This window comes from Acartia tonsa, chromosome 8, assembly GCF_053477335.1.
Source record: "Acartia tonsa isolate MP-2025a chromosome 8, ASM5347733v1, whole genome shotgun sequence".
Lineage (NCBI taxonomy): Eukaryota > Metazoa > Arthropoda > Copepoda > Calanoida > Acartiidae > Acartia > Acartia tonsa.
In genome coordinates, this window is record NC_137267.1 from 7,151,888 (window position 1) to 7,380,193 (window position 228,306).

Consider the following 228,306-nt stretch of genomic DNA (forward strand, 5'->3'; position numbering starts at 1 on the left):
TGCCAAAGTATTTAAAATATGCTCCTGTATAATATAACAAGTGGTTTTGCCATTAGCCTCTAGAGGCTTTACCCCAAGAGGATTAACCAACCTAATTTTACGTATTTTAGATTTAAAAAGAAAAAGGAATTTTTTTTAAAGGGGTAGGGGATAATCAACTCCCTTTTTTAATTTTAGTTTTAAGAAGGAAAATTTTTTTTTTGGGGGGGTTTATCATTTTTTTGGGAGGTTGGGTGTGTCACAACCCCAAAGAAAATAGCTTAAAACCATCACATGACCAGTAGGTATATTCCCTGAAGAGTAGAGCCCAATCAGTTCAGTGGTTACTGAGATCTTAAGCTTCAGACAGATAGACAGACGGACAGACAGACAGATGGACATCATTCTACTTTGCCCTGAAACAGGCATGTATGCTCTTAAAAGGACTATAAGCCAAATTAATAGGAAGTTGTATGACAGACCTGATGCACTTAAAAATAATGCATGTCTGTATCCAGGAAACCTGTTCAAATATGGTTGTCCACAAACCCTTGCCTGGTGGCTGGAGCCATGGACAGCTACTCTAGCTGGAATTTCAATATTTTTCAAGTAATCTTTCTAATAATATAACTTATTTTGGGTGTACTATAAAGTTTAGCTTTTTGTATATAATTAGTTCAGGTTTTACTTTTTGTTTAATTTTGCATGGTTTAGTCCTTATTCTACTATTTTCTAATATTTTAGAACTGTATGCCCCTAGAGGCTTTTAGTGGCTCTTGAGTTGGATGGGGTAGGGGGAAGTCGACCTCTAACTTTTAATTTTAGTTTTAAAAATAAGTATAGAGAAAAATTTAGGGGGGTAATTTCTTCTAGAGACAATTTTTTTGGAAGGTGGAGGTACCTTTCCCCAAAATAAATAAAACCCATTACTTTTATATAAAGTTATATATGTAAATTACGATATAAATCTTGCTTTGAAAATTAAAAATTTGTGTTTAATGTAACAATAGGTCGTTCAAACACCAAACTATCAATTTTAATATTTTCAGTGTTTTCGATGTTATTGTACTATACCTCAACCATAAACTGAGGTAATCTTAAAATAATATTTATTTATCCCAACGTATTATAAACAGCTTTCCGCGGATATCAAAATCATATAAATATTAATATACAATTATACAACCGACCACGATTGATTGCACAACCATTGTCTGAAAGTCCTAACTGTGTATTGCATTGAATTGCATCTCTTTAGGACCAAGACATTCTCCCTCTTACTATATGACACAGAAGCAGTTGGTACAAAATTGATAATTACAATTTCAAAAACAAAACAAAAAAAATTATTTTAGGAAAGTTCTGTTAGAATTACAACAATAATAAACAGAAAAAGAAGATTTACCAAAAATTCAACCAAAAATTTCATATAGTATTTTTAATAAATGAAAATATTTTTAAAAGCGAAGCTTTTCTATAATTAGGGTCAGTCCGTACGTCCGTCCGTACGTCCGTCCGTCCGAGATAGATAGCTTTTATTCGTTAATTTAGGCATGTTAGAATTGTCCTATCGATTTCAAACTTTGCATGATGATTTCTGTAGTAGTTGGGTACGATTTAGAAAGCGTAGCAACTCTATAATTATTACCAGAATGTCCGTACGTCCATTTTAAACATGTTGATTTTTCTACTTTTTTAACAACAAATTTTCAAGTGTTCTAATTATCCGTTTGATCTGATTTTTTGGTATATTGATTCCTGGGACAACAAAGAACAATATTATAAGCAAAGCAACTCTATAATCAAGTCCAAAAATGTAAGTATGTCCATAAATATTATCCTGCTTCAAGCAGTTTTTCAACATATTTAATTACAATTTTGCTTCGACTCTTATACTTTTAAATTCTGATTATTCAGTTCAGATACTATACAAGTGTTAATGTCCGTTTGTCCTACCGTTTCAGTGCTTCGCTTTTATGGATGTTGTCATCCTTGTTGTACAATGAACAAAATCAAGATAAAAAGCACTATAAGACCTCAAAAACAATTGGCTCATACGAAGATGATTAAAGTCCCTCAACAGATTATGACTTTATACGATAGAATAGCCAATGAGAGGACAGTATACACTGTAATTGACCAATGGTAAAATTTATGCTGGCCTCTCATTGGTTATTCTATCGTATGACGTCATAATCTGTGGAGAGACTATAATCATCTTCGGCTTATACATTTATAAAAGCGAAGCTTTTCTATAATTAGGGTCGGTCCGTCCGTCCGTCCGTCCGAGATAGATAGCTTAAACATTATCCTGTATCAAGCAGTTTTTCAACAAATTTACATACAATTTTGCGTCGACTCTTATACTTTTATATTCTGATTATTCAGTTCAGACACTATACAAGTGTTAATGTCCGTTTGTCCTACCGTTTCATTGCTTCGCTTTTATGGATGTTGTCATCCTTGTTTAGTATGGTATATCTGAGCCGTTTTGTAATATATTGCAATAAAAATTGATTTCTTGGGGTTTGTGTGTCTGTAAACTAAAGGACAGTAATCTTTTTTCAAAACAGCATAGGTTTTCACTTTTCATGAATACTAATCCTATTTTATCTTTCTTTTCTTGTATTCTTTTTCATCCTTTACACATTGATACATATATGCATTGTACATACTCATTACCAGGGCTCAGCAACAGCACGTTAGCCCTTACGAAGCCTCAAATTAAAACCATTTTGGATGCATTGCAATTTGGTTTTAAAATTAGGGATTAGCATGACTGGTTTATGTTTAGACTTTCAGCTAACTTTTAAAATTGTAAAAGGGGGATTTCACTGAGGCTTATACCTGGCTGAAGCGCGGCTGCCGAGTCCAGCTCATTATTAGTAATGATAATAATTATTAGATTAACTTGTTCTGTGAAAATATTATATGTCTTCATAAAAATCTAAATTTTTGTTCTATTATTCTCAACTTATCGTTAGGTTTAGAAAGATTTTTTTTCATATTTCATCAAAAAAATCTTTTTTCTCATTTTTAAACAGTAAATAAGAATATTGAAAACGAATTATGTTTGTAATCATAATTTCTGGAAAATCAGTCTAAAGGCCAAATCCTATATAAATTTCTTAGCCTAGCCTGTAAGGAGACAGCGCAAAATGGTAACAAAAAAAATGACGTCATGCGATAAAATAACCAATGAGAGGTGAGTATATATTTTACCATTGGTCAATTACAATGTATACTGGCCTCTCATTGAACAACTTTATTGTATGACGTCAATTTTTTTGGTGTCATTTTGCGCTGTCTCGCCTGTAGGACTTACATTCAAGTCCGCAGTTCAACTTAAAGTAACCTTTTTAATTGCCTTTGAATTCTCGTTGATCTGTATTCCCTGAAAATTGCAGTAAGATATTTAATCCTTTTGGTCTCTGGATGATAATCCTATGTGTCAAACTATTTGTATGATAAAACATACAATTGATTACCCATTTTTTTACCTTATATCCGAAGTTGTACGACAGATAACCCAACTATTGCATAAGCTATTTTCAGCTACTTTAATTTGGAACTCCATTTAATAAAACTTAAAAATAACTTAATTTGTGAAAACAAAGTGATTTATACATTATACATTTAAAATTTTAATTTTTAAAATTTAGATTTTTTTGGAAGTTTGAAGCTTATTTAGATGGTAGTAAATATTGAGATAGGATGAGGGTGATACGTACAAAATCGGAAACTAAGATTCAGCTGGTCATTTGGATACAATTCCATGGATGCAGGGATTCGACAATGGTTGATAAATCATTCTTTCCAAAAATTATTGGGATTAAAAATCATTGTTTGTAGGATTTAACACAGGGTGCAAAATTAAAATGACTACTCAAATTTAATATTTCATGTAATCGTTCCCAGATATTTTCATTTACAGAATAATTTATTTCAGATTGGGATTAATTTTTTTGTTTATTATCTTATCCCTTTTATCCCTGACAAGACCAGATAAATACACAATCATAGGTCATATACAACATTACAGGGTTACCGAGTTAATTTGAAAATTGGTTTTGTAACAATTATGATACAACCCATTGATTGCAGGATTTTTTAATGCATAGGTTTATCAAAGAGTTGAAAATAAATTTTTCTTTCATTTCATACTTATAAAAAATACAGTATATTGTACAATACAATGCAAATATTCCTTACTGTAGTTTTAATGTTATAATTTTTAGAAAATGTTGGCACCCCTGTTAAAGTGAGGGGGGCTTGGGAAGATGATTTTAACAGGAGATAAATTTTAGAAAAATTATCCAAAATTTGACAGCGAGGGATTAACTATGGAATGTTTGCTTTAATCTCACCAAGGGAATGCAAGCTTCCCACCTCAGCTCTGGTTCAAGGGACAGTCTCAATGTTTAATCTCACACCACCTCAGGTTCAAAGGACAGTCTCAATGTTTAATCTAACCAAGGGAATACAAGCTTCCCACCTCTGGTTCAAGGGACAGTCTCAATGTTTAATCTCACCAAGGGAATACAAGCTTCCCACCTCTGGTTCAATGGACAGTCTCAATGTTTAATCTCACCAAGGGAATACAAGCTTCCCACCTCTGGTTCAAGGGACAGTCTTAATGTTTAATCTCACCAAGGGAGTACAAGCTTCCCACCTCTGGTTCAAGGTTTAGTCTCAATGTTTAATCTCACCAAGGGAATACAAGCTTCCCACCTCTGGTTCAAGGGACAGTCTCAATGTTTAATCTAACAAAGGGAATACAAGCTTCCCACCTCTGGTTCAAGGGACAGTCTCAATGTTTAATCTCACCAAGGGAATACAAGCTTCCCACCTCTGGTTCAATGGACAGTCTCAATGTTTAATCTCACCAAGGGAATACAAGCTTCCCACCTCTGGTTCAAGGGACAGTCTTAATGTTTAATCTCACCAAGGGAATACAAGCTTCCCACCTCTGGTTCAAGGGACAGTCTCAATGTTTAATCTCACCAAGGGAATACAAGCTTCCCACCTCTGGTTCAAGGGACAGTCTCAATGTTTAATCTCACCAAGGGAATACAAGCTTCCCACCTCTGGTTCAAGGGACAGTCTCAATGTTTAATCTCACCAAGGGAATACAAGCTTCCCACCTCTGGTTCAAGGGACAGTCTCAATGTTTAATCTCACCAAGAGAATACAAGCTTCCCACCTCTGGTTCAAGGGACAGTCTCAATGTTTAATCTCACCAAGGGAATACAAGCTTCCCACCTCTGGTTCAAGGGACAGTCTCAATGTAATCTCACCAAGGGAATACAAGCTTCCCACCTCTGGTTCAAGGGACAGTCTCAATGTTTAATCTCACCAAGAGAATACAAGCTTCCCACCTCTGGTTCAAGGGACAGTCTCAATGTTTAATCTCACCAAGGGAATACAAGCTTCCCACCTCTGGTTCAAGGGACAGTCTCAATGTTTAATCTCACCAAGGGAATACAAGCTTCCCACCTCTGGTTCAAGGGACAGTCTCAATGTTTAATCTTACTAAGGGAATAATAGCTTCCCGCCTCTGGTTCAAGGGACAGTCTCAATGTTTAATCTCACCAAGGGAGTACAAGCTTCCCACCTCTGGTTCAAGGGACAGTCTCAATGTTTAATCTCACCAAAGGAGTACAAGCTTCCCACCTCTGGTTCAAGGTTTAGTCTCAATGTTTAATCTCACCAAGGGAATACAAGCTTCCCACCTCTGGTTCAAGGGACAGTCTCAATGTTTAATCTCACCAAGGGAATACAAGCTTCCCACCTCTGGTTCAAGGGACAGTCTCAATGTTTAATCTTACTAAGGGAATAATAGCTTCCCACCTCTGGTTCAAGGGACAGTCTCAATGTTTAATCTTACTAAGGGAGTACAAGCTTCCCACCTCTGGTTCAAGGGACAGTCTCAATGTTTAATCTCTCCAAGGGAATACAAGCTTCCCACCTCTGGTTCAAGGGACAGTCTTAATGTTTAATCTCACCAAGGGAGTACAAGCTTCTCACCTCTGGTTCAAGGGACAGTCTCAATGTTTAATCTTTCTAAGGGGATACAAGCTTCCCACCTCTGGTTCAAGGGACAGTCTCAATGTTTAATCTCACCAAGGGAATACAAGCTCCCTACCTCTGGTTCAAGGGACAGTCTCAATGTTTAATCTTGCTAAGGGAATACAAGCTTCCCACCTCTGGTTTAAGGGACAGTCTCAATGTTTAATCTCACCAAGGGAATGCAAGCTTCCCACCTCTGGTTCAAGGGACAGTCTCAATGCTTAATCTCACCAAGAGAATGCAAGCTTCCCACCTCTAGTTCAAGGGACAGTCTCAATGTTTAATCTCACCAAGGGAATGCAAGCTTCCCACCTCTAGTTCAAGGGACAGTCTCAATGTTTAATCTCACCAAGGGAATGCAAGCTTCCCACCTCTGGTTCAAGGGACAGTCTCAATGCTTAATCTCACCAAGGGAATACAAGCTTCCCACCTCTGGTTCAAGGGACAGTCTCAATGTTTAATCTCACCAAGGGAATACTAGCTTCCCACCTCTGGTTCAAGGGACAGTCTCAATGTTTAATCTCACCAAGAGAATGCAAGCTTCCCACCTCTGGTTCAAGGGACAGTCTCAATGTTTAATCTCACCAAGGGAATACAAGCTTCCCTCCTCTGGTTCAAGGGACAGTCTCAATGTTTAATCTCACCAAGGGAATACAAGCTTCCCACCTCTGGTTCAAGGGACGATCTCAATGTTTAATCTCACCAAGGGAATACAAGCTTCCCACCTCTAAGTTAAGGGACAGTCTCAATGTTTAATCATACTAAGGAAATACTAGCTTCCCACCTCTGGTTCAAGGGACAGTCTCAATGTTTAATCTTACTAAGGGAATACAAGCTTCCCACCTCTGGTTCAAGGGACAGTCTCAATGTTTAATTTTACCAAGAGAAACATGCTTCCCACCTCTAAGTTAAGGGACAGTCTCATTGTTTAATCTCACTAAGGTAATACTAGCTTCCCACCTCTGGTTCAAGGGACAGTCTCAATGTTTAATTTCACCAAGGGAATACTAGCTTCCCACCTCTGGTTCAAGGGACAGTCTCAATGTTTAATCTCACCAATGGAATACAAGCTTCCCACCTCTGGTTCAAGGGACAGTCTCAATGTATAATTTCACCAAGGGAATACTAGCTTCCCACCTCTGGTTCAAGGGACAGTCTCAATGTTTAATCTCACCAAGGGAATACAAGCTTCCCACCTCTGGTTCAAGGGACAGTCTCAATGTTTAATCTCACCAAGGGAATACTAGCTTCCCACCTCTGGTTCAAGGGACAGTCTCAATGTTTAATCTCACCAAGGGAATACAAGCTTCCCACCTCTGGTTCAAGGGACAGTCTCAATGTTTAATCTCACCAAGGGAATACAAGCTTCCCAACTCTAAGTTAAGGGACAGTCTCAATGTTTAATCTCACCAAGGGAATACAAGCTTCCCACCTCTGGTTCAAGGGACAGTCTCAATGATCAATCTTACAAGTGCTTATTTACAGAGAGGGAGGGGACGTTAGGCTGTTTATTACACTAGTCCCCAAAGTTTTATGATAACATTTTCTTATTTGTTGGATCAGCAAATTTAGGAACTTACATCGAGTTTGGATTGGTTGTTTTGATAAGTGAGTGTCCAAACGTTTCAACAACTGCTTGTAATCTATAGAAGGAGTATGTTTGTGTATCATTATTTGGGATGTACATCAATCTATCGGCCATTGTCATATCCCTCTAGATCACTGACTTAGTTATAGGAACAAAACTAAAATGAATAGTGTCCCTTTTCCAATATAGTTAACTCTGTGAGTGTATTATGGCCACCTACAGCTATATCATGCAGGTTTATGGCTTATTGCAGAATGTACCTTTGATAGAATTTTTGTTAATTATTATTCTTACCATGCACATGAACTGGTGGCTGTGCTCATTCCCTTGAAAATTTTAGCTTTTTAAATTTTTGTAAGACAATCTTAATCTTAAGCGAAGTATTTCTATAATACGGGTACGTCCATAAGCCGTCTGAAATGGGTAGCTCTTATTGTTAATTTAGGCAAGTTAGAACTGTCTTATCAATTTCAAACTCTATGTTATGATTCAGTTAGGTTCGATTTAGAAAGCGTTTAACTTTATGATCCGTACGTTCATTTAAAACATTCTGATTCTTTATTTTTTTGACTATACAACTCTTGTATGATATTAAAGTTCTACTTGATTTTAAGAATGATGATTCCTAGGTCAACAAGGTACACTGCCATAGCTAAACATCACAAAATTTGTAAACAATTTGCCACAAATGTATAAACAATTTGGTTTCAACTTACAAATTAACATTCTGTTAAGTTAGACACTCTACAAGGTTTGATGTTCGTAGATTTTAAAGCTTCGCTTTTCTGGAAGTTGTCATCCTTGTTTATATATTTTTAGATTGTCCACAGTGATAGTATAAATGCATTGATAAAGCATTTAATGATATAATTGTTAGTTAGCTAATATATGTAGCTATTTAAGGGCTAGTTTAATAGGCAAATGGAAATGGAGTTATTTGTGATTATGACGTCAATTTTGAAATCAATGTGCAAATAAATTATCTATAAGAGCTGTTATATTTTAGACGATTATAGCCACTTCTGTTGTGTATATAAGAAATATGAACTAAAATATTATTCCTAGCGGTTACGCCCCTATCATCGAGGGGCTCTGTATTCAAGGGCGTGTTGATGGGATAAAATAGCTTATAACCATCACAAGACTTAAATCTGAAAATAAACTTGTCTAAAACCATCACAGGACCTATGTGAGGCTCGCCTATATTATAAAGAACACAATCTGTTCAGTGGTTATTGAGATCTTAAGCTTGAAACAAAAATTACTTACAACTTTATTTATTGGGATTATATACCATGCAAATTTTTAATTCCTAATGAACGTAACTGGACAAAATGTCTCAAAAATCAGCCATGTGACGTCACAAAAATGAGGGAGATGAGATGAAAAGTGGGAAAGAAAACGCCTAAAAATGATATGGATAATCCCTCATTTTTATGACGTCAAATGGCTGATTGTGTCCAGTTACCCAATGAACTATTCCTTGCATAATAATGTTCTATGTAAAAGTTAATGGGTGTCCCATCCTTTCTGCAAAAGGATCACATCTGCTAATAAATAATCCTGCAATTATTACATTTTTATGTCTACAAGGATGGCAGCATTTGAAAAACACAGCTCATAAACTACTTAATTAATATTATCATGTATAGCATCGTATTACAGACAATAACAGTTTTGTTAGCATGGGACTTAAGCCACTTGGGTCTTATGAAACTTGTTTAAATCTTGTATTTTTATAATATTCTATAATACAATGCGATAAATAACTATTAAAAAAACTCCAAGAACTATAATGGTAAATTAGGTTTTTAATTTAAAAAAATCAGCTTAATAGCCAATATCTCTGTGTTGATTATCAGACTTTAGAAAGAAAAAAATATAAAAAAAGCATTTTTTATTTGATCTATTAAATTTGCCAAAAATCGCATATAAACATTTACATAAAGGTCTAAGAAGTTTTACATTATAAAATTCAAAAGACCTGCATATTGACTACGTAACTTTAGACCAATACATTCATAGTATAGATGTATATAGAGACAACTACCTCCCTTCCATTTTCAAAGACCTCTATCGTCTGCTTCTAAATTATTTTCTGCTAATTGGCTGTGTTAATATAAGCGACACCATTAGTTGATTTTCAATGACCCAATAGAAAGGTTGCACAAGTCAGTTGCGATGGGGAGATACAGTTATGTAACCCTTTCTCCCTCTAGTTTTTTACTCTAATTTTAAACCCTATAAACAGAAACTTCGCTTACTAAAATTGTCATTTTGCGGTGGTGATCATACAGCATGCAAAGTTAATGATGTCACTAATAGGTAATTAAGCTTTAGCTGCATTATTTAAATCAATTAACACAATGCTTTTTTCAGGGACGCTAGGAGTTGGTCATTGCATAAAATTTTTTTTAGCCATGCAGCTTTAGCAACTCCCGTTGTTTATAGACGGATTTTCAAAGTTTTAAACATAAAAAGCTTAAATTTGGTAATCTATAATACAAAATAGAACGATGTCTGTCTGTCCGTCTGAAGCTTAAGATCTTGGTAACCGCTGAACCGAATTGGCTCTACTCTTCAGGGAATATACCTAATAGTCCTTTTCTGGTATTTTCTTGAGGGGGTGGGACACCCCCTTACCCCCCCCCCCCCAAAAAAAAAAACGATTAAAAGTTTGAAAAGAAAGCATTATGGATAACACATAAAATTATGGTTCGCAGCACCAAAATATGTTTTCTTTTGTAATATGTTCGAAATAAGTTGCACCTCTATTTTTTGTAATTACCTCTTGGGGCAAAGCCCCTAGAGGCTAGTGGCAAAGCTGCTAGTTATTATATAACGTAGCAAGATTTTGTTGGCTGAAGCTAAAGATTGATTTAGTTTTTCATTTTGGGGAAACTTCTTCAAAGGGTTTTAGTCTATTATTTTTGCAATATTCGTAAGAATTGGAATACAGAGCACCTATATGCTAAGGGCGCAGGAAAATAATAAAATTTTAGTTTAAAGCCCTGGGATGGTTTTAGGCTATTTCTCTGCAACATTCTTGAATGCAGAGCCTTTATATGCTAGAGGCGCATCCGCAAAATATATTTTATGCTTTATTCCTGCGTGCCCAATTATGTGTAAACGGACTTCTTGAGACAATAAAGTACAATATTATAAGCGAAATAACTCAATAATCAAGTTCTAAAAATGAAAGTATGTCCATACACATTATCCTGTATCAAGCAGTTTTTAACAAATTTACTTACAATTTTGCTTCGACTCTTAAACATTTATATTCTGATTATTAAGTTCTGACACTATACAAGTGTTAATGTCCGTTTGTCCTACTGTTTCAGTGCTTCGCTTTTACGGATGTTGTCATCCTTGTTTTTGTAGAATTATATTGTAGTCCTAATATTAAATACTGGCCTTCGTATCATCTACATCAATATTTTAGGCAAACTGACGGACAGACATTAATTTGAAAATGCTATGTGTTTTGTAAAATGAAAATATAAGGCTTGGTTTTCATATTTAACAAAAAAGGTGACCTCATTTTATTTAAAATCGTAAGACTATTGTATATACTGTGCGAGACATAGATTTTCTTCACTGCGTATAGTTCATCATATTTCCGATGGAAAATAATTTTGTAATTAAAAAAATTGAAGGCTTATTGTCTACGAGTTAAAAGTCATAAATATTTGTGGTTATAATTTTCCATCTGATAATGAAAGTTGACAAATGGCCATACAAATAATTTATTACAGTCGGGCCCTTAGAACAATAAAATGTGAACTTGAGCGAGATTTCTTTTTTTAGTAGCGAAGCTATTCTATAGTTAACTTTGTCTGTCCATCCGTCCTTAAGTCCCTAACGTTTTGGGAGAAATATAATTTTCTCGTCTAATGAACATAAGCTTATAAATTTTTAGTGAAGATTCCTATGCCATACGTGCATCAGTTCTTTATATTGTTTTGTCCGTCTGTCAGTCAGTCGTTATTTAAAAGACATAAACCATATTTTTAAAAGTTTCATGTTTTTGTTTGAGTTTTTGCTTATTTTCTCTCTTTCTTTTCTTTGTTTTGGCAACTGAACATTTGCTTTATAACTAACTTTGACCACTTGTCCATTCCATGATTTTTTCTGTGCTTAGCTTTTTACTCCTTCGTCTAGTTTTTTTAATTTGAAGGTCCCCACTATATTACGGAATAGAAAGTAATCTTTTCTTAGACCTAATTATCTTCCAGAGGCAACTTCATGGTGCCGGTTTATTTTATCTAAATTTTTTATAAAAAAAATATTTAAATAGAAAAAGAACTGTAGTTTTTATAAATTCTAGCGGTTGCGCTCCTAGCTTCTTGGAGCTCTGTATTCGAAGGAGTAAAAAATTAGGAAAATAGCCTTAAACCAAACTTAGATATGAAAATTAAGTAGCCTATAGGGACCTATAAGAAGCTTCCATAAAATGGAGGACTCAATCGGCACAGTAATTATCGAAATCTTAAGCCACAGGCAGAAAAAAAACTACTATATAAAACGAATGGTAGATACTAAATAGATCATTTAGCTGTTCTACTAAAAGACACTGAAATCTATTGAGGTTTATTAGATTATTTGTCCAGGCACCTGGTTAAGATTATAAATAACGTTAACTCCATGCAATTATTGAATTTAGTAAAATAGTTATAGAGAAACTGTGCTACTAGAAGAATGAATATATTTAGGATTATTAGATTATTTGTCTGGACACCTGGTGAAGATTATAAATAATGTTAACTCCCCGTAATTATTGAATTTAGTACCATAGTTATAGAGAAACTGTGCTACTAGAAGAATGAATATATTGAGGATTATTAGATTATTTGTCTGGGCATCTGGTTAAGATTATAAATAATATTAACTCCCCGTAATCATTAAATTTAGTACCATAGTTATAGAGTAGCTAAGCTTCTAAAAAATGAAATATATTTATGATTATTAGATGATTTGTCTGGGCACCTGGTAAAGATTATAAATAATGTTAACTCCCCGCAATTATTGAATTTAGTACCATAGTTATAGAGAAACTGTGCTACTAGAAGAATGAATATATTGAGGATTATTAGATTATTTGTCTGGGCATCTGGTTAAGATTATAAATAATATTAACTCCCCGTAATCATTAAATTTAGTACCATAGTTATAGAGTAGCTAAGCTTCTAAAAAATGAAATATATTTATGATTATTAGATGATTTGTCTGGGCACCTGGTAAAGATTACAAATAATGTTAACTCCCCGCAATTATTGAATTTAGTACCATAGTTATAGAGAAACTGTGCTACTAGAAGAATGAATATATTGAGGATTATTAGATTATTTGTCTGGGCACCTAGTTAAGATTATAAATAATGTTAACTCCCCGCAATTATTGAATTTATGATGCATTGCCGCACCAAATTCAATTGGAGCCTAGCTATACTCCACAAGGACATGGACATGTTTTCTTAAACATTCAAAAATCAAAACTATGCCAAGAATTAATTTATTGGAATATGGAATAAAAAAGGATCTTATCTACAATTATGAAACAAACAAACTTTCTTACTTGGTAGAATACATTGTTTTGGTTAAAAGCTCATTTTTTGAATTTGATTATCGTCTCCAACCCTTTACTTTTAAATGATTTTAAGCCACCTATAAAGTTTGGGGAAGGTTTATTTATAGCCCATAATCCCTTTTCTCTATCTCTAATTGTTACAATGGAATTAAGATTCATGTTTTGGCTTTGTGTGACTTTGGGCACTAGAACCAATGCAACTTTCATTATTTTGGCTAATTTTAAAAACTTTGGGCACTAGAACCAATGCAACTTTCATTATTTTGGCTAATTTTAAAAACTTTGGGCACTAGAACCAATGCAACTTTCATTATTTTGGCTAATTTTAAAAACTTTGGGCACTAGAACCAATGCAACTTTCATTATTTTGGCTAATTTTAAAAACTTTGGGCACTAGAACCAATGCAACTTTTATTATTTTGGCTAATTTTAAAGACTTTGGGCACTAGAACCAATGCAACTTTTATTATTTTGGCTAATTTTAAAGACTATATACATATTATATTATTATTTACTAGAATATTTATACCTACTCCTAGCTTACTAGAGGTGTGAGGGAGGTGGTGCTACATACTATAAACATATTATATTATTATTTATTAGAATATTTATACCTACTCCTAGTTTCCTAGAGGTGTGAGGGAGGTGGTGCTACATACTATAAACAAATCAGTTTTAAAGGAAAACATTTTAACTCGTCTTTTTATCGATAATTAGTTTATTGAAATCTCAAAATATGATAAACAAAAATATACCTAGATATATATTCAATTTATTGGATACAAATTTTGGATACTGCTAAATTGAGCCAACCAATCAATATTTCGTAATATCATATTTATACACTAGCGGCTTCTCCCCTAGCCTCCAGGGGCTTTACCCCAAGAGGTAATTAAAAAAAAAAAAAAAAAATTAAGTACTACTGGTGCTGCCAGGAGTTTTATGTGAACTAACTTCCCCAAATACAAAAAAATGGGGGGGGGTTTGCTTGGGGGTGTCCCACTCACCAATAAAAAAGCTTAAAACCACCAAAGGACCAATATGTATATACCCTGAAGAGTATAATCCGATCGGTTCAGTGATTTCCGAGATCTTAACCCCCATCCGGTTTTTTCTATCTCATTTTCTGTGTGTGAAAGATAAAGAGCCCAAACTGCTTGACTTTTTAAGTATGGGTATGACCTATAACTGAGAGTTGGAATTTTTTGAATATCTCCATCCTGGCGGGCACAGGATGCCAGCAAACCTGGCAGGGTCATCCAGGTAAAGAGCAAAAATATTTTTTTGACTTAAACAAAGCATTTTATCATACCAAAATACTAAAAAATCCTCTAGTAGTACATCCTTATATGAAATACAGGTGTTCAAGTCACTTTCAGGTTCCAGGTATGATCCTGCAGGTCCTGATCCTCCAGGTCTCCAGAAATCTTTAAAAGGCTCCTGTGGCCGCAATTTTTGACTTATAGACTTCAAATTTTAAACTTAAGCTTTTCTTACATGTCTACATAACGTATTAAAATTTCATGAAGATCCGCCGCCGTTTTCCCGCCGACCGCCGACTGCGGCGGCTGGCAGCTGCCAAGTACAGCTGCGGCCGCTGAAATTTATATTTTGATATTTCTAATGTAAAATTTACATAAAGATAAACATTTTCTGGAAAAAAATTTTTCTTCTAGCTTCAAAAATAAGAAAATTACAGCTGTTTGAAATTTTTAAATAAAAAAAGACCTAAAAACAAAGGTTGTTAAATGAAAGGGTGAAGGAAGCGAAAATTGACTTAGACTTATAAAAGGTCGGAAATTCATTATCAAACAGGGGACTTGCACAAAAAAATTTAGCCCTCTAGCTCTAATAGGAACTGAGATAATTAGGGTGGGCTTTGAACACCCCCCCCCCCCCCGACCGATTAAGGTGCGGCAAGGGGCCCGACTGTAAAGGGTTAAGGGAAGGACGGACAGACAGACAGTAAGCTACTTTGTATTTTAGATAGTCTGAGTATAGATTACAGTGCAACGCCCAGGGTATTAATAATAATAATGTTTATTTGGTGCTGCCAGGTACCCCCTAGCTTAGGAGATAGCACATACAATACTCTAAATTGCTGCTATCTATTGACAATTTAGAGTTTACATTATGATGTTTAGTCTCATACAAAAATATTATAATATATACTAAGTTTAATTATTAACATCTATCTTGACCAAAATGGGGATAGTGTATTTGATTCCTGGAGCCCCTTTTTAAGGAGGACGAAAAGAAAAAAAAGAATATAAAACAAATTAATTGTAAAAAGGGAAAATTGAAACTTTAATTTAGTTAAATTGAGTTGTGAGGATGGTAAAAAAAGAAAAAAACACAAATAAACATTTATATTATGTAAGAGAAATCTTGACCAAAATGGGGATAGTGTATTTGATTCCTGGAGCCCCTTTTTAAGGAGGACGAAAAGAAAAAAAAGAATATAAAACAAATTAATTGTAAAAAGGGAAAATTGAAACTTTAATTTAGTTAAATTGAGTTGTGAGGATGGTAAAAAAAGAAAAAACACAAATAAACATTTATATTATGTAAGAGAAATCAGTAAAAAATTAGAAAGATGGAGAAAAAAAAATAGATGAAGGAATTTAGAGAAAAGTAAAACAAAATAAATCAAATATAAAAAATAATAAGATGGATCATTGTTGTATATAAGTTTAATACCATATTTTAAGTTTTAAAATATCATTGAAGATTAAGAAGTAGAGATTTTATTTAAAAAGAATTTTATTTAAAAAGAAAGGTGGAAGAAAAAAATTCATAAAAAGGAAAAAAAAGCCTATGTTATTGTATTATTTTTCAAAAAACAGAAAATTTCTCAATTCAAAATAATATCTTTTTATAGAATGCCACTTTGACTTTTGCCCTATATTCAACCCTCCCCTCCCCGCCAAAAAAAAGACAACCCCCCCCCCCCCCCTCCTTAAAAAAATCACCAGGTTTTTTTATGAAATCAATTTTTAAGATCTATTTATGCACTCAGAACAGTTTTCTCTATTACAAATAAAATTAAGTTTTTCCAATAAAAAATCTTTAAGTTTCATACAAAATTGTTTTCTTGACATAACTGTGCTAAAAGTATACATAACCTTGTCATTATTATTATCATTTTCAGGATTAGGATTAGTATTAGGAATAATGATTTCATTCCATAACTTTGGTAGATCAGAGTATTTACTAAGGTAACGCCCAACCAGCTCATTCATTGCACGACCTTAGTCTGGAAGTCGACGAAGCCTAATCTGCACCACTTTTGTGATTCCTGTGACGTCATAAAATGAGGGAGATGGGCTGAGAAGTGGGAAAGAAAACCCCTAAAAAAGAGATGGAGAATCCCATATTTTTATTACGTCACAGGAATCAAAAGTGGTGCAAAAGTGGTACAGATTGGGCTTTGTCTTGAAGTCTTACCTGGCAAAGACCTACTCTAACTATTGATTAATGTCACGCATCTGACATAGCAGCATTAGGAACCATTATTAACGTCTTTAGTTTTGACGTGGTGCTGAACCAAGACTCCATCTACCATCACTGCCCCGACGACTAGCGGATGCGCTACGTGTTGTAGTTGGTTGTGCTATCATGAGATGACTTTTGTCAAAGAAATGTTTTATAAATATTGTCATTAATTAATCAATATCCGGTGGATTAGAACCAGTTCTCATCCATACGAAAAAACTATGTCTAGCATCGTATTATATCTAGTTTTCTACGAATATAAAAATGTACAATCATAAGTTTAAAACCAGTGTTTTGAGCCCGTGCCTTCGGCATCTCGAGGCTAAAAAACAGGTTTTAATTTTATAGTTGTACATTTTATATCCGCGAAGAGCTGTTTATAATACGATTCGAGAAATCCTTATTCTAAAGTAACAGGATGTTTATCTGTTTGTCTGTCTGTTTGTCTGTGCGTCTATATCGAAGGATCTCGCTAACCGCTGAACCGATCGGGTTCTTCTTAACAGGGTATATTCTCATAGGTCTCGGGAAGGTTTTTAACATAAACGTCAAACGCAACATAGACATATTTTAAATATAAAAAAAAACATTTAAAGTGCCACTAGAGGCCTCTAGGGGGCGTAGCCGCTAGTAAATATTAAACAACTAAAGAAAAAAAAACAGAAAAAATGCTTTAAAACCGAGCTCCAAGTGTTCAATTAGTCTCAACATAAGTAAAAAAGTAGAAGCCTTTTTTAATATGCATTATTTATAGCCGAAATATTTTAAAATTTTCTATACGTAGTATTCAATATCTAGCATTAACTTGTAATTTTAGATGATTTTTTTTCGTTTTTATGATAAATTTTAAGTTTTTATTGATTATTTTATGGTTCTATTATCAAAGCTACTCTATACTAAGAAGAAGTCATAATGCCTATACGTCCAACTGTCACTAAAAATTTATTATTAAAATCTACCTCTTCTTTTAATTAATCTAATTTTAAAATGAAAATGTTAATTAAAAAATTCTAATGTATAAAGCAGTAAGATTTTTTGTTTCAAGCATAAGATTTCGAAAACTACATATATCAAATTTAGAAAAGTTTCACATAGGAAAGTATTTTGAAGATTTGTAAATATTATTTCAAACATATCATACTATTAAAACCACTAAACCTATTTCATTCTTCTTTAAATGAAACACAAATGAATTTTACAAATAGGTAATGGAAGAAGGAAAAAATATTAATCGCATCGTATTATAGACAGCTTTCCGCCTATACCTAAATGAAAAATTAAAACCAGTTTTGTTAACCCCGAGGGACAAGGCTCGGGCTAACAAAACAAGTATTAAATTTATGATTTTTATTTGGATATTTATGGAAAATTGTTTGCAATACGATGCTATACACGAGTTTTCAGTATGGCAGAGAACCGGTTCTAATACAACGAATCAAAATCAGGTTTTAAGCCATATTGATAAGGTTTTCCTGTCATTTTTAACATAAAATTTCTTTTAGAATATACATTTTTTAGCCTATAATTTGGGGGGTCTAACAGATAGACCTCCAATTGGAAATAAAAGAACAAAAGTAAATAAGTATCAGTTGGAAAAACCAACTTTACAATAGGATACATGTAGTACAAGGACATTTGTTTTGATAAGAAGCACAGCCATCTTAATATCAAAAATAACTTTAATAATGCTTTTTTAATGGTATATACAAATTTTTGTAAGTTTTCACATTGTGAATCGATATATTATTACTTTGATTCTGATGCTTTTATGTAATCTGATAAAGTGATGATCGTAGCCGGCAAAAATAACAATTCACTTTCATTAATACCACCCTCCCTCCTACTAGATGAACAAACTGTCCAATAAATGAGTAAGCTAGATTGAAGACAAATTTTACTTTTTCAATATATCAACATATGTATATTCTATCTATATTACAAAGTAAAACGATGTCTGTCTGTCTGTTTGTTTGTTTGTACTGAAGGATTACCGCTGAACCGAAATAGCTTTTTCTTAATATGACATAATGACGAACGGACGGACGGCTGAACGAACCATATAAAAAGCAGCCGGGCTACTTGAAGAAAAAAAAGACAAAATTATATGGACTTTTTGCCGCCGGAACAATTTGCCCAAATTTGTTAAATTTTCAGTGGAAACTTTTTAGAAACACAACTTAGACTTTTTAATTTTAGGTTATTGGTTCTGGATTTTCATACAGAACAGCGAAAATATAAATTACTTTTTAAATCAATAGGAGCTATGTATTCGAAGGAGAAAGGAAAGTAGGAAAATAGCGTAAAACCAAATTTAGATATAAAAATTAAATAGCCTAAAACCATTTAGAGACCTATAAGAAGCTTCCATAAAATGGAGAACTCTATTGATTCAGTAGATATCGAAATTTTAAGCTACTGACAAAATATTCTTACTAATTTATATAATAGGACTAGCGGCTTCGCCCCTAGTCTCTAGGGGCTTTGCCCAAAGAGGTAATTTAACCCTTAACGGTCGGGGGGGGGGGGGGCGTTGAACGCCCCCCCTTCCGGTTTTTTCTATCTCATTTTCTGTGTGTGAAAGATAAAGAGCCCAAACTGCTTGACTTTTTAAGTATGGGTATGAAACATAACTGAGAGTTGGAATTTTTTGAATATCTCCATCCTGGCGGGCACAGGATGCCAGCAAACCTGGCAGGGTCATCCAGGTAAAGAGCAAAAATATTTTTTTGACTAAAACAAAGCATTTTATCATACCAAAATACTAAAAAATCCTCTAGTAGTACATCCTTATATGAAATACAGGTGTTCAAGTAACTTTCAGGTTCCAGGTATGATCCTGCAGGTCCTGATCCTCCAGGTCTCCAGAAATCTTTAAAAGGCTCCTGTGGCCGCAATTTTTGACTTAGAGACTTCAAATTTTAAACTTAAGCTTTTCTTACATGTCTACATAACGTATTAAAATTTCATGAAGATCCGCCGCCGTTTTCCCGCCGACCGCCGACTGCGGCGGCTGGCAGCTGCCAAGTACAGCTGCGGCCGCTGAAATTTATATTTTGATATTTCTAATGTAAAATTTACACAAAAATAAACATTTTCTGCAAAAAAAATTTCTTCTAGCTTTAAAAATAAAAAAATTACAGCCGTTTGAAATTTTTAAGCAAAAAAGGACCTAAAAACAAAGGTTGTTAAATAAAAGGGTGAAGGAAGCGAAAATTGACTTAGACTTATAAAAGGTCGGAAATTCATTATCAAACAGGGGACTTGCACAAAAAAATTTAGCCCTCTAGCTCTGATAGGAACTGAGATAATAAGGGGGGGCGTTGAACGCCCCCCCCCCCCCCCCGACTGATTAAGGTGCGGCAAGGGGCCCGACTGTAAAGGGTTAAAAAGGGGGAGGTGGGTGGTTTGGGGTGTCCCACCCCCCAAGAAAATTGCTTAAAACTACCACAGGACCAGAAGGTATATTCCATGAAGAGTAGAGCCCATTTGGTTCAGCGGTTACCGAGATCTTAAGCTTAAGACGGACAGACAGACGAACAGACAGACATCGTTCTACTTTGTAGTATAGATAATGTATTATTAGAGTAGGTTTGGTTATAGGTTTCCATTTTTGGAAAATTGGGCATTATGATAACGAAAACATCAGAATATAAATTGGCTTAGTTGACAGTATTTTAGACATATAAGTTGAATAAATATATTATCACTTGGATCTTACAAGTAATAAAGTAAAACACGTGGCGGGCTAAAATAACGATTCCCACCTTCCACTCCCTATTCTCAATCACCTCACCTCCACTATAGGATGAACGAACTGACCAATAAATGAGTTTCCTAGCTAAATTGACAATTTTCCCCTGTAATAAACAAATGCTATTTTGCCGGACAATTATTCTTAGCTAGCACCCAAAAGAATTAGAGGAAAGGTAGAAATGCTACTGTTTTTTTAATATCAAATTTAAGCTGTTTTGAAGGAGCACTGTTTAGCGAACAAGGTGCCATATATTATTATTCCTAGTTGAAAAAAAGAGGGGTCTACTTAGTAAACGCAGAAAAAAAGGGGTTCTTCTGCTCAAGGTGCTTTTTTAAGGTGCGGGTTTAATCAACATATTTTTTTTATAATTAAAATTTGTTTTGTGTAAGTTTTTAATATGAATTTGATTATCAAAATATTAAGAAAGTCAGACTTGAAGACCTTTATGACAAACGAACCTTTCTGACAAATGTACCTTTATGACTAATGTTTTTATGACAAGTGTTCTTTATATAACAAATTTTTTTGCGACAAGTGTATAATGACAAAAATTACTGAGACCCTGCTGAAGACATCCTACTCTTTTCATATTTGTAAATATCTTAACTCCATTCCAATTGGGGGAGGGGAGGGGGCTAAACTTACTCATCCGTTGATTGAATATAATTTAAATAATAGTTCTTTCATGTTTTGTTTAGTTTCCAGGTAGGTTCCTGCAGGTCCAGATACTCCAGGCCTCCAGAACACCTTGTACAACTTCTTTGGTCGCATCTTTTTTTTATGTAAAGACACTAAAAACCTTATGTTTAGTTTCCAGGTATGATCCTGCAGTTCCAGATCCTCTAGGCTTCCAGGATGACTTGTTAAGCTTCTAAGACCGCAACTAATTTTCAGTTATAAGCTCCAAAAACCTTTTTCTGTAATCTTAAGAAAATGGCTTTGGGTTTACTTTTAACCCAAACCCTAATCGTACAGTGAATCTTATAGTGTTTTTTTTTAAATAAGAGAAAAGAGGGGACATGACCTATATTCAACTCCACCCACGAGGTTGCTACCCTGTGCCGACTTTTAATTGGGTCTTTGAATAGCAACTAATAGCGTTGGAAATATTAACACAGCAATGTCGCTGCAAAAGAGCAGAAAACAATTTGCTAGCAAACAAAAAAGGTCCCCACCACTTAGGCCAGGTAGTTGTCTGGTTTATACATCTAAACTTATACATTTATTGCGGGTTTTTTCTTTTGCTATCCTGCACCTACACCAAATTCTCATATATAATATAGTGTATATGTTGTATATACATTATATATATTTACTAACACTTGACAGTTCAAACACTATTTATGTGTTTCACTTCAAGTAGTGGGGAGGGTGTACCACATTCCCTCCCCCCTCATAACCTAGAGTTAGGGGGGCACAAACATGGCTAGGCCCTTGTGCTGCAGGTTTGAGTCCTGACACTCCATTGGGCTAGAACAAAAATTATTGCTTTGCCTGACTCCTAGGAGAAAGAGAATTGGCTGGAAGGTGAGAGAGAAAGAGAGAGAAAAAACGAAATGAATTTCTTTCGGTTTATAATTGGAATTTGGAAAGGTGTGTGTGTGTGTGTGTTTGTGTGTGTGTGTGTGTGTGTAAAGGGGTTATTAAAAGGTGTTGCTTTTCCAAAATATGGTCTGTTTGTCCCTATGGTTTATGCAAGGACGTCCTAGTGAAGTTGGTAGGGGGGTTATCAACCCTTTCCTTTAATCTTTAAGTTGATGGTGTTATAGGAAAGACGAAGAAAGTCCCTCAAAAAAAATTCTAACTTCATTAAAATTAGGGAATAAGGAGAGGAGGAGTGGGAAAGAAAACCCCTACAAAAGAAATGGATACTCATTTTTATGACGTCACATTGAGCGACTTTCTTCGTCTGATCTGTTATAGGTAACCCCAAAAACTTTTGGGTTTGGGGGTAGTACCAACCCAAAAGTAAAAAATTAGATGAAGTTTAACTATTTTCTTTAACTTTCATCAAAAGTTGTCATAATTAAAGAATTATTGACATTACATTCAGAACTCTTAAACCTATTAATTTTCAATTTGTTAAAAGAGAAAATAATAAAAGAATCATGAAAATTAAATGTTATAATTGCAATAATAATGAACCAAAGCACAATTATATCCATTTTCTAAAAGCTCCGCTTATTTTACTGTTGTCATCCTTGTTGCTTTACTACACATGCTAGTACTTGGGGCTAGGAGGTCATTAGATATTGAATAAAACTTATAAATAAATTATAAAAATTATTTATAGCTGTAAGTCAGGCGTGTGACAATAATAGCAATAGATAAGGTGTATTGCTTTTGGTTGAATTAGGAGACACTGATAATATTTAGTTAGAACTTTGAGACAAAGTCTGTGTTATCAATGAAAGTGTAAGGTATAAATTTATGTACATCCCTAATGTTGATACACAAAATTAATCCTTCTGTAGATTAAAATTAGTTGTTGAAACGTTTAGACGCTTAACTAAATGAACCAAAACAAATCAAAATTCAATAAAAGTCCCCAAAGTTATTAATCCAACGAATGAGAAAACGTTATCTTTAAACTTTGGGGTAATAAATGTCCCCTACCTCCTTGCAGATATCGCTTCAGACGCGTATCGTTCTAATTCATATAGATTTGATTTGGCTTAATTAAAAAAAAATAATGTTAATTAAATACTTATCAAATTGTTTTGTATTTTAGGGGAAAAAAATAAGATATAGTTCAGCTAAATCCATTTTTGTATAATAATATATTTAACTATCTATCTATCTATCTTTCTTTCTCGTATTCATTCGAATTCGGTGGATAGGAACCGGTTCTCATGAATACGAAAAAACTATGTCTAGCATCGTATTATATCCAGTTTTCTACGAATATAGAAATGTACAATCATAAGATTAAAACTAGTTTTTTTAGCCGGTGCCTTCGGCACCACGGGGCTAAAAAAACTAGTTTTAATCTTATAATTGTACATTCTATATCCGCGGAAAGCCGTTTATAATACGATACGAGAAATAACTATTATATCTTATCAAGATTACCTTGTACTCTAATAAAATGAACCTTGTAGCTGCTTAAAATAAGGATCTACATCCCCTCCCCTTACCCAATCCCCTCCCCACATATATTCTACATCCATTTGTAAAATGTACTTTCTTGAAGAGATGCAAGCAAGGCCCCAGAAATTTTTTTGGGTATAGTTCCTTTCGTAACATCGCAGTTTTTCACAGTAGGTTCTGCCTAACCCAATATAACCTAACCTAACCTAAAATAACCTATAAAAGCCATTTTAAAAATACGACGAATGGCCCCTTATGGGGTGATGTTACGAAAAGGACTATTTCCAAATCTTTTTCCACTAAGGCTTCGAAACCGATTAGTATCCGCTGGATTAGAACCGAATCTCAGCCATACTAAAAAAAATCATCGTATTACAGACAATTTTTCACGAATAATAAATAAAAATCATAAAATTATTTTTAATCTTAAAATTTTTCATTTTAATATCCGCGGAAAGCTGTCTATAATACGATGCGATAAATATCTATTCTCCAATCAAAATTTGTAGAATTCCAATATGATCCAATGTTAATGTGATCTGTCAACAAAAATATTTTATAAATACTAATACTATTTTTATAACAGTGATATTGCAAAAATAACATATATAAGAAGAATTTCAATTAGATATAAAATTTATGTGGGATGTTTGTCCCTCAATATCTTAGAGACAGCTGGCAAACAGATATACAATTTATAGAAATATCTTGCACTGGTCATTGACAGATTTAAGGTTATTTGTGAAAGCGAATCTTCTCTATAACTTACCTGTCTTTACATCTTATAGTAAAGATGTGAACTACTCCGCTGTTATCAAAACAAGGATGACTGACAAATTCCATTAGTAGCAAAGCTCAAAAATTATCAAAAATTTAAATTCTAGGAATCGATCTGGCACCCCAATTAATAGACAAATCTTAATGAAACTTAGTGAAAATATGTAGAATATAAAATATATTAATCCCTGAAAATTTCAGCCCTCTATCTTGAAAAGGAGTTGAGAAAATCACAAAAACTTCAATATATATATAGGAATCAATCTAGCAACCCAAATAACAGACAGATGGAAAAAAACAATGTATAGATTAGATGAGCATATGTCATAGGAATCTTCACTAAAATTTCAGCTATTTATCTTGAATAGGAGCCGAGAAAATCATGTTTCCCCAAAAACGTTTCTTACGGACAGACAGACATTTAAAATTGTAGAGTAGCTTCGCTACTAAAAAGATAGTAAGAATGTACTAGCTCTACCCATGGTTTAAAAGAGAAGCGTGGCATTACTATGCAAGCAGCTCAATGACAAATAAAAATTTTAAATTTCTGAATAGTCTTAAAAGCCAATGAAATGCAAGTACAATGAGGAAAATTAAAGAAGGGATGCGACAATGTGGTTTAATTTCTTCCCCACCTCTACCAAAGATAAAATTTTACAATTATCGTCCATTGTTCTTTGCCTGTATCAACGGGCCAAAGACAGGATAAAAATATGCATCTCCGCGGGTCGCTGCGGGCTAGGAACTTGTGTACAGACATAACATTCGTGATAATTGCCAGTACTAGTTTTGTTGTCCATACGCCTCTTTGATTATGCTAAAAGTATACAAACAAGGATGACAACATCCATAAAAGCGAAGCTCTGAAATGGAAGGACAAACGAACATTAACACTTGTAGATTGTCAGAACTGAATTAGCAGAATATTAATGCATCAGTACAAACAATATTGTAAGTAAATTTGGTGCTTGCTTACATGTGAAGACCGGAGCACCGAAAACCCCCCCCCCCCCCCCCCGCTTAGTTTTGACAAAAATCAAAAATAAGGGGGGGGTAGTTTTTTAACCCCCCGCTTAGTTTTGACAAAAATCAAAAATAAGGGGGGGTAGTTTTTAACCCCCCCCCTTAATTTTGAAGAAAATCAAAAATAAGGGGGGGTAGTTTTTTCATAGTACAACACGCCAGAAAGTTGAGTGAGGTAAATCAAGTAAATCCAGTATACCAGAGGGGAAACCTTATTACAGGGATATTCATGTTTTGGGGCATAATTTCCTTATTTATTGACTTTGGCCAGTAAAAGGTTTTAATTTTGCGCAAAACTGTTTCAGGACATACTTACATTTTTGGGACTTGTTTATAGAGATGCTTCGCTTATGTCATTGTACCTTGTTGTAATAGGAATCAGTTTTAAGAAAATCAGAAAAATCGTATAACTTTAACATACAAAAATTTGTTATCAAAAAAGTTAAAAATCGACATGTTTAAAATGGACATACGGACATTCTGGTATTGATAATAGAGTTGGTACGCTTTCTAAATTGTACCTAACTACTACAGGAATCATCATGTAAAGTTTGGAATCAATAGGACAATTCTAACCTGTTTAAATTAACGAAAAGAGCCAACTTTGACGGACGGACGGAAGGATGGACTTACCCTAATTATAGAAAAGCTTTGCTTTTAAAAATATTGTATGATATTTATTTATCTCATCGTTTTATCTAGCAAAACTGGTATGAATTTTATGATTTTTATTTTAATATTCGTGGAAATTTATCTGTTATATGATTTTTCAGTTTTGATGAGAACCGGTTTTAATCCAGCAGTTATTAATCGGTTTCGAAGCAATACTGTAAAAACATTTCTAACTAATAATCTTCAATGTTTTCTATAAAAAACTAGAGGCTGCGGCCATTTCATTTAGGAGCTATGTTTTAGAAGCGGCAGGAAAGGGCAGAATAATAGCTTAAAACCTGAATAAGCCCATAAAAAGTTTAATCCTACTTTTTAATGATTTGGCCCCACAGTGCTGCAATATATCTGAATTGTTAATTTTAATGATGTCACTATTGTTAACATAATCCCACTAGTTATCAGGAATCTAAAGGGATAAGACAATGACCGATAAATTTATGTACATCCCCAATTATGAAACACAAAATTATGCAGATTATAATTAGTTGTGAAAACATTTAGACTTAATGAACCAACCCTTCCTGGATATATTGTTGTATGTCTTATTTACTTTGCCTTTTGAGCAAGCCTTTATTTTTTCCAGTGTGGCTTATTGAAAAAGAAGCAAGTAAATTTACAATTTTTCACAATAAAAAAACTCAAAAGCATGTATAGGGTTATTCATATGTAGCAATATTATCAAAATTTTATAATAATAATCCTCATATAGAAATAAAAGTATGTCTATGTGTCTGTCTCTTTCTTGATAACTGCTAACCAAGAAAACTCGCTTCTTAGAAAATACAATCCATCCCAAATTTTTTTTTTCGCTTAAGAACTAAAATTGAAACTGGAGAGAGTTTTACTAATAGATATATAGTATAGATGTATACACAGACAACTACCTCCCTTTCTTTTTCAAAGACCTCTTTCGTCTGCTTCTAAATTATTTTCTGCTACTTGGCTGTGTTAATATAAGCGACACCATTGGTTGATTTCCAATGACCCAATAGAAAGTTTGCACAAGGTGGTTGCGATGGGGAGATACAGTTATTTAACCCTTTCTCCCTCTAGTGTTTTATTCTAATGTACATTTAATAAATAAATATATTTTGATTCATATCCTTATCCCCTTTTTCCCTGTGAAAAACCAGGGAGGGAGATTTGTAAATTATTTTATTGCCCTCTTCCCTAAATTTGCCTATCTGCTCTAAAGATATGTATAAAAGATGGGAGGGGTAGGTAAAGTATGTTTTTATATTGTAACAGTTTTTCTCGTTTTTCTCATTCGAATCCGGTGGATAGGAACCGGTTCTCATCCATACGAAAAAAAATATGTCTAGTTTAAATCTCATAATTGTACCTTCTATATAAGCGGAAAGCCGTTTATAATACGATGCGAGAAATAACTATTTCTCCCACAATTTTAAGTAACATGATGTCACTCCATCTTATTAGGCACTAAATAATGATCTGATACGACTTCCCTTTACAATAAAGCTCTATATACGTCCTAAAATAAGAGCTTCAGAAGTCCTTAGAGAAATCATATTATAAAAAAAATCACCGCTCTCTTTTAAAGACTTTTTTTAATGTTCTTTATGAAACTTAGTTTATATGTGGGGGCCTCTTTAAAATGCTTCTAGAAGATCTCTTGGGATAACGAGTTTGATTTTTTAGATATCTTTTTTCATCAATTACTAGTTGCTTCGACCCTAGCTTTTACAGAATAGCGGATTAGTTAGAAGACATTTATAAAGATTCCATGACAAGTACAACCAAATTGGAACAGCCTCTAGCTTCGGAAAAGAAACCTTTCTACTTTTTATTATACTTTCATCTTCTTCCCTTGCATCTTGGGGCTCTGCATTTAAAAGAATAGAAAGATGACAGAAAAATAGCCTAAAACTATATCAAGTCATAAATCTAGCATTATAATAGCCTAAAACCCACCTTGGACCTTTGTAAAGCTTTTCTAAAAAAGAAAACTAAGTAAGTAAGTAATTGAAATCTTAAGCCGTAGACAAATGAAAACCGTACTACTTTTTATTATAGAATGTATAAACACCACCCCCCCCCCACACACAAATATAAAATTTGCAGGATGTATGTGACACTACAAAAGTGTTCAAGCCAACCTGCTCAAAATGTACACCAAAATGAAAATACACAAAATTACCCCTTCTGTTGATTACAATTAGTGCTTTAAACGTTTAGACACTCAACTAAATGCACCAACTAATTAAAATTCATTAAAAGTATTAAAATTTTTAAGTCAACGAAGAAGAAAACGTTATTATCAAAACTTTGGGGAATAGTGTAATAAACTCTTACTGTTTTTTGTTAAGGGACAATTGAAATTTTGCTGTTTTGAAGATTTTTTTCTTCTACATTGATAAAACTCCTTTTTAAAGTTGTTTACAATTCAAGCTACGGGGGTGGTCAAATTTCTTACTTGATAGGCCTTTTCCGTTAAAATACTTTGCCCCAGAAAATAAAATGTATTAAGCATTTACATAAAAGTGTTTTTTAATATATTTGTTTAAAATATTTAATATGTAAAAAAGATAATTGTTAGCAGTTTAAGTTTTTTAAATTTTGAATATAGGTACATCATGGTTTGTACTGGAAAACCATTTTAATATACGCGGACAATGGTCTATAAAATACATCCAGGCAAGTATTAAAATATTTTCTTTAAATTTATATTTTTATCTGGTTGCTTTTTAAAGAGAAGAAATATTACTCGTATTCATTCGAAACCGATAAATATCCGATGGATTAGAACCTGTTATTAACCATACGAAAAAAACTATGTATAGCATCGTATTATATCCAGTTTTCTACAAATGTAAAAATGTACAATCAGAAAAATTAAAACCAGTATTTTTAGCCCGTTCCTTCGGCTTCTCGGGGCTGAAAAATTGGTTTATCTTATAATTGTACATTTTATATCGGCTAAAAGGCTGTTTATAATACGATGCGGGAAATAACTAGCGTTGTTTAATACTAAAATTAAACTTTTTTAACTTTTTTTTTATATTCCTAATACCTATATTTCGCATGCTTATTGTACTAAAATGCAGTTGTCATTCTAGACTTTTTAGTAGCAAGGCTGCTCTATAATTGGAAAAGTCCGTTCATACGTAATGGATAGCTTTTAGATTTAATTCAGCATGTTAGAATTTCCTATTGAAGATTCCTGTAACACCTAGGTGAAGAAAACGTAGAAACTCTATAATCTTTAGCAACTGTCTTTTTAACAGTTTTTGATGATTCATCTAAATTTTTTTAACAATGATTCCTGTGAAAACAAGGTACAATATTTTATGTTAAATAATATCTAATTCTTATTAGGTAGTTTCATTTACGTTTCCATGGTCAAATTTTATCTAATGATATAAGATATAATTATAACTCTAATTTGAATACCATAAAAAAAATTAATTGTGAACTAATCTAAAAGTAATGATTTTTTTTTAATTATAGAATTTTTTTCTTTTTAGCATAAGATAGAAGAATAAATGTACATAATTTCCTAATAATAATAGTCTTTTTTTCTAAGGAGTCAAAGGGGTGGGGGTTATAATTAAAATAAAAAGTATTATTCTTCGCTTTTCTATTTCATATGAGAGAGAGAGGTGAAAATGGGATGTTAATTACACTAGTCCCCAAAGTTTTATAATAATATTTAAATATTCGTTGGCTTAACAACTTTGGGGACTTTTTTTGGTTGATTCTTAAAGCTGTGTTTTTAAACGTTTCTACCACTAATTTTAATCTACAGAGGGGGTAATTTTTGTATTTTTACCTTATTCTAAATTTGTATAACTTTAGGATGGAGTGGACATTTGACAGTTAATTACACTAGTCCCCAAAGTTTTATAATAACGTTTTATTATTCGTTGGCAAAACACTTTGGAGACTTTAGTGAAGTTTGATTGGTGGTTTCATGAAGTTGAGTGTCTAAACGTTTTAAACAATCATTGTAATCAAAAGAATGGGTAATTTTAAGTATAATCATTTGGGATGTACATTACCTATTTATAGAGCGGCTGTGCTGTTTACTAGAATTTAAATCATTTATTAAAAATATTTGTTATTTATATGATGTTTAATGTTTTTCAAATGATATTTCAACTAACAATCAAATAAAATACTACAAAGTCATTAGATGAAAAAAAAACAACAGCTTTGCAAATATGATGAATTGAATTTATATTCAGACTTAGAGGGGATAGATAGATATTTATTGAGTCTCAATGATTTGACAACATTTACTTAATGACCAGACCGATTATAAACCATTACAACTCGTGGCGGCATTCTGGCGGCAAAAGGTTTCGTGATTTTTTTCGTATTTTTTTAGAAGATTTATCTTTTTTTATTAATTCTATAAATATAATAAAAATTGGTTGTTATAAAAACATGATATTAAAGAAAATTAAATAAAAACTACCACTTTAATTAAGTTTTCTTTTCTTTATAGTCCAATAAGCTAAAAATAATTTCGAAAAACATCTTTAAAAAACAAATAAGTTTTTTTTTAATGGCGTTTATCTTTTGATTGGGTTATCTAAAATGTTATTTTTCAACCAAGTACTAATCCTTACTTTTTTGTAGCTGTAGTGTGTACATTAAGATCTCAAAATAGTTAGCTAATACTATTAGAGAGCCTTATTGTAATAGGAATTAATAAAAATATAATAAGTAAGAAAAAATCTCCAAGTTATTGAAAAAAAAGAATAATTCTTTAACATTTTCGCCAGTAAGTACGATACTTTGATAATGTCAACAAAAAAAGGAAAGGCAGACGTACAAACATACCCTATTAAAAGAGTCGCTACGATACTTACAACCAAGATAACAAATTTGGGATCTAAAGGGATAAGACAATGGCTGATAAATTGATGTACATCCCCAATAATTATACACAAAATTACCTCTTTTGTAGATAACAATTAGTGGTTAAAACGTTTGTAAACTCAACTTAATGAACCAAAATTCAATAAAACTCCCCAAAGTTCTTAAGCAAACGAATAAGAAAACATATTATAAAACTCTGAGGACTGGAGCAATAGACAGCCCAATGTCCCCTTCCTCCCTGATTACAAACAAACAAATAAATAAAGGGTACACTGTAGTACAGCTTAGTGTTCCTATCCATGGAGGGAGGAGATATTGGGCTGTTTATTTCACTATCCCCAAAGTATTTAAGTAACATTTTCTTATTGGTTTGCTTTATAACTTTGGGGACTTTAAGTGAATTTTAATTGGTTGCTCCATTAAGTTACAGAATGGGTTATCATGTTTATCATCATTGGAGATGTACATTAATTTATTGGCCATTGTCTTATCCCTTTAGCTCCATGGTTCATATCTCAGTTTTGCTTTGAAAGGTTGAGTTCATGGCTAATATTCATAGTTAATTCATAACAGTTTAACACTTAGGAAGATGAAAACTAGTATAAGTTTCAGAGTCTATTTATAATAGTTACAACATTTGATTTTTAACTTTTAATTTAGCTTGTCAGTAAAGCCGACTTTTTTTTATAAACACTAAAACATAGCATTTATTTATAAGACTATGATAGCTAGACTTGCACGTATTAACTGTGACTTATTCAGCAAGGGATGTCATATAATAAAGATTTATATTTGTGAATATGGGGTATGGGCCGGGCAGTATGCATGAGTGGTTATTTCATTAATAAGATAATAGTTAGATTAAAACTAGTATTTTAGCCGGTGCCTTCGGCACCACGGGGCTAAAAAAAATAGTTTTAATCTAACTATTATCTTATTAATGAAATGACACCCATTTAAAGAACTAACGACTAAATCCAATCGATTATTATTTCTTGGACGTTGCACCAGATTTTCATGTACTCTGATAAAATTGGCTAAAAATACCCTCCATCAAACCCTCCTACTGGATGAAGGAACTGACCATTAAATTTACGAAAAAAATTTCACTTTAAATTTATCCATGTGTATCTCATATATCCATTAAAAATCCCCACTTCTGATAAAAATAAAATGTCTAGTGTCCTTTAAAGTTACAACAGTATACACGGGCAACAATGAATATAATATATGTATATGTGGATATATTGACAGGGAAAAATTGTTGTTAATTTAGCTTGCTAATATTGACCTCATTTATTGGTCAGTTTGTTTATCCAGTAGAAGGGGAGGGGATGGATGTTATTTTAGCCTGCTGCGAGCATTACTTTATCAGACAACATGAAAATTTGGTGCAACATCCAAGTAAAAATATATCGATTCGGACATTAGAGTAAAACACTAGAGGAAGAAAGGGTTAAATAACTGTATCTCCCCATCGCAACCGCCTCTATTGGGTCATTGAAAATCAACCAATGGTGTCGCTTATATTAACACAGCCAAGTAGCAGAAAATAATTAGAAGCAGACGAAGGAGGTTTTTGAAAAAGGAAGGGAGGTAGTTGTCTGTATATACATCTATACTATAGATCTTTTATTCGGGCAACGAAAAGAGTGTGCAATAACTTCCACAAAAGAAGTGTAAGTACTTTCACTCAAAAATATTATTTGACACCCCGATCCCTCCCCCAACCCCTTCCTTTACTTTTTATTTTAAAAAATATATATTTCAAGTTCCTGTTATGACTCTTACCCTGAAATGCACAGCCCTACCCATGCGGGTTTCTATACATGAAAGGCTTTGCTAAACTAGCTTAGCCTAACCTAGCCTTTTAAAAATACATAATTTTAAAGTATAGGAATCCCTTTAATTGACGAGTGGACCAAAATATCCCCCCCCCCCCCTTACCCTCTCATTATTCTAAACTTTTAGGGTGCTCTAACCCAGTACATCTCCCATAATCCTTAATTACTTAACCTAACTTAACCAAATTTATGCATAGAAAATCTTTTTTTTGTGATCAACTTTCGCTAAAAGTGAAATTGCCATAATTTTTTCAATAATTAACACTAAATAATAACACTAAACAAATTTTTTATATGCGGCTATAATCGAACACCAAAGTTGATGTCATACTCAAGAATAAGGGAGATGATAATTGATGATAAATAAACCCACCCACCTTTCTTATTCTAAAGATTTTTTATTTAATAGACGATTATTTGGGGATGAAAGAGCTGTAGATTATTTTAACTCTAATTGTCCTTTTCCTCCCTGCGTCATAATACATATAGTTCAGTTGTAATGGCGTTTTAATTTCAAATTATTTTTTAAAAGCGAAGCTTTTCTATAATCGGGGTCGGTGCGTCCGTCCGTCCGTCTATCCGTAACGGATAGCTTTTTTGTTAATTTGGGCATGTTTGAATTGTCCTATCGATTTAAAACTTTGCATGATGATTCTTGTATTAGTTAGGTACGAGTTAGAAATTACCAATATGTCCGTACATTCATTTTAAACTTTTTTTAACAACTAATTTTTATGTGATCTAATTATACGATTGGTCTTATTTTTGGAAAGCTGATTCCTCTAACAACAAAGTACAATATTACAAGCGAATCATCTCTATAATTAAGTTCTAAAAATGTAAGTTGTCCATAAACATTATTCTATATTTAATCAGTTTCTCAACAAATTTACTTACAATTTTGTTTCGACTCCTGTACATTTATATTCTGATAATTCAGTTCTGAAACTCTACAAGTATTAATGATCGTTTGTCCTACCGTTTCAAAGCTTCGTTCAAAGCTTGGATGTTGTCATCCTTGTTAAATGATAATTATTCTTAATATTTTACTATTAGTTCAAGTTGGACTGTTTATTATAAAAAGTAGTAAGGTTTTTCTTTTTAGAGTATCTTTGCATAGGTCCTGGGATTGTTTTAAGCTATATATCTGCACCCTCCTTATCCTTTTAGAGCTCTTAGATGCCAGGGGCGTAGCCAATAGTCTTTCTATCTAATATGCCATTATTAAAATAGCGTTAACTTGGGAATGCAGTAACACAAAAGGAGGTTATAAGCAATACATTTACTGTATATGCCCTAAATTTCAAAAATTAAATTTTAAAGGGATTATACTACAAATACCTAATAAATAAACTACACCTATTTTGGGGTTTTAGCAGTGTGTTTGTGTGTGTGAGTGTGTATGTGTGTGTGTGTGTGTGTGTGTGTTTGTGTTTGTGTGTGTGTATGTGTGTGTGTGTGTGTGTTTGTGTGTGTAAGAGTTATAAATAATGAGACATGTGTGGTCACACACAAAGGAAGGGAAAGATAATCTTAAGAAAAATTTAAATTATCTATACAGGTTAAAGGATTGATTTAAAGATCCAGCTAAGGTCAACACTCCCAAGAGAATTGGAAGATGATTAAAGTCCCTCAACAGATTATAACGTCACACGATAAAATAGCCAATGAGAGGCCAGTATATACTGTAATTGACCAATGGTAAAATTTATGCTGGCCTCTCATTGGTTATTTTATCGTATGACGTCATAATCTGTGGAGAAATTTTAATCATCTTCGAGATTTGTCATTAGGAAGATTTTTACGTAAAATAATTTTAAAATAATTTAAAATTACTTTTTTTACTTTTTTCAATATGGATTAATATCCGCTAGATAGGCACTGGCTCGTTGCCACGCAGTAAAATCATGTATTGTATCGATTTATTGTCAATTTTCCACGGATAATAAAATAAAAATCATAAAATCAATATTTATTTGGTTGACCCAGGACGTCGGCCCCACGGGTCTATCAAAACTGGAAATAATCTTAAATTCCCAGAAAATTGTCTGTAATACGATGCGATAAATAACTATTATTCTTGCTTGGATAACTTTATTTTAAGAAGACAAGACCCTGTCCTTGATAACGCATTCCACCTATTCTATTTTTCCCTTACCTAACCCTATTACCCCCAAAGACGTCCAATGGAGGGGGGTAAAGGTGTGATTACCCCCCCCCCCATCCGAAAAAAAATTAAGTTTGAATTTTTACTCCCCCCCCCTTACCCTAAAATAAATTAAAAAGCTTGGACATCTTTGATATTAAGATTACCCCCCTAAATGAAAAAGCTTGGACGCCCTTGATTACCCCCCTTTCCCTCAGAGTTACTAGCGAGCACACAATAACTCCTCTTTATTTTAGATTTAAAAGCAAGAATTGGTAATTTTGACTTTATGCTTAACTGTGGGGGCCCTAACCTTACCTGACCAAAAGTAAAATTAAAATACGCAAAAAAAAACTTTTAAAAACTAACATTTGCCCCATTTTCGATTTGTTTAATTTATTTCGTAAGGTACTTTATGATAAGAACTAATTAAAATTCGAAAATCATTGAAATAAAAAAAATTCAAATTGTCGTTCAAATATTTTTTTTCAAGTTCACAACCTGTATATGAGCATTTTTTCTTATCTGTTTAAAAAATCTTGGAATGAATTTTGTTTAAAGATGTCTAAAGATTCTAATCATTGCGTTAGTCTATAGCTAGAAAAGGCCTTTTAAACTAAAATTGGGGAGAGACAGTTTGTATGAAGATAACTATTTCCACACTAGTTCCCAAAGTTTTATGATAAGTTTCTTATTCTATGACTTAAAAGCTTTGGGGACTTTTTTTGAATTTGATTGGTTGGTACATTAAGTCGAGTGTCCACACTTTTCAACCATTAATTGTAATGTCCATAAGAGATATTTGATGTATCATCATTGGGGATGTAGATCAATTTATTTGCTATTGTCTTATCCCTTTTTATCCCTGCTTCCAAAGTCGTTAGCAATGGCCTTTTTCAAAGCTTAATTGTTTAAATTCAATAACACTAATGAATTTTTAAAGAAATAAAACTTTTTCTTTTCAAAAGCGAAGCTTTTCTATAATTTCAAACTTTGCATGGTGATTTCTATAGTAGTTTGGTACGATTTAGAAAGCGTAGCAACTCTATAATCATTACCAGAATGTCCGTACGTCCATTTGAAACATGTCCATAAACATTGTTCTGTATCAAGCAGTTTTTCAACGAATTTACTTACAAATTTGCTTCGACTCTTATACATTTATATTCTGATTATTCAGTTCTGACACTATACAAGTGTTAATGTCCGTTTGTCCTACCGTTTTAGTGCTTCGCTTTTATGGATGTTGTCATCCTTGTTCTGATGCAATTAAGACGTACGCATACTAGATTTTAAAAGCCAAGCTTTTCAATTATTATGGTACATAACGTATAGCTTTTATTGTTTCATAGTTATTTTAATTCCAAACCTAGCATAACAATGTTATAATCATCTTATTGATACTTGAATGAGAAAATTGATTCCTACAATGATTTTGCATAATGGTATAAACGAATCATCTCTATAAACAGGCCTTAAAATGGATTTATTTGGAATAATTAATGTAGATTATACGAGGATATTATGACAGGTAAAAATTTTAGGTTGCTATTTCTCCTGTTATTTATTGGTCAGTTTGTTCATCCAGTAGGAGGGGAGGACATGGGGTAGAGAGGCGGTGGTTGTTATTTTAGCCCGCTACAGGTTTTACTTAATTAGAGTACATGATAATCTGGTGAAAGATCCAAATAATAATAATAACATTTTCGGAATAATTGTTTTATACAATTTTAAATATTAGCTGTAAAATAGCCTAAAACCATTAAAAAGACCATTAAGAAGCTCCCCTGAACAGGACAACCTCATCAATGCAGCCATTTCAGAGATATTTTACATGTTCCTATTTACTGCTATATGATAATTGAATAAATTAGTTGTTAATGCTTTATATTATGACTATGTGTTGTGTTTTTACCTATGTTGTGTGTAGTTTGTAAATATTTTGTGTGTGTGTGTGTATGTGTGTGTGCTTTTTATGTGCATATTCCCCAGCCCCATAAATATCTGCCCATCAAAACCCCTACCCCCCCCCCTCGCCTAAAACATCTTGATACTTTCCTTTTAAATTCTAATTAGTCCCCCTAAACACCCCTTTCATATTTTTTTTTTAAAGATTGTTTTTAATGAGGGTCGGTCCATCCGACCGTCCGTAATATAGGGTGTGCAAAAAATGCGTAGATTTTTAAAACTCAAATTGCGCGGTTTGCGTAAATAGTAGAAAAATGTTACGCTAACATTAGAACCGCTAAGAAGTTTATTTTTTGGAAATATAAGAATGATTTTATTAAAATATTACATTTTGCGGCAATTTCAATTGGAATTAATTGGCTAAATAGAAGCCACTGGGTACACCTATTTACACATAGCTGTACCTATCTAGAAAATATGATGTGTGATGATCAACCATGTAAATCAATCTTAAAAGTAGATAGGTATACCTAGATATAAATCAACTTAGTTACTTCATTAAAACAAAAAATAATCTATGTTTAATTTAAAGGCTAAAATTATAAATTAGACATTCAGTTTTGGTCTTAAAAGATAATTTGATTTGCAAGAACATATTTTTTATTATACAATTATAGAGATGCTTCGCTTATAATAACGGACCTTGTTGTCCTTGGAATCATCATTCTAAAAATAAGATGAATAAGATTATCATACAAAAAGTTGTTGTCCAAAATGTTTAAAATTAACATGTTTTAAATGGACGTGCGGACTTTCTGGTAACGATTATCAGGTTGCTACGCTTCCTCAAACATACCTAACTGCTAAACGAATCATCATGCAAAGTTTAAAATCGATAGGACAATTCTAACATGTTTAAATTTACGAAAAGAGCAACCGTTACGCTATTTTAAAGGAGGGTTAATATTTTACTCTATTAGTCTAAAGGGATTCTTTTAAGATCTTATATGTATACCTTTCTTTTTAACCCTTTTATACGTATACTTCAGGAAGGGAGGGGACATTGGGCTGTTTATTCAATTGGTCCCTTAAGTTTTACAATAACGTTTTCTTATTCGCAGGCTATGATGAATTTTGATTGGTCGGTTCATTGAGTTAAGTGTCCATATTTTAAAACCACTAATTGGTATCTACAGAAGGGGTAATCTAGTGTAGCATCGTTGGGGATGTACATCAATTCATCCGCAATTGTCTAATCCTTGACATTTATGTATATCATACATATAACTAAAAAGCTGAAGTTCCCCTTTTAAAACACACTAACCCCTTAACATAAGTGCCCCTTTTAGACCCTTTCCCCCCCCCCCCTCCCCACCACCCATGTCTTAAAAAGCATTCTTTCTAGGCCTTCTAAAAGGTGAATATATATATGTGCAAAGGAGGGGAGCTAAAAATGATCATCCAAAATATGTAATAACATATTTAATAATTATTCATGAAAAACAAAAAGTTATTATAGAAAATTTTCACATAAATATTTTTTACGCCTTAAATTGTCGTTTTATTGCCTTAAATTCTCTCTTTTTGCACTAAAAGCATCTTTATAATACATCAAACATTTTTTATTAAATATCTTATGATGAAAAAAAAGGCATAAATATACCTAAAACTGTTGAATAAATGTTGAAAATAAAACAGTCCGAATTACTTTACTGTATCCCCCCACTCCCCTCCCCCCTTTTAGTCAAAATAAAGGGGGCAACACAATTGTCATAGAAAATACTAATAGAAAAATACTGTTTTATAGGGTAAATAATGGATGAATACAAGATCTAAAAAATAAAATTAAGATATTTTTTTTAATTTTAATGAAAAGGCATCGTATATTAAAAGTAGGTATTATTCTAAGTTTTAAGTTTGAACTCCATTAATATCAACACACAAACATCCACACACACACACAAACAAGCAAACACAGAATAGTCGGTGCGGGCCGTAAATTCCCCCAAAAAACATGTCCCAACTCTTCCACAGGCGCTACAGAGTAATATAGAGAGAGAGTTGCGGGGAAATATAGAGAATTCTGACTATTCAGTGCAACTTCTCAAAAAAGGGTTATTTCAAGGGGGGGGGGGGTTGCAGCTTCCCAATTGGTGCCCCGCCTTCAAAAGGGCAGGCTTTTATAAAAATAAAGGGGCATATAGGTAAGGTGAGTTAAGGGGGGGGGGGGCTGATAAGCATAAACCCCCTTGAAAGAAAGAGTTGCTTGAAATTAGAGAGAAAAAGAAAGAGTTAGAAAAAGAGATAGAACACTTTTAGAAAGAAAGAGATAGAGAGAGAGAGAGAGAGAGAGGCTTTTTAGAAAGAAAGAAAGAGAGAGAATATAATAATTGTTCCTCTTTTAGTTGAGAACTTTAAGGTGGCTCAATACGATCAAAAAAATATTAAAAATAATAATTTCTACAACTAAAAAATTGTACATCAAACAAAATATCAAGTTTTATCAAAGTCATTTAATGAAACTTAATTATGTAGGTCAATTTACATAAAAAAGTATCGGACCTAAAGATAATAAATTATATGGTGATTTTTTAACAACTTTGACTCATTTTTACAACATCTTTCCTTTTTGGGAAAAGATAGTTTGGAAAAAAAATTGTTGAAAAAAAATAAGATTTACAATGTGAAGTGAAAATAATAAAAAAAGAAATAGACTAATTAATGTACATTTAAATTTTGTGATTTTGACTTGAAAATTTTCAAAAAATCAAGGTATAATGTTACTTAGAACTTAAAATACTAATTGTTTTACAAATTTGATTTGATACTTCATAAATTTCAATCCTATATTATAAAGTAGTAAGGTTTATTTTCTGAAGCTTAAGATATCACATGGTTTTAGGCTATTTTTTTAAACGTTAAGTTGGTTTTATGCTATTTTCTGCGCATCAGAGCCCCTAGATGGTAGGGGAGCAGCCGCTAGTAATTTATAAACTAAATTAACACATTCTTTTAAATTGTATTTCTAAGTAATATCAAAATCAGATTGAAAACAGAAAACCACGAAGAACAAAAATCCACGAATTCTCCGACAAAAAATCTGGGAAAATCTTCGGAAGACCAAAATTGCTTGACGGAGTCCTATTGAACAAGATTCGGAGAGAGAGTATCTCCGACCATACGCCGAGATAAGAGGCACAGTTTTTATTCCCCATTTATTTAAACTAAACAAAATAGTTATATTAAAACTACAATAGTGATTTTTTAAAGTTAAAATATTAGTGATTAAAAAAAACATAAAAATAAGACTGATTTATAACAGTACATAAAATTAAAATGTATTTTAAAAACAGTGTTTCTTAAGTAAGAATCAATGGCTTTCTTAGTGAATTTTAACCAAATTTGATACAGAAAAGAAGTTCTTCTAATAGTGATTTTTAAATATTCAGGTAATATTTTACTTCTAATTTTCATTAATTTTTTACTTTTTTATGTCAAGTTTTTTTTAAATTTTTTATATTTCAAAAAGTCTCTTTTTTATACGCTATGATTTTAAAAATAATTAATGAGCACCTAATTAAAAATTTGTCCCCAAAATTTAGTGGCCTGAAACGCCACTAATGCAAGTTCTTAAAAACCATTTAGTATGGTTTTAAAAAATGGTCTCGCTATAACTAGGCCACTATATAGTGGGTACTAGTTTTAAAAACAGAGTCGCATAGCTTTTCAAAAAGGAGGTCATTTAAAAGAAAGGGATAATACTTTCAAAGAAAAGCGGGTTTGCCTCTAACTTCTCAGACAGTTAAAATGTCTTTTTTTAGTCTAAAACTTAATATTGTAAACGTGCATTTAGAAAGTCCTTATATTTTGTCTTAATAAATGGTTTATTTTTGACATACACAATAGTTTTAGGTAATAAAGTTTTCTTTTGATGATTTATTCCTAAACATGATTCTCAAATTTGTGTGGATTTGGATTTTAATATAATAAGTATAAACCAGGGCTCGGCAGACTCACGCCAGCCGCGAATAAGTCTAAGTGAAATTGTCATATTATAACTTTTAAAAACAGCTAGATGTCTAAACCTTTTTCTATACAAAAAAATCTATCTTTTTGGATTTTCTTAAACACAAGCGGGTTTAAATTAGAGGGTTATACGCAGCTGACGCTCGGCTGCCGAGCCCTGAGAAGAATTCTTATAAAACTTTTTCGCTCACTGCATCACTAAAATTATTGAGGCTTACTAAAAAAAATGTGAAAAATCCTCTACAATCGCATTAAAATTCTACAAAAATTAAACAAAATCTTATGTTAATAACCCTTTTATGCTATTTTGGTGGATTTTTCACAAAGCTTTTAGCGACCCCTGCTAATTTTAGTGAGGCAGTGAGCCAAAAAGTTTTTAAGAATCCACCTCTGGTTTAAACTTATAATAAATAATAATAAATAATTTTAAACCTTTCGAAAAAGATAAAAATGTCAATTTTTGAATTTTTAAAACATTATATAGATCCACTTAACATAATCTTAATTAGTTTTTTACTTGTCAATTTTCAAACTATTTTTAACTCTAAAACTGTAATTCGAAAATATAATTGAGTTTTAACTTACGATATTATTTCAATAGTTATTTTTTTTAGTCAATTTCACATGCAGACCGACCGTTTTTATCTCGTTTCATTTTTGGGCGAATGAATTCTTTCATTTTGAATATGCTATCCTTTTCTAACATGCTGGGTCGATTAAAACACAAGAGACTCAAACCATTGAACAGTAGCACTGCTCTGAAAAGCACAGCTAAAAAATGTACTTTATTTAATAAGTAAAATTTTTTGGGTCAAAGATTTTTTATTTGAAACAAACATTTATAAAACAATGAATTTAAAAAAACACACAAAAAAAGTTTAAATTTCATAACATTTTGTTGCGAATTTTATTTTTTAATTTTCTTCTAACTTAATGTCTTTGTTTAGGATGGATATGAGTTCATATCAATTTGTAAACACCCTGGCTCAATGTTATGAACAGGTAACAGGGAGGGAGGACACATTGGGGACACTAGTACCCAAAGTTTTATAGTGTCTGACTAAGCTTACTTTGCTTGATTCACTTCACTAAGAGATGCGATTGATAATGAAGATTTTTTTCTTTGAAATATATTTCGTTATGAAGCAGTAGTAGTTAATAATTTATAACTGTTAAAAGTTTTATAGTAACGTTTTTTTATTTGTTGGTTCAACAACTTTGGGGACTTTAATTGAATTGGGATTTATTGGAGGTCCAAACGTTTCAATGTGATCTGCAGAAGGGGTAATTTTGTGTATCACAATTGGGGATGTACATCAATTTATCGGCTAGCTTTTAAGATAGAAAAAAATTTGTCGGTATAATTTTTTTAAAATCTAAACATTGAAAGTAGTTTTAATGAGAAAGAGAAAACCTAGCTTAATATTTTGATCAAATGATTATTGGGTTAGAAAATGTAAAATATTCCACCAAAATTAATATCTTATGTTAAATTGATGAATTTTTTTTAAGAAATAAGTAATAAAATAGGAGTAAGAATAAAAACAATTATTGGCCTTTATATTAAAATGACATTTACTTCAGTGTCAATAATAACAGAATAATATTTAAAGATAGTTTTCTTCAGATAGCTAAAATACCTTCTTAATCAATTTATATGTTGACTAGCAGCTACGCATCTAGAGGCCTCTAGGGGCACTTAAAGTAGTGTTGGAGGGTGTCGAGCTCCGAGCATTTTTAGATTCTTTTTAAATAGTCTTTTTTAAGGTTTTTTTTCCAATTTCGATTTCTCTTGAGAGGGTGGTGGTACTCCCCATAAAATGTTTTTTAAACTTACAAGGACCAGAAAAATCATATTTTTTAGTCTAGGTTTTGTCTGGTATTTAAACTAAAATTAAATACATATAGCTTTAGATTTTATGTACACAGAAAATAATATTAAGCCTGAATTGGACAATTCTATAATACTATACCCATCGGCTTTGACGTTTTAGAGATTTTGATCTTCACATAAAATGACAGAACTACTTTTGTTTAAAGAAATAAAAAAAATTTGTTGGGCAAATCGAAACTCTTAAAAAACCTCTAGATTTTTAATATACATTATATCAAAATGGTTTATTATTGTTCAATTCACACCCCCTCTTTCTTTTACCTATTTTATAACTTTTTCCCTCAACTTAAACGAATCCCCCCCCCCCCCAAACCCTCTTGGTATTCGATCACTGTTGCAACCTTTCCAAAAAGTTGACTGGATGTAATATATTCGTGGATATTATGACAGGGGAAAAATTGTCGTCAATTTAGGTTGCTATTTTCTCATTTATTGGTCTGTTTGTTCATCCAGTAGGAGAGGAGGGAATCGTTATTTAAGCCCGCTACAAGTTTCACTTTATTAGACATATGATAATCTGGTGTATGATCCAAGTAATAATAAATAAATTTCGATTTGTTAAAGGTTATTAGAACTGTTAATTTATTGCTACTTAACCTTAAAAAAATTTGCAATCCCTTTCAGATCATATGCGGAAGAAATTGCACACCTCATAATATAAGTCTAATCGATTATAATTGCAAATTGTGAAAAAAATGAATAATGATATTTTACAAAGTAATTATTAGGCAAAACCCTTTTTTTATGTGCAACCAAATAACCACCTCCCACTAAGATTTAGTTTTGTGATTTTTTAAAAGTTAGGTTAGGTCAATTAAGGTTTGAGATAGGCAATGACCCTAACTACGTCAAAGTTAAGACGTTAACAAATTTTTACTATGTCAACATTAAAAGATACGACAATTGAGACAAACTCTTTATATCATGAGTCAATAGGATAACGATTTAAGAACAATCCGGACATAATATTGGTTTAAATTGTGTGCAGTATTTATTTCCTAGTATATTGTGAAGCACAGGACAAAACCTTTAACAATTTATCTATAATTAGTTGAATTGCTTATGATAAAGTTAGCTTTCTAGAAGTTATATCATCGAAAAATATATATATGATACGTCAATAATCTGGGGGGGGGGGGGGGGGTTACACATTTAAAAAAATATTAAAAAAGGATATTATATATAACTCATTATTATTACATAAAGTAAACTTTGTATTTTTCATGTAATATTAATTTGACACATTTTAATGGTTTAATTTTCATATTTTTTCATGAATTATTTGCTTTAGCTTTCCAGTTAAATTTATACTTTTATACTCGGATTTAAAATAATATCCTATTATGTACAGTAGTAAGCTTTTTTGTATGTAGCGAAGGAACTCGCTTACCACTGAACCGATATGGTCCTCCTTTACAGTAAAGATTTTTATAGGTCCCGGGATGGTTTTAGGCCATTTTTTTATTTTGCCCTTCTATATCCCTTTGAATATAGAGCACCTAGATGCTTGGGGCGCAGCCGCTAGTTCATTTTTAAAAGAACAATTTTTTTCTTAAGTTCTAATGTAATTTATTTTAAAAACGGCTGGACTGAATGGTTTATGCTTTTTAGGGGAGCTTTGTTAGAAACCCAGTCAGTTTATTTATGCTTTTAGTTGGGTGTTGGAGGCCCCTGAAATTGCATAAAACCTAATCGGGGCCAATTTAAAGTTCCCTTAGAATTGTGCAACTTCTCATTGTGCCGTTTTAAAGATTCTAATGGACCCAAAAGTAGCAAGTATTAATAATAGTTATTTATCGCATCGTATTATAAACAGCTTTCCACGGATATAAAATGTACAATTTTAAGATTAAAGCCAATTTATTTAGCCCCGAGATGCCGAAGGCAACGGCCAAAAAAAGTCACTTTGATCTTAAGATTGTTCATATTTATTTTTGTAAAAAAAACTAGATATCATACGATGCTATACATAATATTTCAGTATGGCTGAGAACCGGTTCTAATCAACCAGATATTAATCCGTTTCGAATCGATATTGGAAAAGTTACTATTCTTTTCTTTACAGGTCGGGGCTGGAGCCGCAGGAGGCTTGGCAGGACTTTCAACGGCCACAGGTAGGAATTTATCAGCAATTATTAAAGATACCTGACCTTATTTTATATAGATCACGATATCTTTAATTATTCATTGCTTTTTATCCCTCTATCTATCTATTACACTTTTTATTCATCTCTCTATCTATCTATCTATCCCTCTAGCTATCTATCCCTCTAGCTATCCATTCTTCTATCTATCTATACTTCTATTTATTTATTCCTCTGTCTATACTATCCATCAATCTAGCTATCTATCTGCCTATATGTCTATTTATCTATCTATCTATGTCCAGGTACAGTTGCTGGGCACGGAGCTGGTAGTACCACGTCTCCGCAGGACTACTACGCCATGCAATATCCTTCCTGCTACTCACCCGCCACCGCACAGGAATGTTCTTGTTTTATACAATGATTCTTTGTACAAATGGACGGACTAAGATGCTAGATTTTTCATATAAAAAAAACTTAAGATTTTTCAAACATTTCCATTGTATGCTTTTTCTTTTAAACTTAAATTGAAATTTTAGGGTCGACATCCCCCTCCCCCTTCCTTTATGTGTGTCTAAGGGTCTCTAGGGGCGTAAATGTTAGTAATATATACTAATATTTACACTTTAATTTACTAATTAGACTAGGACAATTAACTACGCTAGTAGCGCAGCAAGCTAACAACTTTTATAAAAGCAATATTGTACTACAGATAGAAAAATACATAAAATATATTTTCTATAATGTGTAGTAGCAGGATGTATGTGTGTTATAAGGGTATAAGAATTTAGTTTGGGTTTAGGGCAAGTTTTAAGCTATTTAGCTAGCTGTACAATTATTTAGATAAAATTTAAAACTTGAACTCGCTACCCACAGGGTCAGTACGCGCAGTACACGAGTATGATGGCCGCTGCCAGCTCGGTTCCCGTCTCCTCCGCGGCTGGTCCACCCGGTGGTCCGTCCGTCGGTCCGCCCGGCAGCCAGGACTACACCCCACCAACTTCTTCCTCTTCACATCACCAGTCACAGGTTGGGTTTAAATTAGAGGTAAACTATTATTGAGCAGCTTTGCTCTTACATTTAATTTAAAACCGACTTGCGGACTTTTTTGTTTAAAGAACTCATAATATTAGAATATTTTCTTTGCAAAATATAAACATTTAGGCAACGTTTTACAGAAATCCGACGATTCTATCTTATGAAAACTGCAAAATAAGTAAAAAAAAATAGTTTTTTAAATTTATTATATCAAGAAACTTTTGTTTTTTACAATTCTATTTAACTTTAGGGTAGACGAAGTCCTTTAGACGGAGGCAGTGCACCTCCGTCCGCCTCCGCCGGCGGCCTAGGCGGTCTACCGCCTCACCAAACATCTCTGGGCGGCGGCATAGCCCCCCTGACCCAGACCAACGTAGGCGCCCAGAATTGTAAATACGCCGACAGCAACGTGGGCTCCCCGCAAGACCTTAGCACCGCGTCGAGCGACGGGACCACCCCGCAGCCCGGTGCGGGTCCCGGCGGTGGAGCCGGCGGTCTCGCACAGCCCAAGTCACCAGAGTCGGACCTGGAGGAGCCGGAGTCGCCCTTGTCGCCCTCGCCGTCCGGCGGGAAAGGCGACAAGGATGTCAAGTCGAATCCGCCGCAAATTTACCCATGGATGAAAAGGGTTCACCTTGGACAAAGTAAGTGATTTTTTTCAACTATTATTTTTATAAACTAGTATATCATCCTATCGTAGCGGGACAAAGTGTCTCAAAAATCAGTCATGTGACGTCATAAAAATGAGGGAGATGAGAGGAGAAGTGGGAAAGAAAACATTTAAAAAAGAGATGGATAATCCCTCATTTTTATGACGTCACATGGCTGATGTTTTGGACACTTTGTCCCGATATATCCTATCAATCTGAATAAAAAGTATACCCACCATTTTGAAACTAATATAGATCTTATTGAAACCAGAAACGATTAGCATAGCAAAAAGCCTACACAATTTTGTTTTCCTCAAAACCTAACTTTAAAAAGATTACCCCTGAAAGCAGTTAATTTTAAATTCAAACTTTAAAAAACCATAGTCATTTTGAATTTTATGCACATAAACTAAATCGTTGTTCTTAATATTTAATGTTTAATTTGTTTACCTTTTTTTCAATTTTTTGTCATTTTTACTGCATTTTTTGTTGCGGGCTTTTTGAGATGACTAATGTTGCCTTTATTTTAGAATGTAAGTGCTAGCATACAAATTTTGTGATAAGTATTATTTTTAGTTTCAAGGATAAATCATATCTTATCGTCAGAGGAATACCAACAACCCTTCCAATAGTTTTTAAAACAAGGATGACAACATCCTAAAAGCGAAGCTGAATATACAAAATAAGAATATATAAGTTTGGAAAAAATTATACGTAAATTTGTTGCAACATTTCTTAAATACAGAATTCTGTTAAAGGACATACTGACATTTTTAGGACCTGATTATAGAGATGTTTTGTTCATAATATTGTACCTTATTGTAACTAGAATCAGTAATCCAAAAATCAGATCAATCGGATGATTTTATCACATAAAAATTGTTGTTAAAAAGTAAAAAACAACACGTTTAAAATAGACTTACAGACATTCTGGTAACGATTATGGAGTTGCTACGCTTTCTAAATCATACTTAACTACTACAGGAATCATCATGCAAAGTTTGAAATCGATAGGACAATTCTAACATGTCTAAATTAACGACAAAAGCTATCCGTTACGGACGGACTGACCAACCCTAATTATAGAAAACCTTCGCTTTAAAAAGAAAAACGTATTTGTTAAAGATTTTTTGAGAATTGGTAGGGGGTAGGTTTAGTCAACTGGCGATCTATGTGATTTTATCCTGTTTCAATCACCCCTCCCCTTTACATTTTGTGATTTTTTTTGACAATTAGGTAAGGAAAAAGACATTTTTGTTGCTTTTTGTGTTTAAGATTTTTCCAAGGCTTATAAAAGTTTAATAAACACTGAAGATGATTAGAGTCCATCAACAGATTATGACGTTATACGAAGAAACAACCAATGAGAGGCCAGTATAAATTTTACATTGGTCAATTACAGTGTATACTGGCCTCTTGTTGGCTATTCTATTGTATGACGTCATAATCTGTTGAGGGAATTTGAAAAGAATGTTGCACACAAATGAATTTACCTTCAACCTTTTTGCAAACTAGAAATTATCATTATTAAGACAAAATACATTTTTTTTCACTTTTATAATAACATTGTTTTATTGTCAAATAGGGATTTTAAATAAAAGCTGATTAATTTATATCCTATTATATAAAGTAGAAAGCTTTTTTGTCTGCAGCGAAGGATCTCGCTAACCGCTGAACCCATATGGTCCTCCTTTAAAATGAAGTTTCCAGTAGGGTTTTGTGCTATTTTATTCCTATAAAAAAGTCTTGGTATGGTTTAGGCTATTTTTTCTGCCCTTCCTTTGTATATTGAGCCCCTAGATGTTAGGGGCGCATCCGATAGTTTTTTATATTATACTAATATAAATATAAAAATAAAACAATGAAATTTTAAAAAATATGACCTTCTTAAACTATAGGACTGAAAACCAAAAAAAAGGAAAAAAACATTACTAAATTCAATTAAAGAAATAAAATTAGCGTTTCTACATGTAAGCCATATTTATGATAGTAAAATATAGCATATTTATGGTAATTATAGCTCATCCTCGCAAGTAAGGTGTCGGTTTCGAGTCTAAACTACTATAGATGATTAAATTAGCACTGCTACTATGTCCGACATTCATAGTACGAGTTGTGGAGTGCAATTTTTAGTTTGGTGAATATTAGGGTTGAGCCGGATACTTTTTTGGCCGGATACCGGATACCGGTTCCGGCAAATTACTAGACATTTAGCCGGATAATTAGATTTCCGGAATTAGAAATCAGACCGATATCCAGTATCCGTATAGTTTTAATATCCGGCACCGGCCGGATATCCAACCCAACCCTAGTAAATATTATATTTTGGTTGGAATGCTGGGACACTTAGGTTTGATAATTGAAGGTTAAAGATGCGGTGAAATATGGAGTTTAAAGTCTTACTGTGCATTAAAATAGAACAACTACAAGATGGCTTCAAACATAGATGATTTTTTAGTGGTTTAACATAAAAAAAAATCTAGAGGTTTGTTAGCTAAAAGGGGCTGAAGGCCCAGGCTAAAAAAACTGATATCAATCTACTGTTTTTTTTAGGTATTCGTGGAACATTATTTGTAATACATTGCTATACATGATTTTTCAGTATGGCTGAGAGCTGGTTCTAATCCAGCGGATATAAATGGGTTTCAATGGCATACTGAAAAATTATAATTTTACATTTTAATATCTGCGTAAAGTTGTCTATAATAAAATGCGTTAAATAACTATTCTATTAATTGAATTTAAATGATATCTATACAACATAATGGTTTTAATGTTGAAAATCTTTTTAGTGTAAGCACTCTTTTAGTTGTAGTATAACGCTTTAACGTCTTAGCTTTTGTTTGCGTTTTGGTTCGTTGAGTATTATAAAAGAATTACAAGAAAATTATTTGAATTAAAATTATATTAAGTTTGACAATAACCCTACGGGTATTATTCAAACGGGGCTTCCCTGGACATAGTTAACCTAAACCTAAAAGTATTTATTATTTACTTACTGTTTTTTACTTTTTTGAGCTACCATAGAATTTTAATTCTTTTATTCTGTGTGGTATTAAAAAGTTTTAATATGAAGATAAGCCTTTAACCAGTTTTAGAGAGAGAAAGAGAGAGAGAGAGAGAGAGAGAGAGAGAGAGAGAGAGAGAGAGAGAGAGAGAGAGAGAGAGAGAGAGAGAGAGAGAGAGAGAGAGAGAGAGAGAGAGAGAGAGAGAGAGAGAGAGAAAGAGAGAGAGAGGGAAAAGGAGAGAGAGAAAAAGAGTTAATAAGAAGAAGAACCCAAAATAAAGCTCAGTTTTAAATAAGTACATGAAAAATATTTTTTGTGAGGGTGGGTGTTTTTTTTTCGGGGGGGGGGGAGTTTGAACTACTCGCTAATTTTAAAAAAATAGACAAAAACCTGTCAATTACCTGAATAGAATAGAGTTTCTAAATTTATAACCATATCGGTCCATTAGTTATCCTTTAAATAGTGATTAAAAAGTTAAATATTTAGAAAAAAAGTTTAAAAACTGGACTATTGGTCTAAAAAATGAATGCATTTTAGAACTTGTATTTTGGTTTTGGCGTCAGATATTCAATCGGGACCGGATAATTTTTAAATTCAGCCAAAAAAATTTCAAAAAAGACCAAGTCACGTATTACTTTATTTATAAAACTAGCGAGAATATCTTTAAGATATTCGATTTATCTTGGGATAGTGGTGGTACCCTCCCCCAAAATAGTTATAAACCTTTCCGGGACCTATGAAAAGCTAATCTGTTCAGGAGAACCCGATCGATTCAGCGGTTAGCGAGACCCTTCGGTACAAACACACAGGCACACAAACACATAGACACTCAGACACACAAACACACAGACAAACAGACATCCCGTTACTTTAGTATAAGAATTAAAAAGCTTGTATAGAAAAAAATGCGTTTTTGAATGAATACTATTTAATCCTAGTATTGAATACCAGTTTTGTTCTTGTAAATTATCTTCTGTCAAAATACTAAATTTATTAAGTTATAGTACCGTTAATATATATATATATATATATATATATATATACTTGCGGCTACGCCCCTAGAGGCCTCTAGTGGCACTTTAAATGTTTTTATTATTTTAAACGATATTAAACATGTTAACAGATTTTGTCAGATTATTTCTATGTTGCGTTAATTTTTTGTGTGATTTTCCTTGGGAGGGTGGTGGTACCCTCCTCCAAAATAGTTATAAATCTTCCCGGGACTTATGAGAAGCTACCCTGTTAAGGAGAACTCGATCGGTTCAGCGGTTAGCGAGATCCTTCAGTACAAACAGACAGACATCGTTCAACTTTGTATTATAGATTTAGATATCCACGAACGTAATCATTAATGGATAGATTTTAATTATTAGAATAAGGTTATATTAATGGATACAGAATACATGGATATATTGACAGGTGAAAATTTGTTGTCATTTCAAGTTGCTAATATGGACCTCATTAATTGGCCAGTAGGAGGGGAGGGAGTAAATAAGGTGAATGGTGGGTATCAGCCAGCTGTGACTATCACTTTATTAGAGAACATGAAAATCTGGTGCAACGTCCAAGTAATTATTTATCGATTGCTTTATAATATACATTATAATAAGTCAGTTATTGCCACCTTTCTCCTATTTCACAATGTCCACTAAAGTTGAGAAAATTTCCATAAAAATTAATTTTTCTGTATTTCCTAATTACAATTATACATTATTATCTAATATAAAGAAAATTAAAGCTAAGATAATTATTCTCTAAATGTTAATGATTTTTTTTCTCGTTTTATGTATGCGTGTGTGTGTGTGTGTGTGTGTGTGTGTGTGTGTGTGTGTGTGTGTGTGTGTGTGAGTGAGTGTGTGTGTGTGTGTCTGTATTTGTGTTTTTAATTGAACTTTTTGAGTGACGTTTCCTGCTATCCACATTTCATATAATATATAATCTAACAATTAAGTTCACATAAAAATGCAAGCACCCTAGTTAAACTTTTGTGTTGGTATTATATAAACAACATTCCATTGTCAATAAACTATTAAGTCGAATAGGTCTTATCACTACATGTAGGTAAAAAAGTCATTTTTTAACAGATCCATAGTATAGATGTATATATAGACTACCTCCTTCGTCTGCTTCTAAATTATTTTCTGCTACTTGGCAGTGTTAGTATAAGCGACACCATTGGTCGATTTTCCACGAACCAATAGAAGGTTGCACAAGGTGGTTGCGATGGGGAGATCGAGATACAGTTATTTAAACCATTCTAGTGTTTTACTCTAATCTTCTATTATTGGATACAAATAGACAACATAAACTATTGATAAATTATGTCAACTATATGTCTCCTAGTTCATTTTTATTCAGTTTTACAAAATGGTTGGTTGATGGTCTGTAATGATCATTTAAAGTCAACTTAATTGCATTTAGTTACAAATGACGTCATACAATACTAATGACCAATGATAGGTTAATACACAGGCTAAATTACCAATGGTAGACCAGTTAAAATTTAAATTGACCAATGGTTGGCCATTATGACGTATTTATTTATAAGCACTATAAAAAGCTTCCTCTAATTGATCTACAACCCTGTCTTCCACTTACGAATTACGAAATACCAGCTGCAAACTTTTAAGACTATGGGGGAGGATTGAATAATCTTCCATTGTCAAATCCTCGTTTCCCTGCGTCCGGCGTAACTGTCAAAAAGCTTAATGGAATTGTAAGGAATTAGCTGTTTAGATCAGCAAAATTTATTTTCAAAATTCGAAATTGTACTTTTACATATACTGTCGGATGAAGCTAGTAAAAGTGGCTGACTCAGATTATGACGCCAAAAACATTACCTAATGAGAGGCCACTAAAAATACAGTGTATACTGGCCTCTAATTAGTTAATTTTTTTGACGTCATAATCTGAGTCAGCCACTTTTACTAGCTTTCTGGCGGATAAGCTCCTGGCATATAGTGGCTCTATATACAAATGGTAGAGAAAATAGCTTAAAACCAATCCACGACTCAAAATTTGATAACCTAAAACTATCACAGGACCAATGTGAAGCTTGCCTAAAATAGAAAACCCATTGGTTCAGTAGTTTTTGAGATCTTGATCTTCAGACAAGAAAAGCCTTACTTCTAAAGGCTATATTTTGCTTTATAATTTTCTATTACTGAAAATATTCCTTTTTAAACTGTTGAAAAGTTAGAGGCATATATTTCGGGAAAAGACCATGGACGATGAATTTATGGTTATTCTCAATATTTATCTGTCTTTTTATCAAATTATCGGTTGAAAAGTTTGGACACTACTAGTTTGAAAACAACCAATCAAAATTTGATTAAAAGTACCCAAAGTTTTTGAGCCACCAAATAAGTTTATAAAACATTGGTTACTAGTTTAATTTAAAGCCCAATGTCACCTCCCAGCCTTCAAATACGAGATCTTCCCCTTGCTTTTAGTACAAACTGTATAAGCAAGAAAATAAATTTAGGTGATCCTACAATGATTAGGTATAAATAAGAAAACTATTCATGTAGAACTTTAATTCATCACAAAAACAATCACAGTGCAAAGCAGGACAGCTCGTCCTTTGTTGATAATTGAAACAAGACGTTTAAATACAATTTTATGACAACAATAATCAGAAGAGGTCTCAACTAACAATTATTAACAGGCTGTAATAAAATCTATTTGACTGATAATTGCATCAACACTATCTTAAACATAGGGCATTACTTTTTGATTTTGTCCCTTAATAAAATAAAATCTTAAAAAGCTTCAATTATTGGCTGTAATATATTTTTCTAAAAGCTTTGTATACAAGCGTGTTTTAGGCTATTTTTGAAATGTGAGGTGGCCCCACTAATGATGAAAGTTTAATTTTTTTAAAAATATGTTAGCCTTTTCGAAAAAATACACCTTTGATCAATTTAATATCACTTTCAACTCTCCTACAAGAAAGGATTTAGCTTTTCAAGACTAAAAAATAAATTGTTAGTAAGTCAAAGAGCAACTTTGCTCCTAGAAAGTTGTTTTACATTCAAAATTGAATAGTGTAATGACTTTTGTCTTATTTTAGTTCAATCATCTTAAAACTTACAGATTTCAGTTGCCTGATAAAAAAATATTGGTTCATTTTTATATTTTGATGCCAAAACAAGGCTGGCTTATTATTTCAGCGCTACAAAAGAAGGATGACAACATCCATAAAAGCGAAGCTCTGAAATTGAAGGACAAACGAACATTAACACTTGTAGAGTGTTAGATCTGAATAATAAGAATATAAATGTATATAAGTCGAGACAAACTTGTAAGTAAAATACGAGATAATGTTTTAGGACATCCTTTTTTACGACTTGATTAAAGAGATGCTTTGCTTATAGTATTGTACTTTGTTGTACTAGGAATCAGTATTTAAAAAATCAGATATATCGGAGAATTATTTCACATAAAAATTTGCTGTTAAAAAAGTTAAAAATAAACATGTTCAAAATGGAAGTATATACATTCTGGTAACGATTATAAAGCTGCTACGCTTTCTAAATCGTACCTAACTACTACAGAAATCACCATGCAACGTTTAAAATCGATAGGACAATTCTAACCTGCTTAAATTAAAGAAACGATATAACCGTTTACGGATGAACGGACGGACCGACACTAATTATAGAAACCTTCGCTTTTAAAAAAAGAACTATATATTTTTCCCCCAAAACCCCTAAAATTAAAAATTCTGTCGTTGTTTACATTTATTTACCCTTCTAAAATGCTATTGGTCAAAAAAAGTGTTTAAAAAGCAATAATTCTACCTCTTTTTAAACATCGTAAAATTTTACTAGTGTTTTTTTTACCGCCAATTATACAGTTACAGAATTGGAAAATACCCCCAGTAACAATTTTTTTCTCTTTTTTAAACATAACCCCTTTTTTCTAAGCATAGCAAAGTTTTCTATTAATTACTATATGTGGTCGGTTTTCAGGGGAAAAGTAAGAGGTAATAGATTAGATATGCCCTATACCACGTAATACTAGAGACTTTAAAATTTGTTCAAACTGTTTTGTTAGGTACTTAACCTAACCTAACATCTTAACTGGACTGAATTTTTGTTTGTTTATGGTAATGGATATTTTATTACTTGGATGTTTACAGAAGATTTTCTTGTACTCTAATAAAACGAAATTTATAGCTAGCTAAAATAATGATACCTTTAATACCCATACCCTCCATTCTTACAAAATGACCAATAAATAACATCCATGTTAGCAACCTAAATTGAAGACAATTTTTCCCCTGTCATAATATCCACGTACATTCTACATTACTATGGTTGAAAAATTTTCTCAATGATTAGAGTAAAACACTAGAGGGAGAAGGGGTTAAATAACTGTATCTCCCCATTGCAACCACCTTGCGCAACCTTTCTATTAGGTCATTGGAAATCAACCAATGGTGTCGCTTATATTAACACAGCCAAGTAGCAGAAAATAATTTAGAAGCAGACGAAAGAGGTCTTTGAAAAAGGAAAGGTGGTAGTTGTCTGTATATACATCTACACTATAGTTCTGTTTCTCAATGGACAAAAAGATGCACAGCATATAAAGTTTATCCCTTTACCCATGGGATGTATAATATATGGTTTATAACTAGCATAAAACCATCCAACCACGGAATATAATGGTTTTAACATATTAGAAACACAATGTGTCAAAAAAACAATAGATATGTATTTTCCTACAAGAATTTTTAAATGAAATAAAGAAAAATATCTGTAATAAATGCCATAAATTTTGTCAAAAAAAGCTTTTTAGAGGTTAAGTTAATTTTTTTGCACATTCGCTGTGCCAAAGTGGTTGTCACTGTATTTAACCCCTTCCAGGCAGCTATACCCCCTTTTGTCTACCCCCCCCCCCCTCCCCCCACCCCCTACTTCCTTTCAACTTTCTGGATATCCAAATTTTTATATGCTCATGTTAAATTTTCACCTCTCAACTCGTTTCCAAATACCATAAACATATCTTGAAAACATCCCTTTATATTTTTATCTTTAAACATGTTTTTCTTTGCTTTTTTATTTCAATTTCTTCTTTTTAATTTCTTTTTTTTTTTATACTTTTTGTTTCTTACATATTATATTTCCTTGCGTTATATATATTTATTTTTTTGTGTGTGTAAGTTTTTATTTTTTGCTTTGTTGATTTTTATGTCTTTATCTTATCAAAAAGGACAATAAAGCCCATTAGTAGCGCAATTATAATAAGCTAATCAATATAAGATATACGTGGATATATTGACAGGGGAAAATTTGTAGTCAACTTAGCATGCTGATATGGACCTCATTTATTGGTCAGTTCGTTCATCCAATAGGAGGGGAGGGGATGGGATAAAGGGGTTGAATGGGGGGTATCATTATTTTAGCCACCTGCGAGCATTACCTTATCGGAATACATGAAAATCTGGTACAACATTCAAGTAATAATATTATATTGAAAATAATAAGCTGATCCAAAAATATAAAGCAAATATTTTTATTTGTAAATTAGACCGTTTAATTTGATAATTAGATAATTTTCTCATTCTCAACCAATTACAGAATATTGGGCTTTTGGACGTACTAATGAACGTACTATAGTTTTACTTTAGCTACTCTACTAAAAATTCAACTCTTTATCGTTTGACCACTTTCTAAATGCATTTTTTGTCGCATAAAAGGGGGGAGGTTGAGTTCTTTTTGTGTGGGGTTTCTTTGAAGGTATTTTTAGAGACTTTATCTGGGGAGAGGGGGTAAAAACAGGTTATAATCCATTAGTGACTTGAAAACCATCAAGAATTTTTTAGTGTGTATATCTAGGGTGTTTTAAAAAGTAACAAAAATAATGATGTAGCTAAAAAAAATATGGCGCATTTTTCCTCTTAATTATCAAAATATGAAATATTACTGTTCTTTAATAATCAGTTTAACAAATATATGTCATTTTTAGATATTTTTATCCTTACTTTTTAGCTTAAGCACTTATATTAGTTTTAATCATTTTAGATTAATACAGATTATTTGAATAGTTTTAGAATTAATGTGGAAAAAAGGGGGTCTTAGTAAATACGGGTTGCTAATAAAGTAAAATCATTTCCCCTCTCTCCACCCTTTTAACATTAGAGTAAAACACTAGAGGGAGAAAGGGTTAAATAACTGTATCTCCCCATCGCAACCACCTTGTGCAACCTTTCTATTGGGTCATTGAAAATCAACCGATGGTGTCGCTTATATTAACACAGCCAACACACATATATTAACACAGCAGAAAATAATTTAGAAGCAGACGAAAGAGGTAGTTGTATATTCATCTATACTATAGATCTGTTCTTCTAACCAGCTTTAAGTTTTAACCAAAATGCTGGTACTCAAAACTCTTATGAAACTAACTGCAATGGATATAGAATATACGTGGATATAATTACAGGGGAAATATTATCGTCAATTTGGGTTGCAAACATAAACATCATGTATTGGTCAGTTCTTTCACCCATAAGGAGTTTGAATGGGGGGTTTAGTGGGGTGTTATCTTGGCCAACTACAAGTTTCACTTTATTATAGTACCTCTTAATTAATTGTAAGATATCAGTAATAATAATTCTAATTCAAACAGAATCATTTGAAGTAGATTTATTCAAAAATAAAAAATTTTGCTGGGGGGTGGTCATAATATATTCTCGTAATATAGTGATTTACCGAACCAGTTAAAGCAAAGTAAAGAGAGATTAAGTCAGGGAGGGGAGGAAGGGATGTTTATTACACTAGTCCCCAAAGTTTTTTTTATAAAGATTTCTTATTCGATGGCTTAACAACTTTGGGGACATATAGTGAATTTTGGTTGTTTCATCAAGTTAAGTGTCCAAATACTTCAGCCACTAATTATAATCTACAGAAGGTGTAATTTTGTGTATCATCGTTGAGGATGTACATCATTTATCGGTCATTGTCTTATCCCTTTAGATTCCTAGATAAAGTCAAGTTTTCTTATCTTTAAAGTGTTTTCTTTTAACCAACTTTTTGGTCGCGGTTTTTTTTACTTTTTTTGTCATGGTGCTTTTTAGCTTATATATGAAAACTTTGTAATATAACAAAAGTGCTTTCTATGTCAGCTATATTGAAATGATATAGAGATTTATTTTGTAATTTTATTTCTATTTTTTTTGACCAATTGCCTAAAAATAGTTAATTATTTTTTGATTTCGATTATTCTTTGAACATATGCAATCGTTCCCCATCGGTACTATAATTAATTATAGCTATATATTCTGTTCTTTTTATTATGTATTATACTTAAACGTTCTTTTTAGCGCTCTGGGACAGGTTAAAGTAAAAAACAAAGAGGGGGACAATATAACTTATAGATATAATTGCATTTTTTTGCATAATAGTTATCTGAAATATTTTTGGATATCTTTACCATTTTAAAAGCAAGGAGATAGTCAAAAATAGCCATTAGCGTACTAAAGCAGGATTTAATAGACATAACACATTTAGATCATGTGGGTTAAACACATCCCCGACGAAAAAGTGTAATAATAAATGTAATAAGTGTAGATATTTAACCCAGACGAATAACCAACTGGCCCATTTTTCATCTGCTAACAAATTGCTCACTGCTCGTTTGTTGCTACTTGGCTGTGTTAATATTTACTATGCTTTTGTATAGATGTATATACAGACAACTACGTCCCTTCCTTTTTCAAACACCTCTTTCGTCTGCTTCTAAATTATTTCTGCTACTTGGCTGTGTAAACGATACCATAGGTTGATTTTCAATGACCCAATAGAAAGGTTGCTCAAGGTGGTTGCGATAGGGAGATAACAATTATTTAACCCTTTCTTCCTCTAGTGTTTTACTCTAATGGCTGATATTCAATGACCCAATTGAAAGGAAAAGAGTCTAAGCGGTGGGGCTATATATCTATTTAACCCTTTCCTTCTCTTTTAATTTACTCTAGTCTCATAATAAAATTACAAATGTTAATTATTTCAACCCTCAAGAAAAAGCCTTTTTGGTGATTTCTAGTTCAAACATTCATATTTTTTTGTTTAATTTTTTTTCACGCTATTATAAAACGTTATTTATGTTATCAAATATACAATAAAACCCCCCTTTTTTCTTTCTATATTTATCTACTTTATGCTTGATATGTTCGACTTAGTCACATAAATACTTCATTTTAAGCACAAAAAAATGCTAAAGGAATGAAATAAAAATATATAGGGGAAACAACTTTTGTACGTAGAAAAAAAGTTCTTTGAATTAGGCGAAAAAATGTTGAAATTTTTGGCGAAATAGAGTTTTGGGTTATTTAAACATGGATTTATTTCTTTACCTATTTAATTCTAGCACGGATAAATAGATAAATAAATGGATAAATAAATAGATAAATGGATAAATAAATAGATAAATGGATAAATAAATAGATAAATGGATAAATAGATAGATAAATGGATAAATAGATAGATAAATGGATAGATAGATAGATAAATGGATAAATAGATAGATAAATGGATAAATAGATAAATAAATGGATAAATAGATAGATAAATGGATAAATAGATAGATAAATGGATAAATAGATAGATAAATGGATAAATAGATAGATAAATGGATAAATAGATAGATAAATGGATAAATAGATAGATAAAAGAGAAAATAAAAAAAGACATACATTTGTATTTTTAGGGAGGCTTCTTTTTCATCTTCTAGCTAATTGCTTTCTGCTCTTTTGAAGCGTCTTGGCTCGGCTGTATTTACGACATTATTGGCTGATATTCAAAGACCCAATTGAACGTCGGCACATGGTCTACAGGGTGTGGACATACAGTTATTTAACCCCTTACTCCTCTATGATTTTATTCTAATCTTTTATTATTAAATAATATTAATATTTTATCATCATTAAAAAAGCTATTAAACACTTTTTTTAACAATCCTAGATGCTAGAGGCGAATTTTTACTAGTAAATTATAAATCAGAGTCTTAAATAGTGTGACAAAAAGAATGTTCTTGGAAAGATGGCTTGTTTAAGAACCAATTTAGGCATCCAGCTGAATTTCAAAGTTATAATATGACTATTTACTGAGGCCTTCAAGTAACTGACGAGCGGCTGCCGAGCCCTGTTAGATATATTACTAGACATGCTTAAAACAGAATTACACAAATATCCAGAATTCCAGAACGCAACTTTTAAAAAGGGGTAAAGGGGGGTTTAGTGCTGCCCCTCCCCCCCACCCACTCTTAAGGGGATTAACCCCCCCGGTCCTCTCTCCATTCCTATTCAAATACCTAACTTTTTTTCAGGGATTTAGAGAAACGACAATAAGCAAAAGTTGATGCTTTACCAGCCCCTTTCTTTTTATTTAAAAATTCTTCCTTTGGTAGCTGGTAAAAAAGAGGTTATGTATAAATTTTAGCAGAATTGTCCCCTCCCACCCTGCTTTGACATGTCTTAAAGTAGAAAAGAATTGGGGGAATTAGAGAGAAAACAAGGACTAGATATCGTATTATAGACAGCTTATTATTCTAAAATCGAAAAAAAAACAGTTTTGTTAGCGTCCGAGGGGTCGAAGACCTGGGCTAACAAAACTAATATCAATTTAATGAAATTTATTTTGATATTCGTGGAAAATTGTCTGTAATACGATGCTACACATGATTTTTTAGTATGGTAGAGAAACGGTTCTAATACAACTGATATTAATCGGTTTCGAAGCCATACTGTAATAGTTATTTCTTTCATCGTATTATAAACGGATATCCGCGGACATAAAATGTACGATTATGAGATTAAAACTAGTTTTTTTAGCCCCGTGGTGCCGAAGGCACCGGATAAAAAAATGGTTTTAATCTTATGATTGTACATTTTTATATTCGTAGAAAGCTGGATATAATTCGATGCTAGACATAGTTTTTTCGTATGGATGAGAACCGGTTCCAAATAGGTCAACTTAGGCATGTAAGGCATGTACACAGAGTTTTTTTAATTGGTGTTAGTCCGACTTTTTTTATGTGGGTGATAATGGTATACCCCCCCCCCCTCTAACTCATAGCAATTAAAATTAAAATTTTTTTTCAAATACAGACTTTTGTAAAAGGTAATTAAACAGACAATTACCTCCCTTCATTTTTTAAAAACCTCTTTCGTCTGCTTCTAAATTATTTTATGCTACTTGGCTGTGATAATATAAGCGACACCATTGGTTGATTTTCAATGACTCAATAGTGAGGTTACACAAGACGGTTGCGATGGGGAGATAAAGTTTTTTACCCCTTTCTCCCTCTAGTGTTTTACTCTAATATGTATTGTACAGTTGTAGTGAGTTTTATAGCAGCTGCCGCCCTACTAAAAAAATTTCGATGTCAACTTGTTACTTTTTTCTGCTTTCATAGAAGCATGGCAAGTCAAAGGAGTTTTAAATTCATCTTTCTTACAATATAACTAAAGTTTTTTTTCTGTTGATTAAAGCAAAAAAGGTGACTATAGTGGTAGATTCCCTTATTTTTTGGATGATAATCAAAACATACTCACAGCTAACAATATATTGCATTTAGCCCTTGCAGAGTGCTCTAACCCTGCGAGACTTCTGAAACATTACTATATTTTACCTAAAAAAATGATATGTTTTTTTAAACCATAGATTAAAATATATGCCTCTAAAATATTAATTAAATCTGTAAAGTACAATTTTATTTTTAAAGGATTTATAAATAATCAATATCCCAATTAAGGTTAAAAAGTAGAAAAATACTATTGACTGTCTTAATAAATCTAGCATTTTTTGTAAAAACTCTCATACGCTCCTCCTTATAGATGAACTGAATTTTAGTTTCCGAAAGTGTGCGTAGCTTCCGCGTCCTATCTCAATATTTGCTATTAGCTAAAAAAGCTTCAAACTTAAAACAAAATCAAAAATTGAAAAATTTAAATTTTTGAATGTATAATGTATAAATCGTTTATACATTAAATCGCTTTTCCATTTGACCTGAGTCGCTGAAAATAGGGTCTGCAATAATTGGGTTATCTGCTGTACACTTTAGGAAACTAGGGCTCGAATAGGAAATCAATTTTAGCTGATCTTCTTATACCCTTTTTAACTCTTTCCAGGGCTTTCCCTAAAAAGGGTTCATCCCCCCCTCCCCTTCCACTCATCTAAAATTTCTTGACTTCTATTTTACACGTATTTCCTTTTTAAAAGCTGTCATTTTGGGTAGCGTCAAAGTTATACCCAGCTAAATTTTAAGCCCAGTACTAGTTAAAAAAAAAAGCAAAAGCATATGTATCAATGTTTTGATAAATTTTAATTTAAAAAGAACAATTAAATATTATACAGTACAGCAATATACATATATATTTAAATACCACATTTTATATGACTTTTACGGACAGTTAGAAGTTACCAATATAGAAAAGCTTCGCTACTAAAAATAAGATAAATTTAGTGTAGATGAGCCTATACTAAATTCTATATTCTAGGGGGGGGGGGGGGGGGGTGAATGTACATACATACATGCATGTATTAGCAAAAATAGTAAAAATTTACTAAAAAGCGAAGATTCTTTATAACCTAGGCAGTTTCTTACGTCACTTAGATCCTTCTACGTTACAACCTTGTTAAAGCTGCGCTTCTTATTGACATAATAAATAGCCTTTGTTTAAATTTTTAACGAAATTATACATTATAAACATTTTATGTAGTAAACTATGAATCTTTGAATGTAAGCGTACTTGTTAGAAAATGTTAATTAACGGCAGGGAGGGGATATTGGACTATAAATTACTCTGATACCCAAAGTTTTATAACCATGTTATCTAATTCATAAGAACAATTTACTTATAGTAATTTTAATCTACAGAAGGTGAAATTTGATTATTATCATTGGGTATGTACATCAATTTATCGTCCATTGTCTTATCCCTTAAGATTCCTGATTATCGGTAGTGAAAGAAATTGCATGATTCATTAGAATCCCTCATTGTCTACTTACTATTTACTACTACACTGCTAAAAATATTTTTTTCATTTAGTATCAATTGATACGATGGGGTCATATTGGTCCTGGACCTGTAAGTGTGCTGTATTAACATAATGAATATAGAACACTATGTAGTTCTTTATATATAATGCAACTAGCGGCTACGCCCCTAGAGGCCTCTAGTGACACTTTAAATGTTTGGTGTTTTTAAAAAATAATAAGATACCTTGCAATGTTGCGATGGAGTCTCTATTAAATTGCTACGATACTTTGCAATGTTTTGTAGGAGTCTCTATTCGAGGGGATAAAATCGATTTATTGTTATTTCTCTTGGGAGGGTGGTGGTACCCTACCCTAAAATAGTTATAAACCTTCCCAGGACCTATGAGAAACTACCCTGTTAAGGAGAACCCGATCAGTTCAGCGGTTAGCGAGATCCTTTGTTACAAACACACAGACAGACACACAAACAGACATCCTGTTATTTAAGTATAAGGATAGCTATTAATATAAAGAGACATTACATTTTTAGTATCAATTCATACCCTACAACGTAACAAAAATTACGAACCAGAGTATTAAAAACTTTCTTATATCGTATTGAATATTATTCCATAGAGAGTATTAGATAATACTAAAAAGGCACATACTTTAGTAATACATATTACTCCATAGAACACTAAGTAATACTCAATACAGTATTGGAATCTTCCTTGTATCGTAATTAAGTATTTTTGCTAGAATGTATGGGATGATAATATAAAGTAATGAAATGAATAATCTATAATACAAAGTAGAATGATGTCTGTCCGTCCGTCTGTCTGTCCCTTAAGATCTCGGTCACCACAGAACCGATCGGATTCTACTCTTCAGGGAGTATACCTACTGGACCTGTGCTGGTTTTAGGCTATATTCTTGTGGCGTGGGACACCCCCAACCCCCCCAAAAATAAAAAAATCCCCCTCATTTTTTTATGATGTATATGATGAAGATAAAGATCCTCAATTTTTTTTTTGATGATGCATATGATGAAGATGAAGATCCACCACATTTACTACATTTTTTTTAATTACCTCTTGGGGCAAAGCCCCTAGAGGATAGGGGCAAAGCCGCTAGTTGAACATATAGTATTATCTGATGCTAAAAAAAAAAATTTTAACAGTGTAGTGTGGTCATTAGCAACTAATCATTTGTCAATCAAATATCTCTTTTTCTAACAGGGATATGGCGATAAATAAGTTGGAAAAAAGGTAAATTGCGCTGAAAAAATGTTCTGCAAAATAGCCTTAAACCTAACTAGAACATTTGATTTTTGTAAATGTAAAATGAACCCCCCAAATTTAAAATACATTTAAGCTTCAAAGTTCTTTTTTAAAAAGATTGTTTCTCATTATCCATAAAATTTCTATATTACCGTTCATTTTTCCCCAAAAATCATGAAAATTAGTTTTTTTGGATATTTGCTTTTTCGTTAATTACCTACCTATTTAAAAAAAATGTACTTACAATAATTTGTAAATACAGCTACTCAATAATTTGTTTGTATTTATTTATTGGAAGGATATGCCACTTGGAGAAAAATTGTTTTGCCCCGGGTATTTCCGCTAGTCAAAAGTGAACATTATTGTTGATAAAAATGGATTCTTTTTGTATTATTATGCACCTATTGTTATTTTAAGACATTATTATCAGAAAGGTTTTGGACATAGGATTGAAAATTTTAATAGCACCCAAAATATTTTAAATGCGTTCCCCCATTCGTTAGCTGCCGTACTTTTTAAAAATTTTGATTAGCTGGTACAAGCTATCAGTGTCATTATACTTACTTTTTAGGATAAACATTTTTAATTTCCAATACATTGAGCAATAGTTTTCATGCTATATGTATATCCCTCCCTACTCCAATGCCCCTAGAGACCCAGTTAAAATTAGAAATAGAGTATTGACTTACATTTTGATAATATTTCTTTAAATTGTCGATTACATGTTAAAAGCTCAAAGTGTTCATAGCTGACCTATTTTTCTGCCTTAATAGTTTTTGAAAGCTTTTACTAATCTTTTAATATGTAAGTTAAATTGATATCATTTATGTCATTTGGACTGAAGAGGGCGCCTTGTTCACCGAAATATATTTTAATAGATAATCATGAAGAAACAGACTTTTTCAATGCAGTAAATTTAAGACATATTAGCAACTCTCTGACTGTCTTATGTTGATATAATTACAGCAGCAAAGATTATCATGGAAAGCTGTAAGCAAGCTCTAATTAATCAACTTGATGAATACAATGTTTTTGCCTACTTGCCCTCCCCCCATACAAGCCCCCTCTGGCCTGTGGGGGCGGGGAGGGGGGGGGGTTTAAGGGCACTATGGGAAAATCCTTAAGATTTTAGTCAAAGTATCTTAAATAATAAGAAATAAATACATTTATTTCCCCAATGATGATAAACAAAATTGACTAGTTTAAAATTATTGAGAAATTTGGATACTTAGCAACCATCCAAACAAAATTCAATAAAAGTTCCCAAAGGTTTGAGCGAATATGATCTTAAAACTTTGAGTACCAGTGTAATAATCAGTCCAATGTCCCCTCCCCTATCTACCTATAATTTACTGATAATATTGTAATGTTGCTATTATACCTGAAACCAATATAATACAGAAAGAAATACCCAGGGAGGGAGGGGACAATGGGATGTTTTTTTTACACTATTCCCCAAAGTTTTATTATAACGTTTTCTTGTTTATTGCTAAACAACTTTGGGGACTTTTTTATGAAATTTGATTGGTTGTTTCATTTAGTTAAGGGTCCAAACGTTTCAACCACTAATAGTAATCTACAGACGGGTTAATTTTGTGTATCATAATTGTGGATGTAAATCAATTTATCGGCCATTGTCTTATCCCTTAAGTTCCCTGGCAATACCACTGTGTTTAATGCTGTCATACTTTTTAAAGTTTCTAATTTTATTAATATTTTCCCACTGTGGTTGAGGAAAAAACAGGGAGAAACAGAATGAAGAGCAGAAGAGATTTCAGAGATTTTGTCGGGGAATTTATTTTTCAGAATATCTATCTATCACGCTTACACACACACACACACACACACACACACACACATACACACACATACACACACACATACACATTACACAAACTGGCCGCAAAAATTAAATTAGACCAACTTAACCAATGAGAAATTTGCATTACATAGAGAAATTTTGCAGAGGGGGGAGGGGGGAATATGTAACTGTGTGTCTTTATAATTTAATTTTCTTTATTTATGTTTTACTAGCGGCTACGCCCCTAGAGGCCTCTAGGGGTACTTGAGAATAGGAGAGTAGAAATTTGATAACCCAATTTCTTATTTTAGATTTTAAAAGAAAAAGTTTTTAAAAAAGTTTGGGGGGGGGCGAAAATTTTTTTTTTGGGGGGGGGTTTGGGGTGTCCCACCCACCAAGAAAATAGTTATAAACCTTCCTGGGACCTATGAGAAGCTACCCTGTTAAGGAGAACCCGATCGGTCCAGTGTTTAGCGAGATCCTTCGGTACAAACACACAAACATCCTGTTACTTTATTATAAGGATATTTCCATTTTTGTATTATTGTAATTGATGCGGCAACTAAAATAACTAATTGCTTCGCCCCTAGCATGTAGGGGAGGTAAGGTAAATAGTTTAAAACCACCTAAGACAATCATAAAAACTTTTCTTGGAATCCAAATCCATTCATGCTAGCAATTTTTAAGATCTTTAGCAACAGACCAAAAATATCTATAGTATAATATTTAACTTATTATAGAATCTGTTTACTACAAAGAAAGATTCTTTTTTTTAGGGGGAGGGGGGGGGGAATAATGCTAGCCATATCAAAAATAGCCTAAACATACCAAAGACTAATATGAAGCTATATTAAAAGCTTTAGATATTATAGAAATTTAAACATTTAAGTAACACAGCATCAAATACAGCTTGTAATGTATAGAATTTCAATAGTAGTTTTTTTATGACTATACTGCCCTTTTTTAGCCCAACGCTGAAGCTCCTAAAAATAGTCTAAATGTCATAAATCAATATATAAAAGACAAACACACATATGTATATATACATGAATAAGAAAAATACATATTTATATGCGAAAACAAGGATGACAACATCCATAAAAGCGAAGCACTAAAACGTTGGGATAAACACTTGTATAGTGTATATACTTGTAGAACTGAATAATCAGAATATAAATGTATAAAGGTCAAAGCAAAATTGTAAGTAAATTTGTTGAAAAACTGCTTGATAAAGGATAATGTTTATGGACATACTTACATTTTTAGGACTTGTTTATAGAGTTGCTTCGCCTATAACATTATACTTTGTTGTCCCAGGAATCAGTAAACCAAAAATCAGATCAATCGGATGATTAGATCATATAAAATTAGTTGTTAGAATTTTTTTTTTAAATAGACATATGGACATTTTGGTAATGATTAAAGAGTTGCTACGCTTTCTAAATCATACCTAACTACTAAAGGAATCACCATGCAAAGTTTGAAATCGATGGGACAATTCTCACATGCCTAAATTAACGAAAAAAGCTATCCGTTACGGACGTACGGACGGACCGACCCTAATTATAGAAAAGCTTTTAATGATTAGTTTGTATATAAACAGCGTAGCATTTTAAGAATTAATATATCCTATTATATAAAGTAGCAAGGTAATTGCGTTTGTCCATAAAGATCCCACTAACCACTGAACCGATAAAGTTCTCTATTTTAGTAAGGCCTGGTTTTAGGCTGTTTTAATTTATTCTTTGGCCCACCCCATCCCCTCTCCTTCGAATACACGCTGGAATAGCAGCCTCTAGTAGACGGACAAATTAACGTACATAACTTAGTTTCAGAGTAGCTTCCCTACTAAAACTACATATTTATATAGAAGAATAACAAAGCATTTAAAATTTATTTGTATTTAAAACTTTCCCCCCTTTTCATGGATGTGAATTTTTGTCAATTAAAAAGGCTATATTTCATGTTTTTTTAGTAGCAAAGCTACTTTATAGTTTACCTTGTCTGTTCGATTGTTCGTCAGTCCGTAACGCTATGAGGCTTCGTGATTTTCTTGGACTAAATTTGAGATATACTGCTGATTTGTTTTGTGAATATGGTCCTTACTAAAGGACATCTATTATACAACTTACTTGGTCCGTCTGCCTGTCAGTCATATAAAACACATTTATTTGTATTTCATATAAAGTTTTCGTTATTTTCTATTTTCTGTTATTTATTTATTTTCTCTCCTTATAAGACCACTAAACATCAGCTCTATAACCCATCTAGTTCGTTTGTTCATCTATGTTTTTTTTTGTTCTTCGCTACTTATGGATGTTGTCATACATTTTATGTTTTATAAATTCATGTTCTTTTTCCTGTTTTTTTTTCACAAGAGCAGCTACTATTGTTTGTCCGTTCGCACTGTATAATATTATACTATGATTTTCTCATCCTTAAACAATTTTCTGTATAATATTATACTATGATTTTCTCATCCTTAAACAATTTTCTGTATTGAAGCAGTTTTTCAACAAAGTTACTTACAATTTGTTTCGATTTTTATACATTTATATTCTGATTAATTGTTAATTGTTTGTTTGTCGCTTACCGTTTCAGAGCTTCGCTTGTATGGATGTTGTCATCCTTGTTTTATTTATATCCAATATCCATTGCCAATTCGTTAATAAGTCCCAAAGATAAGATAAGATTCTATGATAAGTCATTAGGTAATTTATAATTTACCAGGTTTTACAGTATCCAAGCAAAGAAAGGTTTTGGAGGGGCACCTCCACCCTCTCAAGAAAATCGTATCTGGAAAAAATCCCACCCCTCGAAAAATAACTTATAATTGAATGGGAACTTGCCGCAAATAATAAATATTTTATTTATACAGGTAAAAATGTCATAAAAAGCTTAACTTAAAAATACCTCATAATTCTGTATGCAAAAAAATCTTTCAGAAATTAGATGCAAATTTTTTCTAAACTCGAAATAAATTCTAAAAAGACATAAAACATGGATTTAAATTAAATATTTTGGGCCTGCCCCCCCCCCCCTCTCTCCCACTAACTCTCTTTTTTTGCAACTCCTTACATTTCAACTCCTCCCCTCCAGGTCTAATTTCCGCGACGAATGCAAAAACGCACAATGACAAACACACACACACACATTCAAAGCAATGTAAAATGCATAGTTATAAATTGACCTGGGTCAATTAATACCCATTAGGGTTATGCTGGTGCGGTTATTCTATTAACATAATTCTATATTTATTATAGTATATTATTATATTAGAGTAAAACAATAGAGGGGGAGGGGCTAAAAAACTGTAAATTACTTTAGAATATAACTAGCGGCTATAATCCTAGAGGTCAGTTGGGGCACATAATAGTTATTTCTCGCATCGTATTATAAACGTCTTTCTTCGGATATAGAATGTACAATTATAAGATTAAAATTGTACATTTTTATATTCGCAGAAAGTTGGATATAATACGATGCTAGACATAGTTTTTTCGTATGGATGAGAACCGGTTCCTATCCACCGGATTCGAATGAATACGAGAAAATATTTTCTTTTCAATCTATCTTTACCAAAAAATATTTCTTCGCCGATAAATGTTTTTTTGCGATTTCTCTCGGGAGGGCGGTGGTACCCTAACCTAAAATAGCTATAAACCTTCCCATGACCTATAAGTAGCTGCGCTGTAAAGGAGAATCATATAAGTTAGCGAGATCCTTCGGTACAGACAGAAATCCTGTTACTTTATTATATGGATTAGGAAGCATATTTTTCGACACAGCCCTAAGAAATTTAGAACATTTGTAAGAAACCCCATAAAATTATAAAAATGCACAAACTAAAATAAAAGTTTAAAAGATTTATATATTATTCTCTTAATGATTCATACGAAACTTGATAAATAATGCGTTTTATTTTATGCAAAAATGGCAAAATTTATGTTTTCTTTCCATTTAATATTTTTTTTCAAAAATAAGGATGACAACATTCATAAATCGAAGCGATACAACCCACGGTTGGACAAACGAACATTTACATTTACTACATTATTCCTTATCAACCTAGGTATAACCATATTAAAATCAAAGTTATTGGAATAATTATATCATTTTAAAATGGTATAAAAAAATCAAAATAATGAAAATTGCCGTGCAAACCTTTAGTTTTGGTTTTAGAGGTGATACGTTGTTCCAAACTGTTCAAGGAATCATCATGTAATGTTTTTAAAATTGATAGGATTATATATTCTATCAGGCTTAAGGTAATTTATTTATTTACGGGCAAACATACACATCATAAATTAAGAAAAGCATCACTTATAAGCTACTAAAATGAAGTTAATGAAAGTAAAATTTAAGGATCTTCAAAGTTAATCTATGTAGAGACATTAAATGTAGGCTAATGATTTTTTTAATGGTCGCATCAATATGTCTTTTATTCACTAAATACAATAGACATATAGATTAGATTAAAGCTTTTCAAGAAAATTATCAAATGCCCCTTATTCGTAAAATTTTAACGCCCTATTTCTAAAAACGGATACTCTTCATTTCAATTTAGGTTTACAAATGATTCCTACGCCGATTTGACATAAATTAGGGTGTATATCAACATTAGGGTTAGCCCAGGGTATGAGGGTCAAGGACTGAATATTATACTGGTACCCAAAGTTTTTTTTAAAAAACGTTATCTCTTTTGTTGTTTTGAAACTTTGATCGGCTGTACAAACTGAAAAATCATGTATAGCATCGTATTACAGACAATTTTCTACAAATATTGAAATTAAAATCATAACATTACACCACTTTGACCCACTAATTATTTTTTAAATCATAACAAACATTGTTTTAATCTTATAACTTTTCATTTTAATATCCTTGGAAAGCTGTCTATAATACGATAAAAAAATAAATTATTTTCTTATCACCTTAGCAATAGAAATCTGTCTATAATTGAATAGTTGTCTATTCTTCAATCTCTATATTGTATAACACCCCCCATGTGGAGTCAATTTACTATCCTACAAGCTACACCAGTTACTAAAAAGGGCCTTTTTACTCTCTTTTTTTCACGGATAAAAAGTATGTTAAAAATGAAAATAATTTCACATATGACTAATAAGATCTCATAAACAGATAAAAGAACAAAATAAAAGATTTGTAACGCTTTGTTGCAGGTTTAAAGTTATTACTGAAACTTGTCTTCTATCTTACTTTTAACAAAAGTTATATTGTATATCTAGAATGAGAGCAGTTTAATTTATCTTCCAATGGTCCATCCCTCTCATTTCTGACTTTATCTCATCAATTTAGTGAACTTGGCCTTCAAAGAGATCTTTTACAACAATATATGCTCAAATTTACACTAATCATGGATGAGGGTACAGATTCAAAAAATTGTATCATTTAAAAGCATGTATTTTTTGTGTATTTTTGAGTTTTACACGTATTAAAAAAGATTAAAATATAGGATAACTGCACCGAAAGCAAAATTATTTGTCCTTAGATCTTTCCGCTAGTCAAGTTAATGTTTACTGATTAAAAAGTCCCCAAGTTTTTGTTCAAGTAACCTTTCCATGTCATATACTATACGCCAAGACAAACCGACAGACAGACACACATAATACACATAGATACACACATACACACACACACACATTTAGACCCTCAGTTATTCAAAATTTGGGTCCCTCTTAAATCAAAATCAGCGCGGCACCTCAATAGCATAAAAGTTTTTTATTTTCAATTTTGCGAATTTATCTAGAACAATCTAGTAAAGGCCCAAATTAATGAATATTTCCTGAAATGAAGTACTTACTCGGTTCAGTGGTTTAGCAAAATCAAAAAAGAATTAATGAAGGCTACATGTGGATTGAATAATATTATACTGTAAAATTGCCACGCCAAATTTTCCAAAGTATTTTTGGTCCATAAGGACTTTTACTTTCTTTACAAGTCAAATATTTAAATATTTTAGGTACTGGCCTTAAATTCCTTTATAGAATACATAATACTTGCAATTGGCTGCGCTCTTAGCTCCAAGGGATGTACTTTAATTTAAAAGGGGTCTTGTAATCTTAAAATGTAAACTGTAAATCTGTAAACTGAAAATGAAAATGAAAGAGATTATTTTGTAGGAGTTTGGAAAATCTAAATAGGTTCCTGTAAAAATTTACATTTTAGATATTTTATTTTTTTGTATTTTAAATTTTTTATTGATTTCGTTTTATACTGATACACTGTAAGAAAAATTATACATCTTATTGTATATCATTAAGAGCAGTTATATAAAAAAATGAACGAAAGGTTAAATAAAAGACGTTTAGTGTAGATGTATACCTCATTTAACAGCCGAGATAATTTTAAGTATGGCTGAAAACCGGTTCTAATCCTACGGAAATAAATCGGTTTCGAAGCAATACTGGAATAGTTATTTCTCGCATCGCATTATAAACAGCTTTCCGCGGATATAGAATGTACAATAATAAGATTAAAACCAGTTTTTTTAACCCCTGAGGTGCCGAAGGCACGAGCTAAAAAACTGGCTTTAATTTTTATATTCGTAGAAAGCTGGATGTAATACATTGCTAGACATAGTTTTTTCGTATGGATGAGAACCGGTTCCTATCCACCGGGTTGGAATGAATACGAGAAATATTTTTACAGTGATTCTAGATAAGATACATTGCTCTGAATTTAAATGATAAATATCTTTTCTTTTTCAACAATAAATAAACATAATGTCAAACATTGATACTAACTATCATATGATATTATTCCATTTTTGTTTATATGTAGTATTTTATCGCGGCATTTTATATGGATTTTTATATTTTAATGCTTTCTTGTTATTGTCTTTCGTAATCTATAAAACAGATCTATATAGTATAGATGTATATACAGACAACCTCCCTTCCTTTTTCAAAGACCTCTTTTGTGTGCTTTAATATTATTTTCTGCTACTTGGCTGTGTTGATATAAGCGACACCACTGGTTGCTTTTCAATGACCCAATAGAAAGGTTGCACAAGGCGGTTATTTAACCCTTTCTCCCTCAAGTGTTTTACTCTCATATCTATGACTCACTTTTCCGTTTGTCAATTCTTGATTTTTTGTGTGCTTTACTACTTATGGATGTTGTAATCCTTGTTAATCTAGCTTTGATGTATCTTTAATTAAACAATTAGATTAAATTAATTTAACTACCAACAAGTTTATGGTTTAAAAATTCCCCATTTGAACATAATTTAAGTAAATATTATTCGAAAACATCCTATTAATATTTAGTGGAACAATAAAACAACCACTCCCCCATTATTTCATTATTAGAGTAAGACACTAGAGGGAGAAAGAGTTAAATAACTGTATCTCCCCATTGCAACCACCTTGTGCAACCTTTCCTATTGGGTCATTGAAAATCAACCAATGGTGTCGCTTATATTAACACAGCCAAGTAGCAGAAAATAATTTAGAAGCAGACGAAAGAGGTATTTGAAAAAGAAAGGGAGGTAGTTGTCGGTATATACATCTATAGATCTGAAATTTCATTAAGTACTAGCCCTTCGGGGCTTAACAAACCTTACTTTACCTAACCTAAAATAAGCATAAACAATACCAATTATGACCGTATTAACTAGCGATGTAAAAATTTGTAAAAAAGTAGAAAATAGAATTAACATAGATTATTTTATGACAAATTAAACTCTAATTACAAACAGTTGAGCGTTTAAATCATGTTTTTATTTATGTGTAGATTTATTGGTCTGTACAGGTGTTACGGAACAGAGTGGGTAATGTTGGAATGTATAGAGAGAGAGCGATAATCTTTGTAAACAAGGAAATTATATAAAATTTCACTGAGGATTTTCAAACTTAAACTGGTCCACTCAATTTAACTGGGATGTTACCTTTTATGCAAATTAATTAAATCAACTACTTCATTATGAATATCATTTTATTCCCTCCTCTTCTATACAAATTATGTAGAAGTGTGTGTGTGTGTCTGTGTGTGAGGGTGTGTGTCTGTGTGTGAGGGTGTGTGAGTGTGTGTGTATTTATTGTCCGATGTTAAAATAAAATTCCCCAATCTGGGTTGGTAAATTTCAGCGTTATATCAATATAGTTCAATTAAATTTTTCATACACATTTTAAATATTACATAATGGTTGAAACATTATGATATCTAGGTATAGTTTAAATTAAAAACAAGGACGACAACATCCATAAAAGCGAAGCTCTAAAACGGTATGACAGACGAACATTAACTCTTGTAGGGTGTCAGAACTGAATATACAAAATGTAAATATACATGTTTTGACAGAATTATACGTAAATTTGTTGCATAACTTTTTAAATACAGAATTCTGTTTAAGGACATACTGATATATTTAGGACTTGATTATAGAGATGCTTCGCTTATAATATCATACCTTATTGTAATAGGATGCTATTGGTTATATAGTCTGTGATTTGGCCTATTATTGGTCATTTGTATTGTATGACGTCTTTTTTAGGGGCACTATAACAGATCTATAGTATAGATGTATATACAGATAACTACCTCCCTTCCTTTTTTCAATGACCCAATAGGAAGGTTGCACAAGACGGTTGCGATAATATAGTTATTTAACCCTTTCTTCCTCTAGTATTTTATTCTAATGGCACTATAACCACCTTCTCTGTTTTGTGTAAACACCTAAAATTTTTGGTTGAAAAGTGTGAATGATTGATGGTAAAAATGGGTCAGTTAAATTTGAATTGCCGAATGTGTACACAGTTTCCTCGGTGTTTCCTTATCCTATATCAATATTTACTAATAGCTAACAAACTTCAAACTAAAATTAAAATTTTTAATGTATAAAGTTATGAACGATTTCAAATTTAGATTTTTTTGAAGTTTAAATCTTTTTTAGCTAGAAGTAAATATTGAGAAAGGATGAGGAAACACCGAGGAAACTATGTACACAATCGGCAACTCAAATTTAGCTGACCTAAAAATGAACATAGCTCTATAATAATTCATCAAAAAAAATCAAAAATCAAACTTTAATATCCTAATTTAGAGCGCTTCTGTTTCACTTATAATCAGCCGGGCTCGGCAGCCGCGCCTCAACTTTAATCCTTTGCTGGTGCTTAAAGGATAGGCAGCTGGCCATATTAGGAACAGGTTTAGACATCCAGGTGATTTTTTTGGATTAGAAATGTCAGTTTTACTGAGTCGCGGCTGCCGTGCACTAAAATTGGGGAAGAAAGAACATATCACACCATAAGAAAAATCTTTGTTGTCTCCTGCTTTTACATAGAGACGCCCGGCTATTAAAATTGTGCCTGATCCTCCAAGGAATTGACATTGAAGAATCACATAAAAATTTGAGGAAAAAAATTATCTTTCCAGTAATGATTATTAAGTTAATAAGATTTCCAGATTATTCTTTATTGTTTCATGAATCATCAATATCATAAGCAGTTTAAAATTGAAACAACGTTGCTAATATAATTTAGTATATAAACAAAATATAAAACAATGCAAATAGAAGCAAAAATTAAAAATGAATAAATTTGTAATGAATGAATATTTTTGATTAATTATGATATAAAGCAAACAAGTATTATTTCCTAATATCATAGTAATGGTAAAAAGACTATAACTTGATGTATTAATATATGCAGACTTATTTGGGAGGGAGGGGTTATTGGACTGTAAATTACACTGGTACCCAAAGTTTTATAATCTTATCCGTTGGTTTAAAAACTTATATTGAATTTTAAGTGTTCAAGCTTTTCAACCAGTAATTCTAATCTTAGGAGGTGGTAATTTTGTTTATCATCATTTGGGATGAATATCGATTTATCGTCCATTGTTTTATCCTTTTTTAAAAGCGAAGCTTTTCTATAATTAGGGTCGGTCCGTCCGTCCGGATAGCTCTTTTCGTTAATTTAGGCATGTTAAAATTGTCCTACCGATTTCAAACTTTGCATGGCGATTCCCGTAAAAGTTAGGTAGGATTTAGAAAGCGTAACAACTCTATAATCGTTACCAGAATGTCCGTACGTCCATTTTAAACATGTTGATTTTTTACTTTTTTAACAACAAATTTTTATGGGATCTAATTATCCGTTTGTTTTGATTTTTGGTATAATGATTAATGGGACAACAAATTACAATATTATAGGCAAAGTCACTCTATAATCAAGTCCTAGAAATGTAAGTATGTCCATATACATTATTCTGTATCAAGCAGTTTTTATACAAATTTACTAACAATTTTGCTTCGACTCTTATACATTTATATTCTGACTATTCAGTTCTGACACTATACAAGTGTTAATATCCGTTTGTCCTACCGTTTCATTGATTCGCTTTTATGGATGTTGTCATCCTTTTTTTATTATATTTTTTATATCTAAATATGTAAAACAAAAAATATGCTTTAATAAACATATTTTAGATTTAATTGCTTCAATCAACAAGTAACAGATTTAATCCCAAAATACACTATGAAACAAAATTGGAATTTTAGAGAAAGAAAAACTTTATTTCCAACAAATACCTAGGGACGTCACCGAAACTGTCCCAATTTTGTATAACTTTTGCGGAACAAGTTCCAATTACGTCATATTTTTCTTTCCCGAAAAAGAGAAGGGGGAAAGAAAAAAAAGGGAAGGGGGGAAGAAAAAAGAGATGGGAGAAAAGGGGGTTTTCCCCATCTCTTTTGAAGAGATTTTCTTCCCACCCCTCCCTTTTTCGGGAAAGAAAAATATGACGTAATTGGAACTTGTTCCGCAAAAGTTATACAAAATTGGGACAGTTTCGGTGACGTCATAGCTAGGGATCTAAAGGGATAAGACAATGGCCAACATATAGATGTACATGATGTACACAAAATTTCCCCTTTGGTAGTTACAAGTAGTTGTTGAAACGTTTAGATACTCAATTTTAAGAATTAACTAACCAATCAAAATTCAATAGAAGTCACCAAAGTTGTTAAGCCAAGGAATAAGAAAACGATATTACAATACTTTGAGGACTAGTGTAATAAATATCCCTATGTACCCTCCCTCCCTGCAAATACCTTTGTCAATTTTGTGCCATTGTTTCTGCTGTTATCACAGCAACATAAGTTTAAGCATTTTGTAAATATTTGACAAAATCAATAATTTAAATCTAAACCATTAAGTTCATATTTCAATAGAATAACGTCATAATGTTAATATAATTATATATCCCTTTAATTTCATTCCAATCATTCGACATAATTATTTCATCAGATCTTAATGGATTAACTAGCGAATAAACTAGCGGTTACGCTATTGTAGGCTTCTAGGGACAATTGAGGGGCGTGTGGTAGTTAACTCTCCCCATAATTTCAATTTAAGTTTTGAACAGAATTTTTTTTTCAAATTAGGGGTAGGAGTAATGCTTTTCTAGGTGTGATTTCACTTCGTAGGTTGGTGATACCCTCCTCTTAAATAGTTAAAAACCTTTTCTGGACCTATAAAAAGCTTCACTGAAAAGGAAAACCATATCGGTTCAATGGTTAGCGAGATCCTTCGCCATAGGCAAAAGGCCTAATACTAATCTGTTCAGTGGTTACTGAGATCTTAAGCTTTAGACAGACAGACAGACATCGTACTACTTTGTATTACAGGATGGCCAATTATTTTCCATAGTGTTTAGCGCATAGTGCACGAGTTAAATTTTGTATAAAAATATGTGTTTGATATGAATATGACGGGGGGCAGCCCGCCATATGTGCTGATAATCACGGGAAATAACATTTTATTTTTACAGGGCGCCACTGTTTAATAAGTTAGATTGGCTTTTTTTTAAAATTTATATGCCTAAATGATTAAAGGATTTGACTTTTGAAGCATAAACAATAAGATTTTTATGGAAGTGGGGGAGGGGTAGGTATAACAGTTTTAGGTTTTTAGGTTTCAGGTATAATTCTGCAGGTCCTGATTCATGATGTATTAAATGTTATCAAAAAAATTGTCAAACTTTTTTTCATATTTCTTTAGATAAATTGAACAGATAATATTGGACACCCTGTACTTACATACATTTTATATTTAACTAGGGAGGTTTTTTTTACTGTATGACACATTTTGGGGTGCGTAGCAACTCTGTATATAAAGTCTTTATGTTCCCCTATTAGTATGAAACTTTTGTGTGATAATTAGCCATTTAGTTTGGATATTTAGTAGAGGGCAAACCTGGTTTTGGGATGTAACCAAAGTGAAGTGGGTATGAAGAGTAGAAATAAAGGAAGTGAATTGTGTTTTTTTTCTCATAGTTACAATTGTTTGTCAGAATCCCTTGTCCCTGGTTAGGTAAGGTAAAATGGAATAAAAAATACGCTAGTACCCAAAGTTTTTAAACTGCGTTATCTTTTTGTTGTCTCAAAAACTCTGGGTACTTTTATTGGATTATAATTGATTAATTTTACGCTAGCAGTGTCCAAACTTTTCAACCATTAATCTAACATACCTTGTCTTATAGCTGTAGATCAATACTTTTGTCTCATTAAAAATATTTTTTTCTTTATTGGCTATTTGCTTTTTCGATGAATTAAGTATATTAGTTGAAGCTATTTTCTTAACTATAAGGACATGTGTTTATTTAGTGAAAATATGTCAGTTTTCAGCTTGACATTTGACAGGGTAGTAGTGCACGTCAGTGCGGCTGTCCATATTTTGACAGGGTATTTAAATTTTAAACTATTTTACATGTATTTTTAAGATTAAGCTGTTTAAAACATTTTATAAACTTTTAATGCTGATTTAAAGTATCTAAACCAACGGAGAAAAACATAGTCTTTTAAGAACTAATGTTTAAATGAAAGTGGGCTAAAAATAAGTATTTAATGTAAAATTTATTATAGATTTAAGTATAATATTGTTTTCCGCCAGTAAATTTTTAAAATCGCAATTAGGAATATATTATCCCCCCCCCCCCTCTATTTATTAATTATATTAACACGTTATTTTAAGTAAATAATATATTACCCCCCTCCCCTTAAAATAATTCTTTACTTTTAAAATAGGAATAAATTGGTCAAAAGGCGAAAAAGGGATTATGCAGTAAAATTTGAAAGACATATCTTTTGAAAATTTTTGAAAATAATAAAGTACACAAGAATAAGCTAGTTTAAAGCATAACAAGGATAGCTGTCTTCATTTGAAGCAATTAGAATATTATCAGGAATCGAAAGGGATAAGATAATAGCCGATAAATTGATGTACCTCCCCAATGATTATACATAAAATTATCCCTTTTGTTGATCAGAATTAGTGGTTGAAACATTTAGACACTCAACTTAATGTACCAACCAATCAAAGTTAAATAAAAGTACCCAGAGTTGTTGAGCCAACGAATAAGTAAACGTTATCAAAAAACATTGGGGACTAGTGTAATAAACAGCCCAATGTCCCCTCCCTTCCTGGTAAATTATATTTAGTTATGAATTATTAAAGATTTTTTTTCAAAAAGTTCATGAAAATTAATTTACAATGAAAATGATCAACCCTGGGTATTTTGGACGTACTGACATTACATGCAAAAAGCTATAGGTAGCTGAAAGCTGAAAGCCGTCTTTTGTCTGCTGAAATATTGCAGATAAATTTTGGCAGGTTTTTTAAAACAAAAATATAATTGAAATGCTTTAACTCTGGGAGAAATAACAGATTGCTTGCGCTTTAAAACAAAGTCCGGACAAGCAAGGATGACAACATTGTTTAACAGCGAAGCTTTTAAAATTGAAACCCGACTAATATCCGCTGGATTAGAACAAGCAATACTGAAAAATAATATGAATCATATGAGAGACAATTTTCAAATAAAATTATAGTTAAAAGCACTGCTCGGTGCTAACAAAACTGGTTTTAATTTTATAATTTTTCATTTTAATATCTGCGATAAGCAGTATATAATACGATGCGATAAATAACAATAAAAAATGCTTGTTATTTTTTACTGTTCTCGATAATTTTTATTGTTTTTTTTTTAATTGTTATTTCTTTTTACAGGTAAGTTTTGAAAGAAAAAAAGAAAAAAAAATTGGTGAAATACTTAAATTAACAGTAATATTATTTTAGTTTCTTACTGACTTTATTAATGCCCGCGAATTTTTTTTACCCCCCCCAAAATTTTTACCCCAGGGGTAAAATTTGCTTAGGGGGGTAATTACCTCCTGAAATCTGTTGGCAGGGGTAAAATTTGTTTACCCCCCCCCAAAAAATTTACCCCCGGGATAAAATTTTGGGGGGGGGGGTAATTTAAATTTTATTAGAAATTTAGTATAAAAAATTGGACGTCCATGCAAGGACGTCTAATTTTTTTTGTCGAGGGGGGGTAAAATGTGTGGTTTCATAGGTATGAGAGGATTTACTGATTCCTATTACAATAAGGTACAATATTATAAGCAAAGCATCTCTATAATCAAGTTCTAATAATGTCAGTATGTCCTTAAAGAGTATTCTGTATTTAAGAAGTTTTGCATAAACTTGCATATTCATATTTTGTATATTCAGTATTGACACTCTACAAGAGTTAGCGTTCGTCTGTTTCAGAGCTTCGCTTTTATGGATGTTGTCATCCTTGGTTTTTAATTTTAAAGGTGGGGTTTCAAAGTTTGAGGGGGATATATATCAATACCTCCCCCCCCCCCTCCTCTCCTATGATTGGTGGAAACCAATGGAATTGGCTATTCTTAAATTACCACAAACCTAACATGATTAAAATTACTAAATATCTGTCCCCATATGAAATGACAACTACCTTTTTAATTCTCTCCGCCAACAACCACTAAATGAAAAACAAGAAGTCATTTTTCAACGTTTGGGGGGGATTTGAAAGTTTTCCACACATTAGAGGGTGGGGGGAATTTTCAACTTTTTCAATAAATGACAGAAAAGTGTGACTTTTATTGAGGAGTTTTGTATTACTTGTAGAATATTAATTTCTGGCGTAACATTTTTCTACATTATTTATTACGTTTTTTTACCTTTTTTAAAATAAACTTTAACTTTTATGTTTATTCTTTTAAAATAATAATTAATTGTGAATTTGAAGAAGTTAAATTTTTTTATATTCTTTTTAAGGAAGCTTCATATGTCTTCATAAATTTAGACAATTTTCATAGCTATACCACGTTGGATCTGAGCCTCTGGAGGCAATAGGTCCAAGGGTAAATTCTTGTGATATTATTTTATCAGCATAATACTAGTATCATTATGAGTATGGCATCCTGCTCTTATATTTAGATTTACATTTATGTATTAAAAGTAGCAATGACTACAGAATAAAACATAATGTCATAAGTTCAGAAGGAGACTCAAATGATTACATACAAAGTGAAACTTTTAAGCATTTGAAGAAAATAAAAAAAAACTAGGATTTTCTAGTGACTAAAATACTCAAATTGCGCCGTCAAATTTTTTGACTGAATATAAAATGAGTTTTAAAACTGGTCTCGGGGTAATAAAAAGTAAAAAAAGTTATGTATTTTGTGTATATTAATCGTTTGATAATTTCTAGTATTCAATTTCCATCGAATGCTTAAAAGTGTTACTTTATAATCATTTTTTGGGACACTTTGAAAAAAAAAGCACATTAACAAAAGATATTAAACAACAACTTTGTACTCTCAGTTTCATTTGAGACGCATCCTTTACACTTAATAGTTACCCAGGGGGGATGTACATACAGGGACGATAGGGAATGATAATGGATAAAAAAAAATTCAACCCCTAAATCCCCTCCCACCCCAAAAAAATGTCTATTAGCTTGTAAATATTGAGAGGATTAAAGGTTTGTAGATTTTTCCATCTTGGCTCTGAAGATTAACAATAGTTAGATAGACATATGGATAGATAGATAGGCACCACATATAAAGAGAATTTAATGGTTGTTACATAACCTACACTGTGTTTTTTTATACACATTCACAGTGATAGGTTAATTGTGGATAAAATTAATTTTCCATATTATCTATATGATACGATTTTTTGAGGGATATGTTATAATAGATCCTTCGCCCCCAACTTTTTTTTGGGAGACGTCAGAAAATAGCTTAAAACCATCCAATGGCAGTTATGAAGCATTCCTAAAATGAACATCAATTCTGACCAGCATTTTCCGAGATCCTTAGGCTTCAGACATAACGATTTTCTACTTCATTTTATATGAAAATCTTATACTAATAAATATATAAATTTTGCCTTAACTTAGTCATAAGATCTAAAGACAAAGAAGAAGGCATAAATGAAAAATCAATTAAGCCAAAAAATATATACATATAAATAGAAAGGGGGGGGACAAAAGGGGAGGAAAAGGGGTAATGAGAGGAAGTAGCGCAGAAGTGGATATATTATTACTTGGATGTTGCATCAGATTTTCATTACTCTTATAAAGTTATGCTTGCATCTGGCTAAAATAACGATAATACCATTCATACCATCCCCACATAGTAATGAACGAACTGACCAATAATGAGGTCCATGTTAGCAACTTAAATATCCCTGTCAATATATCCACGTATATTCTATATCTATTAGTAGCGCAGGTGTGTAAACGCCATTATTTTGTGCGCCACTTTCATAGTTGCATTTCATAAAACGCCATTAATTCCCCGGATTTTTTTTTGCATATTTTTAAAATTAAACAGTTTTTATCTATTTTTATGATATTTTATACTAATTAAAAGCTTTATTTGATAACAAATAGCAAAATTAATAATTTTTCAACATATTTATCATAGCAAAGTTTAATAATATAATTATAAAAGTGTATTTTTTAAAATTTCAAAACAATCGGAAAATTTTGCATATTTTTCTTTGTTTAGCTTTGTTGCGATTTTCAGGATTTTTTGCAAATACTATAGATAGATACATGCGCAAATACACAAATTTTATAAATTCTTCAATTCTGTAATAGAATTTGCATAAAACGAGTACAATTAAGTTAATAAGTTGTTTCGCAGCAATATTTATTTTATTTTTCACACTTATTTTTAAATCTATGAATTAAATTTTTTATTGTGTCATTTAATTTAAAAATTTCATTAAGAAATCTACTTTCAAAGGCATAAATGAATAAAAAAGCTTCGATTTTCAAATCATTAATTTTATTTAATTATTCGTCCTTGATTTTTGTTCTTTGAGATATTTAAATAAAGAAATATAATTTTAGTTTCATGCTTAATTTTAGTAAATACAGATATTCAAACGAATGGAGTAGTTTTGACACTTGAAACGAGTCAATTAAGATTATTTGAATTAACATAAACATAAGTTAGCATTTGTAAATTAGAGTATAATTGTTTGTGTGTGTGTGTGTGTGTGTGTGTGTGTGTAAATGTTTCTGTGTATATTCAGTGTAAATGTGTGTGTGTGTGTGTTTGTCTGTGTATAACCAACCAGACTATTAATTATCAAACCAAATATCAGAAAATCAATCCATCTTTTAGCTGATTTAACAAACAAAACAGCCAAGGAAAAGCTTCCCTTGAAATAGCAGGTATTTCTATCATTACAACTAGCAGCTACGCCCCTAGAGGCCTCTTCAGATGGTGAGGGGTGAACACGACCCCCATCTCTTTATTCTTTTTTTAGTTTCAAAAAGAAAAAGTAAAATCCCCACCCCCTTAATTCTTTTTTTGAAATAGTTTTATAAACCTTCTCAGAACCTATGAAAGATACTTTGTAAAGGAGAACCATATCGGTTCAGCGGTTAGCGAGATCCTTCTGTACAAACTCACAGAGATCCTGTTACTCTTATATAAGGATACAAACCTTTCTTGACATACAATTAAGACCAATATGAAGCCTTACTACTAGATACTTATATCTACAACATTCTTTTATAACATTCTAATATTAGTTTAATAACAATAAAATAGTTTACATGTACTTCATTCACCTAGAAAAATATTCTTCTTTAAGGTGATTACTATGACAATTGGTCACATTGAATGAACGTTTGATTCCTAGTTTTGTCTGTTTTCTACAACTGCCTTCCTTCTTCCTTTCCTGAGCACGCCAGGTTTTTAAAATTATTTCAAAAACTAATTAAAATATACCAGTCTAGATTGATCAAAATGTAAATAAAAAAATATACAATTTTTGTTCGTTAAACTGTTATAATTGTCAAAAAGACAATTTTGTTGCAAAATACTCTGTTTTATTTTATATTTGGAAGATCTGCATTATGCTGTTCTTGTTATCAACAAAGCAGGCTGTTTATAATTATGACCCCTCTTTCCCCCCAGCAAAAACTGAAAATATCTTTTTTAACTCTAATTAAAGTAAAGGGTATAATGATATCCAGGATGGGGGTTAATAGAAGTAAGATCAACCCCCCTTCCAAATTCTAGAAAATAACTTATATTTTAACACCATCCTTACCCGTAGTGGGACAAAGTGACTCAAAAATCAGCCATGTGACGTCATAAAAATGAGGAATTATCAATCTCTTTTAAAAGGGGGTTTCTTTCCCACTTCTACTCTCATCTCCTTCATTTTTATGACGTCACATGGCTAATTTTTTAGGTTACTTTTTACCGCTACCTTCACAACCCCCCCCCCCTCCCAAAAAAAATAAGGAGGGGGGTATGAAATTTCCCCATAACCGCCTTCTCTTTTTCTTCTTACCCACTCCCCCTTCAGATACGTATAAAAACAAGTTTTACTCCAACTCTACTCCAACAAAATATTTAATCTTGCGGCATTTTCAATTGGAATTAATTGGCTGAATATTAGCCCCTGAAACTATTTAAACATCCATCTTGTACCAGGAAAAAAAATATACTTTACAGAAGAAAAATAAGCTACAAATTTTTTTTAAAACTGATTTTTTAGCTTAATGAATTGTTAGGAGAGGAGAATCGTGGACAGGGGCAGATATTCGCCGATTTAAATCGATTTAGAATCTTATAATGTTTTTGATCAAACTAGATTTTTGTTTCCATTAGATCTTAAACGAGAAGAGAATTGACAATTAATTGGTATACCTCGGTTAGGTCTATTCTATATATAATGTACATCTTCAATGCTGATAAACAAAATTACCCCATCTGTAGATTATAGTACCCAAAAGCTTTATAAGAGGTTATAAAACTTGGGTTTTTAACACATAATTTCGACTATATGTTTGAATTAATGTTTTTAATCCATTACGTTACTTAACCTAACCTAAAAATGCATAATTACAAATTTAATAAAAAATGTAATTCATTGAAAAAAGTCTGTATCGCTGTACTAAATTATAAAAAGAAGGGAAATCATATCCAAATATAAAAAAAAGATCCGGACAAAAATAATTTGCCGACTTTTTAATTGATTTTTTTTCGCTTTTTCAGAGAAGTCAACGTTTTGGTTTTTATAATTAGTTAGAATTAATTATCAGGAACGAGATTGATCTTTAATAAGTTTTTAAGTTAATTCTATGTAAAAACAAAATTATCTATCTATCTTATATTCTAACTAACTATCTATATATATTTTTCTATTCAATTACTGCCTATCTATCTATCTGTCCCCAAACTATATCTATCTATCATTTAACCTTGAACTTACAAATTTTCTTTTTTGAATACTCATCTTACCCCCCCTCCACACCCCCCCCAAAAAATCCCCTATTTTCATCCCCTAGTAAAAATTCACTTAATCTAAAAGTTTTCATGTAACGGACACATTGTAAAAATTTTCACATTTTTGGGCTAACAAGGATGACAACATCCATAAAAGCGAAGCTCTGAAATTGAAGGACAAACGAACATTAACACTTGTAGATTGTCAGAACATAAGCAGACTATAATTGCATAAGTATAAACGAAATTGTAAGTAAATTTGTTGCAAAACTGCATAAATACATAATACTATTAAAGGATATAATTACATTTTTAGGACCTAATTATAGAGATGCTTCGCTTTTAACATTGTACCTTGTTGTAATAGGAATCAGTATTCCAAAAATCAAATGAATCGGATAATTCTAACATACTAAAATTTGAAAAATTTGTCAAAAAAGTAAAAACAACATGTTTAAACTTTAAAATAGACATACGGACATTTTAATAATGAGTTGCTACGCTTTCTAAATAGTACCTAATTACTACAGGAATCAACATGAAAAGTTTGAAATCAATAGGATAATTCTAACATGCCTAAATTAACGAAAAGAGCTAACCGTGACGGACTGACGGACGGACCGACCCTAATTATAGAAAAGCTTCGCTTTTAAAAGATTTTGTGTTTTGTTGTACTTGCAGGAGAAAGGGCCGCAGGAATATAAAGGGAAAAGACAATGGGCCATAATTTCTTGCACTCCTCCAATTATGATAAACAAGTATTGGTTGATATCATAGTTGAATCTATTTAATAGAAATTTAAGAGGTACTCAAAGTTAATACCAACGAATAATAGAATATATAAAAGTTTGGGTACCTTTTTAACTGGCAGTCTTTGGTCCCCTAACTTTCTGATTAAGACGGCTCCTTTTTTCATTTAATTTTCTTTTGTAGCTACTCTATAGTTCTTAATGTCCGTCTGAATCACGTTTTTGAAGATTTTGCCATTAGAGTAAAACACTAGAGGGAGAAAGGATTAAAGAACTGTATCTCCCCATCGCAACCACCTTGTGCAACCTTTCTATTGGGTCATTAAAAATTAACCAATGGTGTCGCTTATATAAACACAGCCAAGTAGCAGAAAATCATTTAGAAGCAGATGAAAGAGGTCTTTGAAAAAGGAAGGGATGTAGTTGTCTGTAAATACATCTATACTATAGATCTGTTATTTTTTCAGCTTTTATTTAAGATAGTTTGGTGAATTTATTTGTGACGATTACTCTGACCAATGACCCCAAACTCCATAACTTACTTTGTCAGTCTGTCCGACTGTCACTCAATAACTCTACATCCAACTAATCCAATAAAAAAAACATTTCATTAACCTTTATTTATGTCAATTATAAGGTGATCAAGACTGACGTTTTACCGACATATCGCTATGTCAATATTACAATTGTGTTACTAGAAGTTTCCTTAAAAAAAACACAAATAGTTTTAAAAACTATTTTTATTAATTAAACTAAGGCAAAATTTTAATTAATTTTTACTCAAAAATGTTAAAAGAAAAGAAACCTTTTTTTACTGAGACAAAACCTTCAACACTTAAAGCCCCCCCCCCCCCCCTCCCTCCAACCATCTTGCTATTAAGAGTCCAAACAAAACTTCAGTTTTTTCTTTGTTCTTTAAAGTCATTTGAAGAAAGCTAGTTTTTATAATTGACCTCTTATTTTGTAGTTTATAATTTATTTTCAATAAAAAAAAGTACAGTAAATTTTAATAGCTTTTTGGTAGAAACACCAATAATCTTTTGGTTTTAGCGGTTTTCAAAGGTATGATAAGGGGTTGCCTTTTAGGCGTACAGATGAGGAATGCTTTCCAAGAAAAAAATTTTGCTTATAACTTTTCCGCTTGTCAAATTGATTATTGCAAAGACATTGACGTCATACTGGCCTAATATTAGTCAATTAAAACTGGCCTGCGATTGGTAGTTTAATCTGTATTGGCCTATCATTGGTCATTTGTATTTTATGACGTCAATATAAAGAGTTTACTTTAGAAGATATTTTTTTTAAATATAATAATTTCCTTATACATTCTTTTAATTGATAACAACTACAGCATGCCATGAAATGCAAGAAATCAAAATAATTTATATAGATGTTAAAGCACGAAAATTTTTGGGAAGTATTATCCCTTTTCCTTATAAGAAGACTTTTACAACCCCCCATGAAAAAAAAATGAGGTAAAAAAGGGGTAAATTGGTGGTTTTTGGCTGATTAATGAGCCTAAAAATACTGGAATACCCCCCCCCCCCAAGACGAAAATTCATAGGGTTGGTTGTGTATAATTGAGGGGGGGGGGGGCGGTATGTATTTTTTTAACCTCAAGCTATACAATTATAGGAATTAGGAGGTTTAGAATAATTTACTTAAAGGTCGTGAAATTAAAGTGCCAGTAAGTTTTTTCATATAGCAGTTGTGTTGGGTTTTGAAGAATTTATGTATCTATTCGCGGGTTTTTAACCTATATGTAAAAAACCTAAGTTACATTTGAGTAAAAAAGTGTAATAGAATTTATTAATTTTAAGATTCTTAATATTTAAAAAAAATACTTTATAATGCAGTTTTAATGTATTTTTCAAATACGTAATGCTATTCACAATTAGTTGTAAATGTCTCATAGAAGATTTTTTAATCCATAAAAATTGGAGGCCTATTTTTTCTTTAAATACAATTTTCATAGTTGGTTCTGTTGTGATATAGCATCAATTTCTTTGCTATTAACAAATACAGCATGCAATATTATATTGTGTATTTTAAAAGGTGATATAAATTTGGAGGTTGAAAAATTTTTGTAATTGCAATATCTTTGTTATTTTTGTGTTCTTTTATAACATGCCTGCGAAAGAAAAATTTGAGACTAAACTTCGTTATTGACTAAAAGATGAAAATTGTTAATATACAAGAAAAAAGCTAAACCCTGCCCTAAATCCAAAAGAAGTTTTCCTGAAAATTGTTTGAAAAGATTTTTTTACACAACAAAGATAAGTTTCTTTTAGAGGTATCATTAAAGTTTTATTACATATTTTGTATTATTTTAACTACCTTATTTTTAAGGTTATTCAATTTTATGACATTAATAGGCTCACTGTAACATGCATACATGTGGCAAAAAAATGTTTAATCAATGAAAAATATCTAGGGATTGGACACTGAAAAATAAAATAGCCTTCAAATATTAAAATTTCCAAATGCCTTTTTCAATTTAAAGATACTAGCTACTACACCCCCAGCCTCTAGGAGCTGCAGAGATGGTTTTAATAAAAACAGCTTAAAACCATCCCAAGATTTGAATCTGAAGATAGACTGGCATAAAACCATGTGAAGCTTTCCTTAAAGTGAGAACTTAATTATTCCAGTGGTTATTGAGATCTTGAGCTTCAGACATAATTCTTTACTTCTCTATATAAAAGGATAAAGAAGCGGGGGGAGGGGGGGACGGGAAGGATTTATTAACAAATCTATAGTATATAAGTATATATAGACAACTACTTCCCTTCCTTTTTCAAAGACCTCTTTTGTCTGCTTCTAAATTATTTACTGCTATGTTAATATAAGCGACACCATTGGTTGATTTTCAATGAACCAATAGGAAGGTTGCACAAGACGGTTGCAATGGGGAGATAAAGTTATTTAACCCTTTCCCTCTCTAGTGTTTTACTCTAATCATTTATTGGTGTCTGTCTCATATCAGCTCATACCAATAACGAAATTTATTCGGAAAAAAAATCACGAAACTTATACGTCTTTTTCAGCTGTCGTTGGGGGGGCAACACATCGTAAAATTGACGACCTCTCCATTTGCCCCCCAAATATTATTTTAGATTTTTTTCGCTTGTTGGTTATACCTTATTCCTGGTCTCATATCCTTACACAATTTAAAATTTTATTATTAAAAATAATAAGCACACTCTTTTAAATCCTGAATTCCTATTTTTTTTTGGCTACACAATTTTATATGAACGTTAGTTTTTGACACTCTGCAAAATTTGCCTGAAGGCTTCGCTTTTAATTGACATATATTTGAAAACAATGTCATCTATACAAACTTAACTGACCTACGGATGGACAGGGATAGTCGTTTAGAAGTTTTGATAAGATTTGTAATCATGTTATGTTTATATAAAGATAAACTTATCCTTTTTTTCGTCATATTCATTATTCGGAGGAAGAAGACATTGGACTGGAAATTATACTAGTACCCAAAGTTTCATATCACGTTCTCTTCATTGTTGCCGTAAAAACTTTGAGAACTTTTATTTAATCTTTAATCTATCAGTATCAAAACATTTCTATCTACAATTTTACCCTAATTAAGAAGTAATTTTGTTGATCATAATTTTGGTGTACATCAATTTAACATCAATTGCATTATCCCTTCCATATAATTTATTATTCCAGGTTCTTAGCATTTATAGAGTAGCTACGTTCAAACCTGCACTTTTATTTTCAACAGAGCTATAGTATAGATGTATATACAGACAACTACCTCCCTTCCTTTTTCAAAGACCTTATTCGTCTGCTTCTAAATTATTTTCTGCTACTTGGCTGTGTTAATATAAGAGAAACCATTGGTTGATTTTCAATGACCCAATAGAAAGGTTGCACAAGGCGGTTGCGATGGGGAGATACAGTTATTTAACCCTTTCTCCCTGTAGTATTTTACTCTAATGTTGCGATGGGGAGATTCCGAGATACAGTTATTTAACCCTTTCTCCCTCTAGTGTTTTACACTAATATATTTTCAATTTATCTTTTTTAGGTCCCCTGAAGTTTATAATGGTATTTTAAAACTTATATAATGTATTGATTGATTAAAACTCTATCTTTTGATTACTTTAAATCGTTAAGTTCAGAGAAAAAGTATAACTATTCTGTCTCTAACTTTTAGACAAAACTTTTAGGATTTCATTTATTTAAATTTTTTAACAGTGGTTAAATAACTGAATATATTTACGAGGTTAGTATCCTGGGCCTACAATAATTAGTCAATAGCATCCAAAATATTAACACAGCCGGCTAAGTCGCTACAAAAGATCACAAATAAACTTGCTAGCAGACAAAAAAGGTTTCCGCCACTGGAACCAGGTAGTTGTCTGGGTTATCTGGGTTACACATCTATACATTTATTCATCTCCATATAAATGATCCCTTTAACGATAAAGTATAATTTGCTTTACCCTTTTTTTCTGTGCTTGGAATATATGGATGTTTATTATTTGGTCTAAATATTATGGAATAAAGTGGAAATATTAATTCATCATATTGGTCCCCCCCATTATTGACAGCTATAGTGTTCATTTAATTCACCAAAAAAAAGGATGACAACATCCATAATAGCGAAGCTCTGAAACGGTATGACAGACGAACATTAACTCTTGTCGAGTGTCAGAACTGAATATACAAAATAAAAGTATGTAAGTTGACTTGATTATAGAAATGCTTCGCTCATAATATTGTACCTTATTGTAATTGGAATCAGTAATCCAAAAATCATATCAATCGGATGATTTTATCACATACAAAATTGTTGTTAAAAAAGTAAAAAAAAAACATGTTATGATTGGACATACTGACATTCTAGTAACTATTATAGAGTTGCTACGCTTTCTAAATCATCACTAACTACTACAGGAATCATCATGCAAAGTTTGAAATCGATAGGACAATTCTAACATGCCTAAATTAACGAAAAAAGCTATCCGTTACGGACGGACTGACCGAACCTAATTATAGAAAAGCTTCGCTTTAAAAAATATAAATTTTTGAAGAAGTAACTAAGTATATATACCCAGGGATCTAAAGGGTTAAGACATTGGCCGATAAATTGGTGTATATGTCAAATGATGATTCATAACATTACACCTTCTGTAGATTACAATTTGTGGTTAAAACTAATTAAAACAACCAATCAAAATACAATAAAAGTCTCCAAAGTTGTATAATCATTACCAGAATGTCCTTACGTAAACGTCCACATGTTGATTTTTTTACTTTTTTAACAACAAATTTTTATGTGATCTAATTATCCGATTAATCTGATTTTTCAAGAATTAAAATGTAAGTATGTCCAAGAATGCCCAAAAAACATTATCCTGTATCAAGAAGTTTTTCAACAAATTTACTTACAATTTTGCTTTGACTCCTATGAATTTATTCTGATTATTCAGTTCTGACACTATACAAGTGTTAATGTCCGTTTGTCCTACCGTTTCAGAGCTTCGCTTTTATGGATGTTGTCATCCTTGTTCTATCATAAAATTATATATGTGTTGAAATGAAGAAACACTTATTGACAGCATTATAAGATTTTAGCCCCTCCTCCTTCTTATATGCGAGTATAATGAATATAAAATAATATATCCAAGAGTTTCAAAATCGATTATTATCATTATTAGAGTTAAAAATCTCACAGTCACGCTGCAAAACCATTTCTTTTCCCTCGGAATTAAACCGGTTATGAATCATAGATAATATATATAAATTTATATAGTTTAAATTTTCGTTGTTTTACTTTTCCTAAATTAAATTTTACATCATAATAATTGTTAAAAAATATGAATTCCATTTAGTGGTTTAAAAATTTAATTTTACAGAAGTATTTGATTCTTAAACTCATTAATTCACAACAAAAAAAGCAAGTACAACTAACAGAACATATTTACTAATTTAATTTAACGCAAAAAAACCGCTTATTTTTCTAGGAATGTACCTTAGCTTTAAACCTGTTTAAAGTACTTGTGATACCCCTGCAAACCTTTGGCTTTATTGATTATGTCGACACACGAGTTCGTTATAATTATATTTATCAGTAATTGCCACTTTTGTCAAATGCAAATTTATCGTTATTAAATGCAAATTTGTCGACATTTTAAATGAATGTCATCGCCGCTACACCTTCTAGGTGAAAAGGTTACTAAATACGACTTAATTTTAGTTTAGCTCCGGTACTACAATTTGCTTCCCAGTATGATTAATATCCACTGGATTAAAACTTGTATTTAGCCCTATTGAAAAATCATGTATCGCATCGTATTATATCCAGTTTTCTACGAATAAAAAAATGTACAATCATGATATTAAAACCAATAAATAACTATCATCGTCTTAGTAATCATCATTCCAAAAATCAATGAAATATGATGTTGTCATTGCTATACCACCCAGGTTAACCTGGAGGACTCGACTCTGGCAGGACAGGACGGGCACACAACAGCCTGGCTTTACCTGGACAATACCATGAAAAATTACATTTTTCCAGAAATAGCATAGCTCCCCAAAACAGCTAATTTTTCCAGTTTGATATTATAGCTTATAGTAACATTAAAATTTATTTATTCAATTTCAAAGACAATAGAATTTAGATTTTGAGGTAAAGGAATTTTTCAGGATACAAAGCAATATTTAAATTCTCTCTTTGAGAGAATTAATCTATATTATTACTTTGATGTTGCACCAGATTTTCATGTACTCTGATAAAGTGATGCTCGAAGCTGGCTTAAATAACTATACCCCCATCCACCCACTTTACCTCCCCCCTCCTGATGGATGAACGAACTGACCAATAAATGAGGTCCATATTAGCAAGCTAAATTGACGACAAATTTCCCCCTGTCAATATATCCACCGCGTATATCCTATATCCATTTCTCTTATGCGTGTTTGTTAAGATCTCTAAAACGGTTTAAGCTATAGACAGACTGGTTTTAGTCCATATTACATTAAGATAGGAAAGGGTCATTTCCCAAAAAAAGTATGTTACTGATTTAATTTAGCTATACAATAGCTTTTTTAACATGAATGTGAAAACGTCAATTTTGTTGGCGTAAATATTTAGGGAATCTTTTCCGACTTTATATCATCAATAAATAGCAGGGCTGGTTCTTTAAGCTGTAAAAATAACTACAGGGTTGGGTCGACAATAGGGGGATAAATTAACCCCCCCCCCCCCCCCAACTTCTCTACAATTATGGTTAAAATTACTCCTTGGTGCATGTCCACTTATTCTTTAATAAAAAAAATGGTGGGGGATTTTTTTGTTTTTTGAGGTTGGTGGTGTCCCACCCTCCAAGAAAATAGCCTAAAACCACATCAGGACCTATAGGTATATTCCCTAAAGAGTAGAATCCAATCGGTTCAATGGTTACCGAGATCTTAAGGGACGGACAGACGGACAGACATCAAGCTACTTTGTATTATAGATAACATTCTATTATGTGAAAATAATCAAAGAAAAAAAGGTTGACACGGATTAAAGAACCCGCCGTCAAACCAAAAATAAATCCATTAATTTTGTCACCTTTTTAAACATTATAAATATATTCAATTTTAAATATTTTCTTTAGAACATAATTTTTTCTTTTTTTATGGTATGATTATTATAAAAGGGATTATAATAAACTTATATCACACTAGCCTACAATTGGTCAATTAAAATGTATACTGCCTATCATTAGTCATTTGTATTGTATAACGTCATTTTTAATAGGCACTATGAGCTGCTTCATTTTGAGTGTATTTTGACTAGGTGTTCAAGTTTAAACAAATTTAAATTTGAAAACACTACACTACAAAGAAAATCAATATAATAATGGGAATTTTGACAAGAAGTTTCAGACTTCTATAATAAATAACAGCTGAAAAAATCACATTTCCTCCATAGCGTTACGGACTGACGGACAGACATAATGAATTATTGAGTAGCTTCGCTACTAAAAAGTAACATGAATGTGTGTTAGCCTATTTGAGATGTTTATTCAATACAACTTAAAATAATATTTTTAAACTTAGTATGGTTTTACTATACCATGAAGATTTTTTAAAAATCAAAACAGAAGACTTTAGTTATTATTTCTTCGTTAGAATAAGATGGTAGATACGTGTTTCTTGTAGTAATATTTGATCTTAGACAATAACTTAAAGTTTACTTAGGCATAAGACAAAGTTTAAGTACCAGCAAAGATAATAGCCTGTAAATTGATTTAAGCAAGCATCATATTGGTCTTATAAGTCGGTTTTAAGCTATTTTTAAAGTGTCGTTTTGCATGGACGTGCTAGAAAGATTTACAATAAGGTGTAGGACGATTGTTTTTTTTTCTTCGCTTATTTACACCATTTAATTTATTAGCGACCTAATTTTTACATTTGCAAAGATAAATAAGTTAATAGATTAGAATTTGAGGGATTTTTATATACTTTTTTAAAGTGAATACTTAATAAATTAAGGTCCTGTTTTATTAAGTAATTAGATGTGTGCATTTTTGTTGAGTAAAATCTGAAGACGAAGAAAGTCCCTAAAAAAGAGATGGATAATCCCTTCTTTTTATGACGTCACATGCTGATTTTTAAGCGACTTTCCTCGTCTTCTAAAGTCTCGAAAACTTTATTTTAGGTTCGGGGGACATAAAAAATATCTCTTTTATTTACAATTAAATGTTAGAAATATAACCTCCTCACCCAATGGAGTCTAACCCCCTGAGGTTAGGGACGAAGCAAACAACTGCCCTAACATGCACTGACTTGTCTATGCCTGATTTATAGAATTGTAATACAAATATTTCTTTCTTTTAAAGCCACAACAACAGTAAAGGGCTTTAGATTAATTTTTATTTACTAGAGTGTGGCCTTTTTAAACTGCTATTATTTAAAAGTAACAGGTTATGTGTCTGTATGTCTGTACTAAAGGATCTCTCTAACCGCTAAACAGATATGTTTCTCCTTTACAATGTAGCTTCTAATAGGTCTTAGGAAGGTTTATAACTATTTTAACGGATGCTACCGCCGCTTTCTCAAAAGATTTACCCTTATAAAAGAAATACCAAAAAATAGACAAAATAAATTCTAGAGTTGCTTCGCTACTAAATATAAAACATAGGAGAGGTACTTTAGTACACCCTTATTATTTTATTACTCTCACCGATTAACGAATTCACGAAAAAAAGAAGAAGAAAGAAAGAGAATGAGAGAGAGAGAGAGAGAGAGAGAGAGAGAGAGAGAGAGAGAGAGAGAGAGAGAGAGAGAGAGAGAGAGAGAGAGAGAGAAAAGAAATAAAGAAAAAAGAAAGAAAAAGAAAGGGGTAGGGCTTAGACAATTAAAACGTGGCATAATAAATTATGTTGAATAATATTAAACAAACAACAGTGAAACTTGAGTCAGTGTAATTGCTTTAAATAGTCTGTACTCATATGTATTATGTTTGTACTATAATTAAAATTACATTTAATTCCAATAATAAACAAGGTTGACAACATCCATAAAAGCAAATCTTTACAAATCAGACAGACCAACGGTCATTGTCCAATGCATTATAATTAATTTAAAACATGTTGCTTTTTAACTTTATAACAAAAAATTTTTATGTGATAAAATTATCCGATTGGTCTGAGTTTTGGAATACTTATTCCTAGTACAATTTTATAAGCAAAACATCTCTATAATCAAGTATTAAAAATGTAAGTATGTCCATAAAAATTATCCTGTATTTACCTAGTTTTTCAACAAATTTACTTAAAAATTTGTTTTGAAATTATAATTCATAATTCTGATTATTCAGTTCTAACACTCTACAAGTGTTAATGCTCGTCGCGTTTGTCATACCGTTTCAGAGCTTCGCTTTTTGTTAAGACTTTATTATTGAGAAGCTTTGATAATAAAATTTTTCTTAATAATATTGGACAATGGATGATAAATTAATTACACATCCACTGATGATAAACAAAATCCCCCTTTTGTACTTTTGTAGAGTAGAATTATTACTTTCAAAGTTAGGACACTCCTTGGTTGAACCAATTAATCTAGATTTAATTCTACTACACAAAGTCCACAATGTCCACTCCTTACCTAATCTTTATTATTGAAGTTTAATTTCATATCTGTATGCATGTTACTTTTCGTTCTTGATATTAATAAATTTTTTTCCTCAAAAATCCAAGCATTAATTCTGTTCTAGTACATTAGAGTAAAAAACTAGAGAGAGAAAGGGTTAAATAACTGTATCTCCCCATCGCAACCGTCTTGTGCAACTTTCCTATTGGGTCATTGAAAATCAACCAATGGTGTCGCTTATATTAACACAGCCAAGCAGCAGAAAATAATTTAGAAGCAGACGAAAGAGGTCTTTTAAAAAGGAAGGGAGGTAGTTGTCTGTATATACATCTATACTATATATCTATTTCTAGTACAACTAAGTCCAAGATGATTAATGAGCTCACAAAGAAGAAATAATATAAAGTTTTGTCTAAAAGAATATCTATCTATCTATCTATCAATTGGATGTCCATCTATCTATCTATCTATCTGTGTATGTCTAAAAGTTTGCCTAAAAGTTGATTATATGATCTGATTTACTCAGCTATGCCCCCCCCCCCCCCATGAGTGTTTTTATATTTCAAACTTAATAAGAAAAATAGCAAATAAAGTTAAAAACTGTCCTTATGATTTTTGGCTTTCTTGGGGGGTGGGGGTTTTTGATTGTCAATTTTCAGTCGGTCCAGCTGTTTTCGAGTTTATATGTCAAATTGAAATAACATTAATATTTTAAGGGTGGATAAAAAGCCTTTTTTTAAACTAAAAGTACTTTTTTACATCATTTTGTAAACATAAATTTGCCCCGTTCCCTTTTCTAACCAACTTTTTTTATATTAGGACACAGAGACATAGGGAAAGGGCAATTTATTTCAATACCAGAATTATATAGATAATTTCGAAGATGATTAAAGTTTCCTCAACAGATTATTCTGTCATACGATAGAATAGCCAATGAGAGGCCAGTATACACTGTGATTGACAAATGGTAAAATTTATGCTGGCCTCTCATTGGCTATTCTATCGTATTACGTCATAATCTGTGGGGGGGGGGGACTTTAATCATCTTCATAATTTCAACAGTTTGGTGTAGGGAAATTAGGATTAGATTAGTTAAAAATGAAAAAGGGTTAAATATCAAAAAATGAATAATTGGTTGATAAAAAACCATTTTTTCTTAAAGATACTTTATTTCTTAATGTTTCGGCCCCCTTTTTCCCGTAATACCTCAAAAATCGGTTAAAATAAGAAATGTAGTTCATTAGCTTCCTTTCTTAAATCAAAGTAACCAAAATATCAAATTTTAGGCCCATTGTCTAATCCCTAAATTCCCGGGTGGAACCACTAGCTTTAGTAAGACCAGTTCTAAAACCAGTCCTCCCCCCCCCCCGCCCCCATTCCCATTTCTTTATCCTTTCATCATCATTCTTCATCGAAATCCCCCCACCCCCCCTTTCCCTCCCTAGTTTTATTATATAATACGGCATAACCCCTTAATTCCCCCCGCCCTTGCCCCCTCCCCCCCATCACCGCTCAATACTAACCAATGATGAATTATCTCGGAAAGATAAATGATTGGAAGAAAGGCAACCCTCTCCCCCCTCCCCCCCCCCCACATCACTAATAATATAATTCACCCTATTTCCTTCTTGACCTCCCATTATACTATCCCCCCTCCCCATGCCCAATTCTTTTTGAAACCATCAAAATCTCGGGTAAACCGCAGGAATCAAGGAATGTTTAAATTTAGTGTTTTTATGGATATATTATTACTTGGATGTTGCACCAGATTTTCATATTCTCTATTACAGTGAAACTTGAAAAGGATAAATTTACAAAACCCTCCAACCACCCCCTTTACCCCATCCCCTCCCCTCCTACTGAATAGCTATAAACAAACTTACCAATAATTGAGTTTCATGTTAGCAACCTAAATTGATGACATTTTTTCCTGTCATAATATCCACATATTTTCTATGTCCATTGTTTTTAGTTATCTTGCTATTATTTGACGCAATGTTTATTATTTTGGCTATATTTTTAATTATTGGGGGGAAGGAAATACAACTTTCAATTTTTGAATTAATTAATACTTGGGGGGGGGGGGGGAAGTAACTTGAATTTTTAGCTACTCATTTTTATCTTTACTAGCAGTTACGCAACTGGCATTTAGGGGTTCTGTATCTGAAGGGACAAAGAGGGGTTAGAAAAATAGCTCAGAACCATCCCATGACTTAAATTTGAAAATCAGGCAGCCTAAAACCATCACAGAACATATGTGAAGCTTACCATAAATAGAGAACCCAATTGGTTCAGTAGTTTCTGAGATATTAAGCTTCAAAAAGACCTTATCCTATTATATAAAGTACTAAGTTTTTTATTTGTCTGAAGCTTAAGATTTATATGAAACTGATTGAGTTCTTATTTTTAGGAAAGCTTCTTATAGGTCCTGGGATGTTTTCAGGCTATTTTGATTTTAGATTTGATTCATAGGGATGGATTTAGGCTAATGTTTGTCCTCTATCTACTCCTTTTAAAACAGATCCCTGTAGAGGCTAGGGGCGCAGCAGCTAGTGCTTTATATAATAGAATAAGGCAATGCGCAACTTTTATTGTTATAGCTGATTTTAATCAAACACATCCATCTTATATTTTACTTTTAAAGTTGCACCTGCTTTATATAGAAAGTTTTTTTTTCAAATTAATAGTCCAATGTCCTGTATCTTTACCCGTGGCAAACCGGCAAAAATGTTCTCTCTATATATATATATTCCATCAAATAATAAGAGAGGGTAAAAATGACGTGAAGGATTTTTGGTAGATTATCTAGGCTTCTGGTCAATCAACTGAAATATTAAAATAAGGTTTTTTTGCATATTGCCCCCAAAGTAGATTTTTTAAAACTTTTAAACTTTTAAAAGATATTCTTTTATGATAGAATGATAAATGTTATTTTTTGCATCGTATTATAGACTGCTTTTCGCGAATAGTGGAATGAAAATTTGGAATTAATTCCAGTTTGTTGTAATTGTAAATGTAATTATGTGAAAAATTGTCTATAATACTATACGATACATGAGTTTTTAATATGGTTGAGAACCAGTTTTAATCCAGCAGATATTAAATGTTTTTAAAGTTATACTGGAAAACTATTTCCTATAAACCGGTTCTAAATCTTAATGAAACAACATATTTTGTAAAATTATCATTAGATTTCGCTTGATTCTTTTTTGTTGGCTAGGGCCTTCTACCTTCAAGGCAGTGATTTATCCTTAAACCAACATTTGAATAACCTAAAACCATCATTCTATGATTATTACTAAACTAAAATCATTTAGAAAGTGACTTACTTTGTTTTTAAGAAATGACAAAAATGCAATGGGTATTCAAAATTTTGGTTGTTACTGTGCCCCCCCCCCCCCCTATCCCCCTTCTACAGAGCTGTGCCCCACCAACCCAATGTGCACCCAAAAAAAAACTGGACTAGAAGAAAATCATGTAGAATATGACAAATACTCAACACTTAGGTTTTGGATACTTTGTAAACCATACATCCTGAGCTGGATCTTTAAATCATGTCAATGGTGCGCCAAATCGGGGTGGGTTAACTTTCCACCAATGAGAGCACAGCATTTTACAAAATGCCGTGCAGTGATTGGCTGAAATTCGGCGCACCCCGATTTGGCGCACCATTGAAATGATTTAAAGATCCAGCTCTGACAAAATTCTTTTCCCAGCTGACTGGTAATATGAATTAACCAAATTCCATTCCTTGACCATGGAGGAACGTATTGACCAATACATGAGGACTATAATATCAACTTAAAATGGTTTTCAAAATTCCTCAATATCTACGTATTTCATATCCATAAAATTGTACAAATTGTTAGCTTATTATATTGGTCATTATTCTAAAGTATGAAGATAGAGTAAGTGAGAGTAAAGGGTGGGTAAATGGGAGAAAAAGGGGGCCGTAGATCACTGAACAGTTTAAACCTGGCGGATCAAAAATGTTGTATTTATAAGGACTATGAGCGAGGGTCCGATTTTGATCTTGAGATAACAATATTTTTTAAAAGGTTTATCCTATTATATAAAGTAGTAAGCTTTTTTTTTGTCTGAACCGAAAAATCTCGCTAACCGCTGAACCAATATGGTTCTAATTTACAGGGTAGCTTCTTATAGTTCCTTAGAAGGTTTTATATATATTTTGGGGAGGGTATCTCCACCCTCCCAAGAAAAATCAGAGAAATCGCCCTAAGAAAAAATAACCCCCCCCCCCGCAAAATTTTTTGTCTACTTTTTCTTTTTTAACCAAATTTTAATAATTGGGTTATCGAATTCAACTGCCCCCTCCTCAAGTTCCCCTAGAGGTCTCTAGGTCATACCCGCTAGTTTAAAATATTAATTCAACATTTAGAAGCAGTACTTATATTTGGACTACAAAATATTTATAAAGATCTGCAATAACAAGTTGTTTTACTGTTCGAGTCACACCCAAAACATAGCAGCAGTAGCCATTACTTTTAAAGCCTGTTCAGAAATATAGGCCTTCTAGATCCCTAATCTTCTTATTGGACCAATAGAGAACGGTAAAGGAACCTTATGTTTGGCTAGAAAGTAAACAAATATTGAAACTATGTTATTTCTAGTATTTTTATTTATGTAAAGTCAGCTTTAAACAATTGAATTTCATTTGATTATGCTTTGCTTTGGAAATATTATCCAAAAATGTCGAAACTTTTATAATGTATGATAACAGATCTATAGTCAGTTTCTAAATTATTTTCTGCTACTTGGCTGTGTTAATATAAGCGACACCATTGGTTGATTTTCAATGACCTAATAGAGAGGTTGCACAAGGCGGTTACGATGGGTAGATACAGTTATTTAACCCATTCTCTCTCTAGTGTTTTACTCTTATTGTATGACCAAGAGATCCTGCATTTTATCTGCGTCCATCCACAAATTTGCTCCGCCAAAAATGTGATATAACAAGATGCACAGTGATCACAGATAGCGTAGCTAGCCAGGGAAGAAGGGGACATTGGGAGGTTTATTACTCTAGTCCCATAAGTTTTATTATAACGTTTTCATATTGGTTTGCTTAACAATTTTGGGAACTAATTGAATTTGAATTAATTGGTTCATTAAGTTTGATCCATTCGTTTCATCCACTTATTTAATCTACAGAAGGGATAATTTTGTTTATGATCATTAGGGATGTAAATTAATTTAATGGCCATTGTCTTATCCCTGTATATCCCTGGTCGCTAGCGTACCAGTACCACCCTAGGCCAAAATGTCAATCAAATTGTGTAGACTCTATGTAGATAGATGGAGTATGCAGTAACATTTATCATCTTTATTTATTATTCATACCAGCTGCTGCGCCCCTACCATTAAGATGCCCTATATTCGAAGGGAAGGTCAGAAAAACAATCCCGAAATTTAAATCTGAAATAAAATAGATTAAAACCATCCTATGTGAAGATTACCTGAAATGGAGAACTCGATTGGTTCAGAAGTAATAGTAATCTTAAGCTTCAGATAAATATCTATTTTGATTTCTTTATGCAAGAAGTATGTAGTAGGTTCCAGGATAGGTTTAAGTAATTTTATTTATTATAGAGTTGGGATGGTTTTAGGCTATTTTACTTCCCCCTCATAGATTTTAATAATTAGTTTTTTTTATTTAGATTGTTTATCGAAAAAAAGTATCCGGCCTTTGTTAGGTAGGTTTTTTAAAGTATATTAATATATTTTGACTACCAATTATTTTTTTTTATTCGGTAAGTAAAGCAAGAGTTTTGGAATTTTTCATGATTATGAGGAATGTTACTCTATTCTTTTACTAGCGGCTACGCCCCTAGAGGCCTCTAGGGGCACTTGAGGAGGGGGGAGTCGAATTTGATAACCCAATTTCTTATTTTAGATTTTAAAAGAAAAATTTTAAAAAATATTTGGGGGTGAAAATTTTTTTTTGGGGGGGGGGTATTTTTCATTTTTGGGGGGGTTGGGGGTGTCCCACCCCGTAAGAAAGTAGTTATAAACCTTCCCGGGACTTATGAGAAGCTACCCTGTTAAGGAGAACCCGATCGGTTCAGCGGTTAGCGAGATCCTTCGGTACAGACACACAGACAGACACACAGACAAAAATCCTGTTACTTTAGTATAAGGATAAAATTTCAGCTTTTATGTCGTAATATTTAAATAAATGTTTTTTTTTTGAGTAAAAAAACATTATGCCTTCTTCATTTCTGCCTCCACTCAAATTACATCAGGAACAAGGATGACAACATCCATAAAAGCGAAGCTCTGAAATGGTAGGACAAAAGGGCATTAACACTAGTAGAATGACAGGACTGAATAATTAGAATATAAATTTATAAGAGTCGAAGCAAAGTTGTAAGTAAATTTGTTGAAAAATTGCTTGATGCAGTATAATGTTTAAAGACGTACTTTCATTTTTAGGACTTGATTATAGAGTTGCTTCGCTTATAATTGTGTACTTTGTTGTCTCAGGAATCAGTATACCATAAATCTGGTCAATCAGTCAATTAGATAATATAAAAATTTGTTTTTAAAAAAAGTGAGAAAAAAACATGTTGAAAATGAACGTTCGGACATTCTGGTACCAATTATAGAGTTGCTACGCTTTCTAAATTGTACCTAACTATAAATATAGAAATTCGCTTTTAAAAATGTATTGTTATTGATCTCAGTTGAACTTTAGTTTTGAAGCTATATCAACTAAAGACTCATTTCATCATGTTTGTAAGCCATGACCAATTTTATAGGCCCCCCCCCCCCAAAAAAAAAAAAAAATGTAGTTCATTTAATTATTCCCCAAACCCCATTTTACCCCCCTTAAAAATGAAATAACAAGCTTGGACGTCCTTGTTATATCCATATAATATTGAATAACTGAATTCTGATATAGGAAAGTTGAAGGTAAATATCTTTTCAGATGAACTATCCCTACCCCAAAAAGCCTATACTTTAGTACATTATTATTGTAGTGTATGGTATAAAATCATATTTCAATGCCAAGACAAAAAAGTTTGACGTTGATTTATTATGGATTAATTACCAGCCATGTCTCATTTCCAAAGGGAACCCCCCCTAAAACTACACCCCCCTCTGATATACTGAGGCCCCTTATAATTATTTTATACCCCTGTACTACCAACAATTCCCCCCTTCCCTTACTTTCTCTAGCTTTTTCCTTTTAGCCAGGGAAAAGGTATTATAAGCAAGGATGACAACATCCATGAAAGAGAAGCTCTGAAATGGAAGGACAAATTAACACTTGCAGAGTGTCAGAACTGAATAAGCAGAATATTAATGCATAAGTCTAAACTAAATTGTAAGTGAATTTAATGCTTAACTTCTTAAATATATGATACTTTAAATGACATATCTACATTTTTATGACTTGATTATAGAGATGCCTCACTCATAACATTGTACCTTGTTGTAATAGGAGTATTCTCAGCATGTTTTAAATGGACTTTCTGGTAACGATTATAAAGTTGCTAAGCTTTCTAAGCCGTACCTAAATGTTATATGAATCATCATGGAAGGTTCGAAAACGATCGGACAATTCTAACCTGTCTGCTTTGACTACCCTTTATCCAGTTGTGAAAAATAATTTACTGAAATTTTGGTTAAAATTACTTAAATTTCAATAGAAAATTATTTTCAAAAATACAATATGTTCATTTGAATTTGAATTATTTGATGAAATATATTTATAAGAAATAGAACTTGTGATTTCTCTATAAAATACACACTAAAAAAAGAATAATTTAATCCAAAAATTCGCAATAAATCAAATGAAAAAAAATCTGGAAATTTTATAATTTTATGTGCATGTGTGTGTGTGGGAATTTACAGGGTGACCATAAAAAAATATTAATACTATAAAGATATTTCCAGTTTGGCTTCGAAACCGATTGATATCAGCAAAATTAGAACAGTTTCTAAGCCACACTGAAAAAATATGTATAGCATCGTATTACAGACAATTTTTCACGAATATTAAAATAAAAAATAATAAAATTAATATCAGTGTATAACCCCATACATCGACCCCTCGGAGATAACAAAACTGGTTTGAATCTTATATTTTACAATTTTATATCTGCGGAAAGCTGTTTCTAATACGATGCGATAAACATTTATTTTATTTTAAAATAGAATATCACTGGGGAATCTTGGACAAAGATCCTAAAGGCTAAAAAAAAAGTAATTAAGTATTAATATTTTTTGGTCACCCTGTTTTGTGTTTTCTGTGTGTCAGGGGGGTTGTTTGTGTGCGTGTGCGTGTGTGTGTGTGGGTGTGTGTGTGCGTGTGTGTGTGTGTGTGTGTGTGTTTGTGAGTGAGTAGTAGTATGATTTATAATGATGATGACTATTCTAAGCAGCAAAAACCATTAAAAATATCCGTTGCAAGCACAATTATTACAATTATACCTACTAGTGGCTTCGTCCTTAGACGTTGAGGGGGGTTATTGTTCTCTTTAAGACCATATCTCAAAAAGGGGAATCACATTAGAAGTTGGCAGCTTAGCCCTCCATTCAAAAAGTAATTAAAAAATTTTACACCGTGAAAAATAGCATTAAACTATATAAGGGCAGATACAAAGATAAACACTATCGGCCCTGCAGTTTTTGAGCTCTTTTGCTTATTCTTGCCACATTTATATTAAAACTCAGGGATCTTAAGGGATAAGACAATGGACGATGAATTATAAATCCCCAATAATGATAACCCTTTCTGTAGATTCAAATTATTGGTTGAAAAGGTTGGACACTGCTAGTTTAAACCAATCAATCAAGAATTTATGATAGATTTTATAACTTTGGGTACTAGTATAAATTTCACAATGCCCTCTTCTTTCCTGCCCTCTTAACATTGTACCTTGATGTAATAGGAATCAAAAATCCAAAAATCAGATGAATCGGATAATTCTAACATTCAAAAATTTGATGTCAAAAAAGTAAAAAAATCAACATATTTAAAATGGACATACGGACGTTTTAGTAATGAATATAGAGTTGCTTTCTAAATAGTAACTTACTACTACAGGAATCACCATGCAAAGTTCGATAGGATTATTCTAACGTGCCTAAATTAACGAAAAGGGCTAACCGTGACGGACTGATTGACGGACTGAAAGACAGACTGACTGGTTTTTTAGGTAGCATTGATTTAAAATAACAATTAAGTAAGTATTACTTAAATATGCTTGTCTGCTTGTCAATTAAAATTATTAACTTTATTTACTTATATTTTATATTGTTTACTTTTATTAAATAAATATTCTAAAAATAAAACGACCATTATGAGTTTTGTCATCCTTGTTTTTTTAGGTAGCATTGATTTGAAATAACCATTAAGTAAGGGTTCTAGGACAAACGCAGGAGTCTCAAACGTCGGAGTGGACAAACGCGGGAGTGTTAAGAAATTAATTTAATAAAGTTTTTCTATACAGGTTAGGTTAGGTTAAAATATGAATGTACAAAAAAAGCCCCCCGCAGGGGTTAGACATTTAAAAACCTAAAAGATGGTTTAAAATAGGTTAGGTTAGGTTAAGTGCCCACTCCGACGTTTGGGACTCCTGCGTTTGTCCTAGGACCTTAAGAAAGCATTACTTAAATATGCTTGTCTGCTTCTTAAATGCATTATAAATACATATGTAAAATGTAAAAATCAGCAATAAAGGAATATGAACATTTTTTTAAGTTTGAGATTTTTAGTATGGTTAGTGTTACCTTATTAAAAATAAAATAAGATAATTTTACCTCATTACATTGTAGATAAAAGTTTCTATTACTAATGTTTAATGTTAGGGCATTGTAGAAGTTAGCCCTTCTAGTACTACCTCATATAATATAAAATAATGTTGTCCAAAACCATTACAATTTCGACCTCCACTCCCCCCCCCCCCCCTTATTTATAGAAAAATTTAAAAGAAAGAAAGAATTTGCATTTTTTCCTTACTCCTAGCACTTACAGGGGGAGGGGGGTACCCTGCGGAGTTTATACCTTAGCTAACAGATCTATAGTATAGATGAATATACAGACAACTACCTCCTTTCACTTTTCAAAGACCTCTTTCGTCTACTTCTAAATTATTTTCTGCAACTTGGCTGTGTAATATAAGCGACACTATTGGTTAATTTTCAATGACCCAATAGAAAGGTTGCACAAGGCGGTTGCGATGGGAAGTTACAGTTATTTAACACTTTCTTTAACTAGTGTTTTACTCTAATATTTTAAGTAAACAGAATTCCAAACGAATAAACTTGTATATCCCTCTAGTCCTGGATAATACATTTTCAATTGTAGTGAATGGTCAAACGGCTACTTTTGAACCAGAGGGGGAGAGATATTCCATCTGATGATACATATTTTGCCTGTATTTAATTAAAGAATGCACTGATTTTTTTTGCATCTTATTGCCTTATATTGTTTTTTTATGAACAAAATTAGAAAGCAGCTACTATTTTACTTTTCAGAAAATCCTTCCCTTGTTCTAAAATGGGTTAAGACAACCACGATTATTCTTTACAATTGCACTTTTATATGCTTCATTACATGTTAGGATAAAAGAAGCATTAACAAATTAATTTTTAAATTTTAAGGGGATAGTTCATTTTAAGAAAACTTATTTTATTTAAATCTATTCCGCCATCAAGTATTTAACAACGGGTTAATTATCAATTTTAATTTTTAAAAGCGAAGCTTTTCTATAATTAGGGTCGGTCCGTCCGTCCGTACGTCCGTCCGAGATTGATAGCTTTTATTAGTTAATTTAGGCATGTTAGAATTGTCCTATCGATTTCAAACTTTGCATGATGATTCCTGTAGTAGTTAGGTACGATTTAGAAAGCATAGCAACTCTATAATCATTACCAGAATGTCCGTATGTCCATTTTAAACATGTTGATTTTTCTACTTTTTTAACAACAAATTTTTATGTGATCTAATTATCCGTTTGATCTGATTTTTGGTATATTGAATCCTGGAACAACAAAGAACAATATTATAAGCGAAGCAACTCTATAATCAAGTCCTAAAAATGTAAGTATGTCCATAAACATTATCCTGTATCAAGTAGTTTTTCAAAAAATTTACTTACAATTTTGCTTCGAATCTTATACTTTTATATTCTGATTATTCAGTTTAGACACTATACAAGTGTTAATGTCCGTTTGTACTACCGTTTCAGTGCTTCGCTTTTTTGGATGTTGTCATCCTTGTTATCATATTTTTATACAACAATTATATCATAATACATTTTCCAGTGTGGCTTTAAACTCGATTGATAGAATCTGTTCTCCGCTTTACGGGAAAAAACATGTATAGCATCATATTACAGACAGTTTTGAAGAATAATAAAATATAAATCCATTGATGTATAAATCGGGGCTAACAAAAATGGTTTTGATTTAATAATTTTTCATTCTAATATCCGCAGGAAGCTGTCTATAATACAATGCGATAAATAATAAAGTGAAACAAGCAGCGGGCTACAATAAAGATTCCTGCCTCTTTACTCCATCCCCGCCCCTCCTTCTAGATGAACGAACTGACCAATAAATGACTAGGGAAATAGCAATTGACGACATTTTATCCACGTAAAATCTACATCCATTTTTCATACATAAAGTTTGTTTCATTGAAAAATTTTCCTTATTCTTTAGGGGACATTGGGATGTATATTACACTAGTCCCCTAAGTACCGTAATAAGTTTTTTTTTATTTGCTGGCTAAACAACTTTTAGGAAGTTTATTAAATTTTGATAGGTTGGTTCATTATGTTGAGAGTCCAATCGTTTCAAACACTAATTGTAATCTAGAAAGTGGGTAATCTTGTGTATCATGATTGGGGATGTACCACAATTTATGAGCCATTCTAATCCCTTCAGATCCCTAGTAAAAACCTACCAATAATAGAACTAATAGAAAAACTTTGCTACAAAATTTATATAACTTGGTCTTATGTTTTAAGACCAGCTTTCTATATAGAAAAGCTTGCACTAATTGAAAAGTAAACGCATAGCCAAATTTAAATTTATCATAATCAACGTAGAATTTTTAAAAGCAAAGCATTTCTATAATAATTTTTGTTTAAAACAGTGTTGTGGAGCCGCCTGATTTTATAGTGGCTCCGGCTCCTCGGAGTCGCCTCTGGAAAAAAACGGATCCGGCTCAATTTTTGAGAAAAATGGACTTAAACCACGTAGAAGGGTTTTCAAATTATAAGATTTAAACAATAAGATTAATCAAGATATAAAAAGTCGTTTTTTCCCAGATTTTTTTAGCAGTAGCCGCACTTCCAGAAGCGGCTCCTGATCCGGCTCTTGCGAAATATGGCGGCTCTGACGGCTCCACAACACAGGTTTTAAAAAAAAATTAAACAACACACAATTTATCTAAAAATTATCTTTCTAATAATTAAGCCTTTTAAGAGATCTTAATGATCATACAACTACTTTATTACATATAACAACTTATCTATTACTTTTGATTGATAAATTAAAAAATACACTTTCCAGCATAATTTGTAATCACTATATATAACACAGAGGATAAATTAAGTTATCTATATGATTAATAATATAAAGGTGAACAAGAACTATTATGTTAGTAGCTCAGCAATATTTATGACAGTAAATTGATACACAGTAATATTGTTTTTTTTAAATTTTAGGTAAGTTCTGAATTTTGAAAAGACATTTAAAGTTCTGTCAGGGGCCTTAAGAGAAACGACAAGCTGATAATCAACAAAATTACCACTTCTGTATGTAGATAAAATTTTAAGACTGCTATTTTCAACAAACCAGACTTTTTAAGACAAATAAGACATAGTGTTTATGGACGGACGTACCTACCCTAGTAACTTTAAGAGCAGCTGCGCTGCCTAAAGTGGTGCACCGGCCTTAATTGATTATTTTTTTCTATTCAACCCTTCCGAACCGTAGATAATTTTAGGCTAATAAACATATTAGAGTTCCTGCAAACTGATCAATTTTTTGCAAAGAAATTATTTTATTTTTTAGCTTGCTGACATGTACATCCAATATTGCTCAGCTTAATAATCCAGTAGGATTTTTAGCCAGCTACAAGCTACACTTTATTAGAGTACATGATAATCTGGTGTAAGATCCAAGTATTAATGAATCCTTTGTTGGCTGACATATAATAAACTAGCAGTTTTATGATGTAATTTATTATATTTTCGTCGATTAAATAACATTAATCTTTACTACAAGAATTCTATATCTACAATGATAATGATATAGCCAAATTTTGATATTTTGCTAAGTAACAATTTAGCTATATCTAGGGCACACCCAAACTTAATAAATATGTTACATGTAGTACTATTTACTTTTACAATATTCATTAATTATAACTTTATTGATATAAGTTCATTATACATTAATAGCGACTACGCCTCTAGAGGCCTCTAGGGGCACTTGAGGAGGCGGGAGTCGAATTTGATAACCCAATTTTTTTTCTGCCGGGGGAGATTTTTCATTTTTTTGGGGGGTGTCCCAACCCCCAAGAAAATAGTTATAAACCTTCCAGGGACCTATAAGAAGCTACCCTGTTAAGTAGAACCCATTTGGTTCAGCGGTTAGCGAGATCCTTCGGTACAAACAAACAGACATCCTGTTACTTTATTATAGGGATTACGAGCTTCAGCTAAAGTGGGGGGATACTTTATTGGACGCAAAATTATCATAGTGCCCAAAGTTATATTTAATATTGATTGGTTGGTTCAAACTAGACGTGTCTAAACTAGCTAATACTTGTATGATATGAAAGGGATATTATTGTTTTTCATAATTGGGGATGTACATTGTACATTAACTGAGCAAAATGCCAAGGAGGAAGGGTACATTGGGCTATTTATTGCACTAGTCTCCGAAGTCTTATAATAACGTTTTCTTTTTCGTTGGCATAACCATCTTTTATTGAATTTTAATTTGTTGGTTTATTAAGTCCAATGTCCAAACGTTTAAACCAATAATTGTAATCTACAAATGGGGTAATTGTGTGTATCATCATTGGGAATGTATATTAATCATCGGCCATTGTCTTATCCCCACAGATCCCTGACAAAATTTGTTTGGGGGAGGCGAGGGGGGGGGTTAATGACATGAAACAATCGCAAAATTTGTAATATTTTTCAGCAAATGTAATGAATTTCAATGATATAAAGCAATAAAACACTTTAATCTATTACATAATGTCAAACAAACCATCTCTAAATTATTTTTTTTTGCGGGTACTTGTGATTTCACGGGGGTGGTGTTTGTGTGCGCGCGGTGGGATGGGGGGGGGGGGGTGTAAATAGGTTGGAGCACCGTCAATAATCATTAAAATCTATTGCCCTAAAAATACTGAGGGGCAACTACAAAATTGCGCGCTTTCGTGATTTTCATTCCCAACTATTATTGTATAAAACCATGTAACAAGGGCCTAGACAAAAATAGGATATATTCAGTTTCTAATTAAGATAGGTGTCTTTTGGGCACTTTTCTACATTTTTTATTGGTTACTTCCAAACTAATTTTTCTACAATACTTATGAAGAGAAATCAGCTGTTTGATAATTGATTTTTTGCTTTTTTGTAGTTGCACCTTGTAAAATTTTTGGTGAACTGAAATTAGTTTCCGAATGTGAACACATTTTCCTAGGTGTTTCCCAATCCTATCTCAATATTTGCTACTAGCTAAAAAACCTTCAAACTTCCCAAAAAAAAATCTAAATTTGAAAAATTAAAACTTTGAATGTATAATGTATAAATCGTTAATACATTCAAATTTTGATTTTTTTTTTAGTTTGAAGGTTTTTTAGCTAGTAGCAAATATTGAGATAGGATTGGGAAACACCTAGGAAAATGTGTTCACATTCGGAAACTAATTTCAGTTCACCAAATTTTTGTTCACATCTTGTCATTTATTGCTTTCCTATAATCTATTGATGATACATATGTAGTTTCTGAGATGTTATTTATGAATAAAAACAAGGATGACAACATCCATAAGTAGCAAAGCATAAAAAAATCATGAACTGGAATACGAACTAGAAGATTTAAATGGCATTTGTTAAATCAAGAATGGATTATTGCAGAAAAAAAATACGAAACCTTTCTCACACATTTTTCAATATTTTGATATTTGTATATAAGAGGAGCCGAGAAAATCACGTTTCCCCCAGTCTGTCTATTACGGACAGACGGACGGACATTTGGAGTTAAGGAGTAGATTCCTAATAATACAGATACTTTTCATATATTTAGTTTTAGATACACTCTGTAAAAAAAAACTATACCAGAGGCGTGCACAGTGATTCACCAGAGGGATAAAACAATTTATATAAAAAATTCAGCAAGTAAGTTGTAAAAATAAAGATATTTTTTACAGTATAAAGTTATCGATAAAGGGTACAATTTTGATTTTGAACAAAAAATTTTCAAAAAAAAAACAGTAACTAAAGACAATTTTTCTGTACATATTTCAATTAAGCTGTATGAAAAAAGGATGACAACATCCACAAAAGCGAAGCACTGAAACGTGAGGACAAACGGATATTAACACTTGTAGAGTCTGAACTGAATAATCAGAAAATAAAAGTATAAGAGTCGAAGCAAAATTTAGTAAATTTGTTGAGAAACTGCTTGATACAGGATAATGTTTATGGACATACTTACATTTTTAGAACTTGATTATAGAGTTGCCTCGCTTATACTGTTGTACTTTTTTTCCCAGGAATAAATATACCAAAAATCAGATCAAACGGATAATTAGATCACAAAAAATGTGTTGTTAAAAAAGTAGAAAAATCAACATGTTTAAAATGGACGTACGGACATTCTGGTAATGAATATAGAGTTGCGACGCTTTTTAAATCGTACCGTTTGAAATCGATAGGACAATTCTAACTTGCCTAAATTAACGAAAAAAGCTATCTGTCTCGGACGGACGGACGGACCGACCCTAATTATAGAAAAGCTTCGCTTTTAAAAAGATAATATCCTGATTTCCTTTTTTATGGTAAGTCAGGCGGACATAGAAAACTCAATTGCTTTACATTCAAAATATGAAATTGATTTGTCAATTTTACACCTTTATACAGGTTTTTTTATTGCTTTGAAAAGTCAACAAAACGTAAAAATTAAGTTGTAACCACTTAAGCATCTTATTTATGGCTCTTAATAAGTGTGAAGTAAAGGTTTTTTTTCTAAGTAAAGGGTGACAGAAAAAAGTATTTTCTCTTTCCAGCTAAAATTGATTATTTGATAATAGCACTAGTTAATTATGTTAAATTTTAATAAATAGATAAATATACTACTTCAGCACAGCACATATGTTTACAGAAATATTTTGGAAACGTTATCTATTGCATCGTATTATAGACAGCTTTTCGCTAAAAAAATTAATTAAACTTGAATCAATTTAAAATTTTTATTTTGATATTTGTGGGAAATTCGTTCGATGCTATACATGGTTTTTCAGTTTGGCTGAGAACCGGTTTTCATCCAGCGGATATTATTCAGTTTCATGTGGACACCTTAGAACAGTGATTAGAAGTATTTAGTTTTGGTCAAGCTAAATAGATGGATGGTCATTTAATTTCGCAAAAAGTTTTTAAAAGCTAAGATTTTCTATAATAAAAAATAATCCTAATCCAAAAACAAAGTTTTAAAATGTTTTTTGATAAACAAGTTTATTGTTAATGTTTGAATTTTACTAGGGTTTGCAGGATGTCCGGCTTGGCCGGTTATCCGAGCAGATATCCGGCCATTTTCAAAATCCGGCCAGATACCGGAAATTGAAGCTATCCGGAAACCGGATATCCGGCTGATTTATAATGCCGGATATCCGGTAATTTGCCGGATATCGAACGTTTGCCATATATCTGGCCGGAAACGGATCCGGCCCAACCCTAGATTTTACCCTTTTAGATCTTTGAGCACGGTAGTACTTTGCAATTTTATTAGTGCTTGTTGACCGTTGTACATATAATGACATTCCTTAATTCATTCATCTCAAAGATGCTAAAAATGAAATATTTTTTTTAACTATCATTGCTAATTCTAATTGCCAAAGATCGCTCATTAAAAATTAGTAAAGATGAATGTTTATCAAGATGGACCATTTTAAACTGTTTCTCTCAACCATTGTTTGTTGTAAAATCTGCTTTAACAATTTTTAGATAATATGGGTCTAAATTTTGATTTCTTTAATGCTTTTCTTGAGTTTCTATTAAAACAAAAAAATTATATCTCTTACTTTAAATGTACATGATCTATATATTCTTTGAAAAGTAATCCGTACCTATTATAAACATTTAAAAATACATAAATTCATAATTTGTTTTATGTTAATAAATTAATACTTTAGTTTAAATCCAAATGGTCGACATTTTGTATAGCCTAACAAAATCTACATATCGATTATATGTCCCCTAGGAAAACTTTTGTAATGCCATTCTTTTGTCAAAAACAATAGAAAAATTAATATATATTATCATTTGGATCGTACACCAGATTTTCATGATCTCTAACAAAGTGGAACTTGCAGCTGGCTAAAATAACCCCCTTCTACCTCCTTTACCACATCTTCTGCCTTCCTACTGGATGAGCTTATATACAAACGAGTTACATGTTAGCAAGCTGAATTTACGAAATTTTTCTCGCTGTTATAATATCCTAACTTATATTCTACATCCATTATAGAAACTTTGGATATAGTCACTTTCGTGGCAACGCCCCTCAAGGGGCGATTCGTCGTATTTTAAAAAAAGGCTTTTGATAGGTTATTTTAGGTTAGGTTAGGTTAAATTGGGTTAGATGATTGCCCCCGCAGGGTTAGGCATTTGGCCCCGCAGCTGGTTAGAGCCCAACGCAGGGGCTAGAAATAGGAGAAAGGCTACTGTGAAAATATGAAGAAACGCCCCTTAAGGGGCGTTGCCTCGAAAGGGACTATAACCGAAACGACACAACAGAGCCAAAAAAAAATCTGCTGAAATGAAAGAACACCCTGGTAAATATTGGTTTACCTAACCTGTAACAAACATTTACAACACCTTGTTAAATAGATAATAAAGGGTTAAACAAAATAGATCTATTACCCCAGATGGCCAATCATTCGAGAATTTTCTAGCAGACAATTAAACACTCATGTTTTTTTGTCAAATATTACGGAAGATGATTAAAATACCTCAACAGATTTTGACGTCATATGATAGAATAGCCAATGAGAGGCCAGTATACAATGTAATTGACAAATGGTAAAATTTATGATGGCGTCTCATTAAGTATTTTATCGTATGACGTCATAATTAGTTAAGATACTTTAATCATCTTCAATATTACGATTTTAATTAAACTGTTTATGGCTTTTCATGTGAAGAAAATGGAAAAATAAAGTCTTTTAATATCTAAATTAGGGTTGGGCCGGATACTTTTTTGGCCGGATACCGGATATCTGGCCAACGTTCGATATCCGGCATTATAAATCAGCCAGATATCAGGTATCCGGATAGTTTCAATGTACGGTATCCGGTCGGATATTTAAAATGGCCGGATATCCGGCCCAACTCTAATCTAAATGTATTGACTTTTTAGCATTCATAAAGTCGAATGTTCCATGAAGGGAGGGGATATCGGGCTGTTTATTACACTAGTCCCCAAAGTTTTATGATAACGTTTTTTTATACATATTGGGGACTTTTATTGCAGTTTAGTTGGTTGTTTTATTAAGTTCAGTGTCAAAACGTTTCAACCACCAGTTGTAATTTACAGAAGGGGTAATTTTGTGTATCATCTTTTGGGGTGTATATTTATTTATCGGCCATTGTCTTATCCCTTTAGATCCCAGCTAGTGTTCCCTTATTTTTTCTTATTGGGCCCTTCAATAGATTGAGGATCTATAATTTCTATATGTATTGTAAAAAGATAAATAAATTCCCAGTTCTTCAAGGGGGTCATAAAAATGACCAAAATGACATCTTATTTTTGATTAACTTTTAAGGGTTACTGAAAGATAAATTAAATATCCTTTTTTATTTAAAAAAGGCATCACTTTTTATGGAAGCCAAAGGGTGATTTACCCGGATTTTTGAGAGGCTGAATTGAAAAGAGAACCATATCGGTTCAGCGGTTAGCGAAATCCTTTAGTACAGACAGACAGACAGTCACAGATCCTGTTACTTTTAGATAAGGATGTTGGCTACGGCCCTTTCATCATAAAAACAGCATAAAACCATCCCAAGTCTTATATCTATGAACGAAATAGCCTAAAACGGTGCCAGCACGTATATAAAGTTTCCCTTAAAAGGATAAGTCAATCCGTTAAAATTTTAAGCTTGAATCGTTTTTGGAGTTGTACTTAAAAGAATGGATTTATCATTACACCACTCCTACTGGATGAACGAACTGGTCAATTAGTCAAGATTTATTTTCTTTATAAGTATGCAACTCTTTACCCCTGTTTATATGTTATGATGCTATATATAAAAATGATAGATTAACGTGAAGAAATCTGTACAAAACTGGGATAGTTCACAAGATTAAAAGAAAAACTGCTAAAAAAGCAGAATACATTTTTTCTTGTCTGTCCACAGCAAAATCACTGTGTTGAAAGTATAGCTAGGCTAAAAGACTGTAAAATCAGCCCCCCCCCCCCCCCCTATCAAAAATAACTGAAAAGTTATAAAGCTAGGATCTTCAATCAAAATCCCCCACAAAAAAAAACGATGAAAATTAAGGAAAAAATAGTAGAAATGGTTTTTTTTATATATAGATAATATATTAGTATAAGTATCATTAAGGGAATCTTACAAACTAAGAGATAAAATGTTTATACATTTTAACTGGGTAATCAAATTATTTGATTTGGTTGTAAAAAGTTAAATATTTATCCGAATTTTCTTGTTTTCCAGCCTTATAGAGTTAAGCATTTAAAGAACTCCTTCTGTTTTAAGATTTTTCAGGGCTCATTACGGATGAAAAAAATGCACGATTATTTGATGTAAACCCATAATTATGATAAATAAATTAACCCCTTCCGTGGATTGATGGAAAAGTGTAAACACTAGTTGTTTGTATAACACAAGTAAGGTCTAATACGAGTCCAATGTTTTTGTTATGTTTGTTTTAATAGTATTGATCTAAAGTATAGATGTACATACAGACAAATACCTCCCTTTATTTTTCAAAGACCTCTATCGTCTGCTTTTAACAATCTTGCAAGTTTATTAAAAATGGTCAATTTGATAGAATATTCCTCGTAAAAATTAAATATATGATAATGATCAAATTTATTTGGTGCTGCCAGGAATAGTATCTAGAGACAACTACCCTCCTTCCTTTTTCAAAGACCTCTTTCGTCTGCTCCTAAATTATTTTCTGCTACTTGGCTGTGTTAATATAAGCGACACCATTGGTTAATTTTCAATGATCCAATAGAAAGGTTGCGCAAGGCGGTTGCGATGGGGAGATACAGTTATTTAACCCTTTCTCCCTCTAGTGTTTTAATCTAATTTTGTTTCAAATCCTAAGATCCTGCTCTTTTTACTGTTTTTCTTGTGGACATAATTGCCCTTGTTGAAAGAAAAATTTTGCTATTCTATAGAATAATTAATTTGCTTATTTGTGGGAATATGCTTGAGTAAGATAGATCTGTGATGTAAAATAAAAATGATTGATTATCCTCTGAAGGAAGAACCTTGCACAATTTTTACTACAAATCTGGACATACCCAGGGGGATAGGGATATATTAACTAAAAATTAGGGTTGAGCCGGATACTTTTTTTGCCGGATACCGGATATCCGGCTGATTTATAATGCCGGATATCCGGTTCCGGCCAGATATATGGCCAACGTTCGATATCCGGCAAATTACTGGATATCCGGCGTCAAAAATCAGCCGGATAAATTGTAACCGGATAGTTTTAATATCCGGTATCCGGCCAAGTATTGAAAGTGGCCGAATATCCGGCCCAACCCAACTAAAAATATTCTATTAAATTGACAACAGATCTATAGAATAGAGGTATATACAGACAACTACCTCCCTTCATTTTTCAAAGACCTCTTTCGTCTGCTTCTAAATTATATTCTGACACTTGGCTGTACATACAAACAACAACCTCCCTTCATTTTTCAAAGACCTCTTTCGTCTGCTTCTTAATTATTTTCTGATACTTGGCTGTGTTAATATAAGCCACACCATTGGTTGATTTTCAATGACCCAATAGGAAAGTTGAACAAGACGGTTGCGATGGGGAGATACAGTTATTTAACCCTTTCTCCCCCTAGTGTTTTACTCTTATAAATTGACCATATTTATTAAACATGCAAAATTGTTTGAAGGTTTCAACCAAACTAATTTAAAAATAAGAAAAACAAATCTTCTACCATGCATCTACATCTATTTGAGGTATTGAAATCAAAATTTTGCCTGTTAGAGCCCAAATCACTCTGAAGCTTTATACCTAACTAGCGGATTTGCCTCTAGCATCAAGGGGCTCCGCTTTCAATATGGTCAGAAGTGGAGTCATCTCATAACTTAAATCTGAAACTAACCTAAAACCATCCAAGGACCTCAGTGGAGCTTCCCTCAAAAGGATAATTGCAGATGAGTTCAGTAGTTATTGAAATTTGAAGATTCATAACACAAACCTTACTGCTTTAGAATAGGGTTGGGCCGGATATCCGGTTTGGCCGGATATTCGGCCATTTTCAATATCCGGCCGGATACCGGATATTAAAACTATCCGGTTACAGGATATCCGGCTGATTTTTGACGCCGGATATCCGGTTATCCGGCCGAACGTATCGAACGTTGGCCAGATATCCGGCCGGAATCGGATATAAGGCATTATAAATCAGCTGGATATCCGGCCAAAAAAGTATCCGGCCCAACCCTACTTTAAATAATAGGATACCAAAAATGAAGAATTATTATACAAATTTTAACTCGAATCAAACTAGTCCCTTATCCCATATCCCTTATCCAAGTAAAATAAATGTATTACAGACAGAAGAAGGTCGAACTAGAGTAATAACCCGTGTGGATTTAGCTTTCAAAAAATTTCATGCCTCCGCTAGTTGTAGGGTAGTTGCTTTTAAATACACAAGAGCTAAAAGTACAATAGTAAGGGTAATCAGCGATGCTGAGCCGTTTGATTTTGGTGCGGCTCCGGCTCTGGATTTGGCTCCAGCTCCGACCTAAAATCAAGGAAACTCAACATATTTTTTTGCCAAGTTTTATTTTTACTTTTGAGGGTTTTAAAAGTTAAATTTTTTCATAAAAATGGACTTGAAAAACCTTAAATGGGTATTTGCACAATACACAACAGAGTTACCAAATTATAATTAATATTCAAGATAGACGGCTAATATTTTTAGGGATTTAATAAGTTTACAATTTACATATCCCCACAAAGTTTCATTAAGATATGCTTATTGGTTGGGGTGCAGGATCGATTCCTAGATTTTATGGTTATACAATTTTAAAGGATTCGTTATTTATTTTGGTTTGATGTTTCTGGATGTCTATCCAGAATTTTTGAGCTTCGCTTCTTATGGACTTGATTATTCTTGTTTTTTTTCGATAATCCCTTGATTTTTTAAGATAAATCCCCATTGGTATTATTGTATTATCACATGCTTAAGAAAATTCCCCTTAGCATGCTAAAACAAGGATGACAACATCCATAAGAAGATTCCCCTTAGCATGCTAAAAACAAGGATGACAACATCCATAAGAAAATTCCCCTTGCCATGCTAAAACAAGGATGACAACATCCATAAGAAGATTCCCCTTAGCATGCTAAAACAAGGATGACAACATCCATAAGAAGATTCCCCTTAGCATGCTAAAACAAGGATGATAACATCCATAAGAAGATTCCCCTTAGCATGCTAAAACAAGGATGACAACATCCATAAGAAGATTCCCCTTAGCATGCTAAAACAAGGATGACAACACCCATAAGAAGATTCCCCTTAGCATGCTAAAACAAGGATGACAACATCCATAAGAAGATTCCCCTTAGCATGCTAAAACAAGGATGACAACATCCATAAGAAGATTCCCCTTAGCATGCTAAAACAAGGATGACAACATCCATAAGTAGCGAATCTTGGATGGGAATACAGACAAGGTGATTTAAAGAGAAACAATCAGCTGTTTATCTTGAATAGCAGCCAAGGAAATCACATTTTCCCCCATAACGTACGGTCGGACGGATGGACAAAGTAAACTATAGAGTAGCTTCGCTACTAAAAAAAAACATTGCGGGGAATTTTTAAAACTTTACGATGAAATAATAAAACAAAATTGCTATTTTTATAGTAGCGCAGCTTGTATACAATTAGGGTAGATCCATACGTCTGTCCGTCACTACGTTCATTCGCTAAAGTTTTTTTAAGTAACCTAAACTTTGTTTATTAATAGAAATATATTATTTTTTTAGGTAAGTTATTTATGACGTCGAGGGCTGTAAATTTTACTGGTATCTAAAATTATTTTCTTATTAAATTTTTATAAATCTAGAAGTGGCAATAATTTCAAGCAATTATTTTGGATCATGGAAAGAAAACGAAGTTTCGGGGTTCGTCGCTTTTTCACAGCAGCTTTTCTCCTATTTCTAGCCCATGCGGGGGGCTCTAACATAGATGTCTAAGAGGGGGGGGGGTAAAGTGGGGATTATCCCCCCCCCCAACGATAGATAGATAGATAGATAGATAGATAGATAGATAGATAGATAGATAGATAGATAGATAGATAGATAGATAGATAATTTAATTTTACCCCCCTCATTTAAAATTTACCCCTATCCTGGAGGTGCCATAGGCTCCCCCAACCATTTAGGAGGGGGTATTTACCCCCAACCCCAAAATAAAAAATCTCTAAAGAAAAAATTTTTGAGCGCTTCGCGCTCTTTTATAATACTAAGTATTTAATAAAATTTAAATTAACCCTCCAAAAATTTTACTCCAGGGTTAAATTTTGAGGGGGGGGGGGACAAAACTTACTCCTGCCAACAGATTTCAGGAGGGGTTATTACCATTTTACCCCCCCCCCCAAAAAAAAAATCGAATTACCCCCCCCCCCCTCAAAAAAATTTTACCCCCCCCCCAAAAAAAAAGCTTGGACGCCACTGGGCTCTATTCCTGCGGTGAAATCCTTAATACTTACCTAACCTAAAATAACCTTTCAAAACCTACTGTGAAAATGTGAAACTTTGTTTTCTTTCCATGACCAATTATTTTGATATACTAAAGGGGTAATTTTGTTTATCGTATGAGATCCGCAGAACTTTTAGATAGTTGTACAAGGCTCCTCAAAGATTTGTAAGTATCTAGTTAAGCTCTCTGTTATAACCAGGGATTTAGGGGATAAGTCTTTTGTGTAAAATTTTGCTAGTAAGTAAATATTTTTGATTAATATGTGACTTTTTTTAGGAGGGTTTCATAATCTTTTGTATGGTGTAACAACCCCCTCCAAAATATTTAGATAAAAAATAAACTCACTATCCCTTTTCCGTGGGGTTGATTTTGCCCCCAGGGGGGGAATAATGTTGAACAATACTTAAATATATCATTGTTTTTACAAGTTATATATAGTTTCCCTGTTAGTATAGGAATTATTATGTTAACATAGTTAGAGTCGACAAAATTATGCTTAATAAATATGATCATTGATGACATGTTATTGATTAAATTTTATCAAGTTATCTGCGTTTTAATTATGTCAAAATTGAGCCTTACTATTATAAACCTATGTTTACTTTAAAACCAGGAATCCAAAAGGATAAGACAGTGACCAATAAATTGATGTAAATCCCCAAAGTTGATACACAAAATCACACCTTCTGTAGATTACAATCAGTGGTTGAAACGTTTGGACACTCAACTTAATGAACCAACAAATCAAGATTCAATGAAAGTCACCAAAATTGTTAAGCCAAAAAAAATATTATTATGAAACTTTGGGGACTAGTGTAATGATCAGCCCAATTTACCCTATCTTACTGCTATAAACCGCTATTCTGATAATGATATTATGTCTTGTGTAGATTTAAGTTATTAATAGCAACAAAGTTAAACAGAAAACTAGAATAGTTGTATAGAACTAATTTAGATATTATATTTTTTTTAACAAGGATGACATCATACATGAATAGCAAAGCACGAATAATCATGGATGGACAAACGGCCAATGTGAGTTAACAACCTATATATCAACATATTAATGTACATCAATTAAATAGCATTTTAAATGCTCATTGGTGTATAGGGAATATTCACAAAAAAATTTAACCGTTTTTCTCATTCCATTCGAGAAATCGCATTTCAGTGTATTAGGCGAATCAACTCCCTATTCTTTAAATTAATGTATTCATAAAAAGGACGCGCACCAACTATTAGTTATCTATAAATAATTATAATTATAAGAAAATAAATCATTATAAGCAATACAGTTTTTAGTGTTTACAATAGATACTTATACATATAGTTTAATCTATGATTACTTTGATATACCCTCCCCCCCCCCCGGCCCCTCCTCTAAAGACAAATAGCAAATCATTTTTTACAATTAACCCCCCCTAAAAACAAAAATTTTTGAATAAATCTTATTTTGGCTATTTCTCATATAGATAATATAAAATTTTGACCTGCTCAAAAAGGGAAGAAAAGCAACGAGTGTTTCAACTTTGAAGCAAAAAAAAGCCAAAAAATAGTTGTGTGTTTGTTTGAAAAAATCAATGGCAAAGAAATAAGATAGCTACTGTGGTATTAAACGCCCCAAGAGGCCTCTAGAGGCAATTAAGGATGGGGTGTTGAATTCGATTTATTTGTATTTAAAAAGAAAAAGTAAAACTTTGGGGTGGGATTTTTTTGGTTGGGGGGGAGGGGGTTAATTTTTCTCTAGGGGCTATTTCTATGGTTCCCTCCCCCAAAATAGTTAAAAACCTTCCCAGGACCTATGAGAAGCTACCCTGTAAAGGAGAACCATATCGGTTCAGCGGTTAGCGAGATCCTTAAGAACATACAGATAGACATCCTGTAACTTTATTATAAGGATGTAGTTTTGTGATAGTTTTTTTTTATGCGGATATGAGAGAACACTTTGGAAAAGCTTAAGATAGAAAATATAGAATAATTTGTCAAGTTAAGAAAAGAACGTGAAGGCAGGGTTTATTCAAAATTACACACAAAAAAGACAACTTTCTGCGGATATTAAAATGATACATTATAGGATTTAAACCAGTTTTGGTAGACCTGAGGATTCTCACTTCCAGTCTCCGTGTGCATCTGAATCCTAACTTCAGATAATCAGGGCTGAAAACAACAACAAAACTGGTATTAATTCTATGTGTTTTTTTTATAATTCGTGGAAAATTGTCTGTAATACGACGCTATACATGATTTTTCGGTATGATAGCGGGTATAAATCGGTTTCGAGACCATACTGGACCTATAATATTATAGATTAAATACATTAAAATTAGTTCCTACTGTAAATTAAACATAAACTACAATAATATTCTACCATTAGAGTAAACACTAGAGGGAGAAAGGTTAAATGACTGTTTCTCCCCATCTCAACCACCCTGTGCAACCTTCATATGGGTCATTTAAAATCAACCAATATTGTCGCTTATATTAACACAGTCAAGTAGCAGAAAATAATTTAGAAGCAGACGAAAGAGGTCTTTAAAAAAGAATGGGAGGTAGTTGTCTGTATATACATCTATACTATAGATCTGTTTTATCTACCAAATAAACTAATGTGTTCGAAAAACATTTATGAACTTGACTAAAATATTTTGATAATTTAGTAAGTTTATAATAACTCTTTTTAAGGAAGAGATAGGATATAAGATTGTTTTATAAGGCACTTTTTTTCCAGAAATCTCTTGTGTTTTTTATTTATTTTCAAAAGTACAAAAAATTGAATAAAAGTAAAAAAATCTAAAACTTTTCCAGTACTCAAATATGTATACAGCAAGTAAAGAATGATGCTTTTTATAGTGCCTATAAAAAATGACGTCATACAATACAAATGACCAATGATAGGTCAACACAAAAAAATACCAATGGCAGGCCAGTTTACATTTTAATTGACCAATGGCAGGCCAGTATAACGTAATTTTGAAGGCACTATTATCAGCTCAAATAATTTAATTTGACTAATTTATGATTATTTTCATTTACAATAAAATCTCAGGCAGACTGATTCTTCTACATTTCTTTTCTTCTATTGATGACTAGAGTTGGCTCAATATAATAACTATATTGCTATTGGCTAGTTTTCTATAAGTACATATCTATTTATCTATTTCTCAATAAATCAAATCCCCCCCCCCCCCCATTACTATCTAAAAGAAAGAAGTAAATATTTATTAATTTAAATGATTTTAAAAAGATTTTTTCAATTATATTTTTTTCACATTACCATCACCAAAGGGTTAATATGATTTAAATTTTAGTTTTAATATTTTAACACAAAGGAAGTGTCGCCACAATCGAATTCTTTTAAAATACAGTTTCCTTAGATTTACTCTATTATGAACGTATATTTTTTATTTATGAAATAAGGATTAAATACTTCAATGTAATTCAAATATCTGCATGAAGTGAAAAACTTAATTCATTCCATAAACAAATAGGATAAAGGTCTTATCGCTTTGGTCAATGAGAGTTTAATGAGGATTATTGGAGCACTATGAGTTTTAAACACTTTACCATTGGAAGACTCGAGCTCATTTATAGACGTTTATTTCCTATATAGATCTGTCATGGATCTTGATGCAATAAAGCAGGCTGTTTTGTTAATGTTAAAAATTGGAAGATTTCATTAAATAAAAGTAATCGCAAATATACTTAGTAAATAATGAGAATGTTTGTTAATAATTAACATGCAATTTCCTCTCCTTCCCTGCCTGATAAAAATGGCCTCAATGAATATCATATGAAAGATTCAAAGTATGATCAATCAGTTGAAGAAGAATGGTGTTTCTTAAATACCACAAACTTTTTTTTTACAAATGTGGAAGCTACTGCTGCTTTGTCAGTCGCGTTACTTTACTTCATTTTTTGGGAATATACTAGATGAAATTCGTGCTATCAAAAGATTTGTTGTCCTTAATCTAGCTGGGTAGCTGTCTATAGTGCCCTAGCAAAATGGGGATAGATGTCACTGCAATTGGCCTACCTATTCTATTAACGCTAGGAAATACCCTATATCCCATCTTATTTCTAGGGGGTTTCTTTCCCCTTCCCTTTCTCTTTCCCTCTACTATGACGTTAATAGAATAGGTAGGCCCAAAACAGTGACATCTATCCCCATTTTCCTAGGGCACTAAACACAGCTACTTAATCTAGGTCACTATTTTTAGTGGACTAAATATTTGGTGCAACCAACCTTCTTTAATCCCCTTAATTGGTAAAGGTTTTTTGCAGTTGAAATAAAATAGCTTAAACCCTAACCAACAATGCTTTTATCAGTGCTTTTGAGAAAACATTTTTATAGATACATGTCAAGTTAATGAGACAGAGAATATTCTATGAATATCAAGTAGATAGATAGATAGATAGATATATAGATAGATATATAGATAGATAGATAGATAGATAGACAGACAGACAGACAGACAGACAGACAGACAAACAGATAGAGAGACAGACGGACAGATAGAGAAACAGACAGACAGACGGACAGACGGACAGACAGACAGACAAACAGACAAACAGACAAACAGACAGACAGACAGACAGACAGACAAACAAACAGACATACAGACAGACAGACAGATAGAGAGACAGACGGACAGATAGAGAAACAGACAGACAGACATACAGACAGACAGACAAATAGACAGATAGATAGATAGAAGAGATGAAAGCTATCCGTTACAGCATGCAGATAAACGGACACACACTAAAGTAGAAAGATGTGCTTTTAAAATAAGTAGGTATAACAAATTAAAAATCCATAAACCTTGCTTTATCAATGAACACATGTAGAACATAAGTTTTCAAGAGTTACCCCAGGGGGCGTACAACACCCCCGTCCCCCCCCCCCACCCCTACAAATAAAACTCACTCCCTAAATAGGATTAGTCACTCACCCCTCCCCCCCCCCCTCTATAGTTTGTTGTAGTATTGTCCTTCTGATTGATTTATAGGCATGTAACAATAACTATACCAAACTTATACACACACACACACATACACACACACAAACATGCATACACACACACACGCACGCACAATCACGAACATGCAACAATAAGTATTCCAAACTTACACAAATATACACACACAATCACACACACACAAACTCAATCAGGGCATTAAGATGGTCAAAACTGATATTTCATTCACAGTTACACAGGGGCGTGAAGGAGAGGGGGTTTTAACCCCCCCCCCTCCCTATTTGAAAAAAATAGCATTCATTAATTGCTATCAAAAGTTATTTCTAATTGGCGTTAAAGTTTAGTAAACCATTAGAATTGATTATTATAAGGTATGATTCAAAAAGTGTTCTCTTAAAAAAAGTGTATTAAATTTAAAACCAATCAGTGTTTTATTAAAACTAGGGTGGGCCGGATATCCAGTTTGGCCGGTTATCCGGCCGGATATCCGGTTATTTTCAATATCCGGCCGGATACCGGATATTAAAACTATCAAGTTACATGATATCCGGCTGATTTTTACTGCCGGATATCCGGTTACCTGGCTTGATATCCGGTAATTTGCCGGATATCGAGCGTAGGCCAGATATCCGGCCGTATACCGTATATTGAAACTATCCGGATACCGGATATCCGGTATCCGGCGAAAAAAGTAGCCGGCCCAACCCTAATTAAAACCAAAATAGAATGAATAAAAGGCTATTTATCTGTAGTGATTCAAATAGTTATAACTACTTCATGTAATGTCGACATATTTAAAAAAAAACACTAAAGTTCTTGTCGATTTCAAGTCAACAAAAACATACATTTTAACAGAAGCAATGACTAAATTTTATAATTTTTTCTTGGGGTTTTTTGAGTCTTACATATTTCATTATATGAAGCAGCTTATAGTGCATAACAAAAAAATTACGTCATACAATACAAATGACCAATGATAGGCCAGTATACATTGTTATTGACCAAATGGTAATATGCATACAGGCCTATCATTGGTCATTTGTTTTGTAGACATAATTTTGTATTAGGCACTATAAGCTGCTTCATTATATCTATAACTTTTTCTTATTGATTTGCTTAACAACTTTGGGGACTTTCATGTATTTTAATAGGTTGATATTCATTAAGTTGAATGTTCAAACGTTTAAACCATTATTTTCAATCTAAAGAAGGGATAACTTTGTGTATCATCATTGTACTTCAATTTATCGGCTATTGTCTTATCCCTTTAGATCCCTGGTGCTATCATCCAACCATATTAAAAGGGAAGGAAGGGAAGGGTGGGGGAAGGGGTTAAAAAGGGTAACAATTTTAAAATAGTGCATGCCAAGTTTAAAGGGATAGGTAAATAGCAGGAAAATATTTTGGGTAGCGCAGCTGCAAGATAATCAGAGCAAGTATCTAAATATCAGTAACTTTTTGGCTTGTTAACAAATTTATAAAATTTACATTTATAAATAAATTGCCCAGCAAAAAAAAAAATTTTGTTACAAATTTTTTTTTAGGGGTTCGGGGAGTTTATCCCGCAATTTTTGTTTAGGGGGAATAAATACCCCCCTCAAAATGGTTGTGATATGGGGTAAACACCCATTTATCCCCCCGCTTCCCCCCCCCCCCTTGGACTTGAAAAAGTACTAATTTTGCTTAATAATAATTTTATCTTTTAATCTAGAATTATACTACTATTTGGACAATATTGATCTTGTTGAAGTTGTGCTAAAACTAAATTCTCATTCATTGGCCTATCCCCTCTATTCCTGAACCTGAACCGGGAAGAAAAATGGGTCCGCGCGTGATTTATAAGTTTTTGGTTTTGATTTATTTTGTGTTTCTGTGTCAAAAACATGAATATCCACGGCTTCATGGATAACAAAAACATGAATATCCAAGGCTTCATGGATAACAAAAACATGAATATCCAAAGCTTCATGGATAACAAAAACATGAATATCCACGGCTTCATGGATAACAAAAACATGAATATCCAAGGCTTCATGGATAACAAAAACATGAATATCCAAAGCTTCATGGATAACAAAAACATGAATATCCAAGGCTTCATGGATAACAAAAACATGAATATCCAAAGCTTCATGGATAACAAAAACATGAATATCCAAAGCTTCATGGATAACAAAAACATGAATATCCACGGCTTCATGGATAACAAAAACATGAATATCCACGGCTTCATGGATAACAAAAACATGAATATCCACGGCTTCATGGATAACAAAAACATTAATATCTAAGGCTTCGTGGATAACAAAAAAAAAGCGGAGCTTCGCTAAAACATGCAGATACACATACAGACCAGTAAACAGACACATGGATTATTTTTCTGTGTTTTGTTTACTGTACTACAGTTTACTGTACTATTTCTTTTAAAAGAAATCAGCAATAACGTGCAAAGAGATTCAAATGAGGGAGGGGGGGGGGGGGGAGAAAAGGCCTTCGGAACTTTAATCTTTACTCTCCCACTGCACGCCACCCTCAACTAAGATTTCTGAGTAGGCCTCATGATTGTAATCATGCATACTTATACATAAATGGATATAGAATAAACGTGGATATATTGACAGAGGAAAATTTGTCGTCAATTTAGCTTGTTAATATGAACCTCATTTATTAGTAAGTTCGTTCATCCAGTAGCAGGGGAGGGGATAAGGTAAAGTGGGTGGATGGGGATTATTGTTATTCTAGCCAGCTGCCAGTATTACTTTATCAGAGTACATAAAAATTTGGTGCAACATCCAAGTAATAATATATCGACCTTTACATATAATATAGGTTGTAAATAGTTAACATTTTTTGTAAAAGTCACAAACAAAATACAAATTCTACAGCCAATTCAAATAATTATGCAGTTATTATATATATATTAATAATTTATGAGCTATGCAACTTAAAAATGTTGTCATACTCGTTTTCCACTTCATTGATGGTTCTTGATATGATTTTTATTTCATTTCTAGTAAGTCTTGACCCCTTAAAAACTGATTCAAAGAAATGTTTATTTATATTAACAAGAAATTTTCTTATTATTATAATTTAAAAAGTTATATTCGCAACCATAAGAAAATTATTTCGCCTCCAACTTTTACACTTTCAATTTAATTTTTTTAAAGAAAAAGTAAAACAAATTTGGGAGGTATGTCATTACTTCTAGGGGCTATTCTCTCTGTATGAGGTATGTAATTTTCTCTAGTGGCGATTCTCTTGGGAGGGTGGAAATACTCTCCCCCAAAACAGACATAAACCTTCACTTGACATTTAAGAAGCTACACTGTATAAATAAACCATATCGATTCAGCGGTTAACGAGATCATTTGCAACACATAGACAGACATCATGGAACTTTTATATAAGACTAGCAGCTTCGCTTATTTTTGGGGGGGGTTGGGATGTCCCACCCCCCAAGAAAATAGTTATAAACCTTCCCATGGCCTATGAGAAGCTACCCTGTAAAGGAGAACCCGATCGGTTCAGCGGTTAGCGAGATCCTTCGCTACAAACAGACAGACAGACATCGTTCTACTTTGTATTAAAGAGGATTACCTATTTTGCTAATTTCTATGTTGTATTTTTAGCTGGTTTTGGATGATAGCTGCCTATAACCGACGTCGGCCTAATGTGATCAAGCTCATCTAAGATTTAAATTTTTGATACTATTTTGTCACATACAGAGCTGGGGTTTTAAGGTCCTTTCAATTTTAAATTAACACAAAAGATGGACAAAATATTTCTAAAAAAAACTTTTGGTACCCAAAGTTTTTAATTTCGTCTTTGTTTGCTTATACACTTTGGGTACTTTTATTGAACACTGATATTTTGTAGACTTTTCCATAAATAATTTTAATCTACATAAGGGGAAATTTTGTTTATCATCATGTAGGTTTACCAAGTAATTTTATTGCCCATTGTCCTATCCCTTGAGATAAATTATGAAAAAAAATAACGAAAATAATTTGAAATAAGCATAATGTAAAATTTAGGGTTGGGCCGGATACTTTTTTGGCCGGATATCCGGTATACGGATAGTTTCAATATCCAGTATCCGGACAGTTTCAATATCCGGTATCCGGCCGGATATCTGGCCAACGCTCGATATCCGGCATTAAAAATCAGCCGAATATCCGGGATCCGGATATCCGGTCAAACCGGATATCCGGCCCAACCCTAGTAAAATTATTCCTATGTGGTTAATATCAAATTTATTTGATTGCTTTTTAAAAATGATAATTAGTGTCAATAAACTGGTGGGAAATCATCCATAAAACTATGTAATGATGATTTTCTTTTTTTTACTGGTTATAAAAATTTGCTGGTCACCCTGTTGCTAAATGATTTCAGGTGTGCATTCACAACCGCATATCAACACAACTGTATATTGTAGCTTTTTAAAAAGCGAAGCTTTTCTATAATTAAAGTCGGTCTGTCGGTTTAGGAAGCAACTCTATAGTCATTACCAAAATGTCCGTATGTCCATTTTGAATATGTTGATTTTTTACTTTTTTGACATAAAATTTTTGTATGTTAGAATTATCTAATTAATCTGATTTTTGGTATACTGGTTCCTATTAAAACAAGGTACAATGTTAAAAGCGAAGCATCTCTATAATGAAGTACTAAAAATGTTTATTTCAGCTTGTCCTTAAATAGTATTATGTATTTATGCAGTTTTGCAACAAATTTACTTACAATTTTGTTCATACTAACACTCCACAAGTGCTAATGTTTGTCTGTCCTTCAATTTCAGAGCTTCGCTTTTGTGGATGTTGTCATCTTTGTTTTTAAAAAAGATACAATAACAAATAAAGACACTTATATCATTTAAGCAATCGAAATTAAAATTTTGCTGGTTTAAACCCAGTATATTTTAAGTAGTTTATAGATCACAAATATGTAGCTTTAAAGATTTTCCAACAATAACTTCCCAGATTTGTACAGCATTAGAGTTCGGCAACAACAATACCTAATGTTCTGCTTTTCATAGAAACTTCTTACTAGTACATTGATGGTTTGGCGCTATTTGTTTAAGGTTGGGTTCACTTCAACACCCCACCCCCACCCCACAAAAAATATACTACTGAAACCTTTCCTATCTATATATCTATATTAAAAAGATTATTTTATTCGTCTGACATACTATATATTTTTCTGTATGAATTTTGGAAGTGATTTTTAATGGTTATGTATCATCTTATTTAATGGATGGTTGTTTAGTTAACTATTTAGCTTTTTTTCAAATTTTTGGTCATTTAACTTATATCAATTTTAGACAACTTTTTATATACTTTTTAATAAAAATATAGGCACCTGATTATATTTTTTTCTTGGATCTCATACCAGATTTTCATGTTCTTTAATAAGTGAAGCACGCAGCAGGATTCACCTTCCTTACCCCATTTCCTCCCCTCCATTGAATGAACGAACTGGCTAATGCATGATATCCAAATTAGCAACCTAATTTGACGGATATTTTTCCCCTGATTGTGTATTAAGTGTGATTCGCCGTGAAAATGGACAAATCAACTGTCAAACGAACATTAAAGAACATTTAATTAGGCGATTAAATTTTGACCAGAGGCGGCGGTTATTTTGTCGGCAAATCCGAAAATTTCGAACATTAAAGTTGTGTCATCCCGTTTATTGAGTTAAAAATATCTAAATTAATCTTTAACACTTTATTCTCTAAACTTTTTATAAGCTTCTAATAGACGAATTTTTGTTGTAATAATTAGGGTATGAAGATCAAATTCTATTACATTGTCTCATCCCTGCTACCCCTTGGTTGTATCTAGATTAATGATGTGGATTGACAAGGAGGGTAGGTGACTGAACTAAATTCACATTCTTAAAGTCATTATTTTTCAAATAATTACATAACAAAACAAAGGCCATAATTAGTAAAATTCTGATGTGATAACAATACAAAAAAGGCCTAGAGAACCATCTAAGCTCATGGAAAGGAAGTGCAATTGCAATTAGCCGCCAGATAGATAGATAGATGGATAAAACTATAATTTATATTACACAAAGATAAAAGAAAAGACAAAGCAATAAAAAAAGATAAATGTTTTAAATCATATATAAAAAACTTTTTTTAAGTTTCCAAAATGATATGCAAGCTTCATGTAGTATTGATATATCTTATTATTTAAACTTTACCCCTGAAACTTTACAATAATAGAAAGTTCCTTTTTAAATATTTTCAAAATGATAATTATCTAAGTTTAAGCATTAGTGTTTTTAGAAATAATTCTTTAATATTACTACTTAATAAGTTACAAATGAAAATAAAAATAAATTTTAATGGATTGAAATAACAATTAGACCACCTTTAGAAAGCTTACTAAGAATAGTTTTCAAAAAGATATTTAAAACTTTTGTACTAACCATGTTTTTTTAAATTTCAGATGCAGTAAACCAGAACGGAGAGACCAAAAGGCAGCGCACCTCGTACACGCGGTACCAGACACTAGAGTTGGAGAAAGAATTTCATTTTAACAGATACTTAACTAGGAGAAGAAGGTAAAAAAAGGATAGAAATGGTTCAAAGAATCTTTTAATAGTGCCTATAAAAAAATTACATCATACAATACACATACTAAATTACCAATGACAGGCCAGTATTCATTTTAATTCAACAATATTAGGCCAGTTTGACGTAATTTTTATAGACACTATAGGCAGCTTCGGGTTTGAATCGTGGTTCAAACTGTATCATACTAAAGACTAGGGTTGGGCCGGATATCCGGAAGGGGTAATTTTGTTTATCATCATCATTGAATATATGTATTTTATCGTCTATTGTCTTATCTCTTAAGTTCAGAAATAGCAAAATGAACACATTGCTATACCTATATTTTTAAAAACCTGCAGTTAGTGAGATCTTATATATGTAGTATATACACAAACATCAAACCTCTTTGATTGAAAATATAGATTTTGAAAATTTATTTTTGTTTGCAGGTTTGAAGCAGCTTATATTGTATATAAAAAAAATACGTCGTCATACAATACAAATGACTAATGAAAGGCCAGTATACATTTTAACATTGGTCAATTTAAATGGATACTGGCCTATCATTGGTCACTTGTATTGTATGTCGTCATTTTTTTCTAAACACTTTAAGCTGCTTCGCAGGTTTTCGTAACATTTACTGCATCGTCCTTTTATGAAAGGGATAGGACAAAGAATGATCTTCCCCCAAATACAATTGTATGCCTTGGTTTATTTCTAATATTTAGGGAGAGTTTATCTGCCATTGTCCTCTCCCTGCCTGCCCTCCATATTCTACTCAATGGATATAGGATATAGGTGGATATTTTGACAAGGGAAAAATTTTCGTCAATTTAGGTCAACTTATATATTGGTCAGTTCGTTCATCATGTCGGAGAGGAGGGCGCATAGGAGTTGAAACGGGGGTATTGTTAATTTAGCCTTCCGCGAGATTACTAAATAACATCCACAAGTAATAATATATCCATTTTGAAATCTGTCTATTTTAGAATAGAGATAGCGCATGAATTCTGCCTTACCGAGCGCCAAATAAAAATCTGGTTTCAGAATCGCAGGTAAAGGCTTCCACACTCTCCGTATTTACCCTGTGTATATTATTTCAGAATAGAGATAGCGCATGCACTCTGCCTAACGGAAAGACAGATAAAAATCTGGTTCCAAAATCGCAGGTAAAACTATCTATCTAGCCAATAGAGGTATGCCCCCCCCCCCCCGTAGTAGACTGCCCATTTGTTTTCTTTTTCTTTTTACAAGAATCAACTAAAATGAAAATTGAACCAAGGCTTAGACATTAGAGTAAAACACTAGAGGGAGAATGGGTTAAATAACTGTATCTCCCCATCGCAACCGCCTTGTGCAACCTTTCTTTTGGGTCATTGAAAATCAACCAATGGTGTCTCTTATTTTAACACAGCCAAGTAGCAGAAAATATTTAAGAAGCAGACGAAAGAGGTCTTTGAAAAATGAAGGGAGGTAGTTGTCTGTATATACATCTATACTATAGATCTGTTGCTTAGACATATATACTTAAAAACGGACTAGAACCCAGAGGGGTGCGGAAAGGGGTGTAGGGGGGTGTCCATACCCCCTTTATATTAAAATTTTTAGACCTACCCTTTTTGTATATCCCCTCAAGGTGCTCATCCCCCAGGCAAAGCAATACTAACGCCACGGCAGTGCACTGCTGTAAGATAAAATATATTTTTTTTAATTTAAAAAAAAACTTGGCATTAAGTCAATAATTCTTCGCATAATTGGTTGATTATAAAAATTTTGTCAATAAAAACTTAAGTTATATATCCAATATTTATACAAGAAATCTGTTAATAATTAGGCTAAAAAAAATTTGGATTAGTCTATAATTAATAATCTAATATATTTTTTCTATAATGTATCTTCCCTCTATTCATCCAATAATTTCATTCATTAAATGTTTTAAATTGATTTAAATTTTCTTAAATCTTAAATCTAGTATCTATCTAGCAACTTTATCCATCTATTAGCCATCTATCTTTTAATCTATTATACTATATTTTCATTCATCTGACAATCTAATATTCATCGTTCTTTATCTATCTATCCAACTTTCTACTTGTGTATACTAAATCAACTTCTAGCGGATACGCCTCTAGAGGCCTCTATGGAACTGTAAGAACCAGGGTTCGGCAGCTGCGCGTCAGCCGCGTGAAGGCTGAGTGAAATCGTCATATTATAACTAAATTCATCTGAATGTCTAAACTTGTACCTAAACAGACAATCAATCTTTTCATTTTTTTTGCACACTAACGGGTATAAATTTGAGGCTTAAGTTCAGCTGCGGTGCGGTTGCCGAGCCCAGAGGAATATATATTAATCCCTTTCTTACCGTATGTTTCTATCTAGAATGAAATGGAAGAAGGAGCACAAGATGGCGAGTATGAACGCTATGCCCATGCACCAGATGCACCCGGCGCTGGCCTACGGTCACCACCCCCATCTCCAGGTTAGTACGTTACTATGACGACAATAGAATAGGTAAACCAAAAGCTTTGACATCTATCCCCATTTTCCTATTTTTTAGGTGCGTAGCTGCTCCATAACTAGTTTATTTCAAGCAAAGAATAAATGATTTATGATGGGTTGTCTGATATAACATCCTTTTTATATTATTTGGTTGAAAATTTGTACATCAAAAAAATAGGTTTTGTAGTCCCCCCCCCCCCCCCTAACAATTATAAGTATCCTAAAACCATAAGAAATAGTCGAATGTATATTGTATAACCCTGCAGTTCACAGTCATTACGGAGTAATGCCCATGCGGGTTTTACTTTACTTGACCTAACCTAAAATAAGAACCTATTGTTTACTTTGAATTTAAGCCTGCTTGTTTTCATTAATGAAACGTCAGCAAAACCATGTTTTTATCGCCATAAATTTTCTCATTTTATAGAATATGGGACGAAAATAAAGTATAATTTTTGCTTTAATGATAATTAATAATATATAATTATGTGATAATTATGATTAATTACTTATAGTTCACCTTCAGTAAATTACACTTTCCACCAGTTTTACTGGAAATAAAAGTAATAAATTTTATTTTTGAGTAAGTTTCACATTAGTTATGTATCTTTTTTTGCCTTTAATTATGTTTTCCTTATATTTCTTTACAGCGAAGTTACTCTATAATTTGAAATGTTCGTCTGAAACGTTATGGGGGAAATGTGATTTTCTCGGCTCCTTTTCAAGATAGATGCCTGAAATTTTCAGGGATTGAATAAGTTTACATTTTTCATATTTTCACAAAGTTTCATTAAAATTTACTTATTTTTTCTGGTGCAAGATCGATTCCTAGATTTTCACATTATAAATCATAAAAGGTTTCGTGATTCATTTTATTTTAATGTTTAATTTGTATTACAATGCTTTATATTTCTTTTTTTTCAAATATCCACCCATAATTTTTAAGCTTCGCTACTTATGGATGTTGTCATCCTTCTTTCGTTTTTATTTTACTATCTATCCTCCTATTTTATAAAGTAGTAAGGTATTTTTGTCTGAAGCTTAAGATCTCAATAGCTCAATAAACCGATTGGGTTTTCTATTTCAGGTCCTTTAGGTTATTTCTATTTCAGAATCAGATCTTGGTATGGTTTTAAGCTATTTTTAGCCTCTAGATGTTATAGGATAGCATACATTGTATGAAACTAGGGTCTGTCTGTTTAAATGTTTATAAAGGTCAATTTAATTATTCTCCACAATGATAGGAATATTGACAAGAAAAATCAGAGGTCTAGCTTTAATAGCAGCTGAGAAAATCTCAGTTTCTGCATAGAGAAAGATAAAAGCAGATAAAAGAAGTTTTTTAATTAGATATGCTTCATAATGATGGAAATATTGACAAGAAACATCAGAGGTCCAGCTTTTTTAGAATTATAGCATAGCTATTGATATAGTTTTTTTCATAAACATGTTTTTATATATTTTTTTCTATATAAATTTCTCCATAATATTTTCATATCCAATTTCTTCCCTTTCTTAAGCTTTTTCATTCACATTTTCCCTTTTTATTTAATCCACCCCCCTCCCCCCCCCCCCTCCATACTAACCAAAACCATCGTTTTTTTCTATAAAACCAAAGTTGGGAAATATATACATTACAATTTTGGATAATTATCATGAATTTGTCGGGCTGTGATTGGTCCGTGGAATTGTCCAATGAGAGTTGAGTATTGTGTGTATAATGTCTATATTTAAGTTTCCATCCATCATTATAATGGTGATTAAATCTATACCCCCAGCCACTAGCAATAGGGAAGAGTATTCTAAAAAAAAACCAAGACAATAAATCGATGTACATTCCCAATGACAATACACAAAGTTACCACTTATGAAGAATACAGTTATTTGGACACTCAATTAATTGGATTGACTAATCAAAATTCAAGTCCCCAAATTTGTTATTCCAACCTTCAATGAGAAAGCATTATTATAAAACTTTGGGGACTAGTATAATAAACAGTTTAATGACCCCCCTCCTTCCCTATACTAAGAGGAAAGTCACATCCTTTAAAAGAAATAATACGATGTGTGTCTGTCTGTAGCATAAGATCTAGCTAAATGCTTAACTAATATGGTTCTCCTTTATAAACTTCTGAAAGATCTGAGCTGGATCTTTAAATCATTTTAGTGGTGATCCAGATCGGGGTGAGCCAACTTTCCACCATTGAGAGCACAGCATTTACTGAAATGCCGCGCTGTGATTAACTGAAATTCGGCGCACCCCGATCTGGCTCACTACTAAAATGATTTAAAGATCCAGCTCAGATAAGGTTTACAATTTTTTTCCCAAATAATGGCCCCAAGAAAAAAAATTAACCCTCACAAAAAAGTTTTATACTTTTTATTATTAAACTAAAATTAAAAGTGTAGGGTCGACTTCCTCCCTCCCCCCCCCCCCCCACTCCAACACCCATTTCCCTAAAGTGTTCTTAGAGGCCTCTAGAGGCGTAGAAACTTTTTATATTTATATTCTTGAATAATTATCCTTGTCAATGAATAAAATAATATTTGATATATTTTAACAATTCCGTTGTGGAAGAAATTTTAGCGGCCTAATTTTTTTTATTTGAATCAAACTTTAAAAATATATTTAATTTATTTCAACTTAACAAACCAACCAAGTCCCACAACGTTGTTAAGCCAACGAATAAGAAAAAGTTTTATGAAACTTTGGGGACTAGTTTAATAAACAGCGCATTGTCCTCTCTCTCATTTTTTCTCATCTAAATTTTAAAAGCGAAGCTTTTCTATTATTAAGCTCGGTCCGTACGTCCGTTAACTTGGGCATGTTAGAATTATCCTATCGATTTCAAACTTTGCAAGGTGATTCCTGTAGTAGTTAGGTACGATTTAGAAAGCATAGCAACTCTATTATCATTACGAGAATGTCCGTACGTCCATTTTAAACATGTTGATTTTTTACTTTTTTAAAACAAATTTTTATGTGATTTAATTATCTGATTGTTCTCATCTTTGGTATTCTGATTCCTGGGACAACAAAGTACAATATTATAAGTAAAGCAACTCTTTAAGCAGGTCCTAAAATGTCCTTAAACATTATCCTGTATGAAAAAGCTTTTCAACAAATTTACTCAAAATTTTGCTTTGACTACTCTTATTCATTTATATCCTGATTATCACTCTACAAGTGTTAATGTTCGTTTGTCCTACCGTTTCAGAGCTTCGCTTTCATGGATTTTGCCATCCTTAGCTGGATCTTTAAATCATTTAGTGGTGCGCTAAATCGGGGCGATCCAGTTCACCCCGGTTTGGCGCGACAATGGCACTCGTTGAGTGCCATTGCCGCGCCAGTACCGCGCTACTGGGCGCGCTGGTTCGCCCATTCCATTTTTATTTAAAGATTAAAATCTAATAATATCTAGGTGCGCTGAACTGGATCGCCCTGATTTAGCGCACCTCTAAACGATTTACAGATCCAGCTCTTGTTTATTTCTAACCGCTTGTTAAATTTTAGGATGACCCATACTGGAGATTCTTCAACTATGGCCAATGATGGAAATCTCTGCAGACGGATTCGGTGAGTTTTATAAAGGTTATTGTACAATAGGGTTGGGCCGGATATCCGGTCTGGCCGGTTATTTGGCCGAATATCCGGTCATTTTCAATATCCGGTCGGATACCGGAAATTAAAACGATCCGGTTACAGGATATCCGGCTGATTTTTGACGCCGGATACTCCGTTATCCGGCCGGATATCTGGTAAATTGCCGGATATCGAACGTTGTCCAGATATCCGGCAGGAACCGGATATTCGGCATTAGAAATCAGCCGGATATCCGGTATCTGGCCAAAAAACTATCCGGCACAACCCTATTGTACAAAATGTTCGCTTAAACATTTAATATTTGATACTAAGTCTGGATGAACTCAAGTGTTTTATTAGTTATCTATCATATCGAATTAAGGACAGCTTTCCGCGGATATTGAAAAGAAAAATTATAAGATTAAAGAAGTTTTTTTATGATGCTAAACATGATATTTCCGTATGGCTGGGAACCGGTTATAATCTAGCGGATATTAATCGGTTTCGAAGCCATGCTGGAATAGTTAATTCTCTCATCGTATTATAAACAGCTTTCCGTGGGTATTTTGTTTTAAATGATATATTTCAACTTTAGGAAAAGATATCTTACATAATTAAAAACCAGATTTTTAGCCCCAAGAGGCCAAAATCCTGAGCTAATGAAACTTTTATGACTTTTATTTTGATATTTGTGGAAAGTTGTTTGTAATATGATGCTTTACATGATTTTTTTTCCGTTTGGCTGAGAATCAGTTTTAATCCAGCGGATTTAAATCGGTTTTGAAAATATTTTCTAGAAATTCCAAATGAGATTTACATTTTTTACAGGCTGCAGAAATGACAGGGCTTGGGTCTAGCCTGCAGGAACCTGGAGGTGGGGCCCACCATCACCTCCTCAGCCTCCAGGAGTCCCACCTGGCTGCCAGCCTGCAAGAGTCCCATCTGGCCGCCAGCCTCCAGGAGTCAGCACACCACCTGGCAGCCGCCAGCAGCCAGTATCACACTGTAACAGCTGCCAACAGCTCAGAAGCTGACAAATATAATTTATTTCCCTAGAGCTCACAAAAAAATAATTAGTGAAGTAATTTAAAAGGACAAAAAGGACCAAAACATGATAAAAAAAATCGGCGAAATTTATTGATTCGGAGATTTTTATAACCATCCAAATAATTAGTGATTTTAAAAAGGCTGATTCCAACAAAAAAAAACATTGAAAAAAGCCTTTGAAAATGTGTAATAAAAAGACTCAAAATGGAGATCATTTTTTATTATTAATTTGTAGAAAATTTTACTTAGTAACAAAACATAAAAATCTCGTTTTTTTTTAAATTAAATAATATGTAAAGTATTAAAATTGTAAATTAGTTTTCTTCTTTGAGAGAGAAAGAAGGTACTTAATTCTTTCAAAATAAAGCAAAATTGTAGGAAATTTGGTAATAAAAAGGCCTGATATATATAACTAGAATTAATTGATGATTACATGACCAAAATTGTGTGTTTAAAAATGTCTTTCTGCAAAAAAATGGCTTAAACTTTTTTTTTAAATTGTAATATCCCTATTTTGCTTAGAAATTATTTATTTTGAATTGTTTTTGTTTTTTTTATAGATTTTTTGTCAATTTTAATAGTTTCATAATTTAGGTTAGTAAAACATTCAAAAAACAAGTATTGGGTATAGTCCTTTTCACGACATCCCTCCATAAGGAGCGATTCTACGTATTTTTCACAGTAGCTTTTCTCCTATTTCTAGCCCCTGCGGGGGGCTCTAACCCTGCGGGGCCAATTACCTAACCCTGTGGGGCAATCACCTAACAGAATATAACCTAACCTAACCTAAAATAACCTATAAAAAGCCATTTTAAAAATACGAAGAATCGCTCCTTATGGAGGGATGTCGTGAAAAGGACTATACCCCAAGTATTTACTAAAAATAAACATTGAACTTAAAAAAAAATATAAACTTCAGTATTTTCTATTCAAGATATTTTTTTTAAATAATCACGCAACCTTCCATTGAAAAATTTGAAAATGAGTAAAAGGTGTAGATTGTTATATTTCTACTTAGTACAAAGTAAAATAAAACTCAAGATGTCATAATAAAATATCAAAAAATTAAATTGTAATGTTAAAAATATTTAAAAAGGGCAAAGTTACTTAACATAAATGAAACCACACCAGACGTGAATTAAATTAAAACAAACAATATAAGAACAAACACAGCATGTAAGGCAGGCTACATTTTGAAAAAGTTCAAAGCTGGATCTTTAAATCATTTCAATGGTGCGCCGAATTTCAGCCAATCACAGCGCGGCATTTCGTAAAATGCTGTGCTCTCATTGGTGGAAAGTTGGCTCACCCTGATTTGGCGCACCATTGAAATGATTTAAAGATCCAGCCCAGGTGAAATTTTCATATTTCAACTGTATTTTTTAAAAATATTTTACCATTAGTAGTAAAAACAAAACATTCATTTAAAGAAGCTGGTATCTTTTAAAAATGGAGATAAATTTGAAACTTTTGGCCGAAATGTCCTTAATGACATCATATTAGAATAATTCATTTATCTAATATTCGGGATACAATGACTGAGACATTAGAATATCTGTTTTTTTTTTCATGTTTATTTCATTTTCAAAGAATTTTACTCACATTATTAAAAAAAAAAAACCTTCATAAAATGGCAGGAAATCTTTAAAATAATATCTGTTTTAATGCATTACATGTTCTGATTTAACAACTTTTAAGTTTGTTTTGATTTAATTCAAGAGAGGTGTTGTTCTGACAGAAATGTCTTATAAGGCGAAGGAAGACTATATTTCAACTAGGGTTGGGCCGGATATCCGGTGTGGCCGGATATCCGGCCATTTTCAATATCCGGCCGGATACCGGATATTAAAACTATCCGGCCGGATATCCGGCTCTATAATTTTTTATACTTTACACCAAAAATCTCTGCTTTTTAAAATCTTAAATGGCTATAATTTTCTTATTATTGAAGCTAGAAGAACATATTTTCTGATAAAGTTTAACTTTATGTAAATTTTTATAAGATTTCTGAAGAAATTTTTTTTTACTACTTTAATATCTGGTAATTTGGCCGGTTATCCGGCCGGATATCCGGTAATTTGGCCGGATAACCGGATATTTGCCGGATATCCGGCCGGTTACCGGATATACGGCGTTTGAAATCAGCCGGATATCCGGTATCCGGTATCCGGCCAAAAAAGTATCCGGCCCAACCCTAATTTCAACCTGCCTATATACTTTGCCTCAAAAGACATTTCTGTCAGAACAGTGTCAACACATACATTAGAAGCTGTGTTTAGTGCCCTAGGAAATTGGGGATAGATGTCACCGCTTTTGGCCCACCTATTCTATTGACGTCATAGTAGAGTGGGGAAAAAAGAAAGAGGGATAGAAATTCCCTAGAAAGGAGATGGGGTATAGGTTTTTTTCCTGACGTCCATAGAAGTGGTAGGCCAACAAGCACTGACATCAATCCCCATTTTGCTAGGGCAATAAAGACAGCTACAAGTGCTGTGAACACAAGGGTTGGGCCGGATATCCGGCCATTTTAATATATGGCCGGATATCCGGCTGATTTATAATGCCGGTTATCCGATCGGATATCCGACGTTGGCCATGTATCCGGCCGGATACCGGATATCCCGCATTAAAAAATAGCCGGATATCCGATATCCGGCCAAAAAGGTTATGGCCCAACCCTGGTGAACACATAAATTATGAAACTGGCCCACTGTGCACAATGAGTCTTTTTGTGCTTAACCTAAAATGTTTGGAAAGTCTTTCAATGATTAATAAAATAATATTTTTGTCACTATAAAATCATAATTAGGGTGTCCCAAATATTTTTTTTTTGCTTGGTATAAAATGTCTAACTTTTTGTGATAGTTTCTTAATAATTTTACATAATTTTGCCATAATTGAGTTATAAAAAAGCATCACAAAAACCAAGTATTACACCAATTGATATCTAAATTTTTTTTCATTCATGAAACTCATAAATGATATTTTTTGGGTATCTTATAAAAATTCTTCATTGGTTAAACGGTCAGTTGAATTTAAATTGCCGATTGTGTACACAGTTTTCTCGGTGTTTCCTCATCCTATCTCTATATTTACTACTAGCTTCAAAAAAGTATGATTTTTTTGGGAAGTTTGAAGCTTTTTTAGCTAGTAGTAAATATTGAGATCGGATTAGGAAACACCGAGGAAACTATGTATACAATAGGAAACTCAAATTCAGCTGACTGGTTAAACATGTTTTTGAAAGGGTAAATATGTATCCAATACTTTAAAGGGAAAAATATTAGATTTAAGCATCTTAAATCTTTTTTTTTCTTTTTAAAACTTAACAATAATTTGTGATTCAATAATAAAACCGGATGTACCAAAATGAATATGTTATAATGAACCAAGCAAAAATAGTAAAATAAAACAGTAGGGTTGGGCCGGATACTTTTTTGGCCAGATACCGGATATCCGACTGATTTATAATGCCGGATATACGGTATCCGGCCGGATACCTGGCCAACTTTCGATACCCAGCAATTTACCGGATATCCGGCCGGATAATCGGATATTCGGCATTATAAATCAGCCATATATCAGGTATCCGGATAGTTTCAATATCCTGTATCCGGCCGGATATTCTAGATGGCCGGATATCCGGCCCAACCCTATAAAACAGGCCAAAATTTGTACTAAAATGTCCCTAATAAAAAACTTTGGGATTCAAATGAATTGTATCATATTAAAGTATTTTCAGCCACTATTATTCTATTAATTATTATTATTATTGCTATAGTATTGTTTCAGTTCTTTTTAGTAAATTTTCATCATTGATGTACACTTAAAAACTTAAAATTAACAATAATAAAACGTCAATTATTAACATTTTGTTTTCTATTTATTTTTTTTCTCGTATTCATCCGAAACCGATTATAATCAGGTGGATTAAAACCGGTTTTCAACCATGTCCAGTATCGTATTATATCCAGCTTTCAACGAATATAAAAATGTACAGTCATAGATTAAAACCAGTTTTTTAGCCTGTGCCTTCGACACCTCGGGGCTAAAAAAGCTGGTTTTTATCTTATAATTGTTCATTTTATGTCCACGGAAAGCTGTTTATAATACGATGTTGTACCTTGTTGTTCTAAGAATCATTATTCCAAAAATCAAAAGTATAGGATAAAAATATCATAAAAAAAATAGTGTCAAAAAGTTTTTGGAAAAGCATATTTCTGGTGACGATTATTGAGCTGCTACGCTTTCCAAATTGTACCTATCTGTACCTATCAACCTGCAAAGTCTAAAATTGATAGGACAATTCTAATAAAAGAAAAGAGCTAATCGTTACGGACGGACCGACCATAAAGCTTCGTTTTAAAAAAAAATGATGGAGTGGTGACATGGGATTGACCTCCCTCCAAACGCATGAGGATATAGGACAAGTAGGATTTTTTAACCCCTCTTGTTTCGTAAAGAATATGTCCCCACGGAAAATTACCGGAAATCGGGCCGGATAACCGTAATCCAGCCAAAAAAGTATCTGGCCCAACCCTACTTTACAGTGTATCTTCGAAGATGATTGAAGTCCCTCAACAGATTATGACGTCATACGATAGAATAGCCAATGAGAGGCCAGCCAGCATACACTGTAATTGACAAATGGTAAAATTTATGCTGGCCTCTCATTGATTATTTTATCGTATGACGTCATAATATGTTAAGGGAATTTAATTATCTTCTGTATCTTCTCATAAGTTCTGGAAATGATTATAACTATTTTTAGGGGGGGGGGTACCATTACCCTCCCTCCCTTGATAAATCACCCAAAGAACTGGTATGAAAATTAGGGTTTTTCGTTTTGCAATTCGTAGAATATTGACTGTAATACGATGCGAGACATAATTTTTCAGCATGTCTGAGATCGGTTCTAATCTAGCGGATATTAATCGGTTCAGCCATACTGGAAGCTTAAATCTTATTTATCTATAAATATGCCCTGCCAAAATTCGGCTGATTTATAATGCCAGATTTCCGGTATCCAGCCGGATATCTGGCCAACGCCAGATATCCGGCAAATTACCGGATATCCGGCCCATCCCAAGTTACCTTTTGGTCTAGTCAAAAATATTCATATTTTATCAATGAATGTATTATTGCTTGGATGTTACATCTGATTTTCATGTTCTCTGATAAAGTGGAACTCTCAGAAGGATAAAATGACGTTACCCCTCATCCAACCCCTTTACGCTATCCCCTCCTCTCCTACTGGATGAACAAACTAACCAATAAACGAGTGCAATGTTAGGGACGTGAATTACCGAGAATTTTTGTCCAGTCATATAACATCAAAGTTTTTTTATAACTATTATACAAGTAATACTCTAATATACAAGTCTAAAATATTCAAATAGAAAAAAATCATAAATAAACACTGTTTAAAATGTCGTCTTGTAAAATAGGGTATTTCAAATAATAAAAACACGGATTTAATTTAATCTTCTGATTTATATATTTACTAGCGGTTTCGCCCATAGTGGTTCAGTGGTTACCGAGATCTGAAGGGACGGACAGACAGACGGACGGGCAGACATCATTCAACTTTGTATTATAAATTAGTTAAATACATTATTTTTAAAATTTAGATTTTTCAATCAATTGAAAATATGGGAGGGCGAGGGGGTCGGTTTCACTTTGTGTGAAATCACCAGAAATTATATAACACATACCTGTTCATAATATCAAAAGTTTGGAAGCTGACCCCCCCCCCCCCCCCCCCAACACACATACACAAGTAAGGGCTTCGTTGAGCTGTCCGTCGCGAGGTCACAAAAGCTAGTTGTAAGATAGCTACGCTCTTGAAAAAGATAGATGATAATATCCCAGAAGCGAAGATCACAAAAAATCTTGGTTCGACAAACGGCAGTTATAGAGCAGATTTTCAATGATGATAAAACGTATAATAGTTATTTCTCATATCGTATTATAAACGGCTTTCCGCGGATATAGAATGTACAATTATAAGATTAAAACTAGTTTTTTTAGCCCCGAGGTGCCGGAGGCACCGGCTAAAAAAACTGGTTTTAATCTTATGATTGTACATTTCTATATTCGTAGAAAACTGGATATAATACGATGCTAGACATAGTTTTTTCGTATTCATGAGAACCGGTTCCTATCCACCGGATTCGAATGAATACGAGAAAAAGTATTATGTATACTTTCGCAGCACGACCTACAGACAAACAGACGGACCAAGTAATTATAAAAAAAATCCTCACAAAAAAAATTAGGGGGGTGTGTGTATTATTTTCTAGGGGTGATTTTTTCCTGGGGTGGTGGTAGTACTCACCCCTAAAACAGATATAAACCTTACCAGGCCCTATGAAAAGCAACCATGAAACGGAGAACCATATCGGTTCAGTGGTTAGTGAGATCCCTTGGTACACACAGACACATGTAGAATGTATAGCATGTTAAAAGCGAAGCTTTTCTATAATTAGGGTCGGTCCGTCCGTACGTTCGTGACGGATAGCTTTTTTCGTTAATTTAGGCATGTTAGAATTGTCCTATCGATTTCAAATTTTGCATGGTGATTCCTTTAATAGTTAGGTACGATTTAGAAAGCGTAGCAACTCTATAATCATTACCAAAATGTCCGTACGTCCGTTTTAAACACGTTGATTTTTTTACTTTTTTAACAACAAATTTTTAAGTGATCAAATCATCCGATTGATCTGATTTTTGGTATATTGATTCCTGGGAGAACAAAGTATAATGTTATAAGCGAAGCAACTCTTTAATTAATTCCTAAAAATGTAGGTATGTCCATAAACATTATCCTGTATTAAGCAGTTTTTCAACAAATTTACTTAGAATTTTGCTTCGACTCTTATATATTTATATTCTGATTATTTAGTTCTGCCAATATATAAGTGTTAATGTCTGTTTGTCCTACCGTTTCAGTGCTTTGCTTTTATGGATGTTGTCATCCTTGTTACTTTATTATTAAGTTACATAAATTGTCAAACAGATACTCTACAAACAGGGTCTGTCTGAATAAAAACAATGCAGAATATAGTTATCTATGTAACAGTGGCTACGCCCCTCGAGGCCTTTAAGGGCACTTGAGAGGGGGAGAGGTCGTTGAATTTAACAACCAGATTTTATATTTAAGATTTAAAAAGAATTAATTTTAATTTTTTGTGTGTGGGGCGGTTTTTTTTAAGTGGCGATTTCTCTTAGGAGTGTTGAGGTACCCTCCCCCAAAATAGTTATAAATCTTCCCAGGACCTATGAAAAACTACATAGTAAAAAAGAACCATATCAGTTATTTGTTAACGAGACAATCAGATACACTATTACATCCAATTACTTACAAGAATATGATTTTGTCGACAATTATATTGAACAAATCTAATTCATGATTGTTGGAGTACTGATTCCTATTACAATAAGTTACACTATATTATGAGCGAAGCATGTCAGTATATACATAATTTACATATGTCCTTAAACAGTATTCTGCATTTTAAGAAGTTTTGCAACAAATTTAGGTATAATTTTGTCAAAACTTTTATATTTCTATTTTGTATATTCAGTTCTGACACTTTACCAGAGTTAATGTTCGTCTGTCTTATGTTTCAGAGCTTAGCTTTTATGGATGTTTGTCATCCTTGTTAACATATCATATAAATAGAGATAATCCAAAGATACACTCTCTAAATCAGCCAGTATATAAAAACAGTTATGAAAAGGGTTCTGAAGATTATTTTTGAAATGTTCTACTAAAGTTAATCAATTTTTGGCCTTATAGTATATATAAATCTAACCCTTTGAAGTGCAACCATAAAACGACGACATATATGCTAGGTTATTGCCTTTTGGCATTATTTTCTTAAGGCTGTTCTACCTGACTAGCGAATTTTTTCATATAATTTTATAAAATTAAAGCTGACTTTTTTATTTCTTATATGTGATATTTTTAAAGAAAAAAAAATTCTGGATCACAGAAAATTATTTCTGAGGATATAATTAAAATTTTTAGGAGCTAGCTTTAGCGTCTGATTTATAGGCAAAAAAATCCGTCAAAATCCTAAGTCACAACACAACAAAACGAGAGCAGAAGAGAGAGAGAGAGAGAGAGAGAGAGAGAGAGAGAGAGAGAGAGACCTAAATGAGAGCAAAACAGACGAATTTGTTGGCTAGGCTGACCTAACCATATTTTTATAAACAATGGTTTTAATTTACAATATTTTGTATTTTATTAAAAATATAATTGTTAAATGTCATCATATATAGTTTTATAAAGAAAGTAATAGATTAAAAATACCTTTTATATATATATATATATTTTTTTTTAATCTAAAATTATTTTAAACCTTTTATATTGGTGCAATTAACCCTTTGTTTGAAAATAAAATTATATACTTTAATGTTTTCTATTGTTATATAGATTTTATTGGACATTTGATAAAATCTGTCAATCATTTAAAGTTATATTATTTTGGTAATTTTGTATAATTTCTCATTAAAAAAAGTAAAACAAAATAAATAAATAAAAAATAATAATATTTTTCTTATGTTGTTTAAGTTTTAATTTTACATTGGAAAATGCTTAATTGAGTGTTTTTTTTTCATTAGACTTTATATATGTGTCATATTTATTTCATATACCGGTATGGATGCGCAAAGGGTGTCAAAAATGGTGTTTTTTTTCAGAATTAAAATGCACAAATAATACATAAATTTTTGTTTAAAAAAAATGAAACATTTGACAAAATGTTTCACATAAGAGCTGAAAGATTAATATATTAAAGATTTCTCTATAAGAGTCATAAAAATTTCATAATGTAACAAAAAAAATTAACAAGAACTTAAAATCACACATCACCTATGCAGCCACAAACGCCCCAGCAGGCCAATATGGGCCTGGGGGCCAGAGGCTCGAACCCGCAACACTTGAACCAGATAACCTTGCACACAACTTCTGGGATTGTTAGGATGATACAGCCGCAGAATCACCAACTTTTTGCTCCTATTCAGGTACCTAACAAGGATTTAAAGGGATAAGACAATGCAGGCCAATGAATTGATGTACATCTCCATTGATAATACACAAAACTACCCATTCTTTAGATTAAAATTAGTCGTTGAAACGTTTGAACACTCAACTTAACCAATCAACCTGATCAAAATTCATCTATTTATATATAAAGAAATCCATCTATTGCCATAGTACCTAGTAATTAACGTTGCAGTATGGCTTCGAAACCGAATAATATCCGCTGGATTTGAACCGGTTCTTAGCCATACTAAAAAATCATGTATAACATCGTATTACAAACAATTTTCACGAATAATTATAAAGATAAAAATCATAAAATTAATCTTCTAATTTTTCATTTGAATATCCGCAGAAAGCTGTCTATAATACGATGCAATAAATAAAATAACTATTCTTTTCATTACATGCTTCTATTGTTATCAATGAAGAAAATGACAAAAATTGAGAATAGTTATTTCTCGCATTGTATTATACCGCTTTCCGCGGATATAGAATGTACAATTATAAGATTAAAACCAGTTTTTTTAGCCCCGAGGTGCCGAAGGCACGGCTAAAAAAACTCGTTTCAATCTTATGATTGTACATTTTTATATTCGTAGAAAGCGGTTTATAATGCGATGCTAGACATAGCTTTTTCGTATGGATGAGAACCGGTTCCTATCCACCGGATTCGAATGAATACGAGAAAATAATTTTCAAATATTCTAGATCCGGGGACAAAATCAGCAAGTCTCCCTCTCCCCTACACCCTCATCCTCCCCCTCCCCCCGCCAACAACTTCTATCTATCTATCCACAACAGCAGTTGTCGCCCTCCACCTCACCTAGCCACAACTCTCCCCGCCAACAGCAGCAGTTGGTGTCCATCTATCCACAGCAGTTGATAAGAAGATCTTCCACAACTCAGTCTATTAGGTTTTCATACAATTGCAATGGTTGGCTGTTTCCCTGAAAGCGCATGGTCGAGCACTTAAACCCCCTCTTCGCTTATTTTTAAATAGGGGGGAGGGGAGGTGGTCAGGGGGGGGTAGGATTTTTTTCTTGTTTTTGTTTACTTATGCTATGTAAGGTTAGATCACATTGAGTTTATAGTAGGTACGAACAGAGAATTATTTGTAAGCCATTTGGCAATAAACAAGATACCAAATCTTGTGACAATTAAATAAATATAAGGTGTTAAATATGAAGCTCTCTATAGTGCCTATAAAAATGACGTCATACAATACAAATGACCATGGGCCAATACACAGACTAAATTAAAAATTGCAGGCCAGTATACATTTTAATTGACCAATGGTAGGACTTTATGACGTCATTTTTTATAGGTACTATGAAAAGCTTCATGTAATATATTTGTCCAAATTGTATGAACACGAAATTTTGCTCTAGTGGCGGTCAAATGAAGCTGATATCAGCCGTGCAGGGCAGCGGAGGGGGGAGTGGGGATGGGGGAGGAGTAGTGGGTGGAGGTCAACAACAAATTTTGATCAGTGTTCCTACAAGTCAGCAATTAGGTAACATTAGGGCTTTATTTCAGGGAGGAAGGGGAAATTGGGCTGTTTATTACACCGGTACCTACCCAAAACTTTATCTTATTCGTTGGCTCTAAAACATTGAGTACTATTGTAATATGTCCAATTTTTTAATCATAGTGTCCAAACTTTTCCACCAATGATTTTAATCTAGATTAAGGATAATTTTGTTAACCATCAATGGGGAATGGGATGTTTATCAATTTATCGTCAAATGTCTAAACACGATACATACTACATATACACGAAATAGGTATACATACATTTATTTATTTTGTACATTATCAATCAGGCAGTCTAAATTCATCTTTAGACTTAAACTCATTATTATTTTATCTATCTTTTCCTAACAGGAGACCTGAACCTAGTACCCTCAGGGTTGCCAGAGCACGCGCTGCCAGGCAACAACATGGATGCCAACTTACCAACAAATCCCCACCAACAACAGGCTGTGATACTTAGCCCTTCCTCGGGTAAGTTAAGTTTTTTTTGTTGGAGGGGGGGGGGGGTGTCATAAGTTTTATAAGTTTCCAAAGACGTTGAATATCGGTTTATTGGTTAGCGTCATATAATGGATAGACAGGTTTAAACAGGTAAAGTCAACTATTATTAACAATTTTTTTATTGTTTTAGATAGCTATTATTGTGCTATCTATGATAATCCTTATACTAAAGTAACCGGATGTTTGTCTGTGTGTCTGTCTGTACCGAAGGATCTCGCTAACCGCTGAACCGATCGGGTTCTCCTTAACAGGGTAGCTTCTCATAGGTCCTGGGAAGGTTTATAACTATTTTCTTGGGGGGTGGGACAACCCAAACCCTCCCAAAAAATGAAAAATCCCCCCCCTTATTTTTTTTGTTTTTAAATTATTTTACCTAAAATTAAAAATAAGGGGGGGGGGGTCACCATAGACGTCCAAGGGGGGGGGTTAATGGGGCGATTACCCCCTTAAAAAATTTTTACCCCCCCCCCCCCAAAAAAAAAGCTCGGACGCCCCTGGGGGTCACCACCCCAAAAAAAAATTTCGCCCCCCCCCCCAAATTTTTTTTACTTTTTCTTTTAAAATCTAAAATAAGAAATTGGGTTATTAAATTCGACTCTCTCCTCCTCAAGTGCCCCTAGAGGCCTCTAGGGGCAAAGCCGCTAGTAATTCAGATATTTTGTTAACATTTTTATAATTGTAGGTCAACAACAAGTGATTCAATTGGACGGCTTGCGAAATCTTCAAGATGGCTCAGGCATGATCCTTAAATCCCCCTATTTATTCTCATTTTTAAATGAATTTAAATTCTACATAAATTTTAAAAGATCTATAACATGTTGATAAAAAAAGCTTTAGGTAAAGTAACAGAATATTATATTTAAATAATCTGCTAAAACTTCTAAAACAATCTACAAAATGGGCCAAATCCAGTAAAAACTTCTTAGGCTAGATTAGGAATTATTATAGAATTAATTATGGTTTCCTAAGTATTTTTATTCTTGTATATCATGTTTTTAAAAGCGAAGCTTTTCTATACTCAGGGTCGATCCGTCCGTCCTTCCGTCCGTAACGGATAGCTTTTTTTTGTTAATTTAGGCATGTTAGGATTGTCCTATCGATTTCAAATTTTGCATGGTGATTCCTGTAGTCGATAGGTACGATTTAAAAAGCGTAGCAACTCTATAATCGTTACCAGAATGTTCGTACGTCCATTTTAAACATGTTGATTTTTTTACTTTTTTAATAAAAATTTTGGATCATGGAAAGAAAACAAAGTCATTCCTAAATTAGGACAGAAGTCACCTTCCTAGGAAGGACATAAGTAGCCTTCCTTAAGTGAGAATTTGTTAGATGAAGGGCATAACTTGCCTCCCTTAACAAAGATTTTGCAAGACTGAGGACATAAGTAGCCTCCCTTCACCTCACAAAACCTAGCTTTTTGATCCTTCACATAGCAAAATCTTGCATAAAATTGGTTTTTGGTCCATCACATAGCAAAATATTGGAAAACTTAGCTTTTCTGTCCTTCACATAGCAAATTCTTGCTAAACATAGCAAATTCTTGGAAAACCTAGCTTTTTTGTCCTTCACATAGCTAATTCTTACAAAACATAGCAAATTCTTGCAAAACATAGCAAATTCTTACAAAACATAGCAAATTCTTGCAAAATATAGCAAATTCTTGCAAAACATAGCAAATTCTTGCAAAACATAGCAAATTCTTACAAAACATAGCAAATTCTTACAAAATATAGCAAATTCTTGCAAAACATAGCAAATTCTTACAAAACATAGCAAATTCTTGCAAAACATAGCAAATTCTTGCAAAACATAGCAAATTCTTGGAAAACTTAGCTTTTCTGTCCTTCACATAGCTAATTCTTGCTAAACATAGCAAATTCTTACAAAACATAGCAAATTCTTGCAAAACATAGCAAATTCTTACAAAACATAGCAAATTCTTACAAAATATAGCAAATTCTTGCAAAACATAGCAAATTCTTACAAAACATAGCAAATTCTTACAAAACATAGCAAATTCTTGCAAAACATAGCAAATTCTTGCAAAACATAGCAAATTCTTGGAAAACTTAGCTTTTTTGTCCTTCACATAGCAAATTCTTGCAAAACATAGCATTTATGTCCTTTACATAGCTAAATCTTTCAAAATGCAGCTTTTCTGTCCTAAACATAGCTAAATGTTGCAAAATGTAGCATATTCTTGCTATTTAGACCACCCATTCCTGGGATCTTAAGCTTCAAACAAGAAAACCTTACTGTTTGGTTATTGAATTGACAGGATTTCAGAACAATGATATTAATTTTGATATTTTATAACTCTGAATTTTTTCATCCATTTAAAATAGCCAGCTTTTTGTTAATAAATGTGAAAACTAAAAATGCTTTTAAATTTAATGATCAACTAATTGCTATGCTAGAGACATATTAATGGAAAGAGGGGAAAGCTTTTAAATTTAATGATCTACTAGCTGCTCTGCCCCTAGAGACCTCTAAGTGGGAGGGGAAGAGGAAGGGAGGGGGGAAAGTTTATTCACCTTATTCTTTATTTCAGTCTTAAAAAGAAAAGAAAAATATAAAAGAATTTTTTTTTGGGGGGGGGGGTTGGTTAATTTTTACTAGGGGTGAATTCTTCTGGGAGGGTGATACCCATCCCCAAAATAGCTATAACCTATCCCAGAACTAATAAGAAGCTGAACTAAGTACAGAACCCTATTAGTTCAGAAGTTAACAAGATATACATACAGATAGACAGACACAGATCCTGTTACTTTTATTATAAGGATAGTAAAATATATGTTATTGTGTAAAAGCTAGCTTTTCAAAATAAGAAGAAAAAACTTGACACATCATGCCGTCCGCTCTCGCGAAGTATGAAGATTAGAGTGGGTCAATTTTCAAAGTTTTTTTTTTAATTTTTAATTCATTACAATGGATTTATTATTACTTGGATCTTACACGAGATTTGCATTTTCTATAATAAAGTGAACTCTCTAGTGGGCTAAAATAACGATCTCCCCCACCCAATTCTTTTGACCTATTCCCTCTTCTCTTACTAGATAAATGGCCCACAAAATAAAATCGAAGAGAAATTGCAACCAAAATTTTCTCCTGTTATAATACCAACGTGAATCAATACAGAACTTAGCAACTTAATTTGGCGACAACTTTTCTATGTAATTCTATGTCAATAAGATAGCGTGCTTATCAATTCCAAAATTGAGCCATCCTTATGACTTTTGACCCAACACGACCTGGGGTTGGTTAATTACCAATACTAAAATCTAATCACACAAAGTTTTGAAATTAAGAAATATTCTAATTTATTTTTTTGGTATTAACTAATATGAATACTAAGAAAATTTATAATCCCTTATTTTTTCAACATATATATTTAATTGTTAAAAATTCCGAAAATTAACATTTCTTTAGCTCTGTTATTGGTCATTCCCCCATATAGTATTATAATGATGTCCCTTTCGCAAAACGTACTATTTACAGGGATCTAAAGGGATAAGACATAAGGGATTAAACATAAAATCATCCCTTCTGTAAGTTATAATTAGTGGTTAAATCGTTTACTATTAACAGGGATCTAAAATGATAAGACAATTGTAAATAAGTTGATGTAAATCCTCAATGATTAAACATAAAGTTATCCCTTCTATAAGTTATGATTAGTGGTTGAATCGTTAATGGACAAGACACTCATTTTAATGTACCAACCAATAAAAATTCAATTATATTTCCCTAAGATTAAGCCAACGAATAAGAAAACGTTACTATAAAACTTTGGAGACCAGTGTAATAAGCAGCTCAATGTACACTCACTCCCTGGATTATTACACAGTACCCAAAGTTTTATCTTAACAATTTCTCATTTATGGGCTCAACATTTTGGAGACTTTTTATTTAATTAATTATGTAAATTGATTTATCATCCATTGTGTTATCCCTTTTAATTCCTGATTTTGGCGTGATTTTTATGTGACGGCATGGGTCAAAAATGTTTAACATCAAAGACAATTGATAAATATAGAATATGTAATATAAAAGATTTTAAGAAAAAAAAATAATCAGGGACCGCTGAACCGATATGGTTCACTTTTATAGTGTAGCTTCTTACAGGACATGGGTAGGTTTATTGCTATTCTAGGGAAGGATACCACCGTCCTCCTAAGATAAACCGTTCCTTGAAAAAATAACCCTTTAAAAAATCGAATGAAAAATGGGGGAGGAGTAATTTGTTTTTTACTTTTTCATTTTAAAAATAATATTAAAATGGAAGGGTTGAATTCAAACCACATCCACCTGAAGTACCCCTGGAGACCTCTAGGAGCGTAGCCGATAGTTTAAAATAAAAAAAAACCAACAGGCAACAATAAATCAAAATTCTTACAAATCTAAGCATACATAGTCTATGGTCTTTGTGTGTGTTCCGACCCATGCCGTAAACGCCCAACTAGCCATCTAGCCAAACATTTTTTTTTACTTATTTCTTTATTATAAAAAGCTATCTTTTAAAAAAAAATATTTTTTTACTATGCTATTATAGTAATTGTATGGTTCTTTTACAATTTATCTTTGTATGAAACCAATAAAGGTTTAAAGCTATTTGGGGGAAGAGTACTACCACATTCTTAAGAGAAATTGCCCTAGAAAAATGAAATAAAAATTAGGGTGGGGAGACTTTCCCCTCTTTCCATTAATATGTCTCTAGCATAGCAATTAGTTGATCATTAAATTTAAAAGCATTTTTAGTTTTCACATTTATTAACAAAAAGCTGGCTATTTTAAATGGATGAAAAAATTCAGAGTTATAAAATATCAAAATTAATATCATTGTTCTGAAATCCTATCAATTCAATAACCAAACAGTAAGGTTTTCCTGTCTGAAGCTTAAGATCCCAGGAATGGGTGGTCTAAATAGCAAGAATATGCTACATTTTGCAACATTTAGCTATGTTTAGGACAGAAAAGCTGCATTTTGAAAGATTTAGCTATGTAAAGGACATAAATGCTATGTTTTGCAAGAATTTGCTATGTGAAGGACAAAAAAGCTAAGTTTTCCAATAATTTGCTATGTTTTGCAAGAATTTGCTATGTTTTGCAAGAATTTGCTATGTTTTGCAAGAATTTGCTATGTTTTGTAAGAATTTGCTATGTTTTGCAAGAATTAGCTATGTTTTGCAAGAATTTGCTATGTTTTGCAAGAATTTGCTATATTTTGCAAGAATTTGCTATGTGAAGGACAAAAAAGCTAAGTTTTCCAATAATTTGCTATGTTTTGCAAGAATTTGCTATGTTTTGCAAGAATTTGCTATGTTTTGCAAGAATTTGCTATGTTTTGCAAGAATTTGCTATGTTTTGCAAGAATTTGCTATGTTTTGCAAGAATTTGCTATGTGAAGGACAGAAAAGCTAAGTTTTCCAAGAATTTGCTATGTTTAGCAAGAATTTGCTATGTTTAGCAAGAATTTGCTATGTTTAGCAAGAATTTGCTATGTTTTGCGAGAATTTGCTATGTTTTGCAAGAATTTGCTAAGTGAAGGACAGAAAAGCTAAGTTTTCCAAGAATTTGCTATGTTTTGCAAGAATTTGCTATGTGAAGGACAAAAATGCTATGTTTTGTGAGGTTTTGCTATGTGAAGGAAAGAGAAGCTATGTTTTGCAAGATGAAGGACATAAGCAGCCTTCCTAATGTAAGAATTTGTTAGACAAAGGACATAAGTCACCTCCCTTAAGTTAGATTTTGTTAGATGAAGGACATAAGTAGCCTTCCTTAGACCAATTTCCAGTGACTTCTGTCCTAATTAGGAATGACTTTGTTTTCTTTCCATGATCCAAAATTTTTTATGTGATAAAATCATCCGATTGATCTGATTTTTTGATTACTGATTCCTATTACAATAAGGTAAAATATTATGAGCGAAGCATCTCTATAATCAAGTATTAAAATGTCAGTATGTCCTTAAACAGAATTCTGCATTTAATAAGTTTTGCAACAAATTTACTTACAATTTTGCCTTAACTCTTAAACATTTATATTATGATTATTCAGTTTTGACACTATACAAGTGTTAATGTCCGTTTATCCTACCGTTTCAGTGCTTCGCTTTTATGGATGTTGTCATCCTTGTTCTTATACAATCTACATAATGAGCCAAATCCTATAAGATTAATTAGGTTAGCCTAGGAGTCAGAATTTCCAAAGTATTTCATATTCATGTATAAAGAAAGGGACAAGACAATCGTCATATAAATTGATGTACATACCCAATGATGATACACAAAATTACGCTTTCTGTAGATTACAATTAGTTGTTGATACTTTTGAACACTCAACTTAATGAGCCAACAAATCAAAATTCAATCAAGTCCTCAAAGTTGTTACACAACCGAATAAGAAAACGTTGGTTTAAAACTTTGGGGACTAGTGTATTGGCTAGTTTAGGATATTTTGAAGGATATGATTGATGGCCTGATATATTTTTATCTGTACAAAGTACCTTTAAATGCTCGTAGTTATCAACTTTCTATAGAAAGGATATGCATCTATTTACACGCTTGGACGGAGAGGACATTGGACAAAGTTTTTACAACATGCTTTCTTATTCGTTAGCTCAAAAAAAATTGTTGAATTTTGATTTGTTGTTCCCAAACTAGTACCTAGTGTCCAATATTTTAAATCTACAGATTCGGAAGGGGTAATTTTGTTTATAATCATTAAAAAAAAACATTAGTTTAATGTCTTATTCCGTAGATCCTTGATTTATCAGTTAAAAATTTAAGGATCTTAAACCAAAGGCCGAACGATCGTTGTGACATCCTTGGGCAAGCTCCAACTGCAACAGCTGCAGCAAGCAGGCAAACTTCAAGTTTCCAGCGGTCAGCTCATAGTCTCTTCCGCCAACGGTGGCGGCGGCGGGCAGATTATCAGCGGGCAGCCGCTGCGTTATGCTGGAGTCGGCGGTACTCAACAAATAAGGCTTGTCAGTAGGTCCTCCCCCAGTATTGTTTCACAGGAATGTATTTATTTTTTTCATGGATTATTTTTAGTCAGCTTATATCACCAAACAAATTAATTCGGAAAAAAAATTTCAGCTGTCGTTGGGGGGGGGGGGGGGGGGAGTCAACACACCGTAGAATTAGCGACCTCTTTAGCTGCCCCCCAAATATTGTTTTAAATTTTTTTCGCTTGTTGGCTATACAAAATTTCTGATTATTAGTATATTCCAATGAAATCTAATTAATTAATCTTGGCCTTTTATGACCGGTGTCCTAAGTTAAACTTGCATGATAAAAGGCAGCGAGATAGGACACATTGGACTGTAATTTTAAAAGTGCCCAATGTTTTAAAAACATGATTTCTTATTCATTGGCTTAAAAACTTTGGGTATTTTTATGAAATTTTGATTATTTGGTACTTATTTTCAATGTCTAAACTTTTCCCAGAATAATTTTAATATACATAAGGGCCGTAAATTTGATAAAGTTATTTGGGGTGTACCACAATATGTACATTATTTTTATCAGCCATTGCCTTATTCATGAAGATCCCATCATTGCATGAGGGGAAATTTAAATATGATTTATTATCAAATATTTTCTTTAAAAACTTTTGCTTTTATTTATGCTTTATACTTTGTTCTGAAAGATTCCTTTGATTTAGAAATTTTCTCTTTTAAATTAATTAGGTATTTTTTTTTTTAAATTTAAAAGTTGTAAATCCATAAAAAAAAACTACGAACTCAAATAGGCTATCGGAGTGGTTTCACAAAACAGCGGAATTGCTTCGTTCAACAGCGGAGTGTTATCTCAAAACAGCGGAGCTACCACAGTTGCTACTCCCACTCCAGGAATGTTTTTACAAATGAACAAAATTATTTAAATAATTATTAAGTAAAAAAATATTATTTACAAATAATCTTCTAAAATATTTGTAAAAATCCTTCAAATTAAATAAATTTTAACTTTAGTTATACATTGACATCTGAAGAGTGCAAAAAATTTGTAATGTCTAAATATACTCGGAAAATTCATATATTGTTTGTGAGTTAACCCCTCATATACATACCTAAAAAATATATTTTTATGTTATTCCTACTCAAATCTATTAATTTTACAATTATGCACCGTTTATAAAAATCAGAAGGTTCATTTGTTTAATCAAACTTATAATAGGAGGTGGCGGAACTATAATGGTCTGCCAGCCTGTCGTCATGAGCAGCGCTGAAGGCTTACCAACCAGCGGCGGCGCAAATCAAATTATCGCCAACATTGGTCAAGTCCGGCTGCAGCCTAAACAACAGCGGCCGCCAATCACCGGACGCCAGCAGATATTCTTTCGCGTCCGTCGCCCTACAACGCCAGTTGTTGCAGCTGCCACCGCCGCCAACACAAATAACGTGCGCTATCTTACGCCACGTTCCGCGGTTACACTCGCATCGGCGGCTGGGGGCATTGTAAGATCAGCGGCCCCTATTATCCAACAAAATGCTGTTAGTTTTAGAGGATCAAGGGGAGGGCGGCCGAGAGGCGCGTCACCGCGGCAGCTACGGCCGCAAATTGCGGCTAATAATCCAGTGTTTGTGTCCGCGGGATCGTCGCCACAGATCACCGGGAGCCAGGTGGTGCATGTGAAGCGGAGTAATCTGAGTATGATGTCACCTGATGATTTGCCTGACCTTCCACTCGATATTCAGGTACAGTGATATTTCTAGATTGTTATTGCTGCGCTATTTATGGACTTGTTTGTTCTCGTTTGTATATCAATGAACAATTACATAGATATACATTCAGGAAGTAAGATGAATAGATAACCAAATAAGAAAAGTGATAGATGGATACACCTGTGTTTTCTCTCTGGATATAGGAACCAGGGTGTCGGAGCCGTATAATTTTGATGCGGCTCCGGCTCCAGCTCCGGCTCCTACCTTAAAATTAATATATCAATTTTTTTTCATTATTGAATTTGATAAAATAAAATAAATAATATAAAATATTTTGCTTTTATTTAATTAAAGCTATATAAAAGTAGAAGGATGTGTGTCTATTTGTTAAGTAACAATAGTTTTTCAGTTTATTATATGGAAATAGACCGTTGCCAAATTATAATATTACTTTAAAAAATCATTTTTAGCTAGTCCGAAGCCGGAGCCGTTTTTAACGAAAAATACGGCTCCGGATCCGGCTCCGGCTCCACCAAAAATGTTGCTGCTCCCGGCTCCAGCTCCAGCTCCGGAACCCTATTGGGAACCACTATGTATCAAAAAGTGATTTATTATCACTACCTACCTACGGAACTTAATTTTTGTGGTTCAAGTTCTTTTTGTTAAGAGATATATACGTTAGGTATAGCTTAACTTTAGTGATTTATTTACAATAACTACCATTTTTTTAGGAGAAAATAGTTCAGTTTAGTGGGTCAAGTTCTTCTCAATCAAGTCAACAAAGTTATAATACTCTTCAACATTCAGGCATAACAACAATTTATTTTAATTAAAAAGAAGGATGACAACATCCATTAAAGCTAGTAGGAGCTATAAAAAGTGTCCTAAAATATGTGCCGTGTGACGTCATAAATTTGAGGGATGAGAGGAGAAGTGAGAAAGGAGACCACTCAAAAAGAGATGGAAGCTAGTTAAAGTGGCTGACTCAGATTATGACGTCAAAAAATTAACCAATGAGAGGCAAGTATACACTGTAATTGACCAATGGTAAAATTTATAGTGGCCTCTCATTAGTTAATTTTTTTTTGACGTCATAATCTGAGTCAGCCACTTTTGCTAGCTTCATCTATTGACGTCACACGGCTCATTTTTAAGGACACTTTGTAGAGCTTGAGCAAAATCTAACATATTAGATGGTCAGGCAAACGAACATTAACAAATATGTAGGAAAAAACTCATTTTATTTTTAATATCATTGAAAAATCTGAAGGAAAACTTTTTTTAAAACCTGTCCAAAAATTTAGTAAATACAGGATGCTCAATATGGACATACTTACATTTTAAGACTTGATTATAGAGATGATTTGTTTAATTGTAACTTTATGTCTAATCGCCCATGGAATTAACAAAATAGGATAATTATATCATAATATTGAATGCCACAAAAAAGTTCGAAAAATATATTTGGTGTAAAATAAAAATTTTTAACAATATTGTTATTGTGATGAATTTTCTATTAATTGTACTTATAACTGTGATAAAATTAACATGTTTTGATGATGCCCTAATATTCTCGATATGCTCCACATAACAAATGGAAATACTGACTTTTTAGTAATAATTATAGAGTTACTACGCTTTCAAACTTAACCTTACGGTTACAGGAATCATCGCGCCAAGTTTGGAATCGATACGACAATTCTAACAGAAAAAAAAATAGAAGATATATCACTAACTTTAGCTTTTAATACGCATATTGATTAATAAAAGCTTTGAAGGGTTAGGAGAGATGAATAATTCTATAAATAAAGATGTATAATAAGATATATAAGTTTTCCGGAATTTTAAAGTTAGGGGGAGATTTGAAATCTGCATCAAATTTTGAGGATTTTTTATAAAATTCGTTTTTTCTATAATTCTTAATCTAAAAGCGGAAATGCAATTTAAGTTAATTAATTTTGGCATCTGTGATTGGTGGATTTAAAAAATCTGCGCTCTGATTGGATGGCAGACATCATTCAACCAATTAGAGCGCAGGTAGTTTAAAATCCACCTATCCTATTGGTCAAAATTAATCAACTTAAAATGCATTTCCGCTTTTAGATAAAGAATTATACAAAAAACGAATTTTATAAAAAAAATCCTTAAAATTTGATGCAGATTTTAAATCTCCCCCTAACATTAAAATTCTGGAAAACTTATATATCCTAATGTATAACCAGACAACTACCATGTTTGGAACCTTTTTCTTCTGCTAGCAAGTTTGTCTCTTGTCGAATTTTGTAGCAACTTGACTGTGCTGATATTCAAAGACTCAAATGAACGTCGGCACAGGGTCTACGGGATGGGGCCATACAGTTATTTATTTAACCCCTTATTCCCCTATTGTTTTACTCTAATAGAGATCATCAAGACCTATACTAATTAGAATTTGACTTGTTATTATTGAAAAAAGGAGTTACAACCACATTGCCATCTTCAAGTGGGGTCACTTTGGTTTCGAGCAACAGCAAGTCAGGTACAGTGATTTATTGACAATGCCTTTAGTTTCCAATGTTGGAAAAAATCAGAATAGGATTTTGATAATCGAAATATTATTACTTGGATGTTGCACCAGATTTTCATGTACTCTGATAAAGTAATACTTGCAGTTGGCATGAGTAATGATACCCCCCCCCCCATCCACCCCATTTACCCCCATTCTCTCCCCCTCCTACTGACCAATAAATAAGGTCCATATTATCAAGCTTAATTGGCGACAAGTTTTCCCCTATCAATAAATCCACGTATCCACGAGGTAGTTATTTCATTGTGATTTTAAACTTTTTCTTTTGATTTCTTAAAAATTTGTTTCTCTCTAACGATTAATGTCAACAATTTCCAGAAATCTATTTATTGACTGCATATGGTTATGTGGTTTGAAACTATGAAAAGTTTACCCAAATTATATAATTATCTTATTAAAATTCGATGTAGCAAGAAACCTTAAAAACCTTGCTTTAATACCTATGTTTTTCCTAAATTGGTATTTTCTGCTTTTGCAACGGCTAACCCAGGTTATAAAAGTACCAAAACATATGTGAACAAGTGTAATATTATTTTTTGTATGTTTATTTTGAAATACATATCTATCTTATCTATAGAGCACCCAACGGCATCCCACCCCCCTAGCCACCCAGCAAATATGGCCATAGTACGCCCCCAGCAGCTAATCCATCAAGAACAAAACTTAACACAACTCACACAGAGCGCAGCCAGGCCACAGCAAATAATTCATCAACAAGAGCAACATATTCCACAGAGCGTGGCTAGACCCACACAAGTTATACTTAGGTAAGAATTTTATTTGTTAAAATTATGATATTACTTTTTATTTCAAAAACTTTCTAAGAGAAGTATTTTAGGTTAGCTAAATCAGAGAGAGGGGGTCAATGGGTTGTTCATTACACTACTCCCCAAAGTTTTATAATAAGGTTTTCTTATCTGTTGCCTAAACAACTTTAGGGACTTAAGTGAATTTTAATTGGTTTGCTCATTAAGTTGAGTGTTCAAAAGTTCAAACCAGTAATTTTAATATTCAGAAGGGGTGAATGGGGATGTACATTGTACATCAATTTATTGGAAATTGTCTTATCCCTCTAGATCCCTGCAGTTAAATAGTGTTTATGAGAGGCTTAGATAAGGTTTCATCCGAAAATTATGATTCTTAAAAAGTAACTTTTTGTATGTATTTATTCTTAGATCACATCCTAACATCACAACAAGCTCGCCACAGCAGCTGTTAATCCGCCAGCAGCCGCAGCCACAACCGCAAGGGACCATCAGCCTGGCCATCCCTGTTTCTGCACTGAAGCCAGCCCTGTCAGCCGCGGGTATTCCAATGGCGGGACTCAAACCTGCAACCGCCGGTGCTGTCAGCGGCAATATTCAATTTTTGACTCCGGTTAAACAAGGTAACTTTTTTTACACATTGCGCTATTCGCTATTCGAATCTCGGCTCGAGACCGCGCCATATCTAAAGACGTTAAAAATGGTTCCTACTGCTGCAATGTCAGGTGCGTGACATAAATAGTTAGAGTAGGGGGAATGGCTTGACCTAAAAATATTCGCAACGCATTACCATGCACAACAGTTGGGACTTCTACAACAAAGGTCGTGCAATCAAAGGGTTTGGTGGATGTTACTTAACCTAATATCCTTGGGTGTTAGAGTATTACATCCCATTACACATGGATGATTCTCTAGATGATCACTTAAAAATCGAAAGAGAATCCTGCCATTACGAGGTAAGAAAAAGAGAGTACTGTATACCTACCTAATGAATTTTAAAAACTTAAATGAAAATAAATTTAAGTACTTACAAAAATATAAAAATAAATTTTTATTTGCATAAAAATCTTTAAATTAAATCTTAAAACTTTAGGTAACGGCTCAACAACCTATCTAGCCGCGCCAAGCAGTAGTAGCGGCTCTAGCAGTCAGGGAACTATACAAAATATTGACAATATCGGCCAAGCACCCATGCAAAGTATCTCGTTGGATCAGTTTTCTACATCTACTGGCAAAGTGTTAATGCAGGGGACTACGCCTGTTTCCCAAGGTGAAAATATTAATTTAAGTAGTATGACCGATAGACCGACGTACCAAGTAATTTCCAGGGATCGGAAGCCGCGCGTAAGCCGCGTGTAAGCCTCAGTGAAATCGTCCTTTTATCCCTATAAAATTCAGCTGGATGTATAAAACTGTCTCTTTAGCAGACAATCCTTCTTTCTGAAATTTCTTTTTCTGCTCACAAGCAGGTTTAAAACTGAGGCTTATGCGCGGCTGAGGCGCGGCTTCCGAACCCTGGTAATTTCTATGCTGAATGCTCTTTGAATATAAAGGATATTTATTTTTTAAAAATCTATCTTTGATAACAGCTGAGAAAATAACATTTCCCCCATATCGTTACGGACGTACAGACAAAGTGAATTGTAGAGTAGCTTCTACATTGCTTCTAAGAACAACAGTTAAATAAATGTATTGTTTTGTAAAAAAAAACATTTAACTGTAATACAGTAAAAATATAGAAAATCTTTTGTTTTATTTTTAAAGTTTAAGGAACAAACAGGCAGGCAATAGTTAGCACAGCCACTGTAAGCGTGTTTGTGTTTACACTTGGCTAGCTACAGTGTTGCTGTGTGCTATTGAAATAATAATAGATATATTATTATTTGGATGTTACACCAGATTTTTATGTTCTCTAATAAATTGAAACTCGCAGCGTTCTTAAATAACGAGACCCCCTATATCCCTTCCCCACTTACTGGATGAAGGAACTGACCAATAACTGAGTTCCATTGTTAGCAACCTAAATTGACGACAATTTTTACACTGTCGTAATATCCACGTATATTATACTTCCATTAAAATAGTAAATATGCTTTGCTACAGGTATCCAAGATTCAGTACCCGGTGCAGACACAAATCAAGGTCCTGTACAAGGTTTAGATCTGGTTCAAGTTCCCTGGGGCTGGAAGCGGATTCTCATTAACAATTATATCACTTATTTTAGGTAAGCCCTTTAAAAAACGAAGCTTTTCTATAATTAGGGTCGGTCCGTCCGTCCGTCACAGATGGATAGCTTTTTTCGTTAACTTAGGCATGTTAGAATTGTCCTATCGTTTTCAAACTTTGCATGGTGATTTATTTATTAGTTATGTCGATTTAGAAAGCGTAGCAACTCTATAATCATTACAAGAATGTCCGTACGTCCATTTTAAACATTTTGATTTTTTTACTTTTTAAACAACAAATTTTAATGTGATCTAATCATCCGATTGATCTGACTTTTGGTATGTTGATTCCTTGGACAACAAAGTATAATTTTATAAGCGAATCAACTCTATAATCAAGTCCTAAAAATGTAAGTATGTCCATAAACATTATCCTTTATCAAGCAGTTTTTCAACAAATTTACTTACAATTTTGCTTCGACTCTTATACATTCATGTTCTGATTATTCAGTTCTGACACTATATATGTGTTAATGTCCGTTTGTCCTACCGTTTCATTGCTTCGCTTTTATGGATGTTGTCATCCTTGTTAGAGTTATCCCCTGTCTTATTTTTTTAATAAATTGATAATTAGTTTTTCGTTTGTTTGTTTATTACTTAAGGTTAGGTTAGGTTATATTGGGTACTAGACTAGGGCTCGGCAGCCGAGCAGACGGGAGACTCTACAAAGTGTCCGAAAAATGAGCCGTGTGACGTCAACAAATCCATCTCTTTTTAAGGGGTTTACTTTCCCACTTCTCCGGTTCTCACCCATACTGAAAAATTATGCATAGCATCGAATTACAGACAATGTCCCACGAATATTAAGATAGAAATCATTAGAATAATGCCAGTTTTATTAGCCCGGGCCTTCGGCCCCTCGGGGCTAATAAAATTGTATTTAACCTAATAGTTAGTCATTTTACTAAGCCACTGAAAGCTGTCTATAATACGATGCGATAAATAACCATTAATCATATATATGTAATTCAGTCCAAGTGGAATCCAGTTGAAAAATTTGGAGGATGTTAAAGAATATCTGATGGCGGAGGGAACTTGTAAATGCGGCCTGAACTGTCCTTTTAAAATCCAGGATAAATTTGATTTTAATCCTCAGGTACTAATTTAACAATTTAACTTACCAATTTTAATTCTCTCATTTGTTGGCTTGAAAACTTTGGGGACCATTGAATGACGAAGCCCGATCTGTACCACTTTTGATTCCTGTGACGTCATAAAAATGAGGGAGATGAGAGGAGAAGTGGGAAAGAAAACCCCTACAAAAGATATTGAGAATCCCTCATTTTTATGACGTCACAGGAATCAAAATTGGTACAGATTGGGCTTCGTCCCTTTGAATGATTAGTACTAATAGTTTTAATTTTTTAAAATTTGCATATCCTTTTTAATCATAATGAAGGGTGTACATGAAATGTCTTGTCCCTTAAGATCTAAAGACCTAAAGAGCCCTGCACTGCACAAGGACGTCAAAGGGAGTGGGAGAGAGGGGGGTAAAGGGGGGTTTACCACCCCCCCCCCCCCGTTTTTGGATATACATTAGAATAAACCCTACTCCCCCCCCCCTTAAGAAATGAAGATCCTTATTTTAAACACAACCCCCCTCAAAAAAAAACTTTAGCGTTAATTGACTTTATTTTGTAACAATATCTGTAATTTTAATAATATTTTTTATTAAGAAACCATCTGAGGTTGTAAAGCCTTTGACAGCCGTGAGTGGAGGTTGTGGTTGCGAGCACGAGCCCCACACCAAGTCTCTAGCACAGCTACATGCCAATACTGGGTTGACTATCAGGCATCTTAATAATCCGTTGCATGCATTGAAAGGTAATATATCTGTATATGTATACTGTAATAACGGCTAAGCCCCCTTGACGCCTCTAGGGGCATTTAAGCGATAGGGGGAGGGGGGAGGTAGATTCGACCCCCTGATTTATATTATGATTTAAAAGAAAAATAATAAAAATATAGTTAAAAGATTAGGAAGATCCTTCGCTACAGAAAAATATATACACAAAAAGACATCCTGTTTCATTAGCTATAAAATTATTTTTGTTGGTTGTAGAATTGTAATTGATTTTTTATGGTGTTCGTACGATTTAGAGGACAGATATATTTGTTTATTTACTAGGTACTTTAATTGTCAATCGTAAAATGCAAACATTTTACATTTATTTATAAAGGGGGAGGTAGGTTGTGCTAAAATTCCGTAAAGGTGTGAGTTTTAAGGCTCAAAAACAGTAGTATAACGATATATTCACTAAATATAAAAAAATATAAATTGTTTTGTCTATGGTTCTATTCAATAAGGAATACACTTATTGTGAATATTTTCGTTCTACTACTGTTGTTTAGCCTTAAAACTCACACCTTTACGGAATTTTAGCACATCCAACCTCCCCCTTTAAGGGAATAATAGCGGATCCGCCCCTAGATTCCTCTAGTGGCACTTTAAATGTTTGGTTAAAAAAAAATAATACGATACCTTGCAATGTTTCGAAGGAGTCTCTATCAATATTCTACGATACTTTGCAATGTTACGTAGGAGTCTCTATTCGAGAGAGAAAAAAAATCGATTTATTATGATTTCTCTTGTAAGGGTGGTGGTACCCTCCCCCAAAATAGTTATACACCTTCCCGGGAACTATGAGAAGGTACCCTGTTAAGGAGAACCCGATCGGTTCAGCGGTTAGCGAGATCCTTCGGCACAGACACACAAACACACAGACATCCGATTACTTTAGTGTAAGGATTTATATTCTTTACCTTTTAGATGGAAAGAAGAGAAAAGGAAAGAAAAAGAAACCTTTTCACGGAGTTCTAGTCTCTGAAATGATTGCAGCTAGAGAAGCAGAGAAAAATAGAATTAATGAGGTACTTTTTATTAAAAATTTGTTCAGAGATTTTTAAGGGATAAGATAAGGGACGATAGATTGGTATACATACAAAGTTGTCCCTTTAGTTTATATTATAGGTTGAAAAGTTTATAAAATTTTTAAATTTTTTTTTGGTGTTTTCATCTGTAAAAACAAATACCTAAGTACAAATATCTCCACATATTCATTCGTATCTACCACATAGGTCAATCTGTCTTATTAGATAGGTACACCTAGATATTATCATATAAAGATTTTGACTTTTTTATAGATAATTGCAAGGGAGAAAGCATTACATGAGGCTAAAAGAAGGGAAACTGAACTAGGAAACAAAAATTCTATTCCCCAAACATCAACAGCCAAGCCACTAACAACACAGAGACAACCTCAGCTAGGCGTGCAACAGCAAAGAATAATCCTACCACAACATCCCTTACCACAGCAAATTTTAATGCAACAGGTGGCTTCACCAATGACGTCATTACAACATTCCACCAATCAGGTTCCATCTTACAAACAAGATGTGGTTACATCTTATGTATCCACCAATCAGGGCGCTGTATTTTCAAATCAACCAATGACATCACAGATAGTATCAACCAATGGGATGCAACAGTATATAATTTCATCTACGCAAAGTCCTATCTACACCGTGTCTACTTCTCAAGCAAATCCAAGGCAGGAGCTGATCTATGCAACAGCAGGCAATAATGAGCTTATGCAACAGCAAACCAGTTTTGAGACAAGGCAACATGGTGCCGCGGATAATGTTTCTGTAGCACAAATGATCTCGCAAGGACAACTCAATCCAAGTAGCCATCAGGTTATTTCACAACATGGCCATCAACTACAATTATCAAGGGCTTCTAATGTTTCTTCAGTTTCAAGTCCTTTGGCTGGATTGGTCCAAATAGAAGTTCCTCTGCCATTACCAGAAGAAGCTTTGGCTAATGAGGTTGCTTTTGAAGCTGAGGAAGATGTTAAGGAAGAACAAGCAGATTCAAATTTACACTTTGTAGAGGAAAATATTGGAATTGATCCTAACATTGTTTATTCAACAGCCAACTTGCAGGATGAGTCAAATATTCAGCAAGAACAAATCATCCACCTGCCATTTCCTCAGTCATTGAGTGACATGCAGTCATCAGTTCATTTTGAGCCAAGTCATCATGAGAGTTTTGAGCCACCTGAACAACTGTTAGATGAAGACATGGATGATAATCTTGAACAGGAAACATTTCTTCCCAATGAAGAAGCTACTAATATAGAAAATATTGAAATGTATGCATCTGAAAATGAAACTGGAGATGTTAATGAACCTATGGAGGACAACAATCAGGAAGATTATCACAGCAATGATGAAGGTGATAGAGAGATGAAAACAAGGGAATCTCTTCCAACACCTACAAGGTCCACTCTGCCAGGAATGATTATTCCTTCTGGATTGATGAGCTTGAGTAGTGCTGCTAATATATTCAGAGCTGAATCTATTTCATCAAAGAGTTCTTCAAGGTTAGTTTTGCACTTATGAATTTTTTTTGAATAACTTATCAACTCATCTAACCAACTTTATGACTTTCCGTGGCGCCATCACACAAGATACCCTCTTGAGCATTGATAACACCCCACCCCCTCCTCGCTCCCTTATTTTAAAATTGAAATTTAGGATAAACAACTCATGATCTATTTACAGCTACCCTTTAAAACTCTAATTATTCACCCAACCCTTTTTAGAGATTTTATGCTTTAGACATTGATATTTAAAATATTGTTTTTTGTAGGAGATCTTCAGTAGATGGAGGGCAACCAACAACCCCCCAGCAGTCAACAGACAACAGCACTAGAGCCTACAGTCTTGCTGAAGCCATGCAGGCAGCCAGAAAGCTAAACATGGACAAGGCTCTATCAGCTTCCTCTCCTGCTAATACACCAACAAAGCAGCCAGAAATAGCATCTGTTGATAATACAGCAGAAGAAGAAACTGAAAATCAATCAGAATCTGAAGATAATAATTTATATGACAATATACCAGTTGAAGAAGATGCAAGAACAGCTGACAATGCTAAAAACATCGAAATTCGGAGAATGTCAAGCACTGAAGAAGGATATAAGGTTTTGGAACCAAACTTTCATAGTCCTGAAAAGGATGGCAAGAAAAATCCTTTGCAAAATATTTTCAACATAGTCTCTGAAATGGAAGTTCCTACTGAGGAAATAGAAACAGCTCCTCCAAAAACTAAAGTTAGAAAACGACTTCAGTATTCCATGCTTAATCCCGCAATGCCAGGCCAGGCCGCTTGGGTTCTCAAAGGAGTGTCAGCAAATAATTCCACAGCAGTCCTAACCCCATCAGCCACAACAAGTGTGTCATACATTCAAGCTGGAGGTACAATTCAGCAAGCCAGTCAGCCTCTAATCATGACAGCTGCCCCAACTTCAGCAATTCCACTGCAAGCAGCTGCACAGCAACAGCAAGTCATGCAGCTTGTACAAACAATCAACGGTCCTGTTCTAGTGCCTGTGGGTTATCAGACAACCATACTGCCAGCCTCACCGGCTATTCCAATATCAACTGCCCCTCAGTTGAGCAACAAAGATGATAGTTTCTCGGACCAGTCATCATCTCCTGAAAGTGCAAGAGCATCCCCAGCAAATGTGGGAAAAGGAAAGTCGCGGAGAACTAGGAAAAGAAAAGCATCTGGAAATAATGACAATGAATTGTCTGATAATAATGGATCTCAATTAATAACAGTGGCGCAGCAACAGGGCATTATCCAACAGCAAAATCTGTCTCATAATATTGTTTTAACCTCAGGTATTAATAATTGAATCAGATTTTATTATCTTAGAAACTAAGGTTTGGCACATAAATAATTTGCAGTCATAATTTGCTGAATATGAATGTGCTCTTTTTCTAAAAGAAATGTGATGATACAATATTTGATAGCAATACCTAGTTAATTTTAATGAGCATGATCAATTTTCTATTTTAAAAAAAACCGGATTATATTGTGCAGGAGTTGGAGGAAACCAGATGGTTCTACAGAATCCAGGTGGAACTCTGGTTGCTATGCCAGCCCAGGCTCCGCAGGGCATTATTTATCAACAGCTGGCGGATGGAAGGATGATCCAGCTGCAAGCTCCTTCTTTGCTTCAACCAGGTTACTGCTCATTTCATTTCAGCTGAACTTTTCATTGGCAGGATAATTATGTGTACAAGCTTTTTTCCCACTAATTTCATTTAGCTGCAAAAGGCAGAATTTCATACCTTAAAGATCAATTTATTGCCTATTTTCCTGGCTATATTTCTGCGATAAAATTAAAATTTAATCTAATCTAGTTTGAAATATGATTTATTTTAAAATTACAGGTCCAAGCCATCAAATAGTGCCAACGCAGTACATAATGACCCCACAGGGCCTTGTACAAGCTCTGCCAGCCCCAGCACAGGCCCAGCAGGTGCTTCTGCCCACATCAGCTGATCAACAGCTGATTATGCCGAGATCAGCTGATTCTCCTCAGCTGTTACTACCTGCCCAACATTTTGGCGGGAGTCATGGTGCTATAAACAAAAATGTTACAAAAGTAAGTTTATTGAAAAATTTTCTCTACAATATCAATCTCAAAGAGAGATTTTTTAATCCATATCCAAAACAAGGATGAAAATAACTAAAAAGACTATAACATTTAATTTTTTAAGTAATCAATAAAGTTGTCATATCAAAAAAATATTCATTTCCATAACAAATTAAAATATAGACTAACTGTCGTACAAGGCGAGCTTCAGATATATTTTTATCAGCGGAATCCTCACAAAAAATTCGAGAAAATTAAATCAACCACTTTGTGCTACTGATTTACGGATGAACTTATATTGCAGGTTAAAATGTAGCTATTAGAAAGAATATTTATGCACATTTCAAGTCAGTATTAAAATATACATATATAAAATTAATCAAAATATAATTTTTATAGAATGTAGAAAATAGTGATGATAGCTTGGATAATTCTGATGATGAAAATGATTGTGTTCCATCTACCAGCAGAGGAGTTATTAGTCCTGCAGCCTCTATTCAGAGCAACAAAGTGGATAGCTCGGGACTGAATGCTACCCCTCCTCATAATAGGTATGAACTTGTTTATCTTTTTTTGATTTTTACTTTCCTATAAAATTTTCTTAAAATTTATGACTATCCATATTTATCTACCTATCAATTACCTCATACGGCCTAGACTGCTGTCCATTACACTTTAACGTCAGGCCCAACAACCCATGTACCTGATTAACTCCTAGCTATCCAATTAACTCTCGACTCTGTAATCTATTTATTTATCTATCCGTCTATCCATGTTTTAATTAATAGATCTATAGTATAGATATATATACAGATAATTACCTGCCCCCCTTTTCAAAGAATCTTTTTCGTCTGCTAGTAAATTGTTTTCTGCAACTTGGCTGTGGTAATATTCCAGATGTCATTGGTTGATTTTCAAGACTCAATTGAGAGTCGGCACAAGGTTCTTGGGTAGGGGACATAAAGTTACTTACTCCCTTCCTCCTCTAGTGTTTTACTCGAATTGTTAGTCCACGTACATATCTATATATCTAGGGAACTGCATGAGTATGAGCAGTTACGTGACTGTGGGTCCCCAGAAAATAGTATCTATCTATATATCTAGGGAACTGCATGAGTATGAGTAGTTACGTGACTGTGTGTCCCCAGAAATTAGTAACTATCTATCTATATATCTAGGGAACTGCATGAGTATGAGCAGTTACGTGACTGTGTGTCCCCAGAAATTAGTAACTATCTATCTAGGGAACTGCATGAGTATGAGCAGTTACGTGACTGTGTGTCCCCAGAAATTAGTAACTATCTATCTATCTATCTAGGGAACTGCATGAGTATGAGCAGTTACGTGACTGTGTGTCCCCAGAAATTAGTAACTATCTATCTATATATCTAGGGAACTGCATGAGTATGAGCAGTTACGTGACTGTGTGTCCCCAGAAATTAGTAACTATCTATCTATCTATATATCTAGGGAACTGCATGAGTATGAGCAGTTACGTGACTGTGTGTCCCCAGAAATTAGTAACTATCTATCTATATATCTAGGGAACTGCATGAGTATGAGCAGTTACGTGACTGTGTGTCCCCAGAAATTAGTAACTATCTATCTATCTATATATCTAGGGAACTGCATGAGTATGAGCAGTTACGTGACTGTGTGTCCCCAGAAATTAGTAACTATCTATCTATATATCTAGGGAACTGCATGAGTATGAGCAGATACGTGACTGTGTGTCCCCAGAAATTAGTAACTATCTATCTATATATCTAGGGAACTGCATGAGTATGAGCAGTTACGTGACTGTGTGTCCCCAGAAATTAGTAACTATCTATCTATCTATATATCTAGGGAACTGCATGAGTATGAGCAGTTACGTGACTGTGTGTCCCCAGAAATTAGTAACTATCTATCTATATATCTAGGGAACTGCATGAGTATGAGCAGTTACGTGACTGTGTGTCCCCAGAAATTAGTAACTATCTATCTATATATCTAGGGAACTGCATGAGTATGAGCAGTTACGTGACTGTGTGTCCCCAGAAATTAGTAACTATCTATCTATCTATATATCTAGGGAACTGCATGAGTATGAGCAGTTACGTGACTGTGTGTCCCCAGAAATTAGTATCTATCTATCTATCTATCTAGGGAACTGCATGAGTATGAGCAGTTACGTGACTGTGTGTCCCCAGAAATGGACGGAGATATGGATGCCAGTGTTCTATCTGGTAGGGAGGGAAGGTTGATGGAGAATATGGATGGTAGGCAGGGAAGAAAAATTGAGAATATTGATGAAACTGGAGAAAAGACAGAGGTAAAAATAAGCATTGCCCAATTTGAAAACTACTACTAACCGCTTTTTATGCCTTTTTGTAAAGAGGCATATAGTTTTTATTTCGTTCACCAATTTAAAAATTTTTGAAGGCTTTCTCATCATTTGTATGGCTCCTTGGGACTTCCAAAATAGTGGTCTCCAAAAGATTAAATATATATGACACAAATTAAATATTAGGTTGCGTAATTCTATTTATATTTTGAAAATATTTTTTTTGGAAAAAAAAGGGAAGGGTGAAGTCAACCCTCTCCAAATACAATTGGTTTCTAAAAGAAAAAGAAAAACCAAATATTTGAGGGTGGACGTCATTTTTGTCTAGCGGAGATTTCTCTTTGGATGGTTGAGGCACCCTCCCACGAAATATTTCAAAAAATATAATGTAAAAAGGTAACCATATCGGTCCAGTGGTTAGCCATATCCTATGCTACACACAAATATACAGACAGACATCCTCTTACCTATTAATATTCATCGCATCGTATTACAGACAGCTTTCCGCAGCTATATGTATAAAAAATGAAAAATTATAGATAGCATTAAAGCCAGTTTTGTTAATATATATGATTAATATTCAAATGTTCGTAAAAAAATGTCTGTAATACGAAGCTATACATGATTTTTCTGTATGGCTTAAAACCGTTACTTTTCGAGCGGATTAGTTTCGAAGCCATGCTGTAAATCAGGATATGTCATTATTAAGGAGGAGACAGACAGCGAGTCTGACAAGGCCGTATCCTCAAGTGCCTGGGACAAGGCCGTGTCAGCATCGAAGAAGCGGGGCCGTCCACAGGGAAATGCGGGAAGGAGAAAACTACATACGGACAGAGGCATCACTCAACAAGATAAACAAGGTAATAATAATGCCGCGTGTAAGCATCAAAAATCGACATATTAAAATCTTATACCTAATTGAGCTGGATGTCTAAAACTGTTCCTTAATAAACATATTTTTTAATTTTTTGCTTTGAACACAATCGCTAAAAATTTGAGGCTGCAGAGCCCTGTGGATAACTACTGGGTAGACGCAATACTAGATAGATAGATATGTTTTTCAACATGAACATACAAAAATCATCAATATCAAGGTTTCTAACTATACCTTATGAAATTTTTAAAAAATGAACTCTAGTGCATATACATATAGAAAATCTACCATAGATCATTTTAAGATGAACTATGGTAGAATTTAGTTACTTTTACAAACAAAGGTTATTCACTTCATATTATGTTTTAATTCAGTGGTATATGATTTGATGATAAATCATTACAATTTCAGAAAAGTGTGTTGAAATAATTTCATTAGATAGTTCTAAAAGTTATATAAAAACCTCACCCATAAATATAGATGACACTGCATTAAATGTCTTATTTTAGTGTACCTAAGCGAATTTTATTTAACTCTAGCGGTCATATAAAACAGAAGGTTTAATTTGTTATACCTGAACTTGGATAACCTCCAGAGCATAAGGGCATCATATTGCAGGGATCTAAAGGGATAACACAATGGCAGAAAAATTGATGCACATGCCCAAAAATCACACTACAAATTACTCCTTCTGTAGAATAAAATTAGAGGTTGAAATCTGAAAACTCAACATAATAAACAATCCAATCAAAATTCAGTTAAAGTCCCCAAAGTTGTTAAGCCAATGAATAAGAAAACATTATTGTATAACTTTGGGGGCTAGTGTAATAAAAAGCCCATTTTCCCCTGTCTGTCTGATCATATTGTCTTATTTTGATGTTAAAACCCGGACAGCCACTAGAGGTTGGGTGTTCTCACTCAATGTTGTGTTCTTGTATTGTATTCTAGTTAATTGTATGTTTAGACGGATCTGATAATTCAACTAATATAACTCCACCCACCTCCTCTCCCCACGAGGAGGGTGGCAGTGGTGGTGACACCTCCCCAACACGCCAACAAGAACGGCCCCAGTTCAGCGAGGGAGAGATAGTGTGGGGACCCGTGGAGGGTCATAACTCCTGGCCGGGCAAAGTTGTCGAGGTTATGGAGAATGGCATGGTACTTGTCTGCTGGTATGGAGGAAGGACTGTTAGTCAGGTATACAGACACATACATAGATAGATATATAAATAGATAGACAGATAAACACAAAGTTAAATAGATAGACATATGGATAATGGTAAGTTATAGCCTAGGTTTGCTGGTGGACTGTTAGTCAGGTATACAGACAAATAGATAGATATATAAATAGATGGACAGATAGACACAGAGTTAAAAAGATAGACATTTGGACAATGGGCTGATATAGGTTTGCTGGTGGACTGTTAGTCAGGTATACAGACACATAGATATATATATAGATAGATGGACAGATAGACATACAGTTAAATAGATAGACATATGGATAATGGCATGGTACTGGTCTGCTGGTATGGAGGAAGAACTGTTAGTCAGGTATACAGATACATAGATAGATATATAAATAGATGGACAGATAGACACAGAGTTAAATAGATAGACATATGGATAATGGTATGGTACTTGTCTGCTGGTGGACTGTTAGTCAGGTATACAGACACATAGATAGATATATAAATAGATGGACAGATAGACACAGAGTTAAATAGATAGACATATGGATAATGGTAAGAAAGTTATAGCCTAGGTTTGCTGGTGGACTGTTAGTCAGGTATACAGACACATAGATAGATATATAAAGAGATGGACAGATAGACACAGAGTTAAATAGATAGACATATGGATAATGGTATGGTACTGGTCTGCTGGTGGACTGTTAGTCAGGTATACAGACACATAGATAGATATATAAATAGATGGACAGATAGACACAGAGTTAAATAGATAGACATATGGATAATGGTATGGTACTGGTCTGCTGGTGGACTGTTAGTCAGGTATACAGACACATAGATAGATATATAAATAGATGGACAGATAGACACATAGTTAAATAGATAGACATATGGATAATGGGCTGATATAGGTTTGCTGGTGGACTGTTAGTCAGGTATACAGACACATAGATAGATATATAAATAGTTGGACAGATAGACACATAGTTAAATAGATAGACATATGGATAATGGTATGGTACTGGTCTGCTGGTATAGAGGAAGGACTGTTAGTCAGGTATACAGACACATAGATAGATATATAAATAGATAGACAGATAGGCATAGAGTTGAATAGATAGACATATGGATAATGGTAAGATATAGGTTTGCTGATGGACTGTTAGTCAGGTATACAGACACACAGATAGATAAATAAATAGATGGACAGATAGACACAGAGTTAAATAGATTGACATTTGGACAATGGGATGATATAGGTTTGTTGATATGAAGAAAAGATTGGCAATTTGACATACAGACAGACAGACAAATAAAATTGCAAAATGTTAACTTAAATATAAGACTTTTAAAGCATACATATCAATTGTATTTTAAAATTAAAAACTTGTGCTTGTACTTAATCATATTTTATTTTAGGTGAATTATGAAGATTTATTGACCCTATCTGAGGGTTTAGATGCACATCACAAGGAAAGAAAGAAAATTAGAAGGTAATTTTAAAAATTGAAGATTTGGTCTCCTAGGGAGGCTAAATTGTTTTGTAAAAAAAAATCAAAAATCACATAAAAATCTACAAAAATTTAACAAAATCTTCTGGTAATATCCCTTTTAATTTATTTAATTATTTTTGTAGATTTTTTATGCGATTTTGGAGAATTTTCACAAAAATAATATTTCCTCACTAAGCAGTCCTAATTTTTTTAAAAAGAATCCACCTCTTTATGCAGGGAAAATCCCCAACTAATGAGAGAACGTGTTTATAAAACTTTAAGGATCAGAGGTGAATTCTTAAAAAACTTTTGCCCTACTAAAATTATCCCCTCTAAATTTTAGTTTGCCTCACTGATTTTAGTGGGGCAAAAGTTTTTTAAGAATTCACCCCAGTTCAATTTACAGTCCAATGTACCCTCCCTCATTTTTTATTATTATTTAGCTCCCTATTGCTTAAAAATTAAATTATTTCTTTCAAATTTTATGTTTTTTTTATATTTCTGTTAATTTCTAAAATATTACAGGGGCCGTCGTATGAATGAGAATCTAGAGAAAGCCATACAAGAGGCTATGATGGAATTAGACTAGCATAACGCTCCCTGTTAAAATTTTAATGTATTTTTTCAATAAGTTTTTGGTAGATTTTTTAGAAATAATCATTTGTTAAATATTAGCAGGGTGAAACTTTTCTTATGGATTTTCAAGACATAAAATGAAATATGCATATGTAAAAATGCTTTTTGTAAATTTTATAACTGTTCTCTATACGTAAAAATAGCTACAAAATTTTTAAAATATGGCATTAAGCTTGTTATCTATTGATTATTAAAGGGCAGCTTAACATTAAAACATGTTTAAGTTGATTTTATTTTAATAAACTCCACATGTTAATTATACACTTATGAACTATTCTATTTGATACCAGTGATTATTTTAATAAATTTTATGTATATATATTGTTGTACATATTTATTGTAATTTTGATTATTTATAATTATGTTAAATTTACATTATGCCTTAAAAGGTACTTTTTTAATTTTTGAAATCAATTTCAATTATTTTTTAATTACTATTTATATAAACAAAAACTATTTTTTTTATAAATACTAAGAATTTTAAAAGTTTAGCTTAACTATTATTGCTTCTTAAAATCTTAAATTTTGAGCTTTTCTTTTTGTCTTTCATATTTCTGCTTAATAAAATTTTCATCACTATAAGATTTGAAATTGTTTTCCAGTTTGGCTATGAAACCGATTATTATTCGCTGGATTAGAACCGGGTCTCAGTCATATTCATGTATCGTATTATAGACAATTATTATACGAGTCTTGTTAGCCAGGACCTTCCGCCCCTCTTACAATACAATTTATCGTTTTACTGTCCGCGGAAAGCTGTCTATAATATCATGCAATAAATAACTATTCTTAAAAAAAAATTTCAATGTCTTATATCCTTTTAGGATTTAATTGATAAAAATGCATTTAATAAGTTAAAAAAATGCATTATTTCTTAACTTTTTTAAAGCAGTAAATAAAAACATACTTTATTTTTGTAAGCTTCTTAATAAGTATTTATTTAGATCTAAATTTGAATTTGAATATGGTATCCATATTTATTTTAAATTGTTATAAATATTGTCGATTTAGAAAAAAAATGTATTGCTTTTTATTATTCAAAAATAAAATATCATTGATCAGATATTTTGCTTTAAATAATTCTTGACCTTTAATGATTTTTGTAATACAAATTTTTCTCAATTTTTAATAATTCATAAACTAAGCTATCTATGTATTTATGTAAACTTATTATTGTACATATGAAATTTATATCCATCATACTGTCCTTGCTAATGTGGGGGGCTATATTAACAGGTATCTAAAGGGATAAGACAAATGGCAGACAAATTTATGTACATCCCCAATTATGACACACAAATTTACCTCATGTGCACATTACAATTTGTGTTTGAAACGTTTAAACACTAAACAAGATGAACTTTTAATCAAAATACAAGTCCCCGAAGTTTTTAATGTTAAGATTACGAATAAGAAAACGCGTTTTTGAAACCTATAAAAGCAATGTAGATAATTATTTTATTTAAGTTAGATTGTAGTCAGAGAAGGAGGGGACAATGGTCTGTTTATTACTTTTGTTCCCAAATTTGAATCAAAAAGTTTTCTTATTTGTCTAACAACTTTGGGGACTTTTATTGATTTGGTTGGTTTACTAAGTTGAGTGTACAATCACTAATTGTAATCTGCTGAAGAGGTAATTTTGTGCATCATCATTGAAGATGTAACTCAATTTATCGGCCATTGTCTTTTGTTTGTTTGTTTGTAGCCCTGATTCTCTGAAGTTAGGATTCAGATGCAGATGTGCCATTGACTTATCCCTTTTTACCCCTGAAATTATTTACAGAGCTGGATCTTTAAATCATTTCAATGGTGCGCCAAATTGGGGTGAGCCAACTTTCCACCAATGAGAGCACAGCATTTTATGAAATTCCGCACTGTGATTGGCTGAAATTCGGCGCGCCCCGATTTAGCGCATCATTGAAATGATTTAAAGCTCCAGCTACACATTAGAACACTGGCTTAAGATTAACATAACCAATAGTTTTTATTCTAAAATTGTGCATTTAAAAAGGAATGCAATATATATAAAAAAATGTACTTGCATTAATATAATGTAAAGTTGAATTAAATGTAAAAACTTGAAATGAATTTGAAAACCTTAAATTATTAATAAATGTCAAATAATATTATTTAATATTTATAATACAATCACATTTATGATCTGAAGAGATGAGACAATAGCCTATATATTGATGTACATCCCCAATGATAATGCACAAAATTTTCACTTTTATAGATTACAATTAGTAGTTGAGTCACTCACTAAATGAACCAATCAATGAAAATTCAATGAACATCCACAAGGTTGTAAAGCCCAACATATAAGAAAACATTATATGACTTTGGAGACTAGTGTAATAGCCAAATGATGATGCACAAAATTTCCATTTTTTCTAGATTACAATTAGTAGTTGATACGTTTAGACACTCAACTTAATGAACTAACCAACCAAAATTCAATAAAAGTCCTCAAGGTTGTAAAGCCAACGAATAAGAAAACGTTTTTATAAAAACCTTGGGGAACTAGTGTAATAAACAGCCCAATGCCCTTGAGATTGTACATTCCCCAAAAATTCTTTGCTTTATCTATAATAGCAGCTGAGTAATTGAAACTTTTTTACAGAAATTAAATGTCAAGGCATTACTAACAAAATTACGGACCAAATAAAAATTGCTCATTTGTATAGGGAATATTTAGAAAAATTTTCAGCCAAAAGTTGATAAAATCACGTTTCCCTCTTAACTTAGCTGACAGCCGAACATTGGGAGTTATAGAGTATCTTCGCTACTAAAAAAAGGTGTAAGTAATATTTGTTTTAATAATGGATTTTGGATAATGAATTGTATAAAAACACCTGTATTAATATTAACATTTTTTTCATTGCAAGCTTTTCTATAATTATGGCTTGTACGTACGTCACTTAGGACGTCATAAGATAACTAAATTGACTGAAGATAATAATGCTTTGTTATGGATGATGTGGTAATTTTTTTTTGGAAATTATATCCTAGCTTCAGAATAATTATTAATAAGTGAGGGGAGAATGTCGCTAAAAAAATCAACATGTCATCAAAATGAATGATTATCCAACTCTTTTTTAAAAGTTTTTCCACTCTTCATCCCTCATTTTTTTTAACGTCAGCTTTTTGGGGGGGCGAAACGCCCCACAAAATTTCAAAAAATACAATAGACCAGGGATAAGGGATAGGAAACATGGCCATAAATTAGGTCTCAGCCTGGTTTTGAAAGGGATCATGCAACTTTTACCATTTGCCTAATTTAATGACCTTACTGGCGGACGGCTCATATTGGCTACCGCTCTAAACCAATAGTGTTCTGTGATTTGGGCTTGTTTTGTATCAACCAATCACCAATTGGCGGAAATTTTACAAGCAGACAATTCTAGAAAAAATAATGATTTCGTCTGCTACGAAAAAATAAATATAAATGATGTTAGATCACATTAGTTTATTTATTAAATCTGCTTAGATTTAAACATTAAAAAAGGGCCACATAGAAGAAACAAAAATAACGGGATTATTTTTTTGGAAAGAAGGTAGCTACGAATTTTCATTTGGTAGTTTATAAATTAGATGTTGTATTTTGAATTTTAAAAATTTAGTACGGAGTTGATACAACACCTTCACCCTAATTTTTGTACAATACAACACAGTACAGATATATTATTACATTATATCCAGTATAGTATCCAAAGAACTTGATAGAATGTTACCCAAGTGCATATCTATTTATTTATTTTGAATTTTAATTAGCAATGAAATTTTCAAATAAAATTTTTACTCATTAATAAAAATGCAAATAATACAAACTAAAATCTGTCTGAGGGAAACCCAACGATAGCTTTCTGACAGTTCAAATTACCAAAGTAAAAGATAAAAAATTTTGGGAGAGAAAAAACTGTATTTTAACAAAAGCCATTAATATATAGGTTTATAAAAAGTTATGTTTTTTACTTTAAACTAGCTACCTGAATTTGATTCTATACTTTATCTACACACACACACACAGCTTTTTCATTAGCATTTTATACGAACCACTGCGCTATCCCAAAACTGGTTTATTAGGCTAGAAATAGGCCTAGGCTTGAAATAGGCCTGAAATAATATTTTCCTACGTTTCCCATCCCTTATCCCTGCAATAGACTACCCCCTGCCCCTCAAACCTTTGAAAAGCTTGGACGTCTTTGAATGACGATAACGTGCAATAAGGCTAGGAATAATCTAAGCATACGGCTATAAAGAAAAGGAAAAGTCGGGAGGGAGATGAAGCAAAATCTATAAATATGAACAACTATGATGAAAAAAATTCGCTTTGCAATTAAAAAAGAAAATGTTACAACAAAGTAATTCTTAAAACAATAGAAGAAAAATTATTAAATATTTTAGTTTGAAACATATGGCCTCTAGATGTAAAGTGAAAATAAAATGGCTGTAAAACGGAAAAATAAGCATAATTTAAAAGTAATTTGTGCTTTAGTTCTAATGATTATTTTTGTCCATAAAAGGTGAAAATGGTTTTTAATCGCATGGTATTATAAACAGCTTTCCGCGGGTATTAAAATGTACAATTATAAGATTAAAACCAGTTCTTTTTAGCCCCGAGATGCCGAAGACACGGATTAACAAAACAGATTTTTCAATTATGATTGTACATTTTTACATATTTGTAGAAAACTCGATATGAAACGATACGATACATGATTTCTCAGTATGGATTTAATCCAGAGGATAATAATCGGTTTCGAAGCCAAACTGGAATTTAAATTATTCTCTTCTTTTTAGCGACAAAAACTACTTTATTAGTTATAAGTCATAGTAAAATCTCGGATGATCACATCCACAAAAGCGAAGCTCTAACATGAGATAATAATCTTAAACAATTGTGTAGTTCAGAGGTGAATTCTTAAAAACGTTTTGGCTCACTGCCTCAATAAAATTAGTGGGGCTCGCTAAAAAATGTTGTAAAAAATCGCAAAAAAATCTACTAAAATTAAATAAAATCATAAAAGGGTTATTAACATAATATTTTGTTTAATTTTTGTAGATTTTTAATGCGATTTTGGAGGATTTTTCACAAAAGGTTTGGGCGAGCCTCACTAATTTTAGTTAGGCAGTGAGCCAAAAAATTTTTTTTAATGAGCAGAATATCAATTAGTAAGTTTATACAAACTTGTTTGTGAATTTGTCGAGTTATTACTTTACTTACATTTTTAGGACTTGATTATAGGGATGCTTCGGCAGTACCATCGTGTTTTTGAGAAAAAAATATTATTACCAGGAAGTTGGACCAGATTTTTATGTATGCTGATAAAGAAATACTCTCAGCTGACTAAAATAACAATCCCACCCCACCTCCCCCCCTTCCACTTCTTTTTCCATCCCCTCCCCTCCTTCTAGATGAACAAACTGATCAATAAATAAGGTCAATATTATCAATCTGAATATTGGCGACAAATTTTCACCTGTCACTATATCGACGTTTATCTATTTCTATGAGTAATAATGTGTACTGTATAGTTATACATTATATATTAAACATTGTATACATTAATCAAACATATTGATTAAGTCTAAAATACAGTAATTACTTTTATTTTGCTTCCCTTCATGGTGTAAAACAAGGACGACAACATCCATTAGTAGAGTCAAAACTTTTGAATATAACAATAAAAAACAATCTGCTTATCCAGTTAAGCTGAGAAAATCTCCTAAAACGTTTTAGACAGAATTAGTAGTAGCCGAAAAATGAAAAAAAACGTTACAAACAAATATTTTAAAAAGTTCATGAGGGTAGAATAAGGCTCACCAAATAATAGTCAGTGCATTAATAGTAATAGTAAAAATTTTAATCGTTTAAACTAGTTGCACCTAGTCTCTATGGAGGGTTGGTGGGCGGTAAAGGTCAGCAAAATGGCCTAAATCCACCCCATGCCATGTACAATGCTTCCTTGAAATGCAAAAAAAACTTATTTAGCTTCAGTCAAAAACGGATAAACAACAGCGATTGATAAGTTCTCATAAAGTAGGGATAGAACCCGGGGATAAATAATTAAAGGCGCATAGCATCTCTACTTGCAGGGCACATGCAACAATATAATTATTATTATTTACTTTTATGAAGTACAAACAAGAACCTGCATAACCATCGGCACCGAGATGAAAGTGATCACGGGAGCTGGGATGACACTGTCAGGGAGCTGTTTCCGTATGAACACGAAGAAGAACAGGTATATTCCAAAAAAAAATATACGCGGCAACTTTCGCGCTCGCGCATATTTTAGGACAGGATAAAATAAAGGTATACTCCTTATAACTTCCAAATCAATAAAAATATTGTTCCAGAGGTGTAGCTCCCCATTAGAGTCTACAGGGGAGGGCATAACAATGAATGAACACCCAAAAAATTAACTGAATGCCCCTTTAAAAAATCGGGGGGAGGGGGGGGGGCAAAGTAAACGTTTGCTAATTTTTAGGAAACCAGCAAGTTTCCCTTTACATAAGTTACTCGTTGAAAATTACTCAAAAAATGGCAATTTATCTATAAATGTTATGAAAATATACATTCATATATAAGACAGTTCTACTTATGATATTTTTAAAAGCGAAGCTTTTCTATAATTATGGTCGGTCGGTCCGTACGTCCGTCCGAGATAGATAGCTTTTTTTCCGTTAATTTAGGCATGTTAGAATTGTCCTATCGATGTCAATTTTTGCATGGTGATTCCTGTAGTAGTTAGGTACGATTTAGAAAGCAACTCTATAATCATTACCAGAATGTCCATATGTCCATTTTAAACATGTTGTTTTTTTTAATTTTTTAACGACAAATTTTTATATGATCTAATCATCCGATTTATCTGATTTTTGGTTTACTGATTCCTGGGACAACAAAGTATAATGTTATAGGTGAAGCAACTCTATAATCAAGTCCTAAAAATGTAAGTATGTCCATAAACATTATCCTGTATCAAGCAGTTTTTCAACAAATTTACTTACAAGTTTGCTTCGACTCTTATAGTTTTATATTCTGATTATTCAGTTCTGACACTATACAAGTGTTAATGTCCGTTTGTCCTACCGTTTCAGTGCTTCGCTTTTATGGATGTTGTCATCTTTGTTTTTATATCAGGAGGCTGCTCTCATCATTAGAGCCTTCAACCATATGAATGATTTTGAAAATAATAAGGTAATTTTGCCAGGGATCTAAAGGGATAAGACAATGGCCGATAAATTAATGCACATCTCAAATTTTAATACACCAATAAATCAATGCACATTCCCAATTTTAATACACAAAATTGCCTTTTCTGTAAATTAAAATCAGTGGTTGAAATGCTTGGACACTCAATTTAATGAACCAACCAATTAATATTCAATAAAATTCTCTATAGTTTTAAAGCCAACGAATAATAAAACGTTATTATAAAACTTTGGGGACTAGTGTAATAAGCAGCCCAATGTCCCCTCCCTCCCTGTATTTTAGCAGAATTATTGATTATTTATTGTTAATTAAGATATCTCTAAAAACATTTCATAATTTAACTATAATTTTTTAATTGTTTATCTGATTTTAGATTAGAAATGAAGTAACGAAGCAGATTAGATTGAGGTTGGTTTTACTTTAAGAAGTAACTGGACAAAGTATCTTAAAAATTAGACTTGTGACGTCATAAAAGTAGGGAAGATGAGAGAAGAAGTGGGAAAGAAAAAACCTAAAAAGAAATGGATAATCCCTCATTTTTATGACGTCACATGGCTGATTTTTGATATACTTTGTCCAGTTACCTTTAATAACATAATTTGCATATAATTTATTTTTAAAAGCGCAGCTTCTCTTTGACTTGGCAGGACATGTCAGTATGTTTGTCCTAGGACAATTTGACGGTAGAAATTATGCCTATTTGACTTTTTCTTTGTATTTTGTAAACAGTTATTAAAAGATGAAATGCACGAAATCAGATTGCGTTTTTAGTAGCGAAGCTCCTCTATAATTCACTTTGTCTTTCCGTCAGTCCGTAACGCTATGGGGGAAATTGGATTTACTCAGCAAGGTTTCGTGTTTATTTTCTCCAATAAATCTATTCTTGATTTTAATAAATACACTTTCATTCTACTTAAACGTATTCCTATCCATGATTTTTTGTGCTTCGCCACTTATTAATGTTGTCATCCTTGTTTTATAAATTTTTCTCTTTAATTAAATTTGTTATTTCTTTAGTCAAATTACATTGTTCATTGCTAAATCGCTTAAGATTATAATATAATGATTTAGTTTTAGTAAAGTAAGTTTCAGTTTAATGTAAAGTAAGCAAGCAAGAATGATAAAATAAAACAAGGATGACAACATTCATAAAAGCAAAGCTCTAAAACTGTTCGATAAACGAACATTAACTCTTTTCAGAACTGAATATACAACATATAAATATATATTTTTTGACAAAATTATACGTAAATTTGTTGCAAAACTTCTTAAATAGAGAATACTGTTTAAGTACATACTAACAATTTTAGGACTTGATTATAGAGATGCTTTGCTTATAATATTGTACATTATTGTAATAGGAATCATTTCTCCAAAAATCAGATTAATTGTATCAAATATAAAATTGTTGTTAAAAAGTTTAAAAAATCAACATGGAAGTTATGGAAACGATTAAAGAGTTGCAATGCTTTCTAAATCGTACCTAACTACTACAAGAATCAGCATGCCAAGTTTGAAATCGATAGGACAATTCTAAGATGTAAAAATTAACAAAAAAAAGCTATCTGTTACGAACGTACGGAAGGTCGGATCAACCCTAATTATAGAGAAGCTTTCCTTTTAAAAATAGGTTAGCACAAAATAACCATGGGTGGACAAACGTACAAAGTGTGTTATAAAGCAGATGTTCAGTGGTCAAAAAGAAAGAGAGATAATTTCAGAAGTCTATCTTAAACTACAGCAGTTATTAAAAATCCTCAGTAGATTTGTGGACAGACAGATATTGAAGTACTGATGGATGGACAAACAAAATCATAAAAAAGCTTTGCAATAATACTGCAATGAAATAATGAATGCAATAAATAAAAAAGGAGTTTGATTGTTAGAGGAAGCCTTTTTTTTAGTTTGGCAAATTTTGAGCGCTGATGGCCCATATAAATATATTAGTCTAATGTCTAATAATCCTTATACTAAAGTAACAGGATGTTTGTTTGTCTGTGTGTCTGTGTATCTGTGTGTCTGTACCGAAGGATCTCGCTAACCGCTGAACCGATCGGGTTCTCCTTAACAGGGTAGATTGTCATATGTCCCGGGAAGGTTTATAACTATTTTGGCGGAGGGTACCACCACCCTCCCAAGAGAAATCACAATAAAATCAAAAATATTAAATATTTCCGCCGCATAGTGTCGCTAACATAGTCGCGCTGCATAGATATTTAAAATAAAAATAAAAACATTTAAAGGCCACTAGAGGCCTCTAGGGGCGTAGCCGCTAGTAATGTATAATATCCTTGTTAAATTTAGAATGAAGAACAAATATTAAGTTTGCATATTTTTTATTTAATAACCCACAATAAACAAATGATAAATCAAAGTGTAGGCTGAATCAAATAGAACTGTTGGTTGCTGCGACCATGACTCCACCATATAGATAATTCTTTGCCAATGTTATTACGGGCTGGCCAGGCGTCTAAAACTTTGTTCAGCTCAACAATTACAATCTTAAAGCTATTATTTCCAATATCCTGAATTTTGAAGTTTGTATTACCATGGGATGAAAGTGCGGTTCCAGTTTGTTGGTTAATAAACTGCTCACCAGATACAGACATCTTCCATAGTTGATTTGGCTCCCCAGTCATTTTGCCAAAGTTAACACTTGAATTTTTAGCATTATACTGCAACACATGGTCTGAATCTATAAGGTCAAATCTGGTGCCAATCATAAAAGCAGGACCATCTGCAGCTTCTTCCCTCTCATAGCAAGGTATGTCCTTTGAGCCTTGCAATGGTAATGGACAGTACTCCTTATCTAGTGATACTCTGGCAGCATTCTGTAGTTGACCTGGATTGTAGCCATTGTGAACCATTTTCTCATAAGCAGAAAAGAAGTCATTAATCCAAAGACTGTTGTCATATGCATACTCTTCCATAATCTTATAGAGGGGAGTGTCTCCTATAGGATAGCTCATATTTTGCTTGGCACAGGCAGGTTGACCCCGCCTGTCCCCTTTTTGACCTGGTTCTCTTGACCACACACCTCCATGAGGATTATTATCAGCCATTCTGTCTTTAAAATGCTCAAGTCCTTCGCATCCATGTATAACACCATCAGTGACCTTGAAGTCCAGGTACAGTCCCATTTCACAATTTAGAGCAATTTCATCTTCTCCAACTATAAACCAATATTTTTCGCAACCAAAATTCTTATCTCCATCTTCTTCATCTTCAGTTCTGGAAACAGTGCTACCTTTTGGAGGATCTGGAATACATTGTAGACCTGGAGGTGCATTCGTAATACAGTTACGTTCAAAATCACCCCAGAAGTATTCATTACATAGAGTGGACAGGATCATGTTCAGTACAATCGGATCTACCATACTGGAACTGAATATCCCTGGATGGTCTGGTAAAACATTCTTCAGTTCCTGGTTCATGGACACAGTGGCTTTTAGGTGTTCTAGGATTGTTCCAATCCTCACAAGCTAAGTTGTTTCCTTCAATTCCCCACTCAATAGCTACTTGACCTGCATATGCCCACAAATCAGCACGTGATTTACCTGAGTTCTTAAGTGACACATTCAATGGGGGTACAAACCAGGGAAATTTGGGATCAATATATATCTTTTCCAGCTCTCTGACAACATCTCCTAATCCATTGTTGTCTGTAGAATCCACGTTGGAAGCATTTTTAGCACGTTTAACACCCTTTTTAGGAATATCAACTCCCTCCCAATTTAGACAACCATCACAGCCTCCAGTTCCATCTTGATACCTGACACAGTCATGGAAAGAAAGCCTCAGTGCTTTGCTTGCATGATTCCACTTGAAAATTGCATACAACTTTGCCTTTACACGAAGTAGCTCCTGTTCAGTCCAAGGGGCACCAGGAGTACCTGGGACATAAGGGCCTGCAGTAGCAAAGCTGACTAGTAGGAGGACAGAACAAACCTGCCCTAGTCTACAATACATTGTTACTGATGATAATCAAAAAAATTATCTTAATATATATATTTTTGTTTGATTTATTAAACACATGTTCTTCTTTTTTGTAATAAAAAAGAGATTAATACAAAAGAATGAATGATAAATCCTGTGAATAATAAGAATTGATATGAAAATATTGCTTACCTCACTCTGTATTTCTGTGCACAAGTAAAATTGAAATTAATTTTAAGATTTGTTTTTGTGATGTTTATATTTACAGCAGGAACAAGAACATTAATCAGAAAATTTTGTACCTTGATGGTAAGAGCTAACTTCAAATCTTTTAGATACATTTAATAAGTTTAATGTTAGGGTTTTTTATTTCTATATTTGTTTTGGCACATCCTGCAAGAGAAATCACTAAAAATTAAAAAAACTACTTTAAGAAACTTTTATATACCATATGAATTCGAGATTTGTAGATTGTCAGCTGATTGAGCTCAAGTTTATTATTTTCTGAATTTTCTTTGTTTTACAAAAACAAGAACGACAACAACCATAAAAGCTCTAAAATCAACCTTATAAGATCGGGCCCTCACTGAGTACTTAGTCAATAGGGGGGTTGGGGTTGGATATCCACCTTTTCTTACCCTATTTGAGCAGCTTCCTTAAGATTACCTGTGCAGAGATATATCTCTCTCTCATGCCCCTGGTATACTGGATTTACTTGATTTACCTCACTCAACTTTCTGGCGTTTTGTACATACCTACCCCCCCCCCTTATTTTGATTTTCTTCAAAATTAAGGGGAGAGGGTTAAAAACTACCCCCCCCCCAAAAAAAAAAATAAGTGGGGGGTGTTTTCGGTGCTCCAGTCTACCACATGTAAGCAAGCACCGTTACTTTAGTCCGTTACAAGTTTCACTTTATTAGAGATCATTAAAATCTGGTGCAAGATCCAAGTAATATAATATATCCATTGCTAAAATAGATATTGATTTATCTTTACGTCACATTTCTGTACAGAATTTCTTACACAAAAGAATATTATAGGACAATGGAGAAATTATTATTTTTGGAGCTTCAATATTTTGAATTTTTTATACCTTTTATTTTTGCTGCATTTAAGATTTTAGCAATCATTTTTATTTAATTTTGTCTAAATGAAATGTAAAATTAAATTAGATATGATTATATACTTTTTAACCGAAAACTAACGGCCACGCCCCAAGGCATAATTACTAACTGTGCAGTTAGGACTTCCGACAAAGGTTATACAATCAAAAAGTAAGAAGTCTGCAATAGTTGGGATGTTAGTGCCTTGGTTCCATTCTATAAAGATTTTATCATCCATCACCTGAGGTTTTTATCAGAGGTGAATTGACAAAAACTATATTCAAACTCATCAACAACAGGAATTGTATTTCAGGCCAAAGAAAAAACCTCAAGAAATTGACTTTAAAAGGCTGGTAAGTTCCAATGTATTTTGCTCAAAACAAATATCTCCAGAGAGGGAGGGGATACTGGACTAAAGAGGACTATCCACGAACCAGACCAAGTGATTCTAAGCATCTTCCAGCATTGACCCATAGTATTTTTTTAGTGAATATACTAGGTTTATGTTCAATATTTGCTTTATCGACTAAAAAGTTAGGTTTCACCATGGTTTTATATGAAAAAAACCTTTGAAATGTTAAGCAATTTTTAAAGCAACAACATCAAATGCTTTGTTGAGTTCAAAGGACAAAATAAAATAACACTGCAGAAAAACATCAAATGTTGTAAATTGCAAAAGTACATTAATTAAACTGTTTACAAGTTACCAACCCTTTTTCTAAATATGCATTTTTAATCACAATGATATACTTTTGTGTCAAAGCTTTTAAACAACAGTTTGAACTCATCAAAACATTCGATGATATTGCACCAAACAAAGCTTAACATTTCAAATTTTTCTTCATATAAAACCATGGTGAAACCTACCTTTTTATTCGATAAAGCAAATATTAAACATAAACCTAGTATATTTACTAAAAAAATACTATGGGTCAATGCTGGAAGATGCTTAAAATTTCTTGCTCTTGTTCGTGGATAGTCCTCTTTTGTTTAAAGTTTTAGAAGCTATCTCTCATTCGTTGGCTAAAACACTCAAGGGACTCAAATTAAACCTTGATTTTCTGTTACCTAAGGTGGTGTCCAAACTTTTCTGGATCTTTTACTTAATTTTGATTTGTTAGTTCAATACTATTAGTATCCAAACGTTTCAACCAATTATTTTTATCTACAGAAAGGGCAATCTTGTTTATTATCATTAGTTATGTACATCAGTTTATTGTCCATTGTCCTATCCCGTATGATCCCTGTATTCAACATCAAAACATCATAGATAATATTTATTTTCTTTACAGATCTAATATGTTGTTAATTTGTTACTAGGATTTGGCCGGATACCGGATATCAGGCTGATTTCTAATGCCGGATATCCGGTTCCGGCCGGATATCTGGCTAATGTTCGATATCCGGCAACTTACCGGATATCCGGCGTCAAAAATCAGCCGGATAACCTGTAACCGTATAGTTTTGATATCCGGTATTCAGCCGGATAACCGGCCAAACCGGATAACCGGCCAAACCGGATATCCGGCCCAACCCTACTTGTTACTGCTGCGCTACTTATTTATTTTTATTATTTTAAAAGGAAAATTATGGGTTAGAAGGAGATGAGCTGATACCAGAACCCTTACCCCCATTGACTGGATGTCCACAGTAATTTCAATTTTTTTATCCATTTATAAAAGTAACAGCATGAATATTTGTCTGTCTGTTTGTACTGAAGGTTCTTTCTAACCACTCTTGACCTATATAGTAGGGTTGGGCCGGATACCGGATATCCTGCTGATTTCTAATGCCGGATATCCGGTACTGGCCAAATATCAGGCCAAAAATCGATATCCTGCAAATTACCAGATATCCGGCGTCAAAAAATCAGCCGGATATCATGTAACCGAATAGTTTTAATATCCGGTATCCGGCCGAAAATTGAAATGACCGGATATCCGGCCGGATAACCGACCAGACCGGATATTCGGCCTGACCCTACTATATAGTTCTAATTTACAATGTAGCTTCTTAGAGGTTCGGGGAAAATTATTACAGGGGGATGGAACTTCAAACCTTCGAAGAGAGCAATTTTTTTTCTCTTACATAAATCAAAATGAAAAGTGGATGGTCGACTTATCTAATCCCCACCTCCCCCCCCTTCCACCCACCTTCCTCAAGTGTCCCTAGAGGCAAAAATACTCTGCTTTGTCTCTTGAATACACCCAGCGAAGGAAGGGGACATTGGGCTGTTTATTACACTAGTCCTCAAAGTTTTATAATAACGTTTTCTTATTCGTAAGCTTAACAACGTTGGGGCTTTTAATGAATGAAATTGGTTGGTTTATTAAGTAGAGTGTCCAAACGTTTTTTCTAACTAATATAATTTACAGAAGGGGTAATTTTTTTGTATCATCATTGAGGATGTACATTAACTTATCGGCCATTGTTGTATCACTTTAGATCCAGGGAATGAACCCCTGTAATTTTACATTTTTTTTAAAGATCCGGAGTTGTATTAATGGATGAAGACAAAGGAGAGCTTGGCTCTATGATGACTCAATATGCTACAGTTTATGGAGTAGCAAGGTACGCTTACATAAATACATATCCTGTTATATGAAGTAGACCAAGATTTTGATAACTGGTAAACTGATTATTCTCTAATTTATGGAAGGTTCTGGGGTGGTTTTAGGTTATTTTTTATTTAAATTTTAGTATAGTGACGGTTTTTGGCTGTTTTTCTTCCCTACTCACATTCCCTTTTATTATGGAGTCACTTGATGCTAGCGCATCCGTTAGTTTATTAGATACTAGCGGCTACGCCCCTAGAGGCTTCTAATGGCACTTTAAATGTTCAGTTTTTTTTTGTTGCGTTCAAGGTTGCATAGGAGTCTCTTTCTACGATACCCCGCAATAGGAGTCTCTATACTTTAAAAAAAATTTCTGTAATATCCTCTTAGAATTTTTTTTTCTATTTTGAAAATTTAAGTACCTTCCCCCCCCCCCCCCCTGACAACGAACAACTCTTGCCGCAGCGCTCGGCCCCCTTGCCTGCCTAGCCGCAGCGCTCGGCTCCCTAGCCTATAACCTATCCTAACCTAAATTAGTTGTTCTTTGTTGAGGGGTGGGGGGTACTCAAATTTTCAAAATTGAAAATAAATTTCGATTTATTGTGATTTCTCTTGGGTGGGTGGTGTTACCCTCCTCCAAAATAGTCATAAACCTTCCCGGGACATATGAGAAGCTACACTGTTAAGGAGAACCCGATCGGTTCAGCGGTTGGCGATATCCTTTAGTACAGACACACAAACACACAGACAGACATCCTGTTACTTTATTATAAGGATATGAAAATAAAGATAGATAAATGAGGGGGGGGGGGAGGGTGTTTTGTGTTAACTGTAATTTTTAAAGGAAAGCTCCAAGGAATCGAATAAAATATAAGAAAACATTTAAAAATTTTAGTTACAAAGAATTTTGTACTCTTTAGAATGGATTCTAGATATGCCTTCGTTCCATCAAAAACCTGTAGGCTTATGAGGTTAATTTGATTTGATATATTTACAAAATTGGCAATATCTTAAAAATATTTGATTGTGCTAACATGTAGGGCTCGGCAGCCTCAAATTAAACAAGTCTTGATGTTTGGAACATTTTTTTAAAAAGAGTGATTACTGTACTTGGGTCAGCTTTAAACTTCCGGTTGATTTTTTTATTTTCCCTGAGGCTTACAAAGCCGAGCCTTGATAAAATGCCTTGGCTCAATTGATAACCTGCCTTAATGGTTTTAGCGCATTTTTCTTATGCTCAAATATTCAACCTTTTGCAAGAATGGCTGCTAAACACTTGAAAGTTGAAATATAGAGCTAAAAATGTATATAGATACTATTAGGGACATGTACTAGAACATATCAAAGTTTGAAGGTCATATCTCAACCAGGGAGGGAGTACTGGCCCCCCAAAGTCGACTACAGAAAATCCAATTTTTTTTCTTGCAAAGGGTAGAAGATTTAGGCACAAGAAAAATGCGCTAAAACAATTTTTAGATGTTGACACCTAAGTTTTGAATTTTAGATTTTACTGTGCTTTTTAAATAAAAACTGAAATATTATTTTGGTGTTCTATTAATTGCCTTAAAAAACGAAGAAAATAAGCCATTAATCATTAAATTCTGATAACTATAAGTGAGGTAAAATTGCTTTCAAAAAAGTTCTCATAAAAAAAACACACTGTATAAGATATTTAATTGTTTTCCAGTATGGCTTCGAAACCGATTATTATCCGCTGGATTAGAACCGGGTCTCAGTCATATTCATGTATCGTATCGTATTGTAGACAATTATTATACGAGTCTTGTTAGCCAGTACCTTCCGCCACTCTTTACTGTTTACTCGTTTTACTGTCCGCGGAAAGCTGTCTATAATACGATGAAATAAATAACTATTCTTAAAAAAAAAAAAAATTTCAATGTCTTATATCCTTTCAGGATTTAATTGATAAAAATGCATTTAATAAGTTTAAAAATTCATTATTTCTTAACTTTTTTAAAGCAGTAAATAAAAACATACTTTATTTTTGTAAGCTTCTTAATAAGTATTTATTTAGATCTAAATTTGAATTTGAATATGGTATCCATATTTATTTTAAATTGTTATAAATATTGTCGATTTAGAAAAAAAATGTATTGCTTTTTATTATTCAAAAATAAAATATCATTGATCAGATATTTTGCTTTAAATAATTCTTGACCTTTAATGATTTTTGTAATACAAATTTTTCTCAATTTTTAATAATTCATAAACTAAGCTATCTATGTATTTATGTAAACTTATTATTGTACATATGAAATTTATATCCATCATACTGTCCTTGCTAATGTGGGGGCTATATTAACAGGTATCTAAAGGGATAAGACAAATGGCAGACAAATTTATGTACATCCCCAATTATGACACACAAATTTACCTCATGTGCACATTACAATTTGTGTTTGAAACGTTTAAACACTAAACAAGATGAACCTTTAATCAAAATACAAGTCCCCGAAGTTTTTAATGTTAAGATTACGAATAAGAAAACGCGTTTTTGAAACCTATAAAAGCAATGTAGATAATTATTTTATTTAAGTTAGATTGTAGTCAGAGAAGGAGGGGACAATGGTCTGTTTATTACTTTTGTTCCCAAATTTGAATCAAAAAGTTTTCTTATTTGTCTAACAACTTTGGGGACTTTTATTGATTTGGTTGGTTTACTAAGTTGAGTGTACAATCACTAATTGTAATCTGCTGAAGAGGTAATTTTGTGCATCATCATTGAAGATGTAACTCAATTTATCGGCCATTGTCTTTTGTTTGTTTGTTTGTAGCCCTGATTCTCTGAAGTTAGGATTCAGATGCAGATGTGCCATTGACTTATCCCTTTTTACCCCTGAAATTATTTACAGAGCTGGATCTTTAAATCATTTCAATGGTGCGCCAAATTGGGGTGAGCCAACTTTCCACCAATGAGAGCACAGCATTTTACGAAATTCCGCACTGTGATTGGCTGAAATTCGGCGCGCCCCGATTTAGCGCATCATTGAAATGATTTAAAGATCCAGCTACACATTAGAACACTGGCTTAAGATTAACATAACCAATAATTTTTATTCTAAAATTGTGCATTTAAAAAGGAATGCAATATATATAAAAAAAACGTACTTGCATTAATATAATGTAAAGTTGAATTAAATGTAAAAACTTGAAATGAATTTGAAAACCTTAAATTATTAATAAATGTCAAATAATATTATTTAATATTTATAATACAATCACATTTATGATCTGAAGAGATGAGACAATAGCCTATATATTGATGTACATCCCCAATGATAATGCACAAAATTTTCACTTTTATAGATTACAATTAGTAGTTGAGTCACTCACTAAATGAACCAATCAATGAAAATTCAATGAACATCCACAAGGTTGTAAAGCCCAACATATAAGAAAACATTATATGACTTTGGAGACTAGTGTAATAGCCAAATGATGATGCACAAAATTTCCATTTTTTCTAGATTACAATTAGTAGTTGATACGTTTAGACACTCAACTTAATGAACTAACCAACCAAAATTCAATAAAAGTCCTCAAGGTTGTAAAGCCAACGAATAAGAAAACGTTTTTATAAAAACCTTGGGGAACTAGTGTAATAAACAGCCCAATGCCCTTGAGATTGTACATTCCCCAAAAATTCTTTGCTTTATCTATAATAGCAGCTGAGTAATTGAAACTTTTTTACAGAAATTAAATGTCAAGGCATTACTAACAAAATTACGGACCAAATAAAAATTGCTCATTTGTATAGGGAATATTTAGAAAAATTTTCAGCCAAAAGTTGATAAAATCACGTTTCCCTCTTAACTTGGCTGACAGCCGAACATTGGGAGTTATAGAGTATCTTCGCTACTAAAAAAAGGTGTAAGTAATATTTGTTTTAATAATGGATTTTGGATAATGAATTGTATAAAAACACCTGTATTAATATTAACATTTTTTTCATTGCAAGCTTTTCTATAATTATGGCTTGTACGTACGTCACTTAGGACGTCATAAGATAACTAAATTGACTGAAGATAATAATGCTTTGTTATGGATGATGTGGTAATTTTTTTTTGGAAATTATATCCTAGCTTCAGAATAATTATTAATAAGTGAGGGGAGAATGTCGCTAAAAAAATCAACATGTCATCAAAATGAATGATTATCCAACTCTTCATCCCTCATTTTTTTAACATCAGCTTTTTGGGGGGGCGAAACGCCCCACAAAATTTCAAAAAATACAATAGACTACCCCCTGCCCCTCAAACCTTTGAAAAGCTTGGACGTCTTTGAATGACGATAACGTGCAATAAGGCTAGGAATAATCTAAGCATACGGCTATAAAGAAAAGGAAAAGTCGGGAGGGAGATGAAGCAAAATCTATAAATATGAACAACTATGATGAAAAAAATTCGCTTTGCAATTAAAAAAGAAAATGTTACAACAAAGTAATTCTTAAAACAATAGAAGAAAAATTATTAAATATTTTAGTTTGAAACATATGGCCTCTAGATGTAAAGTGAAAATAAAATGGCTGTAAAACGGAAAAATAAGCATAATTTAAAAGTAATTTGTGCTTTAGTTCTAATGATTATTTTTGTCCATAAAAGGTGAAAATGGTTTTTAATCGCATGGTATTATAAACAGCTTTCCGCCGGTATTAAAATGTACAATTATAAGATTAAAACCAGTTCTTTTTAGCCCCGAGATGCCGAAGACACGGATTAACAAAACAGATTTTTCAATTATGATTGTACATTTTTACATATTTGTAGAAAACTCGATATAAAACGATACGATACATGATTTCTCAGTATGGATTTAATCCAGAGGATAATAATCGGTTTCAAAGCCATACTGGAATTTAAATTATTCTCTTCTTTTTAGTGACAAAAACTACTTTATAAGTTATAAGTCATAGTAAAATCTCGGATGATGACATCCACAAAAGCGAAGCTCTAACATGAGATAATAATCTTAAACAATTGTGTAGTTCAGAGGTGAATTCTTAAAAACGTTTTGGCTTACTGCCTCACTAAAATTAGTGGGGCTCGCTAAAAAATGTTGTGAAAAATCGCAAAAAATCTACTAAAATTAAATAAAATCATAAAAGGGTTATTAACATAATATTTTGTTTAATTTTTGTAGATTTTTAATGCGATTTTGGAGGATTTTTCACAAAAAGTTTGGGCGAGCCTCACTAATTTTAGTGAGGCAGTGAGCCAAAAAGTTTTTTTTAAGGATCCATCTATATTAATGAGCAGAATATCAATTAGTAAGTTTATACAAACTTGTTTGTGAATTTGTTGAGATATTTCTTTAATTCAGGGTACTTAAGGACGTACTTACATTTTTAGGACTTGATTATAGACATGCTTCGATAATACCATCGTGTTTATGTTAAAAAAATTAGCTGGAAGTTGCACCAGATTTTCATGTATGCTGATAAAGAAATACTTTCAGCTGACTAAAATAACAATCCCACCCCCCCCCCCCCATCCACTTCGTTTTCTACCCTCTCCCCTCCTTATAGATGAACAAACTGATCAATAAATAATCTACGTTTATTTATTTATATGAGTAATAATGTGTACTGTATAGTTATACATTATATATTAAACATTATATATCAAACATATTGATTAAGTCTAAAATACAGTAATTACTTTTATTTTGCTTCCCTTCATGGTGTAGTAAAACAAGGATGACAACATCCATTAGTAGCGTCAAAACTTTTGAATATAACAATAAAAAACAATCTGCTTATCCAGTTAAGCTGAGAAAATCTCCTAAAACGTTTTAGACAGAATTAGTAGTAGCCGAGAAATAAATAAACATTATAAACAAATATTTTTTAAAGTTCATGAGGGTAGAATAAGGCTCACCAAATAATAGTCAGTGCATTAATAGTAAAAGTAAAAATTTTAATCGTTTAAACTAGTTGCACCTAGTCTCTAAGGAGGGTTGGAGGGCGGTAAATGTCAGCAAAATGGCCTAAATCCACCCCATGCCATGTACAATGCTTCCTTGAAATGCAAAAAAAACTTATTTAGCTTCAGTCAAAAACGGATAAACAACAGCGATTGATAAGTTCTCATAAAGTAGGGATAGAACCCGGGGATAAATAATTAAAGGCGCATAGCATCTCTACTTGCAGGGCACATGCAACAATATAATTATTATAATTTACTTTTATTAAGTACAAACAAGAACCTGCATAACCATCGGCACCGAGATGAAAGTGATCACGGGAGCTGGGATGACACTGTCAGGGAGCTGTTTCCGTATGAACACGAAGAAGAACAGGTATATTCCAAAAAAAAATATACGCGGCAACTTTCGCGCTCGCGCATATTTTAGGACAGGATAAAATAAAGGTATACCCCTTATAACTTCCAAATCAATAAAAATATTGTTCCAGAGGTGTAGCTCCCCATTAGAGTCTACAGGGGAGGGCATAACAATGAATGAACACCCAAAAAATTAACTGAATGCCCCTTTAAAAAATCGGGGGGAGGGGGGGGGGGCAAAGTAAACGTTTGCTAATTTTTAGGAAACCAGCAAGTTTCCCTTTACATAAGTTACTCGTTGAAAATTACTCAAAAAATGGCAATTTATCTATAAATGTTATGAAAATATACATTCATATATAAGACAGTTCTACTTATGATATTTTTAAAAGCGAAGCTTTTCTATAATTATGGTCGGTCGGTCCGTACGTCCGTCCGAGATAGATAGCTTTTTTTCATTAATTTAGGCATGTTAGAATTGTCCTATCGATGTCAATTTTTGCATGGTGATTCCTGTAGTAGTTAGGTACGATTTAAAAAGCAACTCTATAATCATTACCAGAATGTCCGTATGTCCATTTTAAACATGTAGTTTTTTTTAATTTTTTAACGACAAATTTTTGGTTTACTGATTCCTGGGACAACAAAGTATAATGTTATAGGTGAAGCAACTCTATAATCAAGTCCTAAAAATGTAAGTATGTCCATAAACATTATTCTTTATCAAGCAGTTTTTCAACAAATTTACTTAGAATTTTGCTTTGACCTTTATACATTTATATTCTGATTATTCAGTTCTGACACTATACAAGTGTTAATGTCCGTTTGTCCTATAGTTTCAGTGCTTCGCTTTTATGGATGTTGTCATCCTTGTTTTTATATCAGGAGGCTGCTCTCATCATTAGAGCCTTCAACCATATGAATGATTTTGAAAATAATAAGGTAATTTTGCCAGGGATCTAAAGGGATAAGACAATGGCCGATTAATTAATGCACATCTCCAATTTTAATACACTAATAAATCAATGCACATCCCCAATTTTAATACTCAGAATTGCCTTTTCTGTAAATTAAAATCAGTGGTTGAAATGCTTGGACACTCAAATTCATGAACCAACCAAATAGAATTAAAGAAAAGTCCTTAAAGTCAACGAATAATAAAACGTTATTATAAAACTTTGGGGACTAGTGTAATAAGCAGGCCAATGTCCCCTCCCTCCCTGTATTTTAGCAGAATTATTGATTATTTATTGTTAATTAAGATATCTCTAAAAACATTTCATAATTTAACTATAATTTTTTAATTGTTTATCTGATTTTAGATTAGAAATGAAGTAACGAAGCAGATTAGATTGAGGTTGGTTTTATACTTTAAGAAGTATCTCGACAAAGTGTCTTAAAAATCAGACTTGTGACGTCATAAAAGTAAGGAAGATGAGAGAAGAAGTGGGAAAGAAAAAAACCTTAAAGAAATGGATAATCCCTCATTTTTATGACGTCCCATGGCTGATTTTTTATATACTTTGTCCAGTTACCTTTAATAACATAATTTGCATATAATTTATTTTTAAAAGCGCAGCTTCTCTTTGACTTGGCAGGACATGTCAGTATGTTTGTCCTAGGACAATTTGATGGTATAAATTATGCCTAATTAGTAATTGACTTTTTCTTTGTATTTTGTAAACAGTTATTAAAAATCAAAATCAGATTGCGTTTTTAGTAGCGATCAAGCTACTCTATAATTCACTTTGTCTTTCCGTCAGTCCGTAACGCTATTGGGGAAGTTGAATTTACTCAGCAAGGTTTCGTGTTTATTTTCTCCAATAAATCTATTCTTAATTTAAATAAATACACTTTAATTCTACTTAAACGTATTCCCATCCACGATTTTTTGTGCTTCGCTACTTATTGATGTTGTCATCCTTGTTTTATAAATTTTTCACTTTAATTAAATTTGTTATCTCTTTACTCAAATTACAAGTTCATTGCTAAATCGCTTAAGATTATAATATAATGATTTAGTTTTGTAAAGTAAGTTTCAGTTTAATGTAAAGTAAGCAACCGAGAATGATAAAATAAAACAAGGATGACAACATTCATAAAAGCAAAGCTCTAAAACTGTTCAACAAACGAACATTAACTCTTCTCAGAACTGAATATACAACATATAAATATATAGTTTTTGATAAAATTATATGTAAATTTGTTGCAAAACTTCTTAAATAGAGAATACTGTTTAAGTACATACTAACAATTTTAGGACTTAATTATAGAGATGCTTCGCTTATAATATTGCACATTATTATAATAGGAATTATTTCTCCAAAAATCAGATTAATTGTATCAAATATAAAATTGTTGTTAAAAAGTTTTAAAAATCAACATGGAAGTTATGGAAACGATTAAAGAGTTGCAATGCTTTCTAAATCGTACCTAACTAATACAAGAATCACCATACCAAGTTTGAAATCGATAGGACAATTCTAAGATGTAAAAATTAACGAAAAAAAGCTATCTGTTACGGACGTACGGAAGGTCGGATCAACCCTAATTATAGAGAAGCTTTCCTTTTAAAAATAGGTTAGCACAAAATAACCATGGGTGGACAAACGTACAAAGTGTGTTATAAAGCAGATGTTCAGTGGTCAAAAAGAAAGAGAGATAATTTCAGAAGTCTATCTTAAACTACTAAAGTAACAGGATGTTTGTTTGTCTGTGTGTCTGTGTATCTGTGTGTCTGTACCGAAGGATCTCGCTAACCGCTGAACCGATCGGGTTCTCCTTAACAGGGTAGATTGTCATATGTCCCGGGAAGGTTTATAACTATTTTGGCGGAGGGTACCAACACCCTCCCAAGAGAAATCACAATAAAATCAAAAATATTAAATATTTCCGCCGCATAGTGTCGCTAACATAGTCGCGCTACTTAGTCGCGCTGCGTAGATATTTAAAATAAAAATAAAAACATTTAAAGGCCACTAGAGGCATCTAGGGGCGTAGCCGCTAGTAATGTATAATATCCTTGTTAAATTTAGAATGAAGAACAAATATTAAGTTTGCATATTTTTTATTTAATAACCCACAATAAACAAATGATAAATCAAAGTGTAGGCTGAATCAAATAGAACTGTTGGTTGCTGCGACCATGACTCCACCATATAGATAATTCTTTGCCACTGTTATTACGGGCTGGCCAGGCGTCTAAAACTTTGTTCAGCTCAACAATTACAATCTTAAAGCTATTATTTCCAATATCCTGAATTTTGAAGTTTGTATTACCAAGGAGTGAAAGTGCGGTTCCAGTTTGTTGGTTAATAAACTGCTCCCCAGATACAGACATCTTCCATAGTTGATTTGGCTCCCCAGTCATTTTGCCAAAGTTAACACTTGAATTTTTAGCATTATACTGCAACACATGGTCTGAATCTATAAGGTCAAATCTGGTGCCAATCATAAAAGCAGGACCATCTGCAGCTTTTTCCCTCTCATAGCAAGGTATGTCCTTTGAGCCTTGCAATGGTAATGGACAGTACTCCTTATCTAGTGATACTCTGGCAGCATTCTGTAGTTGACCTGGATTGTAGCCATTGTGAACCATTTTCTCATAAGCAGAAAAGAAGTCATTAATCCAAAGACTGTTGTCATATGCATACTCTTCCATAATCTTATAGAGGGGAGTGTCTCCTATAGGATAGCTCATATTTTGCTTGGCACAGGCAGGTTGACCCCGCCTTACCCCTTTTTGACCTGGTTCTCTTGACCACACACCTCCATGAGGATTATTATCAGCCATTCTGTCTTTAAAATGCTCAAGTCCTTCGCATCCATGTATAACACCATCAGTGACCTTGAAGTCCAGGTACAGACCCATTTCACAATTTAGAGCAATTTCATCTTCTCCAACTATAAAATTATATTGTTCGCAACCAAAATTCTTATCTCCGTCTTCTTCATCTTCAGTTCTGGAAACAGTGCTACCTTTTGGAGGATCTGGAATACATTGTAGACCTGGAGGTGCATTCGTAATACAGTTACGTTCAAAATCACCCCAGAAGTATTCATTACATAGAGGTGGACACCCATGATTCTGATGTACCCAGAAGATTGGACCACCTCGCTTTGTTTTCTTGCTAGTATGGGCCAACCATCTACTTCTAGGTTTTTTACCATAAGCATCTCCTGAATGCCTGCAATCCCTGTCATCAATTAACCATCTGTCAAGACCAACAATACTTTTGTAGTAATCATTGTTTATCATATTGACTGCACCAGATGTCCATGAGTAAGGAAACAGGGAATTGCGAGGGTTAGCTCGACCAAAGGTATGGGCACCAAATATAGCAGCTGTTTCTCTTCCAGTAAATCCAAAATCATTTTTCATGTATTCAATAGTGGTAGGTCCATCACCTACAGGATTTGGGTGATGTTCTGCTTTGAGAGCCTTGTAAGGGAATTCAGGATCATGTTCAGTACAATCGGATCTACCATACTGGAACTGAATATCCCTGGATGGTCTGGTAAAACATTCTTCAGTTCCTGGTTCATGGACACAGTGGCTTTTAGGTGTTCTAGGATTGTTCCAATCCTCACAAGCTAAGTTGTTTCCTTCAATTCCCCACTCAATAGCTACTTGACCTGCATATGCCCACAAATCAGCACGTGATTTACCTGAGTCCTTAAGTGACACATTCAATGGGGGTACAAACCAGGGAAATTTGGGATCAGTATATATCTTTTCCAGCTCTCTGACAACATTTCCTAATCCATTGTTGTCTGTAGAATCCACGTTGGAAGCATTTTTAGCGCGGTTAACACCCTTTTTAGGAATATCAACTCCCTCCCAGTTTAGACAACCATCACAGCCTCCAGTTCCATCTTGATACCTGACACAGTCATGGAAAGAAAGCCTCAGTGCTTTGCTTGCATGATTCCACTTGAAAATTGCATACAACTTTGCCTTTACACGAAGTAGCTCCTGTTTAGTCCATGGGCCACCAGGAGTACCTGGGACATAAGGGCCTGCAGTAGCAAAGCTGACTAGTAGGAGGACAGAACAAACCTGCCCTAGTCTACAATACATTGTTACTGATGATAATCAAAACAATTATCTTAATATATATATTTTTGTTTGATTTATTAAACACATGTTCTTCTTTTTTTGTAATAAAAAAGAGATTAATACAAAAGAATGAATGATAAATCCTGTGAATAATAAGAATTGATATGAAAATATTGTGCTCTGTATTTCTGTGCACAAGTAAAATTGATATTAATTTTAAGATTTGTTTTTGTGAAGTTTATATTTACAGCAGGAACAAGAACATTAATCAGAAAATTTTGTACCTTGATGGCAAGAGCTAACTTCAAATCTTTTAGATACATGTAATAAGTTTAATGTTAGGGTTTTTTATTTCTATATTTGTTTTTGCACATCCTGCAAGAGAAATCACTAAAAATTAAAAAACTACTTTAAGAAACTTTTATATACCATATGAATTTGAGAATTGTAGATTGGCAGCTGATAGAGCTCAAGTTTATTATTTTCTGAATTTTCTTTGTTTTACATAAACAAGAATGACAACATCCATAAGAGCTCTAAAATCAACCTTACAAGATCAGGCCCTCACTGAGTACTTAGTCATTAGGGGGGTTGGGGTTGGATGTCCACCTTTTCTTACCCTATTTGAGCAGCTTCTAGTTGAGCCAGTGGGCTAAAAGTTTTTGTGCAGCTTCTTTTTGTCATCTAGAAGTTTCTGTTCCCCACTCTCAAACTCCCCTTCCCCATAAAAACACTTGTGATGTATTCTCCTTAAGATTACCTGTACAGAGATATATCTCTCTCTCATGCCCCTGGTATACTGGATTTACTTGATTTACCTCACTCAACTTTCTGGCGTTTTGTACAGTGAAAAAAGTACCCCCCCCCCCCTTATTTTGATTTTCTTCAAAATTAAGGGGAGAGGGTTAAAAACTAACCCCCCCCCCCCAAAAAAAAAAAAAAAAAAAGCTAGGGGGTGTTTTCAGTGCTCCAGTCTACCACATGTAAGCAAGCACCATTATTTTAGCCCGTTACGAGTTTCACTTTATTAGAGAACATTAAAATCTGGTGCAAGATCCAAGTAATATAATATATCCATTGCTAAAATAGATATTGATTTATCTTTACGTCATATATCTGTACAGAATTACTAACACAAAAGAATATTTCAATGATCTAAGAATAGGACAATTGAGAAATTATCATTTTTGGAGCTTCAATATTTTGAATTTTTTATACCTTTTATTTTTTGCTGCATTTAAGATTTTAGCAATCATTTTTATTGAATTTTGTCTAAATGATATGTAAAATTACATTAGATATGATTATATATTTTTTAACCAAAAACTAACGGCCACGCCCCAAGTGGCCTCAAGATCGAGGGGGGGGGGGGGTCGATCCCAACCCCCAAAACAGGCGTAATTACTGACTGTGCAGTTAGGACTTCCGACAAAGGTAATACAATCAAAAAGTAAGAAGTCTGCAATAGTTGGGATGTTAGTGCCTTGGTTCCATTCTATAAAGATTTTATCATCCATCACCTGAGGTTTTTAATCAGAGGTGAATTGACAAAAACTATATTCAAACTCATCAACAACAGGAATTGTATTTCAGGCCAAAGAAAAAACCTCAAGAAATTGACTTTAAAAGGCTGGTAAGTTCCAATGTATTTTGCTCAAAACAAATATCTCCAGAGAGGGAGGGGATACTGGACTAAGGAGGACTATCCACGAACCAGACCAAGTGATTCTAAGCATCTTCCAGCATTGACCCATAGTATTTTTTTAGTGAATATACTAGGTTTGTGTTTAATATTTGCTTTATCGACTAAAAAGTTAGATTTCGCCATGGTTTTATATGAAAAAAACCTTTGAAATGTTAAGCAATTTTTAAAGCAATAACATCAAATGCTTTGTTGAGTTCAAAGGACAAAATAAAATAACACTGCAGAAAAACATCAAATGTTGTAAATTGCAAAAGTACATTAATTAAACTGTTTACAAGTTACCAACCCTTTTTCTAAATATGCATTTTTAATCACAATGATATACTTTTGTGTCAAAGCTTTTAAACAACAGTTTGAACTCATCAAAACATTCGATGATATTGCACCAAACAAAGCTTAACATTTCAAATTTTTCTTCATATAAAACCATGGTGAAACCTACGTTTTGAGTCGATAAAGCAAATATTAAACATAAACCTAGTATATTTACTAAAAAAATACTATGGGTCAATGCTGGAAGATGCTTAAAATCACTTGGTCTTGTTCGTGGATAGTCCTCTTTTGTTTAAAGTTTTAGAAGCTATCTCTCATTCGTTGGCTGAAACTCTCAAGGGACCCAAACTTTTCGGGATCTTTTACTTAATTTTGATTTGTTAGTTCAATACTATTAGTATCCAAACGTTTCAACCAATTATTTTTATCTACAGAAAGGGCAATCTTGTTTATTATCATTATTTATGTACATCAATTTATTGTCCATTGTCCTATCCCGTATGATCCCTGTATTCAACATCAAAACATCATAGATAATATTTCATTTCTTTACAGATCTAATATGTTGTTATCTTGTTACTACTTGGCCGGATACTTTTTTGGCCGGATACCGGATATCCGTCTGATTTCTAATGCCGGATATCTAGTTCCGGCCGGATATCTGGCTAATGTTCGATATCCGGCAACTTACCGGATATCCGGCCGGATAACAGGATATCCGGCGTAAAAAATCAGCCGGATATCCTGTAACCGTATAGTTTTGATATCCGGTATCCGGCCGGATAACAAGCCAAACCGGATATCCGGCCCAACTTTACTTGTTACTGCTGCGCTACTTATTTATTTTTATTATTTTAAAAGGAAAATTATGGGTTAGAAGGAGATGAGCTGATACCAGAACCCTTACCCCCATTGACTGGATGTCCACAGTAAATAGCAATCTATTATCCATATATAAAAGTAACAGCATGAATATTTGTCTGTCTGTTTGTATCGAAGGTTCTTTCTAACCACTCTGGACCTATATAGTAGGGTTGGGCCATACCGGATATCCTGCTGATTTCTAATGCCGGATATCCGGTACCGGCCAAATATCAGGCCAAAAATCGATATCCTGCAAATTACCAGATATCTGGCGTCAAAAATCAGCCGGATATCATGTAACCGAGTAGTTTTAATATCCGGTATCCGGCCGAAAATTGAAATGACCGGATATCCGGCCGGATAACCGACCAGACCGGATATTCGGCCTAACCCTACTATATAGTTCTAATTTACAATGTAGCTTCTTAGAGGTTCGGGGAAAATTATTACAGGGGGATGGAACTTCAAACCCTCGAAGAGAGCAATTTTTTTTCTCTTACATAAATCAAAATGAAAAGTGGATGGTCGACTTATCTAATCCCCACCTCCCCCCCCCCCTTCCACCCACCTTCCTCAAGTGTCCCTAGAGGCAAAAATACTCTGCTTTGTCTCTTGAATACACCCAGCGAAGGAAGGGGACATTGGGCTGTTTATTACACTAGTCCTCAAAGTTTTATAATAACGTTTGCTTATTCGTAGATTATATAACTTTGGGGGCTTTTAATGAATTTTGATTGGTTGGTCCATTGAGTTTTACCACTAAATATATTTTGTGTATCATCATTGAGGATGTACATCAACATATCGGCCACTATCCTTTCCCTTTAGATCCCTGGAATGGACTCCTTTAATTTTACAATGATTTAAAGATCCGGAGTTGTGTTAATGGATGAAGACAAAGGAGAGCTTGGCTCTATGATGACTCAATATGCTACAGTTTATGGAGTAGCAAGGTACGCTTACATAAATACATATCCTGTTATATGAAGTAGCCAAAGATTTTGATAACTGGTAAACTGATTAGATTCTCTAATTTATGGAAGGTTCTGGGGTGGTTTTAGGTTATTTTATATTTAAATTTTAGTATAGTGACGGTTTTTGGCTGTTTTTCTTCCCTACTCACATTCCATTTTATTATGGAGTCACTTGATGCTAGCGCATCCGTTAGTTTATTAGATACTAGCAGCTACGCCCCTAGAGGATTTTAATGGCACTTTAAGTGTTTAGTCTTTTTGTTGCCTTCAAGGTTGCATAGGAGTCTCTTTCTACGATACCCCGCAATGTTACGTAGGAGTCTCTATACTTAAAATAAAAATTTCGGTAATATCCTCTTAGAATTTTTTTTTCAATTTTGAAAATTTATGTACCTTCCCCCTCCCCCCCTGACAACGAACAACTCTGGCAGCAGCGCTCGGCCCCCTTGCCTGCCTAGCCGTAGCGCTCGGCTCCCTAGCCTATAACCTAACCTAACCTAAAATAGTTGTACGTTGTTGAGTTTTGAAACCTATAAAACTAATGTAGAGAATTATTTTATTTAAGTTAGATTGTAGTCAGAGAAGGAGGGGACAATGGTCTGTTTATTACACTTGTTCCCAAATTTTAATCAAAAAGTTTTCTTATTTGTCTAACAACTTTGGGGACTTTCATAAATTTTGATTGGTTAACTATTTAAGTTGAGTGTACAATCATTAGATGTAATCTACTGAAGAGGTTATTTTGTGCATCATCATTGAAGATTTAACTCAATTTATCGGCCATTGTCTTATTCCTTTTATCCCTGGACAGTACATTATTTACAGTACACATTGGATCACTGGCTTAAGATAAACATAACCAATAGTTTTTATTCTAAAATTGTGCATTTAAAAAGGAATGCAATATATATCTAAATGGACTTGCATTAATAAAAATGTAAAGTTAGATTAAATGTAAAAACTCAAAATGAATATGAATTTGATTACATTAAATTATTAATAAATGTCAAATAATATTATTTAATATTTATAATACAATCACATATATCATCAGAAGAGATGAGACAATAGCCTATATATTGATGTACATCCCCAATGATAATGCACAAAAATTTTCACTTTTATAGATTACAATTAGTAGTTGAGACTAGTGTAATAGCCAAATGATGATGCACAAAATTTCCACTTTTCTAGATTACAATTTATAGTTAAAACGTTTAGACACTCAACAAACGAATCAAAATTCAATTAGAGTCCCCAAGGTTGTAAAGCCCAATGAAAGGGAAAAAAATTCAGACTTTGGAGACTTGTGTAATAGCCAAATATCACCTCCCTCCTCGATAACTGTTAACGTAGCTGGTTTGTCTAAGGGATCGAAGGGAATAAGACAATGGTCGATATATTGATGTAAACCCCCAATAATAATATACAAAATTCCCCCTTTTGTAAAATACAAATATTGGTTAAAACTTAATGAACTAAATAATGTAAATTCAATAAAAGTCCCCAAGGTTGTAAAGCCAACGAATAAGAAAACGTTATCATAAAAACCTTGGGGAACTAGTGTAATAAACAGCCCAGAAAATGAAACTTTTTTACAGAAATTAAATGTCAGGGCATTACTAACAAAATTACGGACCAAATAAAAATTGCTCATTTGTATAGGGAATATTTAGAAAATATTTCAGCCAAAAGTAGATAAAATCACGTTTTCCTCTCATAGCTGACAGCCGAACATTGGAAATGATAGAGTATCTTCGCTACTAAAAAAGGTGTAAGTAATATTTGTTTTGATAATGGATTTTGGATAATGAATTGTATCAAAACACCTGTATTAATACTAACATTTTTTTCATTGGAAGCTTTTCTATATTAATTATGACTTGTACGTACGTCACTTTTTATGTTATAAAATAACAAAAATTGACTAAAAATGATAAAGCTTAGATTTGTATTTTGTTTCTAATATTTTTTTATTTAAATATTCGACGAAGCCAAATCTGCACAACTTTTGATTACTGTGACGTAATGAAAATGAGGGAGATAAGAGGAGAAGCGGGAAAGAAAACCCCTAGAATGGAGAATCCCTCATTTTTATAACGTCACAGGAATCAAAAGTGGTGCAGATTGGGCTTTGTCAAATATTCAAGGGTGGGTGTAAAGGGGTGTTTACCCCCACCCCCCCAACAAATTTTTTAAAGATACACTAGATTACCCCCTTCATATCTTACCCTCCTTAAAATAAAAAGCTTTGGCGTCCCTGGGGGACGGTTACGTCCATTCGAGGCAAAAAAAAAACTGAAATCTAAACATAATAATCTAAACATAAGGGCAGGAAGAAAGAGAGAAAGAAAAATAAAGAGAGGAAGAGAAAGTAAATGAAAGATGGTTAGATGACAGATTAGAGTAAAACACTAGAGGGAGAAAGGGTTAAATAACTGTATCTCCCAATCGCAACCGCCTTGTGCAACCTTTCTATTGGGTCATTGAAAATCAACCAATGGTGTCGCTTATATTAACACAGCCAAGTAGCAGAAAATAATTTAGAAGCATACGAAAGATATCTTTGAAAAAGGAAGGGGGGTAGTTGTCTGTATATACATCTATACTATAGATCTGTTGATGACAGGGATCTAAAGGGATAATTTAAGACCGATAAATTGATTTACATTCCTAATGTAGCTTAAATTTAGTGGTTGAAACGTTTTCTGCACTCAACTTCACGAACCAACCAATCAAAATTCAGTCCCCAAAGTTAAGATAACAAATATTAAAAAAACGTTATTTTAAAACTTTGGGGACTATTGTGAATAACAACCCACTGTCCCTTAATTCTCTGAATATCTGAACAACTATGATGAAAAAAAATCGTTTTGTAATTTAAAAAGAAAATGTTACAACAAAGTAATTCTTAAAACAATAGAAGAAAAATTATTAAATATTTTAGTTTGAAACATATGGCCTCTAGATGTAAAGTGAAAATAAAATGGCTGTAAAACGGAAAAATAAGCATAATTTAAAAGTAATTTGTGCTTTAGTTCTAATGATTATTTTTGTGCATAAAAGGTGAAAATAGTTTTTAATCGCATCGTATAATATACAGCTTTCCGCGGGTATAAAAATGTACAATTATAAGATTAAAACCAGTTTTTTTAGCCCCGAGATGCCGAAGACACGGGTTATCAAAACTGGTTTTAATATTAAGATTGTATATTTTTATAATTGTAGAAAACTCGATATCAAACGATACGATACATGAATTTTCAGTATGGATTTAATCCAGCGGAAATTAATCGGTTTCGAAGCCATACTGGAATTTAAATCATTCTTTTATTTTTAGTGACAAAAACTACTTTATAAGTTATAAGTCATAGTAAAATCTCGGATGATGACATCCACAAAAGCGAAGCTCTAACATGAGATAATAATCTTAAACAATTGTGTAGTTCAGAGGTTAATTCTTAAAAACGTTTTGGCTCACTGCCTCACTAAAATTAGTGGGGCTCGCTAAAAAATGTTGTGAAAAATCGCAAAAAAATCTACTAAAATTAAATAAAATCATAAAAGGGTTATTAACATAATATTTTGTTTAATTTTTGTAGATTTTTAATGCGATTTTGGAGGATTTTTCACAAAAAGTTTGGGCGAGCCTCACTAATTTTAGTGAGGCAGTGAGCCAAAAAGTTTTTTTTAAGGATCCATCTATATTAATGAGCAGAATATCAATTAGTAAGTTTATACAAACTTGTTTGTGAATTTGTTGAGATATTTCTTTAATACAGGATACTTAAGGACGTACTTTATACATTTTTAGGACTTGATTAAAAACATGCTTCGATGATACCATCGTGTTTATGTGAAAAAAATTAGCTGGAAGTTGCACCAGATTTTCTTGTATGCTGATAAAGAAATACTCTCAGCTGACTAAAATAACAATCCCACACCCCATCCACTTCGTTTTCTATCCCCTCCCCCCCCTTCTAGATGAACGAACTGACCAATAAATAAGGTCAATATTATCAATCTGAATATTGGCGATAAATTTTCACCTGTCATTATATCTACGTTTATTTATTTATATGAGTAATAATGCAGTGTACTGTATAGTTGTACATTATATATTAAACATTATATACATTAATCAAACATATTGATTAAGTCTAAAATACAGTAATTACGTTTATTTTGCTTCCCTTCATGGTGTAGTAAAACAAGGATGACAACATCCATTAGTAGCATCAAAGCTTTTTAAAACGTTTTAGACAGAATTAGTAGTAGCCGAGAAATAAATAAACATTACAAACAAATATTTTTAAAAGTTCATGAGGGTAGAATAAGGCTCACCAAATAATAGTCAGTGCATTAATAGAAGTAGTAAAAATTTTAATCGTTTAAACTAGTTGCACCTAGTCTCTATGGAGGGTTGGAGGGCGGTAAAGGTCAGCAAAATGGCCTAAATCCACCCCACGCCATGTACAATGCTTCCTTGAAATGCAAAAAAAACTTATTTAGCTTCAGTCAAAAACGGATAAACAACAGCGATTGATAAGTTCTCTTAAAGTAGGGATAGAACCCGGGGATAAATAATTAAAGGCGCATAGCATCTCTACTTGCAGGGCACATGCAACAATATAATTATTATAATTTACTTTTATTAAGTACAAACAAGAACCTGCATAACCATCGACACCGAGATGAAAGTGATCACGGGAGCTGGGATGACACTGTCAGGGAGCTGTTTCCGTATGAACACGAAGAAGAACAGGTATATTCTAAAAAAAAATATACGCGGCAACTTTCGCGCTCGCGCATATTTTAGGACAGGATAAAATAAAGGTATACCCCTTATAACTTCCAAATCAATAAAAATATTGTTCCAGAGGTGTAGCTCCCCATTAGAGTCTACAGGGGAGGGCATAACAATGAATGAACACCCAAAAAATTAACTGAATGCCCCTTTAAAAAATCGGGGGGAGGGGGGGGGGGCAAAGTAAACGTTTGCTAATTTTTAGGAAACCAGCAAGTTTCCCTTTACATAAGTTACTCGTTGAAAATTACTCAAAAAATGGCAATTTATCTATAAATGTTATGAAAATATACATTCATATATAAGACAGTTCTACTTATGATATTTTTAAAAGCGAAGCTTTTCTATAATTATGGTCGGTCGGTCCGTACGTCCGTCCGAGATAGATAGCTTTTTTTCCGTTAATTTAGGCATGTTAGAATTGTCCTATCGATGTCAATTTTTGCATGGTGATTCCTGTAGTAGTTAGGTACGATTTAGAAAGCAACTCTATAATCATAACCAGAATGTCCATATGTCCATTTTAAACATGTTGTTTTTTTTAATTTTTTAACGACAAATTTTTATATGACCTAATCATCCGATTTATCTGATTTTTGGTTTACTGATTCCTGGGACAACAAAGTATAATGTTATAGGTGAAGCAACTCTATAATCAAGTCCTAAAAATGTAAGTATGTCCATAAATATTATCCTTTATCAAGCAGTTTTTCAACAAATTTACTTACAATTTTGCTTTGACCTTTATACTTTTATATTCTGATTATTCAGTTCTGACACTCTACAAGAGTAAATGTCCGTTTGTCCTACCGTTTCAGTGCTCCGCTTTTATGGATGTTGTCATTCTTGTTTTTATATTAGGAAGCTGCTCTCATCATTAGAGCCTTCAACCATATGAATGATTTCGAAAATAATAAGGTAATTTTGCCAGGGATCTAAAGGGATAAGACAATGGCCGATTAATTAATGCACATCCCCAATTTTAATACTCAGAATTGCCTTTTCTGTAAATTAAAATCAGTGGTTGAAATGCTTGGACACTCAAATTCATGAACCAACCAAATAGAATTAAAGAAAAGTCCCTAAAGTCAACGAATAATAAAACGTTATTATAAAACTTTGGGGACTAGTGTAATAAGCAGGCCAATGTCCCCTCCCTCCCTGTATTTTAGCAGAATTATTGATTATTTATTGTTAATTAAGATATCTCTAAAAAAAATTTCATAATTTAACTATAATTTTTTAATTGTTTATCTGATTTTAGATTAGAAATGAAGTAACGAAGCAGATTAGATTGAGGTTGGTTTTATACTCGACAAAGTGTCTTAAAAATCAGACTTGTGACGTCATAAAAGTAAGGAAGATGAGAGAAGAAGTGGGAAAGAAAAAAACCTTAAAGAAATGGATAATCCCTCATTTTTATGACGTCCCATGGCTGATTTTTTATATACTTTATCCAGTTACCTTTAATAACATAATTTGCATATAATTTATTTTTAAAAGCGCAGCTTCTCTTTGACTTGGCAGGACATGTCAGTATGTTTGTCCTAGGACAATTTGATGGTATAAATTATGCCTAATTAGTAATTGACTTTTTCTTTGTATTTTGTAAACAGTTATTAAAAATCAAAATCAGATTGCGTTTTTAGTAGCGATCAAGCTACTCTATAATTCACTTTGTCTTTCCGTCAGTCCGTAACGCTATTGGGGAAGTTGAATTTACTCAGCAAGGTTTCGTGTTTATTTTCTCCAATAAATCTATTCTTAATTTAAATAAATACACTTTAATTCTACTTAAACGTATTCCCATTCACGATTTTTTGTGATTCGCTACTTATTGATGTTGTCATCCTTGTTTTATAAATTTTTCACTTTAATTAAATTTGTTATCTCTTTACTCAAATTACAAGTTCATTGCTAAATCGCTTAAGATTATAATATAATGATTTAGTTTTAGTAAAGTAAGTTTCAGTTTAATGTAAAGTAAGCAACCGAGAATGATAAAATAAAACAAGGATGACAACATTCATAAAAGCAAAGCTCTAAAACTGTTCAACAAACGAACATTAACTCTTCTCAGAACTGAATATACAACATATAAATATATATTTTTTGATAAAATTATATGTAAATTTGTTGCAAAACTTCTTAAATAGAGAATACTGTTTAAGTACATACTAACAATTTTAGGACTTAATTATAGAGATGCTTCGCTTATAATATTGCACATTATTGTAATAGGAATTATTTCTCCAAAAATCAGATTAATTGTATCAAATATAAAATTGTTGTTAAAAAGTTTTAAAAATCAACATGGAAGTTATGGAAACGATTAAAGAGTTGCAATGCTTTCTAAATCGTACCTAACTACTACAAGAATCATCATACCAAGTTTGAAATCAATAGGACAATTCTAAGATGTAAAAATTTACGAAAAAAAGCTATCTGTTACGGACGTACGGAAGGTCGGATCAACCCTAATTATAGAGAAGCTTTCCTTTTAAAAATAGGTTAGCACAAAATAACCATGGGTGGACAAACGTACAAAGTGTGTTATAAAGCAGATGTTCAGTGGTCAAAAAGAAAGAGAGATAATTTCAGAAGTCTATCTTAAACTACTAAAGTAACAGGATGTTTGTTTGTCTGTGTGTCTGTGTATCTGTGTGTCTGTACCGAAGGATCTCGCTAACCGCTGAACCGATCGGGTTCTCCTTAACAGGGTAGATTGTCATATGTCCCGGGAAGGTTTATAACTATTTTGGCGGAGGGTATAGTGTCGCTAGCATAGTCGCGCTACTTAGTCGCGCTGCGTAGATATTTAAAATAAAAATAAAAACATTTAAAGGCCACTAGAGGCCTCTAGGGGCGTAGCCGCTAGTAATGTATAATATCCTTGTTAAATTTAGAATGAAGAACAAATATTAAGTTTGCATATTTTTTATTTAATAACCCACAATAAACAAATGATAAATCAAAGTGTAGGCTGAATCAAATAGAACTGTTGGTTGCTGCGACCATGACTCCACCATATAGATAATTCTTTGCCACTGTTATTACGGGCTGGCCAGGCGTCCAAAACTTTGTTCAGCTCAACAATTACAATCTTAAAGCTATTATTTCCAATATCCTGAATTTTGAAGTTTGTATTACCAAGGAGTGAAAGTGCGGTTCCAGTTTGTTTGTTAATAAACTGCTCACCAGATACAGACATCTTCCATAGTTGATTTGGCTCCCCAGTCATTTTGCCAAAGTTAACACTTGAATTTTTAGCATTATACTGCAACACATGGTCTGAATCTATAAGGTCAAATCTGGTGCCAATCATAAAAGCAGGACCATCTGCAGCTTTTTCCCTCTCATAGCAAGGTATGTCCTTTGAGCTTTGCAATGGTAATGGACAGTACTCCATATTTAGTGATACTCTGGCAGCATTCTGTAGTTGACCTGGATTGTAGCCATTGTGAACCATTTTCTCATAAGCAGAAAAGAAGTCATTAATCCAAAGACTGTTGTCATATGCATACTCTTCCATAATCTTATAGAGGGGAGTGTCTCCTATAGGATAGCTCATATTTTGCTTGGCACAGGCAGGTTGACCCCGCCTGTCCCCTTTTTGACCTGGTTCTCTTGACCACACACCTCCATGAGGATTATTATCAGCCATTCTGTCTTTAAAATGCTCAAGTCCTTCGCATCCATGTATAACACCATCAGTAACCTTGAAGTCCAGGTACAGACCCATTTCACAATTTAGAGCAATTTCATCTTCTCCAACTATAAAATTATATTGTTCGCAACCAAAATTCTTATCTCCGTCTTCTTCATCTTCAGTTCTGGAAACAGTGCTACCTTTTGGAGGATCTGGAATACATTGTAGACCTGGAGGTGCATTCGTAATACAGTTACGTTCAAAATCACCCCAGAAGTATTCATTACATAGAGGTGGACACCCATGATTCTGATGTACCCAGAAGATTGGACCACCTCGCTTTGTTTTCTTGCTAGTATGGGCCAACCATCTACTTCTAGGTTTTTTACCATAAGCATCTCCTGAATGCCTGCAATCCCTGTCATCAATTAACCATCTGTCAAGACCAACAATACTTTTGTAGTAATCATTGTTTATCATATTGACTGCACCAGATGTCCATGAGTAAGGAAACAGGGAATTGCGAGGGTTAGCTCGACCAAAGGTATGGGCACCAAATATAGCAGCTGTTTCTCTTCCAGTAAATCCAAAATCATTTTTCATGTATTCAATAGTGGTAGGTCCATCACCTACAGGATTTGGGTGATGTTCTGCTTTGAGAGCCTTGTAAGGGAATTCAGGATCATGTTCAGTACAATCGGATCTACCATACTGGAACTGAATATCCCTGGATGGTCTGGTAAAACATTCTTCAGTTCCTGGTTCATGGACACAGTGGCTTTTAGGTGTTCTAGGATTGTTCCAATCCTCACAAGCTAAGTTGTTTCCTTCAATTCCCCACTCAATAGCTACTTGACCTGCATATGCCCACAAATCAGCACGTGATTTACCTGAGTCCTTAAGTGACACATTCAATGGGGGTACAAACCAGGGATGTTTAGGATCAGTATATATCTTTTCCAGTGCTCTGACAACATCTCCCAATCCATTGTTGTCTGTAGAATCCACGTTGGAAGCATTTTTAGCGCGGTTAACACCCTTTTTAGGAATATCAACTCCCTCCCAGTTTAGACAACCATCACAGCCTCCAGTTCCATCTTGATACCTGACACAGTCATGGAAAGAAAGCCTCAGTGCTTTGCTTGCATGATTCCACTTGAAAATTGCATACAACTTTGCCTTTACACGAAGTAGCTCCTGTTTAGTCCATGGGCCACCAGGAGTACCTGGGACATAAGGGCCTGCAGTAGCAAAGCTGACTAGTAGGAGGACAGAACAAACCTGCCCTAGTCTACAATACATTGTTACTGATGATAATCAAAACAATTATCTTAATATATATATTTTTGTTTGATTTATTAAACACATGTTCTTCTTTTTTTGTAATAAAAAAGAGATTAATACAAAAGAATGAATGATAAATCCTGTGAATAATAAGAATTGATATGAAAATATTGCTTACCTCACTCTGTATTTCTGTGCACAAGTAAAATTGATATTAATTTTAAGATTTGTTTTTGTGAAGTTTATATTTACAGCAGGAACAAGAACATTAATCAGAAAATTTTGTACCTTGATGGCAAGAGCTAACTTCAAATCTTTTAGATACATGTAATAAGTTTAATGTTAGGGTTTTTTATTTCTATATTTGTTTTGGCACATCCTGCAAGAGAAATCACTAAAAATTAAAAAACTACTTTAAGAAACTTTTATATACCATATGAATTTGAGAATTGTAGATTGGCAGCTGATAGAGCTCAAGTTTATTATTGTCTTGATTTTCTTTGTTTTACATAAACAAGAATGACAACAACCACAAAAGCTCTAAAATCAACCTTGTAAGATCGGGCCCTCACTGAGTACTTAGTCAATAGGGGGGTTGGGGTTTGATATCCACCTTTTCTTGCCCTATTTGAGCAGCTTCTAGTTGAGCCAGTGGGCTAAAAGTTTTTGTGCAGCTTCTTTTTGTCATCTAGAAGTTTCTGTTCCCCACTCTCAAACTCCCCTTCCCCATAAAAACACTTGTGATGTATTCTCCTTAAGATTACCTGTGCAGAGATATATATCTCTCTCATGCCCCTGGTATACTGGATTTACTTGATTTACCTCACTCAACTTTCTGGCGTTTTGTACAGTGAAAAAAGTACCCCCCCCCCCCTTATTTTGATTTTCTTCAAAATTAAAGGACGCCTGCAAGAAATAACACGCTTTAACTGCTGAAAGACTGCCACAAGAAGACCCAATACCCCAAATTTAAAGCCTTCAGCTTAAATAACAAAAAAGTTCTAGGCATTTCAAAATAGCATTTTATGTACAATGAAAGATTTCCAATGCTCATAAAAGAAAAAAACAATATTAAATTACGTCGCCTAGACACAAAATTATAACCTTATCTTTGTCAGAAACTTAGATTGCATGTAACTAATTACATTTTTACAATAAAAACACCACATTTCATAGTTAAAATCTATGAAAAAAATTCGATTTAAATTGCATTTTTAAACGAAAATCATAGCGGAAACAAAGGGGTAAACTAATACAAGCTTAGCTGTGATTGGTTGTTAAGCTGATTCAGCCTTCTGATTGGCTACAGTACATTCGGTACAACGCAAGTAAAACTTAATTTTTTTTAATGATTTTGACTATAAAAATGGGTATTTTTATTGTAAAAATATAATTAGTTACTGGAAACCTAAATTTTTGACAAAAATAAGCTTATAATTTTGTTTCTAGGCCACGTAGTTTAATTTCAAAGTTTTCAACATGAGCAGTGCAATTCTTTCAAAATTTTCATTGTACATAAAATGTCATTTTAAAATGCCTAGAACTTTTTTGTTATAGAAGCTGAAGGCTTCAAATTTGGGGTATTTGGTCTACTAGTGGCAGTCTTTCAGCAGTTAAAGCGTGGTATTTCTTGCAGGCTTCCTTTAAGGGGAGAGGGTTAAAAACTACCCCCCCCCCCCAAAAAAAAAATAAGCGGGGGGTGTTTTCAGTGCTCCAGTCTACCACATGTAAGCAAGCACCGTTATTTTAGCCCGTTACGAGTTTCACTTTATTAGAGAACATTAAAATCTGGTGCAAGATCCAAGTAATATAATATATCCATTGCTAAAATAGATATTGATTTATCTTTACGTCATATATCTGTACAGAATTACTAACACAAAAGAATATTTCAATGATCTAAGAATAGGACAATTGAGAAATTATCATTTTTGGAGCTTCAATATTTTGAATTTTTTATACCTTTTATTTTTTGCTGCATTTAATTTTTATTTAATTTTGTCTAAATGAAATGTAAAATTACATTAGATATGATTATATATTTTTTAACCAAAAACTAACAGCCACGCCCCAAGTGGCCTCAAGATCGAGGGGGGGGGGGGGTCGATCCCAACCCCCAAAACAGGCGTAATTACTGACTGTGCAGTTAGGACTTCCGACAAAGGTAATACAATCAAAAAGTAAGAAGTCTGCAATAGTTGGGATGTTAGTGCCTTGGTTCCATTCTATAAACATTTTATCATCCATCACCTGAGGTTTTAATCAGAGGTGAATTGACAAAAACTATATTCAAACTCATCAACAACAGGAATTGTATTTCAGGCCAAAGAAAAAACCTCAAGAAATTGACTTTAAAAGGCTGGTAAGTTCCAATGTATTTTGCTCAAAACAAATATCTCCAGAGAGGGAGGGGATACTGGACTAAGGAGGACTATCCACGAACCAGACCAAGTGATTCTAAGCATCTTCCAGCATTGACCCATAGTATTTTTTTAGTGAATATACTAGGTTTGTGTTTAATATTTGCTTTATCGACTAAAAAGTTAGATTTCGCCATGGTTTTATATGAAAAAAACCTTTGAAATGTTAAGCAATTTTTAAAGCAATAACATCAAATGCTTTGTTGAGTTCAAAGGACAAAATAAAATAACACTGCAGAAAAACATCAAATGTTGTAAATTGCAAAAGTACATTAATTAAACTGTTTACAAGTTACCAACCCTTTTTCTAAATATGCATTTTTAATCACAATGATATACTTTTGTGTCAAAGCTTTTAAACAACAGTTTGAACTCATCAAAACATTCGATGATATTGCACCAAACAAAGCTTAACATTTCAAATTTTTCTTCATATAAAACCATGGTGAAACCTACGTTTTCAGTCGATAAAGCAAATATTAAACATAAACCTAGTATATTTACTAAAAAAATACTATGGGTCAATGCTGGAAGATGCTTAAAATCACTTGCTCTTGTTCATGGATAGTCCTCTTTTGTTTAAAGTTTTAGAAGCTATCTCTCATTCGTTGGCTGAAACTCTCAAGGGACCCAAACTTTTCGGGATCTTTTACTTAATTTTGATTTGTTAGTTCAATACTATTAGTATCCAAACGTTTCAACCAATTATTTTTATCTACAGAAAGGGCAATCTTGTTTATTATCATTAGTTATGTACATCAATTTATTGTCCATTGTCCATATCCCGTATGATCCCTGTATTCAACATCAAAACATCATAGATAATATTTCATTTCTTTACAGATCTAATATGTTGTTATCTTATTACTACTTGGCCGGATACTTTTTTGGCCGGATACCGGATATCTGTCTGATTTCTAATGCCGGATATCTAGTTCTGGCCGGATATCTGGCTAATGTTCGATATCCGGCAACTTACCGGATATCCGGCCGGATAACAGGATATCCGGCGTAAAAAATCAGCCGGATATCCTGTAACCGTATAGTTTTGATATCCGGTATCCGGCCGGATAACCGGCCAAACCGGATATCCGGCCCAACTTTACTTGTTACTGCTGCGCTACTTATTTATTTTTATTATTTTAAAAGGAAAATTATGGGTTAGAAGGAGATGAGCTGATACCAGAACCCTTACCCCCATTGACTGGATGTCCTGCACAGTAAATAGCAATCTATTATCCATATATAAAAGTAACAGCATGAATAGTTGTCTGTCTGTTTGTATCGAAGGTTCTTTCTAACCACTCTGGACCTATATAGTAGGGTTGGGCCATACCGGATATCCTGCTGATTTCTAATGCCGGATATCCGGTACCGGCCAAATATCAGGCCAAAAATCGATATCCTGCAAATTACCAGATATCCGGCGTCAAAAATCAGCCGGATATCATGTAACCGAGTAGTTTTAATATCCGGTATCCGGCCGAAAATTGAAATGACCGGATATCCGGCCGGATAACCGACCAGACCGGATATTCGGCCTAACCCTACTATATAGTTCTAATTTACAATGTAGCTTCTTAGAGGTTCGGGGAAAATTATTACAGGGGGATGGAACTTCAAACAGGTACATGGCAGATTTACCACTAGCAAAAATACAGTGATATTACTGTCATAAACACAGTGATTTGCTGTCATAAACACAGTTTTACTGTCAAATTCACACCTGCGTTTTTAGGGGGTATGACAAAAATACAGTTATTGCACTGGCATATTCACAGTTTTGCTGTCAATTATACACCTACATATTGACAAAAATACATCTATTAAATTCATAATTTGTCAATTATACACCTATATATTGACAAATATACATCTATCAAATTTAAACCTACTTATTTATCCATAATATTTAATACATCTATTACATATAGAAATATGGTGACATTAACATGACTGTCAAGGAAGGTGAAAAAACTGTGTGGTTAACTTATTATCCTATATGTGAAAATTCGTTTACTTACACCATAAGTGATATCGACAGCTATCTGCCTAATCATGTTGGTGTTAAATCTGATAATAGTTAAAATATGTGAAAAAGAATTAAATAGAATATAAATTCAAAGATCATTCTGTGATATCAAATCTAATATATGTTTAAACTAACGTCACCATTCTACACTTTATCTCTATTGTATGTCAATAATCTTTTACTATATGCTAAACAAGTTTACTATTTTGGGGTTAAGTAGTATAACTTATTAAGCCAAAAAGAGTATTATTTTTCTAAATTAAATGAATTTTCATCTAACATGAAAAAAACTTGGTCTACAATTAATCAACTTATTAACAAGAATAAAAAAAACGCATTCTATCCCAAATCTTTTTACTGATGATAACAGATCTTATGAAAACTGGTGAAGGTTTTAACAATTTTTTTATTAATGTTGGTCCTAGTCTAGCAGATGAAATTCTATTTTGCGAAAATGATTTTAATGACTACCTTGGGGTTTTTAGTCAATGAAAATTTTGTCTTTCAAAAAATCACCCCTCAAAAAATTTTTTCTACTCTCAATAAGCTAAAACCTAAACTAAGTTGTGGACCTGACAATATTTCTACTAAACTTTTAAAAGAAATTATGCCAAGTATTATAGATCCTGTTGTTCACCTATTTAATCTTTCATTTAAACATGGCTTTGTTCTAAACAATTAGTAGATTGATTTAACTATTATTAATAGTTATAAGTTTTAACAACTTGGTCAAAATATTTATAATTAATATTAATTTAAAAGTAGGTGTATTTTTGTCATCAAAACTGTGAATTTGACAGCATACTTGAATTTCATGGGTGTGAACTTGACAGTAAAACTGTGTTTATGACAGCAGAAAGGTGTAATTTTGACAGTGGATAAAAAAATATTGCCAAAAATACAGCTAAAAACGAAATTGACAAAAACACACCCAATATTTGTCAAAAACACAGTGGCTGTACTTTTGCTAGTGGTAAAAGTGGCAGCACCCCCTTCAAACCCTCGAAGAGAGCAATTTTTTTTCTCTTACATAAATCAAAATGAAAAGTGGATGGTCGACTTCTCTAATCCCCACCTCCCCCCCCTTCCACCCACCTTCCTCAAGTGTCCCTAGAGGCAAAAATACTCTGCTTTGTCTCTTGAATACACCCAGCGAAGGAAGGGGACATTGGGCTGTTTATTACACTAGTCCTCAAAGTTTTATAATAACGTTTGCTTATTCGTAGATTATATAACTTTGGGGGCTTTTAATGAATTTTTATTGGTTGGTCCATTGAGTTTAACCACTAGATATATTTTCTGTATCATCATTGAGGATGTACATCAACATATCGGCCATTGTCTTATCCCTGGAATGAACCCCTTTAATATTACAATGATTTAAAGATCAGGCGTTGTGTTAATGGATGAAGACAAAGGAGAGCTTGGCTCTATGATGACTCAATATGCTACAGTTTATGGAGTAGCAAGGTACGCTTACATAAATACATATCCTGTTATATGAAGTAGCCAAAGATTTTGATAACTGGTAAACTGATTAGATTCTCTAATTTATGGAAGGTTCTGGGGTGGTTTTAGGTTATTTTATAATTAAATTTTAGTATAGTGACGGTTTTAGGCTGTTTTTCTTCCCTACTCACATTCCATTTTATTATGGAGTCACTTGATGCTAGCGCATCCGTTAGTTTATTAGATACTAGCGGCTACGCCCCTAAAGGCTTTTAATGGCACTTTAAATGTTTAGTCTTTTTGTTGCGTTCAAGGTTGCATAGGAGTCTCTTTCTACGATACCCCGCAATGTTACGTAGGAGTCTCTATACTTAAAATAAAAATTTCGGTAATATCCTCTTAGAATTTTTTTTTCAATTTTGAAAATTTATGTACCTTCCCCCTCCCCCCCTGACAACGAACAACTCTGGCAGCAGCGCTCGGCCCCCTTGCCTGCCTAGCCGTAGCGCTCGGCTCCCTAGCCTATAACCTAACCTAACCTAAAATAGTTGTACGTTGTTGAGTGGTGGGGGGTACTCAAATCTTCAAAATTGAAAATAAATTTCGATTTATTGTGATTTCTCTTGGGTGGGTGGTGTTACCCTCCCCCAAAATAGTCATAAACCTTCCCGGGACATATGAGAAGCTACCCTGTTAAGGAGAACCCGATCGGTTCAGCGGTTGGCGATATCCTTCAGTACAGACACACAGACAGACATCCTGTTACTTTATTATAAGGATATGAAAATAAATATAGATAAATGAGGGGGGGGGGGGGAAGGGTGTTTTGTGTTAACTGTAAATTTTAAAGGAAAGCTCCAAGGAATCGAATAAAATATAAGAAAACATTTAAAATTTTTAGTTACAAAGAATTTTTTACTCTTTAGAATGGATTCTAGATATGCCTTCGTTCCATCAAAAACACTTGAAAGTTGAAATATAGAGCTAAAAATGTATATAGCTACTATTAGGGACATGTACTAGAACATATCAAAGTTTGAAGGTCATATCTCAACCAGGGAGGGAGTACTGGCCCCCCAAAGTCGACTACAGAAAATCCAATTTTTTTTCTTGCAAAGGGTAGAAGATTTTGGCACAAGAAAAATGCGCTAAAACAATTTTTAGATGTTGTCACCTAAGTTTTGAATTTTAGATTTTACTGTGCTTTTTAAATAAAAACTGAAATATTTTTTTGGTGTTCTATTAATTGCCTTAAAAAACGAAGAAAATAAGCCATTAATTATTAAATTCTGATAACTATAAGTGGGGTAAAATTGCTTTCAAAAAAGTTCTCATAAAAAAAACACACTGTATAAGATATTTAATTGTTTTCCAGTATGGCTTCGAAACCGATTATTATCCGCTGGATTAGAACCGGGTCTCAGTCATATTCATGTATCATATCGTATTATAGACAATTATTATACAAGTCTTGTTAGCCAGGACCATCCGCCCCTCTTTACTGTTTACTTGTTTTACTGTCTGCGGAAAGCTGTTCATAATACGATGCAATAAATAACTATTCTTAAAAAAAACAAATTTCAATGTCTTATATCCTTTTAGGATTTAATTGATAAAAATGCATTTAATAAGTTGAAAAAACGCATTATTTCTAAATTTTTTAATGCAGTAAATAAAAAAATACTTTATTTCTGTAAGCTTCTTAATAAGTATTTATTTAGATCTAAATTTGAATTTGAATATGGTATCCATATTAATTTTAAATTGTTATAAATATTGTCAATTGAGAAAAAAATGTATGGCTTTTTATTATTCAAAAATAAAATATCATTGTTCAGATATTTTGCTTTAAATAATTCTTGAATTAATGATTTCTGTAATAAAATTTTCTCAATTTTTAATAATTCCTGAACTAAGCTATCTATGTATTTATGTAAACTTATTATTGTACATATTAAATTTATATCCATCATACTGTCCTCTCTAATGTAAGGACATTATTAACAGGGATCTAAAGGGATAAGACAAATGGCAGACAAATTTATGTACATCCCCAATAATGACGCACAAAATTACCCCTTCTGTAGATTACAATTTGTGGTTGAAACGTTTAAACACTCAACAAGATGAACCAACTAAAAAAAATATAAGTCTCCGAAGTTGTTAAGATTACGAATAAGAAAACGCTATTTTGAAACCTATAAAAGCAATGTAGATAATTATTTTATTTAAGTTAAAAGGGAATAATTCTAATGAAAAAGCTGATCCATCAAATTATAGGCCAATAAGTTTATTAGCTATTTTCTCAAAAGTTTTAGAAAAAGTCATTTATCAACAACTGTCGTGCTATTTGATTAGAAATAATATCATTTTTGAACATCAGTATGGATTTCAATCAAAAAAGTCTACAATACACCCTGTGATACACCTCTTAAATTATATAGCTGAAGCAAAAAACGATAATAAAACTGTAATTGGAGTCTTCTGTGATCTTGCAAAATGTTTTGATACAATTCCACACTCTATTTTAATTAAAAAGTTGTCAAAAATTGGCATTAATGGCGTTGAACTTGAATGGTTTAAAAATTATTTAAGTAATAGACAGCAATTTGTACATGTAAACAATACTGACTCAACAAAGCTGAACATAGATAGAGGTGTCCCACAGGGCTCTATTTTAGGACCAATTCTATTTTTAATCTACAATATTCATTTAATTCATTTATTATTTTGTTGTTTTTTTTTTCTATGTATGTACACCCAAGAATAATAAATCTAATCTAATCTTTATTTAAGTTATATTGTAGTCAGAGAAGGAGGGGACAATGGTCTATTTATTACACTTGTTCCCAAATTTTAATCAAAAAGTTTTCTTATTTGTCTAACAACTTTGGGGACTTTTATTGATTTGGTTGGTTTACTAAGTTGAGTGTACAATCACTAATTGTAATCTGCTGAAGGGGTTATTTTGTACATCATCATTGAAGATGTAACTCAATTTATCGGCCATTGTCTTTTGTTTGTTTGTTTGTAGCCCTGATTCTCTGAAGTTAGGATTCAGATGCAGATGTGCCATTGTCTTATTCCTTTTTACCCCTGAAATTATTTACAGAGCTGGATCTTTAAATCATTTCAATGGTGCGCCAAATTGGGGTGAGCCAACTGTCCACCAATAAGAGCACAGCATTTTACGAAATTCAGCACTGTGATTGGCTGAAATTCGGCGCGCCCCGATTTAGCGCACCATTGAAATGATTAAAAGATCCAGCTACACATTAGAACACTGGCTTAGGATTAACATAACCAATAATTTTTATTCTAAAATTGTGCATTTAAAAAGGAATGCAATATATATAAAAAATGGACTCGCATTAATAAAAATGTAAAGTTAGATTAAATGTAAAAACATGAAATGAATATGAATTTGAAAACATTAAGTTATTAATAAATGTCAAATAATATTATTTAATATTTATAATACAATCACATTTATGATCTGAAGAGATGAGACAATAGCCTATATATTGATGTACATCCCCAATGATAATACACAAAATTTTCACTTTTATAGATTACAATTAGTAGTTGAGACGTTTAGACATTCAACTTAATGAACTAATCAATCAAAATTTAATAAAAGTCCTCAAGGTTGTAAAACCAAGGAATAAGAAAACGTTATTATAAAAACCTTGGGGAACTAGTGTAATAAACAGCCCAATGCCCTTGAGATTGTACATTCCCCAAAAAATCTTTGCCTTATCTATAATAGCAGCTGAGAAAATGAAACTTTTTTACAGAAATTAAATGTCAAGGCATTACCAGGGATAAGGGATAGGAAACCTGGCCATAAATTAGGTCTCGGCCTGGTTTTGAAAGGGATCATGCAACTTTTACCATTTGCCTAATTTAATGACCTTACTGGCGGACGGCTCATATTGGCTACCGCTCTAAACCAATAGTGTTCTGTGATTTGTGATTGGTTGATACAAAACAAGCCCAAATCACAGATGGCGGAAATTTTAGAAGCAGACAATTCTAGAAAAAATAATGATTTCGTCTGCTACGAAAAAATAAATATAAATGGTGTTAGATAACATTAGTTTAATTATTAAATCTGCTTAGAGTTAAACATTAAAAAAGGGCCATATAGAAAAAACAAAAATAACGGGATTATTTTTTTGGAAAGAAGGTAGCTACAAATTTTCATTTGGTAGTTTATAAATTAGATGTTGTATTTTGAATTTTAAAAATTTAGTACGGAATTGATACAACATCTTAACCCTAATTTTTGTACAATACAACACAGTACAGATATATCATTACATTATATATCAAAAGAACTTGATAGAATGTTACCCAAGTGCATATTTATTTATTTATTTTGAATTTTAATTAGCAATGAAATTTTCAAATAAAATTTTTACTCATTAATAAAAATGTAAATAATACAAACTAAAATCTGTCTGAGGGAAACCCAACGATAGCTTTCTGATAGTTCAAATTACCAAAGTTAAAGATAAAAAATTTTGGGAGAGAAAAAACTTCATTTTAACAAAAGCCATTAATATATAGGTTTATAAAAAGTTATGTTTTTTACTTTAAACTAGCTACCTGAATTTGATTCTATACTTTATCTACACACACACACACAGCTTTTTCATTAGCATTTTATACGAACCACTGCGCTATCCCAAAACTGGTTTATTAGGCTAGAAATAGGCCTAGGCTTGAAATAGGCCTGAAATAATATTTTCCTATGTTTCCCATCCCTTATCCCTGGGCATTACTGACAAAATTACGGACCAAATAAAAATTGCTCATTTGTATAGAGAATATTTAGAAAAATTTTCAGCCAAAAGTAGATAAAATCACGTTTCCTTCTTAACTTAGCTGACAGCCGAACATTGGAAATGATAGAGTATCTTCGCTACTAAAAAGGTGTAAGTAATATTTGTTTTAATAATGGATTTTGGATAATGAATTGTATCAAAACACCTGTATTAATATTAACATTTTTTTCATTGCAAGCTTTTCTGTAATTATGACTTGTACGTACGTCAGTTTTTACGTTATAAAATAACAAAGTTGATTGAAAATGATAAAGCTTAGATTTGTATTTTGTTTAAATATTCGATATGCACCACTTTTGTACAACTTTTAATTCCTGTGACGTAATGAAAATGAGGGAGATGAGAGGAGAAGCGGGAAAGAAAACCCCTCATTTTTATGACGTCACAGGAATCAAAAGTGGTGCAGATTGGGCTTCGTCAAATATTCTAGCTTTCAAATAGTTAATATAGTCCAAGGGTGGGTGTAAAGGGGTGTTTACCCCCCTCCCCAAAAATTTTTAAAGATACACTAGATTACCCCCCTCATATCTTACCCCCCTTAAAATAAAAAGCTTGGACGATTACGTCTATTCGGGGCAAAAATAGGTTAAATAATAATCTAAACATAAGGGCAGGAAGAAAGAGAGAAAGAAAGAAAGAGAGAAAGAAAATGAAAG

The 228,306-nt window shown here is 32.9% G+C and overlaps 6 protein-coding genes across 6 annotated transcripts in view; 5 read left to right on the forward strand and 1 right to left on the reverse strand.

Annotated features, from left to right (window-relative positions):
• LOC145325385 (tetraspanin-2A-like) overlaps positions 1 to 1,449 on the forward strand; it is a 5,048-nt gene extending 3,599 nt beyond the window's left edge. The window contains exons 8-10 of the mRNA XM_080168379.1: positions 498 to 588; positions 1,029 to 1,070; positions 1,335 to 1,449. Coding sequence (XP_080024505.1) covers positions 498 to 588; positions 1,029 to 1,070; positions 1,335 to 1,362 — 161 coding nt within the window. The 3' untranslated portion in view covers positions 1,363 to 1,449. The remainder of the gene's footprint in view (positions 1 to 497; positions 589 to 1,028; positions 1,071 to 1,334) is intronic.
• Positions 1,450 to 39,171: 37,722 nt separating this feature from the next.
• On the forward strand, positions 39,172 to 138,937 carry LOC145325633 (uncharacterized). The gene is made up of 13 exons (XM_080168594.1): positions 39,172 to 39,551; positions 39,825 to 40,228; positions 41,753 to 41,807; positions 44,765 to 44,813; positions 45,089 to 45,187; positions 45,323 to 45,381; positions 45,660 to 45,830; positions 46,072 to 46,465; positions 131,645 to 131,759; positions 132,741 to 132,806; positions 134,134 to 134,233; positions 137,768 to 137,830; positions 138,665 to 138,937. Exons 3-12 carry the CDS (start codon positions 41,754 to 41,756, stop codon positions 137,804 to 137,806), a joined length of 1,146 nt encoding a protein of 381 aa, XP_080024720.1. The 5' UTR covers positions 39,172 to 39,551; positions 39,825 to 40,228; position 41,753; the 3' UTR covers positions 137,807 to 137,830; positions 138,665 to 138,937.
• Positions 138,938 to 147,587: 8,650 nt separating this feature from the next.
• On the forward strand, positions 147,588 to 157,452 carry LOC145325636 (uncharacterized). The gene is made up of 7 exons (XM_080168596.1): positions 147,588 to 147,913; positions 148,644 to 148,849; positions 149,324 to 149,448; positions 149,820 to 149,939; positions 150,652 to 150,705; positions 156,776 to 156,997; positions 157,445 to 157,452. Exons 1-7 carry the CDS (start codon positions 147,764 to 147,766, stop codon positions 157,450 to 157,452), a joined length of 885 nt encoding a protein of 294 aa, XP_080024722.1. The 5' UTR covers positions 147,588 to 147,763.
• Positions 157,453 to 158,133: 681 nt separating this feature from the next.
• On the forward strand, positions 158,134 to 177,966 carry LOC145325899 (uncharacterized). Its single transcript, XM_080168898.1, has 20 exons — positions 158,134 to 158,673; positions 159,372 to 159,447; positions 161,096 to 161,158; positions 161,784 to 161,973; positions 162,382 to 162,593; positions 163,064 to 163,240; positions 164,074 to 164,194; positions 165,168 to 165,291; positions 165,872 to 166,019; positions 166,966 to 167,066; positions 167,340 to 168,580; positions 168,850 to 169,883; positions 170,086 to 170,229; positions 170,439 to 170,653; positions 171,044 to 171,195; positions 172,793 to 172,958; positions 173,680 to 173,830; positions 174,809 to 175,041; positions 176,457 to 176,530; positions 177,056 to 177,966. Exons 1-20 carry the CDS (start codon positions 158,170 to 158,172, stop codon positions 177,117 to 177,119), a joined length of 5,190 nt encoding a protein of 1,729 aa, XP_080025024.1. The 5' UTR covers positions 158,134 to 158,169; the 3' UTR covers positions 177,120 to 177,966.
• A 3,567-nt stretch (positions 177,967 to 181,533) lies between these two features.
• On the forward strand, positions 181,534 to 220,543 carry LOC145325639 (uncharacterized). The gene is made up of 18 exons (XM_080168599.1): positions 181,534 to 181,692; positions 183,309 to 183,414; positions 184,317 to 184,373; positions 184,762 to 184,796; positions 189,741 to 189,780; positions 191,010 to 191,077; positions 191,915 to 191,998; positions 198,195 to 198,300; positions 199,170 to 199,226; positions 199,607 to 199,641; positions 204,937 to 204,976; positions 206,183 to 206,250; positions 207,055 to 207,138; positions 211,819 to 211,924; positions 212,828 to 212,884; positions 213,231 to 213,265; positions 219,222 to 219,261; positions 220,469 to 220,543. Exons 1-18 carry the CDS (start codon positions 181,613 to 181,615, stop codon positions 220,541 to 220,543), a joined length of 1,173 nt encoding a protein of 390 aa, XP_080024725.1. The 5' UTR covers positions 181,534 to 181,612.
• LOC145325898 (uncharacterized) lies at positions 201,335 to 203,375 on the reverse strand. The gene has a single exon (XM_080168897.1). The coding sequence runs from the start codon at positions 203,362 to 203,364 to the stop codon at positions 201,385 to 201,387; it is 1,980 nt and encodes a 659-aa protein (XP_080025023.1). The 5' UTR covers positions 203,365 to 203,375; the 3' UTR covers positions 201,335 to 201,384.
• Positions 220,544 to 228,306: the final 7,763 nt, after the last annotated feature.

Bases quoted from the DNA above. Each gene is read 5' to 3' on its own strand.
- LOC145325898 (XM_080168897.1), bottom strand. From the start codon at position 203,364: ATGTATTGTAGACTAGGGCAGGTTTGTTCTGTCCTCCTACTAGTCAGC.
- LOC145325639 (XM_080168599.1), top strand. From the start codon at position 181,613: ATGGCTGTAAAACGGAAAAATAAGCATAATTTAAAAGTAATTTGTGCT. The intron at 184,374-184,761 runs GTAATTTTGCCA...ATCTGATTTTAG, and splicing joins ATGATTTTGAAAATAATAAG to ATTAGAAATGAAGTAACGAA. The intron at 199,642-204,936 runs GTTGGTTTTATA...ATTGTATTTCAG, and splicing joins ACGAAGCAGATTAGATTGAG to GCCAAAGAAAAAACCTCAAG.
- LOC145325633 (XM_080168594.1), top strand. From the start codon at position 41,754: ATGGATATGAGTTCATATCAATTTGTAAACACCCTGGCTCAATGTTAT. The intron at 44,814-45,088 runs GTAGGAATTTAT...ATCTATGTCCAG, and splicing joins AGGACTTTCAACGGCCACAG to GTACAGTTGCTGGGCACGGA. The intron at 45,831-46,071 runs GTAAACTATTAT...ATTTAACTTTAG, and splicing joins AGGTTGGGTTTAAATTAGAG to GGTAGACGAAGTCCTTTAGA.
- LOC145325636 (XM_080168596.1), top strand. From the start codon at position 147,764: ATGCAGCCACAAACGCCCCAGCAGGCCAATATGGGCCTGGGGGCCAGA. The intron at 148,850-149,323 runs GTTTTCATACAA...ATTTTGCTCTAG, and splicing joins TCCACAACTCAGTCTATTAG to TGGCGGTCAAATGAAGCTGA. The intron at 149,449-149,819 runs GTAACATTAGGG...TTTTCCTAACAG, and splicing joins TCCTACAAGTCAGCAATTAG to GAGACCTGAACCTAGTACCC.
- LOC145325899 (XM_080168898.1), top strand. From the start codon at position 158,170: ATGGTCTGCCAGCCTGTCGTCATGAGCAGCGCTGAAGGCTTACCAACC. The intron at 168,581-168,849 runs GTTAGTTTTGCA...TGTTTTTTGTAG, and splicing joins TCATCAAAGAGTTCTTCAAG to GAGATCTTCAGTAGATGGAG. The intron at 170,230-170,438 runs GTTACTGCTCAT...TTAAAATTACAG, and splicing joins TCCTTCTTTGCTTCAACCAG to GTCCAAGCCATCAAATAGTG.